The following is a 274,496-nucleotide window of genomic DNA, read 5'->3' as shown; positions in this document are numbered from 1 at the left end:
ATGGCTTTACTGTATGGTAAAACCTTAACACTCTAGAAGTCACATTTGTGGTCCAATGCTCATGAAACTTGGTCAGAATATTTGAACTAATAATATCTGGGCTAAGTTAAAAAAAGGTTGAGATCCGTTAAAAAACATGGCCGCATTGGGGTGTGGTATTTTTCCTTAAATGGCTATTTACTACAAAACCTTGTTAACACTCTAGAAGTCACATTTATTATCCAATCTTTAGGAAACTTGATCAGAACATTTGTTCTAAAAATAGCTCGAGTGAGTTTAAAAATGGTTATGGTTCGTTGAAAAACATGGCCGCCAGGGGGGGGGGGAGCAGTTGTCCTTATATGGCTTTAGTGAAAACTTGTTGACACTATATTAGCCACATTTATCGGCCAATCTTCATGAAACTTGGTCAGAACATATGTCCCAATGAATTTTGCCAGAGATTGAAGCTGGGTCAAATGAGCTCAAAAACTAGGTCACAAGGTCAAATATAAAAAAAAACATTTTAAAAGTCACTTTTTTCGTCCAACATAATCTTCATGAATCAGCTTGCATTTTTTTTTCAGAATAGTCTAGTTCCTTTGGCTTTCAGGTGAGCGCTTTAGGGCCTGATGGCCCTCTTGTTTTATATTGGGCACAGTCCTGTCAAAGGAACCTTTTCACAGATTTTGGCATGTATTGAAGTTTGTCTTTAATTGCTTTATATTGAACAATTTAAACATTGGATCTAAAAAGCTCCAGTAAATAAAACAAGAATGAAATTAAAGAAAGAAAAAAAGTAACCCTTAACTGGGCTCGAACCACTGACCACTGACCCCTGGAGTAAAAGTCTATAGCTTAGGCCACTCGGCCTACCGAGATCATGCAATTAGTGATGTATTTTATTATTAATATATTCAATCCTCGTAGTATCACAAAATGTAACGACAACAACAGATCTCTCCAAATTATTAAATCGTTTCGCATGGCAACGCTTTATAATGTTCAGGTTTTAAAATCGTAGAAAGATGCAAATTGTGGATAATTTAGAGCATTGTAAATGTTCAGTATTACTGTTTCCTCGCAAATATCGTAACTACAACAAAAAATTTCGAATCTGAAATATTTTTTAATTTGATCAATTCACTAAATCGTGAAAAAGCCCCTTTAAAACAGCAACTTTATAACGAGTTATGTGAGATCCATATTCGTTTTTATTATATACCTGTTTAATGCTTTTAACAAAATACAGGTTGTATCAATCGTTGAAATAAAAAATCCCGTATTACGCTACTCGCCGTTTCCAATTCCGTATTACCATACTAGCCGGACTTCTGTCTTCGATCCATTTAATGACGTCACATAACGCGCACCGAAAATAGGAAACCCCCCATATTACACAATATATTACGTAGTACATCGTGTGACGTCATTTCTGTGACGAAATACAATAGTTTCATTTAAACTCTCTGGAATTTAAGGACAGTCGGACGTGTTGTTTTTTAACAGTAAACTATTTGTTTAAAACGAACGAATGCAGTTTTTCAGAGTGTGTGTTTATCATGCATCAATATAAATTTCGATTGGAATACAATAAGAAAGTGCGGTTTAAAATAAGTAAAACTGTTTCGATAGAGACATGGAAGAATAGAAGTGGAAGTGCATATCGTTTTCAACGCTTTTGTTATAAACATCGAATCAAAGTTATCAACTTAGTTGTTATAAACATTGGATTAACGATGTCATTAAGGTAAGCGTGTCGGAATCCTGTGTTTTCCCGGTTCAAATGTTTACACGGTAATTTACATAAACTGTATTAATACGCGTCTTATAAATAAACTATGGCTTACACAGGCAGCAGTATCATAAATTTGCCCCCCCCCCGGAACCTTACCCCCCCCCCCCCCCCCCCGAAACCCTGCCCCCCCCCCCCCCCGAGCTTACCCCAGGGGTTCCAGATTGTTAAATGTACACCTATTGTGTATGGTTTGACTTTTCAACAACGAATATTGACAAAAATTCATAGTTTGAAAAAATAACCCTCGTATAGGTATTATATATACACAAGGTATGAAACGCACTATATGCCTATTGCTGAGAGATTGTGGAACAATGGACGTGACCTTTTGCATCGAAAACACACATGTTCCCATGCAGTTGCCGACAAAATGCAACTGGATTCGTTAAAAGACAGTAAATGCAACGAGATTACACTACTAATCGATCTCCTGCTCGGCTAATAACTTTAATATTCAATTAAATTCGACTTTCTCGCTACATGCCTGTGTTCATCGTCGGTTACTCACGACTAATTCATTCCGTTACTCTCCAGCATTAGAGTCGTGGCTTGCGTTACTTCGCCTTTACCCCCCAGCATTAGAGTCGTGGCTTGTGTTATTTCGCATCACACCCGAGGCTCCGCCTTTCGTGTGATACGTCATCACACAAGCCACTCGACTGAATACAAACTCTTGGAACAATTGATTAGCGTAATATTCCGTATGTATTTTACGCACGTGACATTTGAATGATATAGATACATGTTCTCACTTTATTTCAAAATAGCATCTAAGATTTTGGGGGACACTAGACAATTTAAAACAAAAGGAATAAAAATTAGCCGATGAAATTTGCTCAATAAAATGAAACGCACATTGTGCATTTAAATAGGATACCAGTATGCACATACGTAGAAATAAAAAAGCGCTGAAGGCATTTATATGCTATTTCGCAATTTTAAACGATGACGTTCCAATGTACTTTTATATGATAATCAAAGCGCCGAGGTCATTAAAAGGCTGTTGGCAAGATACAGGGATGTTTCTGCTGAAGTAAATGTTAAAAGAAAAGTTGACTAAATGATAATATAAATGGGTATCACAAAGAAAGTTTTTTAAATCATAAGAACAAATAAATGAAACAAGAAGTGATGAATATTGAAAAACATTCTTTACCAATCGAAAATTCAGAAACAAGTATCAAGGAAGTTTGTTTTTGTTGCGAGCAATTAAATTCCCGGATGTAAATGTTATTTCTGATTGGCTGGACGTTAATTTATGCCATTGTTTTTATTTGGAGACTAATAGTTCCATAAAGATCTGTCCTTTGCTTGTTTATTGAAACGAAACTATTTTGAGACCGAAAGGTCGAAGTTATATGTTTGTTTTTCTTGTTGTGTTTGTTTATTCTCATTATACTGTTACGATCGCTTCATTTTCATTTCATCAGAAAGGATAAATTCGTTACTTTTGTGTTGCTGTTGTTGTTGAAATATTCACCGACCACGTTACTGACGCAAAATATTACATGCACGCTGTATTTCGGAGCAGACGTTCTAACGGTTTTCATCTTTATTCAAAATAATCAAATAATTAAAAATAATATTTAACATTATTTCAAGATTAACATAAAAATACTATAATTTGAACCCGCCTCTTCACCCCCCCCCCCTCCGCCCACCCCCATGAATCGCAAGATAAATGTTTGCCGTCACAAAGTTAAACTTTATTAAAGGGGCCTTTTCACAGATTTTGGCATGTTTTGAAGTTTGTCATTAAATGCTTTATATTGATAAATGTAAACATTAAATTTTAAAAGCTCCAGTAAAAAATCAAAAATAAAATTTAAAAAAGGAAAAAAAGTAGCCCGCAGCAGGGCTCGAACCAGTGACCCACGGAATCCTGAGGGACAAATGCATAAGCCAACTGAGCTATCCTGCCAAGCATACAAAAGATGTGTATTTTATACGTTATATAAGCAATCTTCGTAGTTTCACAAATTTAAACGAAAACAACAGAACTCACCAAATTATTCAATCGTTTCGCGTTGCAACGCTTTATAATTTTTAGGTTTTTAAATCGTCAAAAGATGCATATAATGGCTATATTAGACCATGGCAAATGTTTAGTAATACTGGTTCCTCACAAATATCATAACTAAAACGAAAATTTGCGATTCTGAAACAACTTTTTTTAAATTTGTCAATTTACCAACCCGTGAAAAGATCCCTTTAAAGCCCTTAAAACACGCCAGTCGTGTGCAAAAAAAAGACCGTTAATGATCCGTTAAAACTGTTTATAGTAACATTCCCCGTTAATAAATACATAGAAAATGTATGTTGTCGCTACATCAAATTCGACGAAATTCGCCTTAATTGTAAGTACACATAGCTAAGCTAGGTGGTAGCAACAGATTCATTGGAAAGATGGCACCTATGAAAAAAGTTGTTGAAACACGATATTTAATCGAACTATCGTTCCCATCCACCTTTTTAAGGTTCACAGATTTTCGCATTTTTTCGCATTTTTTCGAATGTCATTCAATACGATTGCTAAATAACTATTGTGTTTAAATAGTCGTTACTAATTTTAATAGTAAAAAAGTTAAACAAAAGACAACATGTCGTCGCGGAAAATCGAACCCGTGATCTTTAAGAGAATGCGCTACCACTGCGCCACACAGACTTTCTGGGAAGGCCGCGAAAAATAGCAGCTAGACTCAACTTTACCTTTATCATCTGCGTAAGCGCCCTACAATATATTATAAATTCATGTCGGCATCCACGAATTGTTCTCTTTAATAATGTCCAAATACTTATCGACTGATTTAATAGATAATCTTTCAATTTAAAACAGTGTAAAAAATAGTTATGAAAAATATTTTCTCCATCTTTTTAATAAATACACAACGGACAGATGTTTTTACAAATGAACCAAGCGCTTACAAATCTTCCAGCCAATCAGAAACAAGAAATATCTTTACAAAAGATATACGGCGTTAATTGTGGTTGGAGAAAGGTAAAGAGTTCAATGAATGAGATCAAAGATAGCGAATGTCTTTTCCTGTGCAGTTCTTAGCTGCATCAAACGCAGTACGGGATGTTACGCGGAGTTTTCGTGGCTTAACTTACATTATTACATATTGCTGGTCACCTATAGATACAAAACAGAAAACCAAAAGAAGAATGGAAGTGAAATTAAAACATTAAGTCAACCGGCCACACGCGAAGTATCCGTACATATTTTAAATATTCAAACGCGCGTTCTTCGAACCAACCTGTTTTAGTGGTTTGTCGGTTATTAACCAGGGTTGAAATATTGACCGGTCGATTGAGTATTGACCGGGCCGGCGGTCAATACCCGGTTAAAACCGGTCAATACTGGTCATTACTGGTCATTTTTGGTCAATACTGGTCGATTGAAAATTGTAGCATTTAAACATGACAAAGGAAGAATTTAAGCTATTCTATACTAAATCAATCATTATTCTGTAATTGATAAACTTTTTTTGAGTTATCTATTGTAAAAAAAAGCTTTAAAGCTGTAAAAAAAATACTTCTTTATTATTTATGGAAACGGTCTCAAATACAAAAGAACTAAGGCAATATCTTTATCTCAGTGTATCACATCTGTTACTGAAGTATTATTACTATTGTAGTTACCGTAGTATTTCACTGATCTATTGATATATCTATTTGATAAGCTGATGGACAAACAGAACTCTTGTGGTTTCTATGGTCATAAATGATCTGGCCCCTAAGCCTTTATTGGTAATAAAATGCATGCATTGGTATGTCTCTGATAAGACAATGAAGCAAATCTGCCCTTAGGCTATTTCATTTCACTCAAACAAAATGAGATAACTTGCTATTAATGTTATTAATTTAATAGTTACTTCTAACTTGTCTCCTTTCTATATTAAGAGGGTTTTCTTATTTTAAAGTTCAATTGGTCTTCAAATGAATAAGCAATCAAAGTTCTTGACTTTGGCAACAAATAATGTTTACCAATTGTGTTTCTACTCTAGACTCTTCTTTTCAATTATTTCTTTCTTTAAATAATTATTTCTTTTTAAGTTTTGTTTTATATCAATGGTAAAATAAAATATTTTTCACTATTTTGTTAAAGAAATCCAGGCAAGAATACATGACAAGTAAGGGTTGTGTCAAAGGTGCCATGTAAGGTCCTATTATCAGTTTTGGTTGCCCTAACCTGTTTAGGTTTGAAGACTGTGAAAGACTGTGGAGACAGTGGGGCATGAGGAAGAACTAATACACAGTAATTGACAGGTTCTTGCTGAATCAAGCACAGAATTTTCTGAGCATTCATAATTCGTTAGAATTTAAAAAAAATTCAATCGACCAGCAAAATCCAATTGACCAACTTGACTCATTTGCAAAATTTTGAGAGATTGGTCTACAATTTGCATGAACAGGTATAAAATAGTGGGGTTTAATAGCTTAAGACATTATTTGCAACATGTCTGTTTAATTTATATTATCAATATTGTTTAATTAACTTAAGCATGGAATATTAATTAAAACTGGGGGTAAAGTTCAATCGACCAGTATTGACCAGTAATGACCACTTTGGGAGTATTGACCGGGGCGGTTTTAACCGGTAAAAACCGCCGGTTAAAACCGGGGGCGGTCGATTGGTTATTAACAGTATCGAGAATCATCGCGCTCATGCTTAATACATGAGTCAATATGGTGGAATAATTCTTGTTAAATTAATAAAAAATATTATAACCCACACGCTTTTTGAAAAGCGTGGGGATATTGTGGTTATCTCCGCCGTCCGTCTGTCCGTCCGACTGTCTGTCCGTCCTGGCCACTATCTCCTCATACACTATAAGCACTAGAACCTCGAAACTTACACACATGGTAGCTATGAGCATATGTGCGACCCTGCACTATTTTGAATTTTGATCTGACCCCTGGGTCAAAAGTTATGGGGGTTGGGGCGGGGCCGGGTCAGAGATTTTCACTCATTTTTTATGTTATTTTACATTAACTTCTTCATTTCTGCACCGATTTACTTCAATTTGATACTAAACCTCTCTTATGACAATACAGTTAGTCTCAACTATGCATGGCCCCATTACCAACCCTGAGGCGCCCCACCCACATAGGCCATACCCACCCAAAATTGCCTTTTAATATAACTTCTTCATTTCTACACCTATTCACTTCTAATTGATATTGAACTTCGCTTATGACAATGCGGTCAATCTCAACTATGCATGGCCCCATTCCCAACCCTGAGGCGCCCCGCCAAAATAGGCCACACCCACCCAAAATTGCCTTTTACTATATAATTTCTTCATTTCTACACCGATTCACTTCTAATTAATACTGAACTATTCTTATGACAATACCGTCAATCTTAACTATGCATACCAACCCTGGGGCGCCCCGCCTACATAGGCCACACCCGTCCAAAATTGCCTTTTACTTAACTTCTTCATTTCTACATCGATTCACTTCTAATTGATACTGAACATCTCTTATGACAATACGGTCAATCTCAACTATGCATTGCCCCATTACCAACCCTGGGGCGCCCCTGGGTCAAACATGCGGCGTGGGGATACGCGTCGGCCTCTGCCGCGCCATTTCTAGTTTATCATGGTATTGTTGAAAACACATTAAGAATCTAGTATTGACATACCATAATTATATCGCTGAATAATTTCATTTAACATATTTCTGGTCTAAAGAAAACTCCACAGTTCAGGGTATATGCCAGATTCTTGAGTCAGATAGACTTCAGCCCTTATCAGCAATACAATAATCGTCTATAGCTGTTAATGAGATATCATGCTGAGATTGACCCTCTGAGAAGTTAACCCGAGATAGTGATTTATTGCTGCTGACCACAAGTCTTCCAGATAATCCAAACACATCACCTAGTTCACGCGATAGCGTCTATATTATATAACGATTATTTCACTGGCCGCGAATTGACCCTGTATACTGGCGCTGGAAATCCTCTGAAAATAAAAGGTGCACACACAAACTGCATTGATGTCGAGAGTTGAGTGTAAAACTGTTCTATCTATCAAGCCTTTTCATTAGAGATAAAATTGTGTCATGCAGTAAAATAGTGTTACAAAGACGCGTCCATGTTTCCAATGTTCTGGTGGTATGTTCAAATCAGCCAATTGAATAAATGAAGTGTATTCATCCGTATCTAGCCGCGGGAAATTTTATTGGAATTTTATTGGACACGTACAAAGGTCAGGTAAGGTGAAAAGCTGGCTTATACAGCTATGCCGAAAAAGGTAACATCAGCGTGTGTTCTAACATATCCGGAATGTTTTCGGACCGAACAAATTTCGGACTTCGAGCCTGTGTTTCTGATTTTTAACTGAAAAATTATATTGGTATAATGCCAACAGCCCTAAAAACTATTGCACTAAATAAAATACATTTACTTAATATTGTAAACATTTTTAATTTGGGATTAATTTTTGTACACTGCACATATATTGTAAAAAAAACACCCATGTTTTATTGCGAGTTTTATATCGGGTTACTTTTTAATAAATATCTTGAAGCGATATGAAAGTAATCACTCAAAAACTGTTTAAGTTTGAATACCGTCATCAGAAATAAAACAATCTGAATCACACGTTAACGGCATCCTTATTAACAATTAGAATGGCAGCCATTAATACGGTTATTTGGATGTGAGTGTTCGATAAAACAAAACATTAACTATTGCGCCGGGCTCCAGCTTCTCATTTCACACTATTCTGCTGACTCTTGACGTGCACGCGGCGAGATCATCGGACATGTCACGGCGTGCACAATACGTTCATGGCATGTCTTCATAGACTCTTTTGCGACTTGGAATTTTCTCTCCGAGATAAGCCCTTAGACCATGTTTTCCTATCGCATTGTACACACACACACACATCATTCAATTAGTCCCCCTGTGGTCCTGAATACTTCATCTATCGATGATTGATTTAACATTCTTTTGATTGGCCAAGGAAAGAGAGCAGCGAATGGAATCAAATGATACAGTAGGTCTGAAAATTGCTAACGTTTATAATTTGAAAAAAAATATTGTTGGAAGCAATTAAAGAGGTGATATCGATAATTTTCATTAATTTGAACCGGCAATTTTATTCGTCTAAGTCCAAGGCCCATAACTTTGCCAATAATCAATGGACCGAAACGAAAGTAATACTTCATCCGTAAGTCGTGCAGGTAGACTCACACAACAAATATCAGGTCAATATCTCAAAGCGTTTTGAAAAAAAGCGCGGCGAAAAGACCCTCTGGAAAACCGTTATTGTAGAGAACATTTTAGGTCCAAGGCTCATAACTTTGCCAAATATCAATGGGCCGCAACGAATTTAACAATTTTTCTGTTGGTCTTTTAGGACGACTTACATACCAAAAAATCAGCTCAACATCTTAAATAGTTTAGTAAAAAACCTACGGATAACAGTTATTATATTATAAACAAATCAAGGTCCAATTAATCTTATGTCGCAGATGTAGACGATTTTGATGGTTTATCTGTGTTGATGATGGTGAAAGTAAAACTGTGTAGTAGATGACATTTTTTAAAGAATTTACGTTGAAACTTAACAGGGGTTTGACTTCAAAAACACAACAGTATTATAGTTATATGTCAGTCATACTTTTTGATACATTTCTTAATAAAGGTTTTTTACTTTCAATATGATTTACCGGTAGCCTTCATGGTGACAAGACGTGTTTTTTCACAGCTCATGCTTATCGATTTTTGTTAGCGATGTAAACGTCAATCTCGCTTGGATAAATATAGGGTTTATGCATGAAGCGCGTGAATTAAAAATCAAATAATCAAAATGCTTTTGATTTGATTTGATTTGAAATTATCTGAAATTATCTTGAGTGGAAATAAGTTGAAGTTATGCTACAATGCTGGAATAAGCTGTAAAGATTGCGATGTAATTGTGCAGTGTAAACTGCGAGTTATGGTATTGAAAGTGATGGATTGCAAGTGTTTGTGATTGTGAGTGTTGGACCTTTTGACGTACTAATATCTTCTGCTGGTGTATAGCAAGTGTTTGTTAAATAGAAAAAACGTTCTGTCTTAGCCTAAGCGTTTTCCTGATTTCTGGTAATGTCAAATTTCTTCGAGACCCCAGATCGCACCAGAAACAGCAAGCGAGCGCTCAGTTCGCCCGATAACAAACTCATAAACGACCTCAAGCGCCCAAATTACCTCCCGGCTATCATGGAATCGCCCACAACACTATCACCCTGTGAGTCGACATTATCTCTCTCCGAAGAAGCAATCCAGAAAATATCTGACACCCTGGTAGCTACATTTCGTACAATCATTGAATCAATCGTAGAAAACGTGGTTTCGAGTGTAATGTCTAAGTTCAACTCCAAACTGGAAGCCCTAGAGCAAGCTAATACTCTGCTTATTACCGAAAACTCGGATTTGAAGGCCAATATTAGTCTACTGGAATCGAAACTCGATGACCAAGAACAGTAATCCATGCGAAATCTAGTTCGTGTTTCTGGTATATAGGAAAATCAATCCGTAAACACGGATGATCTGATTCTCAAACTATCTGATGCGATCGGTTCCGGCCACAGGTGGTTAGCGTGTGGCTATGATATTAATTAGTGAAAACATCATTTTGAATGATAAATAATCATATTATAACGAAAAATTAACTTTTATGAAAAAAAAATTTTTCACTATCAAATATATATATAACAAGGTATGCAACTCAAAATCACCCCAAAACGGGGTACATTGCTTTGAACAGCCATATCTTCATCAATTGTGCAGCGATTTTCACGATCTCGGTCTTATTCAACGCAGAAATGAATTTCCTTTCTGGAAATGTATATGTATTGCAGTATTTTTACAAACGCTGTGTCAACGTTTAAGAAATAACACGATACACAACTCGCATGACCCAGTTGACAGTGATCATGCTGTCGTTAAGACTGAAATTTTCACGGAGTAAAGGGCATCTTCCCTGCCAAGTTAATGTACCTCGATACCATAATTCAATAAAACGTATGAAAAAACATTACTACCGTGCTTGTCGTTTCATTATGCATCAAAACTAACTGTCCAGCGCCGTTTGAAACCTTTGTTTACATATATTTCAAGTGACCCATATTTTCAAAAACAAACGGTGTGCGTGCGGAGTTTTGTTACGGGTGATTTCATTGGTCCAAAGCGAAGGTGTGTCTTGGTTCCCAGCTTCTACACGATCTCATTAGTAAACGTGGGAACCGAAGTTTCCCGCGGTATGTCAAATTTGTACACTACGCAGTTTGTGTATACTGATTTTAATTACATAATGGATTTAAATGGTGAACAAATCGATGCGTTAAACAAGGTAACAAACGGTCACAATGTTTTAATACTTGGCTCAGCAGGCACTGGTAAAACGCACTTAATTAAACAGATAGAAAAATCATTAAAAAAGAATAACAAAAATGTAGCAATAACAGCCACCACTGGAATAGCATCTGCTCTCTATGCAAATGCGATGACCATTCACAAATGGTCGGGAATAGGCGACGGTCGCTACAACACGGGTGAAGTCAAGAGCGTAGTCGAACATTATGCTGAATTCGCAATTGTAAGAGACAGACTGAAAACAACAGATGTCCTTATAATTGACGAATGCTCAATGTTGAGCAAGAAGTTCTTCGAGTCATTAGACCAAGTTTGCCAAATTAGAAACCCGGATAAGTTGTTTGGTGGAATTCAACTAGTATTAAGTGGGGATTTTAAACAACTCCCCCCTGTTCCAAATCCCTTGTATGCTGAAGAAGGTGAATTTTGTTTTCAATCAGAATTATTTACAAAAGTGATACCCCACAGGATAATCCTTAGAGAAGTAGTGAGACAAAGCGAACCACATCTTATCAAGGCTATTAAAGAAGCTGCTGATGGTGAAATGTCAATTGATAGTATCAATTTCATTAAAACCCTAGAGAGACCATTGACAGACGCAAGTGACTGTGTAAAGCTGTTTTCTCGTAATGAAAAGGTTGATCAACACAATCGTGATTGTATACTTGAATACCCTGGAGAACTGTACGAGTTCAAGTCACACGATGACGGGGACAGACATTTTTTAGAAAAAATGATTGCACCAAAAATACTGTGGCTTAAAATTGGCTCACCAGTCATGCTGTTGAAAAATATATCAGATAAACTTGTAAATGGACTTCAAGGACATGTGCATAGCATCACAGACATGGGACCAGTGATAGAATTTACATCTCTGCAAACCAAATTACAGTTAGAAAAACACAGATTTGCAGGTAATTTATTTTTTGTTTGCTTATATATAAACAATAATATAATACATGACTATTGTGTACATTGCTTATCAATCTAGAATACATGGTTGATTATGTCTTAAACAGTTTAATTTAAAGTTATGAAAGAAGAAAGTTTAGATCAAAGATAAGATACAATACGATTTTTCACCTTGTAGATAGCTAAACAACTAAGTTACTAAAAATTTAGTTTTCAGTCCATCGAAAAATGCAGAAGTTGCTGTACGCACTCAGTATCCAGTTAATCTGAGCTTTTCGATGACCATTCATAAATCTCAAGGATTAACTCTAAATAGGTGAGTAAATTTGTACATTTGCATGCAATCAAATACAATATTTGTTATTATTTAATATTACTGTGTAACTGGTCAAAATTTTACCTAAACATCAGTTACATTGTTACATTTCATTGTTTATTGGTCACATGCTTAAAGTTTTATTGCATAATATGAGCATACCTATTAACATATGCCACTGGTAAAGTACCATTTAATAACATTCCATAACAAACCCAAAATTAATTCCATCCATTAATACAACAAACATGTGACATGTCTGTCACTGTCAAAGTATCACATACATTTACATATGATATATTCTTCAAAATTTGCTAAAAAATTCCCAATCTTAAGAATAAGCATAAATAATACCGGTATGTCATAAACAAAAGTTTACTTCTTTCTTTCAGTTAAAAATGCATACATTCTAAGATGTTATGTCCACAGTATTTTAATACATACTATACGTTATCCTTGTTTACAAATAAAAAGAATACCAAAATTCCCAATTGTGCATGTACTTTTTCCTGAAGAGATCAGAAAAAGACCCGTCCTTACATAACAGCTATTGATACACTACAGTGATAACAGACTTGGGTCCTATATTAGAACTTCTAAGAGAAAATTCAGTAAATTCTTAAATTTGTTTAAGTCATAGCCAGATGCATTAGTTTACTGGTAACTGTGCCTTACATAACATAATATATAAACAATAATATACATAATATTCGGAACAGTTTATTTTGTTTTCAATATTGTGAGTTGAAATTATTGGAATGAACGCAGTAAAATTAATCCCAAATGTTTATATTAGGAAGACTTTGTTTAATATTTCACTAAGAAGCTTTTATGATACCTGAACTTAACAAATTATAACTATTTTCAACACAGTTTATCTAAATATGGTATATTTGTAGATTGGAAGTGGACTGTCACCAAATATTCAAACCAGGACAACTTGGGGTTGCACTTGGCCGTGCTAAATCTTCAGAGGGACTGAGGGTAATCAATTTCGATCCAACCTGTCATGTAATTAGTCAGCCAGAAGTGGTACAACTCTTCATGAACCAGCCCTCAATTTTGGAACATGAAGACCTGAGCTGCTGTAGACCAGGATTAAAGGGGTAATTACATTTCAGTATTTTAATATATGTACACAATACAGGTACTTTAATCTAGCAAAGATTTTGTTGAATTTGAGATTAAATGTAGGGTTCATGATTGTATTGGAAAACACACACACATTTAAGTTATGGAATATCAAACAGTAACAAATCAAATATGACAATAGACATAATAATACACAGTTTACACCAAAATGATATACATGTAATTGCAAAAATGTACTATGACATTCATAAATGTTGATTTCCAATTATGCTCAAAGAAAGTGGTGAAATGGTTTAAATATCAAAAAGTCAACATTTTTTACTAAAGCAGCATCTCTTCCTAAACCACCTGGTTATTTTTGCCAAAACTTGGCAGGAATGAAGCTTTTTCAAAGTTGTTAATGGCCCTTAAGTCAACATCAGACCTCCCCAGGGTGTCATTGTGTTTTCCTTTTATTTTTAATTTCTGTAGATTTCTTAAAATATGTTGTCTTTGAATACATAAATACTTGCGAATGATAATATTTATGAGAAAGAAAAATAATAATTTTAAAGCTACAGTATCAGGGCAATACACCTGGATTAAGTAATTAATGACCAACAGCTTGTAAACTACTGCTCAGGTGTAGAATGTAAACACTACCTTTTTAACTCTAACTCAGTATTAATATGTGAAGTTGGGATAAGACATCAATTTGGGAATAATTTGTGTTTTTTCAAAAGTGCATATTATGCAGTTTTATATGTTGTATTTATTTAGTTTGGCAAATTATAATTAAAACAGATACTTGCATATATAATAGCATCATTTAAATTAATTTTACTGCAAAACTGGATTGTTTTTTTTTTAATCCTCATGAAATGAAACTGTCCATGTGGTGCATGGACACAGTTTAACAATACAGTAAAAATGATGAAAATACAATCTTTGTTAATAAAAAAGTCATGGAAAATTGCTTATTAAGCTTGTAGTATAGATAAAATATTACAAAAATAAATTCATTTCATTAAATTAATAGTTTTATTTGTGAAAATCACCAAAATGATGTCCATTTACAGTTTGATGTCTTATTCCAAATTCACATAATACAGTGTTTTCTGGTCTTTTTCAATTAAGTCTTATTCTTTAATGCCCTCTAAGAACGGCATATTAGTAACTTCTTAAAATATGCAGGCCAAGGTTATATTTGTACTAGTGTGCCAGCATTGGTTTACAATTATAACATTAAATTTTAACTCTTTACCACTTATATAAGTATTTTTATGCATTTGTATTTCCTATGAAAGTTAAATTTAATTAAATACCTTTCTTACTAGATAAGTTTTAAAGGCTTCATTTCAAACCCTTTGATACTGATGAGCAGCAAACAGCATAAAACTTGAACAGACTGCGAGTTACTCGCAGACTGTTCTGGTTTTATGCTGTTTGCTCATAGCCATTTTCACTTAGCTTCTATGTGGGAAAGGGTAAAAACAGTATACTTGTCAGAGAAAATATATCTGAGTGTTTTATCAAATTTATCAAATGAAAAATAAAATAAAATTATGCACATATTTATTAACATTACACTAGTATCAAATAAGAACTTAAATATTTCTCCAGTTGTTCACATGGGGAAACTTCCAACATATCAGAATACCGGTAGTAGTACATCTTAGTATAATATGAAGTTAAGTGGGTTTTTTATATAATGTGCCATGTACTATAAAGTGAAACTGCCAATTAACCGTTTGCATGCTGGGAAATTTGTCGTCTGCTAAAATGTCGTCTGCTTAATTTCTAAAATTAGCATTTTCTTCGATTTTTTTCAAAAATTATCAGAATAGCAAACAGTTTGGATCCTGATGAGACGCCATGTTCTGTGGCGTCTCATCTGGATCCAAACTGTTTGCAAAGGCCTTCAAAATTCGGTTCCCGCACTGAAAGGGTTAAGACAATCATTGTATTATAACAGGCTTATTTATAACCATACATTAATGGATTGAAACATTCTTGGAAAATAAATATCTGACAAATCTGGTCAAAATTTACACAGAACATGATCTTTACATTCTGATCACTTTTACTTTGCTTTTTTCATGGGATGTTGTTTTCATACTGATATTAGAAGTACCTTTTCTTAGTGCTAAATTGTAAGGTATAGCTGTAGCACGATTTTTGCCAGCATTTGCCTTTTGAGAAATAATTCCCTGACCAAGCACAATGCTATTGAGTGCTTTTCTATACTGCATTGCATTAGGGTTAGAATTAGCTCCATGGTATGTGGATCTCTGTTCATTAAATGTATTTTCTACAACATCCGAGTTAATTAATCCTGGTGTAATATACACTAGAGATTTCATGCCGAGATACACTTTACATAGATCTATCATCCCCAGTATACAAGACTGTATGTCTTCATGACATTGAATAGACATTATTTGTTTATTCCTTTCAACAGACTTTAATGAAGAATTATTCAATGAGGCAGTTTTCCAATCATCAAAGAAATGTGCAACACTCAACAAGTCATGCAATCGTGTATCATTCATTTGCTTTACAGGACGCATGTCTCTAAAAAAACTGACAAGTTTACTGGTGTACCTTAGAAGTTCAATTGCCCCATTTAAAACTACACCTTTAGAACCTAAATGTGTTTGATACTGAATCATAAGGTTAAGCATATCTGAATTAAGAACTTCATCCGCTAAATGATTCCGCATTTTTGATTGTGTGGACGGAAAAAAATGTTCATTGGATAATTTTCTGTGGATTTGCAATGCATTTCCTTTGTCCCAATGGTAACAATCAATGAACATTTGCCACTGTATAGTGTCACTTGTTGTCAAAGTAAGGAGTCGTGTTGAAGATTTGCATATCCCACTTTTTAGCAGATTATTTCTTATTTTTTTGATGACATGAGAACTGTCCATTATGAAAATCATGCTGGAAAATGAACAAGGGCTTAAAGCAACAAAATTTGAATTGAGGTTATTTATGTGCATAAATGTGCGGTTGCACTGGGCCCCATCCATGCATGTGTACAAGACGTTAAAGCCGAACATTCTTAAGAGATCCACTGCCTCCCAGAATAAGGGGTATAGCTCAGGTGCCTGAATTCCCCCTGACACAAAATGTGCAACAGGAAATCTGAACCCTGTTACACCTAGAAAGACAAGCTGTAAAGCATGGGACCCACAACTCTTCTCATTTTTTCCTTTCCTCAATGTGTTTGACATATTTCCTTCTTCCCCAAGATCCACTAGACCAATTAACTCAATGACATCCCCATTTTTACAAAGTTGTACATCAGATTGAATTGACATTTCGTCAAATATCAGACCACCATAGAACCCTTCTGGAGGAAGTTTTTGCCTGGTGGCCTCTTCAAGCATCCATGTAAAGATGTTTCTGTCAAAACCCACATTCTGTTTGACAATATTTTTGTAATGGATAAGTGTAGATTTTGATGGAAGTAATAGGTAACCACTTTGCCTAAAAGATTCATAAGAATGTGGACTTCTGCAGTACCATTGGAGGCAAATGGATATCATTTCTTCAGTCCACCTCCTGCCTCTTGGGTCTTTATCTACATTTGACGCCTGACTTAAAAATAGTTGAACCATTTGTCCAGTTGCACCTGGTATTATTTTTTTTAATTTGTCAACTATCTCATCACCTTCTGAGTAAATGTCAGATTTCGTTTGATATTCCATTGTTGGTACATTTTGTAATGAAGTAGTTTTAGTCATTCTTTGGCACTTAATGCATGTGTTTGTCTTACAATTTAAGGGAGTAACCCTATTACATAGAACAGATCTCAAAATTCTGGATGATGCTTCAGTGCCAGTAGCCAGATTTTCAAGGATGTGGAAACGGGTCATTATTGTTTTATTGTTGATAATGACACCTTCACATAATCTGATTAAGCTCACAATCTTCAGGACAGTACCAATGCCTTTGCTGTTTTTTGTGAACCTGTTCGATATAGAAAGGATGCCTAACTCAATTTCCTTTCCAGATATTTCCAAAGACCATAAACCATTTTCCAAAAATGTTATCTCTTTGAAAATGTTATTCCCATTACTTCTAATATTGGCATCAATGGAGCATTTAAGATGGCTTGAGGTACATTCCACAATTGCAACATCATGGGGTAAACACTTCACTAGGTCAGACATGGTGCATGCTTCTTCTTGTAATGTTTGTAAAGCAAGCAATTTGACGCCTTTGTACTGGGTAACTCTACTTTTCAAGTTTGTTTGAAGTGTCTTTTTTTCTGTTGATGGAAATATGTTTGTAAACTGTTCAATTAGCATTCGTTTTGTAACAGGAACATAATTTTCATCCAATTCCGACTGGTAGGCTGAGTATAACTTATCTACTTGTATGCAGCTATTTTCATCTGCTTCTAACCGTTGGACCAGCCTGTGTTAAATAAATATAATGCGTAAATTATATGTGTTATTGTAACAGGGCTTTCAATTACTCTTGAAATTTGGAAGTCTTAACTTCATTGTCTCTGAATTTGGATTTTTTCTCACAAAATTTTGGTGTATAAGGTGACATTAATATGTTTATAACACTTTTCCATAGCTTTATGTAATCAATTATTATGTTCATTTATATATTTTTGCACATATTGCTAATTTGAATTATAATCAGTGATTGCACTTAATACCTCATTTATTGGATTTCAAAAATTTTGAAACTTCAAACTTTTGTTCATGAAAGCCCTGGTATTGGATACAAAATAGACGAAATCAACTAAATAATCAAATTATTTTGAATATAAAGTATTAACAAAATATTTTATAGAGTAATTGCTTAATATAATAAATATCTTTCATTTCAATCCATAATTTAAAGCATTTCATAAGGTGAATATTTCAAATAAGACAGTAATTCTGATAATGTGTGTAATAAAGTACAAAGCAAACCGTTTCAAAATATTAAAATGAACAAAAAGGGTAACATAAATTTAGTTTAAATCACTGACTTACAATGTATATCACTGAGCACTTAATAAAATAAATTACAATTTGGTTATTAACCAACTCTTAAAGGGGCCTTTTCACAGATGTTTGCATGTATTGAATTTTGTCATAAAAGCTTAATTTTGATACATGCAAACATGGGATCAAGTAAAAAATCAAGAATACAATTTAAAAAAGAAGAAAAAAAGTAAACTTCAACAGGGCTCGAACCACTGACCCCTGGAGTCCTGGAGTAAAAGCCTACACACTTAGATCACTCAGCCAGCCGTGCTCTTACCATGATGGTTGTATTGAATTCTTTATATAAGCAATCCTCGTAGTTTCACTAAATATAACAACAACAACAGAACTCTACAAATTATTCAATAGTTTCATGCTGCAACACTTTATAATTTTCAGGTTTTAATGTCCCCCACTATAGTAGTAGGGAACATATTGTTTTTGCCCTGTCTGTTGGTTGGTCTGTTGGTTGGTTGGTTGGTCTGTTGGTTGGTTTGCGCCAACTTTAACATTTTGCAATAACTTTTGCTATATTGAAGATAGCAACTTCATATTTGGCATGCATGTGTATCTCATGAAGCTGCACATTTTGAGTGGTGAAAGGTCAAAGTCAAGGTCATCCTTCAAGGTCAGACGTCAAATATATGTGGCCCAAATCGCTTATTTTATGAATACTTTTGCAATATTGAAGATAGCAACTTGATATTTGGCATGAATGTGTATCTCATGGAGCTGCACATTTTGAGTGGTGAAAGGTCAAGGTCAAGGTCACCCTTCAAGGTCAGAGGTCAAATATATGTGTCCCAAATCCCTTATTTTATGAATACTTTTGCAATATTGAAGATAGCAACTTGGTATTTGGCATGCATGTGTATCTCATGGAGATGCACATTTTCAGTGGTGAAAGGTCAAGGTCATCCTTCAAGGTCAAAGGTCATATATAAGGGGACATAGTGTTTCACAAACACATCTCTTGTTTTAATTTTGTTAATTTACCAAAATGTGAAAAGGCCCCTTTAAAAGTGTAATGTGTTACTTTTGGGGTTATACTAAGTTGCTTCAATTTTCATTTCAGAAACACACAAGAGCCAAACCCACCAGGGATATATACATTGCAAGACATGCAGCTAATACAAGAGAGCATAGACAATGTGGAGATGAATGAAAATGTAACTAGCCAGGAAGAATTTGATAGTGAATTTGATGAACTGATCCTAAAAATAAGTAGTGTTAAAGATGATTTGAATCTTCCAGATGATTTAAATCTGGATCAAATTCTAGATCAGATAAATTTCAAGAATCCAGTCACTGCAATGCAAGATCATGTAAATAGGATCATAAATGATATGAACAAAATAAAATACATTCAGTTCTGCAAAAAGGAGTATGCATTTTATTCAGCACTGATTGAGTCTTCAAACACTGAACCAATTCGGCCTTTTACAGCTAAACAGCAAACAGAGTTTTACTCTAATGTGCATGCTCATCAAACTAGTGCTGAATTCCGAATGAACTGTTTAACTTTATTCGAGGACTCGCGATTCACAGATGATCATGTCCACATTTGTTTTAATGTGTCTAATCAAATACGAAAATATGTGTTGCAGAGCAATGTTGAACGATTGCCAGTTGTTCAGCGACACATATCAAATAGATCTGTGACAAATGAATCACATGCAAGAGTAAGATACATCGGCAGTTACTGCATAGCTAAAATCCTGCACAAGAATAAACAAAAGAAAAAAAACAATATGTACAAATTAGACAGTGACTCAATTAGTAAATACAATGATTCATTGAAGTTGGTTAATTTGTTAGAAAGTCTGAAGGTAGAAGAACAGTACATTCAGTCCATCACCAAAGAACCAGAGTCACTCATAGACATTGCATGCAAGCAATACGGACAAAGATTACTTACCAACATATCAGATGAATTGTACCATTTTTTCCTGGAACTTACTCGAAGAACCTTAGAATTGTTGATTGATGAAAATTTAAACAAGTATGGGAGTGAAATGTTTGAAAAGATCAAAGAAAAAATTCTGTCAAATAATACACTTTTCAAATCCTTTGCCAATACTATAGAACACAGTGTAAAGGACAAGCAGCTAGAACATGGTGTAACAAAGCAAGTTTATAATCTGATAATTGAACTTTTCCTGATGGTAATGGTTAATCAGTTTCGCAAAGACCTTCTTGAGAGTTTTAATATTAAGAAGAAAATGGCCCACAGGAAGCAAGTACGAGTTTCAGAGACAGGCATTCATGACAAAAAAACTACAAGAAAAGGTAAGGCCCCAGCCGTTAAGAAGGCACAACTCAAAAAAGATGAACAACATGTGGAAGAAATTTCATCAGAGGAAGAATATGTAAGTGTTTCATATGATGAACCTAGTACATCTAGTGGTATATATGCTAAAAAGGGAGCGAGAAAGAAGAACATATCTTCACCAGTTTTTGAAGGTGAAATTTCTGAAGAAGGAAGTATTGCTGTTAAGTCCCAAATGGCTACTAAAGTCAAAAAGTCACACAAAAAAGGGAAAACAAGTAGCACAGGTAAAGGCCCAGCACCGAAGAAATTACAACACAAAGCAGGTCAACAAGGTGCACCAGGAATGTGCTCAAAGGAATTAACTTCTGGTGATTTGCCTGATGAGTCAATCACTTCAAGTGGTGTAGTAACAAGAAAAAGTGAAAGAAAGAGAAAGAAAATCCATATACCAGATTTTGAATGTGACTTCTCTGAAAACGAGTATACTGAAACATCCTCTCCAACTGACAAGACTGTTATGTCTTCTGGAGGAGATGAGGTTAAGTGTAAGATTTGTAAAAAGACTGACAATTATTTTCAAGGTCAGAATCAGTGGATACAGTGTGGTGGTTGTAAGTATTCGATACATCGACAGTGTGCTGGACTTCAACACCATATGAAGTGGAAGAAAGTGTTAAAAACAGGGAATCTATTTTTATGTTCATCATGTGAATAACAGTGGGTGTTTGTTAAATTTAGGAAACTTAGGTCAGTAATATTCGAGGTGATTAGCTGTACATTTCAGTTATTTTAAATTAAAGAAATTTAAACTTCAGATTTTGAAGTTTTAAGAGTGTACACAACAGAAGTATATTTTGTGTAATGTCTTTTTTTCTGTTTACTATGTGTTAACATGACCATTTCTTCAGTTTGCCAGTTAAACAGTAATAAAATGTAATGTTTTTTAATCACATAAACTGATCAACTGGGTTGGGATATTTGTGTAATACCTCACTTCAAAAACACATTTTTCTCATTATTTTATTTAAGAGTGATAAATTAATTAAATAGTTCATGCATGCTGCATTTACAAACCATAAGTTAATCTAAAAAGTGTTATATGGAAACAAGTACTCAATGAATTCATCGAGTACTTGAAATTATATCCATCTTTTTTATGTTATAAAATAATAATAAAAAATATTTGGGTAATACCCTTTTCTGGGCGAATCCTTATCTGTTACTAAAATGAAACATTGTTGTTTAACAAAAACAATTAAAAACTTAATTATTTTTTCAAATGCAACTTCTGATTTCTTACAAAAATAAGTAATAAAGTAATGTCAGATGTGCTATTACTCTTGCTATTAAATAGTTTTCCTTCATTATTTTAGATACTATTATTGTGTTTTGGTAAGTCATATGTCACTTTTAATGTACCATGTTTTTTTAGTTTCATATTCTATTGCACATTTACAATATTTCCACAAATAGAAATTTTTTAATCTTAACATATACAGATCATAACTGAACCATGTTTACTTCTATACAAGCTGTATTTATAGGAATACATACCAGTCAAAATTTAATGTCCAAACCAAATACTTGTTTAGTTAAAGAAGTTTTAATTGTTCTACTTTTTTTTCTATTTGACAAGCAGTATAGCTATTATTTGGCATTATCAGTTAAATGTACATGTATAACCCATCATGTCATTAATGGGTTTTATGATAAACATGTATGGAAAGTTATTTTAATAATCAGGTCAAGTAAAATGGGTTACAATTTACAGCGTTGTTTTGTTGTATGTATGCAAATATTGATTGTATTTGTTTGGGGATGAAAAGAGAAGTGATTGTTTCAGTTTATTGAAATCAGTACAATCTGGTAGTACAAAAATTAAAGTCTTTAATTAAAAAAAAATCGTTTTTAAGTTTAAAACATATAACAATTTCATTGTATGTATGTTTCACCAAAAATGTCTACAGCCGTTACTTGGTGTCTACCAGGGATGTATAATAGATCTTTTATACATCCCTGGTGTCTACTTTGCGTTGTTCAATCTATCTATATGTATTCAAATGTAAACTGAAACAAACACTAATTAGCACCTCCCCTTTTTATTGTATTCCTAACAAAATCGATGTCGCGGCAATTACCAAGTTACTGCAGCCATAACTGGGCGTGTGCTGTTGTAAGGTGATCCACCAAACTTTTTTTCTGTTTAATAACCACACTGAAAACTACTAAAAGCAGATGACACAATCGAAGTGAATGTCTGATGATAATTCCGCCAATACGGTTCCCACGTTTACTAATGAGATCGTGTAGAAGCTGGGAACCAAGACACACCTTCGCTTTGGACCAATGAAATCACCCGTAACAAAACTCCGCACGCACACCGTTTGTTTTTGAAAATATGGGTCACTTGAAATATATGTAAACAAAGGTTTCAAACGGCGCTGGACAGTTAGTTTTGATGCATAATGAAACGACAAGCACGGTAGTAATGTTTTTTCATACGTTTTATTGAATTATGGTATCGAGGTACATTAACTTGGCAGGGAAGATGCCCTTTACTCCGTGAAAATTTCAGTCTTAACGACAGCATGATCACTGTCAACTGGGTCATGCGAGTTGTGTATCGTGTTATTTCTTAAACGTTGACACAGCGTTTGTAAAAATACTGCAATACATATACATTTCCAGAAAGGAAATTCATTTCTGCGTTGAATAAGACCAAGATCGTGAAAATCGCTGCACAATTGATGAAGATATGGCTGTTCAAAGCAATGTACCCCGTTTTGGGGTGATTTTGAGTTGCATACCTTGTTATATATATATTTGATAGTGAAAAAATTTTTTTTCATAAAAGTTAATTTTTCGTTATAATATGATTATTTATCATTCAAAATGATGTTTTCACTAATTAATATCATAGCCACACGCTAACCACCTGTGGTTCCGGCCTGTCCCTGACAGAAATTGACCGTTCTCTTAGAGTCGGCAAATCCAAGCAAACCCCGGGACATTATAGTCAAGTTAACCTCATACAGAGCCAAACTGTACCTAAGACGATCAAAACTGAAAGACGTTGGCTATAAGAGCACGTTCATTAATGAGGACCTTACTTCCAAGAGAAGCTCCCTGTTATTCAACGCAAGGGCCCTAGTGAAATCGGGTCGCCTACTTGGTGCATGGTCATCTGACGGTACCATTTTAATCAAAGACTCGAAGTCGAAAATCCATAGAGTCAGCAATAATGATTACTTAACGTCATTCAGATCCGACGACTCGAATCGCTGAATATCAAATACTAGTAACCCGAATTCCTATCAACCGAACACTTAAGGTATCGTCGATCGTATATTATATTATAAGGATATACAAAGTACCTTTTTTTAACAGTCATCAAGGTATGTTGTTGTTGTTGTTTCATAAATACACAATCTTATTTTTGTTATAACAGCACGCTTGTAACATGATTATTGTCTTTACTACCTAAGTTTTTCCAAATGTTGTTCCGTTATACAACCATGAGTTCCAAATGTTGTCAAGTTATACCAATAATCAAAAAGTCGATGTTAAATCGGTATATTAAGTTATAAAACTTAATTGGTGCTGCTATCTGATGTAAATCTTGTATATACTTAACCCACACTGTTATTCTTTCTTTCGAATAGACTGAGGCAGTGCTATCTAGTCTATACAATGCACGTGATATGATCATCTGTGCTATTGTGTCGGTAGTTGCTTTGTTGTGTGTGTATTTAGATGTGTTTTACTATTGTCGTGTATGAAATGTACTTTTGCTCCCCCCCCCCCCCCACTTGCATCCTCAATCGTGATGTCTAATAAACATTTAGCATTCTCTTTACGTCATATTCTTATTACACCACTTTTAATGGCTATTTGTTTAATTATAAATAATTATATACCAAATATCTAAATCTAATCAATGCATTGAACACGCAAATTAGATTAAGCCTATACTTTCACACGCACTAGTGAACACGTGATTTGTAATAACCTTTATTTGCCATGAGAAAGCCATGACCGCGATAAACAGTTTTTAATAAAATGCAGCTTTAATCAATCAATTTTATTGAGTATGAATAGCAATTTTCGGATTTAATGGTAAACCCACCTTTGCTACAAGGAATTGTATAACGATAATCACGAAATTCATGTGTTAAACGAAGTAGTTCACAGATCAAGCCCTTGATTGCTCACTGACGTCATTATGCACGAGATTCATAGTTATCTGTATTTACAACGCAAACACCGTGGCTGTCATGAAAAGATCTTTCTAAAATGCATCTACCATCACCTTTATTGATAACGAATAGTGATTTTTTTTCAGATCTTTTTGAAACTATTATGTCACGTTAAATCACGTAATGACACAGGTCACTGGGTTTTTGTAATAGTATTGCTATTCTTTTAAGGTAGTGCACCTCTAATGGGCACATATACAAATATAATCTAATTAATTATTTTCTTAATCAGCATCATTTCACTGAACTACATGCAAATTTGTAGGTAGGCTTTCCGTGCTTTTTAAAAAAATATACCGTTTTTTTCAAAACCACCCCCACGCTCAGCTTTTGTACAGTTTATTTTCACCCCTGGGGTATATAAAAGTTCCATAATTCATTCAAATTTCTAAATATGGGCATGCTGTTGGTGTGTATAGATGCAGTAAAGGTGTTTAAAATTTAAACAAGATTAAATAAGTATTCTTTTACAGACATTTATTTTTACAAATTTTTATCTATGGAAGAGCGCCATGAAATGTAAGTGATTTCAGCCAAGTAAAAATTGGGTCGGTTAAAAACAAAGTGTCATAAAATTCAAAATAGTACCATTTAAGTTATATTTTAAACATAGTTTTTATAGAAACACTAAATACAGCAAAAATACCAAGAAATAGACAAATTTACCGTTTACTTTTTGAAATAAAAATAAAAATTCAACATGCATCATCCGTATTTTCAGCAGTAAATCACCCAATTTAGCCATAACGTTGTTTTAATTTAAAAAATTGAAGGATGTGCATAAAAATTTCAACATATTAACAACAAAACATAGCATATATGCATCATTAAATCAAATTACGTTAGAAAAGAAATAAAACGTGTCGCAAAAACTATGCGATGTCGGTAGGATTCGAACCTGCGCGGGAAGATCCCAAAAGATTTATAGTCCATCGCCTTAACCACTAGGCCCATCGCCTTAACCACTAGGCCACGACAACTTCACAATCGCGCAAGCTTAAATTAGATATGCATACGTAAACAGGTAAAAAGGCTCGCCAATCTTTGAAGAAATCGCGAAATCGTATTTTTTCAGATGATATTTGGATCAAAGTCAATATTTATTGTGAAAATAATGTATTCTAAAGGAATTACGTAAACATATAACAAAATTCGAACTTTGAAAAAAATAAAATGCATCTCTCGGAAATAACCGATCATTGAAGATCGACAATGATCGTAAAATAAATCGCGGGAAATCATTAGAGGTGCACTACCTTAAAGCAATCATAATCCTCTTTATCCCTGATTATCCCGACAATAAAGTGTCGTGAGCTCTTTTAACAGATAATAGCCGTGTTTGATTGGGATAAGATAAGCTATGACGGAACTCACCAATTTTAAACATATTTAAGATCTTCTGACTCCAATTTATTGTAGCTTATTACTGTAGCTATTGATATTGTGCATGCTGTTACGTGTTATGCTGTTGTTTATGTTAACATTTCTCGTGTACATATTTGAATTAATTTTGACATATACGCTTTATAAATAATCTCATCTGGCCTTTCACTGTTTCGTTTCGAATAGTTGGCAAAATAAGGGTATTTCATTATGCACTGCGTGATACTGATGCAGATGTTTTTATTAAACTTCGAAAAATGTAATATCAATTTAAAAACTTATACTGATCACTAAATTTAAATAAAAGTGTTAATCATTCTTGACTATCTGTGCTTTTCTTCAATATATCTTCAATACTGTTGATTTATCCGAAAATATGTTCACTGTTATTTCTTCAGTCAGGCTAATTGTTGTTTGTTTTTGCTGTTGTTGTTCTTTGAAATGTTAACTTAGAAATTATATTTGTAAGTTTTGCTTGACAATGCATATTTATATTGAATACTTTCCATACGACTCGTCTTGAGTAGTTGTATGTAAAGGTTGTTTTGCTGGATCAATAATCCTGTTTACTTGTAGTTTCGCTGATTGGAAATCAAAGCTATAGCTCGTTGCTAATGCTACCTAACATATTACAACATGTCGTAAAATATTATTGTACACGTTTAGTGCAATACGTAAATTTGTAATACTATTTTCCCTCTTTCTCGGGCTCTTGCGTGCTTTATTCTCTGGCTGCATTATTCGACCGTATGTATTCGTAACGAATCTTATATAATGATCAATGAATCGTGAATCTTCTATACTAATCGTTGTTAACTTTACGGGTGTCATGGTCATTGGGACAAAGATTCTGTAGTAATATGTTATCACAGTACGTCGTCAACATCAATATTGGTACCATTACTTCTTTAGTTTGCCAACACTATTTTTTTTTGTAAAAAACGATGCTAAATTGTTGTCAAGATAGACAAATGATCAAACTTGAGGATGCTGCCTTATATCTTCAGCAATTGAATTAGACCGGTGCATCGACCCGGAGTTTGGTTGTTTATTACTTTACTCTTTTTTCGTAAAGTACGGTTTGTTACCCCCCCCCCCCCCCCCCCCATTAATCCAAACGTGGAACTCCACTAAAAACCGTGTGTACCTTTACGCATTATGTTACTAAGACCAATATTAACGGCTTTTCATTAAGTAAACACATCTTATCATAATTTCGTAATCTAGTCAATGTATAGGACATGTTAATAAGATAAAGCCTATGTTTCATATTCTTTATGTCAGAACACACGTGATTTGTATTTGCTTGTATTAACCATGTGAACATCGTGGTCGCATTGAACAGTTTTTCCTAAAAGGCATCTATAATTAATGAATTTTACTGGGTAAGAATAGTAATTTTCGGATTTCGGTGAATACATTTTTTGCTAAGTAGCTTTACCTAAGTCCTTGGGTGTCTAAAGTAAAATTATGTAGTATTAGAGAAACTTGACACTCACTAGGGATTAACCATGTGATTTAAAATTATATTTATTCACCATGTGAACTATGTGGTCGCATCAATCAGCTTTAACAAATTGCAATGCAACCAATCACTTATACTGAGTATGAATAGTCATTCTCGGACTCTCTGATTTTAGTGATTACGTTGTTGTTGTTGTTGTTTCTTCTTTCACGTAATGATCCAAGTCCACGGGGTTTTTGTTTTAGTATTGTTATTCACATAAAGTATTCTATATCGTCCGTAAATTTTCCGATATTAATTTAACGTAAGTATATACAACAGATAATAGTCGTCCTAAATGGGGATTAGTCTAGCTATGGTTCAAGTCTTCTACTGTAAACGCAAATGAGATATTCTGACCACTATTTACTACAGCTATTGATGTTATGCTTGTTGTTACTCGTTTTGCTGTCTTAATGTTAAACGACACTTATCATTGTACACTATTGACTTTATTCTTTATATATACGCTTTAAAATACTCTCTTCCATTGTTTCGTTTCAAATATCCTGTCACTTGTAGTTTTGTCAACTAGAATTAAAAAGCTATAGATCGTTGTTTATGCTAGGTTTCAACTAACAATATGCTTAATTATTTTTACTAAACCTATATTATCCAACTGTCTCACCCCCTTTATGTTTCGTTTTCTTTTTCTTATCCTTTTTTTTGCATTTTTAGTCCTGTCCAGCATATGTCAAGAAGTTGCATGAAATGTAATTTATTTTGGTAAAACCTCACGGCCATTCAGTCATTTATGTTTGTGTGTTAAACTTTTACCTAATGGGTAACGATATTGCTGCTTATCGAATGACTGTGGGGTTATTTAATTCAAGTAAATATTGTTGTCGTTAATAAATATTTTACATGTGAAGTGCAACAAGCGAATTTGTACTACTTTTTCTCACCCTTTTCGGGCTATCGCGCGCTTTTTCGGGCAGCAATACTCGACCGCTTGTCTTTGAAATGATTCTGTTATTAATTGACGCTTTACGTTTTCTTTTATTTTTATCAGGGGATATTGAGTTAAATCCAGGACCCGAATACAAGGCACTCAGCGTCTTGCATTAGAACGTGCGGTCAATACGTAACAAACTTGATTATGTAGCAAGTAATCTGTGTAATTTTCACATTTATTCTTCACGGAAACTCATCTAACTGATGTTGTTCCCGATAACGTCTTAACAATTGAAGGTTTTAATACATGTTTTCACCGTAAAGATTATACACCTCACTCCAGCGGCTTATTAATTTATGTAAATGAGTCTTTTACTGTCGCGGCGTGTTATTGAGTTAGAATGTCCCAGTGTGCATTAATTATGGATTGAACTTAATACTGGCTACTTTTCCGCGTTACTTTGCTGCTTTTATCGTCCCCCGAACTAAAATGTATCTTTTTGGAATGACCTCGAAACTAATATTGACAAAGCCTTGGATATGAACCAAAATGTTATTATGCTTGGTGATATAAACGAAGACCAACTCAAAAACTATACCCGTTTTAAACAGTCATTGGCAATATTTAATTTAAGAAACGTCATAACTGAAGCAACTAGAGTCACTGCCAATACTTCTACATTAATTGACCCCATAGTTGTCTCCGATAATTTAATTGTATTGAACAGTGAGGTTATATCAATTGATAATTCCGTAAGTGATCACCATGTCACGGCTGCGCACATTAACGTCCCGACAGTCATAAGTAAACCGATGCAGAGACATGTTTGGTTGTACAAACGAGCTGATTTTCAACGTCTTAACAATTTAATTAACATCGAAAATTGGAATTTTATAACAATGATGAGTGTAGAAGATGCAACCACTTTATTCACGGACAAACTTTTAGAACTAATGAAATTATGTATTCCATTTAAATTAGTCACAGTCCGTCCCAATGATAAACCTTGGTACGACTCTATGATACGTACATTTTCACGTAAGTTTTACGCGACCGACTTAAAGCTACCGCTATAAAAACAACCTTCTGAAAACAACTGGGCTAATTTCAAACACGCTCGTAACAGAGTCAACAATATGATTAAACATGCAAAGGAACAATTTTACTCCAATATTTAAACTATATTAACTGTTTTAAAATCAAGCAATTCCAGGCAATACTGGACGATGTTAAAACATCTCATACACTCGCATTCACACTCTGATGTGATACCACCCCTAAAATCAGTCGACTTACATGGCAACGTAACTATATATACTTTTTACGGAGAAAAAGCAACGTGCTTAAACTATTATTTTGTTTCAATTTCAACTTTAGATTCATCTTCGGGAGTTATTCCCGCCCCTAATCAGTTTCCATTTGCCAGTTTGCAAAATGTGTCCATTACTGAAACTGAAATAATCGATTTAATCAAAATTTTAATAACCAACAAAGCTGTTGGTGAAGATTTAATCAGTCATCTTGTTATAAAGCGTACTTGCGAGTCTGTTTCAAAACCGTTATGTCTTTTGTTTAATAAATCACTACAAGAATGCACATTTCCTTCATTATGGAAAAATGCAATTGTGATGCCCTTATTCAAAAAGGTTGACTCGAACAGATCTTCAAACTATCGCCCAATCTCTCTATTAAGCTGTTTAGGAAAACTTATGGAGCGTGCTGTATATAAACACTTGTATAACCATTTTATTGCACACAATTTAATTTATTGCAAACAATCAGGATTTCTTAGAGGGCACTCAACAGTCTACCAACTCATTGATATATTTGATCAAATAGCTCGATCTATTGACGACAAGAAACTTAATTGTATGATATTCTGCGATATATCCAAGGCGTTCGACCGTGTTTGGCATCGAGGTCTTTTATTCAAACTTAAACAAAATGGCATAAGTGGAAATATACTCCAATGGATAGAGAGTTACTTGTCTAACCGTACCCAAAAAGTATTTGTCGGCTCAGCAAAGTCGCAGTCATTAGAAGTAAATGCCGGTGTACCCCAGGGCTCAGTATTAGGACCGTTGTTTTTCTTGATTTACGTTAATGATATTGTAGAAAACCTTTTAAGTATTGCCCGACTGTTTGCTGATGATACTTCATTATCATGTACCACATCTGTATTAGCTGATCTCGAGGGTATTTTAAATCCTGTTCTATGCGTAATTAACGTATGGGCAAAGCGTTGGCCTGTTGATTTTAATCCCCAAAAAACCGAAGCTATTCTATTCACAACAAAAAAGAATATTCCTTTTCCCAAGTTAATGTTTGGTTATGTACCCGTAACATTTGTTGATGAACGGAAAACATCTCGGTCTTACGCTTAGCAGCGATGGTAAATGGAACAACCACATAAATCATATTCTGACATCCGCGTCGCAAATCCTCGGCGTTATGCGTAAAGTTAAGTACAAACTATCAAGAAAATGTCTAAATCTAATATATTTAACACATTTGCGGCCATTATTAGAATACGCGTGTGTTGTATGGGACGGTTGTACATTGTACATTGCATTGCACAACAGTTTGATGTGTGCTGCGTGGATGCAGTAGCGTGTATCCCCGTACATATCTTCGATGTTGTTTTATTTTCAGCCTTCGGAGGCTGGTAGTGGTATTGTGTGTTGTTTTTTTAGAAACCTTGTTTAAGACCTTTCTTATACTTAGATTCTTATACATTCTCTGTACTTATAAAGTAAACGTGTATGTTCATCAATTGAGAGTTCTGCAGGTTATACTGAAATTTTACAGACCATTATCTGACAAGCTGCCTTTTACTCTTTTATGTATATTGAATTGGCAACGTGTATTAATATAACTGTAAGAAAGGTGGTTCGCCAAATAAAAAACCTATGGAAAGATTGATAACAAAAAACCCTAAAGTTGTTCTCTCTCCATTGAGAATTCCGATTAGACGTAGTATTCATTTGCCGTTAAATTATAGACAGTTGCTTTTTTCTAAACCTACAGTCAAATTAAGTTTACTTCGAACATCTTGGATTGGAGATACAATGCGACAGTGTTCTAGTTCGCAGCGTAATCAAGCTCCGTGTAATCGGTATCCTACAATAAATAAGTGCAACTCCAGGAAGTGTTTATGTTGTAAGTTTTTAAATATGTCCTCTTTTATTCTTTCATCTGTTAATAACCGCACATTTTCAGTTAACATTAAATCCGATGTCTCATGAAATTCTATGCATGTGGTTTATGTCATTACTTGAAATGCACCCTGTTGTGGTGCGCAATACGTTGGACAGACTGGAAGATCACATAAAACACGTTTTAGGGAACTTTTTTTTAAATTAAAAATAACAATAAATTTTACAACTTCATTCACCAGCATTTTAATAAAACGGGTCATATCGTAACAAATATTTCAATTCAACTTGTGGAGCAACTTATTTTTAATAATAGTACTTCAAATCAGTGCCAATTAAAAGCAAGGTGCATGTCGGAATTTGAATGGATTAAACGTTTGCAATCAGCTTACCCACTTGGATTAAATGATAATATTCTAAATGTTGGAACTATTTCTAAAAATAAATCGATTAATTCATTTTCTCTGTTTAGTAAACGTCTAAGAAATAAACGTCTACACGGCATTAGGAAAAATAGCAACTTAAGGCGTAAATTTGAACGTCTTCTTTCTTTTAATGACTGCTATACTTTATTACAAAATGGAGGTAAACATAAATTACTAAGTGCACTTTGCTCTCTTTCTGTTTCTTCGTTGGCACATATTGATAAGAAATGTGAACTTATTTTACTTCAATCTGACCCTCTATATTAATGTGCTTGTATTATTGAATCTTTCACTGACTACTATCTTAAACCTTTTAAAGAAAATGCACTTAACAAAACTAGAAATCGTATCAAAATTGAGTTTTGTAACAAAGGTCTTGATTAATAGGTCCTCCCAAAAATATTCAATGATAAACATGTACGTCGGTTGATTCCCTCTTATTTCCGCAATACTGAATCACCACTTATTTGCTACAAATATAGTAAACCTGTAAGAAGTATCGTTTTTAATTATAATTCTATTTCCACAGATATTAATGTAATAAGAAATTGTCCTACATCATGTGACTGTTCTAGTTCCAAATATATATACGGTCCAGTTGGACATGTTATTACTGGGGACCTTAATTTCATTCAAAATAAAAACCTTAGAAATTTACTACGCAGAGGCCCTAAGTATAGATTGCCTATTCCTGTGGATTTTGATATTGAATTATCAATGAAATCAGTTCACACGAAACTGATCAACTAAACGGCACTATTCTCCCAACACTCCAACACGCGGGGAACTAATAGAATCCGCTTCTTTCAATATAATCGAATACAATAAATAAACAAACAATATCAGTGTGTATATATACAACACACTTATATAAATAGTATGACAAGTATTCTCTAATGCGAAGACATTAAATATATAAATGTTGTATGCAACCTGTACACTTAAACCCCTTGGCTACCCTCCCATAACTTTATTTCGATGGGAGTCTACCTTTTTGGGGGTTTAGAAACTAGCCTTTACCAATCACAAGTCGTCTATCTTTAGCTTTTAATCCCGGCAGGAATTTAAAAAATAAGCACAAGCCTAAATTAAACAATGCATGTATATCGTTAAGTATTTTATGTTCTGCTTTTTCGGCGTAAGCTGTATTAAGCCAGCTTTTCACCTTTACCTGACCTTTGTAAGTGTCCAATAAAATTCAAACAAAATTTCCCGCGGCTAGGTACGAATGAATACACTTCATTTAAACCATTGGCTGATTTGAGTATACCACCAGGACATTGGAAACATATCCGCGTCTTTGTAATACTGTTTAACTGCATGAAACAATTTTATCTCTAATGAAAAGGCTTAATAGATAGAACAGTTTTACACTCAGTTCTCGACATTAATACAGTTTGTGCGTGCATCTTTTATTTTCAGAGAATTACCAGCGCAAAAGCGTTTATACTTAAAGGCTATATTCTCATATTTAGTACTTACTTCCATATTCCTGTCAACATGTTAACATGTAAAAGTGTAAAGAGCAGTGGAAGCGAGGCCTCACTTTAATGTATTGCATTTCAACCCGCGAGGTATCGGGTCAATTCGCGGTTAGTGTGTGAATGTCAGAGTTTATATACAGGTCATCACCGGAGTTCACGGCCAGTAAAATAATCGTTATATAATAAAGACGCTATCCATGAACTAGGTGACCTGGAATGTTCTTAAGACCAGAAATATGTAAAAAGAAGATATTCAGCAATATAATTATGGTATGTCAATAATAGATTCTAAATGTGTCTTTAACAATACAATGATAAATACTATTTTCGATTAATTAAACAATAATTATTCCACCATATTGACTTATGTATTAAGCATGAGCGCGATGATTCTCGATACTGTTAATAATCGAATCAAATAGCAATGCCCGACAAACCACTAAAACAGGTTTGTTCGAAGAACGCGCCTATAAATACGGATACTTCGGGTGTGGCCGATTGACTCATATGTTTTAATTTCACTTCCATTCTTCTTTTGGTTTTCTGTTTTGTATCTATAGGTTCATGACCAGCAATATGTAATAATGTAAAATAAGCCGCGAAAACTCCGCGTAACATCCAGTACTGCGTGTGATGCAGCTAAGAGCTGCACAGAAAAAGACATTCGCTATCCTTGATCTCATTCGTTGAACTATCAACGCCGTATATCTTTTTCGGCGTAAGCTGTATTAAGCCAGCTTTTCACCTTAGCCTGACCTTTGTTAGCGTCCAATAGAATTCAAATAAAACTTCCCGCGGCCAAGTACAGATGAATACACTTCATTGACTGCATTGGCTAATTTGAGAATACGACCAGAACATTGGAAACATGTCCGCGTCTTTGTAACACGGTTTTACTGCGTGTTCATCATGAAACAATTTTATATCTAATGAAAAGGCTTAATAGATAGAACAGTTTTACACTCAATCTCGACATCAATACAGTTTGTGCGTCCACCTTTTATTTTCAGAAGATTTTCAGCGCGAGAACGTTTGTACTTAAAGGCTATTTTCTCATATTTAGTACTAACTTCCATATTCCTGTCAACATGTTAACATGTTAAAGTATAGAGAGCAGTGGAAGCGAAGACTCACTTTAATGCATTGCATTTCGACTCGCGAGGTATATCGGGTCAATTTGCGGCCACTGTGTGTGAATGTCAGAATTACATACAGGTCATCGCTGCGTCTCTACCCTATGTGCTGATCGGAGTTCGCGGCCTGGAAAATAATCGTTACATAATAAAGACGCTATAGCGTGAACAAGGTGAACTGGAATTTTCTTTAGACCAGACAGATGTTAAATGAAGATATCCAGCGATATCATATGGTATGTCAATAATAGATTCTTAATGTGTTTTACAACAATACCATGATAAATATTATTTTTAATTAATTTAACAAGAATTATGCTATCATATTGACTAATGAATTTAGCATGAGCGCAATGATTCTCGATACTGTTAAAAATCGAATCAAAAAGCAACGCCAGACAAACCACTAAAACAGGTTTGTTCGAAGAACGCGCGTATAAATATTTAAAATATATACGGATACTTCGCGTGTGGCCGGTTGACTCATATGTTTTAATTTCACTTCCATTTTTCTTTTGGTTTTCTGTTTTGTTTCTATACGTTAATGACCAGCAATATGTTATAATGTTAAATAAGCCGCGAAAACTCCGCGTATCATCCCGTACTGCGTTTGCTGCAGCTAAGAACTGCACAGAAAAAGACATTCGCTATCTTTGATCTCATTCATTGAAGTCTTAACCTTTCATTAACTGCAACCACAATCAACGCCGTATATCTTTTTAAAAGATATTTCTTGTTTAAAGATATTTCTTGTTTATAATGTTCTTAATATTGATTTTCCTCTTGAAATTTAATACTTTTCTGTACGTAATGTATCATAAGTCTTATATTGTGTTTACCGGTATATACTTTAAAGGGATAAAATTATAATTGAACTTTTTAAAGCTACCTAAAATACCAATTGAACTTCCACTTTATTTTTTTTTTTTATTGTTTCACGTTGATCTTTGTTGTATATTATTTATGACATTTATATGACAATCTATACATTAACATCCCGATAATATAATGTATACCTCACGACCTTTTATAAAAGGACGTTACAAATTAGAAATGAGATTATATTGTTGTAACTGTAACACTTATCAGGATGTGCTAAGAAGAAGTGACATTTGTATATGTACGAATCCCATTTCCCAATACTGATTGCGCTCATTTGTACTCATTGCAAGTCTGATATGATGTTATGGATTTTTAAATTAACAAAGTAAGCCAGGTTGAATTTCATTGGTCAGCAACGTTCTTACCTTCTAAATTGTATGTACCACTTATTTAACTTAAACCCAGACTCATATTTTCGGACGTTGAACTCTGTTTTATTTATCTATCTGTTCTGATTCTCGACGTCTATATGACTTTCAAAGCACGCAATCCCCGATAATATACAGCTTATGGTATGACCATCAAAAAGTGCATTAATAAATGTTAGATTTCCTATTCCCAATCATCAACTAAAATGTTGCTCCCTCTATCCGATGTCATCATGTGTCTTTATATATATATTCTATAATTAACACAAGTATACTGATTGATAATATTAAAGAAATTTAAAAGTAAACTCCCTGATCACCTTCCCCAAATTATTACTAAATTGTTGCTTATTCGATCTTCTGTTTTGTGAAATAACTTTTTGTAAACTATATGCTCACCTGTTGTCGCAATATATGTATAATGTATTATGTGACCTGTGAAACAAATAAAGATATGTTCTGTTCTATTCTGTTCTGACTGCATTAGGAAAATCGTAACATCCTTACAGGATTATTGCACTAAATGGTGCAGGAAGGAAAATGCTGAAATTACTGCACTCAATGATTGGAAAACAAATTTAGTATGGCCATGAATAAAATATATTTTTTTTATGATACAAATCCTTTGGCTTTAACACATTCACCTAAATTTAATAAACAAAATCTTTGTAAACTGCTTGAAGACTTAAAATCTTAATTCGTCATAGTTCCTGCTGATAAGGCTGCTAATAATGTGATAATAATATGACGAGTGTTTTATGTTCAAACTATTTCACAAGAACTTTCACAAACTACATCATAGTATGATTACAATAAGCAACCTAATGAAATTAATGCCGGTCATATTGCCGAATGCAAAAAATTAAATGTAATAGTCATTATTACTGATAAGAAATTGCCATCACTTTACTGGATTCCTAAATTACATAAAACGCCATATAAAAGTCGTTTTATCGCTAATTAAGTGTCTTGTACCACCAAGCAATTATCAGTGTATCTTACATCTGCATTGAGTGCTATTAGATATCATATAGCTAAATATTGTAATAAAGTTTATGAAAATAGTAATATTAACCTATTTTGGTCAATAAAAACTCCTTAGAATTTATTGATAAAATTGAAAAGAAAAAATATAAGGTGTCACAGGTAAGTACTCATGATTTTTCTACACTATATACAACGCTTCCTCACGCTTTAATAAAATCCAAACTTGTTTCTTTGATTGAAAAAACTTTTGCTAGAGAGAAGTGTTCATATCTAGCTTTAAACACTAAAACAGCTTCAGATATTAGATAATTACATCATTTGGACTGGTCTTGACTTTTGTGCAGCACTTACTTTTCTTCTGGATAACTTGTTTGTTGAATTTAATGGTAAAATATTTAAACAAATTATTGATGTTCCTATGGGTACTAATTGTGCCCCACTTATAGCTGATCTTTTTTTATATTGTTATGATAGCGAATTTATGTTAGAATTATCTAAAACTAAACAAGTAGATTTGATTCAATGTTTTAACCTTACTAGTAGGTACATTGATGACATACTTAATTTAGATAATCCATTATTTGAACAATATATTCACAAAATCTACCCTAACGAACTAGTCTATTAGATCGTCTCAATCCAATACAGACGCTGCGTATTTAGACTCACATCTTACTATTAATAATAATATGATTAAAACTAGTTTATACGACAAACGGGACGACTTTAACTTTAAAATTGTGAATTTTCCGTTCCTAGATGGCAACATCCTTAAAGGTCCTTCCTATGGTATTTACATTTCACAGTTGGTACGTTATGCCAGAGCATGTTCATGTATTAAAGATTTTAATGATCGTAATCTTTTATTAACAAAGAAATTGCTAAAACAAGGCTTTTTGTATCATAACCTACGAAGTAAATTCGCTAAATTTCACTCAAAGTATTGTGATTTAATTTCAAAATATAATGTTTCTTTAAAATGGCATTTAAATAATGGAGTTTCCCATCCATCATTTTATGGAGATGTTTTGAAGCGTGTCCGTAAATTAAAATATGTTAAAGAAAATGTTCATATTAAACTTTTCAATTTAATTTACTTGTTTTTAACAAAAGGATATGCTTCTGATGTACTTAAAAACACGTGCTTGATGGTTTTTGATTCACTATATCTTTCTTCACTTAAAATTTGGAATTATTATATATTATGGGCATTTTTCACATTTGAGCATTATTGTGTCTTTGTGTCGTATGCACAAATCTGCATGAAAACTACATTTAGACACACATCTTACATCAAATCATTTCTGTCGTCAGTTGTCAAAACACCTACATACTGTTTGATTCCAATAATGTCGCTTTAATGGAATTACTATTTTTTATACATTTGATTCTTAATATTTAATTAACTTAACTTGTTTTATTAGTAGTTTAATTTTGCAGTACGACCCCATAAATATTTCATTTTAACTTTACATAACTGCCCCTGGATTTTGTTCACGGTATTGTGTTTTCGCGCGTCAATTACTCTTTCTCTGTTCCTCGGTACATGGATTATTGTGACGTCATACGACCAACTTTTCAAGTTGTAATCTACATGCATAGGTCATTGAGTTTATAATTTTATTTTTATTATTGCTTCTTCCTGTATTTGTGCGATGATGATCTGAAATATAAACTTCATGATGCTATATTCTTAAATCTTTTTCTATAAAGAAGGAATGTAGTTGACACTTGTTCATAGTTTCATTTCATCGTTCCTCAAAAAGTTGTAACTCTGTTGCTCTGGTATCTTCAAAACCATTGAGTAATTAAATGGTAAATAAATTGAATGCGTTTTAATTCCCTTTTATTATTGTTTCATTTTAGTAACAATGCTATGAGGTTAAATCTTATTTACACGTACATGTATTATGAATATTGCTGGGCAAAGTGTGAGGTTGAGCGCTCCAAAACCGGTTTAAACCCCCAATGCTTTGCATTCACCGTTCCAAGGCGGTGACCCCAGCTTTATTCTTATTTGTGTTTATGTTGTTTTGTATTGTGCTGTATTGTCCTGTTTTGTACTGTTTTGGCAATCGGTCACTTGCCTTAAATAAAGGACCTACTAATTGTTTATAATAATAATTCAATACTACTCCAGCAGCTGGAGTTTCACTTCTTTATATTGAAAAAATCCAAAATGAAGCCGCGCGTATTGTCTCAGGCCTAACCAGATCCGTCTCACCTAGAAACCTTTACGCTGAAGTTAAATGGCCAAGTCTAGAAAAACGACGAAATTATCTAAAACTATTTAATATCTACAAAATGCATAACGGCCAGTGTCCCAATTACCTTACTAACCTTCTCCCACCAACAGTTCATGAACAATCCTCTCGTAATCTTAGAAACGCGGAAGACTATACTATTTTATCAAGAAGAACTTCACTTTATTCGCGCTCGTTTTTTACCATCTGCAATTAGTCTATGGAATTCGTTACCTATTGATATACGAAACATTGACACCATTTCGAGTTTTAAAACTTCATTGAAACCATTATTTAATTTATGCGAAGATAATTCCCAATACTTTTACACTGGGGATAGACACTCATCAATTTTACATGCCCGTTTAAGAAATAACTGCAGCAACCTTAACTCGGACTTATTCAATCATTATTATAAAAACACTCCCCCATGTGCGTGCGGAAATGATGTTGAAAATGTTGAGCATTACTTCTTTCGTTGCCATACATACCATTTGCAGCGAATAGCTCTATTTACTGCGCTAAGATCGTTTCATCCCCTAAATTGTGAGATGCTCCTTTATGGTAAGCCTTATCTAAATAATGAAAACAACACCATCATTTTTAACGAAGTTAAAAAATATATTACTACGACAAAGCGATTCATTACTTAGCTAACTCTTTTGTTTACATTTTGCTGGACAGGACTTACTAGTATTACTTATTACTATATTACTATCTTTAGTACTATCATTATAAATATCCTTCATTGTATAAGATATCTGTATATTTTCTATAAAATCATTATTATTATTTTGTTTTATTATTATTATTACAATAAGTATTACTATTCTTGGTAACTACTGTTATTATTAGTAGTACTGTTGTCATCATATAATAAATATAATTATTGAGATTTATGTTCTCAATTGTTTACTTTGTAAATGACATGACTAATATTTTATGTAAGTCTGTCACCATTACAACATGTTAAAACTATTGCAAGGGAAAGACCCCCGATAATGTTGAAGAACTTCAGGTCTAACCCTTTTTCCATTATGTATGTATGGACCAATGTATATATTTGTACAATGTTATTTCTTGGAAATAAAATATGTTTAAAGTAAAGTTATTTTCAAAGTTTGCTTTCCTTCTTCATCAAACATCATTAATTTCTGAAATCTCATGCTTTAAACATTGGTGTGAATTTCAGACCGTTGCTGATTTACTTGTTATATTCCATAATTGTATATTACAAACTATTTTTAAGCATTCAATTCACCTTGAAAAGTGCAAAATAAAATAAAATAAAGAGGGAAACACCCTCCTGCACCTTCCGCCGTTGGCTCCTCCAGCCCCGTGTCAAAAATTCTTGCGTGCAGCCCTGTATTGGCCACATGGTAGGGTCTCTGGCCGTTTGTGATAGACAACTTACGTTTCAAGAGCGACTCTAGTAAGACTGTATAACGTCCCTCTTACGCTAGTCGCGTTTCGATTGCGTTTCCTTTGGGTTTATGGCGTCCCCGGGTCGATGTTGTGGCGTTATCGCTAGCACTCCGAATGATCGCCGACATCGGGGTTTACTGTGAACATGTCTAAAAAAGTCTCCGTAATGTCGGATCACATCATTTGTGTATTAACAACACTTCTGTCGACGTTACCGTATTCGGCTAAAGACCGACCCGTAATACTATTCATTGTTATTGACGTTAAATGTATAAATATGTTATGATAAATCACCACAATTATTTATGATATATGGCAATACCGGTATTCCATTTATTCCTGCTACTGTTGAGCAAATCAATTTTATATATTTTCCGTTTATCAAATCGATTAAAATAATCTATTTGAACTACCGGTACTTATTCCGTCAACAGCAGAACCCATGCTCGCGTTATTTTCCTATTAGAAGATTTCTTATCATCATTAGCAGAAATAGTAGTAAAGTGCTAATAAAATGCATTTGAGCTGAATGTTGATCAGTAACACCTGTATCAATAATTCGGTACACCAATTCCCATTCTAGATTCGTTATTTTTTTCAGAGTTGTGAGGATTAGCCATTCATCCTTAGATTCTTAGCGAACCACTGAGGCATTGTTATAAAAATCTGAGTTTCACGTATTGACACATTTATTTTATTTTTGTAGTTCTTCTTTTTAAAATATGCCTTTTTAATGCGTATGTGAGAAAATCCTTTGTTTGTTGTACAGTCTTACCATGCGGGGATCATTAATGATTGAGAGTCGGTTTGATAATTAATATAACCGGCACTATTACCAACTATATGGTACTCAACGCGTCTTTCGTCAACCGTATTTAACTGTTTATCAACCTTAATTAACTGTCCGGCGGTCTGATCTACATATAAAAACGGCTAGTTTGTTTTACAGTAATCCATTTCAACAAGAACGCATTGTTTATAAAAGTGCAAACTGTATCCAATTTAGGGGGCGGAGGGGGGGGGGGGGGGGGGGGGGAGAATCGGTCTCCGGTCATAAAAAAAGAGAGTTTCGCATACCAAAATGTTCGTATACAGGTGTGGGGGGGCATGCATGCGTGGTAAAAAGCTTACTGGGTTTAAGTTGGATTAGTTAGAAAAAGTTATTGAAGCAAAATCATCCACAAATTTGTTGCGTACTTTCTTGACCGTCGAGATTTTGGGTTGTTCGAATATCATTGTGTCGCATGATAAACAGTATGTGTGCATGGTCACAGTAAAATATAACATCAATCACGATTATTTTATTATCTCGACGAGTTGTTATGTTTATTAATTCATTTGCTGACGAATTATAATGGTTTAACCCCCGTTTTGGAACTTTATAATTATTTCTAACTTTTTTTTCTCGTAACTTAAAATATATGTTGCTTTTAAACACATGTGTTTTAAAGACATTCATAAGACTGTCCTTTGTCCTAATGTTTAATGCCTCATCAACCATTTATGGTATGTGCACTAATTTGTGTTTTTAGCTAATTTATAAAACAGACGTAAATGGGAACTCTACAAAACAATTTTGTAATTGAATGATAAACACATAACCTTCAAAATCTGCAGCCGGAATGTGATGGCAAATTTACATAACAGGGAAGTAATTGTGCAAAAACAGTTAAAAGATAAATAACATATTTCAATATATAAAAATGCTTAAATTATGTTATTTGAATAATCTAGGATGATTATGAAAGTTTAACTTGGTTTACTTATGTAAATGTTGATACTGATAGAAAGAGAAAAAAGACAAATCTTGTATGAATTTATAAGAAACTTACCATAGGTCAATTTGTAAATTTCTCATTAACCAAAATCTTTACAATCTGATATATATGTCTTGTATCTTTACCAAATTTGTATAGACAAGTGTTACTTTGTGTAATCCGAAGTGTTTAAAGTATCATTTGTTGAAGAAATACTTTAATCTTTGTGATATATTAATATAAACACTGATCCTAGCCTTTCGTTTTAGTAAGAAATGAGCGGAAAAAATGTATCAAAAATATAACTTAGTCCATTTTTGCAATAAAAGAACAACAACAGTAAGTATGATGTGTAAGTATCATTTATATCAAAACAAAAAAGAACGGACCTAACTTAGTCCATTTTTGTAATAAAACAACAACAAAAATCAACATCAACAGTAAGTATGATGTGTAAGTATCATTTATATCACAACACAAAACAACGGACACTAAATAGTTGAGGTTTTCATTTATAAACAGCCACAGAAGTGACATTATTTTTGGCGGCCATCTGAGACGCAAACTTGGATTTCTCAGCCCCAATCACTTTTGAACCTTATGATTTTTTATTTCAAAATCTACAGAGCCTTACGGAAATTTCATTATGCAAAACCCGTTGTCCAAAACCCGATCGTAGACCGGTCAGTTGGTGAAACCCTCTATATATGTATACTACTATTAGATTTATATTTAACGTCGCGTTTTCGATTGTATGGAATTGTATCTTTAAAAAATAAAGTAAAATCCCGCAATATTTTTTTCCTTCTCCATCCTTGCGTTCAAAAACATAGCTCGGTATGTTTATTCATCAGAAATGTTTTCTGTCAAAAGCTGTCCTTAGCGCCACCCCGGAAATAGCATTGGCTCATTTATTAATGCATCGCAAAAAAAGAGGTGGCGCCCGTGATTTACTGCTGTGTATTTGCCTGTTGTAAGGTTGTTCATGAAGTAATGTTCACTGAAAACAGAAGCGCCAGTTCCCGCTATGGTAAGAGTCTCCTCTGGTACGTTGGTGTGCGGCATACGGATCACTCTGCCTTTAAAGTGCTGTTACAGCGCCATTTTTCAGATGAAACGGGCACGAGACTTGTGCGTTATAATCCTTGTTTTCGAAGTTCAGGTTTTTCTGATAGCTAACTTCTGCCAGATGCAGTACCTCAATTTCTTCCATGTGCTGACCATTTCTCCACTAGCCGTCTCGAATGCCGTTTGAATTAATATTCGGTTCAGGTGTGTATACCGAGATCTATTGGATTCCTCGTTGATGTAGATCTTCGTGCATGGTTTTCCACAGTGATTTTTTATTATAGGGATACCGACGTGTTTCCTTCGTAGGAGACTGGTTTTCGTCGGGTTTATGTGTATGTCGTCTATCTGTCACTTACGGTTTGTCAAAGACGCAGAGTTGGTCATGCATGAATCATTCCATACATGCTTGCCTTGTGATTTTGACAGACACAATTCTCATTTAATGTCCAAGAGACTCATGCCCGTTTACTGCAAAATAAACGCACCACGAGTGTTATCCCGAACTGTACACCATACTAGCGAACTTTGGTCCAATGCTCGATCTCCGCTTCACATCCGGAACGTTAAGAGCTCGGAAGTTCAAAAACACTTGTAACTACCAGATAAGTACTGCAATTTTGTCATTATACCATCATGTCGAATTATAGCCATGCAGCATAAACGAAATAAGCGGATGCGTTTAGAACACTATATTTAGTAATTTCAAGCTGTGTGAATGTGTGTGTTAATATAATATATGGTACATATTCATGGTGTAATACTTGGAAATTGTGGGTTCTGTTGCCGTTTGAAATAAATACGAATACAAATCGTTAAGAAATTATCGAAGATAAGAAATTAGATTTGCGAATACAATTACTATTTACATGTATTTCGTAGTCACACTAACCATCATTTAAACTTTACTCGAAGTTATTGAAACATAACTCTCTATGGTGATCTAACATTGACTTACTTAAAGACTTTCGATAAACAAGCATCCAATGTTTATTAGAACCCAAGAAATAGTACGAAATTTTTTACGAATATATATACAACAAGAAGAGAGAAAACCAAACACTTTAACGTACATTTGCGTATATTGTTTCGCAATTAAAACAACATTGTGTTCTATAGATGCAATTTAAAGAACTATATTGTACTAATACCAATTTAAACTATCTGATTATGTTTTGAGAAGTTATTTTCAAATCAGTTGGGATTCTGTGGCGACATGTTAGTGGCATGAGAAAAACTCTTTATGCTTAAAATGGCACAGAAAACGGACAGCTTAACCTTCAAGAGGAAAACGGACAATTCTGAGATCAAGCAACAAAACAGGATCTCTACCAGAGTGATTGTCGGGCATATCGATGCCGACGGCCCGCGACCCGACAGGTCGCTCAAGGTCACGGTCGTCGGTGACAGCGGCACCGGAAAGACCTGCCTGCTGAAGGCGTTCGCGAATAATAAGTTTCCTGAAGAGGAAATTAGCTGCCAGAGCCTGTTTGAAAACTCGAAAGGAACCATTCGAGGTAATAAGTTGTTCTTGTTTTAAAATTGGTTGAAGGGCTCATTTGTGAAATATTTTTCTTATAAAAAGTGGGCTTTTTAAAGGCAGGGACGAGTACTTCCCCCTTCGTCTCATGTAGGAATATGTAGAAGGGTTAGGTCAGTTTTGATCCCATGGGGCATTATTTTAACATTGGAGAATCACAATAATATGTAATACCAAATATTAATAATTTGGGCCTTTTGGTTTCAGTGACATTTTTAAGTTTGTTTTAGTTATGTCTATATGAGTCGCTTTCTTAGAAAACTGGGCATAATGCATGTGCGTAAAGTGTCGTCCCAGATTAGCCTGTGCAGTCCGCACAGGCTAATCATGGACGACACTTTCCGCTTTTATGACATTTTTCGTTTAAATGAAGTCTCTTCTAAGCAAAAATCCAATTTTGGCGTAAAGTGTCGTCCCTGATTAGCCTGTGCGGACAGGACAGGCTAATCTGGGACCTCACTTTACGCACATGCATTATGCCCAGTTTTCTCAGAACGCGACTCATATAAACTATTAGTATATGACTTCCTGGATGTGGCCAGTTGTGAAGCCATGGCGGTGATTTGATGAGACTAAGTAAATGGCCAATATACAATGATACATACACACTATGAAACGTCTGGCCGCTGTGGTTTTAGGGATGTATATTTTTGCTAATGAAATCTTCAGAAATAATAATATGATAATGTTACATGAATGTTAAGTTAATAATGATGCGTTATGTTTGTTACTTCAATCGTAGACAGACAGACGGACGGAGAGGAATCCATGGTGATTTTAGTATTAACTCATTTACTACGTTTCGGGGGAGTCATGAAAATCGCTGCAAAATTGATGAACTTATGGCTTTTCAAAGCGATGCACCCCGTTTTCGGGTCATTTTGAGCTGAATTCCTTGTTATATATATATTTGATAGTGAATTTGTTTTTCATAAAATCTGGGTTTTCGTTATAATATGATCATTTATCATTCATTATGATGTTTAATATCATAGCCACTCGCAAACCAACTGTGGTTTTGGTAATATACCTCTGGTAAACTTTAAAATTTACGTTGAGTGAATACGGGAATTCACGTCATTTGTCTATATTATTTATACATACATTTATAGATTCAAGTTTCTGACCAATATATAACATTTAATGAAGTTTTTGTAAACGACCCAGACATGTTCGTGATTGAAGAATACTTAAAGATACTGATGAATAATACACGTACATAAATAAACTCTATTTCCACGCTTTTTTTGTAGTGGGGAGTGGCGGGACATTCGAGGTGCCAGTTTCCATGGTTACCAGTGATGAGTGTCTCGAGTTCGGCCTGACAGACACCATAGGAACGGTACGTATTGCACTCTTACTCTTACTCTTACTGACTTTTAAAGGAACAGTTTCAAATGTAGCATGTCTATCCGTAGATAACAGATATCGTACCTACTGAAAAATCATAGTACCCTGGAATTAACATGACCTTCATTTCAATGAAAACCGGAAATCACGAAAAAATCGTCGTAACAGTCATAAATAAACAGCAAATATTGTAAAACTTCTGAAAATGAAAAAAAACAAAAAACTGTCCAGAATTTCTTGATTTTTTTTGTCAAAGGCACGATACAATGAGGAGGGTCGATACTATGAAAATAAGGGATATATACGAAATCATATGCTCTTAAACAATTTTTATGTGTCCTGTGTATTGTCCTCCATTCTCGAAGGCAAGTTGTACAACAACACAGTTCTACCAGTTAATCGTTTTTGTTTTAAAGAAAACAGCTGCTAACCGAATGCTATTAAAATAATTTTTATGAGAAATGGTTCAGCCCTACGAGTGACATTCGGTCTGGAAGCACCCGGGCTATGTCAGGGGCAGATTATTTTTCGTAAAAAAATGTAACAACTTGAAAGGTCATGTAGAGATGTTCATGATACTTTATTCATGTACATGCAATGACCATCTCAATTTCAGGAAAATTACCGCTCTCTGCGCGAAGTATTTGCCGCAAAAACGGACATTTTCCTCGTCTGCTTCAGTGTAACTGATCCCCAAACGCTTGAAAATGTCAAAACAAATTGGCTGGCGGAGATACGCTTGCTAACTCCCGGCGCACCATTCATACTTGTGGGAACCAAAACAGATCTCCGCGAGGACGATGTTTTCGTCAGCAGTTTGAAAGCGCGGAATGAGGAGCCTGTGACCATGTTAAAAGGAATCAAACTCGCCAGGCGTCTTGGCGCACTGGAGTACGCGGAGTGTTCGGCTGTTGACATGATCGGAATAAAAGAGTTGTTCCTAACCGTTGCCCTGGTTACAAAACCACAGACTTCGAAGAAAGGTGACAAACGGAAAGGCGACATGAACTCATGCACTGTTTCTTGATCTTAACTATAATAATTCGTGAATACGTGTCCACTTATGTACCGCCAATGTTTGCCACAGATATAATGTTTACCATCGATATTCTTCATCTCAAGTCCATTACTTCAGTATATATGGACTTTCATGTATGTTATGTGTACATGTATGATGTACTGTAGTAGTTTCAAGCGCTGTTAAGTCGATTTTACCGTTATTAGTCAACATGTTTTATCACCTTAAGTTGTCTTTTATTCACATGTTAAATAACTGATATTTATAAACCATCTATGCCCATTCCGACTCGCAGCTAATTCATAAATATTTTCAATTGCCAAGATACTCTTAGTATATCATGTTTTTGTGACTTGAACATCCGCTGATTTGACCTGAAAATCACCAGTTCAATTCCCCATGCATGAGGCCTACCAATTTTAATAGATGAAAATAGTTAAAAGTGTAACGTTCCCCACATATTACTCAGAAACACGTGTCGTGTCAAATACTTGTATACATTGACTGATTATTTCTCTCATCGCAAGTAACCCGCATAGCAATTAAGATTATAAGTGATTAACACTCTAAACTTTGCGGAAAAGTCTTGTTCCAAGCCCCTGCGACACATGACCCGTTTACTTTAAAATCGTTTTCCACCCAGTTACTATCTTACAAATTTTCATGAAAATAGTTCAAAGCGTTATCTTTCGATTGTGCGGAAACGAAACAGTTCCCCACATATTACTCAGAAACACGTGTCGTGTCAAATACCTGTATACATTGACTAATCATTTCTCTCTTCGCAAGTTACCCGCATAGCAATTAAGATTAAAAGTGATTAACACTCTAAACTTTGCGTAAAAGTCTTGTTCCAAGCCCCTCCGACACATGACCTGTTTACTTTAAAATCGTTTTCTACCCAGTTACAAATTTTCATGAAAATAGTTCAAAGCGTTATCTTTCGATTGTGCGGAAACGAAACAGTAAAAATAAAGTGACAATCCACAATGACCTAGCTTGACCTTTGACATGTTGACCAAAAGGTAATTGACATTTTACTTTCATCCCAAGATATCATCAAACAAATGGGCATGCTTGTACGTCAAAGAAAAGTGTAGATATCAATCGGAAACGAAATAGTCCACATTTCAGGTTAGATTTCCCAGTGAAATCGACTTTAGACCTGTTGACTTTACAATCCATAAAGATCGTCTTAACCTCACAATCATATGCATGATCGTAGCAAAGATGGTTGGCGTGTGGCTATGATATTAATTAGTGAAAACATCATTTTGAATGATAAATTATCATAATATAACGAAAAATCAACTTTTCTGAAAAAAATTCACTATCAAATATATATATAACAAGGTATCCAACTCGAAATCACCCGAAAACGGGTTGCATCGCTTTGAACAGCCATTAATTCATCAATTTTGCAGCGATTTTTATAAACCCGGTCTTATTCAACGCAGAAATGAATTTCCTTTCTGGAAATGTATATATCTTGTTATATTTCAACACATGCTGGGTCAAATTTTAAGAAATAACACGATACACAATTCGCTTGACCTACATGACAATGATCAGACCGTATTCATGAATGAAATCTCCAGTTGTAAAGACACACCTTCGCATTGGACCAATGAAATCACTCGTGTGTTTAAAATGTCAGTTAGTTGAAATGTATGTAAACAAAGGTTTCAAACGGCGCTGGACAGTTAGTTTTGATGCATAATGCAACGGCAAGCACGGCAAGGTTGTTTTTTCATACGTTTTATTGAATTATGTTATCGAGGTCCGTGAACTTTGCAGGGAAAATGCCCTTTACTCCGTGAAGATTTCAGACATGAATACGGTCTGATCGATGTTAACTGGGCCACACGTATTGTGCATCGTGTTATTTCTTAAAAGTTGACCCAGTATTTGTTACAATATTGCAAGATAAGATCGTGAAAATCGCTGCAAAATTGATGAATTAATGGCTGTTTAAAGCGATACATCCCGTTTTCGGGTGATTTCGAGTTGGATACCTTGTTATATATATATATATTTGATAGTGATTTTTTTTCCAGAAAAGTTTATTTTTCGTTATAATATTATAATTTATAATTCAAAATGATGTTTTCACTAATTAATATCATAGCCACATGCTAACCATCTTTGGATCGTAGTTCAAGGCGTTCTCTAGATAATGTGCGCAGACAAAGCGGTCTGCGGACAAACCAACCAGACAGGTGCCAAGCAATACACCACTAGCTTCTTTGATTGAGGCGTTTCATGTAGTAACTCAAAGATCTATAAATAGACATGTTTATTTATAGATCTTTGAATAACTTGCCCCAAACAACTTATCACAGTTGTTAACAAGTGGTAAAGGCGGCTAGTTACATAAATAGTAATCACTTTGGTTTAATTTTAACATATTTATTCACTATCAAAATAAGTTCATTATAATTACACTATGATTCTTTGATTTGTAAATGAACTAGTATGAATCTGGATGTTTTTTTAATTAGTCTTCCAGTGAAGATAATCATACAAAATGTCTTCTTTTGATGAAATTATGAATAGTCATGCATACTTTGTTGTGTTTTTTTTTTATCAATATATTGCATTATCAGCACTATCAGCATTCCTATTCAATATACTCACATATTTTTTTCAATTATTTAAATTTTTAGACTCAAATTAAAACATTCCAAAATGATAAATAGGTAAATTGTAAATTTTTGAACTGCACCTCTATGAATCAGTTTTGAGTATGCGCTTGAAAAAAATAACTGCAAAATTTTTATGCGCATATACATGTATGTAAAATGTATGTGTAAGAAGATCTCATGTATCGGGTTGATAATCAGTAGCTTCCACCACATTGTGGCTTCTCCTGTGACTATGGTACAGTGGCCATATGTCTGCCGAAAAAAGATCAGCAGGAAACATTTCAGGAAGAGTTATATGATTAAGAGTTAAACAAAGGCATTTTTTCTTTTTTTGATCCCGAAAATTGTGTCACTTGTATGTAGTACTATGTAGCAAACTTATAGCCGTGTAACGGCTGACTGAAAGCTATAACAAGTAAAACCAGTTGCCCATAACCATTTCCCACTGAGTAGCAAAGTGACAATGGCTATGTGTATCTAAGAGGTAAAGTGTTTAATACGTATCTAAGTGGTAAAGGGTTAAATACCCATCTAAGTGGTAAAAGGTTAAAAACGTATCTAAGTTGTAAAAGGTTAAATACGTTTTTAAGTGGCAAAGGGTTAAATACGTTTCTAAGTGCTATCTAAGTGGTAAATGGTTAAGCGGGATAAAAGAAAACCCCACATGGGCCTGGTTTGTCAACCAAACTAGAATGTTTGAACTTGACTTGATCCCAGAACCAATCAATACCATTTTCAGTGTTAAAATGTTTAATTCCAGTCAAAAAACCACTATCAGTCTGGTCATAGGCTCCTTTTCCTAACAATTTAATCAAGAACATAAACCATACTTACATGTAAGAGAAAAATACACCAAACATATCACATTTGTCAATGGATATCACAGATTACCATATATCATCAGCCAACATTTTAATAAATGTCTATCAATAAATGAAATACATTATATAAAGATAATTACAAATAAGAAAATACCATTGTTACTGTATACACATTCACTAAACATTCTTTTCAAATGGACATTAGCTTTTATAAACGGGTTACAGGAAGATGGAATATTCCTACCACATACATATCAAATGACTAAAGACAACATGAAAATAAGAGATTATTTTAGAAAGTGGCCATTGAATGACATTTAATATGTCACACTCACAAAGTCCTCATTATTCTAGTACATTATGAGGTTATATTTATTCCCCCACTACAGTAGACCTAATAACAAAATATCATGGCTATAAAAATATCAACAACACCATGAAAGGACATTTAAGTATCTTGGTTTTAGGGGTCCTAGTTCCATGCAGAGAATCACACAGAGGTGTCATGGTGCCCAGCCTGTTCCAGGTCCCCAGCAAACAGCTCCTCCTGACTGGTCCGCAGTGCATTCTTCATGGCGTGGAGCACAGTGAGGGCAGCCAGCAGTTTCATGGCAGTCTCCTCATACCCCTGGTCCTGCATCACGTGTACCAGCTCATTCCACTCATGTAGCGATGTCTCTTGGTCACCTAGCACCGCCTCTTGGAAACAAGATGCAGACGGCTCATCTGGAGGATACACAACACTCAGTTGTTTACATTCTGTTTACTTATATGGAATCAGGGACATTCAGTTAGTTGCAATCAGTATACTTATTAGGAATAATGACATTAAGTGGGTTGCAATCTGTATATAAGGAATAAGAGATATTCAATTGGTTGCAATAAGTACATAAGGAAGGAATCAGAGGCATTCGGAAAATAGCAATCTGTATATATATATATTGAATTAGGGACATTTCAATTGGCTGCAATAAGTGTTTAAGGAATTAGAGGCAGTCGGTTTATTGCAATCTGTATCCAAAGGAATTATGGGCATTCAATTTATAGCAATATGTATATAAGGATTATCGGCATAACATTGATAGCATTCTGCATATAAGCAATTAGGGGCATTCAGTGAGTTGCAGTCTGCATATAAGGAATTAGGGGCATTCTGTTGGTTGCAGTCAGTACATAAGAAATGAGGGACATCGGTTTATTGCAATCAGTATTTTACAAATTTGTAACTGCCGGTTGATTGCAATCTGTATATAAAGGAATTTTGAACGGTCATTTGGTTGCAATCTGTATAATGTATTAAGGAATTGTGAACAGTCATTTGGCTGCAATCTGTATATAAAGGACTTTGGAACTGTAACTTTGTAACAATCTGTATATGGACTTTAGGACAGTCAAATTTAAACAATCTGTTTACAGGAAACTTGGAAAAATCTGTTGTTTGCAATCCAAAATAGGGACTTTGAGATTATCATTTGTTTACAATCTGTATATCAGGACTAACAGTCAGTTGGTAACAATCTGTATATTGGAAACTTAGGAACAGGCACTTAGTTTCAATCTGTTAATATGAAATTTGGGACAGTCAGTTGGTTACAACTTGTTAATATGGGTTTTGGGAAAGTCAGTTGCTTTCAATCTGTATATACCAATTTGGGACAGTCTCTTAGTTACATATAGAATACTAGGTCGGTGCCAAATAAGGCAAAGTTTATTTTGCGAGGCTTAGAAAATCTGAACCACGAGCCTTGGCGAGTGGTTCAGATTTTCGTGCGGAGCAAAAATAAACTTCGCTTTATTCGGCACCGACCTAGTATTAAATATATTCCATCAATTTTCTTAGTCTTCAATTATTTCTTTAAAAATAGAATAGGAAAATAGAACTACCGGTACACGGAAAATCCCAAAGTTATTTTAAGCAAACATTGTTTTATTATTTTATTCGTCCCGAGTCATATATATTACAAAAAGATCAGTCACTAACCTGTTTTTCTATTTATCATACCTCTACGTCCCCGATTTGTAAGAAATAATAATAAAAATTCTAAGAAACTGCAGCTCTAGCGAGAAAGAATATGACTTTTGTCCTTTGACTTGTTCATAATGACGTCATGAGTACGCGTACTTAATATTTGTAAACAATGTTTTTCGCTGTTTGTGTTCCATTTAGTGTTTAAAATATATAACATCTTGGTATCAAATTGTTTGTTTTGTTGAATCTGATTCGATTTTACTAAAATGATTACTTTATAGTTGATTCCGAGTAATATGACCATAAGAGTCCGCCACGCGTTACAGCTATATTTCAGCATTGCCGAAATAAAGGTAAATATATTCCACAGTGGTTTATTTCGACAATGCACGTCTGATGATGGGATAAAATCTGTTTATAGCCAACTTGGGACATTCATTTATTAACAATCTGTATTTTGGGACTTTGGGACAGTAAGTTGGTAATAACTGTAAACAGATAGTTGATGATGTATGCCCACCTCTAGACTTCATGCCCTGCAGCTCCTGAATGAAGGGCAGTATGAGGTCAAACCTATCTTCCTCCAGCAGTGTCAGGATGACTGTGCCCAGGGGTAAGGGCCGCTCCAGGGTCCCCTCCTTGCTCCGCTGGCCTTCTACTAGGGCATGCAGTAAGGCTATGGAAGGGCACTGCTTCAACAGGCTGACATAGTCCTCACGCTTAAAGGAGCATCTGTCAAATATAAAATATGGCGGTTTTTATTTTGGGGGTGTACAAAAGTTGTAGGTGAACAATCAGTGGGCCTAAATGAACAAAATAGAACTACCCAATTTCATTTGTGTAACAGCATAGTACTAAGCATTTCTAATAAGAAGGAAGTATCTGTTATCAGTCTTCTTTTAAAAGACAAGCATTGTGTTTTGTAGGCAGTAAAATTTGACTGATCTTTAGCGCCACCTCACATCAGACTGCGTACCTTGCGCGGGCTAGATCGAGGCCTGCCTTGATGCGTCCCTGCCTGAAGAGACACACAACAGCCTCCTGGTAGAGCTTCAGCTGCATGAACACGTTCTGTGCCATGGCCTGGGCCGAGCAGCGACACGGGATCTGGCAGTGGCAGTGGTCACGTATGGCATAGCCGATATCAACAGTGAACTCCAGCCTACAAGTATACACCATATTTGGGTTCAAAAAACATTATCAAGCATGCATTAGTTTACTTTAAACCTATTTATTTTAGCTTGCCCAGTTTTCTCAGAACACAACACATATATTGACAAAACAACATCCAGCAGCGTAAACTAGGCTGTGGTGCAATTTGCTTGGCACCAATTCCTGAACCACTTGCCAAGACTCATGGTTTAGGTTTTCTAAGCCTCGCTTAATAAACTTAAAAAATGAGAAATACACCTTTTAATGCATCAACAACAAATGGATAACACATATATGTCAGTGCACTTCACTAGATAATTCATTCACTTCTTGTTTGCTTTACTGCATTTGTAAGTATTTTACAGTAATAAAAGAAGAATGAGAATAAAATGAGAATAACAACCACAGAGCCCTTCCATTTGGGAACTATTCCAAGAAACACATTTAGTTTTCAAACCTTTCCAAAAAGCGACATCAGTGCTTTAACAAGATTCAGCATACAAAATCCATTATAAATGCAATCAAATTTTCAGGTTCATCTTTCACAATAGTCACAACGAGACCACATTACTTCGGGTGCAATTAGTATTTCCTTAAAGAACAACCAATACAATAACCACACAAATCCCTGTTTCTCAATAAAAGGCATGATCGTTTTGTGTACCTCTTTTGTGCTATCCAGTGTGTGAGGAGATCAAGCCTATTCTCGTAGAGGGCACACTGGACACACTCCAGGGAGAGCTTCTGATCGGGAGGCTTGGTCTCCCCTCCCACCGAGGACATAAGAGCGTCACAGAACATCAGCAGGGGCGTGCGACTGTTGATACGCATTCTCACATCTGCAAATGGTGTGATGCAATCATTTATACTTGTATTTTGTTTCATTTCCCACTATATACAGGATTGCGATGTCAAAAATGGTCAAATACACAAAATGTTCTTCTTCTTTTTTTACAGTAGATCTAGCTATTATAAATCAATAAATTGTAATGTGATGTTAGAATTGAAAATAATGAAATCTGGACATTGTTTTAAACGCAGAAGAATTAAACCTCTTGGAATACATCTTTACTTACTGGTAGATATATATTACACAGTTTTACAGCTGTGAACATTCCTTTCTTTTTATGAGTAAATAAAAATACCCATGTATCAATAAAATACACAATGGAGTAATCAATTCAGGATTTGATAACTGAATAAAAAAGGTTTTACACGTAACCAAAGAGCATTGATTTGATAATAGGTGCAATATAATGTTGTGTAAAGTGGTTTGCAAAAATGACTAGATAATGCTTACATGTATGTAAACGATTATTATATACTGTGCTTTGAACAAATATTAGCAATTTTTTTTTTAATTCAGTGCATTTAAAAATGATCAGATGAAAAATATTCAATAAAAGTGCGCCCAAATTTAATGCAAAAATGATCACTGTAAAAAGAATATACACAAAACTAATGTACATGAATCATGAAACTTAGCATTGTTAGGGAAGGTATGAATGTGTTTTTTATTAAAACAATTCAAATCAAGGATGTGCTTTTATGAAAAAATATATTGCATACAATGATCAGGAACATATTTATTTATTGAACACATATTCCAGTATGATACACTTTATTATTGTTCATAAACACATGTATGTTGTTGAGGGTTCATCATGAAATCAAGGATCCCTTTACAATCTATGTATACAAATTAGAGATTCATTGAGGATTCATCATTAAACAAAACAATTTATTATAATGTATTTCTAGATATTCAGTCTTATTCTGACTTATTTTTATTTTCATTTTCAAAAGCAGAGACCATATAACTTTGAGTTCAATCCAATATGTCAATTTAAAGTCACATGCTGTGAATAAATCATGAATAGCATGATCATCAACATTGTGTGGATCAATTTGATGTCAGATGAACAATGAATACAAATTTGGACAATTAGCTTAGATGACAACTAGGAAGTTATACCACAAGGATATAATTGGGTTAAAATAGGATAGACACATTTACATTAAGAATGCAAAACAGGATGTATTTGTCCACAGTAAAAACAAAATTGATATATGGTATCACAGAGTATCCTGCTGTACTGGATATTACAATTGATATATAACAGGGCTAGGATACTAATTGACTTTTGAAAGGGCAAGTCAGAATATCAATCATACCTTCACCACTTTGATACACATTCAGACGCATTTGTAGTCCCTTAGAAAGTTTAATTAAGTTTTTAAGGCTTCATCTCCAAACCTTAGGTTAAGATACTGATGAGCAGCAAACAGCATAAAACCTAAACAGACTGCAAGTTACTCGCAGGCTGTTTCTGGTTTTATGCTGGTTGCAAAAGCTATTTTTAATTTGATTCTGAGTGGGAAAGGGTTAAGGGGCACAGCATGACACAAAGTTGGCCTGGTTAAAACATTGTACATGAGCGCAATTTTAATACACTGATATATATACAGCTGACAACTTGGATATGTACATCATAGTGTCTTTAATTGCCAAATATAACATTTTTTTGTTTAGATAGAGTACTCAAACTTTGCCTGAGCTAGCTGAGTATTTCAGTCAAATATATATTAGCAGTAAGTAAACCTACTCACACTTTTTCTCTGTACTGGCAAGCTGATTATTTTAGTCAAATATATAACAGTGGTCAGTAAACCTACTCAAACTTTTTCTGAGTATTTAAGTGGAACCCATGGACAAACTGCTGAAAACTGCAACTGCCCTAAAGGAAACAGACCAGCTATGAGAAGAAATGCTGTAAACCATTTTCCATAACAAGTGATATGGCCTGGCACAGGCTCAAAGGAACTTATGAAATTCACGCTGAGAGTCAAGTGCTTTACAGTGTTTTTTCAAATTTTTGGTCTGGTAGGGGGACCCATTCCAAATGAAACAAGAGTGCCAAACTGTCACAAGATACGTCCGTTTGAAGGTTTTGGACAACTTGATAACTTTACCATTTGAGTGTCAAAATGATATATTTTTGAAAATTAAGCAACACATAACTTTACCTATACTAGATATCATCTAAACACAACTTCTGACCAAATTTGGTGAAGATCGGATGAAAACTACTAAATAAGAGAGCAGACACCATACTTAATGCATGAAATGCACTAAGTGATCTCATGACCTAGTTATTGACCCAACATGACCCATATTTGAACTTGACCTAGATATTGTCTAGATTCATATTCTGACCAAGTTTGGTGAAGATACCGTAATTACTCTATGTTTTCGGACACTCTAAATTTTCGGACACCCCCTTTTTGAGCAAAAATAATTATTTTTCGTGACTCTTAATTTTCGGACACACGAGTTTTCGTCCATAATTAATGTCTCTAAGTTTTCGGACAGTATATTTTACAGCGCTATTTTACCAAATGTCGGTCCTGTTTTCGATTTCTAATGACACTTCGATCATGGGGTTTTACAACCAGATTAACATCATAAAACATGTCAGGTGCATGCCTGAGGGCAACGGACCATTACAGATGCGTTATTGGGTAAATAACCTTGTAAACCGGTATTAAACAATGGTTTCGCCCGATAGCATAAGCTTTATGACAATTACCAGGGGTAGTGCCAATTAACAGTTCCATTATCTACCGCAATGGTACAACCCCATCTCAGTAATATAACTGTGACAAATACTAAACGCTTCGAAGTGTGATGCACCCTGTTTCAAGTTTCACGAACAATGGAAGGTGTTAGACAACAAATATCGGAAATGAACAAACAAAGAATTCATAGTTTGCTTTTGTATTGCGTTAATTACAGGTTCATACTAGCGTGTATCGGTACATCACATGCTCATCTTTTAACATGTTGGTCAAAGTACAACCTTGTAGTAACTTTCTGTCACATAAATGAAGCATTTAAAATAATTTAAAATGCAGTGCAAACATATATAACTGTCATTTATACTTTGCTACATGGTATTTTACAAGCGCGTGCTATTACCGGTAGTCGTTGATACAATTGACGCTATTGTCTGACACTTCAATTTTCGACGCTAAGTTTTCGAACACCTGTATTTTTTGAATATTTTTTGTATCTAAGTTTTCGGACACGAAAATAAATAATTATTTTTTGGTGTCCGAAAACATAGAGGAATTACGGTAGGATGAAAACTATTTGAATTAAAGAGATGACACCATGCTAAATGCTTGAAATGCACTAAGTGACCTCGTGACCTAGTTTTTGACCCGGCATGACACATATTTGAACTTGCCCTAGATATCATTTAAACACAACTTCTGACTAAGTTTGGTGAAGATCAGATGAAAACAATTTGAATTAGAAAGTGGACACCATGCTTAATGGTTGAAATGCACTAAGTGACCTCCTGACCTAGTTTTTGGCCCGGCATGACCCATATTTCAACTTGACTTAGATATCATTTAGACACAACTTCTGACCAAATTTGGTGAAGATTGGATGAAAACTACTTCAATTAGAGAGCCGACACCATGCTTAATCCTTGAAATGCACTAAGTGACCATGTGACCTAGTTTTTGACCTGGCATGACCCATATTCACACTTGACCTAGTTATTGTCTAGATACAGCTTCTGACAAAGTTTGGTGAAGATCGGATGAAAACTACTTCAATTAGAGAGCAGACATTATGCTTATTCCTTGAAATGCACTAAATGACCCCATGACCTATTTTTTGACCCAGCATGTCCCATATTCAAACTTGACCTAGGTGTTGTCTAGATACAACATCTGACCAAGTTTGGTAAAGATCGGATAAAAACTATTTGAATAAAAGAGCGGACACTGCTTTGGACTCCCCGGCCACCCGCCCGCACGCCAAGGGTGATCTTATAATACGTCCCGTTTTGAAAAACGGGCGTATAAAAAGCATACATTTTTCCCAAATGGGACCTAAAAATTCCCAATTAAAGGTTTTTAAAAAAGAAACTTTTTTAAATAAGTCTATTCAGTTCCAAATCCAGCTCTATAAGTTGAACCTTAGAAAATACAATATTGAAATCACTTTTAGTATCAATTCAAATGTATCTGCAAGCGTAAAATCAACAAATTTTATTTCCCAATTTTTGTCAATATTTCCCAATCCAAAGGGGCCTGGCCCCACTCCAAAAACGATGCAAAAAAACACTGCTTTACCAACTCAGCTGGTTGGACTTTTAACAAAACAATATGACCACTTTTCCAACAAAATGTACAGTCATCATAATACAACAAATTGCCAACATGCAACATAACGATTATACAATACCAACTGCAACCATGCACACTTGAACAAGGCACAGTATAGGTTACACAGCATGTGCTAGTGCCTGTATGCAGTCAATATCACTATATCAAACTGTATCTGTTGTCAATGAATTCATACCAAAAGGAAGGCAACTTGCATTTCTATATTCATCAATTCATACCATTATTTAAAAAAATTAAAACCATATTTCACTGAGAGTCATTTTGAACTGTAAATGATTAAAAAGATAATTTTTTAATGTTAAAACTTTTTAATAAATACCCAATTATTCTATATTAAGACGTGTTCCCATTTGATACAATTTAACATGTAGTTCTTTTTTCTTCATTAAGAAAAAAAATAGTACACAAACACCATATACAAAGGCAATTTTTAACTTTTGAAAACATAAAATCAAGAAAACTCTGCAAGATATTAGCCTTTTAAGTCTACATTTTAAAGACCGATTGTGTTGTCAGAAAATAATTCAGTTTTAAACTATCATCTGAATATTGCCCCAAAATGCCAGTTCTACAAGTTGCCATTCTCTGCACAACTGCAGTAGTGGTCCTGATGTTGCTGCATACAATAGTGCATAGGTCGTGATGCGGCTGCATAAAATAGTGCTGTGGTCGTGATGCGGCTGCATAAAATAGTGCAGAGGTCGTGATGCCGCTGCATAAAATAGTGCTGTGGTCTTGATTCTGCTGCATAAAATAGTGCATAGGTTGTGATGCGGATGTATAAAATAGTGCTGTGGTCGTGATGCGGCTGCATAAAATAATGCTGTGGTCATGATGCGGCGGCATAAAATAGTGCATAGGCCATGATGCTGCTGCATAAAATAGTGCAGTGGTCGTGATACGGCTGCATAAAATAGTGCTGTGATCGTTACCTGCGGGTTCCAATTGAGCAGCTTGTAAGAAGACATATTGAACATGATCTCCCACATGTTAAAGCAATACTACAAGCTATCGCGTCATATGTTGCATCTACCAGGGTGTAACCACAATAAAAACTCACTACTTTTCACATGAACAATTAAAAAAATTCCATTTAACACGATATTCACATTATGTTTCCATTTGTGAATAAATATAGTTGAAGAACTAAAACCTCTTGAATAAATTATACAACTATTTCTTGCGTGGATGCGGCAGATGCGACATTTATCAGATGTTTCGTTGTTAAGAAAGACTGGCTTGAAACACGTGGTACTAACCTTAAATGAACGCAAGCAAACAACAAAAAATCAAAGTTTTCAAGTTGTATTGAAAAACTTATTACTCGTTTAGGTTTTTAACAATTCTATTCATATCTGGACATGTCAAATTAAGCTTTCAACTGATCTTAAATTGCAGTTGTGTCTGAAGCTAAAACCTGAACATTTCAACTTAGTGCAAAATCAATTTATTTCTCAGTTTCTTAATGGCCTGCAGATAGTTTTTTGTCTTTTAATTTCTGTATTTTTCATTTATGTATATAGATTTTTTAAATCATGCAAAAACAATACACATTTTGGTATTTTCTAAAAATATATGGAAACCAGCCCATTGTAAAATAGAACAAATAGAAAAAGGTTTTTTAACTTGAAGTTGCACAAAGATGACAAAAAAATTATTGAGTTATTAAAGGTCTCCAGGCATCAAGGTTGAAATAACGTCTGAAAGAATCTTTTAAATCTAAGAGACTCTTAGAGAAATTATATGTCATGCACATAAATACTGTTCTGGGATAAATAAACCTTGTTTACAACACATACAACTTAAAATGTATATGCTATAAAACAACATGTTTTAAGAACAGATCCATTCAATTTGTTCGCAGCTATTACATGTTGCAATTAATTTTCTTCTGCCTGATAGTTCTAGACTGAGGTGCAAATAACTTCCTCGAGTTATTGATGTTCAATTTCAATGCTTCACTGAATATGGGATGAGCACATAACTATGCCAAAGTTATAAATGCTTGAGTCAAAGGTGGTCCTTTCAATGATAAAGTATTATTTTGCCGGGACTAAGATTTGTACGAGCTACAATAAACTGTTGAATTATCTATGCTAATGTTAAAACAAATCAACTGCAAAGTCAGAAATTAAACAGAAATACATTTTTGTAAACCCTTCACACTGATCACTGTCTACACACACATGTTTTTGTGTTGTCTGCCTGTCTATAAGCAAACTAGCTAAATAAGCACACTGGCTTAACAAAACCCTTCAAATCTTTAAATCTAATTACGTGGAGTAAATCAAAACCCTTCAAATATCAAGATTAAATTATGTTGTGTACAACATATAAAACCTTCCTCTGAACAAAAAGAGCTATAATACACATGTACATTAAAAACCATTTACCTCAAATCGTTAATACTTCACATTAACCCTTTACCACTTACTGGTAGATATGTATTCTCACACATTTGGAGTCCCTTAGAAAGTTATTTTGTATGTTGAATTGAAGACCTTTCTTACTTGATTCAAGTTTTAAAGGGTTCATTTCCAACCCGCAAATACTGATGATCAGCAAACAGCATAAAACCTGAACAGACTGCGAGTCACTCGCAGGCTGTTTTGGTTTTGTGCTGTTTGCACATAGCCATTTTCACTTTGCTTCTAAGTGGGAAAGGGTTAATCAAATATAATCATGAGCCTTCATTACAGTCCTACAAGCCTACCTCTGAACTTTGCGAGGGTGGCTGACGTCCTAAGGATCCCCTTGGGGCTGTTGGCAGCATGGATGGCAGCCTCCTCATACTTGGCGTCCTCAAATAGCTCGTTGAACTTCTCAATGTACTCCAGCATCATCTCCGCCTCCTTCTCCTTGTTAGGGTCATCGTCCTCAAATGTGGACGTGGTAGCCGGCCCCTCCCCCACTGCAGACCCTTCCCTGGCCCCCGCCCCACCCCCCTCGGACTGGTTCTGGTTCTCCAGGGCTTGCTCTGACAATACAGGAATGAGAGGATACAGAAGGAGCTTCAATGAGGTATATCAGCAAAACAATACATGTGTTCATCAGAAACACAATGCCCCCTATTGCGCCGCTTTGAAATAATTTTTATATATTTATTTTTTGACCTTTGACCTTGAAGGATGACCTTGACCTTGAACTTCCACCACTCAAAATGTGCAGCTTCATGAGAACACCGCTTTTAATTATTTTTTAAACTTTGACCTTGAAAGATGACCTTGACCTTGAAGGATGACCTTGACCTTGAACTTCCACCATTCAAAATGTGCAGCTTCATGATAACGCGGCTTTGAAAACAAGGGCTGTTTGTAAAACATGCATGCCCCCCATATGGGCTGTCCGTTGTAGTGGCAGCCATTGTGTGAATACGTTTTTTGTCACTGTGACCTTGACCTTTGACCTAGTGACCTGAAAATCAATAGGGGTCATCTGCGAGTCACGATCAATGTACCTATGAAGTGTCATGATCCTAGGCAAAAGCGTTCTTGAGTTATCATCCGAAAATCATTTTACTATTTCGGGTCACCGTAACCTTGACCTTTGACCTTGTGACCTCAAAATCAATAGGGGTCATCTGCCAATCATGATCAATCTACCTGTGAAGTTTCATGATCCTAGTAGGCATATGCGTTCTTGAGTTATCATACGAAAACCATTTTACTATTTCAGGTCACCGTGACCTTGACCTTCGACATAGTGACCTCAAAATCAATAGGGGTCATCTGCGAGTCATGATCAATCTACCCATGAAGTTTCATGATCCTAGGCATATGCATTCTTGAGTTATCATCCGGAAACCATTTTACTATTTCGGGTCACCGTGACCTTGACCTTTGACCTAGTGACCTCAAAATCAATAGGGGTCATCTGCGAGTCATGATCAATCTACCCATGAAGTTTCATGATCCTAGGCATATGCGTTCTTGAGTTATCATTCAAAAACCATTTTACTATTTCGGGTCACTGTGACCTTGACCTTCGACCTAGTGACCTCAAAATCGATAGGGGTCATCTGTGAGTCATGATCAATGCACCTATGAAGTTTCATGATCCTAGGCCCAAGCGTTCTTGAGTTATCGTCTGACAACCACCTGGTCGACGGACCGACAGACCGACCGACATGAGCAAAGCAATATACCCCCTCTTCTTCGAAGGGGGGCATAAAAACATTTTATTTTTTTACCTTTGACCTTGAAGGATGACCTTGACCTTGAAGGATGACCTTGACCTTGAACTTCCACCACTCAAAATGTGCAGCTTCATGAGAACGCTGCGTTGAAAAAAACATATATTTTCTTTAACTTTGACCTTGAAGGATGACCTTGACCTTGAAGGATGACCTTGACCTTGAACTTCCACCACTAAAAATGTGCAGCTTCATGAGAACGCTGCTTTGATTTATTTTTTTACCTTTGACCTTGAAGGATGACCTTGACCTTCACCTTTCACCACTCAAAATGTTCAGCTCCATGAGATACACATGCATGCCAAATATCAAGTCGCTATCTTCAATAATGCAAAAGTTATGGCCAACGTTAAAGTTTTTTTCGGACGGACGGACAGACTGACATACACACATACTGACATACTAACTGACGGACAGTTCAACTGCTATATGCCACCCTACCGGGGGCATAAAAATATAGTTGGTGACATAAATCATAGCAGACTTATTGAAAAGACCTGTAACACGCATAGTATAATAAAGTTTCAATCTTGTCAGACATTGGTCAATCTGTGCGACTGGCATGTTTGTTACCTCTTAAATTTTCAAGTTTTGTGGCACACATTGTGTCTGACAAAAGACATGTTTTGTAGCAGATTGTAATTGTTTGTCATGCTTGTCTGCCAGGTTTCATGCTGTAATTATGATTCCAAGATTGAATTTCACTAACTCACAGTAGGTATCAGTAAGTGCCCCCTATATCTTTACCACTCAGATACGTATTTTGACGCATGTGTAGTCCCTTAGAAAGTTAAGTAAAGACCTTTCTTACTAGATTCAAGTTTTTAAAGCTTCATTTCCAACCCTTAAATTCTGAGCAGCAAACAGCATAAAACTTGAACAGACTGCAAGTTACTCGCAGGCTGTTCTGGTTTTATGCTGTTTGCACATAGCCTTTTTTCACTATGCCTCTGAGTGGGAAAGGGCTATAACCCCGTGACCTACCCGCCTCTCTCTGCTTCCTGGCCTGGACTGCTGCATACTGCAGGGCCATCATGACGGTATCGCCCACTGTTTGATGGGGCGGCTTCTCTCTATTGTACGCCTGGGCAGCCTCCAGCGCTATCTGCAGTTAAACATCACAGAGAGCAGTAGGTAGGTAAACAGGAATGAAAATATGCAGGTACCAACTAGCCAATTGCCCCTACATAGAATTTAAGGATTCATTGTGGGAAAACAAGGCCCAAATGTTTCCAAATAAGTTGTTTAAAATAAAAAAGTTACAATTATTAATCACTAAATGAATTAATGCAAACGATTGTAAAACATGTAACATCAGTTATGTAGCATTACATGGTCTAAAAAAATGCAGTGAAAATGTACGAGCCTTTCATGCAGCCAATGAGCTGGGAAGTTTCAAACAGACAGAATTAAAATACAACAAACAGTTTTAAAGCGAAAATATACCTTCAATCTTTGTCTCTTAGCCTTGAAGAACTGTCCCTGACGTAAGAGCATGTCCCTGTTTTCCACCTTCTCATCGAGCGAGTCCTTCAACTCAATCTTGCGCGCTTTTGGCACGTATCGAGTCTTAAAACTTATTGTGAGCTCTTTCAGCTGCCTGTCCAGCTCAACGTATTTACGTTGCAACAGGTCCTTATCAATGCACTCCTCCAAAGTCAGGCCTGAAAGAGAGTGTACCTTCTTTATATAATAAATGTAACCACTTAGCAATTAAACACATATTTTGGCGCATGTGTAGTCCCTTAGAAAGTTCAATTTAAATAAAGACCTTCCTCACTAGATTCAAATTTTAAAGGCTTCATTTCTAACCATTAGGTACTGATGAGCAGCAAACAGCATAACACCTGAACAGGCTGTGAGTTGCTCGCAGGCTGTTCTGGCTTTATGCTTTTTGCACATTGCCATTTTCACGTTGCTTCTGAGTGGAAATGGGTTAAGTAAAAGTGTGCAACAACTATTATATATCCACTTTCATAATCAGCTGTTTGACATCCCTTTGAGGAGTAAACATTTATAAATCTGAAGCAAGCCTAAATAAACACCATGTTTTAAATTTACATTCAGGTAAACCTTTAAAGCATAAATCCTTTGCACCACCATCTATGACTACTTGAGTTCAACATTTTGATTGACTTTCTTGATATCTTTCACATGCTCTTCATTTCAGGAACACAGTTGCCGTTTTACCAAGACCTTTTTTCTCTCAATAAATTCTGAATATCAAGTTATTTAGATATTCTGTGGAAAAATTCAATTTAATTTCAATTTTAATAGTATCTCCATGGCACACAACTTGAATGGATACTGTTACAAACATTATGATCAACATGTTATATAGTATGAGGAACAAGGCTATTGTCAAGCAATATGGTCCCCTACAGGCTCCACCATTGTCAGAAATTCCACCATTTTCAGAATTATTTTTTTGGGGTTGCCATAGCAACCACAATTTTTGACATAGGAACAAAATGAAATGACGTGCATAATGTCCATATTGCCATCTATCCATGTTGCAAGTTTCATGAAAAAATATTAAGAATTTCAAAAGTTATCGCAGGATCCAAAAAAGTGTGACAGACAGACTCACAGACAGACGCACAGAGCGCAAACCATAAGTCCTCTCCGGTGAAACCGGTAGGGGACAATAAACATAGTCTTACATGTTGCCTCAAGATACACAATTGAGGAGCTGAATGATCTGGGAAAGGGTATGAACATTTTGGATATCATTGGTGTTCTGAGATAAATTAAAGTAGCTAATAAGAGCCGGCGAGTGGGCTTTTGTATTTTAAACTGCTGATTAATGATAAATACCAATTTTTCATTTTTGAAGGTAAAAAAAAGTTGAAAATTAAATGTTTCATACAGTTTTTGACAAACTTAGCAATTTTTTTCTTTCTCTATAAGGTACCCATAATAGGCACTTTCTCCAGTTAGAAAAAATTACGAAATGCCCTATTGACGTCTAACTAATTCCCAGGCAAAATGAAATTTGTGTCAATCTTGTTCCAAAAGCGCATTATCTGCAAGCTAACAAACAAAATGAGCACTGAAACTGTGTATTTTAAGCAAAAAGCACGTAAAAGAATATTTCAGTGGATTTCTGCAATTAGGTACCAAACAATTAAAAAGAACCATAGTTCTCAATATGAAGATTTCATGATGCGAAAATTTCACGAATTCATGGTTTTTAGCATGTATGTTTCCCAAATGCTTTGGTTACAGTACTTGCAGTCCCTTAGAAAGTTATATTTAATTTAAGACCTTTCTTACTAGATTCAAGTTTTCAAGGTTTCATCTCCAAACTTTAGATACTGATGAGCAGCAAATAGCATAAAAACCTGAACAGACTGCAAATTACTCCCAGGCTGTTCTGGTTTTATGCTGTTTGCACATAGCCATTTTCACTTTGCTTCTAAGTGGGAAAGGGTTCAAAATAAACTCTGAACCCAGACCTGGGATGAGCCTGCGGTCCTTCTTGAGTTCTCGTTTCGGAGGTTCTGTGATCTCCCTCTCCTGTTTCTCTCGCTCTTTATGCTTCACTTTCAGCTCCAGCAGCTGATTGCGCAACCTCTCATTGTCCTTCTTCACAATGTTTATTCTGCAACAGTTCCAGTACATGATAGTCATTTAAACTGACGTTTGAACGTTAATCTATTGTTTCTTAAAAAAAAGATTAACAGTCCCAACAGTTAACGGCAGGATGTTCTGGTTTTATGCTATTTGCACATAGCCATTTTCACTTTGCTTCTAAGTGGGAAAGGGTTAAACAATAAACTGTACAAAAACATCTAGGATCAAACAAATTACAGGATGCTAATCAAATCCTTTACAAAATACAGAATTACTTTGTCAGACAAGTTTTTTCAGTTGAATTAACTTTTACCTTTCCTCAAGCTCATCTCCCCTCTTGCGATAGTTACGTATAGTGGAGGGCTCTGACGCCATGGCCTTGAGTTTGCCGTGCAGGAAGGTGGCCTCTCTTTGAGCCTTCTTGATCGCCTCAATTGTGTCCTCATACTCCTTCTTGATGGTTGTCAGCAATGGCTGGTAGGCTGTCACATGCTCTATTATCTGAAATTTAACTGTAGTATCTGCTTACAATGCTATAATATGAGGTACAGAAGTTTTGTCAGGCTTACAAGCTTCAAGCATAGCCATGTAAATAGTTAAGAAAAACTGATATTGAAATTGGCAAATGATGATAACTGGTTTTAACATAGCTTTAAAGGCTGAACAAATTAACAGACAGTTAACTTTTAATGTAAACAAGGGCTGTTTGTAAAACATGCATGCCCCCCATATGGGCTGTCAGTTGTAGTGGCAGCCATTGTGTGGATACAGTTTTTGTCACTGTGAGTCATGATCAATGTACCTATCAAGTTTCATGATCCTAGGCATAAGCGTTCTTGAGTTATCATCCAGAAACCATTTTACTATTTCGGGTCACCGTGACCTTGACCTTTGACAGAGTGACCTCAAAAATCAATAGGGGTCATCTGCGAGTCATGATCAATCTACCTATCAAGTTTCATGATCCTAGGCATAAGCATTCTTGAGTTATCATCCAGACACCATTTTACTATTTCGGGTCACTGTGACCTTGTCCTTTGACCTTTGACCTGAAAATCAATAAGGGTCATCTGCCAGTCATGATCAATGTACCTATGAAGTTTCATGATCCTAGGCATAAGCGTTCTTGAGTTATCATCTGGAAACCATTTTACTATTTCAGGTCACCGTGACCTTTGACCTAGTGACCTGAAAATTGATAGGGGTCATCTGCCAGTCATGATCAAACTACCTATCAAGTTTCATGATCCTAGGCATAAGCGTACTTGAGTTATCATCCAGAAACCATTTTACCATTAAGGTTCACCGTGACCTTGACCTTTGACCTTGTGACCTGAAAATCAATAGGGGTCATCTGCGAGTCATGGTCAATCTACCTATCAAGTTTCATGATCCAAGGCATAAGTGTTCTTGAGTTATCATCCAGAAAACATTTTACTATTTCGGGTCACCGTGACCTTGACCTTGTGACCTGAAAATCAATAGGGGTCATCTGCGAGTCATGATCAATCTACCTATCAAGTTTCATGATCCTAGGCATAAGCGTTCTTGAGTTATCATCCGGAAACCATTTTACTATTTCGGGTTACCGTGATCTTGACCTTTGACCTAGTGACCTCAAAATCAATAGGGGTCATCTGCGAGTCATGATCAATCTTCCTATCAAGTTTCATGATCCTAGGCATAAGTGTTCTTGAATTATCATCCGGAAACCATTGTACTATTTCAGGTCAGAGTGACCTTGACCTTTAACCTAGTGACCTCAAAATCAATAGGGGTCATCTGCGAGTCATGATCAATGTACCCATGAAGTTTCATGATCCTAGGCCTAGGCGTTCCTAAGTTATCATCAGGAAACCACCTGGTGGACAGACCGACAGACTGACCGACATGTGCAAGGCAATATACCTACTCTTCTTTGAAAGGGGCATAAAAATGATGAATGCATTAATTATAACACAATATTGTGCAGGGAATTAATAAATTATTTTGTCTTACCTTGTTGAAAGCAGTTTTATACACAATGTATCTTTGTTCATCATCACTTGCGTCCACCTTTCCCAATTCAGACTCGATGTAATCATTGAGGGTCCTCAGGAAGATGCGGTCTGCCTCATTGGTAACAATTGGGGGAAGACGAGCAAAGCCCCCGGAGGTTGGAGTTGAAAAACCCGAACTTGACGTGGCTGAACTTGGCTGAGACATTCTCAGTTTTAACTAGGAACAGTCTGTTTGAAAATTAATTATTCTACATAATACACGGGTTCATATATATTTAAATGGGAACAAATATGGCAGCAAAGTCTCTGTAAAAGCTTACAAGGAAATATTGTTTGATTTATAACAATAGAGCCATGATGGCCATTTAAGTTTAAGGCACTATAAAGATTAATAATTTTTTTTTTACCCAGTAATATGTTTTAAGTCAAGTGCTGATCACTAAGGGTACTAATCATGCACCAAATAACATTAAATTATAAGAAAAATGTGTTAAAACCAAAACAGATCATCTAGGAATGTGATGGCCAATCTGACTCTAGTGCCGTAATTAAAACAATCTTGATTATGTTTAATAAACAATATTTAATTTAAACATCTGAGATGTGTTCTTTGTGGCATAATTTTGACCCCATGGCAATAAAGAAAACACGTTGGTAAAGGTCTGATACAAAAGTTTTCAGGCCAAATACCTAAGTGAAGTTTGGTAATGATGCAGGGCCTTACCCAGGTCCCGGAAACTTTAACTCTGTCTTGAACTACCCTGGGCGCCTTAAAATAGTTTAGCGCTAATATTTTGCTTATAACCACTGCTCACTGCCCAAGTAGTTTATCAATTAACTGCTATGATGCCAGCAGCGATGACAATATTGATGTGAAAGCTTATCTTGTATGTTACTATGGCCTTTTTAACTCAAGAAACCATAAACAAAGCTCAAGCAATGGCCAAAATTTTGAAAAAAAATAGACCCACGCCAAAATCTATCACCATGAAGCAAATACCTGGAGTCAGAGTTTTGTCATACGAGAAAAGTCAATTTAGCCTATGCATTAAATGATACTATGACTGACAATCAGAACAGTAGTTACCCTGCCATTCACAAGTACAATCACACATGCCCTTTATTGGGTATTGTTTATAATAAAAATAGTAAGGATGCATTCACCCCAAGTTCTACAACTTAGGCCTTATTTCTTTGATAAACTGTTAACATACACCTTACTTAAACAACCTTCATCTCGAAGTAGTTTCTTCCTGAGCCATGGAATCTGATTGGCTATTCCAATTTTAAGATTTGCATGCTATAAATAGCCTTAAAACTGAGATTGCAGGGGAGGTTAATATCTTGTGAAAAACGTGAACAGACAATCAAGTATGGAAAATACTCATAAATAAATGATTTTGTTACTTAGAAACACTATTTGAATAATACGTAAAGTAGGAAATATTTTTTTTAGAACATATGGAGTTATGATAAATTACGGGACGATTGAACTTTACCGGTACACAACACATAACATCAAACAGCGTACCCTAACCCTTAACATCTAACACATAACAACTTACACAAAACCTTATAATCCTTTTATCCTATATATTTCTTTAGTATCGGGGGCTACCGCCCCCAAACCTCCGCTTAGTCGATGGTTGTAAACAACTGCGTACCGTTAAAGTTCAATCTAGCCTAAATTACACTGTTTTCCTGTTTGTTTTCGTGTTTTTGATCAGAAAAACGATGGTGACTGTGTCAAAATGTGCTCCTTAACCAACTGCATCATATGCAAACATTCTATTATGGGATTTCACAAGATCTCCACAGCCACAACTCAAAAATAACCGACGAAAAACAAGCACCAATCATATTGTTAGAGTCGTGAGTTTTACGACATTTAATTATAAAAAATCAATTCATACTGGCATCGAGAGATGTTTCTTTTCATATTTGACAAGTATTTCTCGCAGGTTTTTGCATAAACAAAATCCTGAGGGCGCTGATGAAATGTCGCGAGTTAACCCGACCCGTGAGACAACCAGGTTTGAATATATGTCATCAAGCCTTCAACTTGAAGTTCAATCAAGGCAATTTTAGTCAATATAAATTGCCGCAATATAGTCTTTTGATGATTTTTGCTTTGGCAGACTCTCGGATTTATTCTGAACGCGAATTATTTCAGCTCAAGGCAATTCCTAGTCCAAATAATTAGACGTAAGCTACCCCGCTTACGTCTAAACGGCTACCGTCGTTTTCCTATAGCAAATTGATTTCAGCTTTTTTTCAGTTTTTCTTGTTAAATCTTTGCTAATACATACAATGGTCATTAGTTAGACCAAAATGAGAACGATTACCTCTTAAATGTGTGAAATTGTCGAAGAACAACAGTTTTGTAAATTTTGAAAATAAACATAAACAACACACGAAGTGTTTTTGACGGTTATAGAATTACTTTGAATTACTTTGAACGAAATTAATTTTTCATAGGTTACACATGACCAATTGTTGTTATACAACAGACCAAAGCATATTTAAGCTTTCTGTACACTTTTAATAAATGAAACCTTTGTGTGTGTGTGTTAAAACCAGCAGTTGTATACATTAGTAATTATTTGAACAACATAGTGAAAGGTATGATTTAAGAAATTCTGTGTTTGTGAGGAAACAAGGAATAATACTAAATAACACATTTTGTTCAAAGAATATGTGGAAGGTGTTTATTTCAATCCCATATGCCACACGAAGCACACGAGGAAAACATATTTTAACAAGAAATAAACACAAATAAAACAAAACAAAAATGCAAAACTACACACGTACGCCCGTTCAAGCGCACAGACACAAACACTCATACAAACAAGAACACACTCACAAGTAAAAAAACATACTTTAACGTAAATGAACTAAACTTTTTTACATCATGAAAAAGCGGAGTAGCTCATTATGCGTAAGAAATAATAATAATCGAAACATTCTGTACACAATAATAATTATCGAATAGTTCCTTAAATCAAAATAATCGGAAGTGATCAGCATATAGTTACCGATCACTAAGCTCTATCAAACGAAATATAGTACTTATTCGGTAATCATAACAAATATGATGTCAGCAAATTACATAGCATCAGAAACATAAAACATAACTAACGATTCACATAGTATAAACATATGAACAAATAATAAATATCTCTGTACGATGTTTCTCTGTAAATGAACAGAAACAGAAACGATCAGCATATAGTTACCGATTAGTAAGGCCTATCGCAACGAAATATAGGACTTATTCGGTATTATTAGAACAAAGATGATGTTAGTAAATTACATAGAAACAGAGATATAAAACATAACGATACACATAGTATAAACATATAACCAAATCATAATTTACTCTGAATACAGTTAAACGTAAGAATCCAAAATATTATGAACATCTGCAAAACATACTTCGATTAGTTTTTTTCATATGAATTTCTTAACTATTTAAGTACGTAAGGGGTATTACTATTACACTATGAAGAAAGATGCTTACTAAGTTGAGTTAACTACCTATTCTCAATTCTAAATTATTAGATTATTTTTTATGGAAATAAGAGACCTTAAACATAATCTTTTTGCCTAAAGAAACGGAAAAGTGCTAAAGTGACACATTCATTTAAACGTTTAATGTAAACAATATTAAATGAAATCTTTATTTTTTGGAAGTAATACATTTTAGTGAAATGTAAAATTCGATATTTGTGAAGGTGTTTAGTGATGAACAACATGTGGTTAAAACAGTTGTAGCCATCTGTCGCGGGTATTGTCAATTTCAATAACTTTAAACATTCTCAATATTGTATAATAAATTGAATAGTTTATGAATTATCCCTCTGACCAATTGTAAAGAAATCAACTGCATAATTGATTTATTCTCTTTTTATTTTTAAACGTATACACTTTATAAGTATTTATTTATTTGTCCGTTGCACTCAAATCTCTAAATATGTATTAAAAGCATTAAAACTTTATATTATACAGTCATTTTAACCAGCAATACATTGTACAAAAAACCGAAATGTTTAAGTTTAATATTGATTGAACAGATAAAGCACGAGATCTGTGACCAAACAATTAAAAAAACACACACGTACACACGCAGCCACAATTGCACACATACACGAACACACACAGTCACACACACGCATGCACCCACGGAGTCGCACACACGCGCGCACAGATAAAAAGTCACGCACACACGCACGCACGTATGTATCTACACGCTTAAACAAAACACGAATGGCTTTAAAAAAAGTGTAAAACCCCAGAAGCACCGATACGTAACAAAGTCGCACCATAACCATTTATAAAGGCCACATTCCGCAGAAGACAAATACAAACATTTTACATGACTGCATTACAAAAACAGCTATTCCACTTAAAATGTGTCTTATTTATGAATTGTATTTTATGAATGCTGGCATGTAGGGAGACTACAAACAGTGAACACAACAATACAAATCTCCCATTAACGGAAATTGTTCGCATGAAACTTTAAGTATGTAGAAAAGATTCAATTATTGAAATCCAAGCACTTATACCATTATCTAACAAATATGAGCCTCGCTCTGTGAAAAGGGGGTTTAATGCATGTGCGTAAAGTGTCGTCCCAGATTAGCCTGTGCAGTCCGCACAGGCTTATCAGAGACGACATTTTTCACCTAAACTGGAGTTTTGCTCAGATGAGATTTTCTTTCTGCGAACAATGTCATACAAGTGGAAAGTGTCATCCCTGATTAGCCTCTGCGGACTGCACAGACTAATCTGGGACGAAACTTTACGCATTTGCATTAATCCCCATTTTCACAGAGCGAGGTTCATAGATATTAATTGGAAATATTGAATCAACTGATTCAAAGATGCAGCCCGATGTATTCTTTTTCGTACCTGGGCGTTGAAATCAGAACTAGCTACGCACACACTTATTTTCAAGCAAGTTTATTCACAATTGTTTTTTTTACTTACTGTCTATCACCACTTTCTTAAGCCTATCGAGGCGCAGCGACAATTGCTTGATTTTTGCTGCAAATCCACCTGGTTGCTTTGGGTTTATGTTATAAACATAACCAGGAAATGCGTTATGGTAACGCGCAGGTACATTCGTGAACAGATGTTCATCGTGCAATAACTCAATGATCCTACTCACGTTTGTGTCTCGGTTACAGTCCCTGTACCGATGTCGATATATTTCGTGCTGGATAACATTGGAATCGAACACCGAATCTAATGCTTCACCCAATGGACCGATAATCTGACTGCATCTTTGAATCGTTAGGTCAACAGAGAAAATCTACCGTATTTTTGTTGATTTATTCAAAATTGTACTGATTAACGAATTTAATGAATTGTAAAATTGTTAAAGTTGCGCGCAGCCTGAATGAAAATATAGAAAATATGTAACACATGATTATTGTTTAAATAACAAAATACTGCCAGAAATGAAGATAAAATGTCTCGATAGATGAAATAGATATTATGATCGGAGAGTTCTCAATGAAAAATACACAAGGCTAATCATTTTGCGGCCCCAATACCGGAATGCTTCCGACGCGGCTGATTGTTTTATGTTGACAATCGTATAAGGAGTATGAAACCCCGACTCTCTATGCGTACTGCTTTAATTTGACCCTGCATACTAGCTTAATTGGTGGTGTCAGTTGTTGTCTTATCTAACAAATAATTTAAATGATGATTGAAAAACTCTGCGTGCGTACAAAATAAAGTCACGTGCCCCACACCGGCACCCCAGATGACACCAACGCTTAATTTATAAATATATGTTAAAATAAGGACGGAAACAAGTAATTTGCCCACAGTAGCCTGTTATTTCAGGCTACTGCGAGACAAACAGCTACGACACAGAAAAACTGCACGAATGAGGGGGGGGGCACATCATGACATCCGTCACGTGCTTCCATCAAGACCCATTTATCAGTCACAATACACGCATTGTTAATGCTAATCTGCGGACACAATACATGCGCCGATGTGATACTCTCAGCAGGGGAACTAGGGATACGTTGCCACAGCTGCCCGTTAACAGATCCTTATCGCCGCGTTAATATCATCTTAAACGGGTGGGCTATCAGCAGGGCACAATTCTACAGCTTTACCACACGATCATTATGTTTGGACATTCATAACACTGCAATAGCAACAACATATACTTGACACGAGCGGAAATAAAACTTATTGTAGCTGTAGTTTTAATTGTATTTACATTTGTAAGTTAAAAGACCGTAGGCTTTATGGGACCGCCCCTTAAGTGTCACGCAAGTTTAGACAATTGTTAACCCCCTCCCTTCCCCCTGTCACAACATATTTAAAATATAATTTAATATATAATACACTTCCCTATTAAACTGTATTAAAAAAAAACACTTAAAAGATCAATCACATTATTTGAATGACTTACAGTTTAAAAATAGTAGAAAAGTAAATTATGAACAGTTGTCACAAAGGGTATCACGTTTAAACGGTCGCGTTTCGTGTTATGCTCACAAACGTTTACAAAACAGTAAACGTTTAAACGACAGGCAATATCAACATAATCCATTTTAGTTCATGAGGTTACGACATTGCAAAGCTTATTAACAGCTGCTGAAAAAGACTAGTTTTTGTATCACGTGCGCCAGATGGCCCTTATTCACAATACCGTAAGCATAACAATACACCCTATACAGACTAGTTGTCTTTAATATTTTATGCGCGTCGGCACGAAGTGTTCGAGACAATTTTCCAGCCATTTGTTGCACGAGCATGCCCCGAATCGTCTTGAGTATTCGACGCGCGTCGGCACGAAGTGCACGAGAAAAATTTTCCGCCGTTTCCGAGCGTGACGTACTTAATAAACGGCCCAAATTGACTGTAGAAATTTAAGAAAGTAGGCTCTGTCTGGTCATCTTAATAGACTACATTCGATCATGAATTGTTTTAAAACTGTACTCACCTTCACAGGAGTGCTTGTGTATCTCGGCCTTTTGAATGATGTACCAGGCGACTGTACAATATCACTAGCGGCTCTTTTCGAAGACACGTACGATTCTTGTTCGGTAGCTTCAAAGAAGTCTTTTACATACTGTTTGTATTTGAATGAATTTCCAAGCCTGTTCCAACATTCATGACAGAGAAATTTGCCACTTCTTTTCTTGGAGTCAGGCGTGACGCTCGAACCAGTCACATATTCCAAGTGTTCGCGAGCAGTGATATTGCTGCTTGAACCTAATTTGTTTTCAAGCGAGTAACGATAATATCCCGATCCACCAGGTTTTTTCTTAAACGAAGAGGCGCAATTAGCACATGTCTCCATTTCTGCATGACGCTTAACCACAATGCCATTTAGAAAAACAACATTTCTTTTAAGAATCACTAACCCTGCGTTCCCTATAGTCAGTTAGTCACACATTTATATAATATTACCCATTTCAACTCTCTGTTGCTCACAATGTACGGTTTGCATATTCGATGCCACCAGTGGCTATAGGGGACTCTGGGACAGTGCCAAAAAATTCAAAGCGGTGCGCGGACAAGTCACGTAACAACGAATACCAAGTCCAAGTCCAGTATCTATTGCATAACATTATACAATGTCAATGCACTGGATACACGGAACGGGTGACCCCACGACACGCGCATTGGATTTTCGATTATTTTTTTGAGCAGCCGATTAAAATGGAAAAAGAAACTATAATTTCTCGTTTTAAAGAAAGAAGATCTCAACACAACATAGCATTTGATTTGAAAAATGAGCAAATTGAAATAGCAGCTTCAGTTGCAAAAAAGCGGAATTGTGTAGGATTTTTACCCACTGGATTCCGTAAAACTTTCAGTTTTGTGTTAAATGCAATGGTTAGTGACAATTCAGGATTAACATTGATAATTTCGCCTCTTTTATCTCTGATGGAAAATCAAATGGGAGCATTACGAGACTGGAATTTTTCGTGCGCTAAAATTAGCGCGGATACCAGCGAAGATATGCTGAATGGTATGTATGCGAATATAATCGAGATTGCAAGTATTAAAAAAAATCTTTACTTTTGATAATAAGCGATACTTATTAAAACATGTGTAATAAAAAAAAGTATTAAACTTTTCATATGAATATTTCAATTTCAATATTTGTGTTAGGTCGCAAGTTGATCAGTTGGTAGTAAATACCGCATCAGTCACCGGATTCCAAACCCTAGGCACTAATAAAGAGCTGTCGCCGCTCGACATGTGACTTTTCTAAGACCGAGATATGTGTCGCGGTCTGAGAAAACTGGGCATAATGCTTGTGCGTAAATTGTCATCCCAGATTAGCCTGTGCCGTCCGCATAGGCTAATCGGGGACGACAAATTCCGCTTTTATGGAATAATTCGTTAAAATGATGTCTCTTCTCAGCGAAAATCCAGTTTAGGCGGAAAGTGTCGTCCCTGATTAGCCTGTGTGGATATACATGTATATATAACGTTTGTATGTAACGTTTCTTCCAGATATAGCTGGAGGTCGTTTCACGTTCGTGTTCGCCTCGCCAGAATCGGTTTTGAAACCAAAATGGAGAGATGTGTTCCTGACAGACACGTGGCAGACTCGCATATCACTCATAGTGATTGACGAGGCACATTGTATTTCGGAGTGGGGTGAGGAATTCAGACCCGAATATCAGCAACTGTGCCAGCTGCGTAGCTTTTTTAAAGCCCCCGTTTTAGCTTTAACAGCCACAAGCACAATGAAAGTCAAACAAGATATTTTTGAAGTCTTGCAATTAGACTCCAAGAACACCGACATAATTTCGAAATCACCAAACCGAGAAAATATTTTCATTTATTGTAGGAAAAAGGAAAGTAAGGAGTACGAGCAAGAGTTAAAATGGCTGATAGATCATCTAAAGGAAAATGGCAAATCATCTAAGAAGATTTTAGTATATTGTAGGTCGATCGATACAGTGTCAGAGATTTTTGTCACTGTAAAAGAGTGTCTAGGGGATTCAGCCTATGCAGGTCGTGTGGTTTCGCCCGAAAATTTGTTGGTGGAGATGTTTCATAAGTGCACTCATGAAAGTTCCAAGGCAAGAATTCTTCGAGAATTTCCATCGCAAAACAGCACAATTCGATGTTTGTTTGCGACAGTAGCCTTAGGCATGGGGATAGATATCCCTGATATTGATGTTGTGTCCAAAGTCTGTGATATCATATTGGCAAGAGGCAGGACGTTGTGCGAGAGATGGGCGAAAAGGATTGAGCCTTATATTATATGATAACTTTAGCGCCTCATTGAAGACAACTGAAAAGGCAATAGCCGATATGGTGAAGAACCCCGAAAATTTGTGTTTGAGACGTCAGGTGCTTCAAACTTTCGAAATTACAGGAGAAAGTCAAAACGCTCAATTATCATGTTGCGAAGGATGCGAACAATCTCCATGTGAATGCATGGCGTGCAAGTGCTGTAGTGCGTGTTCCATAAAATGTACTTGTGCCGCAAGATTTTCAAAGGATGTAGCCTATTTTTTGTCGTAATTGTATTGTATCTATTAAGTTGGCCAAATTTCTGTCATATGAACTGTACTTAAATTGTATATATTTCATGTTTTCTATGTGTTTATGGTGAAACTGTAAATATGTCTGATGTATTATGACTGCTCCTTGGTATATTACAGAAACCTTACGCAAACTATGTTTACGTGTTTGTTGATTACTTTTACATACATTTTGTAATACGGTTAATAAATATGACATGAGGCCCTAATGCCGTTTTTATTGTTAAATATACCAGACTATGCTAGCGGTGCTTTTTACAACTGTAAAGTATTGTTGTGAAATACGATTACACGATTACATTTACATATATTTTGTATTACGATTAATAGATATGACATGATGCCTTACTACCCTTTGTATTATTATATTTACCAGGCTATGATAGCGTTGCTCTGTACAACTTTAAAGTAATGTAGTGAAATAATTTGAAATTGTTAAAACAAAATGCTAATATAAAATCAGTTAACAAAAAGGGCTACACATTATACTTCCTTATGAAATACAAAAACGAGCATAACATAATTAATAAAGTTAATAAACACACACGGCATGATCAAAGTTTTCATGGAAAACTAATATGACATTGCACGTAAATTATTATTTTCGTCTAAATCGAATACTATATATAGAGAAACAATGTATTTATAACCGACCAATGAGGTAACAATATGCAACTTTCAAGTTACACAGTGCTATATGGAAACAATATGGAATTTGAACAGTGGTAGTGTTTTAAGGTCTGGACTATCATTACTTGTAAGTTTGTATAAACATTTTTCTAATGCAATTAGTAAAATAATGTTTATATTTTATGTTTAATAATTTATTGCATGATTATTCTGTGCTGTTATATGAATTTGATGCCGTTAAAGCTTCCGACATGAATTCATGTCGGAACGATGCTATGGCAAAATAACGTTAAACGATATGAGGTCGATGTAAATCGACCTCATATTTATAGGAGTAGGCAATTCCAACAGTGTAAAATAAAAAAGAGCTGTCATTGCAAAACATCGTCGTATTTCGGAGACATATCTGGCACATATTTTTACTTTACCTTCAATGATTCAGGAGGTTTATGAATAAATTACTCTTATCGCATTCTCACACCATATACATTTCATTATTTTTATGTTGCAACGTCGCCATTTTCAAACAACTTGTTGTGAAGCTATAAAAACCCAAAGAAAAATTACAGTGATTTGGGTTTGGTTAAATCCCACTAAAATCTAAATTGACGCTGCGAATAAGCACTTTTAAATGTTTGCTTGATCCACAGGCAGCAGTATCATAAATTTGCCTCCCCCCTCCCCCGGGACCCTACCCCCCCCCCGAGCTTACCCCAGGGGTTCCAGATTGTTAAATGTACACCTATTGTGTATGGTTTGACTTTTCAACAACGAATATTGACAAAAATACACAGTTTAAAAAAATAATTATATATAATACCTATACGAGTGTTATTTTTTCAAACTGTGTATTTTGTCCTTTCTGGAAATGTATATGTCTTGCAATATTTCTACGATTGCTGGGTCAACTTTTAAGAAATAACACTATACACAAGTCGCGTGACCTACTTAATATCGATCAGACAGGATCTTAGACTGAAATCTTCACGGATTAAAGGAGTAAAGGGCATCTTCCATGCAAAGTTCAAGTACCTCGATACCAAAATTCAATAAAACGTATGAAAAACATTATAACCGTGCTTGTCGTTGCATTATGCATCAAAACCAACTGTCCAGCGCCGTTTTAAACCTGTGTTTACATACATTTCAACTAACTGACATTTTAAACACACGAGTGATTTCATTGGTCCAATGCGAAGGTATGTCTTTACACCTGGAGATTTCATTTATAAATCCTGTCTTATCGCTGTTAAGTAGGTCACACGAATTGTGTATCGTTTTATTTCTTATATTTTGACACAGCATGTGTAGAAATATAACAAGATATGCACATTTCCAGAAAGGAAATTCATTTCTGCGTTAAATAAGACCGAGTTCATGAAAATCGCTGCAAAATTGGTGAAGTAATGGCTGTTCAAAGCGATGCACCCTGTTTTCGGATGATTTCGAGTTGAATACCTTGTTATATACATATTTGATAGTGAAATTTTTTTTCAGAAAAGTTAATTTTTCGTCATAATATGATTATTTATCATTCAAAATGATGTTTCACTAATTAATATCATAGCCACACGCTAACCACCTGTGGCACGATAGAATGTTAAGCAGAGGATCAAATTCCAGTCTCTGCAAATGACTTGCATGACTAATTAAGTCATGCATTTATTTATACAACCAATTTTCGTCTTATCTGATTCAAGTATGACAGTTATTCGCAGATGTCAGTTACTGGTAAAAAAATGTGCAATTAGTATTATATTAGGTCGGCAAAAGATTTTCTATGAAAGGTATTAAAGGGGCCTTTTCACATTTTGATAAATTTACCAAATTAAAACAAGTTGTTTCAGATTCGCAAATTTTCGTTTTAGTTATGATATTTGTGAGGAAACAGTAATACTGAACATTGACCATGCTCTAAAATATCCATCTTTTAACTATTTAAAAACCTGAAAATTATAAAGCGTTGCAAAGCGAAACGATTGAGTAATTTGGAGAGTTCTGTTGTTGTCTTTATATTTTGTGTAACTACGAGGATATCTTATATAAAGTATAAAATGCAATACTATTTGAATGAGCACGGATGGCCGAGTTGTCTAAGCGGTAGACTTTTATTACAGTATTCCAGGGGTCAGTGGTTCGATTCTTCTTTTTTTTATTCTTGTTTTTATTTAGCTCACCTGAGCATAATGTGCTCATGGTGAGCTTTTGTGATCGCCTTTTGTGCGTCGTGCGTCGTCAACATTTGAATTGTTAACACTCTAGAGGCCACATTTATTGTCCAATCTTCATGAAATTTGGTCAAAAGATTGGTCTCAATAATATCTTGAATGAGTTCAAAAATGGCTACGTTTTCTTGAAAAACATGGCTGCCAAGTGGCGGGGCATTTTTCCTTATATGGCTATATATGGCTAAAGTAAAATCTTGTTAACACTCTAGATGCCACATTTATTGTCCGATCTTCATGAAACTTGGTCAGAAGATTTGTCCCAATGATATATTGGATGAGTTTGAAAATGGTTTTGGTTGCTTTAAAAGCATTGCCACCAGGGGGCGGGGCATTTTTCCTTATACGGCTATATATGGCTTTAGTAAAACATTGTTAACACTGTAGAGGCCACATTTATAGTCCAATATTCATGAAATTTGGTCAGAAGATTGGTCGCAATGATATCTTGGATGAGTTCAAAAATGGTTGCGTTTGCTTAAAAAACGTGGCTGCCAAGGGGCGGGGCATTTTTCCTTATATGGCTATATGTCTATAGTAAAATCTTGTTAACACTATAAATGCCACATTTATTGTCCGATCTTCATTAAACTTGGTCAGAAGATTCATCCCAACAATATGTTGGACGAGTTCAAAAATGATGCCGGTTAGTTAAAAAACATGGCCGCCAGGGGGCGGGACATTTATCCTTATATGGCTATAGTAAAACATTGTTAACACTCTAGAGGCCACATTTATTTTCCGATCTTCATGAAACTTGGTCAGAAGATTTGTCCGAATGATATCTTGGATGAGTTCCAAAATGGTTTTGGTTGCTTTAAAAACATGGCCACCAGGGGGCGGGACATTTTTCCTTATATGGCTATATATGGCTTTAGTAAAACATTGTTTACACTCTAAAAGCCACATTTATTGTCCAATCTTCATGAAATTTTGTCAGAAGATTGGTCTCAATAATATCTTGGATGAGTTCAAAATGGTTGCGTTTGCTTGAAAATCGTGGCTTCCAATAGGCGGGGCATTTTTCCTTATATGCTATATATATGGCTCTATTAAAATCTTGTTAACACAATAAAGGCCACATTTATTGTCCGATCTTCATTAACCTTGGTCAGAAGATTCATTCCAACAATATGTTGGAAGAGTTCAAAAATGATGCCGGTTAGTTGAAAAACATGGCCGCCAGGGGCGAGACATTTTTCCTTATATAGTAAAACATTGTTAACACTCTAGATGCCACATTTATTTTCCGATCTTCATGAAACTTGGTCAGAAGATTTGTCCCAATGATATATTGGATGAGTTCTAAAAAAGCTTTGGTTACTTTAAAAACATGGCCACCAGGGGGCGGGGCATTTTTCCTTATATGGCTATATGTGGCTTTCGTAAAACATTGTTTACACTCTAGAAGCCGCATTTATTGCCAAATCTTCATGAAAATTTGTCAGAAGATTGGTCTTAATGATATCTTGGATGATTTCGAAAATGGTTACGTTTGCTTAAAAAACATGGCCACCAAGGGGCGGGGTATTTTTTCTAATATGGCTATATATGGCTTGTTAAATCTTGTTAACACTCAAGAGGCCACATTTATTGTCCGATCCTCATGAAACTTGGTCAGAAGATTCATCCCAATAATATCTTGGACGAGTTCAAAATTATGCCGGTTGGTTGAAAAACTTGGCCACCAGGGTGCGGGGCATTTTTCCTTATATGGCTATAGTAAAACCTTGTTAACACTCTAGAGGCCACATTTATTTTCCGATCTTCATGAAACTTGGTCAGAAGATTTGTCCGAATGATATCTTGGATGAGTTCCAAAATGGTTTTGGTTGCTTTAAAAACATGGCCACCAGGGGGCGGGACATTTTTCCTTATATGGCTATATATGGCTTTAGTAAAACATTGTTTACACTCTAGAAGCCACATTTTTTGTCCAATCTTCATGAAATTTTGTCAGAAGATTGGTCTCAATAATATCTTGGATGAGTTCAAAATGGTTGCGTTTGCTTGAAAATCGTGACTTCCAATAGGTGGGGCATTTTTCCTTATATGCTATATATATGGCTCTATTAAAATCTTGTTAACACTATAAAGGCCACATTTATTGTCCGATCTTCATTAACCTTGGTCAGAAGATTCATTCCAACAATATGTTGGAAGAGTTCAAAAATGATGCCGGTTAGTTGAAAAACATGGCCGCCAGGGGGCGGGACATTTTTCCTTATATAGTAAAACATTGTTAACACTCTAGATGCCACATTTATTTTCCGATCTTCATGAAACTTGGTCAGAAGATTTGTCCCAATGATATATTGGATGAGTTCTAAAAAAGCTTTGGTTACTTTAAAAACATGGCCACCAGGGGGCGGGGCATTTTTCCTTATATGGCTATATGTGGCTTTCGTAAAACATTGTTTACACTCTAGAAGCCGCATTTATTGCCCAATCTTCATGAAATTTTGTCAGAAGATTGGTCTCAATGATATCTTGGATGATTTCGAAAATGGTTAGGTTTGCTTAAAAAACATGGCCACCAAGGGGCGGGGCATTTTTTCTTATATGGCTATATATGGCTTGTTAAATCTTGTTAACACTCAAGAGGCCACATTTATTGTCCGATCCTCATGAAACTTGGTCAGAAGATTCATCCCAATGATATCTTGGACGAGTTCAAAATTATGCCGGTTGGTTGAAAAACTTGGCCACCAGGGTGCGGGGCATTTTTCCTTATATGGCTATAGTAAAACCTTGTTAACACTCTAGAGGCCACATTTATTTTCCGATCTTCATGAAACTTGGTCAGAAGATTTGTCCCAATGATATCTTGGATGAGTTCGAAAATGGTTTCGGTTGTTTTAAAAACATGGACACCAGGGGGCGGGGTATTTTTCCTAATATGGCTATATATTGCTTGAGTTAAACCTTATTAACACTCTAGAGGCCACATTCATTGTCCGTTTATCGTGAAACTTGGTCAGACGATTTTTCCCAATGATATCTTGAATGAGTCTGAAAATGGTTCCGGTTGGTGGAAAAACATGGCCGCCAAGGGGGCGTGGTATTTTTCCTTATATAGCTATAGTTAAACCTTGTTATAATCTGGAAGCCATAATTATAGTCCGATCATCATGAACCATTGTCAGAAGATTTGTCCCAATGATATCTTGGACAAGTTCGAAAATGGTTCCAGTTGCTTAAAAAATATGGCCACCAGGGGGCTGGGCATTTTTCCTTATATGGCTTCATTAATCTTCATGAAACTTTGTCAGAATATTTGTTTAAATGATATCTTTGATGTGTATGAAAATTGTTGTGGTCTGTAGAAAAACGTTGCTGCCAGGGTGTTCACTAGTCATGAAAGTTGGTAAGAACATTTTGTTCTTATGACATCTTGGACTGCACAGAACAGGTCAGTTCCTTTGAAATTCAGGTGAGCGACTTTGGGCCTTTCATGCCCTCCTGTTTATTGGAGCTTTTTAGATCAAATGTTTACTTTTATCAATATAAAGCATTTAATGACAAGCTTAAATACATGCCAAAATCTGTGAAAAGGCCCCTTTAATAGGATTACTACATGACCGTCATTATTTCGAATTTCTTTACAAAGCAACAAGAAAAACAAATAATTGAGGTCGTTTTCGTTCTTTGTTTACCTCTATAAGGGACGTCTCTGCGAAGAGTTTGGTATATTATCTGCGCTAAAAGCTGGGGTTTATACGCCCCTTACAGGTTGATAGACAATGTTTTGAAATAAGGATAGTTATAGTTTCTTTTTTAAGGGTTTTTAAACCCGTTAACCCCTCAATAATATGCATTGGTCGTACCACGGCGGCGAACTCAGCTTTTCTAGTTTATGAATGTTATATTGTGTTGTATGTTTTGTTGTATATTTTTTACACCGATATGTTGCTTGCCTTGAATAAAAGATTGGTGGATCTAAATCCATGCGAATGTTATTGAACTGAACAACATTATTAATTGACGAATTTTCAATTTCTAACACGGATTAATGCCAAAACACCAACATTGTATGCTAGAAATTTATACGTGTAACCAAGTAATACAGTTGTAAACACAATTCAGATACAATTGAAAGATGGAAAAGGCTAGGTTCACTTAGGGTCGAAAATGACCCTTTGGCTTCAGTTTTTATGAACGAGGGTTATCTGAAATATTTATTTAATTAAACATGGTAACCATTTTATTCGCTTTAACACATAAATAGATATTGAGATTTTTAAACTTTTTCAGTTAACAAACAAGTTAATCGCAGTCATTCGACTCTCTTTAATATATACAATATTAGATGGATTTGGGGTATAGCAGCCGTTTATATTTAGTATAATTACTATGATTGATTTATAGATTTATAGTGGACAGTGTTTAAGTGCAACAGCATGACAAGTTTCATACAATAGCATCACAAACGGTCAATAAACATACACTCGTTCTTTTAATTAAACAATACTATAACATACTAAAAACAAAGTTGATGTGTGAATAAACGTAATTATATGGTTGCTAAGATTATCCACCAAACACACGTTACACACACTTGACATAAATATATGGTAAGAAGGGCAAACTAGCTTAATGCATACACTTAAACAACCATGGCAACAGCCACTGATGGCTTGGAAAGAAAAAGTTCTTAATCACAAAACTCAACAATATTTTATAGTAACAGTTGGATTCATATTATTTACAAAGCCGATGTGTAAAAAATGTGATTAAATGGTTGCTATAGTAACAGATTGTACCAAATGCATTTTATTTTCACTTAACATAAATATATGGCAATCAGTATAAACTATCTTTATGCATACACTTAAATTATAAACAAGCAGTGCATGCTTTATTTTTACATTGTTAAGTTTTTTTGGGGGGAAAAACTGATGAAAGAAACAACTTTTGATTATGTAATTTGTTTAATTTCGGTTTATCTAACTTACCGGTACACGCCAACAAATCACAGGTTTGGTCAGTAATAAAGTTATACATATCAAGAAATCTACATGTTTTTGAATGCGAATGATGTTCCTATCGAATTGGAAAAGTTCCTGAATATTATTTTCTGGTGACTTCGTCATAGAAAAGCTATAATTATTGCCAATACCCTTATTACTTGAATAGTCGTAAACATGAAAGTTTACATGCTGAGGCCATTGAGATCTTATAGAAGATCAATTAAGCAGGGGTTATTTACACACCACTCTTTGCTGCGTATATACCCAAAGACCTATCAATATACAAAGATAAGCGTTATCGGGTTATCGCGGATTTTCTCCCGGAGGGAACGAGATTTAGTCACGTGGCCAAAGACTAAGTACAACGAATAGTTCGTCTGTAACGAGATCGTCAGTAACGTGTCGATTGATTCGCAAAATATGAACGGTTATCAAATCAAATGAACGTAACTTGCTGGTGTCTTTGGTGGTACAGAATACTGCTTTAAATAATTAAATGACCGATGCAATAAAAATAATCTTTATGGTAATAAAATTATTTAATTAATTTTAATGTCACTAATTCATCGGTTCAAAGAATCATCAAAAATTATTTATTATAAATTTTAAGTCAAATAAGCGTCCAATTTTGCAGTCATGCATGCGGGAAATATTGTATGTACGCTAAAAAGAAAAATCTTATGACACATTAGTAATTGTTGTAGTTATTAGTAGCACAGATCTATCCTTAAACAATGTTTATTGGTGGATATTTCCGTAGAGATTCATTGATCTATTAATAAACATGTTTATTTAAGATCCGAGATTAAACAAAGAAGACGCCTAGAATATTGTAATAAAACGAAACGAGTAGTTAAAAATTCTTGTTATTTAAATCACTTTTCAGACATATTGAAGGAGCATTCACGGTAGTTTAGATTAAAACCGGCGCCAGTTGAACGTCTACTGAAGGAGAATCTCGGGAAGTTAGCAGGCCAGTGTAGCTTCAACAGGTGTCAGATTAGTACACTTGCATATTAGGTTGACAGATTTCGCACCTTTTTTAACATGATTTCCCAAAATAAGGCCCCGTGACCCCGGGACAGACCCCCGGGTTAACCTACACAACATTCCTACAAACGTATTAGTTTTAACATAAGAATATCATATCATTTTTCATGTACACCATATTCAAATGGCAAAATATAACAAAACCGATTTTTTTTCATGGGATGATGATTTAGACCTCGATGAAATTTTAGGAGAATATACAGCAGACGAAGATGCTATTGATAATTCAAATGGGAAGCAAATTGCAATTTATATTTGTCCAGAGTGCAAAATGGAGTATAAAAGTATTTCCGGGTTCCGGGGTCACGTCTTGAAAAAGCATGACACAAATCTCAAAGGTACGCTATAACGGGTTTCCATGTATCTCTTTAAAATTCAGAAGTCGAAACAGCGGTTATTAAAATAGTTCTTGTTTTAGGAAATAGACCATTAAAGTAAGGAAAACAGGAAAAATTAAATACCTAACAATATACTGATACGTCTTTGGAAAAACGGACAAATTACGTAAATAACTTAAGCCCCGTTTTCCTATGCTTCTTTCGCATTTTGTAGCCTTACGCACACATTTAAATTCTCTGTAGACATTCAAATTATTATATACGTTAAAAGCAATAAAAGGTGTCCATGCTGAATTGCATTGAGCAAAAGTATACCGTAGTACCTAAGCAGAACGTATCCCCCATCGAGGGTAAACGTTGCATAGAATTAACAAACGAAAAAACGCATGTAAATTATTTGATAGTTTAATAGCATATTTAACAACATACAACATTACACAACAGTTAATAATAAATTAACGAAATACCTTTTTATTGAAGAAATGTTTCATTTCACGAGTGGCGTTTCGAGAAAACTGGACATAATGCTTGTGCGTAGTTTCATCCCAGATTAGCCTTTGCAGTCCACCAAGGCTAATCAAGGACGACCCTTTACGCCTTAATTGGTTTTTTACTAAGAAGAGACTTTATTTAAACGAAAAATGTCATATAAGCGAAAAGTGTCGTCCCTGGTTAGCCTGTATGAACTGCACAGGCTAATCTGGAATGACAATTTACGCAAAAACATTATGTCCAATTTTCTCAGAACGAGATTCATATAATGAAAGAACAACATTTCTGTAACATTTTTGTGTTAAACAGGTGACCAACGTGGATACTTTGCAAGATCTGTACAGATTAAAACAAAATAAATACGGTCAAGTCTAATACATATAGTTTATTCATATTAATTACTTCTTGCAGCTGCAGACTACAGAAAGAGTTCACAGCAAGTCTCCTACAAAGTTCCATTATCACAGAAACCCTGTCAAATAACAATGGCAGATCTGTCCAAATGACATGACTACGAGTTAATGGTTTTCTATGCACGAACAAATTGCATTTGAAGTCAGAGTGCACCTCTATGGACAGTTTTACGGAGGCAGCATCACCGTGCGAGTACATCTGCATCAATGTCAATTTGCTTCTGTCTTTACGAACCATGAAATCCTGACTGATATTTCCTGAACTTCAGTCTGTAGTTTTAAAAAGTCAACACAATCAACCTCCACCTCCTCAATGTCACATTCCTGATGATTTAGTGTCGTTCTCCCATTTGCATTCTGTTCAAAGTCTTCCAAAAATCCACAATTCAAAATGTCCGTCTCATCTTCCAGGTTCATTATGTCTGGACCATTATCAATGAATCCTGTATTCAGCAACCCTGAATCATCATCTAAACGAACACAGTATTCCCCTCATCACAGGTTTGGACATAAACATTACTACATGTTGGACTGTTGCCAGAACATGAATCATTTGACAATCCCGATAGAGCAGGGTTTTTTTCTTCGATAGAGCAGGTATTTTCCATAGGTACTTCTGTGTACAAAAGCCCTTACTGCGTTTCTTCCACAGCATCCTGCAAAAAATAAATGTTCATATAAATGTACATATTATATGTGCAGATATGGTTTCATCAACATAAAGTATGCGTGAGAGAAATTGAAGTATGAACATGTAATAATAATCGTCCACATACTAATCGTAATAATAACATTAGTATCCTCTTAAACAAAAATGAGAACAGAACTTATTCATTTATTCACAATAAACAGTTTTGTTTTTCATGTTTAGCAGAAGCATAAGAAGAAATATTTATAAATAGTAGAAGAAGTAGTAGTTGTAGCAGCAAAGCAGCAGTAGCAGAAGAAACATATTTGCAGTAATAATTGTAGAAGAAATTCTGACGATTCATGATTTTTAGCAAAGGTTACTTATTAAATACTTAATGGTTAGGCCTGCGCTTTTAAATTATTGATGAATAAGCAATTGACGCAACTTACTATTGACCAAGGTTAAAACAATATAACACAGATTTCAATAAACCATAACGGTGTTTCGCAAAGACATATCGCTCCGATTCGCTCGTACCATATAACAAAGCGTTGCTTTTAATAAAGAGGAAATTGTATCATAAAATGCAATCTACGAGGATCAACCACTACATATAATTTAAAATCAACATTGTTATAAAGTGTAAACATTTCAAAGGCCGATCTTTTATCCTGGTCCGAAACTTATGTTTTATAGTTCATTTACATGTAATATCTGTTTGATCGGAAATTATACCCACTGGATGAACCGTCTGCTGAATCGACATTTAAAATTACGCATGCATTGTTATTCACTTAGCACCATAAAACTTTAGTATTGGTATTGTTAACAATACTTTTAAAGAGACATTTTATTTTCTTATTTGACTAAATTCGTTTTAATCGCTGATTGCCAATGTAAGAAAACCTTCAATAGGCGTATTTGATTGGAAAGGTTTTATTACAACCTTTGTGAAGATCAGAGTTCACTGAACCAGCGAGACCATCTTTCTTATTGTGTCCTGTTAAATCCACTTTTTACCTCCATATCGAATGTTGTTACATGCATATGCTGACGTTTGTTTTATTTATCTGATTATGCATTAGACGCGATGTGTTTTTTTCCGGTTCAATGATCAAAGCCAAATGATTTTTTTTAATTTAGTTATTTGTTTACTTTAAAAAGAGTGTAAAAGTGCACATTTATTCAAAATATACTCGCAAAATTCTCAAGACGATTTTATTGAAATAAGTCCTTCAGTCCTTAATAAGCAAAACATATTGAAGTAAAACAAACATTTTACAAGCTCAAAACAATCTTATTATGACAATATCAGAGAAACCTCTGGGAAAAATGAGATTAATGCGTGTGCGTTAAGTGTGGTCCTTTATAATCCAAATATTAATTTAAAGCGAAAATGGTCACCCCTAATTGGCCTGTCGGACTGACCATTCTTATCTGGGATGACACTACACGCATGCATGTCCGAAACATTTAAGTATATGTAATACAAGAAGAGATATCCAAGTGTTCACTAAATTAAGTGCTATGAGTTAAGTCTACCAATGTAGCAATATGAAAATGAAACAAAAAAAGGCTACAATTAACCAAATCTATCCACAAATAGCAAAGTTATTCAAAAAGGCGTCCAAGCTATTTTTGAAGTCTTCCCTTCTCAATGTGTAAATGTATGAAATATGTAAGTGTATGTCTTACACAAAGAGATATTCAAGTGTGTACTAAATATAGTGCTATGAGTTTAGTCTTCCACTGTAGCAATATGAAAATGAAACAAAATAAGTCTACATTTAACCAAATCTATCCACAAATAGCAAAGCTATACAAAAAGGTGTCCAAGCTAATTTTGAAGTCTTCCCTTCTCAATGTGTACATGTCCGAAACATTTAAGTATATGTCTTTCAAGAAGAGATATTCAAGTGTGTACTAAATATAGTGCTAAGAGTTTAGTCTACCAATGTAGCAATATGAAAATGAAACAAAATAAGTCCAAAATAAAACAAATCTATCCACAAATAGCAGAGTTATACAAAAAGGCGTCCATGCTATTTTTGAAATCTTCCCTTCTTAATGTTTCAATGTCCGAAACATATAAGTATATGTCTTAAAAGAAGAGATATCCAAGTCTGTACTAAATATAGTGCTATGAGTTTAGTCTACCAATGTAGCAATATGAAAATGTAACAAAATAAGTCTACAATTAACCAAATCTATCCACAAATAGCAAAGCTATACAAAAAGGCGTCCAAGCTAATTTTGAAGTCTTCCCTTCTCAATGTGTACATGTCCGAAACATTTAAGTATATGTCTTTCAAGAAGAGATATTCAAGTGTGTACTAAATATAGTGCTAAGAGTTCAGTCTACCAATGTAGCAATATGAAAATGAAACAAAATAAGTCCAAAATGAAACAAATCTATCCACAAATAGCAAAGTTATACAAAAAGGCGTCCAAGCTATTTTTGAAGTCTTCCCGTCTCAATGTTTCAATGTCCGAAACATTTAAGTATATGTCTTACAAGAAGAGATATTCAAGTGTGTACTAAATATAGTGCTATGAGTTTAGTCTACCAATGTAGCAATATGAACATGAAACGAAATAAGTCCAAAATGAACCAAATCTATCCATAAACAGCAAAGTTATACAAAAAGGCGGCAAATATATTTCTGAGGTATTTGCATGCAAAACTGCAACTACAAAAAAACTTTCAGAACATTAACTTAAATTTCAAGTATATGTTTTACAACAAAAAATAAATCATTCTCAATATAAATAAATCTATGCTTGAAATTACTGTCTGTTATCCAAAAAATAACTGAATATTGCAATTTGTTTAATTTCTATTTACACTCAACAGATATGTACTGTGTGTGTGTGTTTTTTTTTATATATATTAAATACTCTTTCACAAAAAGTTGAAAAACGAACATTATATAAATTTATAACAAAGGCTTTTTATGGCGAAGACATTAAGTTAAATACATTCAAGACATTATTTAGTTTTCAGTTGTTTTAAGCTTACTCGTAAATGACTATGGAAACTAGTCGAAAGAAGCTGATTTGCGAAACCTTCCCCCACCCGCTTGCCACTACGTTGTATTTCAATATAGCGATATAATAACCAAATTATCTGCACAGTTACATCGTAATTAGATTAATTATTGACGTTTACACTTATTGATACAATACAGCGATGGGTGGTTAATTGATATTCGATAATACTAACCTTAAAGTCAATAAAGACAGGTGTGAAAACGATAACGATGATGGCAATTGTTTACACGACTCGGCTTCTAAATGGCGTCGTCTGCTCGATTGATGTCACGTGATCTAGATCTCGATTCCGCCGCTCGAATTTCCGATAATTTCTATTGGTCTGATGGATGTTACCAATCTTTGTATATTGATAGGTCTTTGATATACCAAAAGGTCCTGTGGTGTTTACATTCAGATCCAGATTATTTATTATTAAAGATTACAACCAACAGCGATGCATCATAACTTTTTTTAGTCCATTTGACCTGCAATGGTCATGATAATATACACAACTATGGGCCATATATACATGAATCAGTCAATATATTGGCTTGTCAGTTGTAAATATGGAAATTCATTTTGCAACTATATTATATAGTTTTATAACGGTGAAAATCTTTTAATTTAGTCTAAATATAGGGTAAAATATAATCGCATTGATATTGAATTTAAATGTCAACGTCTTGCACAACAATTACATTACGATGTCTGTGAGAGAATATAAGACTTATGTGGTAAATTGCACTAATACTTTATTGATAAATAAGTGTTTCTCCACCTTTACAAAATCTTTGCATTCATTTTGCATTCGGTTCATTGTTGCGCGTGTTTTCCCTAAACCGGAAGTTTACATTTTGGTTTTGTGAAATTTAGCGGGCTACAAAAACATTGTTATGCCTAAAAGAAGGAATCCGTTTGGGGACTCTTCGCCTCTGCAGCTAAAACAGCATGTTGGGAAGAAAGAAGTTGACATGGGAATTGCGAAACATCAAAATATGAAGAGCGTTTATGGTGTGTATGTCACTGTCTTTGTTAGCGCTGTCATATTTTCGACTACCAACAAAAAACAATGTTGATAACAATGAACTACATTAGCGTTATCGATCGCGAAAGTCGCATTTTGCTATTATAATTCCTGGTTGGCGATCGAATTAAGATTTTCGTGAAATTGACGAATGAAAAAACTGGACCCTCTGATTCTTAAATAAACTCTCTAAATTCCTGTTTTCAGGCCCTATACAGTGCTTTCCACAGGATTTTTGTCAGGCGGCCCGGGGCTGATAGGGGTGGTTTCGGGAGGGGTGTCCCCTCCTGACGTTGATTTTTTTAAAATTTAAAGGGGCCTTTTCACAGATTTTGGCATTTTTTTTAACTTATTCATTAAATGCTTTATATTGATAAATGTAAACATTGGATCATAAAAGCTCCAGTAAAAAATCAAGAAAAAAAATAAAAAAGGAAAAGAACATTGCCCGGAGCAGGTTACGAACCAGTGACCCCTGGAGTCCTGCCAGAGTCCTGAAGTAAAAACGCTTTAGCCTACCGAGCTATTCCGCCAAGTACACATTCTTGACGTATTTTATACCTTATATAAGCAATCTTCGTAGTTTCACAAAATTTAACGACAAAAACAGAAATCTCCAAATTATTCAATCGTTTCGCGTTGCAACGCTTTATAATTTTTAGGTTTTAAAATCGTCAAAAGATGCATATAATGGCTATATTAGAGCATGGTTAATGTTCAGTATTACTGTTTCCTCACAAATATCATAACTAAAACGAAAACTTACGAATCTGAAACAACTTTTTTCAATTTTGTCAATTTACCAAAGCGTGAAAAGATCCCTTTAAAGTGTCAATTCACGTTCTGTGGTGCATTATAACTCAAAGAAAAACAGCGTCAAAAGACGTCATTTGGTGCGCTAATAAAATCCCCCAGTCATAAAAAAATATATATAATTTTTTATATTGTTTAATTGTTTTAAAACTTTCCCGCACAGATTGTAAACTCCCGACTCATGTCTGAGTTATGTGCCCTTGAAATGTTCTATGTTTATAAATGTTATTCCCGTGGTAAAGAATTGTTAGGACCAGGTATTTTAGTTGCACTTGGTACATGAATAATGTTTTGCAAATCAGATATATGTATATGTGTTGTTATTGTATCAAATACAGTATTCATAGAAGGAAAATATGCCTTTATTGCATTATTTAAGGAAATTTTGATAATATTCAAGTGTTTAACTAGTCTCATTTATAAGACGCGCAAAGAATTTGAGATACTTTTTATATGGGCTAAATTCTTTGGAACGTCTCATCGTTGAAGGACCTTTTTTGTGGTGGAAACCAGAAAGTTTAAATTTTCATCAATTTGCGTAAAATTGCAAAATAACATTACCAACTCATTCAGTTTTAATTCAGAAGTCCATTTTTACATCAAATATCGTCGATTCAAAGTTAGAAAGGCATAAATTCTTCAGTTAAACTTCTGCTTAAATCGCAAAACAATCACTGACCTGTAGCCATGTCATGAAACTGATATAAATATGAACCAATCAGAAGAAGGCATTATGGTGTAACATGTACTTGTAATTTTATTTACCATGCGCTTTTAACACCGACTTTTTCCTAACTAGATCTAGTATGCTAATCTTTGTCGATTTAATAAGCATATGTTCAAAACAGATATTCACTGTTCTAAGTTTCAGCAAGTGTTTATGCATGTCTTTTTCGCACCTCTGTCTGTGTTGTTTTATGTACTTACATTCTACGTTACAGAGGACGGTATACTGTACGATCTGTATCAATATTATTTATGTACAGTATATTTTTAAGATGTAATTTATTTCAGAACTTTTTAATTGTCAATTTAGAAAAAACAATGCTAAATTAATCCAGAAAAGTATAACATCGGTTTACTATGTAACGCGCTGCACCACAACAGACGAACGCAAACTGTATTTTACGCTGTTTATTCTTCCACTTTAAACCAGATGCTTTACATCAAGGTCGGGTTATCGATTTATATCTACACAGCGAGCGAATCGAGAGATATTGAAAAATTGAATAGTGGTTGGATTTAAATTGCTCAGGCGTGCAAAATTCAAAGTGTCATTACATAATTTTTACGGAACATTATCGAGAAATGAATTATATACACAGGTATGTAAATATTATTGCAATCCGTTCATATTAAGTGGCTTATATCCGGGCTTGAATGTTGCGCACAAAATCCTTGCGCAACAATATAGACAAAGAACGAAAAATTCCCACCATTAATTTGGTCTTTCCCCCTTTGTACGCTCCAAATATTACCCATATGAAAAGTAGCTTAATATTTAAAAGCGTCAAAAATTTGGACTAGTGTTTTACATGCTTTAACTATGCTAATGCATTGAACTTTGAATTTCACAATTTTAAAAAGTTTGCGACTCGTTTTTTCACAATTTTAAGAAGTTCGGGACTCAATTTTTCACAATTTTGAAAAGTTCGCGACTCAATTTTTCACAATTTTGACAAGTTCGTGACTCATTTCATTTTTTTTTTGGGTTGTTGGGGAAGGGGCCTTTAGCCCTTATGTGGGGGAAATTTTACGCGGGATTTTCCACTTAGGGGAAAAATTGTGTGCGTGGGAATTTTCGCGGACTGTAGTATTTTTAGCTCACCTGAGCAAAACTTGATCATGGTGAGCTTTTGTGATAGCTTTTTGTCCGTCGTCCGTTGTGCGGCGTCAACATTTGCCTTGTTAACTCTAGAGACCACATTTATTGTCCAATCTTCATGAAATTTGGTCAGAAGATTGGTTTCAATGATACATGTATCTTGGATAAGTTCCAAAATGGTTACGTTTGCTTGAAAAACATGGCTGCCAAGGGGCGGGGCATTTTTCCTTATATGGCTATATATGGCTACAGTAAAATCTTGTTAACACTCTAGAGGCCGCATTTATTGTCTGATCTTCATAAAACTTGGTCAGAAGATTCATTCCAATAATATCTTGGATGAGTTTGAAAATGAATACGGTTGGTTGAAAACATGGCCGCCAGGGGGCGGGCATTTTTCCTTATATGGCTTTAGTAAAATCTTGTTAACACTCTAGAGGCCACATTTATTGTCCAATCTTGATGAAATTTGGTCGGAAGATTTGTCTTAATGATATCTTGCATGAGTTCTAAAATGGTTTCGTTTGCTTGAATAACATGGCCACCAAGGGGCGAGCATTTTTCCTTATATGGCTACATAAGGCTATAGTAAAATCTTGTTAACACTCTAGAGGCCACGTTTATAGTCCGATTTTCATGAAACTCGGTCAGAAGATTAATCCCAATAATATATTGGACGAGTTCAAAAATGATGCCGGTTGGTTGAAAAACATGGCCACCACAGGGGCGGGGCTATTTTCCTTATATGGCTTTAGTAAAACCTTTAACACTCTAGAGGTCACATTTATTTTCCGATCATCATGAAACTTGGTCAGAAGATTTGTCCCAATTATATCTTGGATGAGTTTGAAAATGGTTTTGGTTGCTTAAAAAACATGGCCACCAGGGGCGGGGCATTTTTCCTTATATGGCTATAGTAAAACCTTGTTAACAATTTAGAGGCCACATTTATTGTCCAATCTTCATGAAATTTGGTCAGAAGATTGGTCTCAATGATATCTTGGATGAGTATGAAAATAATTATGTTTGCTTGAAAAAAAATGGCTTCCAATGGGTGGGGCGTTTTTCCTTATATGGCTATAGTAAAATTTTGTTAACACACTAGAGGCCACTTTTTACTGTCCAATCTTCATGGAACTTGGTCAGAAGATTGGTCTCAATGATATCTTGGATGAGTTTGAAAATAATTATGTTTGCTTGAAAAAATGGCTTCCAAGGGGCGTTTTTTTTTTCCTTATATGGCTATAGTAAAATCTTGTTAACACTCTAGAGGCCACATTTACTGTCCAAGCTTCATGAAACTCGGTCAGAAGATTCATCCTAATAATATCTTGGATGAGTTAAAAAATGATGCCGGTTGGTTGAAAAACATGGCTGCCAGGGGGGGCGGGGCATTTTTCCTTATATGGCTATAGTAAAATCTTGTTAACACTCTAGAGGCCACATTTATTTTCCGTTCTGCGTGAAACTTGGTCAGAAGATTTGTCCCAATAATATCTTGTTATCTCAGGTGAGCGACTTTGGGCCTTTCAGGCCCTCTTGTTTAGGTTGCATGCGAAAATTCTTTTTTATTAAAAAAAACTTGAGTGTCAATTAATGTGGACATTTTATTAACATAGTTTAACACGAGCGATATTTATTCAACTCAAAGGCTTTTACCTATTTCTATTTTTCTTGTTAATTATAAAATGTGTTAAATGAATAAACCTTTCTAAAAAAATAACTTCTTGAACCAATTTGCATTGGAAAACACTTTTGTACCTGCATTTGAAAATGTTACAGAAAAGATGGGGATGGCTGATATCAGTAAACTAACCTACACCCTTATTGGCTCAATTGTTTGTCAAAAAGTGATTTTTGTCAGATTCTTATAAGTATGAAAAGTTATGCGGAGTTTCCTAATCATGGTATTGTCAGATGTTGTATATGTATAATTTCAGAACGAACGAAAGAATTGTTGTTCAGTGGCTCCAAACGTAGTTTTGATATTCCCAAGGATGCCAACAGCAACGACATCTACCTGCCAGAGGATGTGTGCATGGAAGATGAAATGCAAGTGTGTGACAGGCAAATGCACATCACCCCATCCGGTCAGCTGTCAAATCCTGAAGCATGCAGTAGATCTACCAATGCATTTCAGGCTATGATGAATGCAAGAAAAGGTTTGTTTGCTTGAATAGAAACTATTTTAATAATCAACCAACTCCAGGAGTATAAAAACAAAGAAGCAATCTTTGTATTAATCTTCTATTTGTGAATGTGTTAATGACATTGTTGTCAACTACCTAATGTATTTTGATTTATATAGAAGTAACCGTTGATGACTTTTAATGTAAAAGTATGTCAGCAATTTTGAATGCAAACAAATGACTATTTCAAGACATGCCAGACTTCACATACCTATATGGTCTCTGGGAACTTGGGAAGCACTGAACAGAAAAGCAACCAATTAATACATGCACTTAATTAAAGGGAAAATATATTTGTTTGCAAATAATAAGACTTTAAGCCCTGTTCTGTTGTTTAAGCCTCTTCCTGGTCAGGTTGTCACTGCTGTAAGGGACAGGCCGCCTCCCAGGATCGCTGTGGTTTCTGTGATAAGTCCGTCTGTTATGACTGTGTCCGACTGTGCTCAAGCTGTAGGGGCAACTTCTGCCAGCTGTGTTCAGTTATGAGGTAGGTTTGGTTTAATTAAGAAATTTGTAATCTTTGTGCCCTTGTTACATTTTACGTGGCAATCGAACACAAGCATTTTCTTGTGTAGAAACTATTTGTCATAAGTTAAAAATGCTTGATAGGGTATATCATTTCATAGCATTAAATTTGTTGTTTTGTAACAAACTTTCTCAGAAACATAAAGCTTCCAGGTTTGAAAAATAACTAATATGTTTGAAGTTAATGATATTTATGATACATAAGGATCCGCATAATTTTGTGTCTGCGACAGTTAGTGACATAAATAAAATTTAAAAGGTGCTTGGTGATGGAATTGTTTTTGATGCCTGTTTCTTTGACATGTGTTTGGAGTTTATTACTTACCATGTTATGGCACATATCACAATTCATAATTTAAGTTGCAGTAGTTTTCACTCATTAATTCTTGTCAATTCTCATAACATAATATTGTGTGTTTATTTTGGTTATTTTTAGGGCGAAAATTGACTCCATTCCAAATCTTAATCAAAGTACTGACAGTACTGGTGTGACCATGCTTTTGAAGTGCGAAAATTTTGGGTACAACAATTATGCCCAAAAAAATATTAAGAATGTAAAAAGATTTGGTGACGAAAAAAATTTGGGTTGGAAAAAAATTGGGTACGAAAAAAATTTGGTTACGAGCAAATATTTGGGTACGAAAAAAAAATTGGGTACGAAAAAAATTGGGTACGAAAAATGTAGGGACGAAAAAAAATTGGGGGTACGGGGAAGTAGTACCTGTGGGGAACATGATCCTTTCAGCGAAACTGGGAGGCGGGTTACATTCTCGATCAAAGATAATAAGAAATATCATTAAAAAGGTATTCGACGTGTATTTTCTGTACCACTTATCTTAAAAAACTGTCTGTTACAGTAAAACGTTTGTGGGTTATAACATTACGTTTCAGCATATAGATTCAAAACTTGACATGCTCTTTAATTACACCTTGCTCTTTAATTTCACATGTATATCATACCAAACTTTATATTTCGTTGTTTCCTTTCCTAAGTTAATGATGCTTTGTGAACGGACGTGATTTCACAATCCCATGTGCATGAACAATAAGCTTAGGCATGTTTGTTCGTTAAGTACGGCAATAATTTCATGATGATTCCCGATCGAAAGTGGGTATGAGCACATAGTCGTAAGAGCACTTGAATACGTGAGTTCGCCCATGAACACATGGTAAGGTTAACTAAATCTCCGCGATATGATCTAATAAATGTTTAAAACAGCAAACAATATCCATCAAACGAATGAATTGTCAAACATAGTGTGTGCGCTGTTGTGGCTCTGTAATTTATGTTTGAAAAGTTTATTAAATATGCAAAATGAGAAAGCACGCAGAAGAGCGAGTATCACAGATATGATACGGCTATTATGCTGTTTATATACCATAGCCGCTACAACGTTTACAAATGGCAGGTTCGAAATAATTCGTTTTCTTTACACTCATGATCGCGTTGAAAGTTAATTATACACGTTTTAATTCGCAATTTATTTACTGAATCACGACAAATGTCAAATACAATACAGAAATTGCATGGTTGTTTCATTGATCTATAAACATATAATGGATTAAATATAACTGATTTAAAATTAACGTTTTCAAACTATTGTTAAATCTTTTCCCAGAATAAGCTGTCCTATTTATAGCTGAGCTTCCTATACCTTTATCAATGATAATCAGCGAGGTATGCCGATTAGAAAAATCGGACTGGCTCGGTCTTTTACATAGGTTGCCATTGTGAAGAATTTGTTCATGATATGATAACTTAGACGATGCTTTGCAGCATCGTCAAAAAGTATACATTTGTCCCAATTGACTGCCTGAAATTCCCATCTGAAAGTTTATTTTAATTTTTTAATTTTGTGAAATATCAGTTCACTTTCTTATCCAGCCCTTTGAGTTAAACTGTAAAAATTCCAATAAAAACTAACAAACAAACAAACAACAAGTGTATTCTTAATTTTTAAATATTTTTTAGATTGTTAAACGATTTTTTTTAATCAAAATTGTTAGGGCCCCATTCTTTAAAAGGTGAAAAAAAAACACTGCATAAATAATTAAATACTAAGACTTGTAAATGTTTAATAGACATAAAGGACACTTTCCTTTTGACCTTTGTTTATGCAACTTTTGTTTTTAACCCTTTCCCACTCAGAAGCACAGTGAAAATGGCTATGTGCAAACAGAATAAAACCAGAACAGCCTGCAAGTATTTTGCAGTCTGTTCAGGTTTTATACTGTTTGCTGCTCACCAGTATCTTAGTGTTGGAAATTATGCCTTAAAAACTTGAATTTAGTTAGAAAGGTCTTTAATTAAATTTAACTTTCAAAGGGACTACACATGCGTCAAAAAATGTATCTAAGTGGTAAAGGGTTAATTGTTTTGCTTTATCACTTAGCATTTGCTTGTTCATACTCTGTTAAACCCATGTTCACTTCCCATGTTCACCCATCCCATTGTTCTGCACAGTTTTGCCACTGCCTGTGTTTCAGCCCTGAGGACCCCATCCAGGCCTGGTACTGCCAGCAATGCTCCTACTGCATTTCCCCGCACCTCAACTGGGCCGCAGCGTTCTAGTTACCTCTCACATCATAACATCGTCATCTCACATCTTGTTGCTTCATGCTGTCATTTCACCATTTTTCCACATTTTGTTAATTATTTCAATCATGTTACCGTACTGTTACAGACTGGCAAAGATAAAATTCAAATAGATCACCAACATTTAACTTCCACTGATCCTTATGCATGAATTGAATTAGTTTGCACAGAAATTGAGTCAAACGGATAAAGCAATAGATTTCTTAAACCTTTCCCAATCAGAAGAAAGGTGAAAATGGCTATATGCAAACAGCATAAAACCAGAACAGCCTGTGAGTAACTTGCAGTCTGTTCAGGTTTTATGCTGTTTGCTGCTCATCAGTATCTAAGGGTTGGAAATGAAGCCTTTAAAACTTGAATTTAGTAAGAAAGGTCTTAAATTAAATTTATCGTTACAAGGGACAAGTGCGTCAAAATGGGTATTTAAGTGGTAAAGGGTTTAACACTTTTATGTTATGAAAACAAAAATGTGTACTGTTATTTGTGTTTTAACTTAAGTAAAAAAATCAATGACCCTTCAAAGTTTCGGTCTATTGGTTAACCAGGTTTACATACTGTTATTTAACCCTTTCCCACTCAAAAGCAAAGTGAAAATGGCTATGTGCAAACAGCATAAAACCAGAACAGCCTGTGAGTAACTCGCAGTCTGTTCAGGTTTTATGCTGTTTGCTGCTTTTCAGTAACTAAGTGTTTGAAATGAAGCCTTTAAAAGTTGAATTTAAGTAAGAAAGGTAATAAATTAAATGTGACTTTCTAAGGGATTACAAATGCGTCAAAATACGTATCTAAGTGGTAAACGGTTAAAGCAAGAACATAACTGAGTGTAAAGACAGGAAACAGGTGAACCCTGTAACTGTTCTTTATGCTTTAAGTGTTCATGAGTGTCAGAAAACGGTGGGAACCTACTGGATCATTTCATTTCACTGTTCACTGGGTTGTTTAATGTATAATTCTTTTAAATTGTTTGTATATGGTACGTATATACTGTCATGTAAAATATGTCAATCTAGTAGTTTATGCCATTATCATTCATGTCTTGTTGACTCTTTCACGTCTTTTTGCTTGGAGAAGTTTTGAATACAATCTCAAGAGTTGTAAATATCTCACATTTAGTCATAAATGTCACTTGTTTTTAATTTATTTGATTGATTGGTGCTCAGTTAACTCCCACCAGGAGTAAAGTGAAAATGGCTTTTGCAACCAGCATAAAACCAAAACAGCCTGCGAGTAGCTCGCAGTCTGTTCAGGTTTTATGCTGTTTGCTACCCATAATTATCTTAGGGTTGGAAATGAAGCCTTTCAAACTTCAATATATAAAGATAAGACTTAAATTTAATTTGATTTTCTGAAGGACTTCAAATGCGTCAAAATGTGTTTATAAATGGTAAAGGGTTAAATATAATTAAAAACATTTTACTAAATATACAAGTTTTGTTAGAAGATGGTCATTTGGCCTTAAACCATAAATATAAAAACAGAGATTTGTTATCTGTATAGTAGTAAATAGCTTGTTATTATTTGTTGTTAATGTACTTTTATTTTTACTTTTTGGTACCTGTTCTTCTGTTTAACTTACCCTCATATTATATGTAAACTTACTGCAGGAATAAAAAGATACATAGGGTGTGTTACAATAATTATATATGTAAAGTTGATGGCTGCTTTATTATTGTAAAATGAAAATATCAAGTATAAATGCTAGATATGAAAGAGACTATGGGAGACATAACTTTTATTTAAAGTTTCTATGAATGTTGTTATGATTATAAAGTATACAAGTTAAAAAAAAATTATGCCCCCGGTAGGGTGGCATATAGCAGTTGAACTGTCTGTAAATCTGTGCATCCGTCCGAAAACTTTAACATTGGCCATAACTCTTGCAATATTGAAGATAGCAACTTTATATTTGGCATGCATGTGTATCTCATGAAGCTGCACATTTTGAGTGGTGAAAGGTCAAGGTCATCCTTCAAGGTCAAAAGTCATAAAATGCAATCGAAGGGAAGTAATAAGCTTAAAAAGGGAGATAATTTCTAAACCTGCCAAATGATATATTGAAATTTTATTTCAAAGCGGCACAATAGGGGGCATTGTGTTTCTGACAAACACATCTCTTGTTAATTATATGGATTGGCATGAAGTCAAATGGGGAATACTGAAATCACCATGGACAACATGGTCTGTCAGTAGACACAAATATTTCCAGTAATCCAAGTTCCAATTATTAAAACATTCAAACTTCCTTTGATTATTATGATACGAAGTTGTGTACCGGTATGTGCTAATGTTATAGTCCTGATATAAAAAATACAAAAGTTGTTCCACCTTTTCAACTTAATGCTGTAGACTTTAGCAAAAACATACTTCCCTAAAGCTACTTACTTCTGATGTGTTATATTTGGTATGTATGTACGGGCCATCTAATTAGTTTCATCAAATCATGATGCTAGAGTAAATATTTTGGAATAAGGAACCTTCAGAAAGATTTGAGAGACATTTTTGCTACTTTTAGGCTGTCTTTTAGTTAAAGGCATTGACATATTGCCCATATTTGTCAGTGTCTATAACGTGATAAGGTTTGGTTTAAATCAAGGATTTTTAACCAGGTTTTCCGAAGGAAAAAACTGGTTATTAGATTGGCGAATGTGGGCGGGCTGGCTGGCGGGCTGGCTGGCTGGCGGGCGGGCGGAACAAGCTTGTCCGGGCCATAACTATGTCGTTCATTGTCAGATTTTAAAATCATTTGGCACATTTGTTCACCATCATTGGACGGTGTGTCGCACGAAAGAATCACGTCAATATCTCCAATGTCAAGGTCGCCACGACTAAAAATAGATTTATTTTTTTTTTAAACAAACTTACAAAGGGGGTTAATTTTGTTTGTTCATTTCAAAAGTTCAGTTTGACTTTTCTCCCTTTATCAAATTTTTTTTTCACAATGAAAACCTGGTTTTGTGACAATTTTGTCCCTTGTTTTTATTGAATTTCTATTTTATGTCAAAATTTCTCACTTAAGCATTACAAAAGGGTTTAGTTTGGAATCAGGAATGTAGAACTGCAGACCATTCAGTTACAATGTCATCTGTATCTTGCCCTAGAATATAAGACGGGTTATCCCTTTTCCACTCAGAAGCAAAGGAAAAACGGTTATGTGCAAACAGCATAAAACAAGAACAGCCTGCGAGTAACTCGCAGTCTGTTCAGATTTTATGCTGTTTTCTGCTCATCAGTATCCAAGGGTTGGAAATGAAGCCTTTCAAACTTGAATCTAGAAAAAAGGACTTTTTAAAGGACTTAAAATGTGTCAAAGTGTGTTTCTGAGTGGTAAAGGGTTAAGCATATTGATAAGTGTAACATGTTGTTTTATGTGTACCATTGCAGCTATGAGGACATAGCAGAGACAGCACTGTGCCTGCAGTGTTCATCTTGATCTGTTACTGTACTGTGGCTGACTTACTAGATGGGTTCACATCGAGTCTCAAAGTCTGCCTATGAACTAATGAATTTGTATTTATAGTTGTAATTACTTTGCATTGTATCAGGGAACTTTGTGAATTTCAAATGTGTTCATGTTTTACTGCTGTTGTCGAAAGTGTGTCAGTGTTAAAAAGGGCAGCTGTTAAAGACAGTTATTTATAATAAATAATGTTCCATGGCTTTTTATCAAAATTGCATGAATTAAAACTACTACTATACTTGATTTATGTTGATTTCCAACATGTTGCAGTGTAAAATACTTGTCTGAGGACTTTCTTTTCTCTTTTTACTAATTGTTGTATTCTCTTCTAGTGATGCACATAATTCTGGACTATACGTAAATAATTGACCACCTTTCAAACAAATGTTTTTCAATAGAAATCAATATTTTTAAATACAGTTAACAAAGTCATCTTATATGTCAACAAAAGTCTTCATAATAAGAAAATACAGTAAGTTTATTATTAACCAGGTTTTCCTAAGGAAAAAACTGGTTATTAGATTGGCGAATGCGGGCGGGCTGGCTGGCTGGCGGGCGGGCGGAACAAGCTTGTCCGGGCCATAACTTTGTCGTTCATTGTGAGATTTTAAAATCATTTGGCACATTTGTTAACCATCATTAGACGGTGTGTCGCGCGAAAAAATTACGTCAATATCTCCAAGGTCAAGGTCACACTTTGAGTTCAAAGGTAAAAAATATCCATAAATGAGCTTGTCTGGGCTATAACTATGTCATTCATTATGAGATTTTAAAATCATTTGGCACATTTGTTCATCATCATGGGACAGTGTGTCGCACGAAAGAATCACGTCAATATCTCCAATGTCAAGGTTGCCACGACTAAAAATAGATTTATTTTAAAAGAAACTTTCAAAGGGGGTTAATTTTGTTTGTTCATTTCAAAAGTTCAGTTTGAGTTGTCTCCCTTTATCAGATTTTTTTTCACAATGAAAACCTGGTTTTGTGATAATTTTGTCCCTTGTTAATATTTATTGATGAGCTATTTATAGATAGGTGCTGTCTCATTTACGTCCAGATTTTCAAACTATGTTTATTTTGCACTTAAAAGTAATATTCAAACAATACAAATACATCAGAAAAAGAAGAAAACAAAACTGTCAGTTGTAGACTTTTTGTCATCATTGAAAAAGAAGGTAAAATCATGCAGCATAGCAAATAAATAATCAGTAAAATAGTTTGTGTTAGCATTTTCAAAGTCAAAACTACAATTGTGTCAACATTTTTGGTTACTCTTTAAATAATGAAAATTGTGAACAAAATGGTGTTGCTTCGAACACTGAAAGAACACTTATAATTGGCTGATATTTTAAGTACACTCAATCAAGGAAATTGACATTTTATATGATGTTTTTTTCAATTACTTTTGTAATATGATGTGCCATTTTGCTATTCAATTACATGATATATGGATGTCGAGCCCTTGATTATTGTTATAAAATTTTATTTTGATAAGTTGTGTAATTTTAAAGCTGTTTAAAGAGGACATTGGAGTGTGGCCAGAATTATGTTCAACACAAGATGTGAAATAGATCTGTATGTTGTTTGTATTTTGTGAATGTAGACGTCATTCTGCATGTAATTCATAGAAAATGTAAATTGTGCAATTGTGTTAACTGTTATGTATGGTCATGTACCAAAGTATACAAATCATGTTATTATGTAGAAATATATTTGTGAAATAAATGAGGAAACAATTTTATCAACAAAATCGTTTCTGTTAAGATTTTCTGTGCAAAGCAAGTTGCACTTTTACTGACATATAAATTCGCGATGGGAGTAAATGTTCACTTTAAAGATTTTGCAGGAGGTAAATGCCTGTCCAATTCTAAGATGAAAAAGCTAATAATGATAATGTTCAATACTACAAACAATTAAATATTCTGAATACTACTGTCACCACTTTTAGGAAGTCAAGAGCAACAGAAAAATACGTGCTAATGTACACAGACATAGCATTTTGTCTGTGTTACAGTGTGTCTTCCCATATGTGTGTGTACTGGTACAACGTGTACTGGTAAGCTGTTCACGATGTACGATAAAGAGTTTGTTCAATCTCGTTAAAATCATTGAAGTCTGACTCTACTACTAGTATATAACATATTCTTGTTCTGGATTGCCATAAATTAAAAACCAACAAGCATTTTTATGGTTAGGTGACTGACAAATGTCACCGAAGATGTGTATTGCCCAGTGGCGGACTAGTTACTGTAGAATTATTGTTATAACAAACAAGCAAATTAAAAAAACTTACACATAATATTCAAGTTAGGTCAAGGGAAAGCTAGAAACTTAAAAATAAAATATAAGAATGGTCTTTGATGAATAACTTAAGTTTGGACAGAGGTATTGCACTGTTTAGGATGCTTAAATTCAGATCTAAGATAGAAGAGATCACTGTACCAACATGTGTACATGGAAAAAATGTTTTTCTGTCAAATAACTCGAATTTGTGTGGTGTTACTGTGCTGAAACTGTGATGAGGTAACTTAAATGTATGCCTAACTTTGGATTCCATTTTTGACAAGTTTGGTCAAGATCAAGGTCACTGTTTCTGCACAATAGCATTAGTTTTTATGCCCCCAGTAGGGTGGCATATAGCAGTTGAACTGTCAGTCCTTCTGTCAGTCTGTGCGTCTGTCTGAAAACTTTAACATTGGCCATAACTTTTGCAATATTGAAGTTAGCAACTTGATATTTGGCATGCATGTGTATCTCATGGAGGTGCACATTTTGAGTGGTGAAAGGTCAAGGTCATCCTTCAAGGTCAAAAAACAAAATCCAAGGGAAGTAATAATCTTTAAAGGGAGATAATTTCTATTTTATATAATTTGGCAGGTACAGATCATTTTCCCAAGGGAAGAAATATTTTTTAAAGGGATAAAATAATAAATTATTTTTTTATTCAAAGCGGCGCAGTAGGGGGCATTGTGTTTCTGAGAAACACATCTCTTGTTAAGGGAGTATTGCTCTGAAATTGTGTATGTTTGTAGCTTACACAGAGACCTAGCTTGTTGTACTAGTTGGATCAAGGTCCAAGATCACTTGAATATGTTGGAGTAACTGAGCTGAAACTGTGTGTGAAGGTAGCTTACAAGTATACCTGACTTGGAACTCCATTTGGGACCAGTTGGTTCACTAGAACTTAAATTGAACAAAAATCTTCCAAATAACTTAAATTTGGATGGAGATGATTCTTGTGTGCAGTTAGCCTACATGTATATGCAGACCTGGCCTGGAATTGCGCAATATTTTAAATAACATTTATTACTAGTATGTTGAAAACCTGGATGTATGGCTTTTCTATGTATCTTGTCATAGTTTTACTATAAAGTTACAAAGTTTAGGGCTTGGAAGGGGGCAGCATGCAGTCCCCACTATGACTGCTTTTAATTTGTGACACTTCTACTTCTTCCTGTCACATATTTTGTCAGTTCAAGATTTCAAAAATGAATTTGATGAAACTTTGATGAAAATATGCAGTATCCTTTGTGGGTGAAAGTATGCATATAATCAGGCTGTTCTGCTCCAATTGTATTTTATGCTATGTTTCCCGTTTTTATTACAAATCGGATGTTGTTTATTGATTTGTTTTTATTATGCTCCCCCAATTTTTTTTGGGGGGGAAGCATATAGTTGCCGCTTTGTCTGTCTGTGCGTGTGTGTCCATCGGTCTGTGCACAATTTTTTTTCCGGGCTATTTCTCAGCAATTAATGACCGGAATTCAATTAAACTTTATGGGAAGCTCCACTACCAAGAGGAGATGTGCATATTATCAGCCGGTTCTGGTCGGATGATTTTTCACAGAGTTATGGCCCTTTGAAATTTTTCATTAACTGTACATATTCTTGTCCCCCCAAGTAACTACTGACTGGAATTCAATGAAGCTTTATGGGAAGCTTAACTACCTTGAGGAGATGCGCATGTTATTTGTGGGTTCTGGTTACATGATTTATTGTCCCCTACCGGTTTGACTGGAAGGGACTTATGGTTTTCAATCTGTGTGTCCGTCTGTCCGTCAGTCTTCAGTCTGTCACACTTTTCTGGATCCTGAGATAACTATGAAAGTTCTTCATATTTTTTCATGAAACTTGAAACATGGACAGATAGCAATATGGAGAATATGCACGTCATTTCATTTTGTTCCTATGTCAAGAATTCTGGTTGCTATGGCAACAAATAGACTAGAAATACTGCTGAAAATGGTGGATCCTGCACACTTTTCTGGATCCTGCGATAACTATGAAAGTTCTTAATATTTTTTTTATGAAACTTGCAACATGGATAGATGGCAATATGGACATTATGCACGTCATTTCATTTAGTTCCTACGTCAAAAATTGTGGTTGCTATGGCAACAAAAAAAACACAACAACTGAAAATGGTGGAATTTCTGACAATGGTGGAGCCGGTAGGGGACCATATTGCTTGACAATAGCCTTGTTTAGAGAGTTATGGCCCTTTAAAAAAATTAATTTGCTAAACCATCCATCGTATTATTTTGTCCAAATTTATGCCCCTCAAGACGTTTCCTTTTATCTGAATATATAGTGCAATATTGTGACAAAAAAAAACTTTGGGCAGCATCACCCGTCTCCGACGGTTTCTTGTTACTTTTACTCTCTGCAGCAAAAGATCTGAATTTGATTAAATCTTAAATGCAATTTCCTTAAAAGTGTGAAAATGCACAAATGAGTCTGCTTAAATAATTCTTAAGTGTTTTTTTTAATGGAATCATTCTCGTGAGGATTGCTAGTTTCCACAAGTCCTCTAAGTAAACAGTGATAACAATTTCATTAAACTCAATATGTCTCTATATGAACATCACATCAGGTTGGTCCAGTCCCATGATTTTTCAGGCAGATGAGTTTATCTGGAGTGCATTATTTAACCCTTTCCCCCATAGGAAGCAAAAAGAAAAATGGCTATTTTGAGTAACTCACAGTCTGTTCAGGTTTTATGCTGTTTGCTGCTCATCAGTATCAAAGGGTTGGAAATGAAGCCTTTAAAACTTGAATATAGTAAGAAAGATCTTTAATTCAATTTAACTTTCTAAGGGACTACACATGTGTCAAAATACCTATCTAAGTGGTAAAGGATTAACAACTTACTGCAAATGTTCATCATGTGTAATACACAAGTACCTCTATGGTAAAGGTCACAGTAACAATAGAAAAAAAATGTGCATGGTGCAGCCTGTTAACCCTTAACTATTACTCGCAGGCTGTTCTGGTTTTATGCTGTTTGCACATAGCAATTTTAACTTTTCCTCCGAGTGGTAAAGGGTTAAATAACGACAAGCATTATTGATTATAGGCTTAATAGTGGGTTGCAGGAACCATGGCTCTCTACATTATTCACGACATATCAGACATCCACCTTCACTTCTATTTCAGCTGTGCTCAGCAATAGAGGAAACAACGTTTTTAAAGTATTTCTATATTTTATTTTGCACAATTAAGCACAGGATATTTCTATATAATTATATCTCAAGTTAATCCCTTAACATAAACAATTTCAAAGCAAACATGAAAAACAAACGCCAACAAATTATACAATTAAATAAATGAAAAAAAAACATATAATGTTTATCACAGCTTGAAATTATAACACAATAAACTCAGAAGTCCTTAAAACGCTCGTGGTGGATAACAAAGGCCCAACCACCAGCTATCTGCATTTGTTCAAACCCAGGTAGAGAGAACAACTGTATACCAAATAAATTAAAATATACAGATTAATGATAATCCAAACAGCTCATTATATAAGAAATAACACTACACTGTTGCATATAATCTACATTCAAACAACAAACAAGTCTATTTCCAATTATTCAAAAGAGCAAGCATGGACCTTTTTGTTTGCATATCCAAGGCAGTTAGAAATCTTACTTCAATTACAAGCATTTCCAAATTATCGAAAATAAAAAACAAGGAAAATTGCTTTTATTAAGATGCAAATAAAACCTTTATGAACAATCACTAACAATAACACAAAATGCCTTTCATAAAAAACCTTTTAACAATAAGAATGTTCTTTGTGTGCACTCACAGTATGCATCCTTATGTTGGAAAACTTACAAACAACAGAACTGAATCTGGCAAGAAATATTGTAAATCACAAGCCCTGATTTTGTTTTCCAAAAAAGTAACTTTTTTATTGAACCCTTTCCCACTCAGAAGCAAAGTGAAAATGGCAAACAGCATAAAAACAGAACAGCCTGCAAGTAACTCGCAGTCTGTTCAGGTTTTTTGCTGTTTGATGCTCATCAGTTTTTATGTCCCCCACTATAGTAGTGGGGGACATATTGTTTTTGCCCTGTCTGTTGGTCTGTTGGTTGGTTGGTCTGTTGGTTGGTTGGTTTGCGCCAACTTTAACATTTGCAATAACTTTTGCAATATTGAAGATAGCAACTTGATATTTGGCATGCATATGTATCTCATGGAGCTGCACATTTTGAGTGGTGAAAGGTCAAGGTCATCCTTCAATGTCAAAGGTCAAATATATGGGTCAAAATTGCTCATTTAATGTACACTTTTGCAGTATTTCAATATTCAAGATAGCAACTTGATATTTGGCATGCATGTGTATCTCATGGAGCTGCACATTTTGAGTGGTGAAAGGTCAAGGTCATCCTTCAAGGTCAGATGTCAAATATATGTGGCCAAAATTGCTCATTTTATGAGTACTTTTGCAATATTGAAGATAGCAACTTGATATTTGGAATGCATGTGTATCTCATGGAGCTGCACATTTTGAGTAGTGAAAGGTCAAGGTCATCCTTCAAGGTTAGAGGTCAAATATATGTGGCCCAAATCGCTAATTTTATGAATACTTTTGCAATATTGAAGATAGCAACTTGATATTTGGCATGCATGTGTATCTCATGGAGCTGCACATTTTTAGTGGTGAAAGGTCAAGGTCATCCTTCAAGGTCAAATATATGGGTCAAAATTGCTCATGTAATGTCACTTCTGCAATATTGAAGCTAGCAATTTTATATTTAAAATGCATGTGTATCTCATGGAGCAGCACATTTTGAGTGGTGAAGGGTCAAGGTCAAGGTCATCCTACAAGGTCAAACATCATATAGGGGGACATTGTGTTTCACAAACACATCTTGTTAAGAGTTGGAAATGAAGCCTTCAAAACTTGAATCTTTGCTTATGAGTGGGAAAGGGTTCAGGATTACAACAACGTGATCTGTATGACTATGAAATTCAACTGTTACATTTAAATCCATGGTTGTAAAAGCTCACAGCCAAAGTTAAAGACAAAATAGCTGTGATTTTCCAGAATCTGAATGGAAAATGGTTACTGGAATTTATGAAATTCTTTACAAGCAATTAAAAGAAAACGCCTGCAAATTTAAACATTCACCTCATATTTATTTATGTTTGTATGCCAATCTAATAATTTCTGTCAATGTTGCAACATGAAAATGATGACTTAAGATAATCACTATAATCTCTTACTACATCAACCAAATGAGTTAAATGTTGCAATGGATTTGAAGGAATGTTTTACAACAATAACAAAATGCCCAAAAGAAGGCCCAGATTCAAGTTGAGCCCAATACCACAGATCTGCAAAACATAACCAATGAATTACATCTGCAGTTATCAGCAACAAATTAATGTTATAAACATACCACCATCATCCTAGCCAAATGTCTTGTAGTCAATACATTCATGAAACACAATTATTGCCCAAACATTCAAGCAAGCCTGATAGATGCTGTATCAACATTCTTTCATTTAATGACTGATTTGCTGTAGTTTGGAATTGTGAATGTCTGAACACGATTCCAGCAGGATACAGAAATGAAATGGGTGAGGGTACCCACAAATACAACTTATCTTTATGAAACTTGTATGTGACTTAATAAAGCATAACTTAAGCGTGTGGAAATCTTCAATGGAAATCTGTTGTACAGATCTAAATGCAGCATCATTTACACATGTAGTATTTTAGTAAAGGCATCATCGTACATTCTGAAGAGAAGTACCCGGTATATTGTCTCTGTTTGCATTGTACTATGCTTGTGTATTCACACAAGAAGTTGGCAACTCTGGCAAGCATTCAATCCATGAACAAAAATTTGGCCTGAGAAAATGGAGAACCCTGTGAATATTAATGATATTAATCTGCCATAAAATTTACCAGTAATTTTTCTAGATTTTTAGAACAATCAAACACTGATTAAAGTGTGTCTACAATAACAGGCCAGTTAAAGTTCATGAATTATTTTGATAGCCAGCTTTCTTGGCAATTATAAGAATACAATTGTTTCCATGAAATCTTCCTTGTTTACATTTACAGAAAAAAAATTGAGCTCGCTTATAAAAAATCCCATGTAAATGGGCCATGCTCTGTAAAAAGGGGGTTTAATGCATGTGCGTAAAGTGTCGTCCACACAGGCTAATCAGGGACGACACTTTTCACAAAAACTTGATTTTTGTTATGAAGAAACTTTCTTCAAACAAAGTATAGCATAAAAGCAGAAAGTGTCGTCCATAATAAGCCTGTGCAGACTGCACAGGCTAATCTGGGACGGTACTATATGCACACGCATTAAACCCCATTTTCACAGAGCACGGTTCAAGTAATTCTGCTATTATTCATGTTTGTTCACTGAAGCCTACTCCTTCAGAAAGGACACAACATGGCCATTGTTAAAATATCTTAATATCACTATTGCTGCTGTTTAATAAATAACGCAATAACGGTATATACACAGAAGAAAATACTTTTAAGTGCCCGTATTAATCTGAATCTGATACTAAATTGTACGCAAAAACCTGTAAAATATGCAAAAGTCATGACTAACCATGACCACACTTATATTGCCTCCACCTGAACAGTCATTTTGGTTTCCAGTTGTAAGTGGAATCATTATGAAAAGTTCTTCAATGTTTAGGATACTTCAGAGGCCTTGTACAGTTGCATTATATGGCCTGGTGACTCAGAATTCAGTGTTACTGGTGAACCCTTGTACTATCCCGATATGGAAGTATCAAGTTATCCAGCCCTATGACTGAGCCTTGAATTCTTGACAGTCTCATAGTTATATAATCCCATCGAGTGTCTCAGTAGAATTCAGCATGACTCAATTCTTCACAGTCCGACTCTACGGAGGCGGTCTCGTCCTGTTTCCAGTTCTCATCGCGGGGCGTTTCTATTGGCTGGAAGCCTGCTAGCTCGTTTTTGATTCGCTGGATTTCCTGCAGATAGTCCTGCTTCTCCTTGCTGGTGTCTGGGCTGCCCTCGTCCTCCGGGAACAACACCCGGGTCATCACTGGAATACAGAGAGAGAGAGATCTCAATGGTCATGAACATGTATACATGTAGGAAAGATCTCGGATCACACGCTAAAGTGTGCTGCTCAAGGTTTAAAGTGGTAAGCTGAACCAGTCTGGTGACATTATAAACTTAGTTTAGTTTAAACTTATTTATTTTGCATCGAAATCCCCGCTCTCTAGTCCGTTTCCTGGGCCTAGAACCAGTACTTGGTGTCTTTTAGGGAAGATCTAAAGAACACTGCCACAGTAGGGATTGAACCTGTGACCTCCTGGGCGCTAAGCGGACACCTTATCCATTACACCATTACAATAATTATGGTATTAAAATGCAAATGAACTAAAAATTAGTAATTCTATTACTCCAGTTTAACTATTGTGTTAAACTTTTTGGTTCAAATGTAAAATACACACTTGTTACAATAGTAAGGTTTCCAAATTTTCATAACAAGTCATTACCAGAAATTATATACCATTTTTTACTATGACTGACCCAAAAAACATCCTTACCCTTGATATGTTGTTCAAGTTTGCGGAGGTTTTTCAATACTCCCGCCAGTTCCTGATTGGCCGACTTGTACGCTGGTATCTCGCTGATTGCAGATTGGTTGTCTATCTCGTCCAGTGGGGAGTCCAGGCCGTTCTCTACGCTGTCTGTCTCCCTGTGGGATATACACAAACAGATCCATGAAAATTTTATGTTATTGTTATTTTTTTTAATTATGCATTTGAAAATGTATGTATAATGCTTATGCACTTTCTGTAGACACAAACACAACTAGAATGGTAGGAATGCACTTAATAATGCCAAAATTTAAATATTACATTATTTTAATTAATTTTACATAAATATTTTTATTTTATGCTTTCCGGTGGTTTATAGAGAAATATCAGAGAACTAAAATTGATAATTCACTGTTTCAAACAGTGAAAAATAACAGTGAAAGTTATCGATAATTTTCACTGTTTTACTGTGAAATAACATCATTTTTTTACGAAATGAGGTCATTATTCCATCAAAATTCTCCAGTTAAACACTTTAACAATCTAAATAAATGGTGAAAAAAAGCATACAATAATAAGAAAATGTGTTGTATTTTGTGGAATATCAATTTTAATTCACTCGTGATCGTAAAAAAATATTATTTTCTATGATCACTTGTGAATGAAAATTGATATTCCACTGAATCCAACAAATATCCTCTATATCATTTTAAAGTCATAATACATTTCACAATATCATCATTTATTGCTCACAACATTTAGTCCCTCTGATGCTTTGTCAAAACTCACACTTATTTGCTGGTCAGAGTATTTCACTGAACCACAATTGATCATACTGAACATGTATTCATGAGTGACTGTGAACCTTAATTCTGAAGCACCAAAAATTCCCCTAATTGCTTTTTACTTACATTAATTTGACTTCTATTTTTAAGCTGGTATTTCTTTCTTAACACTATGTAGAGGTGATTATTTTACCTAACATACATATTTTAAAGCATGATCATTATCTGATGTTAAAACCATAAACTAAATCAGAACTACATACAGTTTACATATATGATTTTGAAATCTTTCACAAAACATATAATAGTATTTTTGAATTCACAAAGCAATGCTCTACTTATTTTTGCAATTCAATAAGAGGATTTCAACTTTATTACATTAACCCTCACTTACTGTGAAACTTGTACATATATAAAGGCATACAGACATTTATTACTGTATGACATGTATTCACAAGATTAACATCTTGGAGTATCGTTTTCATCTTGGGCTTTTGAATACTTGGGTAAGCTTATTGTGTAGCTATGATTCAGTTTATTTTAAAAAGAGATTTGAGAGCCACGGCAGCTGTAGTCATTATGTGTGGGTAACTTTGGAAAATTCAATAAAAGCATTCCTTCTTTCTTCTGACTGAAACTATTAATTTAAAGCAGAGAAAGAACTAGAATGATCACTTAGTAACAGATAGTCCTTAGATCTGGAAAGATAGTAATTAAAATATTAGAGTTCAAAAATTGCCTTTAAGATTTTTTTGTTTTCAGACCTAAGGAAGTCATTGATAGGGGCACCTACCTGAGCTTGTCCATGGTTCTGTCAGTCTACATCTTGAGCTTCAAGGACAGCTGGTAGATTGATCATGAATAGGGGCACCTACCTGAGCTTGTCCATGGTTCTGTCAGTCTACATCTTGAGCTTCAATGACAGCTGGTAGATTGATCATGAATAGGGACACCTACCTGAGCTTGTCCATGGTTCTGTCAGTCTGCATCTTGAGCTTCAAGTACAGCTGGTAGATTGATCATGAATAGGGGCACCTACCTGAGCTTGTCCATGGTTCTGTCAGTCTGCATCTTGAGCTTCAAGGACAGCTGGTAGATTGAAGACACGATCAGGGAGTCATACGACTGAAACACCACAACATATGGCAATGGTCATCATGTGCTGTAATATGGTACAGAATTTGAAGAACACATGTACTAACTTAACATTTCATTTGTAAGAATTTTAACATGTGTTAGAATTCACAATAGTAGGCGTGGCTATATAACAGACACATATGTAATATAAATACAACATACATTTACAGTAGTCTACAATGATAATATTATTTTGAATAACATATATTCAATTATAGTAATGTTGAATTAGTAATCAGATTCTAACACAAACAATAAATAACTCTGCATTTTGGTACAATGTATAAATGATTCCTGCAAATGTTATACTCTTGCTCTACAGCATAATTAAAAATCGAGCCGTGCTCTGTGAAAAGGGGGTTTAATGCATGTACATAAAGTGTAGTCCCAGATTAGCCTATGCAGTCCACACACGCTAATCAGGGACGACACTTTCCACCTAAACTGGATTTTTGCTAAGAAGAGACTTTCTGTAAACGAAAAAAAATACCATAAAAGCAGAAAGTGTCGTCCCTGATTAACCTGTGCAGACTGCACATGCTTATCTGGGACAACACTTTACACACATGCATTAAACCCCCTTTTCATAGAGCACAGTCCAATCATAGCTGTTATTTGGTTAGTTCATGCGACACTGTGTGATGTACCATACACAATCATAAAGTGTGATCATGCTATACTGTTATGTAATTATTTATCATGATCAACTTGTACAAACAATTATATAATGTACATATAATATATATATATATTATGAAAACAATGAGTGCTAAAGGCAATGAGGCACTCACCCAAGTCCTCCCAACTATTTTAACTGTTTTGAGAAGTAAGGTTTATAAGGTTTCACAAAAAAACTTAATTGGAAAAGTGTCCCAACACCTGGCACCGAAGTTGTTGAACCAACCAAAATCATTTTTTACTTTTCCCAGATATATACAATTTTGTTATGTTCTGAGCAAGTTTTTGAGTGGGTTGTTAGTGTTGAAATGGTTTTACTGTTGGTGAACAAAGAAAACTGCCCGACTCATGACACCATGGTTTCAAAGGACAGGAACCATATATCACCCTTCAAAGGAATCATAAATACAAATTATCAGAGCAAATAACATTAAGATGGAGCAAACAAATGTGACTTCTGGAGTTTTCACATTTTTATTTGACCTATTAACAACATGAACGAGTTTTGAACTAATGGGATACATCATTTGAATAATTATTCTTATATTCATGAAAATATACAGCAACAGGCAATAAATGTGGCCTCAATAGTTTTCAACAGCTTTTTCTTTCATTTAAACCTAGTGACCTAGTTTTCACTCAAGTGACCCAGTTTCGACCTTAGCAGGAATATTATTGAGAATAATGTTCTGACCAAGTTTCATGAAGATTGGGCAATTAATGTTTCTTCTTGAATGCTCACAAGCTTTTTCTTTACTTTGACTACCTGACCAAATTTTTTGACCCCAAGTAACCCAGTTTTGAACTCCACTTAGATATCATTGGAGAAATGTTCAGATCAAGTTCCATGAAGATTGGCAATACATGTGTACTCTAGAGTGTTCACAAGACAAAAGTTCACCATGAGCATAAGAAATACATGTGGACTCTAGAGTGTTCAGAAGAGAAAAGCTCATCATGAGCATGTTATAATGAGATGCGCTAAAAAGCAGTTAGTCATAATTGATGACCTGCATATATCAGAGAGTAAATTTATTAATAAAACAGAAATACATGCTGCAGAATATGGCCAGAGCTGCAGAGGAAAGCATGTGTATACATCATTCAGACATTAAATGCTGCTAAGTGAATACATCATTCAGACAACTATACTGCTACACAGTGCACAGAGAGTGAGTACAGGATCTTCTAGCCAGTCTGTTGGTTTTGGTCACAACAACTAGATACACAGAAGAATTACCGGTACTTATTTTCATGATTCCGAGAAAATTGTTTAATATGCTTTACATTTACACATCAGATACACCAGTTCCACATTATTTAAATTTATTTTCATTGTAAAACCTTTTGTTTTATTGAACCCCTTCCCCCTTAAAAAGCAAAATGAAAATGGCTTTTGCAAGCAGCATAAAACCAGAACAGCCTTCAAGTAACTTGCAGTCTGTTCAGGTTTTATGCTCCTTGCTGCTCATCAGTAACTAAAGCTTGGGATGAAGCCTTAAAATTTTGAATATAGTAAGAAACTTCTTTAAATATATTAAACTCTCTTTTGTGTCAAAATACGTATCTAAGTGGTAAAGGGTTGAATGAACAAATATATTTTTAATCATGTATCATAATGGTATGGTTATATTTACAATTCATTAACCCAGTATATGTGACCAAGTTCCAACCCAGCAATAAGCTGACAAACCTCATGCGCTCTCTGAGTGCTGTCACAGCGAGGCACTTTCACACCCAGAGCACTTTGGTACAGCTGTAGGCTATCTACAGAGCGACGCTGCTGGGCCAACATAGCGCTAGTGGGTGGGGTAGGGGACGGGGTTTTGAGGACAATTTTTGCACGTGAAGCCCGTGTGGAGCTTCGAGAACGAGACTGAGGCTTATATACAGAGAGGGGGATGGGCATGCGTGGGGGAGGGGTGAAGGCAGACATTGGGGGCCTGGCGCATGGGCTGGATTTTCGTGTTTTGGTGCGTTGTTTGACCTACAAAGTGCACACACTTCAGGAATCAGCAAACAAAAAAAGATAAAACTTAAAAAAAATAATCTCTCTAACACTGAAAAACTACAAACCATATAAACAAGAGACCAAAGGCCCTAAGTTGTGCTCACCTGAGACCCTAAGGAACTGAGCTATTCTGAGCAGGAATTGATAAACTATAGACATATAAGGAAAACTGGCATCCCCTCCCATGTCTTTAAAATACAGGACCATAATTTAACTCAGCAAAAACTGATTCTTCAAAGAGTTATTGCATGGTATCATTAAAGCCATATATTTAAAATGCCTCAGGGCTTTTTTATGGACAGGAAACATTTGTATACTGGGCCAATATATTATTTGAACAAATAGGCAAACATTTGACTTCTAGAATGATAACAAGATTCCTGTACACCCATGTAAGGAAAAGTGCCCCCCTCCTTTTCTGGTGGCCATTAGGCAAAAATGTGACAGCTAAACTGTTTTAAATGTTTACCCATAGCCATGTAAGAAAACCTGCCCCAGACCAGAACTATTTTTTATTTGGCAAAGACACCCTAACAATATATGGAAAACTGTCCAGCCCCCTGGTAGCCATCATGTTTGAAATCAGGCAAAATATCAATAGTACAATATACAGTCCAACCCCTCTTAAGCAGCCAGTCAAGGGAAACGGCCAAATTGGCTGCTTAAGCGGGGTGGCCTCTTAAGAGGGGGGTTGGGTCATAGGGAGTCTAGAGTTGATGAGTGCATGGCCAACTGTTCAATTTTTGTATAAACAAAATGGTAAATATGTGTACATGTACTAAACAATGTTTAGACTTAATTATTTGTTTTTTCTTCCTTTCTAAAGTCAGCTATAAAACAACATTTCCATTCAAAAAAATATTCTATTCATCTTTCTATTCATCATCAATATCATCATCATCAGAATCAAGTCAATGAAAAAGAATCATTCTCATGATTCATTGTTTACAGAATGCGCGTTGTATGGCCCCAATGCACTTAAGATGGGAACAGTTGTGAATCAGTTATGCGTGAATAACTCCCGTGTCACTATCAATCGATAATTTAATTGGTTTACTGCAGTTTTATGGCTTTGTAATACCTTCCGCACGAATTGGTACCGACAGTGATCTCCTCCACGATAAAATCGTGGCCAGTTACTTAAGAGACTGATAATAGCAACCAGGTGTAATCCTACTGGTAATCGTTCTTTTCATGCACAATATTATTAAAAAAAAAATTCGCCGCGTAAATGGTTTTATCAAAATTAATATTGAAATCATTGTAAATATAAAACAAATATAAATGTTTTATTTAATTCCCAAATGAGAATCATAATTTGTAATCCGAAACACACTCCCGATTGTTTTATGTTAACGCGACGTTTACAAATTCGAGCATCAAAAAAGTCCTCATGTATTTTCTTTGTCACGACAAAAGCGCGCGAAAATTATGCACCAATGTACAATGTCACGTCATACCTATGCGTGCATGTATTGATTTTTGGATAAAAACTTTGTCGCACAGAGAACATGTAGAGCAATTGATTTCGGTTAAAAGTTGCGTTGTTCTTTTTAACTTTTAATTAGCCGATAATTGTCATAAATGTGTGCTTGAAACAGTATGATTCAACAGCTACAAATAATAAATTATAAATTAAGAATCTTTTTTCCAGTACTTATAGATGATATTTGCATGTGGGGAAACAAAAAGATCAAACGGTCGCATATTGCTTTTAACCCGATAATCTGCCGCTAATTAATTGCAATTTGCAAACTGGCTGTCAAAATGTTTATCACACATCACGCTTCAGTACTGCAGAGCCTAAACTGCAGATTGGAAGTATGTATCGATTTTTTCGGCGTTGCGTGGGTGTAATTTTGCCAGTGTACATGACTGACTTACTCGCGCGTGACCACTCGTATGGGGGGAATTTAACATTTGGGATGCAAAATTGCTGGCCGCTGGCCGGAGAAACGGGGTTACCGCTAAAGAGGGGTGCATTATATAGTGTTTATCGACGGTCGCGGCACAGACCGGCCGCCTACACGGGGCGATCGGCGATGAGGGGTGACCGGCAGTAGGGGTTGGACTGTATATATATTATTGTTTTGAGCAAGTTTCTTAACAAAAATGAGACTTTTGGAGTATTCACACGGTTTCACTTTAGCCCTAAAGAACCCTGTAAGGCTGCAAAGTTTTTCAATGGACTGGAACCAATTTCCAACTAAGCAGAGATATCATTAGAACTAGTGGTCTGTGTTAGTTTTAATGTGATTCGGCAAAAAATATAACTATAGTTTTCACAAGCCTTTTCTTTTATTTAACATCATGAACTAGTTTTTGACCCAGGAGACCCAGTTTTGAACTCAGCCGAGATATCAATTGGACATATATTCTGACCATAAAGATTGGGCAATAAATGCAGCCTGTATAGGCTTCACAAGGTAAATGTTTACAGCAAACAAACAGTGATCACACGAGCTCACCATGAGCATGTTATGTTCAGTTAAGCAAAAAATGTGTCCACAAAAAATATATAATTAATTATTGTAAGAATGTACACACTAATAAGAAAAGAATTAAGCCATGCAGATCAAGCAAAAGTCAGAATACATCATGCTTATACCTCCATACCAGTAACAAAATATATCAATATCAATAGATCAATATCGTCATGCTGAGGTAAAAATACGTTGAAATAACAGGACACAAATGTTTGTAGATAACTGTGTGTGTTCTTACCAAGTTGGATTGGGCCGAGGACGAGTGTGCGGACCGATCCACCTCCTCCTCGTCAGCACTGCTGGTACTGATCTTCCCAGACAGCAGTGACCTGCCAGAGTATGGCACGAACCCACGGCGATCTTCAAACACATCGCTAGCCTCACTACTCCTCCTGCTGTGCTCCTCTGTGCTTGACACTGAGTCACTCTTGTATGAACTGAGTTTTAAATCCTTTCCATTATTGAATGAAGCTGATCTGGTCACGCCTCTGGCTTTATTGAAAGTCTCCACGCCCTCTGAACGACGTTTGGACTCGCTCCTTGGCTTTGACTTTGCCTCCAGAACTGCTTGTCTTGGATCATAGTCCTTTCTGCGTTTCCAGGCATTCCTTTCAGCAGCTTTAGGTGAATTATGATCAGATTTTGAGATAGAGGATGATCTTTCACGAGCACTGACTCCCGTAACCCGCAAACTTTTAGAATGATGAAGACTGGAAGAACTGGCAGAGGACCCATCGCTACGCCGCTGCTTGGGTGCTGCTGATGCCGCTGGGGCGTGAACATTTTGTTGCTGAACTGGAATTGATAACGACCGCGATACCCGTAAACTGTGTCTCCCACCATCAGAGCGATTCAAATTTTCACGACTCTTTTTCACAATTTGTGTTCCAAGACTTGCATTACTCCGTGATGAATCCGGTGCTTGACTTCTTGATGAATCAGCTGCTTGACTCTTTGATGAATCTGGTTGGTTTCTATCAGAGAACACACCTGACATAGGTCTTTTAGGTTTCTGTGGAGTAGATCCACCACTCTTGTGAAGGTTGGATAAACTTCCTCCACGAGGTGTCTTAAATCCTGATGAAGCAATTGATGTTGTGGAGCTTGTTGACCGGGCAGTGTCCAATGGTTCATCACCATCTGCCATCGCCCGACGAAGGGCAAAAGCTCGATTTGGTCTGGTCATTGACATCTGTCCCTTCCCCTTTGACCCTTGACGTGAAAACTGCGAGGATTCTGAGTCAAAGGAGTCATTTGTCCTTGAAGTATCAACCAAGTCACTCATAATATCAGAAATAACATATTTACCTTCATCCACTGATTTCTTCCTTTCTTTAACACCTTCTGATGTTTTAGTTTTACTAGCACCATTCATATTCACTAATGGTTTAGAAGGTAATGATTCAGTCAATTTAAATTTCCCTTTTCCTAACACATCTCTGGGACTTTTATACAACGAAGGTTTTACAAAGTCCTCATCCCCATTCACTAAAGCCACAACACTGGACGTGTCTGATTCTAGGTCTGCGCTCTCGTCAAAAATAGCACTATCCTCGTCTCCACAATTATCACCTAGGGAACCAACTGTTTGTAAATACGAGCTATCGTCTGCATACCTTTTACAGTCCCTAAGAAAACTATTTTGATCATAACTGTTTTCTTCCTTACTAGATTTTTTCAAGTTTTTATGTGGGTTCTTCTGTCTCTCCTCCATTGCATGCATGACAGTTTCCGTATCACGCAAGAGGACATCTGTGTCCAAGCTTGCGACGCTAGTGTTACTGCTTCCTTTACCTCGTACACTCAGATCACGGGCACTGTCTAAATCACTGCCGTACTTTGTGAGCGATACAGACTCCGAGTCTGTGTCCTGGTAGCGTGCCGACACGTGACTAGATATCTTAACAGCCTTCTGTTGCTGTGGCGACTGAAGGGTTGCCGTGGTGCCATTGATTTTGAGATCACATATTGACGTTCTTGGGCTATCCTTGGTGGCGCTTCTATCGCTCATGGTTGGGCTTGGGGCGTTTGGAGGTATCGTTGGTAACCTCCTCCCTGTACCAGGACGCTTTCTACTCAAACCATTGGCAACTCTGCCTGACTTTCCTTCTGATACTGCAAACAAAAACATGAAGTTGTTCACAAAGATTCTAGAAAATAGAACTGTTTAATACTATTATGATGTACAATCACGTAAAACAACATAGAGATTACATGTCTATCTTGCTGGAGCAATTTATCCAACAACGCATTTTTTAGTTCAACAAAATTTAACAAAACTTGTTCAATAAAACAATACAACTGAGACAAATAGTAACTTACAGTTTTAACATACACAAATATTATTAAAAAAATTATCCGTTAAAACATATAACCACACATAAGATAAATGTCCAGCATGATTAGTTTATAATTACATAAACATTCCTTTATTTTGAAGTATGTCTACAGTCATGTTTCTCACATACACACCTCCAATACAAACAAACCCTGCTCTTAGTTTTTAACACTTCCTTTGAAGTTCAATTATTGATTATACATATCCTCTCACAGGAGTGCAAGATTTGATGTTAAAGTCAGCGTACTATCTCTAAAACATTTACATGAGTGTGAAGTCATGTGATTTATACATATAAATAATGTATATAAAGCTAGTTCAACTTAGAGATGAAGCTTATGCAGTGAAATCCAGTATATTGAAATGGTTTATGCCAAGCGAAGCGAGTCAATAGTCAAACCCGTACATGGTTTCTTTTGAAATAAATACATGTACCGGTATATCTATTATTAAAACATGCTTAGCATTTGTGTTCCACCCTTGATTGCTTTGTTCAACATTCAAATGTACCGACATTGAACAAATCATTTAACACCTTATCTTTCGGATACTAGAGTTCACAGAGTTGAAATGTTCAATAAAAGTTTACAAGCATAACATATCAGATTTTTACGATTTTATTATGTTTTAGGGCACTTTTGAAACAAGTTTAACCATGGGATAGTTATAACTTTTTTAATTTAAATTTTAATATTTACTATAAATATAGGACATATAGTAGAAAAATCATATGATACTCCACTATTAGAGAAGTGCACTCTAAATAGTAATGATTTCTCCCCACCTCAATGGCCAAAGTAAATATTTGGGGATGGTTTCCAGGTTTCAATGCTCAAAGCTGTACAATCCTATTTGGTGGGTCTATATAGTCCAGTAGAAATACTACATCTAACAAGAAATATCTTTAAAAAAGATATACAGCATTGATTGTGGTTTGAGTTTGTGAAAGGTAAAGAGTTCAAAAAATGAGACCAAGGATAGCTAATGTCTTTTTATGTGCAGTTCTTAGCTGGATCACACGCAAAACGGGATGTTACGCAGAGTTTTCGTGGCTTATTTTACATAATTACATATTGCTGGTCATAAACCTATAGATACAAAACAGAAAACCAAATGAAGAATGGAAGTGAAATTAAAACATATGAGTCAACCGGCGACACACGCGAAGTATCCGTACATATTTTAAATATTTATACGCGCGTTCTTCGAACAAACCTGTTTTAGTGGTTTGTCGGGCATTGCTTTTTGATTCGATTATTAACAGTATCTAGAATCATCGCGCTCATGCTTAATACATTAGGCAATATGATGGAATAATTCTTGTTAAATTAATTAAAATTAATATTTATCATGGTATTGTTGAAAACACATAAAGACTCTATTATTGACATACCATAATTATATCGCTGAATATCTTCATTTAACATCTTTTGTGGTCTAAAGAAAATCTCAGTTCAACTAGTTCACGGATAGGGTCTATATTATATAACAAACTGGCCACGAACTCAGGTCAGCACATAAGCGTCTTCGGACGCAGCGATGACCTGTAAATAAACCCTGATAACTCGCGGGTTGAAATGCAATGCATTAAAGTGAGGCCACGCTTCCACTGCTTTTTTATACTTTTACATGTTAACATGTTGATAGGAATATGAAAGTCGGTACTAAAATGAGAACATAGCCTTTAAGTAAAAACGCTGTTGCCTTTGAAAATAAAAGGTGGACGCACAAACTGTATTAATATAGAGATTGAGTGTAAAATTGTTCTATCTATTAAGCCTTTTCATTAGAGATAAAATTGTTTCATGCTGAACACGCAGTAAAACAGTGTTACAAAGACGCGGACATGTTTCCAATGTTCTGATGGTATGCTCATATCAGCCTATGGGATAACTGAAGTGTATTTATTCTGAACTAGACCCGGGAAATTTTATTTGAATTTTATTGAACATTTACAAAGGTCAGGTAAGGTGAAAAGCTGGCGTATACAGCTAACGCCGAAAAATAGACCTCTACAAGCACAACTTTATGAGTTTGTAAAGGTATAGATAATATGGTGTCTGCCGTGCAACTGGAAGGTCTAGGGACACATTTTTTATAGATATTGCTTAAAACACTAACTTGTAACTTTTTTCTGTTCAGAATATAGAATTGAATTTCATTTTGAATCTAATGTATTAAGAAAAAGGGTGTCTCTATAAACCTAAAGCTTTCAAATGAACCTTAAATGATGGTTTTAGAGCTATACAACATTTTAGTTTTCTGTTTTTGGTTAGCATATTTCCTATTGCAATGTTATTCTGCATAAAAAACTAATTTTATGAAAAATTAACAGAACAATTAAGAATCTCCTGACATTCCAGGTTGCCAACCCTCAACTTCCCCCCCCCCCCCCCCCCATTTATTCATAACTTTAAAAAACAAATTTCACTCTTGTGAACATAAATATTGATTAACCAAGACTTCTTTTATACCTTATGATAAAATATGACATTTCTGCAGTGAAATAATAACAAATTTTCGGAACTACTTTTTCTATTTTTAGATTATCATATCAAGATTTACTTCCCTTGTTTGAACCACTTAACAAGTACTTGCTTGCTAAAATCAACATTCCGCCGAATCCCAACAAATTTTCTTTTTATTTTGTGATTTTTTTTTCACCGTTTATTTACATTGTAAAAGAGTTTAACCGGAGAATTTCGCTGGTACACCTTTAAATGACATCATTTTGTGTATTGAAATGTATTGAGAAACGCCATGGGAGAAAGGGTAACTTTTCAGCAAAAGGGAAACAGCTGTTAATTATTTTCTTGAAAAAGATGCATAAAAGAAACAGAAAATTTGTTCATGTCAGAGTAAGATCCTTTGTTATTTCACTCATGATCATAGAAAAATAATATTTTCACTTGTGGCTGCGCCACTCTTGAAAATATATTTTCTATGATTACTCATGAAATAACAAACGATCTTACACTGACATGAACAAATATCCTCTATTTATTTAATATATATTCATATATATAAGAAAGTAAATGAGGTGTGACAAGTGGAATAAAGAAAATATAAGGACATAATTGTTTTCATCTCCATCATGAAACCAGAAAGATACCAATCTCTAGTCATAGGTCTTTTAAGAAAGAATTGTTCAATAAATAATGTCAGAAGAAAAATACAACTTTTAGCATAAAATTTCTCTTTTGATTTATCATTTTAGTTCCACACATTTTAAATTCCAGGTTATAATTAAAACTTCACATGGGTGCCCACATTTGCATAAAATCAATATGCATTACCCATTCTGCAGTTGGGAATTTGAGATGTTGCATGAACGTATGAAAATTATTGTATTTACATAAAATTATGATAAACTTAATTTGTAGAAAAGCAATCATTTCCTCAGTTCATTGTGCTCACCTAAGCAATGATATTGATAATAACATGCAGAATATTTCAAATCTACAAACATGTTAGAATATGTGAACATAGGTCGATGTCAACTCATATTGTAACAAGGGCTGTTTGTAAAACATGCATGCCCCCATATGGGCTGTCAGTTGTAGTGGCAGCCATTGTGTGAATACATTTTTTGTCACTGTGACCTTGACCTTTGACCTTTGACCTAGTGACCTGAAAATCAATAGAGGTCATCTGCCAGTGATGATCAATGTACCTATTAAGTTTCATGATCCTAGGCCTTATTATTCTTGAGTTATCATCAGGAAACCATTTTACTGTTTTGAGTCACTGTGACCTTGACCTTTGACCTAGTGACCTGAAAATTAATAGGGGTCATCTGCCAGTCATGATCAATGTACCTATGAAGTTTCATGATCCTAGGCGTAAGCATTCTTGAGTTATCATCCGGAAACCATTTTACTGTTTCGAGTCACTATGACCTTGACCTTTGACCTAGTGACCTGAAAATCTATAGGGGTCATCTGCCAGTCATGATCAATGTACCTATGAAGTTTCATGATCTTAGGCCTAAGCATTCTTGAGTTATCATCCGGAAACCATTTTACTATTTCGAGTCACTGTGACCTTGACCTTTGACCTAGTGACGTGAAAATCAATAGGGTCCATCTGTCAGTCATGATCAATGTACCTATGAAGTTTCATGATCCTAGGCCTAAGCGTTCTTGGGTTATCATCCAGAAACCATCTGGTGGACGGACCGACGGACGGACCTACCGACTGACCGACATGAGCAAAACAATATACCCCCTCTTCTTGGAAGGGGGGCATAACAAACAAATGTCTAAATGGTAGCTACACAGATTTGGAACGAATAGCCCACCTAAGCCTGGACATTTAAAATAACTTTTTAAAGAATGAATAAGAGCGTGTGAAATTAATGGACTTAATATATGTATCCCGGAAAAAGCAACTTTTTGGAAAAACCCACTAATCTGCTGGTACAAATAAACATGACCCATTTATAATCCTTTCAAAATCACACACGTGATCAACGGTTATTATTTAAAGTAAGCTATCATTGGTTGATTTAATGGGCCAGTGTTGTTTGTACCGGGGTGATTAGTGGGTTTTCTAAACTCATGCTTTTCCGGGATCAGTCTATTGTTCACACGTTTTGGGATTTAAAAAAAAAATTAATTAATTATTTATAAAATTTATAATATATATTTTCATAATATATCATAATATTTGGAATAGTCAAAAATAGTAATAATACACACAGTTTATTAAGAAAGGTTTAATGCGGCAGGAATCTGACTCAGGACCTATCAATCACAAATGTTTTGATTTACAGTAGTGCATATTAGTTCTGCTATGTTGTTCAGATTTTGACCATATGAGTCGCATTCTGAGAAAACTTGGCGTAATGCATATGCGTAAATTGTCATCCCAGATAAGCCTGTACAGTCCGCAAAGGCTAATCAGAGACAACACTTTCCGTATAAACTTGATTTTCGGTAAGGAAGAACTTCCTTGAAACTAAAAATACCATAAAAGCTGAAAGTGTCGTCCCTGATTAGCCTGTGCGGACTGAACAGGCTAATCTGGGACGACACTTTACACACATGCATTTAGCCCAATTTTCTCAGAACAAGACACAAATTATCTTAGTTTTACACAGTCATATACTTAGATACTATTCCGGTAATGTGAATGTAAGAAATATGGAAATATTACGTAAATTCAAACTTACTGGTTGGACAGGTGGGTTTGTGAAATAGATTTACAAAATCAGTGGGTGTGATTATTTCCCTTGAACGCAAAATGACCAGTAAGCATTTCACTTACCATCGGATATTGAGGATCCTGGGCTGGAGAGCTCCATGTCACCTGACTTGTTCTGGGCCTTTTGATTGGTCAATGCTGCCCACTGGCTCACCCAATCAGGTGCATTGTGTGGGACACTGGGATTCTCCTGAAATCATAAAGTGAAAATCGTTAATAATAAAAACATTTGTATTTTTGTTTTTGTGTACCTAAATACAATTTTGTGATAAATATGTCTAAATTTGTGACACAGTCCTAAAATTAAAGAAACGCAAAACCAGTAAAAAAAACTTGTCAACCTTACTTAAAACTAAATCCATTTGTTAGAGCATCCACCATTTGCCAAATGAACCAAGGCGCATTTCGAAAATCAAGAATTAAAGGTATAAAAACACTTGACTTTGGATGGCGTAGGAAACATAATCCCCTGTGTACAATGAAAACTGACATGAAATATGGGAAACTTAAATATATATATATAGAGATCTCCTCAACTTGCAGCTAGGGAATCAACACTATCATATACCAGTACCATACCAGTAGGTAGTATAATACCATAGTACATGTGTCCATTATCAACCAGATTTCACCTTCAAGATTGTATTATCTTCTTTCACTCAAGGGAAAGATAGCTGAGGAATTTTTTGATTGTTTGAAGAACACTTCAACAGCAAGCAATTATCTATATCCAGAAATAGTAAAACACAGGTCTTAAACCTTTCCCATCTAGAAGCAAAGTGAAAATGGCTATGTGCAAACAGCATAAAACCAGAACTGCCTGCATGTAACTAGCAGTCTGTTCAGGTTGTATGCTGTTTGCTGCTCACCATTATCAAAGGGTTGGAACGGAAACCTTAAACACTAGGGTCTAATAAGAAAGGCCTTTAATTAAATGTAACTTTCTAAGGGACTACAAACACGTCAAATACGTTCATATGAATAAGTGTATTAGAAGAAATGCAGTTATCTTCAATTGTCAACATTTTGTATTAAAATATTGAGCTGTGAACGTCAGATTTACTTAACCTTCTCTCCAAGTGGCCATCATGTTAATGTTTATCTCTTGACCACTTACTTATTTTGACCCATTAGTAGTCCCATAGAAAGTTAAATTTAATTAAATACCTTTCATACTAAATTCAAGTTTTAAAAGCTTCATTTCAAACCCTTAGTTACTGATGAGCAGCAAAAGCCATTATCACTTTGCTTCTAAGTGGGAAAGGGTTTTGCTTTTTGTTGCCAGTTCACAGTATTGCTTACATCATACATGGGGACTTATATACCTGTGCTCAACTTATTTAGAATATGTAATTTTGTTTTTGTATAATATTATGCTGTTATATAATAGTTTATGGCATTGCTTGTAGCCCAAAGTGAACACTTTTTCAGAGCACCTTGTTTTGATGTTTATTTTCATATTAATTTGGTTGCATGGTCACAGAGGTCAAAAATTAAAATCATAGGAATCTATGTTTTGAAGCCACTCTGTATAAAATGCCTGTTTATCAGAAACAAAATCAAGTTTCTTTTCCTTTAATGAATGTTTTAAAATTGGTGTCACATTTTGCAATAAGATTGGAAGAAAAAAGATTTGACAGACTGATTTAATTCTGTAATACATGAATATGCACGGAATGCACACTATAGAAAACCAACTGTAATCTTTCAATGGGACAATAACCAAAATTTAATCATATATTTAGCCAATAATTGACTTGTTACAACAAAGAGTTGAAAAGCAAACCACAGACGAATACATTTTTATGCTCTAGTAAACATGAAATGAACAGTATGACTTAGTAGCTTCTGTTTTATTTCATCCATTAAACATTATCATAAAACCACAATGAATATATTTACATAGTTAGCTAGCAATTGGTTTGTTATATTTAATTTATAGCCTTAAAATTCAATAAATTGTGTTATTGCTTGATGGATTTTTTATACTAACAACAACTACAGGCTACTTATAAAATTGTGGCCAGTTTATGTAAAGCAACTAACTGTTATCCTTGTGTACATTCTTGTTGTTATTTCCTCATTTATATATATTTTTTTTATAGGATTCCTAAAAAAGAAATAATCTTATTGCGCAACCTGTGTTACAGTAAAAAAAAAAATGTATGAAACTCAACTGGCCATTAACGTTTTAAATGCAGATATTTCATTCAAGTACCTGATTTTATTAACTCAGATGACAAGGAATGGACTTTTGTGAAACCATGGCACTTCAAAAATGTAACAAATGTAAACACTAACACAGGTTTAACAGAAGAAGCAATAATAGCAACCAATCCAGCGTAGGATGATCAATAATCAATACATGGACTTCACATTGTAAACAACAGTGTATATCACTGCACAGGATGTAATTGAACCCTTTACCACATAGATAAATATTTTAACGCATTTGTAGTCCCTTCAACATTTTAATCTAACTTAAAGCCTTTCTTTCTAGATTAAAGTTTTAAAGTCTTAATTTCCAACCCAAGATACTGATGAGCAGCAAACAGCATAAAACCTGAACAGACTGGGAGTTACTCGCAGGCTGCTCTGGTTTTATGCTGGTTGCAAAAGCCATTTTCACTTTGCGTCGTATGGGGGAAAGCGCAAACAAAACCATGACCCATAAATTTATATTTGCATACAGTTTAAACGTCTTAATATATGTTTTAATTTTCTTGCGTATTAAAAAAATAATACTTGCAATCAGATTTGTGTATGTTATTGTGTATAACAGGGCATGATGTACTTTAACTGGCAGTAGCACTATTTGTTTTCAATATTTTTTAGTTTATCATCAGTAAATGACACACATTCTGTTGCCTTTATAACTGACAACTTTTGGGACATTGTATCACATGATACCTATCATATGATACCACGAATCTTAATTCAGTCAATAAACAAAAAAAATGGTTCTTTAGTTAAATATGACATTGAAATATTGCTGTGTATTCTTACTGTCACTCAGTGACAATGGCCATTTGCAATAGGCCTCACTGTTTCAGCATTATGTTCATATTATATCAATCGTCTTACGAGAGAATTTGCATAACAGGTAAAATAGTCTTCATATTTTGATCTTTTTATCCACTCTCAAAAACAAAAATCCCTGATATCCCTGAGCAAACTAGATTTGAAAGAAATAAAATGCCAATAAGTAGTAATTTGCTTACAAATATACATTTACAAAAAAGCACATAATATGTATATATTATATTTTCTCACATATTTATCACATATTAGGTATTGGAGTTAAATCCATGTATTGTTCTACTCAATAACTTACCCGAGATGAGACATGGTACGGCCAGGCTACTCTTACATCCATTTGTTTTGAATCAATTAAAATTACAAGATACTTAATAAAGTATAAAACTACTATCGATTACACACACATATCCAATATATATTAAGCTTAAACAATTTTGATTGAAGCCCTCAAGCTGTAAGAAACTGCGCCATTTTTATAAGCCATCCATAGTTTTATCCAACGACATGTACGACATGTACGAACTATAGTCCAGTGTGTTCATTTGGCCAAATGTCACTATATCCCTGAAACCAGCAATCCTTCAACTTCAAGTGTGTATTAACAATCACTCGACTATGCAAAGCGCTCAGTCATGTAGAATTCAATGCCAACTTATACCTGCTCATTATAAACCCCGCATACAACTGTCTTGTGATCAAAGCCAATAACATAACAGATCCAATAATTTCAACCTGACAGTAAAAATTGAACCATACAACTATAATCTGGTTAAGGTATTGGCTGGCAAGTATGTTCTTGTCATCAACTACCAGTTAACAAAGATTTTAATAGGTTGTTCCCACCTTAAGCCTTTCATTATATCTATATTCAACGGTGTCACAAACAGATTAAAATTAACAGTAATGTATGGATTTTTTGCCAATGAAAGTAAATTCAATATTTAAGAAGCAAAGGGGGCTTTAATGTACAGTGAAACCTCATTTAAAACCAATCCATCAATGAGTCAGCAACCTGTCACAGTCCATATATTTGACAAGCATACCAATTTGTCATTTAATCCTTTACTACTTAGATATGTATTTTGATGCATTTTTAGTCCCTTAGAAAGTTCCATTTAATTAGAGACCTTTCTGACTTCATTCAAATTAAAAAGGCTTTAATTCCAACCCTTAGATACTGATGAGCAGCAAACAGCATAAAACCTGAACAGCCTGCGAGTTACTCACTTTGCTTCTGACTGGGAAAGGGTTAAAAGATAGAGATACACGAAGTACAAAGATATTAAAAAATCAAGGGAAATGTAAATTTTTTATAATCACAATAGTTTTCATTCATTTAAATACGCAGCCGGATATGGGTATCATGTTGGGTGAAATACAGTTGTGAAAACAGTCGGACAAATGCATATTAAAACAGCAGTCAATATTTAAACATACCGTCTTATTATTTAGAATAATATTTTGAAAACTGTTAATTAAATATTATCATTTAAATATTCTTTATAAAAGAACCACTAATTATGGTGGATATATTAGTAACTGACTGATAAATTAATAAACCTGATTTTAGAAAGAAAAAAAAATTGTGCGCACTTACCTTGAGAAATATATTCTCCTTGGTGCTTATGTTGTTATTTATTCTCCTTGGTGCTTATGTTGTTATTTATTTCCTTTTGATTTACATTCACCAAGGCCATTTTTCATGAGAATAATTGTTTCTTAAAGGCTCTAACTTAATCACTATATTTGTATGCAAGTTGTCAAAACTGTCAACATTCCGACAATAAATATTTATCACACATACAATTGTACATGATTATTGCATTCATTTAGGTTAGAAATGTATCTCTCACAAAATTTTATTCACTTGTGTGGCACAGTAACTTTAAGTTACAGTAGGTCCTGTTTTTCTTTCCAAAAAACACATATTTTTTTTACATTGCACATAACGTAAAAAGATACCAGTTAACCTGTATTAGCTGTAATAAAACATTAAGAATGATACGTGTCTTTAATTAAATTAAAATTGATAAAACAAACAGATTCTTAAACTAAACGTAAGAACGTTTTCTAGGAAAATTCTTTTTATTTCCATTTAATCTGTCATTTAGAAAACATTGAGTGTTTTTTTTATAAGCATAACATCATTGTCTTATGTTTTTGTTTTATTCCAAAAATATTTTGTATGTCTTCATTTTGTTTGCTTTATGTGAATTTCACATAAAACTTTCATTTATTAAGCTCTTTTAGACTTGTCATTTTATCCATATAACATCTTCATAATCTCATATAGCACCAAATATCCACTTTACCAAAAATGTCATAGACTGTATGTCTGAATAATTCATGATCCAACAAGAATGCCTGGGTAACAAAACATAACTTGAAGTGTACCGTATTTTACCATGCATAGCGCGCGGTTTTTTACCTTCAAATTTCAAAATAAAAATTCAGTGCGCGTAATACATTGACACAACGCTTTCCTGGTTGCTAAATTGCAAAAAATCCATTTCGTAATCGTAAATCTTCACAATTGCCGCCATTTTTGTTATTGCAGAAAACTACACCCTATAATGTTATAGACCGAAGGGGCCGTTGTCGAAACAACATATAGCGGGAAAGGTTAGGAATGAACGGGGTAGTAACAGTTTTGACAAAAATTAAAAGATGAAAAAAATGTCTTTGTTGGTGTTTTCACACTTCTTCATTGATTGTTCATTAAAAAAAATCGAGCTATATCGATCCACGTGCGTCGCGGTATTGTTTGTTAAAGTTTTTGTTGTCATGAAAACTCGTTGATTTACAACGCAAAACGTCTTATTTGAACTGAGGCTAATTATTTCAATCATATTTTTCAACTTCGCTTTTGCTTTATTTTGATAATTTAATCCAAAGTTTAATGTTAGCAATTCCGAAAATTTGCACTCTATGTGAATTGACAGTTTGACGTCATCAAAGGAAAGCCGCTTCCTGTCTGAAGCAATAAAGCGACAAGTTTCTCGCCGACAAAATTGGCTTCCTTTGTCTAGCAATCAACATGCCGAACCAATTGTGTGTTTGTTCCTCAATGGCAATCGTCCAATTAAATAATAGCACGTGCAAAGCTCCGCCTTCGAACCTTTTGAAGAGAACGGAGGTGGAGTTCAACGGTTAATTGAGCAAGTGTATTACGTAGGTTGAGTTCTGATTTGTCGAAATTACTCGGCCCTAAGCATTGAAACGACGAATACGTTTATCAATCATTTTCCGATCTCTGCATAAATATGCTACTGTGCGAGTATACTACGTAGGTTACAAACCAACAATAGAGATATAGACTCGTTTTATTTTCTTTCAATAGAGACAAACAAATGATATTTGTCAAATGGCTTTACGCCAATAACGCCAACTGTATGGAATTGAGCGTTCGGGTGTATTGTTTGTCTCACTATAATATCAACTAGACGCAGTGAAGGCGCGAAATACCGGGTCAAACTGGATTTAATGGGGAGCATCTCTTAATGGGGAAATATTTAAGTCGATGAAAAATAAAATGGGATCCACGGACGATTTGCGTAAAATTGGACATTGCGATGTTGCGGGTCTGCAGAAGAAGATGTCATACGATGTTGTGAGCGGCAGGTAATGAAAATGTTACACTGTTCAAATGTGAGTAATAGGTAATGGTGTTTCGAATTTAACGCGCAGGGGTCTTGAAAAAACACGCGCAGTGCGCAGCAATAAGGACATATCGGTGTTCACGAGAGAATAATCTTAAAAATTATCAAAAAATATAGTGCTATGCAACCCATGCTCCTGATCGTAAAAACGCTCCCTACTTTAAAACAAAAAAATAAGCGCCCGAAAAACTCAGATTAAATGATTGCGCAATATAAAAATGGCGGCCATTTTCGGCCAAATTTTCGGGTTTTTGGTCTTGAATTCTTTTTTTTCTCCATTTTGGCTTTAAAAAATCGCATGCGCGTTATACATGGTAGCGCGTTATACATGGTAAAATACGGTAAACACAACTAGCTCCACAAATAATCAACCTTCTGTCACAAACCAGCAAGCAGGAATTCATGTGCACTGGTATTTGGATTGAACTGACTGTTAAGATTGTGTGTGGATAAAAAATATCGTTATTATGGTTACAAAGTACAAATGAGGTCAAGTAAAATATTTTATTTTTATCGTGTCTACCTTTAGGAAACTAACATGTAGAAAAAATCTAACATTGGGGCTACATTGTTGAACACAATAGTTTTTTAAATAAAAAGCAAGCAAATGTTTATGATGATGGCCTAAAGTTATTGACTGAGATTATTCATAATATTAGCTATTGTTAAACTAAAAGAATAAAAAGTTCTCCTTTATTATAAAGCTCAGTATATTCGTTAAGACCAGTTCATTATTTAAAAAAAATCAGCACATGAGCAAACTTACTTTTCACATATTGGTACAAAATTGTTTCATTAGATAATCAAAATCCTATATAACACAGAATAAGCTGTCCTATACTTTCATTAAACGGAAAGATGAGATTTACCAGTCCAGGATATCACATGGTTTGCCTTGGGGAGGCAGTGTGTTTTGATCACGAAATTATGAGAAATAACCCAACCAACACTCATTACCCAATTATGACACATACGCGGTTTGATTTATTACTTACATGTGCCAAAAGCTGTACATAGAACAGTTTGTATTTGCTCAGTATTTGACAACAAAAGATTGTAAACTTCACTTATATGTATAACTCTTATACTGAGCATATAGAAGTAAAAAAACTATGTTTTTCGGCGTAGCTGTATAAGCCAGCTTTTCACCTTACCTGACCTTTGTAAGTGTCAAATAAAATTCAAATAAAATTTCCCGCGGCTAGACACGAATGAATACACTTCATTTAGTCTGTTGGCTGATTTGAGCTTACCACCAGAACATTGGAAACACCAGTTAAGACCAGTTCATTATTTAAAAAAAATCAGCACATGATCAAACTTACTTTTCACATATTGGTACAAAATTGTTTCATTAGATAATCAAAATCCTATATAACACAGAATAAGCTGTCCTATACTTTCATTAAACGGAAAGATGAGATTTACCAGTCCAGGATATCACATGGTTTGCCTTGGGGAGGCAGTGTGTTTTGATCACGAAATTATGAGAAATAACCCAACCAACACTCATTACCCAATTATGACAAATACGCGGTTTGATTTATTACTTACATGTGCCAAAAGCTGTACATAGGAAAGTTTGTATTTGCTCAGTATTTGACAACAAAAGATTGTAAACTTCACTTACATGTATAACTCTTATACTGAGCATATAGAAGTAAAAAAACTATGTTTTTCGGCGTAGCTGTATAAGCCAGCTTTTCATTGTATGTCAATAATAGATTCTTAATGTGTTTTCAACAATACCATGATAAGTATTATTTTTGATTAATTTTACAAGAATTATTCCACCATATTGACTAATGTATTAAGCATGTTAGTGATGATTCTGGATACTGTTAATAATCAAATCAAATAGCAATGCCCGACAAACCACTAAAACAGGTTTGTTCGAAGAACGCGCATATAAATATTTAAAATATGTACGGATACTTCGCGTGTGGCTGGTTGACTCGTATGTTTTAATTTCACTTCCATTCTTCTTTTGGTTTTCTGTTTTGTATCTAAAGGTTTATGACCAGCAATATGTAATAATGTAAAATAAGCTGTGAAAACTCCGCGTAACATCCCGTACTGCGTGTGATGCAGCTAAGTACTGCACAGAAATTCGCTATCTTTACTCTCATTCATTGAACTCTTTACCTTCCACCAACTCCTACCAAAATCAACGCCGTATATCTTTTAAAAAAGATATTTCTTGTTTCATATTATATCCAATCAGGAAGTTTGCAAATGACAGTGATTCATTAAAAGCATGAACAGTTTCAGTACAACTGCATTCTGTATTGCACATACTAGAATAATTATTTTTTTTAATCATAAAAATGAAACCAAACAAACACTTCAATGTTAATGCAAAAGCAGAATTCTTAGCTTTTATATCCAAATAGCATATTGGATTTGTTCACTAGCTCTTTCAAACTCAAGTGTCAATCATATAGTTTGTCTATGTAATCTGGAGTAATACACACTTAAAATAAAATCCAAAATGCAAACAGGTTTTGTACCTTCTTATTCCATGCAGAATAACAGGATATTTGTCCTATTTATTTGATTAAATCAACCTTTTAACATTCCAAATATTGACAATATAACATGACCTCCAATAAACCAATTTTCCTACATCATTTAATCCATAAAAGCAAATTCAATGGAAATTATATATATTGGTTTTTGTGTTTTGATAAGTTTCATAATTGTAAATTGCACATAACATTGATTAAATTTGAAGTTCAACGGTGGTATCTATAAATCATACAATCTTAATCTTGATAGTTCACAATTACATTCAACAACAAAATTCCAACCAGTAACACAACCCTGTAATTAGCTCCAGTAAAACCACATTAAAACTAGAAGATAAGAATTATCGACATCTTTGGTCTAAGATACTTCTGTATAAATACTCAAGCAATTAAAAAACACACCAATTTATCAATTAAGGATCACATAAAAGAAGTTTTCCCATTAATAATTAAAACGCTTCAATAGTTTTGCTTTCTATTATGCCAAAAATAAATCTTCACAATTAGCTACAAAGCGATCATACTTTGTTTAAGTTAAATGAGTATTTTTTTCAATATCCATACCCTCACTACCAATAAATTTACCATATATTTGTAACCAAGCACGCTATGAAACACACATAAAATCACTCAGTGGAACACATCCTCTCAACAAAGGTTTACTTCACGTTCTGATGGCTGCATACGAAACACATCCTCTCAACAAAGGTTTATTTCACGTTCTGATGGCTGCATACGAAACACATCCTCACAACAAAGGTTTACTTCACGTTCTGATGGCTGCATACGAAACACATCCTCACAACAAAGGTTTATTTCACATTCCAATGGCTACATACGCCTGACTTGTAAACAATTTCATCACCTATCAGTCACAGGCTAGCACGCAGTCTAGACTCATTCTGAAGGTCCAGGCATGGCTAATGAGATGAAAATTGTGACTGGGTAAAAGTGACATTGTCCCACAAGACAATTAGAGACTAGTTTACATCCATCAGTCACCGACTGAAGAGTCAGAACTTCCATTATTTATTTAACCATGCCAACTCTAGTGTTAAAATCATATTGCCATTCACAAGTAGTCAATTGTGGTACATTCTAGTGTAAGCATGTTTTCTTTTCAGCCATGCGATGACTGTATAACTATTAAGATATGTTCAAGCCAAATTTTGATCAAATTTGATTTTGGCATTTTATTTTAAATGGATCCAAAGACAAGGGTGTTTCTCTTTGCTAGTGAATGATGTAAACTTGTTCAATTGTTTAATCCTACATAACAATCTATTATTTTCACAAAATAAATATTATGTTTTATTACAACTCCAGCTCTACAATTAGTTGAAGTATAATATACTACTTACAAACATAATTCTGCTAGAGGAGGCCAGACACCGAACAGTGCACAGTGCGTGATCACAATAGCTCACCTTGAGCACTTCAAATTTCAGATGGTAAAAATAATTTAACAAAGTGTGTCTTACACAAATATACATCTCTTTAACAAATCAGCTACTGCCATTTAGTAAGTTCACCTCTTATAAAATGTCGTATTACACAAGCCCCTTCAGGAAACACCACTGCTAACTAATCATCGTTTGCCATACAGTAATTGTTAATCAATAACTGTTATGGCCTGTCAAAAATATGGAACATTAATTGTTATGGCTTATGAACAATAAGTGCATGTTCAAAGAGTAAATTAATCAACATTTGTATGTCAACACATCCCATAAGATCATTTGGTGCAGAAAAATGCACTGAACATTATTCGTCTGAGTAAAACAAGTTATTGTAATTTGTAATGGAGTTGAACATGCCGATACATATTTACTAAAATGCTAAGGCCTAAAACAAAGAAGTTCTGTTTTTTGTAACCGCCCTAATTTTTTAGCACAAACCCTAATTTTTTACCTTAAACTTTAAAAATACAGTTGTTGTGTGACAACAATACATTAAGTTGTGTTTGTTATTGTAGAATGTGGATACCCCCATATAGTATCACTCATAAGTAAAGATTTTTATTCTAAAATTGTTTTAAATTAAAGTCTTCACTATGAGATGGTACGATTCACACTGTAATCATTCTTCTGGTCAAAATAGGAACAATCAATTACAATTGCCGCAACAGGTGACCTTGTTGCATTACCAGCTATCAATGATATACAAATGTATAACTTCACTACATAATGCACAATAAACACAAACTGCTGACATTAAATTTTTTTTTTTTAGAAGTTTAAAGCACTGTGTGCATGACATCATGAAGTGAAATGCGGGATAAGCCTTTATTTGACATCCAATCCAGACCGAAAGTATTCCCATTTAACATGTATAAATAATGTAACATGAACTGCATGTTCACACATAGTAAACCTCAGTTGGTATCATAATATTAAGACATACTTACATTTGGCAAAACATCTTTGATATGAAAGACAGGGCTATGACTTACATTTAAGTAGATGAATTCAAAGAATCAAATTAAGATGTAATGTATCTTTCATATAGATCGAGATGAATTGCTATGGGGCAGAATATTAAGTAGCACAGCCAATAAAAAAGATTAAAACAACAAAAATAAAAACCTACCTACCTTGTAACCTATGTATGTGTTTTTTAACATGTTACATGAAATTTCAGATTTTTTTAGGTATTAGTACAAAGGTAAACTCAAGAACCACTTGTAAACACAAGGCAGTTCAATGAAGATTTCAATTAATATGGCTGTAATTGTACCAATCAGTTTTGAGAAAAGAGATATTTTTAAAACAGGATGAGTATAGTAAACTGTTAATAAAGGCATATCGTTTTACATAATATAAACACAGGGTTCCACATACACTGAAAAAAGTTAAACATATCAAACCAGAATATGCAAGTTCTGTGAAGAACAGTAAATGAGAAAAAGCTTTTAATATGGATCTAAAAAAGGCCAACTCATTATCTATTAACAGGTTTCCATAAAATATTCCAATAACATTCCCACAAGGAGGCAAGTGCTCAGATTTACCCATCCTCTGCCCACCAGAGAGCTAACAGGAAGTGATGCTTAATGGCAGATATCAGATATTCATGACAACTGAACACCAGCCACAACTAACTATGTCAATCCTAAACCACATGCCAGCAGTATCATATCCCACCACAAGTTAACAGATTCTGTTATTGATTTGCAGAGAACACTCAGGCTGTTTAGTGACATGCCAACCTATCTAATAAAACTTGACCATTCCCTAGCAACATTTGAAATCACCTTCATTTTTGTACTTTTCCAAAGAGTCTTCATTAATTTTATAGAAACTGTTTTTGATTTTATTCAATGGGCAGAATATTACCTCAAATTGGCACATGTACATTCCACAGATATGACTTGCATATCTAAATAAATTACCTGTCACGTCTCATTCACATGTCCTTTCAAAATCACGTCTCAAATTTCATTTCCCTACATTGTGCACAGACTTTTATAAGACTCAGTTTTCAGTCACCACATGTTCATAACCGTAACATGCAAACCATGCATTCATTCTGTGAAAGACATTGTGGTCACTGACCCACTTCATTGCAAAAGTCTCAGAAACATACATGGCGTTAGGAATGAATACAGTCAATTGGCCTCACTATTGTTAGTTTGAACATTTTAAAGAACAGTAAACAAACAAGCAAATTCTTTGAATTGATATCCCCCGCCATTATACTTCTGGACACAAGATATGGCTCCGGACACACAAAAAAAGCATTTTTTTTTTAAATACAAAGGGCCATAACTCCGTAATTATTCGATTGTGTACAATGCCATTTGGCATGCATCATCTTCTTATCCATATATATACTCATACCAAGTTTCAATGAAATCTGCCAAAGCACTTCGAAGATATGGCTCCGGACACAAAAGTGCCAGACAGACGGAAGAACGGAAGGACGGACGGACAACCATAAAACAATATCCCTCCGCCTATGCGGGGCATAATAATACTTAGCAATTATTGATGAACATTAAAAAGATTGTTTCAAATTAGGATTTCTTTTTTTAAGTGTGTATTATAAAGAAGGCCAACATATATTACTCCAGAAATACCACATAAAGAATGTGAGAAGGGATACTTATGACTTAATTTCTATGCCAAGCAAATCAATCAAATGCAGTTGGCACAGGCTGATCAGGAATTGCATATTTCCTAGACTAGACTGCATTTTTGTTGAGACAAAACTAACAATTAACGAAAAATTACATAAAAGCAGAAATAGTCCCTGATAGCCTGTGCTGACTGCACAGGCTAATCTGTGAAAACATTTAACGCAAATGCAATAATCTCAGTTTATCCAGAACAAGGCTCATATAGTTCCAGTCAGGGGTGGGAAGTTTTGCACAGTGATATATGCATGTACCTTAACCCATTTATGCCTAGCGTCTAGAAAAAAGGTCCTGGCAAACAGCGTAGACCCAGATGAAACCCCGCATGATGCAGCGTCTCATCAGGGTGTGCCCTGTTTGCTTAAAGGAATTTCTGTCAGAAATATTCTAAATATGGAAATAAATATACTAGACATCCCTTATTTTGGAAATAAATTGATCCAATTTAGAATGATGGGAGAGTCCACTAGGCATAAATGGGTTAACCCTTTCCCCCAATAAGAAGCAAAGTGGAAATGGCTTTTGCAACCAGCATAAAACCAGAACAGCCTGCGAGTAACTTGCAGTCTGATCCGGTTTTATGCTGTTTGCTGCTCATCAGTAACTAAAGGTTGGAAATGAAGCCTTTAAAATTTAAAACTAGTAAGAAAGGTCTTTAATTAAATTTAACTTTCTAAGGGACTACAAATGGGTAAAAATACATATCTAAATGATAATGGGTTAAAGTCAGTCTGGTAAAGTCATTTAGGTCATCATCAGATGATAAGCAAAATTACACGGCAGCCACATCAACTTTCATTACATGTAACACAACCATTATGTCAGATGTCAGTAGTTATAGCCCATGAACATGTTTCTTTTTTTGCCTGAACATGTTTCTTTTTTGCTTGTTCTCTGTAAAGAGTGCAGATTAATGTCAGAGCAAGAAGCATGTCAACCTAATCAGCCTGTCAGAAACGCACACTTGTACAATCGTATCAATTAGCTTCAGTCAATTGTTTTCCCCCAGGCTACTTATAATTTCTGGCCATTAACCTATATTTGTATGCAATATAAATGTCAATTGCCATAGCTAGGGTACTAACTTCTTCACACTCAAATATAACTGATAGATAAATACTATTACAGGTAACAGCTAATAACATTAGACCTTTTAGTATGTAACTTAAAAGACTAAAAAATCTAGCTTGTTGATTAAACTGCCTGCAAACATAATATTTCAGAAAGTTTAACCTCGCCATAGCTGACCAAGGCTAAGTTTTGGAACATTGTCAGTGTATGGGAAAAACTGCACAATTTCAAATATTTTGTATTATTGGAGCACTGCCTGAAAATTATATTGTACCTGTAAATTGAAATTACACTTTCAATGAGACATTGAATTGCTTACCTCATCATCCATCTCCTCGTCGTTGTCAGTGACAGTACTTCCTAGCTCGGCCTCCAGACTGTTGGCCATTTTGGGTTGGGCCCGCAGTCTCTCAAGTCTCTCTATTTCCTCCAGCTCCAGATTGAGGTTCTTCAGACTCAGAGTGAGCTCCCCTTGCTTGTCCGTCTGCCGCAGCTGCTCCTTGATGTCATCTGATAGATTATCCCCCGCTGAAGCTGTACCTGAATTCTGATCCACTCCGAAGACTTTGTCAATGTTTTTACGAGCCTCAGTCTCCTCCGTGGCATCTGTCTCATCTTCGATTGTGTAAGTGCCAGCTTCGCTAGCCTTGTCTTCTTCCACTTGCACCGGTAACTCTTCTATACTAGATTTCTTCAATATAGTAGACGGAATAATCTCTTTTGATCTAACTTTCTTAATTACTGGTTTATCCGATGGTTTTGAGCTTGGTTTTGAACCGATATTACTAAAATCCATCGACATAGACAGCTTTGATTGATCAGTGTCGTATTTCACGGATTCACTATACATATCATACTCAGTTAAACCACTTCTGTTGGTGTCTTTGGTTTTCAGGCTGTCAACACTGCCTGTTGAATTATTCTGAAACATTTTGTCAATCAAGAAGGCCATGTTGCTGTTGGTAGCTTGCGTAGGTGGACCTAGTACCTCCTGACTGACTGCCTTGCGGGCTCGTATCACAGACTTCGGCTTTGTTAGACTGATGGAGGTCAAAACACGGCGCTTCACGCTGGATGATTTGGTAGCTAAAATATACAGGTTATCAAGATTGATTTTATATATTAGTTTCTGAAATAAGTCAGGATGTAAAAGACACATAGATTAAAACTTTACCAACAAAAAGCATTAATTCAATCCTTGCTTGCATGATACAAAGCAATATCATTAATCTAGAAATGTAAAAAAATCCTTTCTTACAATTCTATACTACCACAGTCTTCTTAAACAAAAACTGGTTGAATATAAAGCAAACATCTGAAGGATTCATCCTGTCCATTTGGATTATATACTATGAAACATGACTGTCTACATCAAATTAATGACACCTTAATTGACACAAGGCTTTCTTCCGTTAACATTAATAGCTTTGATATGCTTAAGGATAGGCAGAATATTCCAAATAACTAAGGGAGAGAAGTATGCTTCATTGGTACTTTTTTATTTCACAGAGTTGTTTACCTTACATAAATTCTCATCTAAACAATATAATTATAATATTGATTGCCAATACCCTTGAGACATCCTTGTTTCCTTGTTGTCAGAAAAAATTGACGCAGAATGTAGTGTTAATTATGGTTCAGTGACCCATATGTGCATCCATTCTTTACAAGCACTGGCTACAGAATACCTACTACTCAAAAAGGATGTGTGTGATACGATGTGAAAAGGTTTAAATTTAGTCTAAACAAGAACATCATGTGATAAATTTTTCATGCCCTAGTGATCATAAATATACCTTACTTAAAATGCAAGATTGAATATAAGGATATTGCAAAACCAGAATACAACTAGCTGGACTTTTCTTGTTTTTGTCAGAGTTTCTAGCAATTGTATACTTTTTTGCAGTTTTGCCAAACTGTTTGTATAGCAGGTAAGTAATTGTTGCTATCAAGTAATTATTGAGTATCATTTTACTTTGCAAAATATCTCTAGAGACAAATAAACTGTCATTTTAACTGGATAATATTCATTAACACCTTGATTGTTGACCTTGATGAAGGTCTTTAACCAATATGCCCCTTATGCAAACCAAAGGGCCATGATGGCCCTAAATCGTTCACATGAGTTCACGAACACAAACTGTCCAAAACTTGACCTGGTGATCTACTTGTTCACCCTACTTGATCAAGACTCAAACATGTCCTTCATTTTATCAAGATAAACATTCTGACCAAGTTTTATTAACCCTTTACCACTAAGATAGGTATTAAACCCTTTACCACTTAGATACGTATTTTCATATTTTGTAGTCCCTTCGAAAGTTAAATTTAATTAAAGACCTTTCTTTCTAGATTCAAGTTTTAAAGACCTCATTTCCAACTCTTAGACCCAGATGAGCAGCAATAAGCATAAATCCTGAACAGACTGCGAGTTACTCACAGGCTGTTCTGGTTTTATGCTGGTTGCAAAAGCCAATTTCACTTTGCTTATATGGGGGAAAGGGTTAAACATGGTTATACAATTTAATCGCAACGAGTTACCACTAGAGTATGACTGTTCTGTATTCTCATCATCCACACTGTTGGAGGATGAAGACTTGCTCATCGTTCGCTGCCTCTTTGAGACCAAGGCATCGCTTGGTGAGGCCCAGAGTTCATCAATCGCGTGTTGTTTAGTCAAGGAGATATCGCGACCCTCAGACACTGCCCGACCACCAACACTCATCTGAAATTATTACTTCAACCCTTAACCACATAGATATGTATTTTGACACATCTTTAAGTCCCTTAGAAAGTTAAATTAACTTAAGGACTTTTATTTCTAGAATCAAGTTTAAAAGTTTCATTTTAAACCCTTAAATACTGATGAGAAGCAAACAGCATAAAACCTGAACAGACTGCGAGTTACTCACAGGCTGTTCTGGTTTTATGCTGGTTGCAAAAGCCATTTTCACTTTGCTTCTTATGGGGGAAAGGGTTAAGACACAAGTATTCAAATTTATTACTCATTTCAGTATTTTGTCAATTCGTTGCCCTGCATAAACATAAATGCCATAACTGGTTTTAGGTTCAAATCAATACATTCCACAAATATTGGTGGGACATTTGACCTCAAAGCAGGACCTGCCAGCCTGGACAACTCTTGAAGACAAAATCACACTGATCAAATAGTCAATGAATTGTTCACAAAATTGTTTAAATAATCTTAATTTTACAATAAAATGTTCATTTTAACAGATTAAATTAACAAGATTAATTGTTGTGTAATGCAATGTGAATGGTTGACGATTATTGGTCAACTTAAAAGTATGCCAAAACTGTGTGTTTATAAACAAGACTTTGTAGTTTAACCTTCTGAGGCCAAGACAAAATAATGTTGTGGTTCAATTAGGGTAGGTAGGAAAAACATTTTTTTATTTTATTTTATTTGTTGAACGGCTTTTTCCAATACATACATAGGCAATCTAGCACAAAAACCGTTTTAAATGCTGATTAGCATGAATGGTCAATTCATGGCTTCAACTTGGTTGGACATGCTGCATTTAAAACTCTCTGAATTCAAGTCTGCTTTTAAAATACAAATCTTACAACTGACATTTAATATAAATAGACTAGTATTTATCTATATCTATAAAAAATTTGTTTAATCAAATACACCTCCATAAACCCATCTTAGTGACATTTCAAGATAGATTCGATTTTGTTGAAAGTCGTCTCGGAACTGCAGGCTTTAAAAGCCCTGAATTCCGGAGCATGGTCGCACTTTTTACGTAAAAAAATTAAATAAAAATGACAAAGAATATGATTTCTCCATTGTGTCGCAGACGCTCTATGCATTTAATATGTAAAGCGCCTCGCCGATGAGGCTAATGGTGCACACATAAAAATCGCACTCCGTTAAAAAAGTCGGCATGGCTAAAAACCATTCCTCCGGTACAGTTTTAAAATACCGCGATTTTTTTCTTTTGGCTTTTAATTTTGAATAAAATGTTGTAGAGTCGTAGCAAAATAATAAGCGCGGTCAGTAAAGTGTCATCCCTGATAAGCCTATGCAGACTGTACAATCTAATCTGGGAGGACACTTTACACAAATGCATTAAGCCAGATTTTCCTGGAGTCAGGTTCATATTTATTTTGTCAAATTAGTTGAAGTCTATTTTAGCTCCATCGCATAGAAAGCCATAGGCTTATCGAAATGCTCTGGAGTCAGCTTCCTGGAACTAGAACCAGTACTTGGTGTCTGTGGGAGAGATAGAAGGTACGCTTCCAGTAGGGTTTGAACCGGTGACCTCCTGATCGCTAGGAAGACACCATATCCATTACACCACAGCGACCTTTTGTCAAATTTAAAAGGGAAACAAGTAGATCTTTTTAAGTTTCTTAAGCCAAAGCTTTTTACATTAACATTTTCTCCTTCAAAAAAAACAGTAAAACTTTGAAGTTATTTACAAGCCTATGTATTTACCTTTGTCAAACATGTAAAAATTGGTTAGATGAATGTAACATCAACAAGTGAACAGAACAAAATAGTAAAACATTCTTTAAGATTATATTTCATGTTATCTTCCTTAAAACTGAATGAACAAAATATTTCATTATCCTATATTGCCAACAAAATCCATTTGTTGATAAGGACTGTGCATGAATAAACATATGCTAATGCAATGTAAATATATGTAGTAATTTCAAACATTTAAATACAGATCTTTCAAGGTGATGACCATAAAAACTCATCCAAAGGCTAGTCCTTATATATATGAAGAAAAAAAAAATCATTATATACGATTGTGTATGTAAGGATTACATTTTATTTAAGGATTTCACTTAATCGTATTATCTTAAAACCTTTACCACTTAGATATGCATTTTCACGTCTTTGTAGTCCCTCAGAAAGATAAATTTAATGAAAGACCTTACTTACTAGATTCAAGTTTTAAAGGCTTCATTTCCAACCCTTAAATACTGATGAGCAGCAAACAGCATAAAACCTGAACAGACTGGGCGTTACGCGCAGGCTGTTCTGGTTTTATGCTGTTTGCACATAGCCATTTTCACTTTGCTACTGAGTGGGATAGGGTTAAGGATTTCACTTAATCATATTATCTTTCAATGATGACAAAGAAACCTAAGCCATAACAATACAACCCTACAGGGGTAATGGTGGTTCAATAGGTCAATTTGATACCATAACATCTCCTTATAATCTACACTCTATTCAATGCATTTTCTGACATACTGTGAGAGTTGTCATTTGTCTCATAGCAACCATGAAAAGCTAACATGTAAATCAGCATGTAACCAACTAATGGTACTTCAACTTTGGTATTATATAGAATTTTGAAAATAGTGAATATAGTGGATGAATCAATATTTGCTTTTTTTCTTTGAAAAACAAACAAGAGCTTTTCAGGGACAGGCATTTTGATTTTTCTCCTTCTTATTTGCCTTTTCTCTTTACCTTTATAATTGTTTGAATGAAAGGTGCTTTAACAAAACTTGAATTTGACATGTTGTTTTTCCCTAGATAACCCGTTCCTCACAACCACTACTAATGTCATAATACATTACTATTTTACGTTTCGCCATAGTAAAATTTCATACATCTATACATGCATAATTTGCATTTGCCATGACATGGGAACTTTAAATAATCTGATTGGGCTTACAATTTTACCTTGCCCAATGCATTGGCCTAAACAGAGTGACAAAGGTTTTTCTAAACAAGATGTGTTTGTGAAACACAATGTCCCCCTACATGATGTTTGACATTGTAGGATGACCTTGACCTTGTGAAGGATGACCTTGACCTTTCACCACTCAAAATGTGCAGCTCCATGAGATACACATGCATGCCAAATATCAAGTTGCTATCTTCAATATTGCAAAAGTATTCATAAAATAAGCGATTTGGGCCACATATATTTGACCTCTGACCTTGAAGGATGACCTTGACCTTTCACCACTCAAAATGAGCAGCTCCATGAGATGCACATGCATGCCAAATATCAAGTTGCTATCTTCAATATTGCAAAAGTATTCATAAAATGAGCGATTTTGACCACATATAATTGACCTCTGACCTTGAAGGATGACCTTGACCTTGACCTTTCACCACTCAAAATGTGCAGCTCCATGAGATACACATGCATGCCAAATATCAAGTTGCTATCTTCAATATTGCAAAAGTATTCATAAAATGAGCGATTTTGGCCACATATATTTGACCTCTGACCTTGAAGGATGACCTTGACCTTGACCTTTCACCACTCAAAATGTGCAGCTTCATGAGATACACATGCATGCCAAATATGAAGTTGCTATCTTCAATATAGCAAAAGTTATTGCAAAATGTTAAAGTTGGCGCAAACAGACAGACAGACCAACAGACCAACAGACAGACAGGGCAAAAACAATATGTCCCCCACTACTATAGTGGGGGACATAAAAATCTGTTAAAGCAAATAATTGGTAGACATGTTTTACTTACTACACAACTAAACAGCAATTTACTATGAATCTAAATAACAATAACTCGACTTGTTCAAAAACTTCCGACACTGAAACAATACATATGGGCGGTACTTTGTGAAAATTGGGTTTAATGAATGTGCGTTGAAACAATACATATGGGCCGTGCTTTGTGAAAAGTGGGATTATTGAATGTGTGTAAAGTGTTGTTCCAGATTAGCCTGTGATTAGATAAGTCCGCACAGGCTAATCAGGGATGACACTTTCAGCAAAAACTTAATTTTCATAAGTATCATAAAATGGGGAATGTGTCTTCCCTGATTAGCGTGTGCGAACTGCACAGGTTAATCTGGGAAAACAATTTAACTACATTCATTAAAACCCCTTTTCATAGAGTGCCGCTCATATTCTTTTTGAAATGCTGAACTTTACCACAACCCCTACAATCCTTTCCACTTACCATGATTTTATCGGCTGCTGTTTTCACAGGTCTTGACTTCTCACCCGCAGATCTCACCTTCTCTTGGGTGACATTTTCGCTGCTCAGGTTTGACATGGCCAGTTTCTCGTGACCCTTCTCCAGTCTCTCCCGCGGGGTGACATTGTCACTGGACGGCTTTATCACTGCCAGTTTCTCCTCTGCAGATTTTACCTTTTCTGGGGTGACAGTGTTGCTGGATGGCTTGGAGCCTACTTGTTTCTCCTGACCTTTCTCATGCCTCTCCTGGACTGGGTTGACATTGTCGTTGGACGGCTTTATCATGGCCAGTTTCTCGTGACTCTTTTCCTGCCTTTCCCGGAAACTCTTCCTCAACTTCGGTGGCATGAAGTCCCCTAGGCTCCTCCCCTCCAGACTCGATTTAGAATCGTCCCCAAAATCCACAGTAAAAGCCATATTGGTAACTCCCTCAGGAGTGGTACAAGTCTTATTAGGGTCACTATATGGAACTACTGGAGTAGTGTTTGTATTTGGCACATTGCTGCTGATAACATGAGATTTTGCATCACTAGATTGCAATGAGACATCGCTCCTTCGGCGTTCTGCAGACACGTCTGCTCGGTGTGGTTGTTGTTGTGGTTGTGGGTCCGCCATGTGGTCACCACGGGGACGCTGGCGTTCTGGAAGCACACAGATCAGAATCAATACACCGCTCAAGAAATGTACATGTACAATTGGTTTGATGCGAAGGTATATTACAGATAACTGGTATGACAGACTGTATTTGTTTTGTAATAGTAGTTATGGCAACAATGGCAAGATCCTGTGGTACCTCACAGTAGAACATGCTCAGTTTTTCAATGACTAAAACTCATTTAACATCTTTATAGAATAAATTGCAATATTGAATACACATATTTTGCATGCATGTTTATTAGCTGTTATAAATAAAGAAATACATGGGTGCATCCAGATGAAATAACTTTATTGTTCATGTGTGTGTGTGTGTGTGTCTCAACTTCTCCAAAGTCTTAAATATATCCATACATTTTTACACTCCATGACAAATATGCATCTATTTGATACCTTGGTAGTTATATTCTAGACTTATAACACACTATCCAAATAATGACGTATGTATTTGCTTTGAAATACTAACAAAACTTGACTAAAGCAAACAAATACTGTATTAATCCATTACCACTAAAAACATGTACTTACTTCTTTTAAACACTGCCCTAACTTTGCCAATCATGGTCAGTGGTATGTTTTATAAATATTTAGTAAGAAAATTTATCACAATATAAACAAGCACTTTCTAAAGTTCTTATTTATTTTGCCGCTTAATCCGCCTGAATCACCATAGCTTGCTATACTGGCACACAATATAAATTGCCTCAACTAGATAAACTAATAGACTGTAACCATCTAATTGAAAGAGAGGTTTAGTGTATTCTATACAGCTGTTATCATTCGGCTTCATTACTTGGGAACACTCAAGTCTGGTGGGGGTGGTTGGTCTACATTATCAACTATAGGACTGCATGTCATCACCTTTTGAAGGTTGTTACATGATGTATAATTCTATTGAGCCAAAAATAAGACTAAATACTAATATTCTTCCTACTAATATTCTTCCAAAAAAGTAAATATTTTTAAAGACTAAATGTGTTTACTTCTTTTTTTTTATAATAAAAACATCAGCCCTTGAAATTGACAGGTTTCAGTATTTATTTTACAAGAAGTAACCATCATTTAAAGTACACAATAAAGCCAGCCTCAGGAGTACAATTATTAAGCAGTCAATTAAGAAGGTGGATCCACAAACAAAAACTTTTTTAATAAACATAATTATACATAATTTTCATGAAGACTTTGTTATCTAATTTTGACCATCATGCTACTGTATTCCTTGACAATACAGGCATTAAAGCTTGATTGAATGGGTTCATAGTACCATGTATCTGTGTAACCACTAAGTGCTATGGACTGCCCCATACAGTCTGGATAGGTAATTGTTTACATACCATACAATACCAAGCCTCAAGAGAATCTCAATAATGTTTTTAAAGATCAAAGAAAATTTGTGTAAACATAAATACAGCATTATTATTGTACATGCTAAGGGGGTATGTTCTTCCATATGGTAATGCACTGATATTCTAATATCTAAATAAATATATGTAAATACGGTTAATTTACTAATGATTGTATGTTTTATTTTGAGGATATACACAAGCCAATTAAATGTTCTGTGTAGTCAACTTTGAAGGGGGCACAGTGAATTGGTACTAGTGCGTCTCAACTGGTGACCTGGGTTCAATCCCAACAACTCCCAGCTGGTGCCAGTTGGGTTGGCTGTCATCAAACCAGACAGGGTACTCTGGCTTAACCCCCACAGCACAAGACCACAGGTAAATTGAATGCTGTTGTGTAAATCAATAAAAAGCTAGAAATGGCAGCTTTATTCCAAAATAAGTCCACACTATTGTCCAGTACATTAATTAAGAAGGAGTAATGGTGCACAAACAGGGTCCTCACATACTGCAGCCTCAGACAGAAAGACACAAACTTTTAAATACAAAGACATACCCAACATTAAAGGATACAAATGACTGTTCATGTTGCAATATTGTTTAGTAGTTGTATTCCTTGTAATAGCATCACAGATAGTCCTATAGGTAAACAATTCAAACAAGGAGAACTTGATTTGGATGGGAAAACAGTAATTAAAAGAGTAACATTCACACTATTCCCCGTTTTGGCTTTTGTAGAAGTTGTAAGTATAATTTTTTGAGTTTGCGACTGACTCTCAACACCATTTTAGCAAATAATTAAAGGGGCATCCAATCATTAGCATCTGGTTGATTGATCAGAAGAGTGCTATAAAGGCAAACATTTGAATAGAAGAAACCTGACTTTGGAAATTGATTTATTTTATAAGTAGAGATACATTGACACTGTGTCCCATTATGACTATTGCAGAAAGTTTTAGTACAACCAGTATTTTTTTAGCATGAGTATTACGGGCTCTGGGTGCCATTTTGGCAGAATATTTAAAGGGGCATCCAAGCATTCGAATTCATTGAAAAATGTGATTGGTTGACCCTAAGTGTGTTGAAATGCTAAAAGGTTATATATCTTATGACTTACAAAGCAAGGCATGCAGTGTTTCAGGTGCATAGATTCACAGGAAAGATGCACAGTGACATTATAATATTTAAAATGGTTGAAAATTTTGAGCCCGAAAACCTTTGTTCATGCATATTAACATTACCATAAAACCTCTTACATTCTTATTGTCCGATATTTTTGAGCAGCAAAGCCACAACAATAAGGAAAATGTAATGGTGAATGGTGTGTTTTCATGTGTCGATGGTATCAATGTGTGCAAACTGGCTCAAAATTAGATCCAACCAGGCTGAGGCTCAAGAAATGGTGTATTACCCCCTCCAAAAACACATACACACACATTCAGTAGGACAATCAAGCCCCACAACGACCCACCTAGATTGAGATCAGAGTCTTCTTCACCCCACCATTTTGGCTGCCCATAGAGTGGTGTCCCCTGCTTCACTGTGGACAGCTCTGAAAGACACAAAAGAAACAACAAGTGAAATAGCGTATTAAGTAGTTCATCGTTTATATTTCTCAAGAAAATATCCATCAATCTAGCTAAGAAACTACAACCTGCAGAAATAATACTGAATAACTACAAAAGATGTACTATAGTACAAGTACATCTGCCATATTTCAAAACATATACTTACATAACCAAAGCTCTAGGCCAGTAAATGTTAGCTGTGAAATGCTATATTCTAAATAAACAATCTTGATTCACTGGAAGACATGTTTTCAGTTAATTACACTCATTTTGATATTCTTTTATTGACCTGAGTGCAAGGAAAGCATTTATGTTCTCAGAGAAATCCCTGTTGTGTTTTAAGATTGGAGACCATAAAACTTATGCACATGTGGATTACAATCAACTAAAAAGTAGCACAAAAAGAACCTTGAGAAAAGTGAACTTTGATTTGTGTCAATTCCTTTCTTACATATCGCATAACATACCTGTTTTCTTACATCCATTTCGCTTAGAATTCTCTTTCAGAAAATGTACCATTATGTGGGTCCCTATGTGCAAAATGTTGACTTAATTTTTTTACTAAAGTTAAAGATTAAACATGAAATTAAATAAGTACTTAAAATAGTTTAGTGCCAACTTAATCTACATTTGTCAGGGGAGGTAACTTTTTCAAACTTGTAATTAATTAGTTTCAGATAGTGTGACAATTCTAATTTGATGTCGGATTGCTTTTTGCTTAGAGATACAAAACATTTATTCTAGTTAAGTCTTAAAAAACAAAAAAAATGTTGCAAGAAATTATAGAACAATCAATTTTATTCTTAAAAGAACCCTCCCACTTGCAAAGACATTTTCAGTACAATGTTACATGTTAAGAGACACAAAAATGATAAAACGAGTTTAACTTAGATAGAACCTTGAGAAAACCTAAACATCTTATTATTGAATAAAGAGACTGTATAAAATACTTGTCAAAGCTTCTATTAGAGAATGTAACAACCTATTCACACATAACATATCAATTTAAATGAACACATCAAAGGCTTGAAAACGTTTCAAATCTATCACACCTCAGTCTACCGAGGTGAATATTTATAGAAATGTCCTTTCAATAAACGTCCTCTTGATACAGTTTATACACACACGATTATTTGACAACTATCAAACTATCACAGTAGACTGTAATGATGAAATCAACTACACTTAGTAAATGACTCGTAACATAATGATCGTACTTAATAGTAAATACGAAATGCTTAACAATAAAAATGATGAAAACATTTGTGGCTTAACCCTTTACCCCTTAGTTATGTATTTTTATGCATTTGTAGTCCCTTAGAAAGTTAAATTTAATTAAAGACCTTTCTTCTAGATTCAAGTTTTAAAGGCTTCATTTCCAACCCTAAGATACTGATGAGCAGCAAACAGCATAAATCCTGAACAGACTACCAGTTACTCGCAGGCTGTTTTGGTTTTATGCTGTTTCCACATAGCCATTTCACTTTGCATCTGAGTGGGAAAGGGTTAATCAACAACGAAAAATGTGGCAGCATACTTGTTATTAGAATTATCATAATTATTGAATTAAATTAAATGTGTCAAACCGCTGATTTTGACCTTAGTTTTGAGCGAAGGGCCTTGGTGTTGAATCTAACATGGCTTGCCACATGATATTGCAGCAAGTAATATAAACGTAGGCATAGGCGCAAGATGTACATCCAAGGTGACAGACAGATGGAATACTTAAAGCCTCCCAATTTGTGTGGGCATAATAAGATCCCTAAGAATCAATAAATACTTTAAGTGCAAAGAAAAAGGCATTTGCAACGCAATAATGTTGATTGCTTGGCATTATTTTCCAAAATTGATCTCTATTCTATAATACAATAATATTATTTGTAGTTTTGTGTGCAGAATCCCTTGTACATTGCATATATATTGATGAATGGATGAATTTTCTGTGACTGCTATTTTTCTGATACTTTACAGACTTACGATACCAAGGTTTGACAATCATGAACCCTTAACCACTTATATACGTATTTTGATGCATGTGTAAGCTTCTTAAAAAGTTTAATTTAAATAAAGACCTTCTTAATAGATTCAAGTTTTAAAGGCTTCATTTCCAACCCTTAGCTACTGATGAGCAGCAAACAGCATAAAACCTGAACAGACTGCAAGTTTATCTCAGGCTGTTCTGGTTATATGTTGTTTGCACATAGCCAATTTCACAGTACTTCTGAGAGGGAAAGGTTAATCAGGTGACTATTATTGATAGCAACCTTGGCTAATCATTCTTTACATATTAGCCTCACTCTGAGAAAATGGAACTTTATGCAATTGGGTAAAATATTGTCACAGATTAGCCTGTGCAGTCAACACAGGCTAATCAAGAACTACACTTTCAGCTTGTATGGGTTTTTTTTTGCTTAAAGGAAGTTGTTGATAAGCAAAATTCAAGTTAAGGCTTAAAGTGTTATTCCTGATTAGCCTGTGTGAACTTCAAAGACTTATTTGGGACAATTTACATTTTATTCACATACATTAAGCCCCATTTTTCCCACAGTGTGGCTCATATGAAAGATTAATATCTTAGTCATGAAACAAAAACACTTGACACATATCTCTCAAGAAATCTCTTCAGCTTACAAAAGTTTCCTTGTACACTGTTTTGTCTTAATTGCTACGTGGGCCAATGGTTTCTCAGCTTACTAATCAAGTATTCTTAAACCTGTAGCACTAATAGTCTAGAGCATCAAAACACTGTCACCATTATACATAATATACATGCATGTACCTGCTATTCTTTAAATAAGCTTTGGTATCTTGAATGTGTGTGTTTTCAACAGAAATATAAAGGATAACCTAACAATACATTTATATGGGCTGCAAATGGCCCTATAAGTGTATATAGGGCAGCCAGAAAATGGGAACCCTTGAATCAAGGTTGAACTTCCTATCTAGTTTGCCCATATGTGCCTCATATCAGTTCCCATATGGCCCCATAATTATAGGTCACATATAGATTGCTAACCAGGACGTTGTTTCAAACAACCTGTATGATTCCTTTTTTTGTGTCTCACTAATACATGAAACATGTAGAACTTACTTATGGCAATTACATCCTTTAAATTCTATGTCAGCTATGTCAAAATAACGCAAGAAAATAAACTGCATCTTTATGTATATCCATCAGCGCAATCAGTGGCAACCCATGCCATACTTTAAGACAACATTCGAAACTGGTAAAACTGTCACATACAAACATACACTTCCTTTCCATTGCAGCAAGGAAACTTCACTTCTGAGTGTTTTTTATTCTGTAACAAACCAATCCTCAACTTTTAAGGATCCCCAAATCTCACCATGATCACTAATCTGAAACAATGTCCCTCAATATCCCCATAAAGACCACCACTGAGCAACAGTCTGTCACACTGACACTGGAATCTGTGTCCTAACCAACCACTGTTCTCAACCAACAGCTGAAATCCTAGACGCCTGAGACTACACTACCTCACATTTTTACATTGAATAATTTCGTAGAATTATATACCACGCAAACAACAAGATCACCACTTGTTACACTTGCCCATGTCTAATTCTACTCATTGCAGACTGGTAGTGCAGAATTGGTACTAGTGGCAAAGATTGTTACTGCAATAACAAGGCAATACATCATTCCAATATGCTTGCACCTAGATAAGTGAATTATAACTGTGCCAATATTAGATATCTTCAAGCAGCAACTTGTTGCATGATGCAAACCAGATGGGTTTTACCAGAGTTACACGTAATCTCTGCCAAGCATCATGCAATATAAATGATGACAAAAAAGAAGGGTACCTCAGTATAAAATACGAAATGTACCTTCACGTATTTTATTAAATATTAAAAGGTAATCTGCTGACTTTGATGAACCTAATATTTAAATCTTTGATAAACAAAAGGGCAATTATTGCCCTGAAGAGCTCACCTGAGTTCAAGGTCACTTTGTGACTCAGTTTTGTAGCTCTATTGATCCAAAGTCAAAAATGGCCTTGAAATTGCAAAGATAAATATTATGACCAGTTTCATTAAAACTGACCTATTAATGTGGCCTTTTAGAGCGGAAACAAGGTTTTCCTTAAATTTGACTTGGTGACCTTGCTTTTAAACACACATTGTTACTTCCATTTGACACAGTAACCTAGTTTGTTGGAAGCATGCTAATCATATTTAAAGACCAGCTAGATATTGCAAAGATAAACATTCTGACAAAGTTTAATCAAGATTGGATAAAAATGAGGCCTCTAGTGATAATGAGCTAAAAGTTAACCCTTTCTAACACAAAAGCAAATTGGAAATGGTTATGTGCAAACAGCATAAAACCAGAACAGCCTGCAAGTAACTCGCAAGCCTGGGAGTAACTCGCAGTCTGTTCAGGTTTTATGTTGTTTGCTGCTTATCAGCATCTAAGGGTTGGAAATAAAGCCTTCCAAACTTGAATATATTAAGAATTGACTTATTAAATTAGGTTTTCTAAAGGACTTCAAATCTGTCAAAATGCGTTTCTGAGTGGTAAAGGGTTAAAGATGCTTGACTTACACCACACCATGCACCACACACTGAGCATGACTCACAACGACAGAACACAGACATGGATTGACCATAATAGCTCACCTTGAGCACTATTTAGCACTATGTGCTCACAAATGCTAAAAAACAACAACATTTCTTGTGTTGCTGTTTGCAACTTTTTCGTAAGAGAAGGTAAACACTAAGCCTCATAATAACATGAATTGAGAAACGATTTGTTAATGCAAATTTTACTGTCTGTATTCTGCTACATGATTCGTGGACAAAATGAAATATAAACAAGGGCTGTTTGTAAAACATGCATGCCCCCCATATGGGCTGTCCGTTGTAGTGGCAGCCATTGTGTGAATACGTTTTTTGTCACTGTGACCTTGATCTTTGACCTAGTGACCTGAAAATCAATAGGGGTCATCTGCAAGTCATGATCAATGAACCTATGAAGTGTCATGATCCTAGGCAAAAGCGTTCTTGAGTTATCATCTGGCAACAATTTTACTGTTTCGGGTCACCGTGACCTTGACCTTTGACCTAGTGACCTGAAAATCAATATGGGTCATCTGCGAGTCATGATCAATGTACCTATGAAGTTTCATGATCCTAGGCGTAAGCCTTCTTGAGTTATCATCCGGAAACCATTTAACTATTTCGGGTCACTGTGACCTTGACCTTTGACCTAGTGACCTGAAAATCAATAGGGGTCATCTGCGAGTCATGATCAATCTACCCATGAAGTTTCATGATCCTAGGCAAATGTGTTCTTGAGTTATCATCCGGAAACCATTTTACTATTTCGGATTACCGTGACCTTGACCTTTGACCTAGTGACCTCAAAATCAATAGGGGTCATCTGCAAGTCATGATCTATCTACCTATGAAGTTTCATGATCCTAGGCGTATGCGTTCTTGAGTTATCATCCGGAAACCATTTTACTATTTCGGGTCACCGTGACCTTGGACCTAGTGACCTCAAAATCAATAGGGGTCATCTGCAAGTCATGATCAATCTACCTATGAAGTTTCATGATCCTAGGCATATGCATTCTTGAGTTATCATCCGGAAACCATTTTACTATTTCGGGTCACCATGACCTTGACCTTTGACCTAGTGACCTCAAAATCAATAGGGGTCATCTGCGAGTCATGATCTATCTACCTATGAAGTTTCATGATCCTTGGCCTAAGCGTTCTTGAGTTATCATCCGGAAACCACCTGGTGGACAGAACGACCGACCGACAGACAGACCGACATGTGCAAAGCAATATACCCCCTCTTCTTCGAAGGGGGGCATAAATATTTAAACTCCGATTCATCAAGAACAACAACAGCTTAGCAGAGCTGTTGTTACCAAGATTCCCATTTTCCCACGCTACAACATAATCCTGCATTATAGCCTCAATCACAGTGTAAACATTCAGAACATTTCTCGGTTACAGGTCCCAACAAGTTTCCATGAAAACACACACCAACAGGAATGTCTGCAGATTGTGAAATGCTTTGTTCATGGGATATGTAATGAGGGAAAAACATTACATGTAATGGTGGATTTTATATGTCAGGGGTGACATATTAAGTGAAATGTGAGGGCAGCTTTTATATGTTTACATACAGGGAACATAATACACTGTAACTCCAATAAAACGCGGATGACGTTATAAACGGACAGTGTTATAAGTTTTGAGCTTATTTATTTAAGGGGGCTATAAAAACAGGTATAGTATAGCCTATTATATAGGTCCTGTGTATTGTCATGCTGTGTTGTCATCCGCAAATACATGCATATAAACCGAATCGAACGATAACGGTATACATACCGCTTTTCTAATGTGCATATTTATCTGATGATCCAATATAATTACAACATCACTTACGATAAATTAATGTTAAACATTTATGACAAGAAATATGTTTACGAATTTTATAAACAAATTCATATGCCTGCGCCATTTTTCAGAAAAAATAGAACAGTGCATTATGGGACACAGTTTTCATTGGACGAGCCAATTTAAATTTAGATTGAATGCAATACGATACATGTACAAAGAAATGTTTTATTGTGTAATACGCAGCATGTTAAAAACGTGCTTTCCGTGGACTTTCTGCTAACGGGCAAAAATTTAAGTGCATCTCTGTTAACTATTACACTGCGTTAGCATGTAAATAAATTGTCAGGATTTTTTAATTTATTTTTCGTATACCTACTGAAACATTAAACATACACAAAGATCTTTTTATTTATCAAGCATGTATAGCATATAATAAACGATAACACACTTACACAGCCATAGTTTATACAATGAAATACAATACACGATAAATACAAAACATAAACAGGTAATTGATTTAAACAACTTTAATTTGATAATTATTCCGCTTGCACTTGCCTTATTGAAATTAGCGCACCGAACCGCTCTGATAGGGAATACATGTAATAAACACGGACTCGCGCGTGTTCATACCTTTATTGACATTACACAACAGATTAACACCAACAAGAGGGCCTGAAAGGCCCAAGGTATCCCCCGCAACATATGCTTTGTTTGAGGATGGGTGCAAATTGGACAGATGAACATAATGATAGATGGACTGACGGAGGACAATAACACAAAACTAAGACAAAGGAAGGTTCTTAAGCCTTCACAATTTATTTAGGTGAATTAATAAGTCGTGCTTTTCCACAAAAACATTCAACGTTTACATACGCTCAATTTTCAGACCTACCGACCGACCGACCGACATGAGCAAAGCAATATACCCCCTCTTCTTCGAAGGTGGACATAAAAATTGGGGTGGGGGGGTGGGGGGGGGTAGGGGGGTTGGGGGTAGGGGGGTGGGGGGGGTGGGGGTGAGTGGGGGGTTAATGTGGGGTGTGGTAATTTATTAGATGTTTAAAAAAAACAAAAAAAACTTTTTTTTTGGGGGGGGGGTGGGTGGTATGGGGGGGGGGGTGGGGGGTAGGGGGGGAGTGAGAGGTGGGTATAATGTGGGGTGTGGTAATTAATTAGATTAGCGCCAAAACAATATCCCTCCGCCTCTGGCGGGGGATACTCATACCAAGTTTAATTGAAATATGCCAAAGCGCTTCCAAGATATGGCTCCGGACACAAAAGTGCCTATAGTAAAAAGCATTTTTTCAAGATACAAAGGGCCATAAGTCTGTTTTTAACAGATGGTGTACAATGCCATTTGGCGTGCATCATCCTCTTATGCATACATATACTCATACCAAGTTTAAATGAAATCCGCCAAAGCGCTTCCAAGATATGGCTCCGGACACAAAAATGCCTATAGTAAAAAGCATTTTTCAAGTTACAAAGGGCCATAAGTCTGTTTTTAACAGATGGTGTACAATGCCATTTGGCGTGCATCATCCTCTTATGCATATATATACTCATACCAAGTTTAAATGAAATCCGCCAAAGCATTTCCAAGATATGGCTCCGGACACAAAAGTGCCTATAGTAAAAAGCATTGTTTCAAGATACAAAGGGCCATAAGTCTGTTTTTAACAGATGGTGTACAATGCCATTTGGCGTGCATCATCCTCTTATGCATATATATACTCATACCAAGTTTCAATGAAATCCGCCAAAGAACTTCCAAGATATGGCTCCGGACACTAAAAAGCATTTTTTCAAGATACAAAGGGCCATAAGTCTGTTTTTAACAGATGGTGTACAATGCCATTTGGTGTGCATCATCCTCTTATGCATATATATACTCATACCAAGTTTAAATGAAATCCGCCAAAGCGCTTCCAAGATATGGCTCCGGACACAAAAGTGCCTGACGGACGGACAGCCGGACGGACGGACAACGCCAAAACAATATAATGTTTTATATTGATAAAATTGATATATCTATATCTATTGATATAGATAATTAGCTGTCGAGTGTCATTTAACCTCTAATCGATTAAAATCAGTTAAACGGACGGATAAAGCAATCAAGCTGTGATTGCCAGCTTCTTTGAATTTTATGAAAAAACATGAAGTTGCATAACATGGATTTGAATCAGAAATGGAAGGTTGGAGAAAAAATGGGATCCAAGGACCCCCCGCGTTATATTGGACACAACGTAATAATGGACCGCACTATATTGGAGTTACAGTGTATACCATCATAATGAGGATATGGAATGTACAGAAAGATCTATTATGAAGTTATCATATTAAAGGGAGAGCTCACCATCAGGCAGTCTGTTCATGGGGGCACCAGTCCCCCTGAGGACCCTGCTAGGGGGCGGGTGGTCAATGAGCCCATCAACATGGGAACGCTCCTCATCCATTGCTGCAAATATTTCTGTCACAGTCTTCTTGGAGGTGGTCCCTTTGTGGCGCTTCTTGGGCCATGTGTTACAGCCAAGGCTGAATATAGAGCCGCAATAATTCATTAACCCTTTACCACTTAGATACATATTTTGAGGCATTTGTGGTCCCTTAGAAAGTTAAATTTTATTAAAGACCTTTCTTACTAGATTCAAGTTTTAAAGGCTTCCTTTCTAAACCTAAGATACTGATGAGCAGCAAACAGCAGAAAACCTTAACAGACTGCGAGTAACTTGCAGGCTGTTCTAGTTTCATGCTGTTTGCACATTTTCACTTTGCTTTTAAGTGGGAAAGGGTTACTACAAATTAATCCATTCTTAAATCAAGAAATATAATGATTGACTGATATACGAAACTTTTGTATTCATGCCCAGCTACTTTTTGTAAAAAAAACAGCCAGCAAATATTGATAAATCAAACACATACAAATGAGTATGTTGGTTAATAAGAAAGACAAACATGTTACTTGTATAAAGAAATGACATTGTCACAGTCCCATACAGTAAACTGTGTCCTGTTGGCATTTTAGCTTCAATAAAACAGTGTTTACTCCATACTGATTCATGCGAAAGTAATTATAAAGTTATAATGGTGTAATGGTTACATGTAAGGAAAATGCCAAGAAAATAATTAAATAATTGGGCCGTGCTCTGTGAAAAGTTGGTTTCATGCATGTGTATAAAGTGTTGTCCCAGATTAGCCTCAGCAATCTGCACAGGCTAATCTGGGATGACACCTTCTGCTTTTATGATATTTTTCTTTAAAAAAGTCTCTTCTTAGCAAAAGTCCAGTTTAGGCAGAAAGTGTCGTCCCTGATGAGCCTGTTCAGACTGCACAGGCTGATCTGGGACTACACTTTACGCACATGCATTAAACCCCCTTTTCGCAGAGCACGGCTGAATTGTTAAAATCAAACCTTCATCATAAGGATGACTCACTTTATTGTACTGATGAACAACACCTTTAGATAAGGTAAAATGAAATTTACACCAACAAGACATGCAGATATTTCATGTGATAAACGTGGAAAGAAATAAATGATATCTGTCATAAATTTGCATAATTTTCAGAATGCAATGAATCCATGTATGTAATGCATTATTTGCTCCATGTTACAGCAGTCTAATCTGAATACTATTAAAATATTTCCATTAAAAGTCCCTTTTTACGCAACATTACATACTCCTTTAAGTTAAATAATACACACCCACATGCTATTAATTATGCAAGTTTTGCAATGTAACACAACTTTAAGGCCGTTAACTTTAACAGCAATTTTAAAAACCCATCTAAGCATAAAAAGATAAAACCCAGAAAAATAAATGTTGAATTTACAGCCATATCAAGTCATTTTTGTGGCTTCTATTAAATTTGTGCATTTGCAATGTGAAGTTACAATGACATTGTAATCTATTCCCATACCCATTTCCTTTCATGATTTTGTAAATTTATGGCTCTAAATCAAATTTTAATTATTTTAATGGCCAAGCAGGTAATTCCACAAAAAATGTAAGACTGTTGAGCCGTACCTGAAAGAAGCTATGCTAGACTCGCTGTAACTGCGGTCAAGGTCACGGTGCGCGGAGTCCAACTCGGTGTTGTGCTCTCCGCAAGTGTGCTCTATCCTCTGTTCAACTATACAGCCCTGCAGATAACAATGGACAATATTGAGAACACTGTTATTAATTGAAGGATTAGGATGTGGTAGATTTGAGGTTTAAATGGTGACAAAACAATATGAAATATGAATGATGTGAAGATTGATAGATTATCATATGTGCTATTAATAAGAACTAATTACTTTAAAATACAATTGACCCTACTCTGTGAAAACTGTGCTAAATGATATTGTAAAGCCAGGCCCTTTGGAAACCAGGCTTAATGACATTGTAAAGCCAGGAACTGCGAAAAATGGGCTTAATGACATTGTGAAGCCAGGAACTGCGAAAACAGGGCTTAATGACATTGTGAAGCCAGGAACTGCGAAAACCAGGCCTAATGTCATTGTGAAGCCAGGCCCTTTGGAAACAAGGCTTAATGACATTGTAAAGCCAGAAACTGTGAAAACCGGGCTTAATGACATTGTAAAGCCAGGAACTGCGAAAACTGGGCTTAATGATATTGTAAAGCCAGGAACTGCGAAAACCAGGCTTAATGACATTGTGAAGCCAGGAACTGCGAAAAACCAGGCCTAATGGTATTGTGAAGCAAGGAACTTTGAAAACCAGACTTAATGACATTGTCAAGCCAGGAACTGTGAAAACCAGACTTAATGACATTGTAAAACCAGGCTCTTTAGAAACCAGGCTTTATGACATTGTGAAGCCAGAAACTGCGAAAACCGGGCTTAATTCCATTGTAAAGCCAGGCTCTGCAAAAACAGCTCTTAATGACATTGTGAAGCCAGGAACTGCAAAAACCAGGCTTAATGGTATTATGAAGCCAGGCTCTGCAAAAACCGGGCTAAATGACATTGTGAAGCCAGACTCTGCAAAAACCAGGCTTAATGACATTGTGAAGCCAGGCTCTGCAAAAATAGGGTTTAATGACATTGTGAAGCCAGGAACTGCGAAAACAGGGCTAAATGACATTGTAATGCCAGGAACTGCGAAAACCAGGCCTAATGGTATTGTGATGCCAGGAACTTTGAAAACCAGGCTTAATGACATTGTGAAGCCAGGCTCTGCAAAAATAGGGTTTAATGACATTGTGAAGCCAGGAACTGCGAAAACAGGGCCAAATGACATTGTAATGCCAGGAACTGCGAAAACCAGGCCTAATGGTATTGTGATGCCAGGAACTTTGAAAACCAGGCTTAATGACATTGTGAAGCCAGGCTCTGCAAAAATAGGGCTTAATGACATTGTGAAGCCAGGAACTGCGAAAAACCGGGCTAAATGACATTGTAATGCCAGGAACTGCGAAAACCAGGCCTAATGGTATTGTGAAGCCAGGAACTTTGAAAACCAGGCTTAATGACATTGTGAAGCCAGGCTCTGCAAAAATAGGGTTTAATGACATTGTGAAGCCAGGAACTGCGAAAACTGGGCTAAATGACATTGTAATGCCAGGAACTGCGAAAACCAGGCCTAATGGTATTGTGAAGCCAGGAACTTTGAAAACCAGACTTAATGACATTGTAAAACCAGGCTCTTTAGAAACCAGGCTTTATGACATTGTGAAGCCAGAAACTGCGAAAACCGGGCTTAATTACATTGTGAAGCCAGGCTCTACAAAAACAGGGCTTAATGACATTGTGAAGCCAGGAACTGCAAAAACCAGGCTTAATGGTTATTATAAAGCCAGGCTCTGCAAAAACCGGGCTAAATGACATTGTGAAGCCAGACTCTGCAAAAACCAGGCTTAATGACATTGTGAAGCCAAGCTTTGCAAAAACAGGGCTTAATGACATTTTGAAGCCAGGAACTCGAAAACCAGGCTTAATGGTATTGTGAAGCCAGGCTCTGCAAAAACAGGGCTTAAAATACATTGTGAAGCCAGGCTCTGCAAAAACCAGGCTTAATGACATTGTGAAGCCAGGCTCTGCAAAAACCGGGCTTAATGACATTGTGAAGCCAGGCTCTGCCAAAAACGGGCTTAATGACATTGTGAAGTCAGGCTCTGCAAAAACAGGGCTTAATGACATTGTGAAGACAGGCTCTTCGAAAACCGAGCTTAATTACATTGTTAAGCCAGGAACTGTGAAAACCTGACTTAATGACATTATAATGACATTGTGATTATGAGGTAAAAACTCTCTTATTTCGAAATAACATCCTTTCAGTTTTGTAATTATGTACATACATTTTTCAAAGAAGGGAGTCTGCATCGCATATATATGTACCAACATGGCATTAAAGCAAAAACAGCTATTTAATAATGACATACAAAAGGCGCTAACTAAAGCCTACTATGAGCATGTTGTGCTCAGGTGAGTTAAAAACCGGTTTTCAAAAATATTGTATTGAGACAAAGTATTGCATGAATACATCAAAGGTAAAATGGAAACTTTGACATGAAACCATGTTTTAAAAGAGCCTTGTTTTGCCTGTTTCTTTGATATCTATTGCTATGCCAATAAGTCCCAAAAACATAACTTTACAAGACAAACAGAAGTGGAGCTATACTAAAATGTGTGTGTCTTTAATTAAGACCAAGACTTAGTTGAAACTTAATATTATAATCAAATAACTACCCAAAACTCAATTAACACATACATCACTAATAACTGAACATGACACCAATAATCAATGAACAAAATATTGCTTGAGTTAAGACTCTCAGACAGAAGTCTCCTTCAAAGCTACATATTATGGACACATGATCTTTTAAGCAGGTCATAACAACCTTCATAATCCAAGTAAAATGTATTTAAAACATGAAATATTGTTTAAAGATTTCTATATAAGATGTTGAAATAATATAATCAAATTATTACCAGAAATGAGACTTCATTCAAATGCAATAATTTTATAGACAAAGGCCACAATATCATATTAGACTGCATGATACCATTAGCCCCATGGAGTCACATCACAGTACAAAATGGGTCTCCATAATACACCCATCTGGGACCTTTTGGGATACAAGAAAAGTGTTTTTACCCATTAGATACCTTATTTGGCGCATATGTAGTCCCTTAGAAAGTTGAATTTAATTAAAGACTATTCTTACGATATACACATTTTAATGGCTTCATTTCAAACCCTCAGATACTGATCAGCGGCAAACAGCATAAAACCTGAAAAGACTGTGTGTTACTTGCAGGCTGTTCTGGTTTTATGCTGTTTGCATACAGCTATTTTCACTTTGATTCTGAGTGGAAAAGGGTTAAAGAGTGAATCTTGATTGCAGCCATTGAAGAAAACAATTGTATAAAACATATTTACTTTTTAAAAACCTTAAAATAATGAGGTAGGCTAAATGTGTTACAGTTCTATGAAGACAGACTATAAACAAAATGATTTGTTACATTTGCAAGATGGGCCTTGTGTATATTGTTGTAACCCCAAAAGCCATTCATATTATATATAAAACAAATACAAACAAAAAATCTTATATAAACATTTGAAAACATAAATACTTAACATTTTAGTTACTCATGAATGTAATAAATTGAAAGTGGGCCAACCACTTATGACTCAAAATATAAATTGACCCCCCCCCCCCTTTAATTATGAAGCTCAGCATTACAAAGCATCTAATAAGTATGCAACATCATTCTTCAATACAATAAACCACACTAGTAAATGTGTGATTCATATTATACGGGGAAGGGGGGGGGAGTTAATTACAGTCAATGCAACTTGTGATTTAATCAGACAAATCCTCCTAGTACAGGCATATGTAAAATGCATATGTGCACCAGGTCTCCCTGCAATCACGGACTCTAGATTACACGGATAAGAAACGGGACCGTTACGCCAAATATCTTGTTGTGTCTAAGTCACGTGACCTTGTCGTAAATATCGATCTTTTATCGAAGCGCCGAGGTTATACATTTGATGTACCCACTCACGTATTTTGTTAAATTATAGTTTCATTTCTAGGCCGATTTTGACAAATTATATATCATTAGAAAGCTTACGTAACGTAGTTTTCAGATATATAAATATATATTAAGTTTTTCTTCTGATTTCAGAAGCCCGGCGAGTTATAACTTTAACTTTTGCAAATATCATACCGTTTTGGAGTTTTAGAATCTAGATTTACGGTTGACATGTTCATACTTTATACCGATTTGTAGCGTTTATATTTGGAGTTCAGTTTTAAAAATAACATCTTGCTTAGGAGAATAGAATTCTGTATATGATAGAGAAAACAAGATGTGTTTGTGAAACACAATGTCCCCCTATATAATGTTAGACCTTGAAGGATGACCTTGACCTTGTGAAGGATGACCTTGACCTTTCACCACTCAAAATGTGCAGCTCCATGAGATACACATGCATGCCAAATAACAAGTTGCTATCTTCAATATTGCAAAAGTATTCATAAAATAAGCGATTTGGGCCACATATATTTGACCTCTGACCTTGAAGGATGACCTTGACCTTAAACTTTCACCACTCAAAATGTGCAGCTCCATGAGATGCACATGCATGCCAAATATCAAGTTGCTATCTTCAATATTGCAAAAGTATTTATAAAATAAGCGATTTGAGCCACATATATTTGACCTCTGACCTTGAAGGATGACCTTGACCTTTCACCACTCAAAATGTGCATCTCTATGAGATACACATGCATGCCAAATATCAAGTTGCTATCTTCAATATTGCAAAAGTATTCATAAAATGAGCGATTTTGGCCACATATATTTGACCTCTGACCTTGAAGGATGACCTTGACCTTGACCTTTTACCACTCAAAATGTGCAGCTTTATGAGATACACATGCATGCCAAATATGAAGTTGCTATCTTCAATATAGCAAAAGTTATTGCAAAATGTTAAAGTTGGCGCAAACAGACCAACAAACCAACAGACCAACAGACCAACAGACGGGGCAAAAACAATATGTCCCCCACTACTATAGTGGGGGACATAAAAATGGTTTAAAAATAAAAACAAGTAAGGACTTAAGGCGGAAGAAAGTAGCACTGTCATAACGAACCGAACTGATGCTAAGGTCTTGACGATTATGCTTTTGTTTAGATACCGGTCATTGAATTTCCTTTGCCATGATTATTATATTTTTTTATGAAATATATTTAAATATTTTGTTCTAGAGACATATCAATAAAGCTAAATATTAATGAAGCTAAATAAATTAACGATTTCAGCTCTTGATTATAACAAAGAAAGGGTGTTAATTTTATGATGAAACAGCGTATATAGCGGACCCTCTTGATATGTTTAGGCTTTGCATACTTCAAATATAATGGGTGTCAAAACATTCATCGTTTGTTGTTTATTATCAAAAAGGTAATTATGTAAAATTATATGAAAGGTTATTAACCATAAATTATCAATTAACAAGAGTTCCGCGGTCGGAGATGACCGCATTGAAGCCGGATTTTTTATTTAAATGACAGGAAAGTACCTTTCGTGTTTTTGTCAATGCAATACTTAAATTACTGAAATATTGTTCAAAGGTCAAAATGAAATGTAAGTACTTTTCAAGGCATGAGCAAACCTTGTGTTATGTTTTGAATGCATGCATATACATGAACAACAATAACATTTAAGGTCACAAATATGAACTTGAATTGACAATTAGGAAAGTTTGATCTCAATTTTTTTATTAGCAAATTAGTAACATATTGTTTGAAGTTTCCATCAATTTCATTATCAAATGTAAGAAAATAAACTTAGATGAAATAATACTATTTATTGTTTTGCTTTCACATACCTACACAGAAATCCAGACAGCCTTATGATCACTCCAAAAGGTTAAACAATTTTAACATTTTAACATTGAAGGTCACAGTGACCTTGACCTTCAAATGAATGACATTGAAATGAGCAGTGGTGATCTTCTAGTACTGGCCAACCTTTATGTCAAGTTTGAAGACTCTAGGTACAAGCATACCAAAGTTATAACATGGAATAAGAACTTTAACATTTTTACCTACCAAAGTTATAAGAACTTTAACATTTTTACATTCAAGGTCACAGTGACCTTGACCTTAGAATGAATGACCTTGAAATGACCAGTGGTCATCTAAGTGTGCTTGCAAACCTTCATGTCAAGTTTGAAGACTCTATGTCCAAGCATACCAAAGTTATAACAATTTTAACATTTTAACATTTAAGGTCACAGTGACCTTGACCTTCAAATGAATGACATTGAAATGACCAGTGGTCATCTTCTAGTACTGGCCAATCTTTATTTCAAGTTTGAAGACTCTAGGTACAAGCATACCAAAGTTATAACATGAAATAAGAACTTTAACATTTTTACATTCAAGGTCACAGTGACCTTGACCTTCAAATGAATGACCTTGAAATGTCCAGTGGTTACTTACTAGTTCTGGCCAACCTTCATGTCAAGTTTCAAGACTCTAGGTCCAAGCATACCAAAGTTATAACAACTTTAACATTTTTACATTCAAGGTCACAGTGACCTTGACCTTCAAATGAATGACCTTGAAATGTCCAGTGGTTACTTACTAGTTCTGGCCAACCTTCATGTCAAGTTTCAAGACTCTAGGTCCAAGCATACCAAAGTTATAACAACTTTAACATTTTTATATTGAAGGTCACAGTGACCTTCACCTTCAAATGAATGACCTTGAAATGACCAGTGGTCATCTGTTAATCCTGGCCAACCTTCATGTCAAGTTTGAAGACTCTAGGTCCAAGCATACCAAAGTTATACCATGAAATAAGAACTTTAACATTTTTACATTCAAGGTCACAGTGACCTTGACCTTCAAATGAATGACCTTGAAATGACCAGTGGTTACTAACTAGTTATGGCCAACCTTCATGTCAAGTTTCAAGACTCTAGGTCCAAGCATACCAAAGTTATAACAACTTTAACATTTTTTATATTGAAGGTCACAGTGACCTTGACCTTCAAATGAATGACCTTGAAATGACCAGTGGTCATCTGTTAATCCTGGCCAACCTTCATGTCAAGTTTGAAGACTCTAGGTCCAAGCATACCAAAGTTATACCATGAAATAAGAACTTTAACATTTTCGAGCACGCCGCCACCCCGCCCGCCCGCCCGACAACATCAATCTATAAGCCGAGATTTTTTCGAAAAAAATCCGGCTAATTAAAATTATTTAAAGATTCTTGAAAATCACGGCCAACTGTCTATGCATGTATATTGAAATATCTTTATAAGTTATCAGAGTTATAAATATATAGAATTCTCAATTAAAACTCTGTATTATTTGTATTTTTCGGAAAGATTATTTAACCCCGTTTTAATCATGTTGTTCCGTACACTACCATACACTGTTTATAGGACTACGAAATGACGGAATTTTTTTTTTTACCGGTACCCGCTAAATACGTTAAATGTTAAGTATTAGATTTTTTAAATGTTTAAAATGTACATGTATAGGTATTAAGCACTTATAATTATTATGATTAAGCTGGCTGACATCTATACAGTATTTAGTTTATGGCAATCTGTATGGACAGATGACTTTAAATGTTTTTAATACGCTACATATCTTATAAACGCAAAATTGAGTATTTGGCGTTACATTACTCCAAGAAATGACCACTAATACCACGAGAAGACATGGTGGTATCACAAAAAGTGTAAACTGACCAGACATTGCCACCTGTGGTTAGGGACCAATATACAAGTATAGGTCCCTGCTGTGGCGTATGACACCATAGTGTTATTTAGTATTGGTCGGCACAGTATCTGATCATAACGAGATAATTGGTTTATCTATCAATAAACAAGATTATTGAGATATCTTTTATTGAACACCGCGATAAAAATGCTCAAACCACGGACTCTAGATTACACGGATAAGAAACATAGCAACATTCTCAGAATCATTACTGCTATATGTGTAATCACCTAACAATTCGTCTAAAAATAATTAATATATTTGAGTTGAAGACGATGTACTGTTGTATAAGTCTGAATAAAATATCTGTCTGCCTGTCTAAATCTAAGCCGTCATCGTCCCGGTAAAAAAATCTGATTTTGAATAGTTGGACATGATGCCCTGATGTCAAAATACGAAATGACCCGCGTAACACCGATTTTCAAGAATCTTTAATAAATTGATAATTTAAGGTAAATAACATTTCAAATAATTATACATAATTACCTCGTTGATAATAAACAGCAAACGATGAATGTTTTTGACACCCATTTTATTTCAAGTATGCATGCAAAGCCGAATAATATCGAGAGGGTCCGCTATATACGCTGTTTCATCATAAATTTAACACCCTTTCTGTGTTATAAACAAGAGCTGAAATTGTTAATTTATCAAGAGTCATTTATAATAAGCTTTGTTGATATGTTTCGTGAACAAAATACTACAATATATTCCATAAAAATATATCATGGCAAAGGAAACTCAATGGCCGGTTTCTAAACAAAAGCATAATCGCCAAGACCGTAGCATCAGTTCAGTGCGTTAGGAACGCGCGCTACTTTTTTCCGCCTTCATTCCTTAATTACTTTCGTTTTTAAACAATTTTTTTTCTATCGTATACAGAATTCTATTCTCCTAAGCAAGATGTAATTTTTTAAACTGAACTCCAAATATAAACGCTACAAATTGGTATTAAGTACGAACATGTCAACCGTAAATCTAGATTCTAAAACTCCAAAACGGTATAATATTTGCAAAAGTTAAAGTTATAACTCGCCGGGCTGTCGAAATCAGAAGAAAAACTTAATATATATTTATATATCTGTTTACTACGTAACATAAGCTTTCTAATGATATATAATTTTTCAAAATCGGCCGAGAAATAAAACTATTATTTAACAAAAGACGTGAGTGGGTACATCAAAATGTATAACCTCGGCGCTTCGCTGTACGCTAATTGTAAAAGATCGATAGCCACAACACGTTAAAACGCGCGGTGGTAAAACATAAAATGTGTATTTCTTGTGTTTAACTCGCTATAAATCCATTAATAACAACGGGAATATACTAAAAGTTATATTTTTTTGAAAGAGGAATTAATGAGCAACAAGATAACGTATAAACCAATAAAATCGGATGAATAGTTTTTGCATAAGATTGAATTTAATACAGTAAGGGTCAAATACTCGATTCATCTCCTATCAATATACACTCTGTGGTGCAACTGAATATATTGCCCACTGAATATTGCATTCATTAAGTGCACAAGGTCATTTCAGGGTGCAGAATTGACGTTGTTTTCAGGGGTTTACACATGGGCTTGACAGAATGTAATCACACCGTTAAGAACTTTATTTTTAGTGCATAAAACACACTGTCAGTTTTTCTTACAGTTTGTGCTGATATTTTAAGGTATAAGAATAAATCTTTGAATACATCTGAAAATAGTAACAAAATTTCACATTGCATGAAGCATAACAGTGTGCCGGTAGTACAAATCGAATTTCGAACAAGAACAGAGGCTTATTAAATAAATTCATTCGGATGTATTTCACGTAGCCATAAGCAGCATAAAAATCTATCTTTTACACACCAGTTAAAATTCGTAAGAAAAATTGTATTAAAAACTTATTTGAAACTAAGCACCACTTTCCGTTGTATATATCACATCCATTAAAGTTAAAAGGGGGAACCCCACAAAGTCACGTGATCCTGCACCCTGATTTAACTATGTCAATTTAATAACAACTCATGGAAATCACAATAAAACAGACACCAAAATCATGTGGACACTGTCAGGTGGATAATAAGTGAAATTCATGAGAGACATTGTACACAAAGGATTATACCCATAGCATTCACACATATTGGAAGATAATGAATTCATAAGCAAAATTATATCGATGGTCCCAATTTAAAATGACGAACCTACATTTTTGGCATTTCGCGATTTTGATATTGTGTAAAGCGGGAAATCAATGCACATATACCCCCAAAACAACAAAATAGTTAACCAATCGCAACAGCTCCATATAGTCACGTGATGTAATGACGAACCGCAATTGCTTGAAGTCAAAATGACGAAGCTGAAAAAAATTGTTACGTCAGCATTTTGCGAGCTTATTAATATATTAAAGTATCAATATAGCCATGTATTTTAAGGCAAATTGACGAAACGTAAACGTTTGCTTATAAAATAATTAAATGATGTACATTTTATAGCATTGATGAACGCAAAAAGATATCAAAATAATATAAAATGTTGAGGTATTAACTTGTGGCCGCAACTAATAGCTTGTTCCTACAACTTATTAAGTTGAGGTTTCAACTTAGTAAGTTGTTCCTTCAACTTTATAACTTTCTGGCCGCAAGTTACTAAGTTAAGACCACAATTGTCTGAGCACTTGCCTTGTTTGCGACTGGGTTCAGGGTTCCATCCCCGGTCTGAGCACTAGCAACGTACGCGTCGGATCCCGGTTTCGAGTCCCATGGTTTTTGGATTTGAACCCGGGACGCTTCTTGTAAAGGGCGATTCCTCTGACCGGGGCTCGATCCCGGGAACCATCGCTTACGAGGCGAGTGCAAGATGCCTAAGTTTTCGACGGTCTGAAAATCTAATACGGAGTTTTCGACGGCCTCGGGGTTCGAATCATAGTTCGAGCACTAGCCCTGAAAGCTTTGGGTCTCTAGATCAATCCTCGGTTTAAGGATTTACCCTATAAGCGACGGCTCGAATTCCGATGTGAGAATTTGCACCAACAGTGACCGGTCCCGGGTTCGAGCCCCAGTCTGAGTACTAGTCCTGAAAGCTATGGATCCCGGGTTCAAGCCTGTGTCTTAGCTCTTGCCCAGTAAGGGAAGGATCCCGGTTGCAAACCTCAGTCTGAGCGTTCGCACCGAAAGCTACGGGTTCACACAGGGACTCGAACCAAACAGCCGTCGCTAACATACCATACTGAGCACCCGCCTACTAAGCGACCGGCTGCGGAAATGAGCTTCGTAAGCAACATTTCCCGCTTTCGAGTCCGGAAATGAGAGCTAGCCTCGCAAGCTATGGGTGTTCGGGTTCTAGCGCCGGTCTGAGCACTAGCCCTGTAAGCTATAAATCCCGCATTTTTCGGGTCCGGCGATAAGACTACGACTTTGATCAGGGTCCGTTCGCTTAAATGGTAAGTACTTAAACAGGGATTTTAGCCCGGGGGCATAGCATACAGGGTGAGTGCTCAAGCAGGGCATCCAAGCCGGGATCCGTTACGTAGGGTGCGAATGCTCAGACTGGAATCCAAGTCGCTTACAGGGAAAGTCCTTAGACTGGGGCTAAAACCCAAAGACCCATCGTTTAAAAAGGGAGGTATCAGACCTGGATTCCCAACCGGAATCCGTCGCTTATGTGCCTAGTTTTCACAACAGGGTTCGAGCCCTGAACCAAGTCGCTAACTTGGCCATCGCTCAGATAGGGGCTCAAATCTGAAATCAATGACTTACATGGCAAGTGCTCAGATAGGGCTCGAACGGGGGATCCATAGCTAACAGGGATAGTGCTCGAACCCGAGCACCTAGTAAAATAAGGGGTACTAATTGTGATAAAACGGTAAAGATGAAACGCCCGATATTATTGGTTAAACTTAAATTAGTGGTTTCAACATAGTTAGTTGGTCCCACAAGTTATTTAGTTGAGGCAAAAACTAATAAGTTGTGGGAACAAGTTATGAAGTTGTCGCCACAAGTTTCTGAGCTGAGGCCTCAACTTAATAAATAAGTTGTTCCCACAAGTTATTTAGTTGAAGGAATAACTTAATAAGTTAAATGAACAAATTACTAGGTTGAGGTCACAATTTAATAAGTTTTGGGAGCAAGTTATGAAGTTGTGGCCACAAGTTACTAAGCTGAGGTCTCAACTTAAACAGTTGTGGGGACAACGTACGTAGTTGTTTCCACAAGTTATTTTAAAAATTGTTTCCACAAGTTATTAAGTTGAAGCCACAACTTATGATGTTGTTCCCTCAACTTTATTAGTCGTTCCCACAAGTTACTAAGTTGAGGCCACACTATAAATAACGAATTGCGGTTGTCACCTCTGTTCCACCGTGTAAAACAGAAAAAAAATGCATTGCTTTGCTATATCTAACGGACAACAGTGGAAAAATTTATTCTATTGAAACAAAATCTATTACAATAAGCTGTCCAATTTGCCGAAACATCACATAAATGCAAGTCTAAATGACGAAGATACATTTTACAGCAGATTTATTAACTTAACGTCAAATTAGTTCCATACGAACATGGTCTATCATGCGACACTTTTAAAAATGTTTAAAATAATCTTTATTTGACTTTGTGCAAGAAATGTTTAACTAAAATAGGTCTCCTGAAAACTTGTGTTTTTGTAGGTTCGACATTTTAAATTGAGACCATCGATATTCAAATTGTTTGCATACAATTGGAATAATTGACCACTCGCCAGCTGTCAATCAAACTCACGTAATAATCAATCAGATTTCGTTTATTGCGGCCACATGGTCCGACAAATAAAGACTGTCGGAGTAATGGAATAAGCGTTTTATGAAAACACAACTTAGTGGGCAGAGCAATCGCTTATTTGGCGACTGGTCAATTGACTGACCAACCATAAAATATTGTAAAAATATTCACCCACGATCACCATCAGGACTAATGTAAATACTTCAAGCAAGTATTAAATCACCATATTTGTATGATGTTCTTGTTTAAAAACTGATATGGGGACCTCATATGACAGCATCCAGTTGGCTTCATGATTCAGTCAATAATTTTTTATTGTACAATATTGTTAATGAAACTCAGAATCCTTCAGTATAAAGGGGTGCTTAACCTGTTACCACTTAGATATTTTGACGCAATTGTAGTCCCTTAGAAATGTAAATTTATTTAAGACTGTTCTTACTAGATTCAACTTTATAAATGCTTTATTTTCAAGCCTTAGAAACTGATGACTATGTGTAAAACAGCATAAAACCAGAACAGCCTGCGAGTAACTTGCAGTCTGTTAAGGTTTTATTCTCTTTGATGCTCATCAGTATCTAAAGTTTGGAAATAAAGCCTCAAAAACTTGAATATATTAAGAAAGGACTTAAATTTTACTTGATTTTCTAAAGGACTTCAAATGCATCAAAATGCGTTTCGAGTGGTAAAGGTTCAAGTGTCTTTCAAGATTAGCCTGTGGAGTCAGCAATACTCATCAGCGATGACACTTTCTGCCTAGACTGGATTTTCATTCATAAGAGACTACCTATAAACAAACAAGAGCTGTCTCCATAGGATGACATATGCCCCAGATAAACACTTTGATAGAAGTTAATGAGCATTTTTCGAAACCTAAACGCATTTTTTGAAACCTAAACGCGGACCCGAAGTTCAAGGTCAAGGTCAAAGGGGTCAACATTTGTGTGCGTATGGAAAGGCCTTGTCCATATACACATGCATACCAAATATGAAGGTTTCATCTAAAGCGACATATAAGTTATGAGCATTTTTGTAAACCTACAGGCAAAAGTGTGTAAAAGTGATGTAACCTAGCACTGGCAATAAATATGGGGCTCATTTACAGGTCAGATTTGGAATCTCTGCTGTAAAATGAGATTTTAAATGAATGTTTAATTTAAAACAAATATTTGTAACAAAATATGAATTTGATTTAATGTTGAATTGTTTCAAATTAACAAGGAAGTAAAAAGATTCTGAACATGACTGGCTTGTTACAATTGAAGTTTATTTGATACACCTGTTTAGGAAAAAAAATAATTAAAAGTACAATCATAATCAACAATCAATGAGAAATAAGGAAAATGTTGGTTTTATACACTTAACATGCTTATTGTATAAAACAAGTGAAGAATTGATTGAAAGTTGAACAGAAACCACTTATCCGTTAAGTTGCTGCAAAATATACGTAAAACTAAGATCTATGATGCAAATGTACCATTTCTCCCAAAAATGTTACCAATTCTCCCTATTTTGGCTTTTAAGAGAGAAGTGACTTCTCCCTAAATTTTGAGCCTAGCTAGACACCTGAGAAATGTATGATTTTAAAAATTAATGATTTAATACAAGCAACTTGCATTGTCATTTTACATGGAAAAACAAGAGCTTTCATATTAAAATACAATTACAACACACAGTATTACATTAGATTTGTATTATGTTCAACAAATACTGAACATTGAAACATAAGTTACCTTGTTTGAAGAATATTTTTACCAGGAATGCTTTGTTTCCTGATGAACTTCTAATCCAAAATCAAAGTTCTTAAATATCCACTTGTACCATTCAACAGGTGAAAGTTCCCATTCCCACAGCACAAACAAGCTGCTGCTGATGTTTATATTGCAGCTACATGTTATATGTGAAATGTTTGAGCTAAAACTGGGCGAACAAGTATCATTTCTGAAGCCCTGTGCGCTTTCAAATAGAAAGTTTTATCAGGATGTCTGAGCATTTGCTACTGCAATGAGGAATTCACAGCAAGAAACATTCTTAGAAAAGTGATTCAAACCACTGACAAGAACATAATAAGGCTAAATTTATCAATCAGTCTTAAAATTGGGGAAGTTATTGCAGCTACATAAAAAATTGAAGTTTCTACCAACATTATTGACTAAATTGCCCGAAATGGAGGCGATGTGATTGACAAAAAAATAATGCTTACTTGCATACACATTGCCTGTGGGAAAAAACTTCTCACCAGAAAATGCACCTGTACCATAAAACCTGTACCATAAAACATTAAACCTGTTCTGAACAGTTGAATCCAAACTATTTCCCAATATGAAATATAACCATGACAATCAAATGAAAGCACTGAAGCATGCTTAAAATGATGTGCAAACCTGATGGCAACAGATAAAACAACATTTACAACATAAGCAAAATCATATTACATGCATGAGTACCATTTTTCCACATAAAAACATGGCATAAAAATGATGAAATTATCACTTTATCATTATTACCTGTCACCAGACCGTTTAATTGTGTGTTAAGTGAAAGGTCAGCAAAGACATTTTTCCCTTGACTATACGATAGAGTTTAATTATGATTTGTGTTAAAAATTGATATAATTAAGATTATTAAAGAATCAGTAAAACATACATGGATTGAAGGTATTTTTTCCGAGATGAATACTAAATGTACACTTAAAGGAATATTATCCAGTACTGTAAGATTAGGAAAATTTGATTAATAGGATGCATTTAAAGTAAACATATATTTTGGAATAGGCCAATGTCAAATGTTTTGTTGCATTTTAGCCAACATTGGGCACTATACCATTCTGGCATGCTTTTTCGCTCAAGAACAACAAAAGAGAAATGTAAACAGAACTTAAAATTACAATTTTGCATGCAGTAGCCAAAAATTAAATACATACCAGAACGTTTTTAGGAAAACAAGCGTAGAAATATCCGACAGGGGCTTGCTGCATGTAAAATGACAGAGGGACATGTGAAAGTGTGAAGGGAGTCATTATAGGTCTATAATGCACAGACTCAGCACTGTAACTGTTTGCAATATTCAATGAAAAACAAAATAATAGCTTGTTTATAATTAACTGACGGCTGAATGGTGATGTTTTTGGAACAACACGGAATGATCCATACATAAATTCCTTGGTAGCTAAAATTGCCAAAGTAAAAGAAATCGATATGGAAATGGCGTAAAAAAAATCAATCAAACATTTAAAGCAAAAATTAAGAAGTTTTACATAGAATATGAAGTTCCAACTTACTTAAAAAGATATTTAAATCCCAAACTGTTCAAGAAAACTTCCATAATGCTGTCATCATTCTACCAAACATAACACTAACACACATTTCTATTATAGATTTGACAGACCTTTTCAGTAAATTCACAAGAAAATAAACAATTCACATTTGAAGAATAATTGTAAACATAATAGGTGCAATCGTGTGTGTATTTCAGAAACAATGTGAACCCAAAATAGCTCACTTCCAATAAAAAAAATCCGATATTTAGACTTAGTCAGGCATACACAAACATACTTTCATTAGGTGCAGAGATTAAAACAAAATAAAGCCGTCTAAGAATAAAATTTATGACAACCACACATGGTGATAGTAAACCATTGAATGTTAACCATGACATAGGTCTGTGATTCATACATGAATAGTAGGACAAGCTTTTCCTAGTGTTTTATTTCAATTATAAAGCAGCATCTGATTGTTTCATAAAAAACTAACTGGTAAATATTTACTCCTTTACCACTTAGATACATATTTTGACACAATCATGTGTAATTTAAGTCCCTTAGAAAGTTTAATTAAATTAAAGACCTTTTTTACTCTATTCAACTTTTAAAGGCTTCATCTCCAACCCTTAAATACTGATGAGTAACAAACAGCATAAAACCTGAACAGACTGTGAGTTACTAACAGGCTGCTCTGGTTTTATGCTGTTTGCACATAGCCATTTTCACTTTGCGTCTGAGTGGGAAGGGTTAAGATTTATAGAAGTCAAAGCAAATCAGAACATAAGAGCTTGTTACAATTATGATTACCCCAGACATCGCAAGTTGTAATCATCAAGTCACAGAATTGAAAATATTAATAAAACCGTTCAAAGAAACGTGAAAAGGGGCATAATTTTAGTTTAGCAAATTTAGCTTGGGATAATAAACATTGCACATGCACAACTTTATACTGCAAGTGAAAAGGGGGTTTTAAATGCCTGTGCGTAAAGTGTCATCCCAGATTAGCCTGTGCAGTCCTCACAGGCTCTTCAGGGACAAATAATTCAACCTAAAACAGATTTTTGCTATGAAGAGACTATCTTTAAATGAAACAAGAAGGCCTGAAAGGCCTAAAGTCGCTCGCCTGAAATTCAAAGGAACTGACCTGTTCTGAGCAGCCCAAGATGTCATTAGAAAAAAATGTTCTTACCACTTTTCATGACAAGTGAACACCCTGGCAGCCATGTTTTTGAACAGACCAGAACCATTTTCATACACATCCAAGATATTATTTGAATAAATATTCTGACAAAGTTTCATGAAGCATGATATAAGGAAAAATGCCTCGCCCACTGGTGACCATGTTTTTCAAGCAACTGGAACCATTTTCGAACTTGTCCAAGATATCATTAGGGACAAAGTTTCATGATGATTGGACAATAAATATGGCTTTTAGAGTGTTAACAAGGTTTTACTCTAGCTATATAAGGAAAAATGCCACACCCCCTTGGCAGCCATGTTTTTCAACCAACCGGAACTATTTTCGAACTCATCCAAGATATCATTGGTACAAATCTTGTGACCAAGTTTCATGATAGTCGGACAATAAATGTGGCCTCTAGAGTGTTAATAAGGTTTTACTAAAGCAATATAAGGAAAAATGCCCCGCCTACTAGTGATCATGTTTTTAAAGCAACCAAAACCATTTTCCAACTCATCCAAGATATCATTGGAACAATTCTTCTGACCAAGTTTCATGAAGATTGGACAATAAATGTGGCCTCTAGAGTGTTAACAAGATTTTACTATAGCCATATAAGGAAAAATGCCCCGCCCCTTGGCAGCCATGTTTTTCAAGCAAACGTAACCATTTTCGAACTCATCCAAGATATCATTGGGACAAATCTTCTGACCAAATTTCATGAAGATTGGACAATAAATGTGGCCTCTAGATGTGTTAACAAGGCAAATGTTGACGCCGCACAACGCATGACGGACAAAAGGCGATCACAAAAGCTCACCATGAGCACATTATGCTCAGGTGAGCTACCAACCCTAATAAAAACTGAAAGTGTCATCCCTGATTAGCCTGTGAGGACTGCACAGGCTAATCTGGGACGACACTTTATGCACATGAATTAAAGCCCCTTTTTCACAGAGCACTGCTAAACTATTGTACATTTAATAATGTTATAGTACTTTGTTAGACAAGTTTATGGCTCATGGACACACAGACTGTCACACAGGGATCAAACTTATACAGTCCCCTCCCGCAAACAACTGGTAGCGTGTAAATAATAAAACCAAAATAAGGTAAACACATTATCCTGTACATAACAACACTGCCGCTTTAAACCTTACCACTCAGAGGCAAAGTGAACATGGCTATCTGCAAACAGCATAAAAACAGAATAGCCTGTGAGTAACTCGCAGTCTGTTCAGGTTTTATGCTGTTTGCTGCTCATCAGTATCTAAGGGTTGGAAATTAAGCTTTTAAAACTTGAATCTAGTAAGAAACGTCTTTAAGTAAATTTAACTTTCTAAGGTACTATAAATTCATCAAAGTATGTATCTAAGTGGTAAAGGATTAAGGCAAAGGATATCCAATAAAACCCTATCGTTACCTGACATTCTGCCAGGGGACTTGCCATATCCTCTTCAGTGGCAGCATGGCTTGCCCAGGACGGGAGGGTGTTGTCATGGTTACCATTCTGGTTGCCATGGTGACTGAGGTCGATTGCTGAGCTTGAGGTTTCGTCATCATAAATGACCTCCGATTTACCTGCTCTCTGCTTGTCTTCCTCAAATCTCTCCATTTTAAAGACTATTGAATGTGATTAAAAGTTAAGAAAAATTTAGAACAGTGCTGAACCCTAACTGGAGGAAAACAAACCTTTTAACAGTTTACTATAACATAAGTTCACAAAATTTGTCAAAACTGAATTTCAGACAGAGATAGGGCAAACAAAGTACTTGTGAATGGTTAACATATACATGCGAAAAGCTATTTGATCTTCTGCGTAAATACACGTGTCGAAACCTAGGGCAGCAATAAACTATATATTTTTCTGCTCTTACTCAAAGCCACTACACTGTCATGACTTTAATTTTTCTTGATTAGATACCAAAACAAAATATTAATAACACCATTCAAATATTTGAACTCCAGGGAGACTCAAGAACGGACTAATCTGTTGTCCATACAAGTGGATAAATATGAGAACAATTGATTTTTATGGTTTACATATGACTTTATCTGGGTGATTAGACCTTAAGTTAAGTTATTATGGTTAAACCTTATGTTTAGTTATTGTAACCTTCTTGTGGTTTTTTAAAGCAAATCTATAAGCTTTTGTTTGCTTTAAACCTTAGATATATTATATAATGAATATGCATGAATTCAGAATAGTTTACTGTCTGATTGACTCCTGAGATTGGCTGGATCTGTTTGTGTCCAACAAACTGTGCCTGTAGCTGCACTGTGAATGAGGTTTGACAGTAAAATCAATATGCCTCAAAGAGAGTTTCTGCAATGGACAAAGTGCATAATTATGGATATTAACTGAATTACAATAGAGTTACATCATGCATAACGTAATGATGCCTTAATGATGGAAAGACACATCTCTAGTTATGTAGACGGCATCAAATACTGTGACGTATCCCATAGTCAAATTACAACATATGCACCACCCACTAAAACCCATCCATGCAATATTGTTTATAAAGATCAGAAGTGTGGGAAAAGTGTCTCGTATTGGTTGGGTATATGAAAAGTTCTATTGGAGACAAACACAATCACAATGAGTTTGTCTTAAAATGTCGAGTGGCTTCTGTGTCCATCAATGTTTGAGTTGACCAAGTATGGGTCCATATCTCCTAAGTATACAATAGCCAATTATTGCATAGTCGTGCATCAAATCCTCAGACAAAGAGGAAAGGGGGCTTTGATCTATGCTTTTGATGCTAGACAATCATCATTTCAAATAATTGTTTTGCAAAATATAATTATAACAAACGTATGTATAGTTCATCTTCCAGTAAAGGATATGATCATATCCAAGATGGACTGTATCCAGTTCGTCTAGAATGACATACTCCTGCTCTGGTATACGTGTGCCACTGACATATGTCTGCAAAAACACATCATACATATCAACATGTAATATTTAACATAACACACTGTGAATTTAACATCATCTTACATTGAAAGCGCTTAAATATAACAAGAAATCGTTGGAGACAGGTGATGCTCCCCAAGGTTTTTTTTTTGGTCACAATATTGCACTATATATTCAGATAAAAGGAAACGTCTTGAGGGCACAGTAGTTGGGGGGACAAGAATTTTTTTATATAAAATTTCAAAAGGCCATAACTCTGTGAAAAATCATCCGACCAGAACCCGCAGATAATATGCACACCTCCTCTTGGTAGTGAAGCTTCCCATAAAGTTACATTGAATTCCGGTCATTAGTTGCTGAGAAATAGCCTGGACAAGAATTGCACTATATGTACAGTTAATGGAAAATTTCAAAGGGTCATAATTTTGTGAAAAATCATCGGACCAGAACCCGCTGATAATATGCACATCTCCTCTTGATAGTGAAGCTTCCCATAAAGTTTCATTGAATTCCGGTCATTAGTTGCTGAGAAATAGCCCGGACAAGAATTGCACTATATGTAAAGTTAATGGAAATTTTCAAAGGGCAATTACTCTGTGAAAAATCATCCGACCAGAACTGGATGATAATATGCACATCTCCTCTTGGTAGTGAAGCTTCCCATAAAGTTTCATTGAATTCCTGTCATTAGTTGCTGAGAAATAGCCCGGACAAAAATTGTGCACGGACGGACGGACAGACGAAGCGGCGAATATATTTCCCCCGACATAAAAACTGTGAATATTAACACTTTTCTTAAAATAATCATAAAATACACACAGTCAATATTTGACATACCTTTTAAACACATGTGATTGCTAACCAGATGAATTTTGAATTTTCTTTTCAACATGCAAAGAATCATTCATAGAATAAGCAAAACTAAATGACCACAAATATTTCTATATGGGCTAGTCATTTTCCAGGCACTATTGTACAGATAAGTCAAGTGACAGGCGTCCCCAATGCCACCTCATTCATGAATTCACAGATCCCCAACTGCAATATCTGAGTGATCAATTATTCAACTGATCAGTCCATAGTGACACCCTCTGACAGGGGAATTAAAACTCTTGACAGCATGCTCAATCTAGTCTTCAAATATGCCACCAATAAACTTTAAACTCAGCAAAAATTTTAAGACATTAATATAACTGTCTGGTGCATCAAAATAAACATAAAATCTATCACAAAATTGTGAACTTCGCCAACTTTATACTGCAGTATATGAATATCAATACAGTAAAAATGACAAAAACATTATCATTAAAACATTTTGTTTTATCCTGAGACTGAAAAAGTCAAGATATATTAACCCATATGACATTAATACCAACAAGCAAATTCGTTGAATTGATATCCCCCGCCAATATGCTTCTGGACACAAAAGTTTTCTTGACGGATGGACAACGCCCTTTGACCTCAATGTGTGACCTTGACATAAGCCCCTAGGTTTATGGGTGTTGAATGTGAAGCACCCCCAGATGATTGAGAACAACTATGGCAAATTTCATGGCTCTGGCTCATGTGTTAATGGAGATAAAGCTCTAAGCTTAAATTGAAAAGCATTTTTTCATGATACAAAGGGCCATAACTCTGTTATTAAGTCGGTGTACAATGCCATTTGGCATGCATCATCCAGTAATCCATATATTTATTCTTACCAAGTTTCAATGAAATCCACTAAAGCACTTCCAAGATATGGCTCCGGATAGACGGATGGACGGACGGATGGATGGACGGACAACGCCAAAACAATATCCCTCCGCCTATGGCGGGGGATAGTAAAATGTTAACATATAATGTCCATGTATGCTTTATACATATGTAGAAAGAAATATACACGAAAAAACATATTTAAAACTGTTTCATTAACTGTATTTAATTCAGTGATTTTTTTCCTTCTTTATAAAGTATCAGAAAAAGGCACTTTCCCAATAAGGAAAAAACTACAATTTTCCTAAATTGCTGTAAAAAAAATCCCAATTAAAGGTTTCCATCTTTTATTTTTTTTATAAATAAAATGCAACATTTAGTTAGTATCCCAATGCAGCTCTATAGCTTGAACCTAAGTAAATATAATATTGACAACTTTATAACACTTAGTTATCAATTTATAAGTATTTGAGAGCAAACATCAAATGCATCAATTTCCAAAAATGAAGACTTCATGAGGTGAATTTTCCCAATGTCAGGGTTTTTCGCTCACATTTTTCCCAATTGGGCTGGTACCAGTACTTTTCCTAATTGGGACAAAAAAATTGCTGAATTTTACCCAAATATGTCAGCAAAGTGCAAACTGACCTGACCAAATGATAACCCCAATGAAATGACAGGCTCTATTAACAAAGATACAAATTGACAACTTTTGAGGAGAGAATGATCCCACAATAAAATTTCACATCTGACAGACACATCATAATAATGAAGTACAATAAACATGTTGTTAACTGAGTCATCACAGAATGAACCTTTTTATGACAAAATAATCGAGGACTAGATGCATTATTTAAAAATCTGACATTATTATAATCAAAACACAAAGATACTATGTGTAATAATCTTAACAGATTTTAATACCAATTTGGTTGTCAGTGATGCAAAATTTTAATTAATTATTTCCAAATGACAGCAACATGTTCAAACAAATATAAATTAGCTACATCCATCACCTGTTTGTGACTAATACACTCATGTAACTCACTTGACAGTTTAAAATATGAGGCCAAACAGTGATATATTGGGTAATGCTAATGAACAAAGATTTTAAAAGCAACATTACATGGTTTTGTAAAGTTTACAAAAAATTGTCTTTTGTTACTTTAGTACTTTGTTTTGTTCACAATTATACAACAACAATAATCCAAACTTTATCTTTAACCCATTTATGTCTAGTGGACTCTCCCATCCTTCTAAATTGGATAAATTTATTTCCAAAATTAGGGATGTCTAGTATATTTATTTCTATATTTAGAATATTTCTTACATAAATTCCTTTTTGCTAACAGCGTCGGCCCTGATGAGACGCCGCATCATGCGGCGTCTCATCTGGGTCTACACTGTTTGCCAAGGCATAAATGGGTTAATGTCACATAAAGCACATTTAATACTCCTGCATGGCTTAGTAAGCAACGTTCAAGAGCAGATAACTCAGGAGAGTGTGAATAACCCGAGATGAAGTGAATTTCACATCTACACTTTATGCTGATGACCTATTTCCAGTTTCCATTTAGCACTTTAGAATTTTGAAATTCACTCCACAAAAACTTCTGCAGACTGACAGACTGACTTACCATTCTACAGAGTATTTTACCTCCATGGAAGTAAAATTATGTAATAGTGTCGTGTTCTGAGAAAACTGGGCATAATGCATGCGAATAAAGTGTCGTCCCAGATTAGCCTGTGCAGTCCCCACAGGCTAATCAGGGACGACACTATCTGCTCTTCTTAGCAAAAATCCAATTCAGGCGGAAAGTGTCGTTCCTGATAAGCCTATGCAGACTGCACAGGCTAATCTGGGACGACACTTTACGCACATGCATTATGCCCAGTTTTCTCAGAACACAACACAATTGTTCTTACCCCCGTTTCTGTACTCAGGTCCTTGATTTTGAACCTCTTTACGTATGTGTCAAAGGTCACAACAGCATGCCGCTTGTCCACTGACTGGCTCTGAAAGTACATGAGTATAATTATAGTATATAAACAATAGAATACCATGTACATTTACATATAGGTGGAGGTTGGAATCTGTGAAAGTTTCGTCCAAAAACTGTCCATGACTGAAGCAGTTAAAATGTAAACATGATATATTGCAGTCATGAAAACACATCTAGTAACCAGACAGCACTACATGGCAACACATTCCCTGTGTATGTCCCTACAAACATGATCCCAACAAGTATGACCTGGTCCTGAAGTTGGTATGGGACATTCTTCAAGGCATTATTCAATACAAACTGACAGTGCGGACACAAGCAGACCTACTCAGAGCAGATCTTTGTTTTACAACATAAATTATTTGTTTGCCTTTACTGGGGAGAAGAAATTGATTCAATCAATGAGAGAAAACGAGTGTGGCAAAACAGAAGGAACAGTAAATAAGTCTTCATTATAATGAAATCAATATACAGGATTTCTCAGTCTTAGCATCACAGAACTTCATTTAAATATCTTATAGTATATCATATGAAACAACATAACAGATTGCATGGATTTTGATACTGCAATATAGACTTCTATTGATTTGGATGACTGAATCTTAAACAGACGTCGTTGCAGATAGTACACTTTACTTTTCCCTAAAATAAATTTTACCACTCCATGTTTAACCCATTTATGCGCTAGCTTCTAGAAAAAAGGCCTTGGCAAACAGTGTAGACCCAGATGAGATGCCGCATGATGCGGCGTCTCATCTGGGTCTGCGCCGTTTGCTTAACCCTTTGCCACTAAGATACGTATTTTTATGCATGATTGTGTTTTCCCTAAGAAAGTTGAATTTAATTAAAGACCTTACATAGTAAATTCAAGTTTTAAAGGCTTCTTTCCAACCCTTAGATACTGATGAGCAGCAAACAGCATAAAACCTGAACAGACTGCGAGTTACTCGCAGGCTGTTCTGGTTTTATGCTGTTTGCACATAGCCATGTTCACTTTGCGTCTGAGTGGGAAACGGTTAAAGGAATTTTGTAGAAATATTCTAAATATAGAAATAAATATACTAGACATACCTAATTATGGAAATGAATTGATCCAATTTAGAAGGATGGGAGAGTCCACTTGGCATAAATGGGTTAATAATAAAACCAAAATATGTAAACTACACTTTGGTGAATTCTGAACATCTAACTGAACATTTCGGACTAGTTTCCACCCAATTAAATGCCCCCCCCCCCCCCCTTATCCTAACTGTGTCACACATTTTGTGCACTGGTCTGAATAGCAGTCTTAGTCATGGAACAATGAAGTCGATGAGGTACTCAGATACCGATGAGGTACTCAGATACTGGCTTTTATGTCTGGTAGCCCTTTGACAAATGGTGCAACACTTCAAAAAGCTGGTTTCAAATGCTTTTGTCAGATTGTGACAAAAGTTTAAATTCAACATAATAGTAGCTTTTCAAGTCTAACAACTGTACATAATTGTTAAACAAAATGTCTGAATACCTAATTTGTATATTTTTCACCCCAATGAAGCATTTAAGGAGTTGTTAATGATAAGTATATGTCTGTAGATTGTTTGTTTATTACAAGAGTACTTACTAGCAGTGCGCCCACATACATATGTTTTGTACTAAAGCAAACAGCAAAATATATCTAAAATATTGTATTAACAGTTACAATGAATTGAAAGCATCACAGATGGAATGACTTTTGATTCAGACACAACATCCATCGCACCCTAATTTTGTCCACCACTAAATGTTCAGTGATTTTCAATCATTGTAAACAATACAATTTGCCCGTCTCCTGCAGGTATCAAAGTCACCAAGAGGAATTTGTAACACAAACACTGAGGCAAACAAGTCAATATCAATGGCATACCTAAGGTTATTGATTTGCCTATTGAAAGTCAATACATACCAACAGGCACATGTGGAGCTATCAGATATATTTGGTGTGGTGGGACATCTACCACTGATTCTAATAACCCTTTACCACTTAGATACGTATTTTGACGCATTTGAAGTCTTTTAGAAAGTTAAATTTAATTAAAGACCTTTCTTTCTAGATTCAAGTTTTAAAGGCTTCATTTCAAACACTTAGATACTGATGAGCAGCACACGTACGGCATATAACCTGAACAGACAGTGAAACTTCCTCGCAGGCTGTTCTGGTTTTATGCTGTTTGCACAGAGCCGTTTTCACCTTTCCTCTGAATGGGAGGGGTTAATTAAATCTGTTTTGATGCCAATGAATCAACTTTCATGTTGTCTTATTGTGTACCATTCACATTTGCAGACAAGCATGCAGTCATTTATTCATTTTAACATTGTTTTTTTGGTAAAGATCACCATACATGATTCGGAAACATAAGCTTTTTAAACCAGCAGAACAAACTGTATAATATAATAGACAAGCTTTGTCTACAACAAAATAAATCGATCCGTACAATCTAGAAGTTTTTAAACTAATCAATTTATCATACATAAATTTAATTCATTTAATTTGATTCCTTTCCTCTGCATTTTTTCAAGACTGTGTCATTCACATTGAGTAAATGGAATTCCTAGACTAGCAGTATTTGTCAGAATTGATATTTAATGTAGATTTTCTAGCAGACACCTAATATAACGACAACATAGACATATTTGAAGTTCAATATATGTAGCAGTTATTCAGTATAATGTAAACTTAAAGCTGAAAATTTATAAATTAAAAAAAGGAATGAGAATAAGCTTTTCAACTATTTACCAATTAATTTAGTGGAATTTAATTAACTTGAAGCAATGTCTGCATTGAAGTGAACTACTCAACAATTCTAGCACAATACCTCCATCAAAACCTTAAATTTTGAGCAGAACCCATTTTTCTATTTAAACTAACAATGACCTTGACCCAACTGGCCCCAAATGCAATCCCATGCTGTGTCTGCATGTAAGCTACCTACAAACAAAATTACAGCACAATACATCAATCCAAACCAGAGTTTTCTAGTTTTTAAAATCAATGACCTTGACCCCATCCCCCCAATGACCCCATCCCCTCCCTCCAATTGCCATGACTAAAAACAAAATTTCATCACAAATCTCTTGATACTCTGGACTGTGATATGCCATCTATAGAGTCCCTCTATGAAATTAGATTGCATAAAGATATGATGCTTTATACATTAATTGATCCAGATACAAACTATTGTGTTCAGTTGAAGCTTATATACTTTATCACATGAATAATATGGAAAGAAGTGCTGACAAGTTTTTCGTGTGACAACCATGACTTTGTTTCACACAGTACTTATTCTCCTAATGTATATTCCATAATTTATCCAAGTATTAGAAACAATGCTGAGTCGAAATTTATGGATAAGGAAACACTATGCAAAGGCGTCGGAGCTGGGGCTGCAAGGGCGACCCCAATATTTTCGGCAAAAACTGAAATTTCGGCAAAGACCTTTTTTTCCTTTTTTTTCACATCTCAATACCCGTATATTTGAAAATATCTTTACCACGAAGCAAGGTAATCACGCTTTCGCGGTTATGACACGTGTACTGTTGATTGTCATCATCCGCCCGCAGTAATGTACGTGTCAATTATGTTATTAATTGATCGGTCTCTTTTATAACGATAATCCCTTTATTATTGAGTACTTAAACCTGGGAATCTGTAATTGTCAGTATGATCTAAGCCTTTGCTTCTTTTTATTAATATAAAGGAAAATATGACATGAAACAAATGTGTCGATATCCAATAGTCCTTAATTATCACAAAATTAAAGATACCTCAAGATACCTGAATAAATTGTTATAACTGAAAGTAAATCGATAATTCTTAAAAACTTATTTAATGTCGTTTACTACTTTTTTTGTGTCATTTCAATATGTCTACTCCAAACCAACCAACGAATTTCAAATTTCCAAAACGGAATTTCGGGAAAAAAATCCCGAAGAACGTTCTTTCAACCCACATGATCCCTATTGTTGTGTCCCCTGCTACAAAGAACAAACTGCAACATATAGAGATCACTTCTCCATTGTCTGTCTGTCACAACTTTTGTCATTCAGAATTTGCCTGCAATAGACGTGTATAAGGTCAGGTATCAGGCATAAAAATGCACCAGAATGCGCCATTTGATGCTAAAATTTGAAAAAAAATCCGGGGGAGGCACCCACCTACGGGAGGGGGATAACCCCTCCCATACCCACCCCTCCGCTGCCCCAATGTCAATTTGCTTCCGACGCCCCTGCTGTGATAAGAAATAATAATTTTAATAAATTCCAATTGTTGATTGAAATGTATACAAAAGAACACAAGCAGGTATTGGTGTCAAGGTGCTCAATAAAAGGGGAAAAACGATCTAAGATAATTTCAACTGTATAGTAGACACAATTTACAGAGATTTTTACTCTTTATTTTCTGCATTATCTAATTTAAGTTAATTAAAAAATATAATTTTAACAGAAGATTAAAACAAAACATATTTAGTTACAATTACCTGGCCTCTTTCAGTATATTTCCTCTAATTCAAAATAAACACTGTTAATTGTACGACTTAAACCAGTCTATCTTGACAGGAGATGTTTAAATATTCCAAATTTGATGTACTATCCAAATATTCACTAATTAACCAATAAATGTACATTAACATGTGATATTCTAAACCTCACTACTGCCACAGTTTTAACCACACTGTACTTATTGTAAACACTTATATCTCAACGATCAATATTCAATACGACTGTACTACAGTTTCATTCAGAAGACAGCCTACAATTCCACTATCTGCAAGTCAAAAATTCTCCAGACCAACGTAAGTGTTGACAAGTTAAACCCACTGTCATCTGATCATAGATTATGTTTGATTGTATTTAAATATCAGTTCACTCCCATCTTGTCAATGTGGCTTCTTTAAACTCACTGTCAGTGTGGATGTTTTGAGGTCATATGATTTATAAGAAACAAGGGAGATTACTTGGGCAACAAAATACATTTATGTTCATTAGTTGTCTCCCTTGGTCAGGTGTTTCCTTTATTACCAAAATCAATACAGAACATATTTGTATGGCATAGTATGTTACAGGATTATAGTTTTCAAAACCGTCACAATTTTCCATCATGGAATCAATGAGCATAATCATGCAGTCACCGTTGCTACATGTATAAGCCTGCATACCATAATAAAGAACTGTTGGTTAAAATTATCACTTTACATAGACATTGGTTTGGTCCTGAGTAACCTGTGCTTTGTTCAAACAAGTTATGAACGTATTTTGTGTTTATTTGATTTTTTTTACATATTCAACAGTACTTCAATCATATAACAGCTAACCTACTAAAAATGTTTAATAGGTTAGCAGGCTTGTGAGTGATTGTAACACATATTTATTCCATTAACTGACAATTTGAAGCAGAGAAAAATGGACATAGAAAGGATTTTACCAATCCCCAAATGAGATATGTGCGTGGACTGGGATTCAAACCCATAATCCTCGGATATGTACCTCTACCAACTGAGCAAGTAGGGACGACCTTCTTTCATAAGACTCAACTACAGACTCAACATCTAGCCTTGTTTCCATATTTATGAGCTTGCAGGCAATATGATTCCTATTACATCATTAAAACCCCAGCTTACCTGAACTTCAATATCGCACTCCTCTCGGCCTAGGAAGATCATGGTCTTGGGAAGCTTGTGCCGGTCTCCATGGTTACTGACCAGGCACCACTCCCCCTCTTCATCTGCGCTGTGTGGGGGCTCCTGGAAATAAACAAGGAGCAAGGACCTTTAGGGTAAAAGTTATTTCTGATTCTGTCAAGATAAATCAAGTTTTGTCGATAAAAAGAGAATACGATATAAAATTGAAATTACTTACTTTTTCCTATTAACAAAAACATATAATGTTGTGTACTTAACTTTTTATTTTGACAATAACAGTTTTGACTGTTTGCCATATGATTATCTCAAATTTTATCTCAAAGCTTCAACCATGAAGAAAACAAATCAAATGAAAGCTGGTTATAATCTGCAAAAACAATACCAAATTAAGGTGTTGGTGCAAACCTTATCCCAGAAATTTAAATCAGCAACTTTAATATACTTTGGTTCTAGTTACTTTAATTCACTGCCCCGTTGAGCTGTTTACCCAGAGTAAAAGGTTGGAAGGCCTGGCTATATGATATTATAATTTAACCCTCAATAATGCTTAACATGCATAATATCACCAAGGAAACTTCAAACCAAAAGCCTGGGCCCATATTCACCCACCCATTCTTAGACTTAAGAACAAAGAATAGACTTGGAACCAAGAAAATGCGTTGAGTGCTTGATAATATACAGGCCTCCACTTGTGATTATGCCATTTACAAATTGTTCTATATGAAGAATGATAAAGAGGTGTTAAATGCCAAGTTTTACTCAAAATTCAAGCAATTCTTAAATATATATCAAAAAAATATTTTTTATTCTTAGACTTAAGTCTAAGAATTGTTTGGTGAATACGTGCCCTTGATACGAAAATACTAGCCACCATTCTTACACCATCAACCTTTGAACAAACAAACCAGAAGATTACACCTGTCACACCCATGAAAAGATAAAGTGAGTGACATAGCATCACCATTTTTCTGAATGTTGCAGCAACATGAGCCTGAAAGTGTGTCTCTAGCGTTGCCTCGATGTCGAACTCTAATATTGGCTCCAGGTACTTGCGCTTTCTGTTGTTCATGTTGTAATATCGCATCCTCAATAATATAACTTACATGCAGAACAAAACACTTATTTATGCCAAACTATGTCAAGTTATATATATTTTGACATTAAGATGCCTTAACAGTTTTAACACAGAGTCAACCAGAAAAATGCACACTTACATAAGATGAAAGCATTAAAAACAATATGTCACAGTAATAACAATGTTATAAACGTAGATCCATGCTATGATATTAATTCTTTGATTCCAAGATCCACAAGCAAACTTATATGTAATCCAGCTATAAAGATTTTATGACGAACAGGAAAACAGGAGAACTATTTTTGTGTCATGTGTCACAGTACTTTGAGAGGCCTGTAGTAGCCATATGTTACAGATGGCCGATGCTGATGCATCAACGCAGGTGAAAACTAATCAACAAGGTATCGCTGGAATGTATTGATTTCCATTAGGTCTGCAGGATAATAATGAATTAAAAAATACTACAGGCTGTCAATAATTATTTATGAATACTATGCATGAATGTAACAGTTGCAATCCATTATTAGTATTTCAACAATTAACACAACATAATGAATGATAACAAAGGCATTCTACTTGGATTGCTTTAATTGGAATTCAAATGCAGCTGACAATGCCAGAAATTGTATACACAGTTTGAAATCAAGAATAATTTATATGTCCAAAACACCACCATATTTCTAATATACATGCAGCACACATGTGACAGTGACTGAATCATTTTATTTTCAAATTCTCCTCTAAAGTGACTAAATTTTCACATCACAACTTCAATGTGAAACTATCATATCTGATATAACAATTGTTATGGGTATACACCAGTTTAACATTTAACACTGGAATGGTGCACATGTTGCCACATGCTACACATAGCAACAGATTCTGCTTATATAAAGAGTTGTCATTAATAGGCATTATTACTTTTCAAAACATGAGTGATCCTGTCAAAATATACCACTGGTACAAGAGCTATGTCACATACATAACAGCAGGTTAATGTTGTAGGTGTAAGAACAGGATCGCGTTTTATTAACCCTTTACCACTTAGATACGTATTTTGACACATTTGTAGTCACTTTCAAAGTCAAATTTCATTACAGACCTTTCTTACTAGATTCAAGTTTTAAAGGCTTTATTTCCAACCCTTAGATACTAATAAGCAGCAAACAGCATAAAACCTGAACAGACTGCGAGTAACTCGCAGGCTGTTCTGGTTGTATGCTGTTTGCACACAGCCATTTTCACTTTGCTTCTTATGGGGGCCCCGGGGAAAGGGTTAACTTAGCATAAAAACTTTTTTAGGTATGACAGAATGCAGATTTAAGAATTATTTCTGTCACCATAGAATCCACACTATTGGTCCCACCAATACAAAGAAATATCAAGCAAATTCACCAGATAGCCCTCTATCCAAATACCAAGCTTCGTCAACCTAGCTAAAGTACTTTTCAAGCTTTTGGTTTTCGCCTTTTTCAGCAAACACATTTTTTCGGACATATAAAACTGAAATAATGTGCACATTTCCCATATGGCTCTCAACCAACATACAGAGTTTCAACAATTAAACTTTTGAACTTAAAGTTATAGCAGGATCCAGGTTTTTTGGTTGGATCGACAGGCAGACACAAAGACAAAACTGAAAAGAACATGCATATTCCCCATTTTTCTCTCTACCCACATTCATCAACCTTGCTTAATAACTTTTTTAGTTGCACAGTATTAAGATTTTAGTTGACACTTATTTTATTCTGTAACCCTAGCAATCACAACCTTTGTCTGACAAACAAACTGAAATGATGTACACATATATGGCCCTCTACTCACCTTCAGACTGAATTGTAAAACCAAGCTCAAGTACTTTTTGACTTATCCCAAAATCCAGATTTTTTGGGAGGACAGATCAATAGACAACACACAAAACTAAAATAATGCACAAAGTCATATTCCCTATATGCAATTTATCGAGTTTAATCAGAATTTTTTGAGTTATTGCAGAGTCCAGATTATTGTTTTAAATTATTTATGTACCCATAACATCTGTAGCCATAGCAACCATAATTTCTTTCTGAAAATATACAAAATAACATGCATTTTCTCCATACAGCCCATTATACACATACCAATTTGTATCAGCCTTGCTGTAGTACTTGTTGAGGACAGCAGGATCCAAATTTATATGGACAGACAGATGTGTTGGGGGTGGGGGGTGGGAGGGGGGGGGGGTTGTTGGAAAACAACAACATTCTATCCACTGATATAAATTTACTGATGTCCAAAACAGCAGCATTGCATCAGGGTTGAAATTTCCAACTTATTGATATTAGAAAATAGAATAATTTTATATTGCCCAGAAAATTCAAACAACAACAACAAACAACAGAATTTTATATATATTATATATAATGTTGTTGTTTTGATTTCATACGTTTCTTTGTAAATCTTCTCCATGCAATGCATGACATATTAATTGTGACAGAAATGCAATCGCACTTACATATACCACAGCAACCTTCAGCATCCTTCAACTGTGCAGTCTAAGTCATTCGCACATTGTATTGCCTAAATCTCAATCTGAGTCTTCAGAGATTGCAAGTAGAGCATTAGATTATGCTAGAAAATAATATGAGCCGTTCTCTGTGATAAAGAGGTTTAATGCATGTGCGTAAAGTGTTGTCCCAGATTAGCCTAATCAGGGATAACACTTTCAGCTTTATAATATTTCTTGTTTTAAGAAAGTCTCTTCTTAGCAAAAAGCAAACTTAGGCGTAAAGTGTTGTTCCTGATAAGCATGTGCAGACTGCGCAGGCTAATCTGGGACAACACTTAACACACATGCATTAAACCCCCATTTCACAAAGCACAGTCCAAATTTATACCATTAATTCACTGTCACTTGTTTGACAAAAACTAAACTGCAATAATTTCTTATGTTTATGTTGTGCTTTAGATTTGCAAATATATAATATGCTACCATACAATTTATGATTTTTGTAATAATGAACATTCAAGCAAAGTTTAAGCCATAAGGTATTGAGTAATTAAGACAGTAAGAAACAGTTATAAACAAGTTAAAACCCTGAATGTTTGTGACATTTTTGTTTGGCTATATGGCTGCATTTAATTTCACTTTAAACCCTTATTTTCTTATGTGAACTTTACGCTGCATTTATTTACTGATTGATGAAGAAAATTATTAAACAATCAAAATGTAACACTGCATATGTAATAAATATTTTGTCATAATTGTGCATAGTTTTTGTTATTTATCAAGTCATTAATGTTAAACTTTATGGCAGCTTTAAATCGATCTGTCTCAAACATTGTCAAGTTTTTATACATACCATGCTTTTTGACATCATTCCATCTTATTCCATATTCATGATGCAACCCAAACTGAGCAGCCAACAGTCAGTAATTTACATTCTAAACCTAAACTTTGTACATGTAACTGTATATTTTAGGAACACTTAATCAACAGTTGCCTACATCCATTGTGAATGTCTTCTTTAAACAGAGCCTGTAAACCAGAACTCACACACCAAGAAATTACAGCAAAATGTTATTGCTGATCCCATACATTAACTTCATAAACAATCAATGTGTGTATCCTTCAGCATGACTCATTCCTTCCTCTCTCATAATCAATGTTTGCATGCTGGTCCATGCAGTTATTCTCAGAATCTCATACGTAAAAGGGAGACTACTGCAGTAATCTCAGAGCTAACTACTTGCCAGAGTTACAGAACTTAACTTATATTTGTCCTAGTACAACAACCAAATTATCAACGCTTTTCAGCAGATTAAAACAACAGATTCTGAAAATAAACTCAATAATTTATTGCCTAAATTGCGTTCTATGCAATGCATAGTATTAAAAGTAAAAACAATACAACTATACTGCACCACGGTTGACTCGCGGTACTTCAGAAATATTCACTTGCGTCTAGAAACCATCTTCATATATCAGATAAACGATTAAAAGGACAATTATATTTAACTTAACTTTATTGAACAATTGCCTTTTTATGACGAAAATCCTCCAAAATTAACTGCCGTAGACACAAATCCAACACCACTGTCCGCCATTGGTGTTTTTTTTTTCGCTCGGTAGATTCCCGGTAAATAGGTTAAACAGCACCAATATTAAATTTAACATGAATAATCACATATCTGACACATCATTTGAAATAACAATCAATAACGTATAAAACAATTTAAATATATGGAATTTAAAGGGATCTTTTCACGCTTTGGTAAATTGACAAAATTGAAAAAAGTTGTTTCAGATTCGCAAATTTTCGTTTTAGTTATGATATTTGTGAGGAAACAGTAATACTGAACATTTACCATGGTCTAATATAGCCATTATATGCATCTTTTGACGATTTTAAAACCTAAAAGTTATAAAGCGTTGCAACGCGAAACGATTGAATAATTTGGAGAGTTCTGTTTTTGTCGTTAAATTTTGTGAAACTACGAAGATTGCTTATATAAGGTATAAAATACGCCCAGTATGTGTACTCGGCGGAATAGCTCAGTAGGCTAAAGCGTTTTTACTTCTGGACTCTGGCAGGACTCCAGGGGTCACTGGTTCGAAACCTGGTCCGGGCAATGTTCTTTTCCTTTTTTAAATGTTATTCTTGATTTTTTACTGGAGCTTTTACGATCCAATGTTTACATTTATCGATATAAAGCATTCAATGAATAAGTTAAAAAATGCCAAAATCTGTGAAAAGGCCCCTTTAAAACATCAAATAAAATAAATAGCACAGTTAGTTTCAAGCACTGTAGTATTTCTTCGTTACGACAATTAACTGAACTATAAAAATTCAAATATTGTTTAGATCCGAGTTTTACGACATTTAATTACCAAAAAACGATTCCAACCTGTAGCGAGAGATATTTTCTGTCAAATTGGACAAGTAGGTCACGCAGGTTTGTTTATAAAACACAATCTAGAGGGCGCTAATGAAATACCGCGAGTCAACCCGACCCGCAAGTCAACCGGGTTTGAGTATACTTTCTTCACCAGTTGTCTGTGGGTTTAATAACATTTTGTTCAGCAAAGTTGTCTTACCCAAATTGGGAATTCTTTCCCTCCAACATTTTAATTGTCTTATGAAATCTTGAGAAAATTTTCCACCAGAAGGGCCAAAGGAATATAAAATGTTCTGATTTGGGAAAAATACCAAACCTGCGCGAAATAGAAAGCATTACTCACATATATAGATTATTGTATTGACTGTCTGTTGCTGTAGTATAAAATAAACAAAATTTAAATGTTCATACCCTTAAGGGGTGCAGCACTGCATTTTGCAACAATCTAAACTGAGTGTTCAGTATGAAACTAATTTATCTCACAGTGTTTTTTTGCCCTATTGGGGAAAAGTACCGGTACCAGCCTAATTGGGAAAAATGTATGCGAAAAATGCTGAAATAGGGAAAATTCGCGTCGTGAAGTCTTCATATTGGGGAATTGGTGTAATTGATTTTTTGCTCCCAAATACTTAAAAATTGATAACTAAATGTTGTCAAGTTGTCAATATTATATTTACTTAGGTTCAAGCCATAGAGCTGCAGGGAAACTAACTTAATGTTGCATTTTATTTTATTTTTTAATGTTGTTGTTGTTGTTTTTAGAAACCTTCAATTGGGAATTGTTTTGACAGCAATTAGGAAATTTTGAGTGTAGGACATTAGCCCTCTCGGACATTAGCCCCTCGGACAATAGCCCCTAGGACAAATGCCCTTTAGGACATTAGCCCCCTAGGACATTTGCCCCTTCTGACAAAAGCCCTTTAGGACTTTAGCCCCTACCTATTTTTAAATACATTTTATGTATTTAATTTCATCTTTTTTAAAATTAAATGCAATTAAAAGGTAGAAAATGATATACATTTCAAGATGACATTATATTGTCCAACTGTGAGGCGATCGGCTGCAGCCCAGACCCATTGACGGTGATGACGGACTTTGAGCAAGCATCCATCCAGGCCGTAAGGAACACCTTCGGTTCCCATGTGTCAACCCAAGGATGTTTTTACCATCTGACTCAAAGCACCTGGAGGAAGATTCAGGAACTTGGGCTTGTGGGAGCATACAAGACTGACGACACAGTGAAGTTGTTCTGCGGCATTTTGGATGGACTAGCCTTTTTACCCATGGAGGATATTGCAGAAGGCTCGACTATTTTGATAGAGTGTATGTTTCAGGCACCTTCCGCTGGATCCAGCCACCAGCAGGTCCAGAAGCAGATGTGTAGCCGGTGCGTGTCCGCAAAGTTCCACCACTGTTTCCTCCTCCTCTCTGGAACGTGCACTTACAGACCTTGGACAACGAGCCTCGAACCAACAACCTCTGTGGGGCTTGGAACCACAGCTTCCAGAAATTCATCGGATATCAACACCCGTCAATCTGGACAGCAAAAGACCACTTCAGAAAGGACCATGCCATGGTTGAAACTGCACTGTACCAGGATGCCCAAGGCCAGCCACAGAGAAAACGAGTGAAGCGAGCCACAAAGAACATCCAGGAGCGCTTTAAAAATACTTACTTTAAAAAAAGTTATGAACGTTTTAAAACACCCGGGGGCTTATGTCCGTGAGTGCACTTTTTTGAAGGGGCTATTGTCCTAGGGGCTATTGTCCTAGGGTCTAATGTATTTGGGGCTAATGTCCTAGGGGCTAATGTCCGAGAGGGCTAATGTCCGTACCCCGGAAATTTGTAGTTACTTAAGGCACATTGTTTTCAACAGAGCATTTATACTTAAAATCTGTGTTGTAACAATTAATATCAAATTGAGTTTTGTGTGTTTGTTCTTGTGTAATTGTAGATTTTAGATGACATTATGAACTGTTGTGTCCTAGTCTGATAAAAAAATAAATAATTGTATAGTGTTTTCATAGTTGACATGTTAAGATTTTAAATTACAAAACAATTAAGTAAATTACATTCCATCTTGCATCTTTTCAACTTCAGCCCGCTGTTAGTCTGTCTGGAAATTGTCAATTTAGCGCTTTGTGTTTAATTACGCGAAACAAGCTTATCATTCTTTAAACCAGAAATATCTTAAAAGAAGATGTTCTCATATGCCATGATTATAATGCACACATGTCAGGTGGATAACAGAGTCATAAGAACTGTTTAAAACATCTACATGATAGATTCCATTTAACTCTTTAACACTTAGATACATATTTTGACGCATTTGTAGTCCCTTAGAAAGTTACATTTAATTAAATACAGTTTCTTACTAAATTCAAGTTTCAAAGGCTTCATTTCCAACCCTTAGTTACTGATGAGCAGCAAACAGCATAAAACCTGAACAGACATAACATATTACCAATAAAAACTCGAGATTTATAGGGATTTATCAGAAAAATCTTATGCAAGTTTAAACTTTTTTTAATTGACTGATATGAAAACAGGCAAACCAAGTAAGCAGAACCATAAACTCCCTGGCTGTCTTACGTTCACAATAAATAACATAACTAGCAAATGTCATGAAATTAATGTAATATACGTACCCATATGTGCCAATTGCACATTTCTTCCTCATATATGGTTGGTAAATCTTTTGTAACCAAAGAGATGGTTGAAATTCTTTCAGGAGCAACACGGATAAATTTCGGTTTGAATCCATACTTGCTTTGCAGTTTGCCGATCAAGGAGAGCGCCTTTGACACCACATGGTCCTTACTTATCATTTCTGCAGATGACTTTATAATGTTGAGCATTGACACAGGGTCAGTGTCCAGTTTATCCCAGTCCCTGTGGCAGGGGCACATGTACACTCAGTCTTTGTGTCAACTATATCTCGCTAAGGTCATTCAGGTGGCCTATGTTTTTGTAAACAAATATATGTTTTTTTCAACCAATACTTCTTCTGAAGTTGTAGATGCCAATGATTTAACATACCATGTTTCAATAAAAACGTTATCAAAAATATTAAACTCAGCAATTTCTATTTAAAATGTTTAGTAATTTTAACTAATTAATATATAAACCAATAATGATTTTTACATAAATCACACTTCTTCATCAAATAAGATCAATATAGACCAGCACTTCAACTCTAATCTGTATGTTTTTGCAAATGTAAATTCCACAGCCAAGCACTGATAGCACACCACTTAACTTATCACTTCTGACCATCCTGGTATCAACAAATTTCATCCAATCAAGCATTTTCACTTTTTTTTGATAGTCAACAAAACATAATGCCATTTCTTTATTAGATAGAAACAAGTCCTTGTTTGTTTGCTGTGTTCAGTACTAGCTTCATTTTCTACGAAGAATGGGTTTAGACTTTCGTAAAACTGTCTTATGTTTCAATATGGGTCACTCCCAAGTTAACAATTCCTTTCATTTTGATTTCTGTGCAGAACACAATACTTGCATAACTCATGCAGTTATCAGAGAACAAATCTGCACTACCCTATGTTCAAGTCAGTATCTAACACAGATCACTGAAAATCCAGTTTAATATCCATTTAATGCTATTTGATTATTAATTATCATGTAACATGTCATTGTTCACCTAAGTTATTGTAAAGTAATGATGACAAACAATTAGCTGAAACAAGTTGACAAACAGGATTCAGCACTGAGCAACCTTGTAAATGAACAATTTATTAATGAATTAACTGTACAATAATTGCAGTAGTCATGGTGGACTCGGATGTCTACAAATCATCTCAGTATTCAGTCATGCTGGCGAAATAAATATTTCAATTAATTAACATGGCAAAATAAATATTTCAATTAATTAACATGATTTATGTAAAGTAAGATCATTATTTCATTCAGCAAACTCATTAGTAGAGATACTTCAAGCCACCGTGACCCTTCAGTTGTTTCTATTGCTGAACTAAATACTTAGTGATATTCAAAACCACTTTATCGATGATTTCATGAAAAAATATTATTGTCAGATTTTTATAACACTTATTTGTCACAAAATATGTTGAATATTTTACTGATTCAAATCATAAGAGCTTCAGGTGTGAAAATAATTCCAGTATGTCCATTTATAATTGTTTTATCACACTTGCAACATAAAAGCCTTAAGCCGATGGTCTGTATGCACCTAAATAATGTTGTTCATTGCTATGCTATGAATATCATTACTCAACGTTTAAGCTTCTTTTTCAAGTCATGTTCTGAATGAACAACAATTAAGTTAGAGCATTTTTTTGGTATAATTTGTTGCTACTGATTTCACATTTTTCTTGATTGATACAAAGTCAAGTTAACCATTGCAACTAAAAGACGTCTTAAATAGCACTTTAGCCTACAGTTTATGTTCCAAATGAATTTCACAACAATACACCAATTAGCAATATTCAAATTTTACATATAAACACTGCAGTCACATTTAATGATTCTTACATTAAAATCCATTATTAAAACTTGTCTTATTTGAACCATATCCATAGTACGTGCACAAAAGTATTTTAGTGTAAATATTTATGAAATATATCCCTGCGGTAAGCTGCCTTTTATGATATCAGATTAAATCATGTGTAAGGAGTTAATAGAAGTTATCTAATTTCGTTCATTTACAGTTGGGTTTCAATTAAGCCCAATTTTTCAATCCTATTCAAGAGGTGGTCTGGCTGGGTGTAGCTGTCTGCTGGAGCCTCATTACAATCTATTGTACAACATCCGTTAAATGTAATATGATTTAAATATGTATTATTTTTTATGAATAAGTAAACATTGTAAACTAACACATTTCCCCTTAATATGCGACTGCACTTTTATGAGAAAATTCAGACAACATTTCAGATGTTGATGATAAAAACAAAAATGACGAAATTAATCCTGTATTATTTTGCTACTTATTATGGGTAAGAGCCAAATAAAAGTGAAAACTGAATGGAAATTTATTCCGGTGTTATTTAAAGAAAGCTATTTCCAAAAAAAAGAATGCCATTTACACAACCGTCAAAAGTCTTACTTGACATAAAGATTCAACAACTTTGTCTGAATTGATTTCTACTATTCGACCTTTCCCCTTGATAAAAACCCGTTTTGACCTAGCCATCTTGTTTATACATGCATCACTGTGCTTAAATATTTTTGTAATTTTTACCAAATGATTTGAAAATTGTGATTGTGCAAAATACCTTGTTTTAACCTTGAAAAGTGGCCTTTCGTAGGCTTCAGAAATTGAATCTTTGACCCTGATAACAAACTTGGGATGAATCAGGACTTTGAAATTGATTGCAAACTTGAGATGAATTATTAATATTGGACTTTGACCCTGATAACAAACTTGGGATGAATTATTAATATTGGACTTTGACCCTGATAAAAACTTGGGATTAATTGTTAATATTGGACTTTGACCCTGATATCAAACTTGGGATGAATTTTTTATATTGGACTTTGAGCCAAATAGCAAACTTGGGATGAATTATTAATATTGGACTTTGACCCTGATAACAAACTTGGGATGAATCATATTGGACTTTCACCCTGATAACAAACTTGGGATGAATTATCAATATTGGACTTTGACCCTAATAGTGAACTTGGGATAACTTATTAATATTGGACTTTGACCCTGATAACAAACTTGGGATTAATTATAAATATTGGACTTTGACCCTGATAACAAACTTGGGATGAATTATCAATATTGGCCTTTGACCCTAATAGTGAACTTGGGATAACTTATTAATATTGGACTTTGACCCTGATAACAAACTTGGGATGAATTATTAATAGTGGCCTTTGACCCTGATAACAAACTTGGGATGAATTAATAATATTGGACTTTGACCCTGATAACAAACTTGGGATTAATTATGAATATTGTACTTTGAGCCTGATAACAAACTTGGGATGAATTATTAATATTGGACTTTGACCCTGATAACAAACTTGGGATTAATTACAAATATTGGACTTTGACCCTGATAACAAACTTGGGATGAATTATCAATATTGGACTTTGACCCTAATAGTGAACTTGGGATAACTTATCAATATTGGACTTTGACCCTGATAACAAACTTGGGATGAATTATTAATATTGGACTTTGACCCTGATAACAAACTTGGGATTAATTATGAATATTGTACTTTGAGCCTGATAACAAACTTGGGATGAATTATTAATATTGGACATTGACCCTGATAACAAACTTGGGATTAATTATGAATATTGGACTTTGACCTTGATAACAAACTTGGGATTAATTATGAATATTGGACTTTGACCCTGATAACAAAATTGGGATGAATAATTAATATTGGACTTTGACCCTGATAGCAAACTTGGGATGAATCATTAATATTGGACTTTGACCCTGATAGCAAATTTGGGATTAATTATAAATATTGGACTTTGACCATGATAACAAACTTGGGATGAATAATTAATATATAATGTTTTTTGACCATGATAACAAACTTGGGATCAATAATTATTATTGGACTTTGACCCTGATTGCAAACTTCATATTCATCCATGCCAAAAAATGTGGTCACGTCAAACATCCAAAAATAATTACCAAATTAAATACATTATTCTACTTGAAACGAAAAATTTATAACACGAACATCCCTTATATTTTAGTATTCCCATATAAAGAATTAACAAAATTACACATGTATTCCATAAACAGTGTGTCATGAAAACACTCACAACAGTACCATGTTGTTTTTCTTGTCCATGGTATTTTAATAACCAATGAAGTTTATACTATTAATTACATTATTTCACAACTCAAGTATCCATGCATGTAATGATTATAAGTTGAACAAATATTTTTCAATCTATTCCATAGCAGAGCAAACATCTCCATTTTCCCACACATGGAGCAGTTAATAATTAATTTACAACTGTTTGTCCATATGAATGTCCACAAAAGTCATGAAGTTCCACATAATGTGAAAGGTCAACATGTTACTCTATTGTCAGCACTGAAAGGCATACATTTGACAGATATGTTTGTACAGTGTGGTCCCAGGGCAAAGTGTTATATATTTTTTATAAGGTGTGACACTATCTACAGGAGTAACACAGGGTGCAGAATCAACAGCGTTTTCAGTGGTTTGCATACAGGCTGGACAGAATGTAATCACACCGTTAAGAACTTAATTTTTGCAAATATATCAAGTTATTGAAATATATTTGCAAAATCTTTAGTGCATAAAAGACAGTTTTTGTTGCGGTTTGAACCAATGCCTTAAGGTACTAGTATTAGAATAAATCCTTGAAAACTTATGAAATCCATGACCAAATTTCACGTGGCGTGAAGCATAATCGTGTTGTACAAATCGATTTTGAACAAGAACACAGGCTTATTAAATAAAGTTATTCTAATGTATTTCACATTGCATAAGCAGCATACAAATCTGTCTGTTATGCACTAGTTTAAGTTCTTTAGAAAAATTGTTTTAAAAAGAAAGTTATTTGAAGTCAAGCACCACTGACCGTCATGTTTACATCCATTAAAGTTTAAAGGAGGAACCCAACAAAGTCACATGATCATGCACCTTGAACGGGAGTAATGCCCTTTTTATGAAAGCACAGTAACACAATGTTTAGCGGTTCTTAAAAAGTATTTCTAAGCAAAACTGAGCACAATGATGTCAGTTGTCCGTCTGTGTGTCCGTCAAATTTTACCTCAAACAGCATCTACTGAACCGTTGGTGCGAATTTGGAGACATTTCACAGGGATGTTCCTTCTATGGTTCTCTGTAAGAATTTTTGAAATGGTTCCTGTTTCTTAATTTATAAGGTCAGGGGATTCAAAATGTGGTTTGATAAATTAAAATTTCTCCAACCACATGGCCCATGGGTTAAATATTTTTGTGTGATCTACAAAGATTGTTTGAATCATCCTCTATTGGCCCCATCCAGGAATTAACTTATTTTCCTGAACGGAATATGAATTTAAGAAAAACTTCCTTAAAATTATACATTCCTCTGAGAGTTTGACGTGTACATGCATCAAAGCAGATCGTGTCTATTTAACATTAAAACCTAAGGTACTTTATTGTGTATCCTGTAAACTACCTACATTTCATTTCAAATAACATTATTTTAACCCTAACAAGGGACAAAATTGTCACAAAACCAGGTTTTCAATTATTAAAAAAAAGTCTGATAAAGGGAGACAATACCCCCCTTGTTTCAAATTCGATCTATTTTTACTCGTGGCTACCTTCATTTCAATTTGAAAGAACAAGGGCTGTTTGTAAAACATGCATGCCCTTCATATGGGCTGTAAGTTGTAGTGGCAGCCATTGTGTGAATACGTTTTTGTCACTGTGACCTTGACCTTTGACCTAGTGACCTAAAAATCAATAGGGGTCATCTGCCAGTCATGATCAATGTACCTATGAAGTTTCATGATCCTAGGCCTAATAATTCTTGAGTCATCATCAGGAAACCATTTTACTATTTCTTGTCACTGTGACCTTGACCTTTGACCTAGTGACCTGAAAATTGATAGGGGTCATCTGCCAGTCATGATCAATGTACCTATGAAGTTTCATGATCCAAGGCTTAAGCATTCTTGAGTTATCATCCTGAAACCATTTTACTATTTCGAGTCACTGTGACCTTGACCTTTGACCTAGTGACCTGAAATCCAATAGGGGTCATTTGCGAGTTATGATCAATGTACCTATGAAGTTTCATGATCCTAGGCCTAATTATTCTTGAGTTATCATCCGGAAACCATTTTACTGTTTCGAGTCACTGTGACCTTGACCTTTGACCTAGTGATCTGAAAATCAATAGTGGTCATCTGCCAGTCATGATCAATGTTCCTATAAAGATTCATGACCCTAGGCGTAAGCATTCTTGAGTTATCATCTGGAAACCATTTTACTGTATTGAGCCACCGTGACCTTGACCTTTGACCTAGTGACCTGAACATCAATAAGGGTCATCTGCGAGTAATGATCAATGTACCTATGAAGTTTCATGATCCTAGGCGTAAGCTTTCTTGAGTTAAAATCCAGAAACCATTTTTATGTTTCGAGTCACTGTGACCTTGACCTTTGACCTAGTGACCTGAAAATCCATAGGGGTCATTTGCAAGTCATGATCAATGTACCTATGAAGTTTTATCATCCTAGGCGTTAGCGTTCTTGAGTTATCATCCGGAAACAGTTTTACTATTTCGAGTCACTGTGACCTTGACCTTTGACCTAGTGACCTCAAAATCAATAGGGGTCATCTGCCAGTCATGATCAATTTACCTATGAAGTTTCATGATCCTAGGCCTAAGTGTTCTTGAGTTATCATCTGGAAACCATCTGGTGGACGGACGGACCGACCGACCTACCGACATGTGCAAAACAATATACCCCCTCTTCTTCAAAGGGGGGCATAAAAGTCTGATAAAGAGAGACAACTCAAAATATCAATTGTTACTGATTGTTCATATTACCCCCCCTTGTTTCAAAATCAATCTATTTTTAGTTGTGACGACCTTGACCTTGGAGATATAGACGTAATTCTTTCGCGTGACACACGGTCCAATGATGGTTAACAAATGTGCCAAATTATTTTAAAATCTCACAATGAACGACATAGTTAGGGCCCGGACAAGCTCATTTATGGCCATTTTTGACCTTTTAACTCAAAGTGTGACCTTGACCTTGGAGATATGGACGTAATTCTTTCGTGCAACACACTGTCCAATGATGGTGAACCAATGTGCCAAATGATTTTAAAATCTCACAATAAACGACAAAGTTATGGCCTGGACAAGCTTGTTCCACCGGCCAGGCCGCCCGCCCGCCGACATTCGCCAATCTAATATCCAGTTTTTTCCTTCTGAAAACCTGGTTAAAAATCTTTTGGTGTCATTTCATTGCCAAGTCATCTTTACTATTAGTAAATAACTATATAATCTCTAGTCGACAGCTGTACCACACCAGACCATACAACTATCTTGTCATACCACTTGTGCCCAAACAGAAGTCTTAAAGTATTGAGGATGCTAACCATACATTAGTGATGTCACTTAGTAAAATAAGATAGATAAGTAATCCTATAATATTTGCCTACCAATACATGTGAACAATTATTATATAGTCCTTCCCAACGTAATATTACAAGCATTAAAGAAAAACACCAAGAAATGCATGGCAGCAGGAATTGCTTAATCTTTAGCATTAAGAAATATGTCCAAAAAATGGTTTCCCTATAGTGGTTTAATAATTATTATGATAAGAACAAAGATGCATCAATCCCAATAATACTCTGAGGTTCAGTCCCTCAACACCAAATATTACAGAAAGGAAATGTACATCAATGAATGTATGGGTTATAAAGCACGATATATTACCATATTATTAAACGACTTAAGCAGATAAAACCAAAACACTTGCAGTGCACAAGAAAATATCTGTTTTAAAAAAGAGACTTTGCTGCTTGAAATTTTTTTAATAAACTAAATTCACTTTGAACTCCAATCTTGCAATTGCATTCACATTTCAATTTCCAGAAAATCAGCTCCACTGTTTTCAAATGTCATTCTATATACTTCCAAATCTCACTTTCCACCACTCCATCCGGCCACTTTATGAGTTATTCACTCACAATATTAATTTTGCTCCCAGCTCCCCTTTATTGCATCTCACAATACCTCATGTACACACCTTTATCCCAGCACATGTTCACTCCCCGCCCACTACATGTATCTAAGGAAAGTGCTCCAGGTAATATTCACAGCCAATTATATGATTAGCTCACTGCATGCAATATTTACTCTCCTGCAACCAGAATCATCTTGTGAAAGCTCATATCTTGCAAGCTTGTTAACTCAGCCTTATGCACTGTTCACATTGTGACCTTGCAGAATGGCCACAGATTGCTGCAATAGACAAGCTGCTGATGGCACAAATTGCAGCAATAATCACTCATGAGTATTATATCACAGGCTAATCAGGGACAACACTTTCCACATAAACTAGATTTTTGCTAAGAAGAGACTTTCTTTAAACGAAAAATATTGTCACACGTTCGGTTAGCGTGTGCTCTTTTCTTATGAGTGACTGATTTGTTACTTTCACGTTGTTTCCCCAAGTGCGCAGGATAATGAAAGACTGTAAGTCAGAGCAACATTAACTGTAGAACTTTATTGACACAAACACACAGCAAGATGGCAATAGAGCAGAGGTATTGAATCCATTCTGCGTTTGGCTTATATAGGAGTTGGTTGCCATCTGCTGTTGTTATGGTCACATTTGGTTTAGATTTGCTCTGACCCACAATTAGGTAATGACAACAAAGTATGTTGTAACATCAAAAGGGAGCTTTGATTAAGATGCCAATAACAGGCTGTCATTTAAGATCTCAACATGAATAATTTGTTTGTGACTTAATTTATGTTATGTTATAATCTTTTACATGCATTGTTGACAATATTGGAATATTGAAAAGGTGTTACAGCAAAACTGTAGAAGGATGTAATGTTGATGCAATAATCTTTAACAAGCATTGTTGCTTATATTGGAAATATTGGAAAGGTATTTGATGATTCTCTTAACAATAAGTGATGTAAATATGTTGTATAATATTGCATTTACAACTAAGATTGTGTTACCCCTAAATATCATATTGCCAGAGATTGACAAGAAAACAGACATCAAGTGTAGCTGTACAAGATCATGAAACCCTACAACAATAAACAAATATACAAATGACATATACTATTAAACAAATATTCAAATGGTCAAATAACTATAAAACTATTACTATAAAATCTTCAAATATGCAAATGACTGCATATATAAATGCAAAACAATATAAAATCTTCAAATATGCAAATGACTGCATATATTAATGCAAAACAATATAAAATCTTCAAATATGCAAATGACTGCATATATAAAAGCAAAACACTGTGAAATCTTCCCCTGCGCTGTGAAACCAATGCTCCTGCATTGTAAACAAATCAAAGAAACTGTGAAGTATCCAGTTAAATGAACAATTTAAAATGATGACTATATGATGAGGTTAGGCAATATTTACAACAACATGAGAACAACATGAAAAAGAACATTCTAGACTGTAAAAAGGTTATAAGTTAAGTAATTAACAAAGTGTTCTTACTCAAAATCTTGCACAATTGCAGCTCCATTTAAATGATTGTTACCAACAATGGAATGAACAGGAAAAAAAATCCCGTATAGACAACATTAGGCCTAATTTAGAGTTATTGTCTCTAGAATGGGTTGTAGAACCGTGCACTTAGTTCTTAGCACTTTATTCATGATGATCAGTCATTACTTTAAAATTAACCCACTGTAAAGACAAACTCAGGTTGAGGTTTAATATTGAACCAAGAAAGGTATGCCATCTAACAAAAATGCAAGCTTCATCATTTTAAATGGAGTCAATGCATTGTTTAAATGGGACAATTAAATTTTAATTAGATTACTGTCATGTTACAAGATAACTCTATATTAAGAATCTTAAAGGATCAACATAAACTTAGGTTATAACCCATACTTGCTAACAAACAAATGACATAATGAGAAAAACTAAACACAGACAAAAGGTGTGAAATGACAAAACACTACATATATCAACGATTCAGTTTTTTCTTTTCTGTCTTGGTAGGGCCCTACATGGAAATGCGAGAAATCTAACCTCGGATAATTTAAAAACAACCCCTTTATGATGATAAAACTACTAATTATTGACATCTCTTTCGTAAACACACGCCCAATCTTGAAAAAAAGGTTCCCTTATGTTATGTTTATTTTTGTATGTCTGGTATTTGGAAGTGTAGACATTCTTATAATGTCTAATGTCTGTCTAAAAGAGAAAAATACAACCTCAGAAAATGACTGGCAGATCCAGTGTGAAAGTCCTATCAGTTGTTCCACACAAACATGGTTTGTCACCTATGCATGTTGGAGTACATCTACCGTGAAGTTTAGGTAGAGTCACTGACAAAAGATAGCGACCTGACCGTTTTATATGCTGTAGAATTCTTGGAAGTTACAAGATCATAGATCATTTTTTTGTAACATAATATTCCGTAATTCTACAGTTAAATGGTCCTTACTATGATCATAATCATAGTACATGTAGACTGCAAATCCTAATACCAGACTACCATTATCAGAATGAAGTAAATTAAATGATCTTTTAAACTATGGTTAACAAATGTTAGGAACACCTACCATTAAACTGACAATATATTTGAAAAAAACTATCACTAAAATACAGGTAAACATAATATGTACACAAAAACTGTTTCTTTGTCCTTTTTTTATATAACATTTTTCCCGTTTTTTTTATTGTTGTTTGAATTTAGGCTATATACAGTTTCAATTCATAATTTACCTTTTCTATCATAAATTTTTCTATTTTTGTGTGTGGAATTTTACATATTTTTAATAAATTAAATTTAACCCATTTTATTTGTTATTTATGCGATTGATTCTTTTGAAAAATTTCCCAAAGTAAACCCTTCAGTCGGTTAGATTTCTTAGGCAATTCGATGTAAAAACTGGGCCTACCTTGGTATCTTGCCATTCCCTAGAATGTGGAGGGAGATGTTTGGTCCGGGCTGTGGAGGCTGTCTGTGGTCGATTGTGGTTGTCTGAGCTGTGGTCTGGGTTGCCTGCTGTGCTCGCCTCTGTGGAAGGCAGTGACTGGTCCCGCTGTAGACGGCTGTCTTTGATCCGAGCTGTGGTTGGCTGAGGCTGTCCCAGCTGTGGTCTGGTCCTCTGTTGCCCTCGTCAAGGATCTGAGTAGATATGGATCTGGCACTGATGGAGTCCTCTTCATGGGATCGTCTGATTCTCACCACTGTCACACGTTCGGTTAGCGTGTGCTCTTTTCTTATGAGTGACTGATTTGTTACTTTCACGTTGTTTCCCCAAGTGCGCAGGATAATGAAAGACTGTAAGTCAGAGCAACATTAACTGTAGAACTTTATTGACACAAACACACAGCAAGATGGCAATAGAGCAGAGGTATTGAATCCATTCTGCGTTTGGCTTATATAGGAGTTGGTTGCCATCTGCTGTTGTTATGGTCACATTTGGTTTAGATTTGCTCTGACCCACAATTAGGTAATGACAACAAAGTATGTTGTAACATCAAAAGGGAGCTTTGATTAAGATGCCAATAACAGGCTGTCATTTAAGATCTCAACATGAATAATTTGTTTGTGACTTAATTTATGTTATGTTATAATCTTTTACATGCATTGTTGACAATATTGGAATATTGAAAAGGTGTTACAGCAAAACTGTAGAAGGATGTAATGTTGATGCAATAATCTTTAACAAGCATTGTTGCTTATATTGGAAATATTGGAAAGGTATTTGATGATTCTCTTAACAATAAGTGATGTAAATATGTTGTATAATATTGCATTTACAACTAAGATTGTGTTACCCCTAAATATCATATTGCCAGAGATTGACAAGAAAACAGACATCAAGTGTAGCTGTACAAGATCATGAAACCCTACAACAATAAACAAATATACAAATGACATATACTATTAAACAAATATTCAAATGGTCAAATAACTATAAAACTATTACTATAAAATCTTCAAATATGCAAATGACTGCATATATAAATGCAAAACAATATAAAATCTTCAAATATGCAAATGACTGCATATATTAATGCAAAACAATATAAAATCTTCAAATATGCAAATGACTGCATATATAAAAGCAAAACACTGTGAAAATATCATTAAAGCAGAAAGTATCTTCCCTGATTAGCCAGTGCTGACTGCACACATCACTTTACGCACATGCATTAACTCCCCTTTTCACAGAGCACGGCCCATATAATTTTGGTATAAGATGTTCTAAACAAAATTATGGTGAATTTAATAGGGATGATGAGTAAATTATGCAATTTGTATTGCCAGAAATAGTTAAATACTTCAAATAAAAAATCTCCAAGTTAATTTGTGTATTTTACAAACATTACACCATAATTCAACAATAAAATCCAGTCATCATACATTTCAATTCAAAAGTAAACACTTTTTTTAAAGCCAAGATACGTAATACTGAAGTGTTTTGCACCTTTTATCTTATGAACTACACAATGTTCATGTTTAAACACTCCCAAATGATACTATTATATACGTTCACCTCTATTTAGCACGTAATCTCACACTCATTCTGTACTTTTTGTAACTCTCACATATAAAAGCTGACGATAAGAATCACTGTTTCAGCAGTCCCACAAGTAAAGCAACCAAAAGGTCGCATCTTTCATTGATATATTACTCCATGTGACAGTCCTGTCCTTTACACAATGTTTACTATGACTTCAGCTGAACAACAAAATCAAACACTTGAACAGACTGAAGTACCAACAAGAAACATCCACAGTAGAGCTTTGTGACCACTGTTTCAGGTATTAATTAAAGATTATAGTTGCGAAGTGTCATACTTCAAAGAAGCCTATTGATATGAGATGGGCAAGAACACAATTATTTATTGGCAGAGTACATTTACAGATGATATAATGCACACTAAATAATATGACGGCTTTAAGTCTATCAACAATTGTCTAATACATACGGTAATATATATATATATATATAATTTTAATATTCGTATGTAATATTTGAGTGATGCTTGCAAGGTGTAAATAAAAGTAGAAAATAGTAATCGTAAAATTGATATGAATAATATATATATGAAGTAATGTAGAAAACATGCGCAACTTTTAGCTGGGTTCCCACTGCCGATCAGATCAACTCGATCAAGCCCGACCAAGCGGTCGGGTAAGTCTGGTCTAGTTCGGTCGGCATGAGTGGTCGGGGGGCGGTCGGGTAGATCGGCATTGGTCGGGCCACGACTTTTTTTTTTATTGGTTTACAAAAATTATTTTGAAAATGGTCCATCGGGCGGTCGAAAAAAAAAAAAAAAAAAAAAAACATCATTGGAAAAAAAAGTTAATGCTAATAACATCAGAACAAAGACAACATATCTTTTATAACCTTATAAACACAGAGACAAAAAATCAAATTATGCAATGAAACACATCTATATCTTCAAATGAAATGTGTCCTAACAGCACCTTATGTAACATCAGGCAATTTTAAACACTCCATTACATGACATGCGTTCTTCTCCCATTAAAACGAAAAACTGCACTTCATTTCCATAATTGGATGCGCACCATTACGCAATGCGATGCCCGTTGCACAAATCTTATATAAGATAAACTACTCATACACAAATTACCCGGTATGTGTTTGCTCTTACTCGACTTATGAGATCGTACATGAAAAAAAAATCGAGGTAGATCGATCCATGCGTCGTCGCGGTAATGTTTGTCAAAGTTGTTGTTGTCATGAAAACTCGTTGATTTACAACGCAAAACGTCTTATTTGAACTGACGCGAATTAATTTAATCATATTTGTCAACTTCGCTTTTGCTTTATTTTGATAATTTAATCCAAAGTTTAATGTTAGCAAGTGTTTTTTTTACTGGAATTGTAAACAAGGAGTCAGTTAAAGTTTTTCGAAAATGTGCAGTCTGTGTGAATTGACAGTTTGACGTCATCAAAGGAAAGCCGCTTTCTGTCGGAAGCAATAAAGCGACAAATTTCGCGCCGAAAAAATGGGCTTCCTTTGTCTAGCAATCAACATGCCGAACCAATCGTGTGTTTGTTTCTCAATTGCAATCCTCCAATTTAATAAAAGCACGTGCATAGCTCCGCCTTCGAATCTTTTGCAGAGAACGGAGGCGGAGTTTAACGGTTAATTGAGCTAGTGTTTTACACAAGTTGAGTTCCGATTTGCCGAAATTACTCGGCCCTAAGCATTGAAACGACAAATACATTTATCAATGATTTTCCGAGATATACCGATTTGTTCCGATTTCCAAACTTTCTGTACAGTTCCTATAAACTATGGCGGACGTGTTTACAAAATTCCTAAACACATATATCGTAAATAATGGCAGTGTTTTATTGGATTATTTATACTTATTATCAAATACTATCGGGTTTGTTTAATATAATTAACATGTTAAACAATATAGTTGCGTCACAGACACGGAAATAAATTTTGATGGGGTCGACATTTGACTGACGCTGATTTTCTTATTGTCTGTAATTTTTACCCGAAATAAATTTTGAGAAGTGCCCATAAAAGGACTGGTACATAATGTGTCACATTGAAAAATATCCCGATCTCTGCAATATATGTGAACCAATCGTTGATTGTACTTACTTGATTTTATTCGCAACCGTACTCAAACCGGATCGTTTTTTTCTCATTTCGCTCATTTTGAAGTGCGGTCGGGAATAAAATATTTAAAAAAAAGACGATTTTCCGATTTTATTTTTTTTCCCATTTTCCAAAAATTAGGGTCGGCGGTTTTGTAAACCAAGAAATATAAAAGTCGTGGCCTCGAGCTTCCTACCCGATATTTTTTGACATGTCAAAAAATATCGAGTAGCGGTCAAGTCGGAAATGGATTGAGAAGCACTCGGGGAGTGGTCATGTATTAGTCAATTAGAAGATATAGTTGATCGTGAAGCAATCGTGAGGCGATCAGATTGACATCTTTTACACGATCTGTACCCGAACCGCTTTACCTCTACCCGAGTTATTTTAGATTGCAACTCGATCCAGTCGACCTCTTTTCGATTTGATGTACTGATTTACTAGACTTCTACCCGACGGCTTCTCGACCATACACGATCACTTTCTGATTGCTTTTCGACCAGAAATGAGCTCATGTCACTAAAACAAAACTCAAGTGCAAAATGTCGTGCTTGTCTTGCATAACCTTCTTAGAATCAGACGAGTCAACATCAAAAGATGCCAAGAAAGGGAAAAAAGGCGACTGATACTGCTAAAACTAGTGGTAAATGTACAGTTGCTAAGACTGAAGTAACTGTATCCCCACAGGAAGAGAGGAATGATCCACATACATCTCCAATTGAGCTAGTGGAAGAACACCATTATTTTCCCAACAATCAGTACAGGTTTAAGTACAAGGAGAAGAAAAACAGTACATGGGCCGCGAAGAAGGCGGAGTTGGAAGAACAACCTCTCTGGAGCTCTGACCATCTGATCCACAACTGTAATTGTTCAATCTCCATGATGATTAAAGTGATTAGTGAACAACAATGTTTGAAGTTTTTATTCTCAAAGTTTCAATACACGACCGGTCGCGACTTGTACGACTGTAGTACGACCATCACGATCTGGTCATGTGAAGATCTGGTGGCGATCAAGCTGAGGTCCACTTGGTCGAGCTGAGATCATATAGGGCTCGCGTATAGGTCAAGATGATCGAGCGGAAATCAGAAAGATGGTTGAGTGGATGTCATGAATGAGTCGTGTGGGGGTCGTGTGTTAGCGACACGAGGTCGAAAAGAAGTCGTGTATACCCTTTTTAGTCGAGCTTGGTCGGGTTTGGTCGGGAAATTTCGGTGATCAGGCTGATCGAGTTGATCCGATCGGCAGTGGGAACCCACCTTTAAGGAAAGTTGTGTAGCATTGGGAAATATTTCAATGAAATGCACAATTTCGCAGTTAGTTTCATTTGACTAATTTTTTAGCATGGTTTATATTCATCAATATAATACATTATTATCGCTTTGCGTAAACATTCATCCATGAATTATCTACTGCCATAATTTATGACCCTTAATGCAGAATGTTTTTTCCTTCTTTATAAGGTACCCATAAAAGGTACTTTCCCAAGTGAAGAAAAACGACAAAATTCCCAATTGCCATCTGAAAAATTCCCATAAGTATGCAAAATTATGTTATTCTAAAAATGAATAGTCTGCAAGTAAACAAATCAAAAGAGAACTGAAACCAAAAATTAAAAGCCAAAAATGCAAGTAAATTCATATTTGAATTTAAAGCCAACGACAGATGTGTTCGTCAGAAACACAATGCCCTACCCCCCTACTGCGCCGCTTTAAAATAAAATTTCTATTTATCATTTGGCAGGTATAGAAATCATCTCCCTTTAAACCAAGTCAGACATCACTGACAACCAAGGCCTGTGGTTTATCAAAGAGATCATAGCCAGAGTTCATCATGTATCTATGGACAACCATTCACAAATTAGTACAGAAAAGAATTGATAATTATATCCTTAAAAAAAACTTTGACAAATCAATCATTTGAGTTATAAATAATCAAAATAAAAAATCTGTACAGCAACTGTGAAAAGAACTTAAATTCTGGGTAAGAAAATATATAATCTGAGATTTATAATTATATAAATTACTTTCCTTGAAAATAATTGTCTCTAACAACTCTCTATTTTTAGTAGCAAATAATTAAAAGCCACTACCGTGACTGTAGATTCACCACTTAAAATGTGCAGCTCCATGAGATACACATGCATGCCAAATATCAAGTTGCTATGTTCAATATTGAATAAATATCTCTTTTTAAAGCTTATAACTTCCCTTGGGTTTGTATTTTTGACCTTAGACCTTGAAGGATGACCTTGACCTTTTACCACGATGTGTTTGTCAGAAACACAATGCCGCCTACTGGGCCGCTTTGATTTATTTAACAAAAATATACAATTTGGCAGGTCAGATAATTATGTCCATTTAAAGCTTATTACTTCCCTTGATTTGTTTTTTCCAACCCGTGACCTAGTTTTTGTCCCGACATGACCCATATTCGAACTTGACCTAGATATTGTCTAGATACAACTTCTGACCAAGTTTCGTAAAGATCAGATGAAAACTATTTGAATTAGAGAGCGGACACGAAAAGTGTGACGGACTGACAGACATACTTACAAACTTTAACAGACGGACAGTCTTCGAAAGGGGGCATAAAAATGCATGTTAATTCATATTTGAATTGGTTTGTGCAATTTATACCAAGCAATTTAAAAGACCCATAATACCCGTTCTGAAGATTTCATGATGAGAATTTAACCAATTTCAGGTTTTTCATGCTAATTTTTCCCAATTGGTACTGTAACGGTATGGACAATGAATCATTGCACAAATCTTCACCACAAGATTGCCTCACACTTCTGAAGATACAATCAACAGTAAGCCCCTACTGGGTATTTAGTTTGGGTGTTGTCACATATGTTACATCACCTTTAACCTGCAACTGGTTCCCTGTAGTCACAGGTGATTCACTTGTATCTCTAACATCATTAAGTACCACCAACATCACCACAGGACACCACTCATATGACCTTTGCTTAACACTTCCCCACTATCTCAACAACAAATCACCTTTTAATACTTTACAAGCCACAAGGCCTTTTTTTATTTAGTGGTATATGAGTGTTTCATGTTAATCTTTTTTACAGTATATGTTCACACATATTGCACTTATTGAGAAAGTATTTAGCATTTAATTTGCTGTCCAAATCTGGACTTCACTATATTGTGACAAAATTTAAAACATATTTATTAGTTGATACTACTTCGATACATTACGTGCATGTTCTTTATATGACGTTGACATGAGTTTCCATTTCATACTATATTTGATTAAACAAGTTCAGGAATTCCTTTGCAAAGCTTATTCCTGCACAAGTTTAATAAATCATGTAATGAAATGACGAATGTCCAATCTTTGCACATGCTCTTAAATAAGTAAATAAAATTAATGTATGCATTAACATCATGATAAAACCGGGAAAATGTCTTGATTGCATTACATCCCTCGACGCTGCAGTTACATCCAGACCTTTCACTAACCATTTTTGGAAAAAAGTACCTCACTGAAGCCCAAGTCTCACTATTGCAGGTAGAGCCTCAGTCCATCCCGGTTTGCTTACGCCGGTCAACCAGCAAGAACCGGGATGATTCGTTGAAATTTTTTAACGCCGTCACACTATTTCCTAGTGCTGCCCCAGTTGAAGCCGGTCAACAACCCAGCAGAGTCCTGGTCAACCCGCACTGGCTAAGGTTTATCCCGGTGAAGTCCTGGCAGAGCCCTCGTTGTCGCCTGTAATGCCCTGTTTGAGCCCCAGTGAAAGCCGGCAGTGTCTCGGCCAAACCCAGGTATACTGTAACTCCGCCGGCACTGGACGGGCTATACTGGCATCAGACCCCGGCAGTGCTACGGCAACGCCCTGGTTTAACCCCGGTCTTTGCCGGTAATGCCACAGTGGAGCCTTGGTGACTGCGGGTGGCGTCCCGGCAGAGCCCCGGTTTACTTATGTACCGTAGCTATACTGGGACTCTGCCGGCATTTACCTGGGCTCCACCGGGGCATTGCTGTAGCTCTGCCGGGGTCCCTATGGGCCCTGGTGGAGCTACAGTGCCGTCCCAGTTATTCCGGGTGCCATCCCGGTTGTTCCCAGTGCCACGTCGGTCGTTGCTGGTCCTTCCCGGTGACTCCCCATTCATCCCGGAGGTATTAAACATTTAAATGATTTATCTTGAATGAAATATTAATTAAACTTGTTATATAATTTGTGAGAATTACCAGATCAGCTTAAACATACTTATTTTAGCTTGATTGATTCTCAAGCCTTTTTCCTGGGTAGAACCAGTATTAGATGTATTTGGGGGAGATGTAAAGAACACTCCCACAGCGGGATTGAACTTGTTACCTATCTGAATATCCAGGTGGACAATTAATATAATTATTTACCTCTTTATATTTCAATCCCTATTTTATTGTGCTCAAATGTGTAAAAACTAAACTTTTTACCTACACTCATTAAATGTGATTATAATAAAGGACAAAAAAGGCGTTTTTGTTTTGTACATTCCATTCCACAAGGCTAGAAGCATGCTCTCCCTTTATAAACAATATTGTTAAATATAAATATAGATATTAATTATCCAAAGGCAATGTAAATCTGAAAATTGGCTGATCAGATTGACAAAAATAGGAGTAACGCTTATATTTATAAACATCAACATTGCTTAGCAAGTGATAAGTTAAAAAGTTTGCGCTTGCTTAAAACATAAAACATTATGACATTGCGACAAACCCTAACTAAGCAATCGACACCATTTGTATAATAGTATTTGTGTGATGGAACACATAATTATGTAATATGCTGGATAAAGTCAGCATAGGCATTATGTGAATGAAATTGTTCCAATGCACAAGTACTGAGGCAAAATTGCCAATGTCCTTTAATCAATAAAAATAAAGAATTATCAGATGTTGTGGGTGTAATATGATATAAACATCAGTTTAAGGTTTAAAAATGATATAAAAATAATCCTTTTCACTTTCACAAACATAATATACTTTTTTTTCAAAAATTGGTACGTTTTCCTTCATTCTACTTTGCTTGAATCAACCATGAAACCACTAAGATGTGCATATTACCTCACCTGTATTTATCAATAGTGTGAAGCTTACATTCCAGCCAGTGGTAACAGAAAGACAATTGCAGACAAGGTCTGCTAAGTCAAAAAGGTTCATAACTCTGCTTAAAACCTGTGGCTTGAATTGGTAATAAAGAATCCTATGATGTTTCATTTGGGCCTTGCTATGGGTAAAAGGGGTTTAATGCATGTGCAAAAAGTTCAGTCCCACTGGTTTTTTGCTTAGAAGAGACTTTCTGTTAACGAAAAATACCATAAAAGTGGAAAATGTCGTCCCTGATTAGTGTGTGTTGACTGCACAGGCTAATCTGGGACAACACTTTACATACATGCATTAAACCCCTTTTTCACAGAGCACGGCTCATTTAAATCAGCTATGGGCTGCAGGTAACAAGTGCAGAGGTGGTGTTAAGATGAAAATAATAACTTGGCCATCACTTAACCAAAAATATAATGATGACAACATGTCTACTATATGCACAACAAGACTTGTGTAACTTTAACAATTTATCATGTTTAATTGTGTTACAAAAAACAACATATTGTGATGAATGAAAGAGAAATTCAAACTTGTCAGTGTATACAGATTATTAAATGCAAAAAAATAGGGGCAGCAATATTTGAATGAAAAAGAGCAAGCGTAAAGACTTTTTTGTAATAAGTCACTTCAGCATGTTTTCCTTTGTGAAATTAAGAAATATGATATTGCCATAAACATAGTGAAAATGAAGAAGTCACATCTAAAGGGAAACAGCTTGTATAAGCAGTACATCTATCATTTCACAGTTATTTCCCTTACAATAAAACAAACGAGTGCTGTTAAATGTGTTATGATTATATTTTTGTGTTTGTTGGTTCTAAGCAAGCAGTGCTTTATCTGTAACGCTTCAATAAGCACTGATCAGATTTGTTTTAAACATTTTCATTTTGATCTGAGAATTCTATTTGTAAAACAAGATGTGTTTGTGAAACACTATGTCCCCCCATATATTTGACCTTTGACCTTGAAGGATGACCTTGACCTTTCACCACTAAAAATGTGCACCTCCATGAGATACACTTGCATGCCAAATATCAAGTTGCTTTCTTCAATATTGCAAAAGTTATGGCCAATGTTAAAGTTTGACACAAACAAACCAACAAACAAACAAACAAACAAACACACAAGGCAAAAACAATATGTCCCCCAGTATAGACTAAAATAAGCATCTCTATAAACTTTAAAGACATTATTTCAAGGTTTGCAATATTTAACTGACTTGTAAATTTTCCTAGTGAAGCTGTCATCTTTCTATTGTGTCTTCTACAAAACAGGTAACTCAGTACAAAAAGTAAGTAGAATGTCACGAAGCCTTTGTAAGGTCAGTGTGAAATCTAGCATCAAAAGATTGTCATGAGAATTTGAATTGAAGCCATTATGTGTACCACATATCTCAGCATTCAACCACTGACTTTCTTTCAATAACCATTTCTATGCATTTATTAAGATTTGTCGACAACCAAACAGCATTTCAACATTTAAATGAAGAGATTACTTATATGACCAGGTGAACCTTGTTCACTCAAGCAATAAATTAAAATATGCAAAATGTATTATTATGAACCGTAAATCAACCTGTGAAGTCTTCACAAGAAATCTGATATTTCTACAATTCAACAATTGTTCACAATCCTAATTATAAATCACATGTTGATCATGATTTATTGGGCTATACAGGACTGAGTGTCGTACCTGTTCCTTTCTCAAAAGTGATATTTGTCATACTTCATTTATGTTATATGCCAAGACATTAACAAATTTGTTGAAACCAATTAGTTTTAAAAGTTTGAGCTCAACAACAGATGAGTCATATCTAATTTATTGCTTAATATTGAACACTAAATTAATATGATTTCAAACATATAAATAAATTGCAATAAGTCACTTTTTAAGGAATTCCAATTTAACCATCATCAGCCGCACTTGAAAAAATATATAAAATAACAAAATCAGAAACTTAAAAAGTTAACAATTGCACAAACTGTGATGGACAGAGAAACAGCTGTATGGATAAGACATCAAAATTATTTTTTCTCTTCTTCCAGGTGACATGTGAAGGTCTTGAAGCTTTCCAAAATATTGTCTGCACATAACACGATGATTCCAAGGGGCCTAAAAATTGCACATGGACTGCGCAGAAAAAATGCAGAAAATAATGAAGAAATTGTCAGATCATGACAAACAATTTTGTCAGTCGTGTCACTAAAAACAAAAAAATAAATTGTCAACGACAAATTTATGCACATGAAAAGGACAATAGAAAATATTTGTTTGTACTTTTAGACAATTCACATGATGTATGATCACATATTAAAATCTTACCAACACAGAAAACATCAAATTGCAAACACTACTTGGTGTGACTGTGATGCAGACAACTTGTGAACATAACAATTTGATAACAAAGGGAAGTAACTAAGTTGTATGAGCATCTCAAGGCTGAACAACACTATTAAAAGACTACTTATTGCTTTATTTTATTAAAGATTTAAATGATAAAAAAAATATTCAGATTTTTTAACATGTTTGATATCTTTGAAAAAAAGAAATAATAATGTAAACATGCTTGAAAAAAAAAGTTAGACCAAGACCAATTACAAAAATAATAATCATGAACAACAAAACGAGGGGTTAAAGCCAGAACGCGATAACTCCATTTTTCAAATAGTGGAGAAAAACGCAAATTAAGGTTTGACAGACTACAACTTTTAGATGAATATGAATATCAGCATAATATTTGGTTATAATATAGGTAATAGTATTGTTTTGATATTGTAAACATATTATATGATTGCATACAATATTTTAATGATTTTGTATTCAAAATAGCACTTACTTCATTCTGGCATAAACGTAAAACATATATATTTTCAGAGTACAACTGTGTTAAGTGCACTTGGTGCTATTTTGCATAAGAATTGAACGCTGCTTTTCCTATGCCATACAGGAATTAGTGCCATTAAAGCAAAACAGCCTTGTGCTATGCATCTATTTTACGAGACTAAACGAAACATGTGCACTTAAAACAAGTTTATTTTAATAATCATAATGGTAATTCTTTTTGTAGAAGTACATACTTATTTTCTTTTGCATTCTAGATTTGAACAGGACATGCAAATGTGTCTCCAACCTTAACAATGGACGAAAGTTAAGATTCAGATATTCTATTCCACATCTGCATCTTATCTATCTTCTATTGTATCTGGGTCTGGAATATCCTTGATATACTGGTGATATTCTGAAGGAATTATCCCTTCAGAGCAAAGTGATGGCAGGTCTTTCTTCTTTGTTGCTGTAATTGGAAGTTCGGAATCTACAAGGGTTGTATGTCACATTTTATAGAAGGTCCTTTGATAGAGGATTTGATTTGATTTTATAGAGGATATGAGTTTACCACACTGAAAACTGGTGTCATCAAAACTGCACTTAAAAAACACACACCCGGATCACAATTGTAGTTTTATCAATTTTATTTTTGTCCATATAACCTTTTGTCCACTTACATTTACAACATTTGGCGGCATTACAGTTTAAGCTACATGTTTGATATAAAAAGCGTCATAGTATTTCATAGGCACAACAACATACGGAGTTCTCTTTGGTGTAACCCTCACAATTGGTTTCCATTAGTAAATATACCAATGTAAATTTCTTTGCTCATTCTATGTAAGCAGGTACACTGTCACACTCCATTTGGGTATGTCCACCTTCTAAATACTTTTGTTCAATGGTGTCTATGTTTTTACATTTTTCAATGCAACAGTAATAACCTATTTTCGATTTTGACCACTAAAACAGTCAGAATAAAAACATACATTCTTAACTGTGATGGGAAGGGATTTCATGTAAGTCAAAAGACAGGTTCCCACTTCACAGCCGCATTTTCCGTCAGTTTCGTTCCACAATAAACATGTCAAACTTGTGTTTTGTAAACAGTAAAAGAAAATAATGAAACTTTTTCTTTTATAATAAACTTGGCTCACACGAGAACATGGAATCGGTAAAACAGCCTCTAGATCAAATCTTATTTTACCATCTTAGTGGGAGAATAATGTCTTTTGGATAAGCACCAATAAAGGCATATTCTTCCTATCTAATTACAAATTAGCACAATAGTTTGTGTATTCCTGTTTAAATAAACAAGATGCAATAATTCCTAAACAAGGTAAGGGCTTCATATTTTGTTTTTACCTTAAATTATATGCACTAATGGCTTATGTTTAAATGATTTAAGTGCACTTAAATCCTTTTGGCACATGTTTTTCCTCTCAATATGTATAAAAACTTATTGTGCCAAAATGACTTAAGTGCACTTGAAGCATTCTGGCATACACCAGATTTGTCAATAAGCACTTAGTGCACCTTGGTTCTTTCGGATTAACTATGTTGTATTCAAGATAAGATTCCAGGGAATAGTGCATATTGTAGAGCGTTGGAATAACTTTATGAAAGTGCAAACAAGTGATTTTTGATAAAAAGTGCACTTATCACGTTCTGGCTTTAACCCCTCGAAAAGGCGAATATTCACAAAACATCTAAGCCTAATCAAAGCCTATTTGGACTTTCTAAACTGTGACTATTAGAGCATTGTTGTAAAAGTATATGGGCATCTTGATGAACTGAAATAGATATAGCTCAGAGGAAAATTAGGTAAAACCCTTTGTGGCTACTACAGGCCATGTTCTAGTCTGCTTAATTTTAACAGTTAAACAAAATCAGCAAAACACTTATTTAGCTGACCCATACATTTGTTAAAATCTGTAGAAATAAAAACATGTTTTCATGGGTAAGAAAGCTGTGATCAATCAAACGTGCAAATGTGCCCATTTTCAAATACTGAATGTTTTGATTGCAATCAAATATGTTGAACAAATTCAACTTGGGTTCAAGAGACAGATGAACTTTACAACTCTTGATGACTATCTGATTAGACAGTCAATATCCTGTATTTGTTATGTTTTCCTTACACAGTAACTGTAAAATTTGAATAAAAAACATCACAGTTTCGAACTGTTTTATAAGTAAGTTTAAATATCATGTTAAAAACTACATCAATTGTACTTCTTTATGATGATAAGTTGATAATAGAAATGTGTCTGAAGAGAAGGGATGCTATGTGTCACTGAACACAGATAATGTGAACAGTTAACCTTTACCACTTAGATACACATTTTCACGCATTTGTAGTCCCTTAGAAAGTTAAATTTAATTAAAGATCTTTCTTACTAGATTCAAGTTTTAAAGACTTCATTTCCAACCTTGAGATACCGATGAGCACCAAACAGCATAAAACCTGAACTAGTTAGTGTTAATGTGTCGTATGAATAGATATCGTTGCGTGAAATTAAAATGGAATTAAATATGCAAAACAATAATAAAAACGAGCATTTTGTATCTACAAAAATCTATTAAACAAGACCACACCTGGCGTTGAAATTTCGGCGATTGCCATATGATAAGGAACACGGATTTTTAATTGGTTAAGTTTATTTTACGAAATATCATACAAAACTTTCGTTGATTTTGAGTATTAATGTTACTTTAAGAAACATATGTTTCTTGTTCTGAGAAAACTGGGCTTAATTCACATGCGTAAAGTGTCGTCCAAGATTAGCCTGTGCAGTCCGCACAGGCTAATTAGGGACGACACTTTCCGCCTTAACTTGTCTTTAGGTAAGGAGGGACTTCCTTGAAACTAAAAATACCATTAAAGCGGAAGTGTCGTCCCTGATTAGCCTGTGCGGACTGCACAGGCTAATCTGGGATGACACTTTACGCACAAGCATTAAGCCCAGTATTCTCAGAACAAGAAACATATGATAACTTTTTATGAACCAACAAGGTTATCAACAGAGCATGCATATCATGCAAGTTAACCCTTTGCATGCTACGAAATTTGTCGTCTGCTAAAATGTCTTTTGCTGAATTTCTAAAATTAGCATTTTCTTCGATTTCTTTCAAAGAATACTATCAGAATATCAAACAGTTTGGATCCTGATGAGACGCCACGTTATGTGGCGTCTCATCTGGATCCAAACTGTTTGCAAAGGCCTTCAAAATTCGGTTGCAGCACTGAAAGAGTTAAGGTAATTTAGCAAATGAAAATGTTTTGGTTTTTTCCCAACAATGAGTCCATTATATCATTCCAAATTTACATTTCAAAAGAAAAGTGCATTAAAATATCTTAGTATAACACACACAGTGACTTATCATTCATCATTATTATTAACTGAAGCAAACCAACACTGCCTTGATTTACTGCCTTTGTTTGCAATCAATTTAACCAGTACAATAGTAAAAGCATTCACTTAATTAAATCATCTTAATAGAAAACCGGCTTTAATCTTTATATATGGGCCATGCTCTGTGAAAGGGGGTTTATTGCATGTGCGTAGTGTCGACCTGATTAGCCTGTGCAGTCTGCACAGGCTAATCAGGCACGACACTTTCCTCCATAATTGGATTTTCGTGAAGAAGAGTCTAAAAATCTTTTTATCGAAAAAAACAATAAAAGCGGAAAGTGTCAAAACTGGGCTTGGACAATTATATGCACTGAAATTTAAGATAAACTTTTAAAAAAAATTGAAATAGATATTTTAAATGTAAATTGTAACAAAGATCTTAATCTGGATTTGTCAATGCATTGTAGGGTAAAAGTTTGTCATGACAGGTACAGGTGACACTGTTAATCTGATGTTGTATGCATAGTCTAAAGCGGCCCATCCACACACAATATCATTGTTAATTTTATTGACTCAATAATATTGACAGAATATTTTTTGCCCTTTAGCCATGTTGTCTGTACGGAAATTTTGACAAAAATATAAATATTGATTAAATATTTATGAAGGGTGCAAAACACTTGTCAATAAAATTGACAATGCGTCAATATATATTTGAGCTCTCTGATTTTCATCAATACATTGCCGGCAGGGATCATATTTTTTTCGGCTTTGTCGGTCCTAGACCGATTGCGGTCATGAAAGACCGATTGAAAATCCTAAACAGTCGGTCTGATTCTGTTTGCTAAAATTCCCGTGAAAATCAATTACACAGTGCACATGCTAACACCCCCTAATGACATTCTTATCTCGATCATGTGTGATAAACCATTCGCTGCAGTCTCTAAACCAGTCAGGACCGGTTTATTGCACGTCAGACCAAGAATCAAAAATTTGTGAACAGCGGATTAAAGACGTGTCCGAAATTAACGAGGGTGGTTGAAAATTGTGCACCTTATACACTGAAAGCACGCGCTGTAACTAAACAAAACATGCCGATACATTTTCCACCAGCGTAATAATCTGGTAATATAATTATGAATGAAAGTCGCTGATCTGATCGACAGAACAGCCGAAAGTTATTTTTATGGGCGGAACTTCACATAAAACAGTACACAAGAAAAATAATATACATTGTCTAAATCTTTAGTAAAAACCACGTTAGAATCGAAATAATTCGTGTACTTTATAGTTTGTTCCGTTAAAAAAAATGACTTAGGGAATTTTACTGGTACATTTATTATACCACCTTCATGAATGGCAAAATCAATGGTATATATTTTAACGTAAATTGTCAGATTTTCGGACATACATTTTCGGATACTTTTTCCCCATTTATATACAGACCGATTGATGTTGCGGGAAAATATGATCCCTGATTGCCGGTATCTTCAATATCATCCATTCACTATCAATTTTATTGTCAATCTTCATTATTGACAATAAAATTGACAATGGTATTGTGTGTGGATGGGCCGCTTTAAGCTTGAAACATTAGATCCGAGGTTTGTAACATGATGTGAATGTTACCTTTCGGTGTACAACAGTCAGTAATATTGAGCACGATTATTAGAAGAACAGCTACGGTACAAAAATAAAAGCACATATAGAAAGAGCCAGAAACAGAGAATGCCACAATAAATTTCCCATTGTTAAAATTATTTGAATCACACAAACTTATTTGAATTAGAACTTGTAATCAGAAGGGTTTGAATGTCAATTTACAATAAGTCATGACTCAGCATATTTTTCTGAAGTATTGCCACTTTCACCAAAGTGCTCCTTTTGGTTCATAAAAAACCTTTCTTCATATTTGAATGTAAAGTAACATGATATCATGTGAGTTTACGCCAATTTCATGACTTTGCATGTTATTTTGCACAGTTTTGTTTTTAACCCCTCAACTCAAAATTCAGTATCAGTGCCAAGGAAATGCCACCTGAGTATAAGCACATGCTTAAGAATGTCAATTCTATGTGGGGGAAGATGCCATTATATACCATGTAGTAAATTTTTCCTTTGAAAATTCTATCAATCCAAATTGAACAACAGACATTCCATTTGTGTTAAGCTCCACTCGAAATGTAAAAATTCTCTAAATATGTTACAACAAATAATTGTTGACTATTCTGACTGCATAGGAAGAGTGGGCAGACACCCAGATGCACAAACTTGCTTAAGATTTACATTTGCCTTAACATTCTTTTTAAAACAAAGCGACTATTTAACCCTTTCCCTACCAGAAGCAAAGTAAAATGGCTATGTGCAAACAGCATACAAGAAAAACAGCCTGCGATTAACTCGCAGTCTGTTCAGGTTTTATACTGTTTGCTGCTCATCAGTATATTTAAGTTGGACATGAAGCCTTTAAAACTTGAATTTAGTGAAAAAGGTCTTTAAATTAAATTAATTTTTCTAAGGGACTGCACATGCGTCAAAATATGTATCTATGTGGTAAAGGGTTAAAAACTTATTTACAATAACCATTGATATGATGCAATTAAAACGGCTTCTTTTTTTTTCTTTTTTTTTTTAAATACACATTCTGCCACCTTTTACTGTTTGAGGACCTGTCCAAACTATGCTAGCAGTGACTTTGTATGTAATGGGCTAGGAGACACTGGAATGTAAGGCCAATATCCCATGCATTGTTTGTTAAATCCAGCTGGCAGTCAACAGTATACCATGATTAATCTGTCCCTCTTGTCTAGGGTGAAATAGGTCCAACTATCTTGACTTGTCAACTAAATTCTGCTTTGCTTTTGAACCCAAATTCAAGTCAGTTACTGAAAAACTTAATTAACTAACTCTATCAGAAAAGTTAAGCTGTTTATTTCACATGTAAATAAGAAGGAAAGCAATTAGGATTGTACACACGATTGTACACGCGACTAGGTAATAAATGGTTACAGCAAGTTATCTATGATTGAATGAAACAGTAATCCCTTCCACGTCTACCTGTCAAGCGATAGCAGGTCCTGACAATTGGTTTACCCCATACATTGCAACAGACTGGTCACATAAACCCGGCACCTTGCAGTCTCTATTCAATGCATTTATTGCCTCCCACAGTTGACACACCATGTGAAGCCCATCAATTGATAAGCACTGAAATATTGCTTCTTTTACAGCACATAAAGATTTCAAAGGCTTTATTAAAAGTATCCTAGCAACTTTAATTCTCTAACATGCATCATGCATTCAAGGATAATTATCAATGACTCATACCATGAGGAAACAGATAAATCATAGAAATTGTCAAATAATGCACCCAACCTGAAACATTACAGAGCGAGTTGTATTTATTCACAGAGGTGTTACTAATTATGGAAGAAATTTTAAGTGAACATTTGCTTCACTACTGAAAGGTTTATTCAGTAACACTTAACAAAAACACTTTATTATAAAATCATATAATATGTGACAGATTTCAAAGATGAAGCAGTAACACTTAAGCAACAAACTCAAGCCATGTGTTGCGATTTCACCAGGACAGTTCCTCTTTGTCCCACTGTCCTAGTTTGAGACAATTGGCCCTAAAATTTGTAAAAATCTATTTGGGTTCTATGTGTTACCTTTAAAAACTTACCATCGCTATCCCTGTATCTTATTGATTTTATATGGCATTCACTCTTTTGTGTTTTTTATGACATGAATTGCTAGTTGCTATCGATATTGAAATGAAATAAAAGCAAACTGCATATGTTTTTTATGGCTCAATCAAGTCCCAACATACTATTATCATATGTAATATATCACAAAAGGTTAAACTATGCATTTATGATCTGTCAAAACAGCAATGTTTCATATCAATCAAATTGAATGCAGACAAATACATGTTGATTTATCATATAGATTTATTTTAGTTTTTGACTGATATTCAGACAATTGTTTTTTTACATAATTGTCATCAATATACATTTCAATTTATACAAGGATTGGGCAAATAAGAACAGTGCTTGATGCACGCACATAGCCACTAACATCATTTACACATGTTCAATGGGAATGCCCCCGTCTCAATGGGATGTCAAATAATTTTAGGCATACTCATCTTCTTTTCCCCTAAAGTAGTCATGCTCATCATCATCGTGATCCTGTGTGTTATTTTCAGAAAATGGAAAACGTTTGTGTTCATATTTTTTTATGATTGTTTAATTAACAAATACATTTATTTTCAATATTAACTTGAAATTCAGATTTTGCGTTAGTACTATATTGACAATTGACTAAAGTAAAGTTGAATTGGAAGATGGTTTAAGGTTTTCTGGCAGAATATCCACCCTTTCAGTTCGAATGTCCCATCCAATTTAATTGAATGTCCTGCTTTGGACCTGACAAATTATTGCATGTGTTGCATATCAACAACTGTATCCCTACATACATAGGCGGCTCCAGGGGAGGCGGACGCGGCGTACGCCCCCCCCTAAAATCTCCAAAGTAAAGTAAATTCATTTTATGTTTTACACTTAACTTGATCTAAATCACCTATTTAAACTTGTCAAAGCCTTCAAAATCACTAAAATCGTGGAGCTTCTGGACCCCCAAAACTATAAACTATACACTTTTTTGGCATTATAAGAAGGTACTTTGATGAAAGTATATAAGGCGTGACATGCTCGAGAAGTGGTTGTCAAAGCCTTCAAAATCACTTAAATCGTGAAGCTTCCAGGGGGCTTCGCCCCTCTCGACCCCCTAAACGATAAACTATTCATTTTTTGGCATTATACGAAGTTACTTTGATGAAAGTATATAAGGCGTGACATGCTCGAGAAGTGGTTGTCAAAGCCTTCAAAATCATTAAAATCGGGAAGCTTCCGGGGGGCTTCGCCTCCCTAGACCCCCTAAACGACAAACTATGCACTTTATAGGCATTTAAAGAAGGTACTTTGATGACAGTATACAAGCGTGACATGCTCGAGAAGTGGTTGTCAAAGCCTTCAAAATCATTAAAATCATGAAGCTTCCGGGGGGCTTCGCCCCCTGGACCCCCTAAAAGACAAACTATGCACTTTTTTGGCATTATAAGAAAGTACTTTGATGAAAGTATAAGGCGTGACATGCTCGAGAAGTGGTTGTCAAAGCCTTCGAAATCACTAAAATCGTGAAGCTTACAGTGGGCATCGCCCCCTGGACCCCCTAGCAGAGCTTTGCCCTGCACCCGCCAGGGGCCCTAGCGGCCCCCTTCATCCCAAGCAAATCTTTCAATATCCCGCCCCCCAATTACCAGAAATCCTGGATCCGCCCCTGACATATACATGTACATGTAATAATAGCATAACTTCTTTGTCCCTTGAGCTATAACCTTCATATTTGGTATGCCTGTGTATATGGACAAGGCCTTTCTATACGCACAAAAATGTTGATCCCTGTGACCTTGACCTTGAACTTAGGGTCCGTGTTTAGGTTTCAAAATCTGTGTTTAGGTTTCGAAAAATGCTCTGAGTCATAACTTCTATGTCCCTTGAGAAATAACCTTTATATTTGGTATGCATGTGTAAATGGACAAGGCCTTTCCATACACACACAAAATTTGACCCCTGTGACCTTGACCTTGAACTTAGAGTCCGCGTTTAGGTTTCAAAATCTGCGTTTAGGTTTAAAAAAAAGCTCATAACTTCTATCAAGCGTTTATTGAGGCATAAGTCATATGGTGACAGCTCTTGTTTTATTAATATTTCATTGGACGCTTACAAAGGTCAGCTAAGGTGAGAAGCTGGTTTAAACAGCTAAGCCGAAAAATCACACATTTACATAAGTACTCCCTATATATTGCAGTTGATAGAAAAAGAAGGCACACATTTACATAGGTATTTCCTATATATTGCAGTTGATAGAAAAATAAGGCACACATTTACATTGGTACTTCCTATATATTGCAGTTGATCGAAAAAGAAGGCACCCATTTACATTGACATTTCCTATACATGGCAGATACCCTGCCTTAAGTGCAGAATCATAATAATATTGTAATACGTTATGCAAACACATGTGTATGTCACAAAAGGGAAATTGTTAAGAGTGAATTTAAACATTAGAGCACCGCATAACGGGTGCCAACACTTTGTTGCGGGTGCAGTTTTTAATAAATGAAAGCTTGTCAGAATATTATTTTTTTTAGAGGTCACAGTGACTTTGACCTTTGACCTAGTGACCCAAAAAATGGGTGTGGCGTCTAGAACTCATCTAGGTGCTTCTACATATGAAGTTTCAAAGTTGTAGGTGGAAGCACTTTGATTTTAGAGCAAAATGTCAAGGTTTTAGCACGACGCGGACGAACAACAAGCTGGCTATGACAATACCTCGGGTTTTCTCGGAAAACAGCCGAGCTAAAAATACAGAACAAATTTGAATTCTTGGAAGGCCCTGATATAAATTTATGCTGTACATGTCCAATATCTTTTTTCATTAAATGTATAATATTGAAAAGATCTTTGAGATTCCATTGTAATGAAACAGGAAACTCCTTATACTGCTGGGAAACCATAAATATGGGGAGAAAATACATAGGTTTCAGCTAATACAGGACTCGGGTTCAAACCTCAATGTCATATCAATCCAACTTTAGTTTGCCTATCTAAACATTGTGAGTTTCATATGTTCAGTTGACTGTGCCTGCAAACAATTAACAGTTATAAGATTTCAATTTAATCGTATTTACATTAAAAAAAATATTATTCAACTTATAAAACCATTAAACACTGCTACAGACATATTGCATGTAAATACACAATTTATTGCAGATTTTAATATTGAATTCAAACTCATTGAATGCATCTAAAATTCTTTGGCACAAGCAATAAAACATGTATACCTGTTCATAAAATAGACTGTTTGAACACAAGCCTATGTAAGCATGCATGTTTAACAATTGTCATTCATTAATATTTGTGAAACAAGCACCTCCAGACGCATTCCCAAACCCAGACAGCCATGAGTGTTTAACCCTTTACCACTTAGAGACGTATTTAGACACATTTAAAGTCCCTTTGCAAATCAAATATAATTTAAGTCCTTTCTTAATATATTCAAGTTTTAAAGGCTTCATTTTGAACCCTAAGCTACTGGTGAGCAGCAAACAGCATAAAATCTGAACAGACTGCGGAATGCACAGGCTAATCTGGGACGACACTTTAAGTAAGTGCACCCCCTTTTCACAGAGCCCGGCCAACATATAGAAAAGCTCTGACAAGATTTAGACTTAATGCTCACTAATTAGAAATATAAACTGGTAGATACAATGACAATTCAAGAGAAAACGGGAAATGCAAACAGTAGTAGTTACTTGGTTTAATCAGAATATCACATCCTATGTATGTGCTCGTGTTTTCGTGATTTAATAAATAAGTATAAAGTTAACAACTCGTTTTACACTGTCAACAAGTTCAAATCTATGATGTCTATTACTTACACTAGACAATTAAGAAATATTTCTATACTCATTTACTGCACTATATTAAAAAGACATGATTTCCTTGCTATTTAGCTATTTTGTTGCTTCTTTATAAAACTTATGATGTAAAACAAGGTATTTAAATATTCATGTATTAATTTAATTATCTATTTATGTTATATAGTTTTTGTTTGGTATTTCATTTGTGTGACCGTCAAAGGCATGTTTTTGCTGATACTGACAATAAACTGAAACTATATTAATAAGTAAAATATTCAAATGCAGCTGAGACAATGCAAATTGTGACTGAGATAATTGAGCTATTAATTTCTTACTAAATATAGAACCTTCAGCCTAGTCTAGACAAACAAGCCAATCCCTGTTTTATATATCTGGTTTTTTAATACACATTAAACAAATATATTGTTAAGTCACTAAATCATTGACAATATATCCGCTAGTTTACTATTGTGCAATGAGCATTTAACTAGTTTTCTGCAGAATGATTAAATGCCAAACAGATTAAAAGATTAATAGTCCTTGACTGACATTCTCTTACATACTGTTACACATGTATTAAGCAGTTATATTCTCTTACATACTGTTACACATGTATTAAGCAGTTATATTCTCTTACATACTGTTACACATGTATAGAGCAGTTATATTCTCTTACATACTGTTATACATGTTTAGAACAGTTATATTCCCTTTAATACTGTTACACATGTATTGAGCAGTTATATTCTTTTACATACTGTTATACATGTATAGAGCACTTAAATTCTCTTGCATACTGTTACACATGTATAGAGCCATTATATTCTCTTACATACTGTTACACATGTATAGAGCAGATTTATTCTCTTACATACTGTTACACATGTTTAGAGCCATTATATTCTCTTACTGTTACACATGTATAGAACAGTTATTATTCTCTTACATACTGTTACACATGTACAAGAGCCGTTATATTCTCTTACATACTGTTACACATGTATAGAGCAGTTATATTCTCTTACATACTGTTATACATGTATAGAGCAGTTATATTCTCTTACATACTGTTATATGCGTATTGAGCAGTTATATTCTCTTACATACTGTTACACATGTATAGAGCAGTTATATTCTCTTACATACTGTTATATGCGTATTGAGCCGTTATATTCTCTTACATACTGTTACACATGTATAGAGCAGTTATATTCTCTTACATACTGTTATATGCGTATTGAGCAGTTATATTCTCTTACATACTGTTACACATGTAAAGAGCAGTTATATTCTCTTACATACTGTTTAACATGTATAGAACAGTTATATTCTCTTACATACTGTTATATGCGTATTGAGCTGTGATATTCTCTTACATACTGTTATATGCGTATTGAGCAGTTATATTCACTTACATACTGTTACACATGTATAGAGCAGTTATATTCTCTTGCATACTGTTATACATGTATAGAGCAGTTATATTTTCTTACATACTTTTATATGTTTATAGAGCCCTTATATTCTCTTACATACTGTTATACATGTATAGAACAGTTATATTCTCTTACATACTGTTACACATGTATAGAACAGTTATATTCCCTTACATGTACATACTGTTATACATGTATTGAGCACTTATATTCTCTAAAATACTTTTATATTCATCTTTTAGAAGTTTCTGGGTCTTTGCACTTTCTGTGCACTTTTTTTATAGCCCCCACTTTATGTGAGTGTGTGTGTGTGAGCGGGTGTGGGGGCTTGCCTAGTCTGTCTGTCCTTTATCTGTCACTTATTTGTACTGCATGTACTTCAAACAAGAAATATATTTTTTGCAAGATATAGTGGGCGTTGATTGTTTTTGGTGGTGATGAAAGATAAAGATTTATATCATTGAAATAAAAGCTAGCGAATGTTGTGCCTTTTTCTATGCAGTTCTTATCTGCAGCACATGCAAATCAATTACGGGGTGTTGCGACAGATTTTTTGGCTTATTTTGCATTATTAGATATTATTCATCATTTATCTATAGATACAGAATAGGTATACACAAGAAAAATGGAAATGATATGAAAACATATACGTAAACAACCCACACACAAATCATCCGTACATATTTGAAATATTTATAAGCACTTTCTTCTAACAGACCTGCTTTAGTGGTTTGTCTGACATTTGCAGTGACGTGGGCGTCTGTGGTTAGGCCTAAGAAAAAAACATGTTTGTTTCAGGTTACCCGACCGACCATGTCAGTTTACCCCCAACTGCAATTTTTTTATGACAAAAAAAATTGAAAAAAATCGCGTTTTACACTCTTCGGCTGCAATTTAGACCGGAAATGTATTGATTAAAATAATGACATTCAAAATAATGCATTACCGGTAATTATGGACCTAATCGGCAGAGTTGCATTCACACATGGTAATCTATTTTGTCCAAACACTGCAGACAGCAGTCTACACAATATGTCAGTAAACGTGCTATGCGTGTTTTCATAACGCCCAACACTTAATCCAGTTCCGTCCAGATGTTCTCTTGAATCGGTATACAGTACAATTACTGTTTCAATAATAACTCAACTAAAAGACCGTAACAATAAAGATACGGCATGTTTGATTTGAAATTAATTAAGAGGAACAAGGGCTGTTTGTAAAACATGCATGCCCCCCATATGGGCTGTCAGTTGTAGTGGCAGCCATTGTGTGAATATGTTTTGTGCCACTCTGACCTTGACCTTTGACCTAGTGACCTGAAAATCAATAGGGGTCATCTGCCAGTCATGATCAATGTACTTATGAAGTTTCATGATCCTAGACCTAATTATTCTTGAGTTATCATCCGGAAACCATTTTACTATTTCGAGTCACTGTGACCTTGACCTGTGACCTAGTGACCTGAAAATCAATAGGGGTCATCTGCCAGTCATTATCAATGTACCTATGAAGTTTTATGATCCTAGGCGTAAGCATTCTTGATTTATTATCCGGAAACCATTTTACTGTTTTGAGTCACTGTGACCTTGACCTTTGACCTAGTGACCTGACAATCAATAGGGGTCATCTGCCAGTCATGATAAATGTTCCTATGAAGTTTCATGATTGCATAAGCATTCTTGAGTAATCATCCGGAAACCATTTTACTGTTTCAAGTCACTGTGACCTTCACCTTTGACCTAGTGACCTGAAAATCAATAGGGGTCATCTGCCAGTCATGATCAATGTACCTATGAAGTTTCATGATCTTAGGCATAAGCATTCTTGAGTTATCATCCGGAAACCATTTTACTCTTTCGAGTCACTGTGACCTTGACCTTTGACCTAGTGACCTGAAAATCAAAAATATGGGTCATTTGCCAGTCATGATCAATGTATTTATGAAGTTTCATGATCCTAAGCGTAAGCATTCTTGAGTTATCATCCGGAAACCATTTTACTATTTCGAGTAACTGTGACCTTGACCTTTGACCTAGTGACCTGAAAATCAATAGGGGTCATCTGCCATTCATGATCAATGTACCTATGAAGTTTCATGATCCTAGGCCTAAGCGTTCTTAAGTTATCATCTGGAAACCATCTGGTGGACGGACGGACCGACCGACGGACCGACCGACATGAGCAAAACAATATACCCACTCTTCTTCGAAAGGGGCATAAATATCAAATTATTCGCGATATAATTGTGTTAAAATATACCAAAGAAACTTTTAACCGAAATCAACAGAATTCAATGTTCTCTGTGCTACACAGTTTGTACCAAAAAATCAATACACGCACGCTTTCATTCCTATACCTTGACCTTGTACATTGCCGCATAATTTTCGCGCTCTTTTGTCGGGAAATATACATGATGACTTTATTGGAAGCATTTGTAAACATCATGTTAACATTAAAAAATCGGAAGTGTGTTTCGGATTACAAATTATTATTCTCATTTGGGAATTTAATGGAACATTTATACTTGTGTTATATTTGTTATGAATTAAATATTGATTTGTTAAAAAGCTTTACGCGTCGAAAACATGTTTTGATAATATAATGCATTAAAAGCACAATTTCCAGGAGGATAACACCAGTTGGCTATCATCAGTCGGGGGGGGGGGGCATACAAATTCGGCAGGTAAAAAGTGCGTATTATATTCGTGTATTTATGGTAAGCTCAAAAGTAGGGGGTGAAAATTTTTGCTAAAACTCTATTGAATTTACAGAAACCCAATTGTTGTCAAAAACAGGGGGCGATTACCCAATATACCCCAAAAGTTATCCATAGCCCTGGTTTTTGGCTTGAATATTTTAGATACAACCAGAGTTGTTGCCCCTTTTTTAGCAAAAAATTACTTTTTAGAACTTGTGTCACACTTCAATCAAAGCTTGTTGCTTCAAGAGGGCAGAAAATTTACAAACTTATTAACCTGAGTTTTCAAACTTTTGCACCACAATATTTGGTTCAGTGCTTTCCACAATATGTAGTTTTTAGGAAAAAGCTAAATGTAGGGGCATTGATGTCACATTTCTGGTTTTACGTTTTATAATTTAAATTATCTTATTTTCTTGTAGAATGTGTCCATGCTTAACTAGATAAGGCCACTACAAATTTATCAGATGTTTGCTGGATTTGCTCCGCCTATAATTCATCACATGAAATAAAAAATATTTTCATTTTTTAATTGCGTCTGCATAATCCATTTTTTCCAACATCAGATTAAAAAAAAAATAGTGTTGTTGTTGTTGTTTTACCTTTTCAATTTGGTTTAGTATACACTATGTATAACACAGATTGTGCCTTTAACAGTTTATGGTACAAAATGGCAGCAATTATTAAGCTGAGTGTATTTGGCACAAATGTTCATCAACTCATAATGCACACAATAACTTTAATAGCTTTAATATTAACTGATAATATTAAACATGTAATAAACACAAAGTATATATCTTTTTGTTGTGCTCACTTGCTCCAAATTTCGATTGAAAAATCTGTCAAAAGACTTATCAATTTGTTGTGGGCTAATTATTAACAGGTTTTCATTTTCATAATGATTTTTATGATTTTAGATCAAACAAATTAAGATATAAACTTTTCATTTATAGTTTATGGAAGCCAAAACTGTATCGCTACTCTCATCTACTGCTGTCAATTTGTCAGAAATGATAAATGATTTTTTTTCATTAACTTAAATGGTCTTGCAAGCTGTCAAACATTTATTGATGTATTACATTAAGATTTATCCAAACAAAGGAATGGATCATGTCAACGTCTCAAGATGAATAGATAAACAAACACTTAATGAAAGCAAGTGCAAAATATAAAGCACTCATGGCTCAGGATTATGTTTAGTTATGCATGTACATAACACGGAATTAAGACTTTAAGACGGCCTTTCCTCATGGAGTATACCAATCACAGTCATTGGTGACATAACAGTTATTGAGAGCAACACATTCAGGTGGAAACAAATGCAAAGCTGTTTCCAAAGATGACATTAAACTGTTAATCCAATGGATCAATGGATCAATCCGTATCGAAAGACTAATCTTGGTCTCCAGTGGACATTTCTTTTTTTTAGCTCATCTATTTTTTGAAAAAAAATTATGAGCTATTGTCATCACCTTGGCGTCGGCGTCTGCGTCCGGTTAAGTTTTGCGTTTAGGTCCACTTTTCTCATAAAGTGTCAATACTATTGCATTCAAACTTGGTACACTTACTTACTATCATAATGGGGACTGGGAAGGCAAAGTTAGATAACTCTGGCTTGCATTTTGACAGAATTATGTGCCCTATTTATACTTAGAAAATTGAAAATTTTGGTTAAGTTTTGTTTTGAGGTCCATTTTATTCCTTAAGTATCAAAGCTATTGCTTTCATACTTGCAACACTTACTAACTATCATAAGGGGACTGTGCAGGCAAAGTTATGTAACTCTGACTGGCATTTTGACAGAATTATGTGCTCTTTTTATACTTAAAAAATTGAAAATTTGGTTAAGTTTTGTGTTTAGGTCCACTTTTTTCCTACAGTATCAATGCTATTGCTTTCATACTTGCAACACTTACTAACTATCGTAAGGGGACTGTGCAGGCAAAGTTATGTAACTCTGACTGGCATTTTGACGGAATTATGGGCCCTTTATACTTGAAAATTTGGTTAAGTTTTGTGTTTTGGTCCACTTTACCCCTAATGTATCATAGATATTGCTTTCATACTTGGAACACTCCCAAACTATCATAAGGGGACAGTAAAGGACAAGTTGCATAACTCTGGTTGCCATTTTTACGGAATTATGGCCCTATTTTGACTTAGTAACTTTGAATATATGGTTACATTTTACGTTTAGATCCACTTTACTGCTAAAGTATCAAGGCTATTGCTTTCAAACTTCAAATACTTTCATGCTATCATGAGGGTACTGTACCTGGCAAGTTGAATTTTACCTTGACCTTTGAATGACGCTGACTCTCAAGGTCAAATTATTAAATTTTGCTAAAATTGCCATAACTTCTTTATTTATGATTAGATTTGATTGATACATTGACAAAACAACTCTTACCTGACATACCACAATAGACTCCACCCAAACCATCCCCCACGCCCCCCCCCCCCCCCCTCCGAATCCCCCCTCAATCACCCCCCAATTTTTTTTTTAAAGATCATCTAATAAATGACCACCACACCCTCACACTATACCCCCCCACCCCCCACCCCACAAAAATAATTTTTATTCCCCCAGTAGGGTGGCATATAGAAGTTGAACTGTCCGTCAGTATGTCAGTCAGTCAGTCCGTCCGTCCGTCCGAAAAAGCTTTAACATTGGCCATAATTTTTTCACTATTGAAGATAGCAACTTGATATTGGCATGCATGTGTATCTCATGGAGCTGCACATTTTTAGTGGTGAAAGGTCAAGGTGAAGGTCATCCTTCAAGGTCAAATGTCAAATTTATGGCGTCAGTCCGTCCGAAAACTTTAACATTGGCCATAACTTTTTCAATACTGAAGATAGCTACTTGATATTTGGCATGCATGTGTATCTCATGGAGCTGAACATTTTGAGTGGTGAAAGGTGAAGGTCAACTTCTGGTCATCCTTCAAGGTCAAATGTCAAATATATGGCATCTGTCCGTCCGAAAACTTTAACATTGGCCATTACTTTTTTAATATTGAAGATAGCAGCTTGATATTTGGCATGCATGTGTATCTCATGAAGCTGCACATTTTGAGTGGTGGAAGTTCAAGGTCAAGGTCATCCTTCATGGTCAAACAAAATATATAAAATTCAAAGCGGCATTCTCATGAAGCTGCACATTTTGAGTGGTGGAAGTTCAAGGTCAAGGTCATCCTCCAAGGTCAAGGTCATCCTTCAAGGTCAAAGGTCATTTTGTTTTGTTTTTATTTCAAAGCGGCGTTCTCATGAAGCTGCACATTTTGAGTAGTGGATGTTCAAGGTCAAGGTCATTCTTCAAGGTCATGGTCATCCTTCAAGGTCAAAGGTCAAAAAATAATTTTGAGTGGTGGAAGTTCAAGGTCAAGGTCATTCTTCATTTTAAAAAAATAATTTTTTTTTTTCAAAGTGGCGTTTTCATGAAGCTGCACATTTTGAGTGGTGGAAGTTCAAGGTCAAGGTCATCCTCCAAGATCGAGGTCATCCTTCAAGGTCAAAGGTCTTTTTTTTTTTCTTTTAAAGCGGCGTTCTCATGAAGCTGCACATTTTGAGTAGTGGAAGTTCAAGGTCAAGGTCATTCTTCAAGGTCATGGTCATCCTTCAAGGTCAAAGGTAAAAAAATAATAATTTCAAAGCGGTGTTAACATGAAGCTGCACATTTTGAGTGGTGGAAGTTCAAGGTCACGGTCATACTTCATGTTAAAAAAAAAATATTTTTTTTTTCAAAGTGGCGTTTTTATGAAGCTGCACATTTTGAGTGGTGGAAGTTCAAGGTCAAGGTCATCCTTCAAGATCAAGGTCATCCTTCAAGGTCAAAGGTAAAAAAAAAATCAAAGCGGCGTTCTCCTGAAGCTGCACAGTTTGAGTGGTGGAAGTTCAAGGTCAAGGTCATTCTTCAAGGTCAAGGTCATCCTTCAAGGTCAAAGGTAAAGAAAAATAATTTCAAAGCGGCGTTATCATGAAGCTGCACATTTTGGGTGGTGGAAGTTCAAGGTCAAGGTCATCCTTCAAGGTCAAGGTCATCCTTCAAGGTCAAAGGTAAAAAAAAAATATTTCAAAGCGGCGTTCTCATAAAGCTGCACATTTTGAGTGGTGGAAGTTCAAGGTCATCCTTCAAGGTCAAAGGTAAAAAAATAATAATAATTTCAAACGGCGCAATAGGGGGGGGCATTGTGTTTCTGACGAACACATGTCTTGATTTTTTCAAACATGGTTAAAAAAACAAATATTTATTTTTATTATTTTATTTTTATAATACTGTCCAACCATCCCGCCCAAGAATCCCCCCCCCCCACCCCCCCAAAAAAAATTATTTTTTTTTTGTGCTTTTTTTTTGCGTTTTTGGAAGATAACGTAATAAATGACCACACCCCCACACTATACACCCCTCTCCACTCCACCCCTCCCTCCTTTGTGATTGAAATTGAGATAGGTCCCTTAGCACCTTTAAAAAGACAAATAGATGAGCGGTCTGCACCCTCAAGGCGGTGTTCTTGTTTTAACCCTTCACCACTAAGATACCCATTTTGACGCATTTGTAGTCCCTACGAAAGTTACATTTAATTAAAAACATTTCTTACTAAATTCAAGTTTAAAGGCTTCATTTCCAACTCTTAGTAACTGATGAGCAGCAAACAGCATAAACAAAAACAGACTGCGAGTTACTCGCAGGCTTGTTTTATGCTGTTTGCACATAGCCATTTCACTTTCGGCTAAAACACGGTATTGGTGCTCATAGTAGTCTCACTCACCTAAAAAGTTGAAATTGTAGATACAGCATTTCCTTGGTGTTATTTTTAAAGCTCAAGGTATCCCCTACTCAAATCAAGTTGAATTTTATTTGATCATGCATGCATTATTTTTTTATTTAAGGCCACGACTTTTTTTTTTATTGGTTTACAAAAATTATTTTGAAAATGGTCCATCGGGCGGTCGAAAAAAAAAAAAAAAAAAAAAAAACATTGGAAAAATAAGTTAATACTAATAACATCAGAACAAAGACATCATATCTTTTATAACCTTAACACAGAGACGAAAAATCAAATTATGCAATGAAACACATCTATATCTTCAAATGAAATGAGTCACCTAAAAGCACCTTTTGTAACATCAGGCAATTTTAAACACTCCATTAAATGACATGCGTTCTTCTCCCATTAAAACGAAAAACTGCGCTTCATTTCCGTAATTCGATGCGCACCATTACGCAATGCGGTGCCCGTTGCATAAATCTTATATAAGATAAACTACTCATACACAAAGTATGTGTTTGCTCTTATTGGACTTATGACATCGTCCATGAAAAAAAATCGAGGTAGATCGATCCCCGCGTCGTCGCGGTAAAGTTGTTGTTGTCATGAAAACTCGTTGATTTACAAAGCAAAACGTCTTATTTGAACTGACGCGAATTAATACAATCATATTTGTCAACTTGGCTTTTGCTTTATTTTGATAATTTAATCCAAAGTTTAATGTTAGCAAGTGTTTTTACTGGAATTGTAAACAAGGAGCCATGCAGTTAAAGTCTTACGAAAATGTGCAGTCTGTGTGAATTGACAGTTTGACGTCATCAAAGGAAAGCCGCTTGCTGTCTGAAGCAATAAAGCGACAAATTTCGCGCCGACAAAATTGGCTTCCTTTGTCTAGCAATCAACATGCCGAACCAATCGTGCGTTTGTTTCTCAATTGCAATCCTCCAATTTAATTATAATTATAGCACGTGCATAGCTCCGCCTTCGAATCTTTTGCAGAGAACGGAGGCGGAGTTTAACGGATAATTGAGCTAGTGTTTTACGCAAGTTGAGTTCCGATTTGCCGAAATTACTCGGCCCTGAGCATTAAAACGACAAATACATTTATCAATGATTTTCCGAGATATACCGATTTGTTCCGATTTCCAAACTTTCTGTACAGTTCCTATAAACTATGGCGGACGTGTTTACAAAATTCCTAAACACATATATCGTAAATAATGGCAGTGTTTTATTGGATTATTTATACTAATTATCAAATTGCAAGGTAATACTTTTTTATCTACTATAATATCGGGTTTGTTTAATATAATAAACATGTTAAACAATATAGTTGCGTCACAGACTCGGAAATAAATTTTGATGCGGTCGACATTTTACTGACGCTGATTTTCCTATTGTCTGTAATTAAATAATTTTTGAGAAGTGCCCATAAAAGGACTGGTACATACTGTGTCACATTGAAAAATATCCCGATCTCTGTAATATATGTAAACCAATCGTTGATTGTACTTACTTGATTTTATTGATTTTATTCGCAACCGTACTCAAACCGGATCGGTTTTTTTTCTCGTTTCGCTCGTTTTTCAGTGCGGTCGGGAATAAAATATATATAAAAAAGACGATTTTCCGATTTTATTTTTTTTCCCATTTTCCAAAAATTAGGGTCGGCGGTTTTGTAAACCAAGAAATATAAAAGTCGTGGCCTTAACATTTTCATCCTATGGTATAATACAAGTTACAGACACTACACTAGTCATATAACATGCAGGAATCAAAGCGCTGAAGGCACTGAAGATGTTCGCTATTGCATAATTTAACACGCAATTCATTTTTCAAAATCAATCGCAAGTTTGAAATGAACACACGCCATTCAACTTTAAAAAGTGTGTGTCATTGCGCACGGGTCGAGTTTTGTGTGCACTTTTTATCATCCTTATTATTTCATAGAAATAACTAAGACAAAATAAAAACAGCATGCTTTTTTGGAAGTTCTGAAAGCAAAGAAAGTATGATGAAAATGGTAATGAGAACTTAATATAAAGAAAATTTGCAGTCACCATCATATTAAAGGAATATTTTTTCTAATATCAAATAACTATCTCACCAAGAATATAAATTCATAATGAAAGTTCCGTGTACAAAACTTTTGATTTTTGACACCATATACAAATTCAAAATATACAATAATCTTCGTATCTTGTATATGGAGGATTAAAAGTATATAAACATTGCTGTTTATGCTTTACTTGTTACCCGAGCAGTTCACACGGTGTCAACAACGCTAACATAAACATAGGTATAGAGCACTAATGCGCTTTTAGGCGAAGCTGTTTCAGTTTTCATCTTAGTGACTTTAACATAACGCCAACAGACACGCATGAATATTTTCGAATATTTAATAAGCTGATTCGAGATACAATCTCTGAATTTTTGCTACATCACTGCGTATGTGCTCAATTCAAAGGATGTAGCACTGTTCAGTGTAAGGAATTCCGGACTACTCTCTGTATGCTCAAACGACACAAATTGTGGCCCTGTTACAATTACGCGTTACAATCCATCTCGCAGAATTTCAATTTCGCCTCCAAGATGAGAAAACAATCATTAGCGAAATAGTATAGTGTCACGATAAGAGAAAATCGTTTAATTATCATACCACAATGTTTGCCGTACTTGGTCAGCACGTCTGGAAATCATTCCTTAATGTGTCGATAGGCTGCCATTATTAACAAGTTTGCTATTTTGAATTCAATTTTGTATCAAAAAGCATTGTTTTTAAATGTGGGATTTTCAATTCGCAATGAGATTTGTAATGACCCTCGTCATGCGAAAATGGGTCTTATTCCATATGCGCCCATCATATAAATAGCCCACTCAGCTATCCCTCCTTCTGGTAAGGAGAAACATAACATATTGAGTGATTTTAAAGCGAACAGCGTCGCCTATGGCCTGACTGCGCAAGAGCACATGTTGGGTTTAACAAACGCTTGCCGAAACGCATAAGACCCATTTTCGCATGACGGCGCTATTGACGTGTGATTTAAATGTGACGAAAGAAAACTGCGTTTAAATCAAATATAAACATACGATATATTTCGATAATGAAGAAAGATACTCATAACAAGGCATATGAGGACACATATGAAGTGCTCTCCCGTAGTATATTTTTTATTTACTCACACTAATGTGTGGTTTGACAATGCTAACACACATTTCATGCGGTGAATATGCAGCTTACAAGTGAAAAACACAACACAATAGTTAAACTTTTGTTTAATTGTATTCAATTATTTAGAAAAGTAAATTGCTAACTTTATTTCAAAGTCGGCGTATACGCCGACTACATTTTTAAAATTGTTATAAATATATTTAATATAATATATTTAGTTGTTTTCGGTTTTAGCGATTATAAAGCATTTTCGAGGTTGCCTATAGTATGCCTGAGTAATTGATGAACTCATATCCAACTGTCAATGTATTGAGAACTGTGAATATAAACAAGCTAAACCTTCTACTAAGCTTTTACTATTGCGTTGCTAGCACCCGTAAATACAAAAGATCGCCGCTATGTGTTGAGAACCAAGAACGCTTTCCAGAAATACCCGATGTAGTAGCTTCAACGAGGTTATGAAACAGGTCATTCGTATTATTATTATAAATTATTTGTTATATTCGGGTTAAGCGATTATGATTTTTTTTAGTCTATCGTATCGCTGAAGTTATTGTTGAACTTATGTTCAACGTTTTATAAATTGAGAATATAAATAAGCGTCAACTTTTTCCCAAATCTCTCAATTTACGACCTGTACTACGTCATTGAGTTGTATGTGAGAGCGTAACCTATTGCGTTGTTATCGCCCGTAAACTTTCCTTTGTTTATTGACAGGCGCATCTATTAATAGCCTCATATCATGAATGCCAAAACACCCGCGAAAAAGAACCACGTGACCAAATAGGACGCTAAACGCAAATACCATGCGACTACGACTTTAATTATGTAAGAACGCTCCGCAATTCCTCTGAAGCCGGGGCCTTGTGATTGCTTTTACGTAAAGAATTGACCTCTAACTGAAGTAAGCAAAGGAAACGCAGCACCTAATTGACCCATTCTTTCTATGTGCGAAGGCAGATTGAATTTTACTAATGTATGGTTTGCCTATTATAACACACATTATAATGCGGTAAATATGCGACTAAAAGTAAAAAACACTATAATTAAACTTTTGTTTTTAATTAAGTTATTTAGAAACCAAAATTCCAAACCTTATTTCAAAACAGCAAGACTACATTTTTTAGAGAATATTCTTGTTATATTTAAATGTTTTTTAACAGTTTCAGCGATAATGAATCATTGTTATGTTGTCTATCGTATCCCTGTAATAATTGTTGAACTCGTGGTCAACGTCTTATTAATTGAGACATGTGAATATAAACAAGCGTAACCTTATACTAGTGCGTAATTCTCACCCGGACTCCCCTTTGTTTATCGCCAGCCTCAGATTTATGAATGAGATGAGCGAAAATACTACGTCACGCAGACGCAGCAGAAAGTGGACTATTTTAATCATTCATAAACAATCTCCTCCGCGACACGTGCAATACGATCATTGTTTTTTTTAATTCTTTTCTATAAAACACCATTCGAAACTATTGCATTTAACACGATATTAATATAATGTTTCCATTTGTGAATAAACATAATTGGAGAACTCAAACCTCTTGCATAAATTATACAACTCTTTCTTCGCGCGTAGTGTAAGCGGGAATTGGGCTAATCATACCCAGGCCGTATCGACCTGAATTTTACATCAAACACATTAGACGGTCGCTAAAGCGACCATCTAAAAACATAGCAGAGCTTCAAAACTTCAGATATTTTCACTTTAACATCAACTACAGGTTATAAACTGTTGAAATAAAGCAAAAAACCAAAAGTGATTACTATCTTAAAGGGGCCTTTTCACAGATTTTGGCATTTTTTAACTTATTCATTAAATGCTTTATATCGATAAATGTAAACATTGGATCGTAACAGCTCCAGTAAAAAATCAAGAATAAAATTTAAAAAAGGAAAAGAACATTGCCCGGTCCAGGTTTCGAACCAGTGACCCCTGGAGTCCTGCCAGAGTCCTGAAGTAAAAACGCTTTAGCCTACTGAGCTATTCCGCCGAGTACACAGAGTTGAAGTATTTTATACATTATATAAGCAATCTTCGTAGTTTCACAAAATTTAACGACAAAAACAGAACTCTCCAAATTATTCAATCGTTTCGCGTTGCAATGCTTTATAATTTTTAGGTTTTAAAATCGTCAAAAGATGCATGTAATGGCTATATTAGACCATGGTAAATGTTCAGTATTACTGTTTCCTCACAAATATCATAACTAAAACGAAAATTTGCGAATCTGAAACAACTTTTTTCAATTTTGTCAATTTACCATAGCGTGAAAAGATCCCTTTAACAAAAAAAATCAAAGCATTAATTAATCAGGTATCAGACCAAAAGAGAACCAAGCAAGAAACTTTTCTATAACTTTTATTATAGACCCACAAGATAGCTAATTAGGCATTTGTCTGAAACCAGGAAGTATATTCAAACAAAATAAATCGAAACAATTGGTTTGAAAAAGCATAAGTTTTCATAAAAGGTAGAATTGCATGCTCATAAGTTTGGTTACAGACACTACCAAAATATATGATTCCAAAAAAAGTTGCAGAATGGCATAAAGCATTAAAAAATGCACTATAAAAGCAAGTTAAATAAAAACAGTGACTTGAACATTATATCAAATGATTTTTGATCTGTTAGAATTTTAGTTAAAACACATTTTTTGTGTACATGATCTGAGTTGGTTACAGACACTACACGTGGGGTAACATTAGCTGTCCAGGAGACGTGTAGCTTGACAATTCTCAGTGCTGGGCACATACAAGTCAAAGAAGACTAATCTGACATTATGAGTTTGGCATCTCATATGAATTGGCACACCTGTATAGAGTTTCAAATTAATATAATCTAGAATTTCATTATGCAGCAATAAGCATTACCAAATAATGTGCGGAAAACTTTCCAAACATTTCAGTGTAAAAAAAAAAGTAATTTTGCAAGCAGCAAATCAGTGATGTATTTATAACCCTTTGTTACTCTAGCTATCAAGATAATCACAGAGAAGTTTAAGCTTTAAGTAATGTTTGCACTGAATTTGAATTTGCCAAGTCCACTTTCAATAATATCTCTGGATCTTGTGTGCTATAAACAAGATGACATCTATTGATTCCTGTAAACAGTCATCTCTTCCAGGCCAAATTTGCTTAACTTTCAAAATAAATGTATTTCAATCTGATTTCTGTTCCAAAGCAAACACTAAAATGGCCTTTGATTCCATTCTTTTACTCTAGCCTAGCAGCTACGAAGGCATCATAGTTGTATTTTAGCTTCTCATATTTTCGTTTGTTCTCCCAATGCTTAACCTTCATGCAGCCAAACCTAGTCTTATTTTTCGGCGTAAGCTGCATAAGCCAGCTTTTCACCTTAGCCTGACCTTTGTAAGTGTCCAATAAAATTCCAATAAAATTTCCCGCGGCTAGGTACGAATGAATACACTTCATTTATTCCATTGGCTGATTTGAGTATACCACCAGAACATTGGAAACATATCCGCGTCTTTGTAACACTGTTTTACTGTATGAAACAATTTTATCTCGAATGAAAAGGCTTAATAGATAGAACAGTTTTACACTCAATTCTCGACATCAATACAGTTTGTGCGTACACCTTTTATTTTCAGAGTATTACCAGCGCAAGAGCGTTTATACTTAAAAGGCTATGTTCTCATATTTAGTACTTACTTCCTTATTCCTGTCAACATGTTAACATGTAAAAGTATAAAGAGCAATGGAAGCGAGGCCTCACTTTAAAGCATTGCATTTCAACCCGCGAGGTATATCGGGTCAATTCGCGGACATTCAGAGTTTATATACAGGTCATCACCGGAGTTGGCGGCCAGTAAAATAATCGTTATATAATAAAGACGCTATCCGTGAACTAGGTGACCTGGAATTTTCTTCAGACCAGAAATATGTTAAATGAAGATATTCAGCAATATAATTATGGTATGTAAATAATAGATTCTTAATGTGTTTTCAACAATACAATGATAAATATTATTGTTGATAAATTTAACAATAATTATTCGTCCATATTGCTTAATGTACTAAAGTGATATTATGAGCATGTAACAGTTTATAGGTGTCTATCGCAACCGTTGATTATTTTTGATGTTTCTACTTCATATACACTTATATTAATTATTTATTTTATGCTTTCCGGTGGTTTATAGAGAAATATCAGTGATTTAAAACTGATCATTTCACTGTTTTAAACAGTGAAAATGATCAGTGAAAATTATTGATAATTTTCAGTTTCCTGTGAAATGACGTCATTGTTTTACGAAACGACGTCATTATCACAGCGAAATTCTTTAGTTAAACTCTTTAAAAATGTATATAAACTGTAAAAAAAAGCATAAAATAAAAAGATAATTTGTTGGATTCGGTGGAATATCGATTTTAATTCACTCGTGATCATAGAAAAAATATATTTTATATGATCACTCGTGAATTAAAATCGATAATCCACCGAAACCAACAAATATCCTCTTTATCTTTTCTTTTTTGCTTGATTTATCTTTGCTTCCTTAAACAAGAACGGAAACAAAATTCATTTTACTTTCTTCAAAGTTTCTGCTACTAATTAAAGTAATTAAAGTATAAGAATGTAAATTTATACACATGTAGTGTAAAGCATACAGTGCGCATGTCTTCATTGATCCATTCATAAGCAAAGGAAATGATTAAATGCAGCCATTTGGATCAAAGTAAAAAACTTCAGACATGGTTAAAACTCATCACTTTAGCTTTAAAAATGATTTCATATGCTCTTTGATAGCATGAACAATAATAAGTTAAATGTGTAGGCATTGTAGAGTCTGTAACCAATTATGACCATCAAAACAAACTGTTTGATATTGTGTCTGATCTCAGTAAATTCTCAAATGGTTTTGCTTGGATTTACTGTTTTCATGATATTTAATGCAAAAAACTAAGTTTCCAATTGCATATTCTAGGAGATAATTGAAAAAATGCCAGTTTATAGAAAGCTACACTATGAAGACAATTTATTTACATTATTATGATAAATATTTCAAATTTCAGACAGAAAATGTCTAAATAATGCACCTTAGACATCAGCAATGTAATACAAAATACAATTTTGTTTCATTTTACTCACATATAACAAAAAAGGTTTAAGGCTTACAGAAGGAAGTTAGTGGTTACAGACACTACGAATTTTAGCGTAGCATAATCAAAATGGTAGATACATACCTGAGTCATTACAAGAGGTCTGCTCTTGTCTTCTCTCCATATTAAAGGGTTGTACCATCATAAAGAACACAGACATATTTAGATAAATCATTTTAGAAAAAGAAAATCAGGTTATATTGTTCCTAAATAAATTGTTCATAAAATAATTCCACAAGAATGCTTACAATATTTCATCCCAAGAGGTCTTGCTTTACCTTTTTTTGCACATTAATCTATTGCACAATGTATGATGTAACATTCCAACATAAAAGATGGAAGTTTCCCATGAGTAAAACAAAATATTTATGAGAAATAGAACAGGTATTTTTTTCCTTCATTTTTTACACATTTTTGTAGTGTCTGTAACTTTTTTTTATTGAGTTGCTGTTTTTTAATGGTACAATACAGCACCACCAATTTTGGCCAACTTGGACATCACATGGACACACATGAGCCAATGTAGGATTTATACTTTTCCATAATAAAACAACAAAATTATTGCCATATAAACTTGTAAAGGTTACAGACACTACAAAATTTAGAACTGGAAAGTTTGACAAAGAACAAGCTCTCATTCGAATATCTTTGCTAGAAATGTGATTTAAATGGTTTAACTACTTATTATAATATACAGTCGAGTTCTAGATGTCAATAAAAGTTATAATTAATGTCATTTTGTACACAATGTTGGCATATAACAACAGATTAGTGTTTGAATTTCAGTGTTGAAACAAAACTTCTACTGACGGTATTTTGCTTATAAAATCCACAATATTTTACCGATTTCTTTAAAGGGATCTTTTCACGCTTTGGTAAATTGACAAAATTGAAAAAAGTTGTTTTAGATTCGCAAATTTTCGTTTTAGTTATGATATTTGTGAGGAAACAGTAATACTGAACATTTACCATGGTCTAATATAGCCATTATATGCATCTTTTGACGATTTTAAAACCTAAAAATTATAAAGCGTTGCAACGCGAAACGATTGAATAATTTGGAGAGTTCTGTTTTTGTCGTTAAATTTTGTGAAACTACGAAGATTGCTTATATAAGGTATAAAATACTTCAAGTATATGTACTCGGCGGAATAGCTCAGTAGGCTAGAGCGTTTTTACTTCAGGACTCTGGCAGGACTCCAGGGGTCACTGGTTCGAAACCTGGTCCGGGCAATGTTCTTTTCCTTTTTTTAATTTTATTCTTGATTTTTTACTGGAGCTTTTACGATCCAATGTTTACATTTATCGATATAAAGCATTTAATGAATAAGTTAAAAAATGCCAAAATCTGTGAAAAGGCCCCTTTAATTCAAGAAGCAACATTTGCAGGATAGAATTCTGAATAAAACCAGACCAATAAATGCACAATTTCAGTATGATATTTTGAGAATTCTCTATTTTATATTCAAGCTTTTTTCATGTGAGACTGCATAACGCTAAAAAATGGCCATTTTTAGAGCTTGTTTCCATGCATATCTCAAGAATGGGTTACACAAATCTCTTGAAATTTTCAGGAAAGTAAGAGAGGTATATGCCAGGCTTACCAATCTTAAATATTGGTTCTTATCGTGTTTACTTTTTCTTTTTCATGCATATAACATGAAAATTCCCTTATGAGCACCAATACCGTGTTTTAGCCGTTTGCTTCTAAGTGGCAAAGGGTTAAATAGCTTTGCATTTTGCTGCCAACTGTTAACAATAGTGCAAATGTACAATTAGGACTGTTATAGTGTTCTACAGCCTATTTAATGACTTGCTATCTATTAAGTGAAAAAAGAACAAATTTAATGATCAAACTGCCTGCTGGTCAACAAAGGTTATAAAACACTTTCACATTTAAAATGTAGTATGTAAAATTGTCCAAAAGAAAGATGGAGAATAAGATAAAAATAACACAACTATTGTATCACAGTCCATGAAAGTATCTCTTACAAAAAAAGAGTTAACATTGTGAAATGGATGCCGACAGGTCATAATTAGAGCCGACAGTATGCCGGTAAGAGATGTCTGCTGTGTAACAGAGCTGTCTGGTCTTATTCCTTTCCCACTAAGATATGTTTTTTAAAGCATTTGTAATCCCTATATAAGTTTAATTTAAAAACAGACCTTTCTTACTAGATTCAAGTTTTAAAGGCTTTTCCAACCCTTAGATATTGGTGAGCAGCAAACAGCATAATTCCTGAACAGCCGCGAGTTACTCACAGGCTGTTCTGGTTTCATGCTGTTTGCACATAGCTATTCTCACTGTGCTTCTGAGTGGGAAAGGGTTAAAATACAGTAACATCATAACAGTATCTTATCTTAAGAAAAACACAACTGGCATGACAGAGTCTATATGAGTTTTGAACTACGGTAGTCTTGAAAATGTAGTTGGCTAAATCATTTCACGTTAAGCCAAATAACAATAGTACTTAATTGAATTTTGATCGTAACACATCCATTCAAAGGCGATATGATTTATGTAGTTGTATCAATTAACCTTCTGGATACGTTAAAAAAGGGCTGATATTCACCAACCAATTTTTAAACTTAAGTCTAAGTATAATGAATGTTCTTTAAATTGACATTTTCATAAACCGCTATGATTTTTCATGCCTTTTTCTGCCTATCTCACGCGTCCGATAGTCGGACCCATTCCCAATGCCTAATATGCATATTTTTCCCAATTCTCAAAAAAAAATCCCAATTTAAAAAAAAAATATTTTTTTTTTTTAGAAAGAAGTGTCTTTTGACTTATGATTATTAGACTCTACAACCTACAAAATATGTAACCATAATTTATATGAATTTATCCAAAATGAAAACTCCCTGCCCAAATAATGCTTTTGTCGATGAAAATTATTCCCAATTTGGAAGATTTCGCAACTCGAAAAATCCCAATTTTGCTAGGTACTTTTTCCCAAAATAGACAGAAAAAGGCCTGTTTTTAGTCAAACTTGGCATTAACCACCTGTGTATATACATCATTCCTTATGTACAACATTTTGTACATGACATAATCACTAGTGGTAGATTGCAAATATTCAATTGATGGATGTATTTTTCATAGTTCTAAGTCAATGCTTTTTTCTTAAACTGCTAAGAATGGATTGGTGAATATGGGACCTGTTCTCTCATTATTAAACTTGTTCCATCTCTGTCTTAAATGCTCAGCATGCCAACACACATCTCTAGTAGACTGTGTATTCTAAACTTGGTCTCATGGTGACCCCTGAATTGGCAAGTCCCTCTTTGGGAAGTTAGGGAACAAAGAAACGAGCACTAAAGGACATTAAAACTCTTTTAATAAAAGAGCACAGATATGAAAGGAGCACAGATATTAAAGGAGTACAGATATTTAACGAGCTCAGATATTAAAATAGCATAGATGTTAAAGGAGCGTAGATATTAAAGGAGCACAGAACTGATATTAAAGGAGCATAGATATGAAAGGAGCACAGATATTAAAGGAGTACTAAAGGAGTACAGATATTAAAGCAGCACAGATATTAAAGGAGCACAGATATTAAAGGAGCACATATATGATAGGAGCACAGATGTTAAAGGAGCACAGATATTAAAGGAGCACAGATATGAAAGGAGCACAGATATTAAAGGAGCATAGATATTAAAGGAGTACTAAAGGAGTACAGATATTAAAGGAGCACAGATATTAAAGGAGCATAGATATTAAAGGAGCATAAATATTAAAGGAGCACAGATATTAAAGGAGCACAGATAATAAAGGAGCACAGATATAAAAAGAGCACAGATATTAAAGGAGCATAGATATTAAAGGAGCACAGATATTAAAGGAGCACAGATATTAAAGGAGCACGGGAGCACAGATATTAAAGGAGCACAGATATTAAAGGAGCACGGATATTAAAGGAGCACGGATATTAAAGGAGCACAGATATTAAAGGAGCATAGATATTAAAGGAGCACAGATGTTAAAGGAGCATATATATTCAAATAGCACTGACATAAAAGGAGCACTGATATTGAAGTAGAAGTGACAACTGAAAAGTGAATTGACAAATGAAAGAGCAACTGACATGAACAAAGCACTGACATGTTAGAAACATGGACAAAAATGTTCACTGATAGAAAAAGAGCACAGATATTAAAAGAGAACTGACATATGAAAGAACCGCTGACACGAAAGAAACATTGACAAAAAGGTTCAATGACATAAAAGGAGCACTGGCAGAAGAACGAAATGTTGATATTCTATGCTCATTTGGGCATAATTAAATATGCGATAAGTATGCATGTAGCAGCAAATCTTACCTTTCTGTAGAAGTGTCCCGTGGGGACTGACCTGGTCCTGTACAGTCTCTGGAAGCTGCGCCGCCGCCTCAAGGGCGTTCTGGACCAGTGGTCTCTCATTCCTGGCTTGCTGACATCCTGACTTCCTGTCTGTGTCAGTGTTTGGACACTCATTCCATGATAGGGTACCCTACCACAATATCTAATGGCACCAAATGATCAGATAATTTATTTGTATCACAGAGAAAAGTCCTCAATTCACTGTTAACAGCTTCAGCAATCAGAATTTACAGGGCATGATTGTCTCACAGTAAACTTTATAAAATGACTATAAAACAAATCCAATTAATCACTTTAATAACACCTTTCAGTATGCCTTAATGTCTGGTTCACGGGTTCAACAATTTACAATTGGCAAATTTAACCAATCACTAGCCATTCTTGACAATATAGTCCACTATTTACAAATTGACAGGTACAATGAGTAATTTCCCCACACTTGTTTTCACTGATTTATTAGCTGAATTAAATAGTCCATTAACTTAATCCAAATGTTAGCTCCACACTCCACACTGCATTTCTAACCAAACACTTGTCACATGATTTGCATGCATGATAAAAACCAAACAGGACACTGGGTTGCCTTGCCTTTGCATGACAACATTGAAATTTAAACTACCGTCCCTTTCAGAAGCTTCCGGATTCGCAAAGTCACGCTTTTGTCAAACACCATCAACAGAACACAATCAAAGTTCAACGTACAGATGACAAACTGAAGTCAGTTATTTATAATAGGGACACACACTCGTATCAAAATACCATTCAATATCAATCAGGGGTGACTCTAAATCTAAAGTAAAACTTAAAACATCCAATATAAATAATTATGTTTCTTAACACACACTTATTTAAATCTTTATTATGAGGAGGTTAAAACAATATATAGAGCGCAATAGTCCTAACCATCCATTTACCTGGTCATCCGACAGAATTATCTCCAAGTTATCTCAGCCGGCAAAACGACTTTATTATCATTTGTTTAAAAGTTTATAATGCTATCAGGAACAACTGATATAAACATCCTTCATCAGGTGATTGTATGTACTGAACAAACCTTTCAGTGTATATGACCGCACAAAATCTCTGATTCACTTAATAAATTTAATACCGCAAAAATCATTTCCTACATTGAAAGTTGAGTTTTTAGTACCATCCTTTTTTCCTTCTACCCATAGTTCACACATTAAGCCTAATTCACTTGATAAACATTAATATTTGAACAATATTATCTATACTTTATTTACAAATAATCCAATCTAGAGTTTTACAGACAATATCATTAAACACTTGTTTTAAAGTCTACTTTTATTGTGTTGTGACACTACTATACCACAAATGGTAGGAGATTGAATTTCCACAAAGTTTAAACCTGGTGTAATCGAACTAATTTCAACAATATGACGGTAACAGACTACCAGCGATAAGATACTCATTGCATTGTTATTTCATACCTCAAGATAGCTTTCCGACTAATTTGTTCATATTCAATTCCACAATGTCTTTGACACTCGCTTTATTTGAGGTTATCACAGTGAACAGAAAGGTTTACGTTTAACACTTACAAAATTTCCCGCAGGTGTTAAGTACTTCACACACATGCAGATCAAATATACGCTCACATGTGAACGTGCATAATAAGCAACGATGATAAGTCTCGACCATTCAAAAACAGTTCTCTACATACTGTTTGATTTTGTATTGAAGAAACGTTGACATATAAACACTAAAAATGCAATAAAACAGCTATAACTTGGCTAAAATTGGGGCTAAATCGCTTTAGTCTAGTCATTTTCAATCAATGACCCAGTGTCCCATGTTAACACCCATAGACAAACCGAATTAAATTGAATTGACACATGCTTCCAACATTTAATGAGATTAAGAATCAAGAAAAGTGACATTATTTGTATAAAGATTACCTCAATCAAATTGAAATTCAAATTTATTTCTCCCAATATAAAACCCCTATTGAAGCAATTAAACGTGTGAGTTTATGTTCTTAATAGTTTTTTATTGGGCCCATGTATGTCAGATTATGCCTCGCCGTCAATGAACAGACAAATGCATAAGTAATTATTTCTGCAGTTAACGACCAATTAATGGCAAGCAAAACTACCGACGCCTGATGTTTCATTTGTCGGCTCTGTCATGTATACATTGTTATATTCTAAACATAGTAGGATGGAGTTACAAGAACAAAATATCTTTGAGTTTACATTTGAACATTATTCTAAGTATGTTCTCAATTCTTTGGCATTCTATTGCTCTACTTAAAATTGTGTGAAAAGGTGAATCTTTGAATTGTTTTCTTAATTTAGAAATGTTGATAAACTAAACAGATGTGTGTCATCAATTAAAACTGTGACGACGTGAAACATCTTTTCTGAAATATAACAAAATTAAATGAAATTGGTTCGTTGATACAACTGTTCATAACCAGCCAGTGTACATGACCCTATAAGAAAAATAACCCAACGCAGAGTACAGGTAAAGTTGGAAGAGTTATCTCTCTTTAACTGACACAAATGAATTAAACGGCAATATCATTCTCCTAGCAGAGTTGTCGTTCGTGCCTCAACATACATGAATGTAATGAACAGCAGTGTAAGAGACTGCGGCAATATATGTTTTTTGACATTTGCTTAATACCCGTTACGCTGGAACCCACAATTATTGCCAATATGAGAAGCCGCTAAAGTTCGCAAAGTGTCTCAGTTAACTTGTTTTGCTAGTGCCGTTTTTATTTTGTGAGCAAAGCTTACAAATAATGCAGGCGCAATTTTGCAAATCGGTATGGGCTTAGCTACGGTAGGAACCGTAACCCGTGACTGCCTGTGTGGATAACTCCAGTAAACTTTAGCAGACGATAAATGCTAAAAGCGTCTGCTTTAACCACCGCATCTACCTGTTCTCACTGGTACAGTACATAGAGTGTATTTAACAACTTGTAAGACAACGTTGGCCAGTCTAGTGTTTATCATTGAAATCTGTACATATTGGCTGCTTTCAGGGAAAACGGGGCTTAATGCCCGTCTAATAAGATTAGCCTGTGCTCACTGATTAGCTGTATCAATGATTTGGAAAAAACCCACACATCTCGACCTGTCTTTGAGACACAATCTTTATAAATTTGAATGGGTTGTGATCATTTCAAACTTGCGATATAAAAAGCTATAACATAATTTTGAAAACTGTGTTGCGTCTAAGATTATACAACAGCGAACAAATTCTGTGCCTTCAGCGCTTTGATTTTGCATATTCAAACGTGCTGCGTTATTTGCATTTACACATAAGGCAGGAAGAGAATAAGGGCATAATTAGATTAAAGTGATTGTCGTCTTTGAGTCAATTACGACTTTTTTTTTTCAAAAATAAGTGTTTATGATAATCAAACCTCCAACTCATTCCTCCACACCTTTTTACTGTACTTAATATTTCTTTATTTGTTTCGTCTAAGCTTTTTATTTTTTTATTTCTTTGAAACATTGTTAGGTATGTGACTATGTATGCATCTTTTCTAACGCACGAGCTTGTTGTTTACGTGTGTTTGTTTATCCTCATTTGAACTTTGACTTTGTCATTTATTGAATGAAGGAAAACTAATACAGCATTCGTATACGTGTTGATATCGCTCAGAAGCTTAAAGCATACGAATGTTTCCAAATTGTCTTAAAGGGACTTGCCCTCAGATGTTTGCATTTTTGAACTGCGTTTAACACCCAAGCTGATTAAATTTATGTTTGGAGCGGTATTCCATATTTTTTCGGCATAGCTGATTAACCTTAAATGACCTTTACAGCAGACCCGAATGAATACACTCTATTCATTCCATTGGCTGATAATGCGCCGGAACACTGGAAACATCACCGCGTCTTTGTAGTATAAGATGTAACACTAATCATTGTAAGGAAATGCAGAATATTCTCTACATGTTAATTTTGACCGAGTTACAATTACGAATTTACGGTAATTTTCATCCCCAAGACTTTCATGGTCAGTGCTAGGTCAGTAAATCGTCAGTAGAATTCGGAAGGTACTAATAAAAAACGCAGTATGTTGAAAACACAGTATTGTTTCAAGATATCAAATCACACGAATTATTGGAAAAATAAATGAATTAAAACCTATCGGTAAATGCCATTTGTCTTGCATTGTGAGACAAAACAACCGAAATAGTATAGTGCCCTTGAGAGTAGGGAAATTGTTAAATTATCTAGCCACACATGTGTGACGTACGCGGTCAGTCTGTCTGAAAATCTTTCCTGCAAGCTAGCATATGCCACCGACCTTTGCCAGTTTGCAAAAATAATAAGTATTACTTAAATTTTCAATTGGAAAGTTTTATGTTCGATTCACTAGACGCAATTAGATTTGTAAAGACCCGTGTCATGCGAAAATGGAACTTATGCAAAATCCTTCCTACGTAGCTTCAGTCCAGCAGCCGCATCCGCGCAGTCTTGTCAGGATATGCTTACTGAGGAGGATACTCAGGATATACCACGAAAACTTACGTGCTTATATATATATATATATATATATATATATATATATATATATATATATATATATGTGTGTGTGTGTGTGTGTGTGTCTTATATGATTTTCTAGATCCAACGTATTTCCGCGGTGTCTCTAACATAGTGTTAGGGTATTTATGAATCCTGATCGGATCGTGCCCAAATACAACAAAGATGTTTGTAAATAATTGTTCATTTAACTGTTCTTTCTGTATATATAAATTGTTCCAACGTTGGAGATGTGTTGCGGTGTTAGGATGTGGTATATAACTGTGAATGAACCATCTTTTTGGGGGGATGGGGTTTTCATAGTATGTCTGCTTCATTCTTCATCGTAGCTAGGCGCACACGCCGAAGTCTCCAATGGGAATATGTATGTCTGTTTCTGTTTGTCTGTGTATCTGGTTGTTCACACATATGTTTCTCAACCGGGCTTGAACTACTGACCCCTTGAGTAAAAGTCTATCGCTTAGAGCACTCGGCCATCCGTGCTCGTACAATTAGTGATGTATTTTATACTTTATATAAGCAATCCGCGTAGTATCACAAAATATAACGACAGCAACCGAACTCTCTAAGTTATTCAATCGTTTCGCGTTGCAACGCTTTATAATTTTCAGGTTTTCAGATCGTCAAAAGATGCATATAATGGATATTTTTTTAGCATGGTAATTGTTCAGTATTACTGTTTCCTCACAAATTTCATTATTACAACGAAAATTTTCGAATCTGAAACAATTTTTAGTTGTTCGCTTGCGAGCAATTAAGGTTAGTACCACACGTTTCAAGTCAGTTCGCCCTAACTATGTTAAACCTGATAACTGCCGCCTCTGCCGCACCCGCGCGAGAAAGAGTTGTATAATTTAAGTTTATGCAAGAAGTTTGAGTTCTTCAACTATATTCATTCTCAAATGGAAACATTATGTGAATATCGTGTTAAATGGAATATTTTTGAACGGAGCGTATATAGAAAAGAAGCCATACACAATATTTACATTGCATGTTTCGCGGAAGAGAATGTTTATGAATGGTAAAAATAGTCAACTATCTGCTGCGTCTAAATGACGTAGTATTTTTGCTCAGCACACGTCGTTCATAATCTGAGGCTATTAATAGATGCGGGAAAAATAAAAATACTCTTGATAAACAAGTATTAGTGGGATGTCCAAAACACTAACACGCGACTGTTGCGTAATATCGTTCATAGTGCATGCTTCTACAACGGGGTTAAATTTGATATGTCTGGGAAACGTTCTTTTGTTCTCAATAGATAGCGGCGATCGTTTGTATTCACGGGCTCTAACAACGCAATAGTAGAAGTTAAGTTTGTTTGTATTCACAGCTCTCAATTTATAAAACGTTGAACACGAGTTCGCCAATAACTACAGGTATACTATAGACAACAACAAAAATGCTTTATAATCGCTAAAACCGAATATAAGAAACAACTAAATATAACAAGAAATATCTTTTGAAAAGGTAATCGGCGTAAATGCTGGCTTTGAAATAAAGTTTGAAATTTACGTTTCTAAATAATTAAATTGAAAACACAAGTTTAACTATTGTGTTTTTTCACTTGTTAGTCGCATATTCACCGCATGAAATGTGTGTTATCATAGTCAACCACACATTAGTGTAAGTAGATAAAAAGTATACTACGGGAGTGCACATCATATGTGTCATCACATGCCTTATTATGCGTGTATTTCTTCACCATCGAAATATGTCGTATGTTAATATTTGATTTACACGCAGTTTTCTTTCGAACATTTAAATCACACTTTCATAGCCGCGTCATGCGAAAATGGGTCTTATGCGTTTCGGCCAGCTTATCATAAGCCGAACCTGTGCATTTGCGCAGTCTGGTCAGAGGCGATGCTGTTCGCTATAAAATCACTCAATATGTTATGGTCTCATTATGTATCTTCTGACCATATAAAGAGATGTGCAGGCTGAGTGTGCTATATATATGATGGGCGCATATGGAATAAGACCCATTTTCGCATGACGAGATACATTATAAATCTTATTGCGAATTGTAAATTCCACATTTTAGCACAATGCTTTTCGATACAGAATTGAATTCAAAATAGCAAACTGGTAAATAGGGGCAGAGCCTATCCAGGCATTCAGGAACGATTTCAAGACGTGCTGACAGAGTATGGCAAACGTTTGTGGTTGGATAATTAAACGATTTTCCTCTTATCGTTACAACTTTACTATTTCGGTAGTGTTTGTTTTCTCATCTTGAAAACTAAATTTTGTTTATCGAAATCAGTGATATATTCCCCGGACGATTTAGTGAACGAGTACTGACCCAGAAATTCTGCGAGATGGATTTTAACGCATAATTGTAACTTGGTCACAATTTGTATCGTTTGAACATACAGAGAGTAGTCCGGAATTCCTTACACTAAGAGTGCTACTCCCTTTACGCTGAGCACAGACACAGTGATGTAGCCAAAGTTCAGAGATAAACCGTTTTTTTCTCCAATCAGCCTATGAAATATTCGAATATATTCATGAGTGTCTGCTGGCATTATGAAAAGCTGCGTAAAACAGCTATGCCTAAAAAGCGCATTAATGCTTTATACCCATGTGTAGGTCAGAGTTGTTGACACCGTTTGATCTGCTAGGGTAACAAGTAATCCATAAACAACAAAGTACGGGTCAACAAGACTGTCTTTATGACTACCTAATTCATGAGTAAATAGTATTGCTCGCAGATTTCTTTATTATTTATTGTCATCATTTATCTTATTGTATATTTTGAATTTGTATATGGTGTCAATATCTTAAGTTTTGTACAGGGAATTTTTATCATGAAATTATTTTCTTAGTGAGATATGTATTCGATATTCCAACAATATTCATTTAATATGATGGTGATAGCTAATTTTCTTTATATCCAGTTCTCATTACCATTTTCATCATACTTTATATGTTTTCAGAAAGTCAAAAAAAGGGCATTGTTGTTGTTATTTTGTCTTAGTTATCAGTATAAAATAAAAAGGATGATAAAAAGTGCACTCACATCTCGACCTGTGCGTTAAGACACACTCTTTATAAATTTGAATGGCTTGTGTTCATTTCAAACTTGCGATTAAAGTGGATATGCACGATTTTGTCAAATATTTATGAATTTATATAAAATGTGTAAAAAAACTTATTATACATATATTTCAATATAAATTAAAATAAAAGTTAATAAGAACATGTGTCGAAAATGCGAAATAAACCAGATATTTTATTCTGAAATCGAAAATGTCTGTACAGTCGAATTCGCCAGCATGTATAGCATGCATGTACGATTTGAATCTTAATTTAGTTTTACGGATCATTTTAATTTCCTGCAACGATATCTATTCATACGACACACGAACACCAACTCCGATTCTAATAAAAAGACGAATGCTTCGGTTATAGTAGGAAATATGTACGAAATATCTTCGTCACAATCGGCTCGAGGCGCTAATTTGTCTTCGCTGCATTTTATGAAATTCGCCTTCAATGTATTTTTTTTTCTTGCCTGTGTTGTGTTATTGTAACATATTTTTATCAATATATTACAATTTAACACATATATAAAAATCGTTCATACCCACTTTAATTTTGAAAAATGAGTTGCGTCTTAAACACAGGTGGTTAGCGTGTGGCTATGATATTAATAAGTGAAAACATCATTTTGAATGATAAATAATCATATTATAACGAAAAATTAACTTTTCTGGAAAAAAAAATCACTATCAAATATATATGTAACAAGGTTTGCAACTCAAAATCAGCCCAAAACCGGGTGCATCGCTTTGAACAGCCATATCTTCATCAATTGTGCAGCGATTTTCACGATCTCGGTCTTATTCAACGCAGAAATGAATTTCCTTTCTGGAAATGTATATGTCTTGCAATATTTTTACAAATGCTGGGTCAACTTTTAAGAAACAAAACGATACACAACACGTATGACCCAGTTGACAGTGATCATGCATTCTTTATGAATGAAATCTCCAGTTGTAAAGACACACCTCCGCATTGGACCAATGAAATCACTCGTATGTTTAAATTGTCAGTTAGTTGAAATGTATGTAAACAAAGGTTTCAAACGGCGCTGGACAGTTAGTCTTGATGCATAATGTAACGACAAGAACGGAAATAATGTTTTTTCATACGTTTTATTGAATTATGGTATCGAACTACATGAACTTTGTAGAGAAGTTGCCCTTTACTCCGTGAAGATTTCAGTCTTAAAGACAGCATTATCACTGTCAACTGGGTCATGCGAGTTGTGTATAGTGTTATTTCTTAAAAGATGACCCAGCATTTGTAAAAATATTGCAAGACGTATACATTTCCAGAAAGGAAATTCATTTCTGCGTTGAATAAGACCGAGATCGTGAAAATCGCTGCACAATTGATGAAGATATGGCTGTTCAAAGCGATGCACCCCGTTTTGGGCTGATTTGGAGTTGCATGCCTTGTTATATATATATTTGATAGTGATTTTTTTTTCCAGAAAAGTTAATTTTTCGTTATAATATGATTATTTATCATTCAAAATGATGTTTTGACTAATTAATATCATAGCCACACGCTAACCACCTGTGGTCTTAAATTGTGCAATAGCGAACAACTTCGGTGCCCCCAGCGCTTTGATTTTAAACTTTGTCAATTTACTAAAACGTGAAAAGGCCCCTTTAATGCATATCGATTCTTTGCTGGAACTGTTTATCCCACAGAAAAAAAAGATTGTTGTGTTTGCAGTGGTCTACGTTCCAATTTTATTTTAATGATTCTATTTTAAGGGGCCTTTTCACAGATTTTGGCATTTTTTTAACTTATTCATTAAATGCTTTATATCGATAAATGTAAACATTGGATCGTAAAAGCTCCAGTAAAAAATCAAGAATAAAATTAAAAAAAGGAAAAGAACATTGCCCGGACCAGGTTTCGAACCAGTGACCCCTGGAGTCCTGCCAGAGTCCTGAAGTAAAAACGCTTTAGCCTACTGAGCTATTCCGCCGAGTACACATACTGGAAGTATTTTATACCTTAAGCAATCTTCGTAGTTTCACAAAATTTCACGACAAAAACAGAACTCTCCAAATTATTCAATCGTTTCGCGTTGCAACGCTTTATAATTTTTAGGTTTTAAAATCGTCAAAAGATGCATATAATGGCTATATTAGACCATGGTAAATGTTCAGTATTACTGTTTCCTCACAAATATCATAACTAAAACGAAAATTTGCGAATCTGAAACAACTTTTTTCAATTTTGTAAATTTACCAAAGCGTGAAAAGATCCCTTTAGAGACAGACTATTACTATTTATACCATGGAGTTACATTCAATACGGACAATGGGAAATTTACCGAGCTTATGAAGCACAATTGTAAGCAATCCCGAAATACTATAAATATCCCTCGTCATTGACAATCCTGTTCCAAACTGCGTTAAATCTGCGATGTTACAGTCTTTACGGTTAAAATCTTGTTAGACAATATGTTATGTTTGTTATATTTAAACGTTTCCCATTATAAGGCGGTTAAAATCTTGTTAGACAATATGTTATGTTTGTTATATTTAAACGTTTCCCATTATAAGGCATACTGTCTGACAGATCACGGTCTCCATTAACCCCTGAGCCAGAGCCATGAAACTTGCCATAGTTGTTCTCAATCATCTGGGGGTGCTTCACATTTAACACCCATAATCCCGGGGGCTAAGGTCAAGGTCACACATTGAGGTCAAAGGGCGTTGTCCATCCGTCCAGAAAACTTTTGTGTCCAGAAGCATATTGGCGGGGGATATCAATTAAACGAATTTGCTTGTTATTTCATTCAATGATGCGTTTCGATTGAACCTGCTCGACTGCATCAAAAGGCCAATTCTTATTTAAGTGCTATCAAGTACATTTCCATTGAACAACACGTACTTTGTTCTTTTGAGAGTTTTAAATAACGCTCACGCTGTATGTATCGAACCACTGACCTCCCGGTAGCAAGACGGACACTACGCACGGTGATGCTACGTCAGTCGTGACAATATACGTTGGAATGCCTTTTGATACTGTGTATAGAGTTATAGACCGATAAATGACTGTATCAAACGTGATTTCAAAGATGTAAATAACAATGACAAATCTGCACAATGTTATATTTTCTTATACGTATAACTTAAGGGGTTATATACAGGAGCTAAAATCCTCGGACCAACAATGCTGACATGTGAAGAGCCGAAACCATCGGGCCAATAATGCTGACCTGTAAAGAGCCGAAACCTTCGGGCGAATAGTGGTTACATCTATGTTCATGAGGTTAAACCCTCGGGCATATCGATTTTAGAAAATATTTACGTCTAATGAAGCAATTTATATACAACAAAAAGTATGTTCACAATGTCTTAAAAACTGCATTTATTTTGCGAATCCTACTTAAAATTTGATTCTATTTAAGCAATCAAGTGCAACTGAATTTCATCTGTGAAAATTTCAGTCATTATCAAGGCTTTGTTATGTGTAGTGGTTACATCATACTGTATGCATGTCACGACAACAAGTATACAAAGCGTATTTTAAAACAAAAGAATTTCATTCGATAATACATTCAATAATGTTTAAGAATAAAACAGGTTCGGAGTTATTATTTTTTATAAATAAAAAAACAACAATAATTCATGCTTAATTCATTGGTCAAAATTAATTGTGGAATGTTTCGAGTTCATTTGGTATCGCAAGTACTTTCCTGGGTAAAACCAGTACTGTATTTTATGGGTCTTGTCGTTTGTGTCACAAGTACTTGATTTCCAGGGAGAAACCAATAATTTATTTCAGGGGTCAAACGATTACTTTGTTTCAGGGGTCAAACCAGTACTCGGTTTCCTGGGTCTAACCAGCACTTGGTTTCCTGGGTCAAACTAGCACTTGGTTTCATTGAAATACGTGTCAACTGTTTTCAGATAAAACCATGAAGAAATAAAACTCTAAACAAAATAAACAAATAATTTCATAAAAGGTTGCGAATGTTTCTAATAATCAGCCATTATCCGGCGGAGCGACCTCCTGTCGCGCTGTGTCCACCTCCTTTGGCACATGCAATCACAGCACTGGTTGAAGCAGGTGTTGAAGATGTTGAGAAGCTTGTATTGCAGGAACCTCTTGTACAGAGGCACGGTAACTGGCTTCAGTCGCTCTATTCCATGCACCACGGGGAAGGGCCGGTAACCAGGGCGACAAGGGCAGCCTCCGGGGCATGGGCTCGCCTCATAGCGGAGGTCGATCTCTCTGCCCTCGTCTTCGTCGCTGTCCGTCATGGAGACGCAGTCAGAATCCGAACAAGAGCAGTCCGAGTCGGAGCAAGATTTGGAGCTACCGGAATCGCTCTCAGACGAAGATGACTCCGGAAATGGCGCCCATCTCGTGCGCTTCTGTGGAAGCGAGGTCTCTGACTCGTCTGCCTCGCGTTTCCGCTTTTGAGGAAGCAGACGATATGGGCTATGCCGGATATGGATGTTGCGTGACATTGAGCCTGTGAATGGAAACACGTACACATAACTCGGATGATGCGTGGTTTTATTGATATTGTAAATGTGTTAAAACATAAGTACATGCACATGTTCACATTGCTTTTCTTTGAAACTGAACATCGGCATTAGTGACTCAACATTTTTCGTCACGATTGTATAAATTATAAGCACTGGTTAATGCTAAGGCACTGATCCACTCGTATTTTCAGTGCAATACAAATACGGATAATCTATTTAAAACGTTGCCAGGGTTGATAATACATCAATGTAAATACTACATTTGAGAAAATGTTTGATGCATATAACTGGGTTTATTTTCAAAGGAATAAATCGTGAAAATTACCAATTATTTTCATTGTATGAAACAGCGCATATTTAAAAAGCGTTGAAATCTTATTCATTGTATTTTTTTTCTTTTGATTGAAAAAAAGGAATAACACACGATGAAAGCACTTATCTTACCGTCATCGACATGCTTGACTCGGATCTTTCGTCGGTGACGCTCAGTCGGAAGTTCCTCGTGTTCATCCGGGTAATCTGACTCGTACACGGATGAAGAGCTGTTCGCGATGTTCATGTATACTTTTTTGACGTTGAGGCCGATGTCGCCACCGCCATCATCAGTATGAAGAGCCACGTCAAGCTCAAACTTGCAAGGAAGAGCCACGTCCGGCTCCCACTCACAGAATGAGGTGTTCAATTCGTCGGCATCGTCGTCTGAGGAACTCTCCCAGAGCTCAGACAGATCACCGAGATCCGTCGGCTCGTCGGCCGACAAACAGGAGTCAGAGGTTGTGTCAGCAACGGAAGTGTCGCCGCATCCGGCATGAACCGCCTCGAGCTCTCCTGCGTTTTGAGATAGAAATTGTCGTTTAGTGTGTGTATTTATAAACAAATCGGCATTACTAAATTTATACATCTTGTTTATTTGTCTTATTTATTATAAGTTTTAGAATATTATCAAAGTTGTGTTGAAATGTTTAAATAATGAAATACTTGTTTTAGAATATACCATAAAAAAAATATATCCAATAAAAGATCACACTTATTTATTTTCACGTGCACATACATTTAAATGTGTAAGTGTTGGGTAAATAACCCATAAATTGTATGCTTCATCGTGTTTGTACAAAGAGTTTGAGATTTAGAGAAGATTGGGTGATATTTCAGAAACAAGCAACATAAGTAGAAGCAACACCTTGATTGTCAGTCTGGTGTGCCGGGGAGGAGGTGAGGTCAATGTCGTCGCTGTGACCGACGACAGACAGGAGGTCAGAGCTAGAGCAGATAGAGAAATACCAGAGATGGTAAAATAACAGAGCTAGAGGTTACAGAGAAATTACAGTGAGAGTGAAACCAAATGGCATAAAAATTACAGAAATAACGGAGACGTAGAACATATTAAAGAAACAAAATAGCTAAAGATAACTTCAATACGGGAAAATGGACTTTAAAGAGATTCTAATAAATAAAAAAAGATTATATGAAAATATGAAATGAAGACTAAGATGATTTCTGTCAAACAACAGCGATAGGGAAAATGGCAGAGATAATGTGAAGTAACAAAGCTACTGGACATAGACTTTTAAAGAGTACATATACATACAAGATCTAGATATAGCTAAGACCATAAATAAGTTTCAGTGAAAACAATTGATATATATGAAATAACATAAGCTCTGTGAAATAGAAAAATCTGATGGTTTACAAAAATCGGTAATAGAAATAACGTAGCCAAATAAGTATCGTCGAAAATTCAGAGCTTAATGAAATACAAAATAAATCAATAGGATTGTATTATAGCAGGAGATGTTCGTTAAATTTATAATCCCCCCTCCCCCCCCCCCCCCCACCCCCCCCCCCCCCCCCCCCGGTTTGCAGCAAAGTCGAAGAATCGTCCCTTAGTCAAAACTTTGTAGCATACCAAGTCATATGGGTTTCTATATACAGTTTTTGTACACAATTTTCATATACACAGCCTATGTGACCTTGACATTTCCTAAAACTCAAAGCGTTCCATAGATATCATGCAGAAACAAATTGTTTGGTATAATCTGATTTGACCTTCACCTTCCATCTCGTGACCTCAACATCCTCAAATTATTTTCCTCCAATGAAATCACTTGACCAATTCAAGACCCTGTGACTTTGACCTTTGACCTGATCATCAAAATCAATAGGCGTCTTCCATTTCTCTCAAGTAACCAGCATGCTGAATTTGCATGTTATGGGTCCAACGCATTCTGACGGTATTTGGGCGAACAAATTATAACCGCGACACTGTGACCTTAACCTTTAGCATGTTGACCCCAAAATCTTCAGGCATTTTCATTTTCATTTTCTCCTAAGTTACCATCACACCAATTTAAATTGTTTAAGATCAAAGTGTTCTCTAGATATCGCGTGAAACGAACTGTCTACGGACCGTCTGACATACCGACAGACGGACACGCACACCGTTTCTTCAATTGGGGAATAATAAGCAAATTACTATTGATAAATCAACGTTTATTTTCTGCTTTAATAAATAATAAATTTATAAACTCAGTGGCTTATAACTTAATATGCTTGTTTAAAAGCTGGATTAGATCTACACCTTAAAACGTGCGTTTTGTAAAATAGCAACATAATCAAACAGAGATAAACAGAATGTGTGAAACAACAGGGATTCTTGTAAAATAAATTGATTTTAATGAAAAAAGAAGCACGCTTGTTAAAACCGGCAATCTGAACTTTGAAAATAAACTTACCCAAAATGCAAACATATTACTTAATATGACTAATCATTAATAAGTAAAATATTTCAAAATAAAAAAACGCGGAATCTAAGTCAGATATAGTTCTAAAATATTTGTAAATTGTATGCGTTTTATCAATATTCAAGTTTCGAAAAAAAACTTAGCCAACTACAGAAAATTATCGTGTGTTTTTTCACCACCAAATAATGTATTAATTTGTCGTGTATAATTTTGACTCCGCGCATAAGTTTGCTTCAAAATAAGGCATACATATGATAACTTCTTTTTCTTACCATTCTTTGATCAATTCCTGACACACCGTTTCTACAAATATCTGTAAACTAGTCATTGTTGTAAGAGCGCTGTGAAAGACGTCTTGTTTGTTTACCAAACAACCGCGAAATGATCACGTTACTATGAACGTTATTGTGACGTCACTTACTTTACGTAACGTTCTTTCCGGTAGGCAATAATACTTTCCCCAAAACGGTGTTTTTATCAGTCGACACAAGATTTTAGATTCTATTTCTTTCAAACCAATCTACATATTATCCCCACGCTTTTCGAAGAAAAAGTGGGGATTATGTGGTTATCTTCGCCGACCGTCCGTCCGTCCGTCCTGGCCACTATATATCTCCTCCTACACTATTAGCACTAGAACTTTGAAGCTTACACATATGGTAGCTATGAGCGTATGTCCGACGGTGACGGCGACGGAATTTTGATCTGACCCCTGGGTCAAAAGTTATGGGGCTTGGGGTAGGGCCGGGTCAGAAATATTCCTGCGACCGCGATTTGAAAAAGGCTCATATATAAACTGCTGTGTCCCTTCAGATATTGCTTTCATATTTGATATGCATGTGTATCTAGACAACACCTTTCCATGCGCATACATTTTTTTACCCCTGTGACCTTGACCTTGAACTTGAGGTCAGCATTCTGGTTAAGATATTATATCATAGATCATATTTGGTATGCATGTGTATCCGGACAACACCTTTCCATGAGCATAACATGTTTGACCCCTGTGACCTTGACCTTGAACTTGAGGTAAGCGTTCAGGTTTCGAAATCTGCGACCGCGATTTGAAAAAGGCTCAGCTTACTGTGTCCCTTCAGATATTGCTTTCATATTTGGTACGCATGTGTATCTGGACAACAACATTGCATGCGCATGAAATTTTTGAACTTGGGGTCGGCGTTCAGGTTTTGAAATATGCGACCGCGATTCAAAAAAGCTCATAACGTCTGTGTCCCTTCAGATATTGCTTTCATATTTGGTACGCATATGTATCTGGACAAGACCTTTCCATGCGCAAAACATTGTTGACTCATGTTACCTTGACCTTGAACTGTGGGTCCGCGTTTAGATTTTGAAATCTTTTATGTGGTTATCTCCGCCGTCTGCCCGTCCGTCAGTCCTGGCCACTATCTTCTCCTACACTATTAGCACTAGAACCTTGAAGCCTACACACATGGTAGCTATGAGCATATATGCGACAGTGCTCTTTATGGAATTTTGATCTGACCACTGGATGAAAAGTTATAAGGGTTGGGGTGTAGCCGGGTCATAGATTTTCACTATATTTTTTAGGTTATTTACATTAACTTCTTCATTGCTACACCGATTTACTGCACATTGATACTGACCATCTCTAATGACAATACGGTCAATCTAAACTATGCATGGCCCGATTACCAACCCTGGTGCGCCCCTGGGTCAAACATGCGGCGTGGTGAAACGCGTCGGCCTATACCGCGCCATTTCTAGTTTTGATTAAGAAGAAAAAACACATAAATTTACTGATTAATGTTGATGTTTAAATGTTTTGTCGAGCAGCTTTAATTGCTTTAAGAATTTAACTCCTGCAAGTAAGTCTCATTTATAGTAACCCCGGTACGTTGTTTAATACAGTTATTGTTGTAAAAAAACACATTCAAATTCTGATAAATAAGACCCAATGCAGAGCACCTTATTTGTGGTTTTTAGTTGGTCGCGTAAGCGGCAGACTAAATTTACAGAGACTGTTTTGCAAATCAGTATGTGCTTAGCTACGCTAAGGACGGTAACTCACTACGCTAGGAAAGATTACCGCTGCCTGTCTGCACTGCAGACGACGAAT

At 35.2% G+C, this 274,496-nt stretch overlaps 6 protein-coding genes and 1 long non-coding RNA gene across 19 annotated transcripts; 3 read left to right on the top strand and 4 right to left on the bottom strand.

The window, feature by feature from the left end:
* Positions 1-10,894: 10,894 nt before the first annotated feature.
* Positions 10,895-24,006, top strand: LOC127872172 (uncharacterized). The gene is made up of 6 exons (XM_052415505.1): positions 10,895-12,067; positions 12,276-12,381; positions 13,281-13,487; positions 19,525-19,618; positions 20,630-20,818; positions 23,683-24,006. The coding sequence occupies exons 1-6, from the start codon at positions 11,041-11,043 to the stop codon at positions 24,004-24,006; spliced, it is 1,947 nt and encodes a 648-aa protein (XP_052271465.1). The 5' UTR covers positions 10,895-11,040.
* Positions 24,007-44,291: 20,285 nt separating this feature from the next.
* LOC127873880 (uncharacterized) lies at positions 44,292-47,921 on the top strand. The gene is made up of 3 exons (XM_052417983.1): positions 44,292-45,203; positions 46,480-46,568; positions 47,193-47,921. The coding sequence occupies exons 1-3, from the start codon at positions 44,930-44,932 to the stop codon at positions 47,601-47,603; spliced, it is 774 nt and encodes a 257-aa protein (XP_052273943.1). The 5' UTR covers positions 44,292-44,929; the 3' UTR covers positions 47,604-47,921.
* Positions 47,922-50,971: 3,050 nt separating this feature from the next.
* On the bottom strand, positions 50,972-79,875 carry LOC127873871 (clathrin heavy chain linker domain-containing protein 1-like). Of its 7 annotated transcripts, none has more exons than XM_052417963.1 (12): positions 79,758-79,875; positions 69,153-69,382; positions 67,468-67,655; positions 67,037-67,182; positions 65,025-65,242; positions 64,563-64,683; positions 62,100-62,363; positions 60,319-60,339; positions 54,846-55,020; positions 54,006-54,191; positions 53,550-53,761; positions 50,972-51,786 (listed from the first exon to the last, which is right to left on the bottom strand). In XM_052417963.1, the coding sequence occupies exons 2-12, from the start codon at positions 69,357-69,359 to the stop codon at positions 51,551-51,553; spliced, it is 1,974 nt and encodes a 657-aa protein (XP_052273923.1). In that variant the 5' UTR covers positions 69,360-69,382; positions 79,758-79,875; the 3' UTR covers positions 50,972-51,550. The 7 variants fall into 7 exon arrangements, with proteins under 7 accessions (XP_052273923.1, XP_052273927.1, XP_052273921.1 ...); XM_052417967.1 differs by having other exon boundaries at positions 69,153-69,371; positions 79,758-79,872; XM_052417961.1 differs by lacking the exon at positions 79,758-79,875 and adding an exon at positions 76,131-77,556 and having other exon boundaries at positions 69,153-69,371.
* An 8,426-nt stretch (positions 79,876-88,301) lies between these two features.
* Positions 88,302-92,916, bottom strand: LOC127873888 (uncharacterized). The gene is made up of 2 exons (XR_008046423.1): positions 92,672-92,916; positions 88,302-89,473 (listed from the first exon to the last, which is right to left on the bottom strand). It is a non-coding gene; the product is annotated as an uncharacterized LOC127873888 (long non-coding RNA).
* Positions 92,917-93,305: 389 nt separating this feature from the next.
* LOC127873882 (apoptosis regulatory protein Siva-like) lies at positions 93,306-106,647 on the top strand. 2 transcript variants are annotated; one of them, XM_052417986.1, is made up of 4 exons: positions 93,306-93,492; positions 98,084-98,305; positions 98,672-98,819; positions 104,835-106,647. In XM_052417986.1, the coding sequence occupies exons 1-4, from the start codon at positions 93,375-93,377 to the stop codon at positions 104,881-104,883; spliced, it is 537 nt and encodes a 178-aa protein (XP_052273946.1). In that variant the 5' UTR covers positions 93,306-93,374; the 3' UTR covers positions 104,884-106,647. The 2 variants fall into 2 exon arrangements, with proteins under 2 accessions (XP_052273946.1, XP_052273945.1); XM_052417985.1 differs by having other exon boundaries at positions 101,345-106,647.
* A 4,786-nt stretch (positions 106,648-111,433) lies between these two features.
* Positions 111,434-259,107, bottom strand: LOC127873867 (centrosomal protein of 170 kDa protein B-like). 6 transcript variants are annotated; one of them, XM_052417934.1, is made up of 18 exons: positions 258,511-259,107; positions 257,558-257,738; positions 193,924-194,046; positions 188,211-188,300; positions 184,521-184,601; positions 183,093-183,302; positions 180,151-180,198; positions 164,752-164,867; positions 163,083-163,261; positions 154,240-154,320; positions 150,754-151,412; positions 146,367-146,550; positions 144,145-144,911; positions 129,457-129,583; positions 122,089-123,965; positions 116,578-116,663; positions 114,760-114,911; positions 111,434-114,248 (listed from the first exon to the last, which is right to left on the bottom strand). In XM_052417934.1, the coding sequence occupies exons 1-18, from the start codon at positions 258,516-258,518 to the stop codon at positions 114,040-114,042; spliced, it is 5,178 nt and encodes a 1,725-aa protein (XP_052273894.1). In that variant the 5' UTR covers positions 258,519-259,107; the 3' UTR covers positions 111,434-114,039. The 6 variants fall into 6 exon arrangements, with proteins under 6 accessions (XP_052273894.1, XP_052273896.1, XP_052273891.1 ...); XM_052417936.1 differs by lacking the exons at positions 257,558-257,738; positions 258,511-259,107 and adding an exon at positions 224,663-224,718; XM_052417931.1 differs by lacking the exons at positions 257,558-257,738; positions 258,511-259,107 and adding an exon at positions 202,546-202,879.
* A 9,592-nt stretch (positions 259,108-268,699) lies between these two features.
* Positions 268,700-272,903, bottom strand: LOC127873878 (uncharacterized). The gene is made up of 4 exons (XM_052417980.1): positions 272,668-272,903; positions 270,835-270,914; positions 270,099-270,482; positions 268,700-269,638 (listed from the first exon to the last, which is right to left on the bottom strand). Exons 1-4 carry the CDS (start codon positions 272,721-272,723, stop codon positions 269,139-269,141), a joined length of 1,020 nt encoding a protein of 339 aa, XP_052273940.1. The 5' UTR covers positions 272,724-272,903; the 3' UTR covers positions 268,700-269,138.
* Positions 272,904-274,496: the final 1,593 nt, after the last annotated feature.

Source organism: Dreissena polymorpha, chromosome 3, assembly GCF_020536995.1.
Source record: "Dreissena polymorpha isolate Duluth1 chromosome 3, UMN_Dpol_1.0, whole genome shotgun sequence".
NCBI lineage: Eukaryota > Metazoa > Mollusca > Bivalvia > Myida > Dreissenidae > Dreissena > Dreissena polymorpha.
The sequence above is the reverse complement of the archived record's forward strand: the minus strand, read 5'-3'. Positions and strand labels throughout refer to the sequence as shown.

What these genes read in the sequence shown, in the direction of transcription:
- LOC127872172 (XM_052415505.1), top strand. Translation starts at nt 11,041, where the DNA reads ATGTCAAATTTGTACACTACGCAGTTTGTGTATACTGATTTTAATTAC. An exon ending in CAAGGATTAACTCTAAATAG is followed by an intron (nt 12,382 to 13,280) that starts GTGAGTAAATTT and finishes GTATATTTGTAG; the next exon opens with ATTGGAAGTGGACTGTCACC. An exon ending in TTTCATCAGAGGAAGAATAT is followed by an intron (nt 20,819 to 23,682) that starts GTAAGTGTTTCA and finishes TGTCCCTGACAG; the next exon opens with AAATTGACCGTTCTCTTAGA.
- LOC127873880 (XM_052417983.1), top strand. Translation starts at nt 44,930, where the DNA reads ATGCTTAAAATGGCACAGAAAACGGACAGCTTAACCTTCAAGAGGAAA. An exon ending in CTCGAAAGGAACCATTCGAG is followed by an intron (nt 45,204 to 46,479) that starts GTAATAAGTTGT and finishes CTTTTTTTGTAG; the next exon opens with TGGGGAGTGGCGGGACATTC. An exon ending in TGACAGACACCATAGGAACG is followed by an intron (nt 46,569 to 47,192) that starts GTACGTATTGCA and finishes TCTCAATTTCAG; the next exon opens with GAAAATTACCGCTCTCTGCG.
- LOC127873871 (XM_052417961.1), bottom strand. Translation starts at nt 76,490, where the DNA reads ATGGAGACATGTGCTAATTGCGCCTCTTCGTTTAAGAAAAAACCTGGT. An exon ending in ATAAAACTGCTTTCAACAAG is followed by an intron (nt 67,656 to 69,152) that starts GTAAGACAAAAT and finishes GTTAAATTTCAG; the next exon opens with ATAATAGAGCATGTGACAGC. An exon ending in CAGGAAGCAGAGAGAGGCGG is followed by an intron (nt 62,364 to 64,562) that starts GTAGGTCACGGG and finishes CTGTATTGTCAG; the next exon opens with AGCAAGCCCTGGAGAACCAG.
- LOC127873882 (XM_052417985.1), top strand. Translation starts at nt 93,375, where the DNA reads ATGCCTAAAAGAAGGAATCCGTTTGGGGACTCTTCGCCTCTGCAGCTA. An exon ending in AAATATGAAGAGCGTTTATG is followed by an intron (nt 93,493 to 98,083) that starts GTGTGTATGTCA and finishes GTATAATTTCAG; the next exon opens with AACGAACGAAAGAATTGTTG. An exon ending in TATGATGAATGCAAGAAAAG is followed by an intron (nt 98,306 to 98,671) that starts GTTTGTTTGCTT and finishes CTGTTGTTTAAG; the next exon opens with CCTCTTCCTGGTCAGGTTGT.
- LOC127873867 (XM_052417931.1), bottom strand. Translation starts at nt 202,806, where the DNA reads ATGTGCCCCTGCCACAGGGACTGGGATAAACTGGACACTGACCCTGTG. An exon ending in CAGTCCATCTTGGATATGAT is followed by an intron (nt 183,303 to 184,520) that starts CATATCCTTTAC and finishes AACTTTTAATCA; the next exon opens with CATTCAATAGTCTTTAAAAT. An exon ending in TCTAGCATAGCTTCTTTCAG is followed by an intron (nt 163,262 to 164,751) that starts GTACGGCTCAAC and finishes CTCTATATTCAG; the next exon opens with CCTTGGCTGTAACACATGGC.
- LOC127873878 (XM_052417980.1), bottom strand. Translation starts at nt 272,723, where the DNA reads ATGACTAGTTTACAGATATTTGTAGAAACGGTGTGTCAGGAATTGATC. An exon ending in ACACCAGACTGACAATCAAG is followed by an intron (nt 270,483 to 270,834) that starts GTGTTGCTTCTA and finishes CTCAAAACGCAG; the next exon opens with GAGAGCTCGAGGCGGTTCAT. An exon ending in AGTCAAGCATGTCGATGACG is followed by an intron (nt 269,639 to 270,098) that starts GTAAGATAAGTG and finishes TTCCATTCACAG; the next exon opens with GCTCAATGTCACGCAACATC.